This window comes from Camelina sativa, chromosome 17 (genome assembly GCF_030686135.1).
Source record: "Camelina sativa cultivar CO46 ecotype springtype chromosome 17, ASM3068613v1".
Taxonomy (NCBI): domain Eukaryota; kingdom Viridiplantae; phylum Streptophyta; class Magnoliopsida; order Brassicales; family Brassicaceae; genus Camelina; species Camelina sativa.
In genome coordinates, this window is record NC_141896.1 from 11,478,760 (window position 1) to 11,718,923 (window position 240,164).

Genomic DNA, 240,164 nt, shown 5'->3' on the forward strand with positions numbered 1-240,164 from the left:
CTCACCAATGTCTATTCCTATTTTCTTCATATCCAATTTTTTGAATTTTTTTATAATTATACAGATTATTTTTATTATTTCCATAATTTTCTGGCCACATAGAGATTAATCTAAAAAAAAATACTTAGGTTCACCTCTAGTGGTGAACCTTTTTGTTCAGTCCCTCTTCTTTCAACCAATCAAAATCTTCCATCTAATATTTCATTTTAAAACAAAATTAAATTAAAAAGCAAAACAAATTAAAGAAACAAATTATGTATACTTTTAATTAAGGAAAGTTAAATATTGGCTTGGTTTAGATTTTAAAAATTAGAACAAAATTATATGTCTGGTTTGGGTTTACAAATGAAGTGGTTAGGGTTTAAATTTTACAATTAAAAAGAAATAATATGTCGGTTTGAGTTTACAAATGAAATGGTTAGGGTTTAGATTTTACAATTAGAATGAAATTATATGTCGGTTTGGGTTCACAAATGAGATGGTTAAGGTTTAGATTTTACAATTAGAACGAAATTATATGTCGGTTTGGGTTCACAAATGAGATGGTTAGAATTTAGATTTTACAAGTAAAACGAAATTATATGTCGGTTTGGGTTCACAAATGAGATGGTTAGGGTTTAGATTTTACAAGTAGAACGAAATTATATGTCGGTTTAGGTTTATTAAAGAGCGGTTTAAGTTTTTAATTTTATAATAATGTATACAGATTTTATTTCCTTATTTTATAAGGAGGTGAATAAAGGGGTGAACCCAAATATTGTTCTAATCTAAAAAAGGATATATCAATTGGGAAGAACAATGAAAGCAAAGAAAGTGTAGTCAAAAACTACATTTAAGTTCAGTAAATTAGAGAAATCTGCAAATATATGTAGTAAATGGAATTCAATATTGAATGTGATGTTATGTTTTCGAAAAATAATCCAATTTCAATTTGGAAAAAAAGAAATTTAAAAAAACGGACCACAGAATTCGAATTAATATTGCTAGTAAAAAGAAACAAAATAAATAAATGAAATAGAATGTTTGAATTGAACAAACTAGTTAGAGTTTATCTACTTTTTTAGTTGGATTTAACTATTTAATATTGTCAATTTAAGATCACTTTTTTTTCTTTAATTGTTTCACGAAATAGATAAAGTCAATTATCATCAATTTTATTTTTCATAAAAAAATAAATATGTAACTATCACATATAGCAATATAAAAAGCCAATTTTATTATATGAAAATGAAAATAGTAATATTATTTTAATTTTAATTGTTTATTTGTTAACATAACTCGCTCGCTCGCTCCTTCCTTCCCTCTTCTTTGTTGTTTTAGCATTTAAAAACCCCAAATAACCCAAAACTGTCTCTACGAATTATATCGTCGGAGTCGGAGAAGTCTCTCTCTCTCTGCCGCCATTTAATGCTTACACGTTTTATCACAAAACCAAACAAAAAAATTTCAAATCGGCAAAAAAAAAAATGTCATTATCTCCGTCGTCATCTTCAACATCACCGTCGTCACAGTCACCATCAACACCACCTGATCTAAAACAAAGAGTCATCGCTTGTCTCAACAAGCTCGCTGATCGAGACACGTTAGCTCTCGCTTCAGCAGAGCTCGACTCAATCGCTAAAAGCCTCACTCACGACTCCTTCTCTCCGTTTCTCAACTGTATCCACAACACTGACTCCTCCGTTAAATCTCCGGTGAGAAAACAGTGCGTCTCTCTCTTGTCTCTTCTCTCTCGTTACCACGGCGATTCCCTGACTCCTCACCTCGCTAAGATGGTTTCCACCGTCATCCGCCGTCTCCGAGATCCTGATTCCTCTGTTCGCTCCGCTTGCGCCGTCGCTACGGCTGATATGTCTGCTCACGTCACGAGGCAGCCGTTCGCTTCCGTCGCGAAGCCGTTGATCGAGACGTTGGTTCAGGAAGGTGACTCGAATCTTCAGATCGGAGCGGCGTTGTGTTTGGCGGCGTCTGTTGAAGCTGCGACGGATCCGGAGTCGGAGCAGTTGAGGAAGTCGTTGCCTAAGATTGGGAAGTTGCTTAAGAGTGAAGGTTTTAAAGCTAAAGCTGCGTTGTTGAGTGCCGTCGGGAGTATTATTACCGCCGGTGGTGCGGGGACTAAACCGGTTTTGGATTGGTTAGTTCCGGTTTTGATTGAGTTTTTAAGCAGTGAGGATTGGGCGGCGAGGAAGTCTGCTGCGGAGGCGTTGGGTAAAGTTGCGACGGCTGAAGACTTGGCTTCTCAATACAAGAAAGCTTCCACGGCGGCTCTTGAGAGCAGAAGATTTGATAAGGTAAATAAAAAATAAAAGACTTATTATGGTTTGTGTGTTCTGTTTTTGACGCTTAGTGGATGATTATACAATATGTAGGTGAAAAGTGTTAGAGAAACTATGAATCGAGCATTGAATCTATGGAAGGAAGTTTCAAATGATGATGAAGCTTCTTTATCTCCATCAAGATCTTCTTCAACAGGTTTGTGTAGTAGTCATGACTTTGGTTGTCTCTGTATACATTACAGTGAAAATGTAAAATTTTTAACTTCTTGAATTCTATAAATTTGGTTTTTAGATGGTAGTAGCATTGGATGTTTTACCTCAGTCACGAGAAGTGCAACAATTGACGTTGGTTTTAAATCCGGTAGACCAAAGAAAGTAACGCCTATGATGAAGAGGTCCCCATCTTTGCCTGTGAATAGATCATATCCAGCAACTAGACAAAAGGAGAATCTTCCAAAGAGAAATCAAGGGAATATGACCATGTTAGCAGCTGAAGCCTCTATTGTGGATAACAACAAGGGACCACCACAGTTTACTCCGGTTAAGCAATCTTCGGAAGAGACGGCGAACTCAGGGCCAGGGGGACCAGATATAATCAAACATACCATCTCTGAGAAAAGCCGGGAAGATAACAAAGTATCCAACTTTGGTGGTTTGAAGTCTGGCTCAAGGGTTGCACCTTGCAGTAGTGATGATGGTGATTCTTACGATTCTGTTGCCAAGAATTGTAAAGATGAGGTAGATGACAGCAGGAAAGATAGTGAGGAACTGTCTTTGATACGGGAACAGCTTGCTCTCATTGAGAATCAACAGTCTAGTCTCTTAGACCTACTACAGGTATTATACAATTGGTATTAGTGTAAATGGAATGTTTAGTTATGAAGATGATGACTCAGTCCTCCTCACTGATGTAGTACTTCAATTTTTTTTCATTTTGGATTATTAGAAATTCATGGGAACATCACAGAGTGGCATCCAGTCTCTGGAGTCTCGTGTCAGCGGTCTAGAGATGGCTTTGGATGAAATATCATGCGATCTAGCGGTTTCTAACGGGAGAGTTCCTAAGACTAGTAGTGGCTGTGCAGGAGAGAGTTGTTCCAAACTACCTGGTACAGAGTTCTTAAGTCCCAAGTTCTGGAGAAAGACAGAGGAGAGACCACGGATTAGCAACACAGCTAGTGAAACGGCTGCTCATGACCGAGAATCAACAACAGACTTGAACAATATTCAAAGAGGAGGTTCGGTTTTTCAAAAGAGATCACCAAGAGACCAGTTCCAAGACTCTATGCATACAACACTACAGAAACCAACCACCAGGTAAAAAGCATCTTTTAGTTGCTTTCCTCAGTGATTATTTTGCCCTCTGAAGCTTTGGTTGGTTATTAAAGGTTTGCTTTGCGTATTCAGATTATCTACTTGAAGTAAAGAGAGGAGAAAGAGTGCACTTGAGTGATTCAATTTTTTGAGGAAGAGAGTGATGATGTGAGGATTGAGGAACAAACAGAAGCTGACCAGACACTGACTCAAGAAGCTGAAAATGAAAGAATAAAATCCAAATCTCAGATTCGATGCTTTGCTTCAAACCGCTTGTTTGAAATTTTAAGCTCTCTCTGATCACACATGTTAGAGGAAGCTTCATATTATTAATTTAATCAGCGAGTGAATCAAGAGAGAGTTTCAAAAAGATTAAAACGCATGTGAATAGATCTGATATTTATGTAATTTGAGCATTAGAGAGTTTTTGACAAAAAAACCAATAGAAGAGATGTAAAGATTTGTGTGACTGTGTGTGTTTTTTACTCCGATCTGTACTGTAAATATTTTGGTAAAGGAAGGAATTATTGGCTTGCTGCTACGTAAGAATCAAGACAATACAGAATTGAGTTCACTACACTCAATAATAATATGTCATGTCAGCGTCAGAAATTATTGAATGCCAACTCCTATTCATATGACGGTCTGATACATACACAATAAAACGATTTTTTTACATAGTGAATCAGTGATAAATGGATGATAAGATAAGGTAGGTGATAAAAACATGACTACCACAAAAGTCCTGCATTGGTTTCAGGATCATGGTCCCGCGTTGCAATGGACGAACCTAATTTCAAAACAAAAAATACTCCATTAAAGGGATCATTTAATCAGTTGGCAAATCCGGTGGCCGCAAATGTTGAATAATACTAATATTATCATGTACGCCATTTATCCCATTTTTTTTGGTTTTGGATCACCAAGAAGAGGTTATTATGGATCTTTGGGTTTGATAGTGTCTTCGGACCGGAGACCAAAACAAAGTAAAAATTATAGTCGGTATTGATATGAAAACTTGCTTGTGTCCATGATGTTAAAGCGAACTAGACCGCATCAGACTAGGGAAAAGTACAACCGAATAAGTCAAAGTAAGAGTCAGCAGCTAGATTCCTTTTGGTTCGTTGTATGCAATGCAACTAAATCAACTATTCAATTGTATACAGCCGCACGTGGTCGGTCTTTGTGGTCAGAAATTGCAACTCATCGTCTCTTTCTTTTAAATTTAAGGCCGCCCTTATTGGGCCCAAATGTAAGGGGATTGACTTTGGTTTGTTAGCTTGTGACCCAATCGTTGTGGAATTTTGTAACTTCTAAAACTCCGAAGGAAGAACATTTATGAAGAACATTTATTGGCAACATGGTAAGATTTTTTTTTTTTGGAAAAGTACCAAAAAAACAATGGTTCCAAACTCGGAATAGAAGTCAAATCGGCTCAGTCTATTTCATTTAAGTAGGGTTTGGACCTAACAACGAGATCTTTAAGTTTGATTTATGCATTTTTTTCATCTTTTCACCTAATTATGGAAGTAATTTGACTGGGTTTGGGACCCCTTCTCTTATTACTATGTCCATCCAAAAGATGATTGTAAAGATTGTATTTAACTAATTATGGAAGATATATTTTTGTGTATGCAATTCTGAGATCTATTGGGTTTTAACGTAAACCAAGCACTAGCATAAATCTTGTCCGTGGTGGAATCAAGTCGTCAGAACTTACCGTGAAAAATTGGAGATTGTTGTTCGATCGATAGTTAACCCAAAAGTTAAAGAAAATGTATTGGGAGCTTCAAACTCAATACATATTATGTATTGGCCAGTTTAGTTTTGTTAGGAGTTGACTCATTGTGGATAGTATTGGATAATAACATGCATGTGTATCAGTGTATATGGTAGATGAACATATTATGTTTTTTTTTTTGGTATGCTATAAAGATATACTCGATAAGAAATGATAAAACAGCAAAGATAAAGTATGGGAAACGAAAAGAAGCATGTAGCTGGTTTTGTTGCAATCATTCATAAAAGAAAGAGCCAAACAAGAATAACAAACATGATGATAAAGGGGATATATAAATTTAAGAATGGATGTATAATTGTAATGGAAGGCACATTCCATTTTTTTTCTTATACATTGTAATCATTTGTTAAAATTTATACATTAGATATATGTATAAAAAAATGGGGGCGAGAGAGAGAGAACAAAGGAACATGATTCCAGCGATTCTAAGCAATGTGCAAGACAACTTCCCACTATCCTAAAGTAAACCCTATACCTAATCTCCACGTTCTTCATATCCAATTTTGGCTAATCTCTTTTTATATAATTTGACTCATAACAGAATCGATCAGTATTTGATTTGATTTTACTTTATTTACCAACTCTCTAAAACATGACTCATTACTAATACTATACGATTTATATAGATTTTTTTTTAAAAACGAAACTCTAGTTACAAGAACCATGTTTACACTGCAAGATATTTAATTGGCTAAGACCACCAAAAACATACATATCAATATTTTGGGATCAATACATGATTCATCATTACTCTCTTTTTCTTTTGTCCTTTTCCAAAATTTGTTATGTATATTAGTATTTGAAATGATTTAAATATATACTGTCTTTATGTATATAACTTACAAAATCCATAACAATCACGATAATTAATTTCACAAGACACACGTATTAAACTCATTATAATACTAGTACTAGACGTCGGTTAAAGAGGACAAAACCAAGCAATACAAATATCTCAAATCCAATGATACAAAGAAAGAATTCGTCTTGACTAATATACCCTGAGCAAATTTGTATGTGCTTCTTTAAAACACACACCATTTGATCAATGAACCAAACTTTTGAGGTCGGCAACGCAATATGGATGACGAGAAATCGCCTTCAGCGTCACATCCATCAAGACCTACATTGTAATAAGACGAACTTGTGAGAAGCCAATTTTAAGAGACGTAACAAAACGAATATCATAGATCTTTTACCGTTACAAAGTACATTTAATTAACCATTTTAATTTCTTTTACTAATTAAAATATCAAGTATTGAAAAGAGTTTGTCGTCGAGCATATACTTATTACTATAGTGACAAAACATGTTCACAAGATTTTGTTTTACCAAATTGAGCTTTGAAAGATGTCATTTCCTAACCAACTCTTAATTTAAAGAATAGTATATAGATATAAACAGGTTTATCTCAATACTATATAAATTAGGTTCAACCCATTTCATCTTTGATGTCATCATCATTCAACGCCTTGTTATTATTTTTTTGGTACAGCCAAATTAAACTAATCAACCATACATATTCCTCACTGACCAATCGCCTCGCTACACATATTAGCAGCCTTTAATTTACTATAATCCCAATCATGCTTTTTGTACCAAGAGGTTTGGTCCTCTTCCTCATCCTCCGGCGAATCTTGAAAAACAATACTACTTATTTGCCGTAAAACTAAAAGACCACGCAACTACACAACTGTCACAGAATCATACGTCTCTCTCTTTTTTTTTTTTGCAAAAACCCAAAGTTAAATCAAAAAAACAAAACAAGACGAGAGAGAATATGGTCCACCTCATCGTCGCATCTTTGGACACAGGTCGCACAACTAGTGGCATCTTTCTCGCCTTAATTATTATACTAACACAAATCATAAAGAAAACCAATAGATAAAATAATGACTTTAACTCCTTAATTAATCACTTTAATTACCACAAAAGTGAGCAAATGATTAGTACACTAATCGGTGGCGTTACAAGATTTTGGAACGCGACGCGACTCAAAAATACAAAACGCGTCTTCCTTCCTTGTTTTTTTCCATCTTTATCACAACGATTATTTTATTTCCTTTTTCTCTTTACAAATAATATCAGAAAATAAAGTAATTTAAATTCCGTTATATATACATTCCTTTCTTTAATCTCTTTGTATTAAAAAAAAAAAAAAAAAAAAGGAACAAGAGGAAGAAGAAGGTACTTTTGTCGGCCGGCGCAGCCCACCAAAAAAAAAAACCCAGATCTCTTCGTCTCTAGATCAGTGTTTTATTAAGCACGACGAACCCTTTGTTCTGTTTCTTGTAACAACCAGAAGCAAAAACAAAAGTTTAAATTTTTGTGAGGCTAAGCAAAAGAGAAGATAAGAAGATGATGGAGTATGAGAATGGGAAGAAGAGGAAAGTACGAAACAAACATCAACTGAAAGCACAGTTCTTGTCTCAAAGGTATCTAATCTTATGCTTCTGTTGTTGTTTCTCCGTCTTGCTCTTCTTCTTATCTTCCGACCGTATCTCCACACTCTCTGTTCGTTCCGATTCTCTGAGACCGTCTCTTCGTGTTCCTGCTCTCTCCGTTTTATCTTCCATGGATTCGATTCACCGTTCGTTTCACCGCGGCGGTAATAAGTTCCCTGAGTTGAGAGTCGACGACAGAGTTCAATTCCCCGACCACTTGTTGCTGATTCTCTCGAGTAAGATCGGGAGAGGTGATGATAAAAACCTAGTTTGTGTGTATCGTGGCGTTAAGGATGAGACTTTAGTGTTGCCCTCGATTTCTGGTGACGAATTCGATGAGTTTAGATCCATTGTTCGGTGCCCTAACGCTCCTTTGAACTATTCTTCATCTGTTGATTTGCGATTCCGTGGAGATTTGGTGAAGAAGAAGAGGCAGAGGCAGAGCAGTCGTGTTCATAATTGGGAAAAACTTGGTTACGAGGCGGTGGTTGATGGTGACACGGTGGTTGTGTTTGTTAAAGGATTGACTCGAAGGCCTCACAAGGAATCAGATCCTTCTTACTACAAGTGTCAATTCGAGATTGGTGATTCAGATGAGAAAGAAGTGACTCAAGTTCTTGCTGCAGCGCAAGAAGTTGTGAGGTGTGTTTCCCCTGAGAGTTTGAAGCTTAATCCAGAGATGATGTTTCGTGTGAGCGTAATTCTTATTGATCCTAGAGGAAGAACTACGCCTGCTTTGCCTTCGGTTGCGAGACTCTACGGTTCTGATTTGAATGAAGAGAAGAAGGAGGAGAAGAGTGGGGTTTATAATAAGCATGAGCTTTGTGTTTGTACAATGCTGTGGAACCAAGCTCCGTTCTTGCGTGAATGGATCATGTATCACTCGTGGCTTGGTGTCGAGCGTTGGTTTATATATGACAACAACAGCGATGATGGTATACAAGATGAGATCGAGTTGCTCGGTTTGGAGAATTACAATGTGAGTAGACATGTTTGGCCTTGGATCAAGACTCAAGAAGCTGGCTTCTCGCATTGTGCGGTTAGAGCGAAAGAAGAATGTAATTGGGTTGGATTCTTTGATGTTGACGAGTTCTACTACTTCCCTACACATCGCTCTCAAGGCTTACCGAGCAAAAACGCTTTGAAGTCTCTTGTATCGAACTACACTTCATGGGATCTTATTGGAGAGATCAGAACAGAATGTCATAGTTACGGTCCATCAGGTCTAACCTCGGTGCCATCACAAGGCGTGACCGTAGGTTACACTTGTAGACAAGCGAACCCTGAGAGGCATAAGTCGATCATACGACCCGAGTTGCTCACAAGCTCATTGCTAAACGAAGTTCATCATTTTCAATTGAAAGAAGGAATCGGGCATATGAGTTTGGTGGAGAGTGTAGCGGTAGTGAACCATTACAAGTACCAAGTTTGGGAGACTTTTAAAGCAAAGTTTTACAGAAGAGTAGCTACTTATGTTGTGGACTGGCAAGAGAATCAGAATCAAGGGTCTAAAGATCGAGCTCCGGGGTTAGGGACAGAGGCCATTGAGCCGCCTGATTGGAAAAGAAGGTTCTGTGACGTGTGGGATACTGGATTGAAGGATTTGGTATTGTCGAATTTTGCTGATCAAGTGACTGGTTATTTGCCGTGGCAGAGGCAACAACAGGAATGACTTTTTTTTTCTAGTTGGTTGGTTGCTGAGAGATAACTTCATCATGTGTACATTCATTTTTTTTACATTTGACAAAGGAGATTTACATACGAAGTCTACATTATTATTTCCTTCTTTTGTTACTTCATTTTTTTTTTTTTGGGTTGGTGGTGGGGAGAATTGAAATGGCTTCTAATCTTTTGTTTTTTTTCAGAGTTTACCACATTATGTATAAATTTCGGTAACACTGCAAAATTCTTTTTTTTCCTTTTCTTTTCTTTGGGTCTTATATGAATTTATTAGTCTTTCGATCCTTGTTTTGTTTGGTTGATGACATTCATAATATATTTTTTTGTCCATATGAACAAAAGTTGTTAAGAGTAGTGCATACATGCTTATCTGAATAAGAGTCCCATTACCATGTAACATCTTGGCTTTCTATATGGGCTAAAATGTAAGTAGATAGTGTAAAAGTCCATGGACCAAGACATATATTTTGGTCTAGTGATGTTTTTTTAAAATTTTGTTTGTGATGTGTGATGTCTCTATTTAAATATTTTATCTTTTTCATTATAACAAGTTCCAAACTCTTGTGACTTATTTATTACCAGCCAACCTTTCACAAATAAATAATCTTCATTTAAGTCACATTACTAATAGATGCAAATTCAAAAAAAAAAATCATCAATTGATATGTTGGAGACTTAGTAAAAATTAAAATTACAGTGACTGATTTTTTTAAGTCAAAAACCTATCAATATTCAATACACAAGAAATTTAAAATCCATCAATCCAAAAATTCTTCTTGTATAGTTTGCTTTCTTTTTTTTTTTTTTTTTTATAATAAAGCTTTCCCTTTCAATGACAACATGGAGAGACTAGTAGAGAGACTGTCTGACTTGGTTACATATATACATCATCTTCTCTCAAACACATGCTTTTTTTTTCCAAACTGCGTCGTTTTGTTATCAGATTCTTTTTTTTTTCCCAAACAAAACAAACCATCAAAATACCAAACAAACCAGAAAAAAACAAGAAATAATATAAAATACTAATTTCCACTAAAAGTTACAAAAAAAAAAAATAGTCAAAAGTTTCTCTCTCTCTCTCTCTCTCTCTCAGTATCATCACACAGTCAATGAACCTTCTTCCGCCATAGAAAGCTCTCTCTGTCTCTCTCTTACTCTCCCTCTCCTCCTAACCCTAGAAGACCACCGAACTAGATCCACCTTTTTTTTTTATCATCATGAAGAAGAAGATCTTCATTACACTTCTCTTCATCACCTCCTTCCTCTGTTCATCTTCTTCAGCAGAAGACGACGTTCTCTGTCTCCAAGGTTTGAAAGACTCCCTCAAAGATCCTTCTTCTCGACTCACCTCATGGTCTTTCCCAAACTCTTCAGCTTCTTCGATTTGTAAACTCACCGGTGTCTCCTGCTGGAACGAGAAAGAGAATCGTATCATCTCACTCCAACTCCAATCGATGCAGCTCGCCGGCGAGATTCCTGAGTCTCTTAAGCTTTGTCGTAGTTTGCAATCCCTAGATCTCTCCGGAAACGATCTCTCCGGTTCGATTCCTTCTCAAATCTGTTCTTGGCTTCCTTATCTCGTTACCTTAGATCTATCTGGTAACAAACTTGGTGGATCGATTCCTACTCAGATCGTTGAGTGTAAGTTCTTAAACGCTTTGGTTTTGAGTGATAATAAGCTTTCTGGTTCGATTCCTTCTCAGCTGAGTCGGTTAGATCGGCTTAGACGTCTTTCATTAGCTGGTAACGATCTCTCCGGTTCGATTCCTTCTGAGCTTTCGAGGTTTGGAGAAGATGATTTTAGTGGGAATAATGGACTTTGTGGGAAGCCTTTGTCAAAGTGTGGTGCGTTGAATGGGAGGAACTTGAGTATTATCATAGTGGCTGGTGTGATTGGTGCTGTTGGATCTTTGTGTGTTGGTTTAGTGATATTTTGGTGGTTCTTTATTAGAGAAGGTAGTAGTAGGAAGAAGAGAGGTTATGGCGCTGGGAAATCTAAAGATGATAGTGATTGGATTGGTTTGTTGAGGTCACATAAGCTTGTTCAGGTTACTTTGTTTCAGAAACCTATTGTGAAGATCAAATTGGGTGATTTAATGGCTGCTACTAACAACTTTAGTTCTGGGAATATCGATGTTTCGTCGAGAACTGGTGTTTCGTTTAAAGCTGATTTACCTGATGGGTCTGCACTTGCGGTGAAGAGGCTTAGCGCTTGTGGGTTTGGTGAGAAACAGTTTAGGTCGGAGATGAGTAAGTTAGGTGAGATTAGACATCCTAATTTGGTGCCGCTTTTAGGTTATTGTGTTGTGGAAGATGAGAGATTGTTGGTGTATAAGCATATGTCTAATGGCACGTTGTTCTCTCAGTTGCATAATGGTGGATTGTGTGATGCTATTTTGGATTGGCCGACTCGGCTTAATATTGGTGTGGGAGCTGCTAAAGGGTTAGCTTGGCTGCATCATGGATGCCAACCGCCGTATTTGCATCAGTTTATTAGTTCCAATGTTATACTTCTTGATGATGATTTTGACGCTCGGATTACTGATTACGGATTGGCTAGGCTGGTTGGATCTCGTGATTCTAACGATAGCTCGTTTAATAATGGAGATTTGGGGGAGTTAGGTTATGTGGCGCCTGAGTATTCAAGTACCATGGTTGCATCTTTGAAAGGAGATGTTTATGGGTTTGGGATTGTGCTTCTTGAATTGGTTACAGGGCAAAAGCCTCTGTCTGTTATTAATGGTGTGGAAGGGTTTAAAGGGAGTTTGGTTGATTGGGTGAGTCAGTATTTGGGTACGGGTAGAAGCAAAGACGCTATCGATAGAAGCATATGTGGTAAAGGACATGATGAAGAGATATTGCAGTTCTTGAAAATCGCATGTAGCTGTGTTGTGTCAAGGCCTAAGGAAAGGCCAACGATGATTCAGGTGTATGAATCGTTGAAGAGCATGGCAGATAAACACGGTGTTTCTGAGCATTATGATGAATTTCCACTGGTCTTCAACAAACAAGAAGCTTGAGTATCTTACCAGAAACTGGAAGTAGTCTTTTTTTTTTTTGGCAGCTTAAGCGCTAAAAAGGTATGAGAAATCTACTTTGTATCAAAAGCTTTTTTTTTTTTTTTTTTACTTTATATCTCATTCTTTGTTCCTTCCCTACTGTTCTTAGTTTTAACAGTGTCAGTACTCTTGTTTGTCTTGTATCCCCCTACCGTATAATTGTGTACATTCTCGTCGGGTCATCAATGTACTCTTTGGAATGTAACCTCTTCTGATGAAATGAGAAGTCTTCTGTCTTATTTCATAATTGTATTTACCAAAGCTAACAAGTTCTTACTCCTAATATTTGCCATTTGGTCTAACTCCTTATAGATTCTAAAGGGCTCTATGCCTGGGAGTTGAATCATTGTGGAGAAGCTGGTTTTGACTGTAGATTTCATCTTTTTATGTTATGTCTTTGATGGTCAAAAGAGTCAATCCTTAGTTTGTTTGTGTTGTGATGATATCTTTTGGATGAGATGTGGGGTTTTGGTCTAATAATAAAGACAAGAGAGTTAAAAAGAAACGGTATGTTGGAGGCAGATGTAGAGATGTCTGCGTCTCGCCGGAAGCATAGACACATGAACTTCGACCCCACTTCTCTCTCATCTTTGAATAATGCTATCGTCTTGTCACCATTTCCTTTGACAATCTGTTACTTTCTTGTTTGTTACTGTGACAAGCTGTTAAAGTCAAAATTATTTTGGTATTGAGTGATTGAAATCTGGCAGACCAGATCAACGTAGACTTCATCCAATTGATTCTCTTCACTCTCCAGTCTCCCAAGTCAAATGTTTTTCACTATCTGATTGAAACTTTTCCTTCATCCAAAGAAAGTAGAGTGTCGTTATTGGAACCGTCCAATTTCAGGGGTCATTCAATAATATACACTTAGATAAGAAAGAAGGTGAGAATATACAAATTTGGTTTCCATTTCATCTTTTTTTATATGTAGAAGTACATTTTACATATATGCTCCTACTGTCATTATTATGCAAAGTTGAGAAAAGAAACGCAACATTCTTGGACACTGATCCGTATAAACAAGAAAGAGACGGACATAGGACAGTAGTACCATTTGTTGCAGTATCGAGCGGGACAATTTGAGCAACAGTCAGTGTCCAGTTTTCTTAACTTCTCTAGGGTAGCAGAGACTAGCAGTTCATGTAACGGTAGAATTAACATCTAAGCTCGTTTCACCTTCTTTGAAAAAGTTGGCAAGTTTATGAGAAACGGTTTGCAGTGCCTCGGATAAGCGATTTTCATTTCCTGTAATATCATCATCCCCCTCGTAAACCAGATGAATTCCATGCATCTTCATCTCAACTTGTTTGAAATTTTCTTCTGGTTTGATCACCTGTATGGTGTAGCCATCTTTCAACATCGTAACCATTGGGTGCTGAGCTGAGTATCGGCAGATGTGGAGTTGATCATCACTTGTTCTAGGCACTCCACACAAGTGCAATGTGTGGGAATATTTGTGCTTGAGATCAAGTTGGAGAATTTGCGCTCGAACCTCCACCACATCAGACAGCTGGTTGTCACCTCCGGTTTCATGTTTACGAGCCACAACAACAGCCAGGATAACGCCTCTGAGCTCTCTGTTCGGTTGAGCTGTGAATGTGACAGGGCCTTGTGAGAACCATTCCGGGATTCTGTTTCCAGGCAAGCTAAGATTCTGCAGCATTTTCAAAGAAACCTGCATTGCAAAGCGAGTTGTTTAACAAAAACTGATATTAAACTGATTGAGATTTTCTTTGAGTTTGAAGAATCACCTTAGAAAGTTTTTTCTTTACTTCAGTGGAGCAGGTGGAGTTACAGCCGCTCATGTATAATCGTTTCAGACCCGTCAACTCCTCTAGGCCTGGAACATCATTCAGTTTCACACAGTTTGTGAGATTGAGGTCATGCAAGATCGTCAGCTCTGAAAGGTCGGACATACTCTCCAACGAGAAGCAGTTTGCCAGGTTTAGTTCCTCCAGTTTACATGGAAGAGGGGGAAGACAAGTGAGCTCTTGGCAGTCATACAATGAAAGTTCTCTGAGATTTGATAACCCCTTGAGACTACACGGGAGACTGTGAAAATAATTATTCCCCAGGTTCAGTGTCACTAGAGACGTCATTTTCTCAACATCTGGGACTTTACCGTATATCCCCCAACCACGAGCATCCAGTTCCTCAAGCGACAAGAGGTTTGAGAAAGAAGTTGGTAATTCTTCAAAATGAGGTTCTTTGTTTGTTGTACCTGGTGCATCACTTCTATGTAGAGGCTTCTTCAGCATTTTCAATACCATTAACTTTGAGAGGTTACCAAAACTTTCTGGCAACTCTACGATCGAAGTTTCTTCCATGTACAGATGATGAAGAGATTTCAAGTTACCAAATGAGCTAGGAAGCCTCTTGAGCATTTTACACTTGTTCATTCGGAGTGTGACAAGGTTTTCCAGCTTGCCAAACTCTTCCGGTAGTTCCTCAATGTTAGAGCCTTCAATGTATAAGTTACGGAGTGTGTCCATATGTCCAATTGATCCAGGCAGAACCTTCAGAGATTTGCAATACCTCAACTCAAGTTGGTGAATAAAGTGGAAGCCATCAATCTCTTTTGGTAAAGCTTCAATTGGTGTTCCGTTCAACTGAAGTACAAGAAGAGAATGTAATCCACCAATTGAGCTTGGAACCTGTTTCAGAGATTGGCAACCTTCTGCTGACAAGTCAGTCAAACGTGATAGAGAGCCTGATCTTAGAGGTAGCTCCTTCACCCCAGTTCCGTTGATGAATAGTTCCTTCAATGATACGAGCTCATTGATAGTGTCAGGAATCTCAGAAAGGGATATACATCGCCTCAAATGCAGCTTCTGGAGATTTTTCAGATCTCCAATAGAACTCGGAAGATTTTGCAGTTCAGTAGCATCATCGAGATATAGCTTCTCCAGTGATGTCAATGTTTCTAAACACGAAGGTAGCTCTTGGAAAGATACGCAACCTCTTAGACTAAGCTTTTCAAGATTTTGGAGACGGAGTATAGATTCTGGTAACTTCTTTATCGCAGTACCATCCAGAAGAAGCTTTTTCAAGCATGACATGGCACCGATGTTTTCTGGTAACACTTTCAAATTTGAACAGCCAGAGAGGAAAAGTTTTTCAAGACGCTTCAGTCCAGAAACATCCACAAGAAATTCAGAAAGATTTGAACAGTTTCTGAGGTCCAGCTCAAGTAATGTTTTCAGATTACCAACTGATCTGGGAACCTTTACCAGGAGGTTGCATCGCTCGAGAACAAGCTTCTCTAAGGCTTTATGGTTTGATAAATTAGGAATGGCTTCTAAGCTGTGGCAACAACGCAAATTTACAACCTTCAAGTACTTGTCCTCCTGAAAAAACAGAAAGAAGTATATATGTTAGCAGTTGAAACTCTAACTCCAACTATATATACTTGCTCATGTTTCGGGAAATAAGAAAGCCTACCCTTTTGAGGAACTCGCTCTGGACTTCTCTTATTCCACTCTCTGAAAGATCAAGAACAGCAAGTTGCCTAGCAAGAAAATACGGAGGAAGTATTTCTAATGGGCAACCTTTCCACTGTATCCACTTGAGTTCAGATGGGAGGAGTTTAAGATTTCCTTCCAGTTCCACGTTGTTAATCTGAAGAAGTCTCAACTTCTTCATTGGTACAAAAGGCTCTACGGGAATGGTGATTTCAGAAATTTTTGGCTTTTCTTGTACTGGAAGTCTTATAAACATATTCTTCAGTGACTCAAACATGGACTTCCTGCCCTGATTGTTCTGTAGATTCGTCGACACAATTTCATCTGCAGTATGGTCCCTTACAAACTTCTTTTTGAAGTCAAACACGATTCCTCGGATGGATGTTGTTCCCTGTTATCTCATTACAGAAATAACGGTCATGAGAATGTAAGTCAAATACAAATGATACATAACTCTGTAGGTATATAGATATAAATATATACCTTCATATAGTCCAATACGTTCATTATTTCACCACGATCCCAAAGTCTACTCCGCATTTCAGGATCATCGCCGCTTTCTTTAAGGACCATCTGCCTACCCATGTCTCTGATCTGATCATGCATCGACAGAGTATCGTCTTTCATGATCTGAAGGAGAGACTTCTGTGTGAGGACACTGAGGGCAACCTCAGCGTGATACCCACATCCTTTCAGTATGTCGACAACTTCTTCTTTCGTTATTTCCATTTTGAGAAAGAGACATGCAATGTCAAGGAATATCTTCTTCTGTTCATCGTCTAAAGATTCGAAACTCAGAGACAGAACACTATGAAGTTTGTCTGGCTGGGTATGCTTCAGCTTCTCTAGTTCAACTTGCCATTCGTCTTCGTCCTTGTCATACAGATGAGAACCAAACAGTTTAACAGCCAGTGGCAAACGCCCCGTCGCCTCGGCAATCTTCTTGGACAAGTCCAATAAACTCTGTGTTGGTGGTTTTTCTTTACGTAGTGAATAGAAACTAAACAGCTTCAATGCCTCCATCTCAGTCAAGCACTTGACCTCATATCGTAGTTTCACTGCGAGCCTACTCAGAACCTCTTCATCTCTGGTAGTGATGACTATAACGCTTCCTTCATCATACCATCCAGTTTCACCAACCAAGGCATCAACCTGGTCTGCGTCCTCAACATCATCCAAAACAACAAGAATCTTCTTTTCACGAGCATTTCGTTTTATTATTTCCCGGCCTCTGTTAACATCTTCTATTTCAGGTAACAAACGAAAAAGTTCCTTGATGAGAGTTTTTTGTAGATTGACTAAACCATCTTGGTCTGATGATTTTTCCCTAACACTTTCGATGAAAACTCGATGAGACTTGAAGTTGACAATGATCTTGTTGTAGAAGGATTTTGCGAGGGTCGTCTTGCCAATACCACCCATACCGTAAAGCCCCAGGACTTGAACGCCAGAACTGGATTCGATGTCCAACAGATCCATCAAGTCCTTCACAGATGATTCCAGCCCAACAGTGTAGTCTGCCACTTTCTCTGGCGTATTCCTCACTTTAGCTAAAACCGCTTTTACCACCTGCTCAATCATGTCATCTACTTTCTTTCTGTTTTTGCCATCCTTGTCATCTTCTTGAACAGTCTCTTGTCTGCAAAAAAAAGATAAATCCAAAAACTCAATTCCACCGAGTATATATATATATCTGTTAGGATTAGTGAACAAAGAATGAGACAAAACAAAGAAAGCTTGGAGGACAAGTAGTGCCAGCTCAGGTGATGACTCACGCCTAGGACCACAAGCTGCATCAATCCGTTTTTGCCGTCGAAGTTGTTAAAGCAAAAGCAAAAGGGATTTCGTCTTATTTGCTCCCTGCAAAGAGACCGAGTGATGTCACTACATGAGGCCAAAGAAGAGGCAACTTGTAGAAGCGGCTAGAAGAGGGAACTAGGGTTTTGAGCAAGCATCTATTTAAAGGAGGTGTATGAAATGAGAGAGAGATAAGAAAGAGGTTAGGTAGAGAGAACATAAACAAAGAGTAAAACTTGTGTCTTATGTTCTTGGGGAAACAGAGTGAGAGAGATTGAATCGAGTGAGCTTGTAAGGGTTCAGTGGGTGAGAGATTTCTTTGTAAAACTCTGAGATTAGTGGATTCCGGGAGACAGATCCCGGCCCAGACGTAGCTTCCTTGTTAACGGAAGTGAACTGGATAAACATTTGTGTGTGTGCTCTGTTCTTGTTCTGTTTTGGTTCTTGTTGCGGTTTTTTGTTTTAAGTTCATTCAAACAACCTGAAACAAGTTCATTTGATCCTCGACAGAAGCTTATTCAGACCAAAGACTTCAACTTGAGTCTCTGTTAAGCTTGTCAAATTGGTATCAGAGCGTTGGTTACGGTGTTTGGTGGTTCTGTAAAGTCCGCTAAAGCAGAGGAACCATGTCGTCGGCGAGGATCGAGGTGGAGAAGTTTGATGGACGAGGAGACTACACCTTGTGGAAGGAGAAGCTGATGGCTCACTTGGATATTTTGGGCTTAACGGTGGCTCTCACGAAAACACAAGACCCAGTCTCAGATCCGGAAGAGTCTAAAGGTGACGAAGGTGGAACCAAAGAAAAGGGAAAAGAAGCAAAGGAGATAGACGAGCTTCTAGAGGAGAAAAGAAGAAAAGCAAGGAGCACCATAGTGTTGAGCGTTTCAGATCAAGTACTGAGGAAGATCAAGAAAGAGAGGACTGCAGCCTCTATGATCAAAGCTCTAGACAACTTGTACATGTCTAAAGCTCTTCCTAACCGCATCTATCTGAAGCAGAAGCTCTACGGTTTCAAAATAAACGAAAACATGTCTGTTGAAGGTAATATCGACGAGTTCCTTCATCTTATAGCTGATCTAGAGAATACCGGAGTGTTAGTATCAGATGAGGATCAGGCTATATTGTTGCTTATGTCGCTTCCTAGGCAGTTTGACCAGTTAAGAGACACCCTGAAATATAGTACTGGAAGAACTAGGTTAACTCTAGATGAGGTTCTAGCTGCTATATACTCTAAGGAGTTAGAGTTTGGGTCAAACAAGAAGAGCATCAAAGGTCAAGCGGAAGTTTTGTATGCGAAGGACAAGACTGAGAACAGAGGAAGGTCTGAGCAGAAGGAGAAGGGAAACAAGAACAGATCTCGATCCAAGTCTAAGAATAGAAAAGGTTGCTGGACTTGTGGTGAAGAGGGGCATTTTAAAAACGCATGTCCAAACAAAGGCAAGTCACAAGGAAACAAGAAGGATCAGGGAAATAGCAGCAAAGGAGAAGCTGCGATGGTGAAAGGAAACTCAGCTGATGGTGCAGGACTCTATGTGTCTGAAGCACTTTATTCTGCAGAAGTAAATTTGGAGAATGAGTGGATCATGGATACAGGATGTAGCTACCATATGACTCACAAGAGAGACTGGTTTGAAGAAATAAGCGAAGATGCAGGAGGATCAGTGAGGATGGGAAACAAAACTACATCAAAGGTCAGAGGTATTGGCAATATCAGGATCAGAAATGAAGATGGATCAACAGTATTGCTCACACATGTGAGATACATTCCTGATATGGACAGAAACTTGCTATCTATGGGAACAATGGAAGAGCAAGGATGTAGCTTTGAATCTAAGAACGGAATCCTCAAGATAAAAGAAGAAGATCGTACCATTTTGGTAGGCAAGAGACATGAGAAGCTTTATCTTCTTCAAGGAAGACCTGAAACTGGTCAGTCTCTCGCAGTTGAGAGATCACCCGATGATACAGTCTTATGGCACCGGAGATTGGGCCACATAAGTCAGAAAAACATTGAGATCTTAGCAAAGAGAGGTTTTCTGGACAAGAAAAGAATCTCAACACTTAAGTTGTGTGAAGATTGTATCTATGGGAAAGCAAAGAGAGTCAGTTTTGTCGGAGCTACTCATGGTACTAAAGACAAGCTTGACTATGTACATTCGGATTTATGGGGAGCTCCATCAGTGCCATTGTCTTTGGGAAGATGTCAGTACTTCATTTCATTCATCGATGACTACTCAAGAAAGACATGGGTTTACTTCCTAAAGCACAAGGACGAGGCATTTGAGAAATTTGTCGAATGGAGCACTCTGGTGGAGAATCAAACAGAGAGGAAGGTCAAAGTCGTAAGGACTGACAACGGTCTCGAGTTCTGCAACCACTTGTTCAACGAGTTCTGCAAAGAGAGAGGCATCGCAAGACACAGAACGTGTGCATACATGCCTCAGCAGAACGGTGTTGCAGAAAGAATGAATCAGACGATCATGGAGAAAGTTAGGAGCATGTTGAGTGATTCTGGAATGCCTAAGAGATTCTGGGCAGAAGCTACTAACACGGCAGTAAAGTTGATCAACAAAACACCCTCATCTGGAGTAAACTTTGAGATTCCTGACAAGAGATGGACAGGGAAGCCTCCAGTTTACAGTTATTTGAAGAGATTCGGATGTGTTGCCTTTGTTCATACAGATGAAGGTAAATTAGTTCCCAGAGCCAAGAAAGGTGTGTTTCTAGGCTATCCAGAAGGAGTGAAGGGTTACAAGGTATGGTTACTAGAAGAAAAGAAAATTGCAGTAAGTAGAAATGTGTTGTTTCAAGAAAATGCAGTCTACAAGGATCTGATTCAGGGAAATCAAGACTATGAAGAAGAAGCATCAAGCGGTTCTCTGGACATTGACCTTGAAGAAACTGGTGATACTCGTTTAGGTGGAGATCTCCTGGAAGAAACAGGATCCCTGGGAGACCACTCACCTGTTCGAGATGATCATCAGACAGAGGAGAACGCAGTTCCGGAAGATCCTACTCATGATTCACCTGAAAGTTATCAGTTGGTTCGAGACAGAGCAAGGAGACACATCACTGCTCCTAGGAGATTTGATGTGGAAGGTTACTTTGGAGAGGAAACAGATGACGAAGATGAGTTTGATGGGGAAGCTCTAGTCACCACGTTTGATGGAGAGAAAACAGAACCTGCAACCTATCAAGCGGCACTAAGAGATGCTGATTGGGAATTATGGAGAAGTGGAATGCTTGAAGAGATGGATTCTCTTCTTAAGAATCACACATGGACTGCTGTCATACCGCCAAAAGGACAAAGAATCATCGGTTGCAAATGGATTTTCACGCGTAAGCCTGGGATTCCTGAAGTTGAGAAACCGAGATTCAAGGCAAGACTTATTGCTAAAGGGTATTCACAAAGAGAAGGTGTTGATTATACGGAGGTTTTCGCACCAGTGGTGAAACACGTATCCATAAGGATCTTGTTAGCCATTGTTGTAGAAGAGGATTACGAACTGGAACAGTTAGACGTCAAAACCGCGTTTCTTCACGGCAAGTTAGATGAAAAGATTTACATGGAGATTCCTGAAGGTTTTGAGGATCAGTTCCAGCCAGGACAAGTGTGTTTACTCAACAAGTCATTATACGGCCTGAAACAGTCACCGAGGAAGTGGAAAACCAGAAATTTGACAGCTTCATGACTGAGATTGGTTTTGAGAAGAGTGCAAGAGACAATTGTGCTTACATCAAGACACTAGAGGATGGTTCCAAGATTTATTTGCTCATCTATGTTGATGACATGTTGGTGGCGGCTAAAGACAAGAGAGTAATCTCAAGTCTGAAACAAAAACTAAGCGAGAGGTTCGAGATGAAGGATTTGGGTGCAGCTAAGAAAATTCTTGGCATGGAAATCATTAGAGACCGAGAAAGAGGAACACTGAAGCTCTCCCAAGTTGGTTATCTTGAGAAAGTATTGGAACTGTACAAGATGGCTCAAGCTAAGAAGCAAGAAACTCCACTTGGAGTTCATCTAAAAATGCAGACTGCTACGGATGAGCAACTACTCAAAGACAAGGAGTACATGAAGACAGTTCCATACTCTAATGCCGTTGGGAGCATTATGTATGCTATGATCGGAACAAGGCCAGACTTGGCTTATCCAGTTGGGGTCATCAGCAGATTTATGAGTAAACCAATCAAAGAACACTGGTTAGGAGTCAAGTGGGTGCTACGATACATCAGGGGAACACGAGAGATGAAGCTGTGCTACCGGAAAGGGTCTGATTTCCTTATTAGAGGTTATTGTGACTCAGATCACGCAGGAGATGTTGATAGAAGAAGGTCTACTGGTGGCATGGTCTTCACCCTTGGTGGAAATACTATCAGTTGGAGGTCGCGTTTGCAGAAAGTGGTGGCCATGTCCTCCACTGAAGCCGAGTACATGTCTCTGAGTGAAGCAGTAAGAGAGGCATTATGGCTAAAAGGTTTATTGAAGGACTTTGGTTATGATCAGAAGGCAGTTGAGATTTTCTGTGACTCTCAAGGCGCCATAGCTCTTTCAAAGAACAATGTGCATCACGAAAGGACGAAGCACATTGATATCAGATTCCACATGATTCGAGATTGTATCTCAGATGGAGTTGTGGAAGTGACAAAGATATCCATGGATGTAAATCCTGCAGATATCTTTACTAAGGTTGTGCCCGTTAGGAAGTTTCAAGCAGCATTGGACTTGCTTCGAGTACAGACTGAGTAATCTTACTCAGGAACCGGGATGGAATCCAAAGACTAATCAGACCAAAAATCTCTCTCATTTAAGGTAAGTACACTGACATGTTTTCTTATTGTTGTTCTTAGTTCACTAGGTGGAGTTTTGTTAGGATTAGTGAACAAAGAATGAGACAAAACAAAGAAAGCTTGGAGGACAAGTAGTGCCAGCTCAGGTGATGACTCACGCCTAGGACCACAAGCTGCATCAATCCGTTTTTGCCGCCGAAGTTGTTAAAGCAAAAGCAAAAGGGATTTCGTCTTATTTGCTCCCTGCAAAGAGACCGAGTGATGTCACTACATGAGGCCAAAGAAGAGGCAACTTGTAGAAGCGGCTAGAAGAGGGAACTAGGGTTTTGAGCAAGCATCTATTTAAAGGAGGTGTATGAAATGAGAGAGAGATAAGAAAGAGGTTAGGTAGAGAGAACATAAACAAAGAGTAAAACTTGTGTCTTATGTTCTTGGGGAAACATAGTGAGAGAGATTGAATCGAGTAAGCTTGTAAGGGTTCAGTGGGTGAGAGATTTCTTTGTAAAACTCTGAGATTAGTGGATTCTGGGAGACAGATCCCGGCCCAGACGTAGCTTCCTTGTTAACGGAAGTGAACTGGGTAAACATTTGTGTGTGTGCTCTGTTCTTGTTCTGTTTTGGTTCTTGTTGCGGTTTTTTGTTTTAAGTTCATTCAAACAACCTGAAACAAGTTCATTTGATCCTCGACAGAAGCTTATTCAGACCAAAGACTTCAACTTGAGTCTCTGTTAAGCTTGTCAATATCTACATGAATGATATACAAATGCAGATGGGATGGTTAGAGAGAGATGAGATAATGGAGTGAGTCCTACGTGCAAAAAAATCCAGGGATATTTCCAACAAAAATCATAGCTCGCCTCCATCGCTGAATCGTCTCATCGTCATGTTTTATCTTGTGTTTTTCAAAATGCTTGGCGAATTTACCGCTCTATTTGCGGACGTCGGAGGGATCAACCTCGTAAAAGATAGGTACCATGGGACGTTTCAGAGATGATCTTCTAAGATCGCAGAGGGTAGCTAATTCATCTAGACACCAGGAAGAGTTGGCGTATTTACGGGATAAGACGATGACGCATGCGGCCGAGTCCTCGATGGCTTCGAAGAGACTTGGACCGATATCATCCCCTCTTTTCATGCCCTCGTTGTCCCGGAAGACCCGGACTTTTGTCTTCCCGTTGAGCGCGACGTAGAGACGCTCACAGAAGTTGCCGCGCGTGTCTTTGCCACGGAAGCTTAGAAATACCTCGAACTTGAGCCTATGCGGAACAACGCCTCCAGTCTCCATCTCCCTCCGATCCTCAACAAGCTTCTTCTAGTCAACTCCTTTGAAATCTCATTACCTTTGGCTTTGAAAGCAGAGATGGATTTTTAAAACAAAAAATTTAAAGTGCCACTTTCTTTCTTTTTTTTATATGTTTATTTTAAATTTGGTCAACTCTGCATTCTCATGTCACGTACGTTAGCATTTAAAAAAAACTTTTTAGTAGTTAGAGATTTTCTCAATTTCTATAATATATACTGATTTTTAATATTGTTTTGTTTCCTAGAGTTTTAACATATATTTTGCCAGCCCTATTGTAAAATGACATTTGCTCTAACACTGACGCCTATAGTTCAGCCAAGCCAATCAAAAACAATTCACGTTAGGAGTTAAAAAGACTATAAGACAACAAGTTTTGACCTTCTCCAATATAGTAAATGATGATGATCGATCTTAAGAAACATAAAGATCTGAAAACTAAAAGATCCACGCTTTGAAGCCAAGAAGATCAGAACTGCTAGATCAACAAATCATCTTAACTAATCAAAAGCACAAAAAAAAAAACCCACCTGAATTAATGCTTAAAAGTTTTATATGAGATGTAAATATGTCAAAGACGCAAAGTATACCAAACATAAAAAGAAAAAAAAATTAGAGATTAGGAATTGATCAAGTCATACCCGTAAATCAATCCGGAGATATTTCCGACTAAAGTCATAGCATTTTTCCATCGTTGTATCTTCTCCTCACCAAATGTTTTCGAAAGATCTTCAAAAACTTTTTTGAAAGGACCGTCATCATGTGTCCGAACTTCCCATGGTTGGACCTCATAAAAGATCGGCAACACCAGACGTTTCAGAGATGCTCTCTGATCGCATAGCTTAGCTAATTCTTCGAGGCGCAGGTGAGAGTTACCGTAATTAGGGGATAAGACTACGACAAAAGCCACCGAGTCCTCTATAGCCTCCACGAGACTAGGTCGTAGCTCATCATGATCCCCTCCTTCCACATCATCGTTCCAAACCCGGACCTGTTCCTTGACGAGCGCTTCATAGAGACGATCCGTGAACTTGTGGCTCGTGTCTCTTTGGAAACTGAGGAATGTGTCTGTTGATGTCCCTTTTGGTCACAATTAGAATGTTTAGTTCGGTCAAGGGAGGGTCGAAGTTCTCTTTATTATATCGGTGCCGAGGCACTAAAGGACGGGCTACAACACAATGTAAACGAGTTACAAACAAAGTAATCGACGGGCTGATAGCTCGTCAACTCTCCGAGCTATAGGCTTGAGAACGTTGACTTTTTCTTGGACGAGCTGAGCTCTGGTTCTTGCTGTACAAATTCTGCTGCCTTTTTCACGATCCCTTGAAATGCGGGCCGTACGCCTGTATTTATAGGGAATCGTGTCGGTTCGTCCATATAAAAGACCATAATACCCTCCCTTCCTTTGGAGATTTATCATGGGCTTTTTCCTGGGCCAGGCCTCTTGTTTGAGGTGTGGATCCACCCTCAACAGTAGTCCCCCCCCTCCACCTTTAGTTCGTAGTCTTTAGGCGAAGAATAATTGTGAAAAGATGAAAGGACGCTTATTTGATTGGACAAACGAAGAGTCGCGCGTGAGAAAACGGTCTCCGATGCCCAGGGTCGAATCGTTGTGTGCGGTGCTTGACGCGCGTGAAATCCGGAAGTCGTATCGTCACCGAGCGCGTGTGGCAATGATGACGCTTCCAGATCCTTCCTTCTTCCCCTATAAATATCACTTCTCCCCTTGCCTCGTTATCTTCTTCTCGCGCTTTGGTGCTGTCATCGTCCAGGTATTCTCCCTTCTTCCTATCTCGTCGTTATTTTGCTTTTAGTGTCGCGCTTTCGTTATGGATTCTCCTCAATCCTCGTCGTCTAACTCTTCCGCCGCGAGTCACCTTCGACGAGCTACAACTTCTGAATCCGGCGACTCCGCGAGATCTGTCCGTCGTCGTACTCGTTCTCCAATTTCTTCTGACTCGTCTTCAACGGATTCAGACGCGGCTCAATTCGAGGAGCTGAAGCGTCGTCTTATTCCTGGGTCGGCGGCTCCAAGCTCGTCGGGGCTCCCTTGTAGGGTTCCGTCCCTGATAGACGAGCCCCTAAACGACGACCCATCGTCTCTTTATATGGACGACGTTCCTTTGCCGACCGTCAGTCGTTTCAACCACATGCCGCCGTCATCGATAAAAATTGACGCGGCGATTGATGCAGTTCGCATCGGGAAGTTAAAAATTGACGTGACGACTGACGCGGTTAGTGCCCAGATACTAAGCACTAGGCCAAAGATTTTGATTCCGGGATCTTTTCAACATCACTGGGATGCACCTCCCGGTTTTATTTGTCTCTCGGAGAAATATTTCACCGAGTGCGGGCTCACCTTCCCTCTCCCATCCTTTTTGATGACGTATTTCGCTCGTCGAAAGGCGGCTATTTCCCAATTTGCCCCGTCAACTTTTCGAAATGCTGTCGGTCTTTCGATCATGGCCGAGGCTGCAAGGGTTACGCTTACTTGTGATCACTTTGAAGAGCTGACATGTCTGAATCCGTCGAGTCGGGAGAAGACGCCCGGTCTTTATTACGTAGCTTCGGCAAAGAAGACATCGCTCGTCGAGGGTGCCAAGGGCAAAACGTATAACTAGAAAGGCTCGTACTTCTTTTTGGAAGTTACTGCGGGGGTTTTGGAGGATCCGTCGATCCCTTGGTTTTCTGGGTGGAACCCTTCACCCGGTAGCCGATCCTTCTTGCTTAGTTATCTTCACTTGTATCTTTTGGCTTTACTTAACCCCCCCTTTTTTTTTTTGTAGTTGTTATTCCGAGGTGTCTGCTTCCGTACCCTTCTTCTTTGCAAGCCGAGATAGACGCAATTAAGCTCCATTGCCCTTACGTGTGGCCGGGTACCGAAAAAGATCGTCCAAGGAAACCACCGGGTCTTCGAAGAAGAACAGGTAATCCTTATGTGACCGATCAAACTCTTATTTTTCTTCGAATTGTAGATTAATCCTGTTGTTTTGATTAGTTTCTCTTTTTTTTTTTTTTAGCCGAGACGATGGGTAAAATGAATATGAGTGTTCCCAACGCGTCTGCTCGTTATCGCCGAGCGTCGGACTCGTCTTCCGTTCCTCGTCCAACTTCCCAGTTGGATGGTCGACGTGATCACTCGTCCTCCGGTGCTGGTTCGGCCGGGAAGGTCTCCTCTCGATCACGTCAGTCGTCTGACGCACCTCCGAGACATCAATCCCAGTCCCTTCCTTTAGTTCGTCGCTCGGAGGGGTCTGGTCGTGATACGGAGGGTGTAAAGGGTCCTTCGAAAAGAAAGGACGACGCTAGCCTGGAACGACCTGACCCGTCAAAAAAGCAAAGGACGTTGGATTTTGGCTGGGATTTCTCGCACACGTCCGAAGCTCGTCCTTTCCCGAACGACTCTTCAGCTTGCTCTGAACTTTTCTGGAGGATTCATTTTGGGCCTGGTCGTTTGCCTTCGGTTGATCAGATGAAGGAAGCGCATGCAGTTGCTGATGTGGCGCAAGCCTCCTTTGAGGTGTGTTTTTGTTTGCTCTGTTCGTCGACTCGTTTTTGAACCTGTTTTTGTCTTTTCATCTGTTCTTATCCCTTTTTTTTTTAGCTTGTCGCCCGAATCAATCGCTTAACCTCGCGCTATGAGCGCCGCGTTCGCGATCAGGAGGACGACCGGTCAGGAGCGTCGTCCTACGCAGAGAAGATTGAACGCCTCGAGGCCCAACTAGGGGAGGCTGTTCGGTCCAACCAGAGGCTTAGTGACGAAGCGTCAAAGTTTGAGAGTCAACGGCACAAGTGGATCTCGGAGCGGGACGACCTGAAGGCAAAGCTTGAGGCGTCGGATGCGGCCTACAACAGGATGCACCTTACTCTCAACTCGGAGACGAAGAGGCTCAGAGATCGGCGGGAGGATTTTGGCTACCACGAGAGAATTAAAGCCTTTAACGAAATGGCCGTGCGCGTTCAGAAATTGCTGGCCAAACATAAGAGGTACGCCGAGGCATTCAAAGCGTCGATGGAGAAATTTCTCGAGTACAACCAAGCCGTCAGGAATGTCCAAATGCTCGAAACGCTCGTCGACGAGGGTCAAATCGCTGTGCTTGAGGAGGGGTTGAAGGACAAAGTCGTCGCCGTGATGACTCAACTGAAGGGTGAAGTTGATGATCTCGATCTCCCGGATATCACCGAGGCTGACTTTGACGTGTCCAGGATCTATTTCGAGCCACTTCCTCCGGTTCCAGAGTGGATCGCTTCCCCCCTTAGCGGCGATGCTGAAGGCGGTGACGACGTTAGGGAAGAAGGCGAGTTTGGCAGCGGGGGTCCTGAAGGGAACGTAGGCGAACAGGCAAAGGGTGACAATCGTCCTGCGGGTGGGATCGAAGAGCAGACCGTCGATCGTCCTACGGAAGAGCTCCCCCGTCCTTTGACTCCTGGTTGCGAGTCTCCGTCTGCTGATCCGGCGTCATAAGTGCTCCATGTTCGCACTTGCCGTGTTGAGGGGTCGGCTCCCTCGTACTATCTTTCTTTTGCCGTGTTTTGGGGTCGGCTCCCTCGTACTTTATGCGCCGTGTATGGGGGTCGGCTCCCTTAAAACTTTATTCGTACTTTTGGGGGCATTAAATGAGGGGTCATTTAATGCCTTATTCTTCGAAACGTTATTTATTGGGCTCATTAAATGCTTCTGCCGTTTGGAAACTTGTGGCTGTTGGGACTTGTGCCCCCGTTCTATAAATAGTCTGTGTTTTCCTTCACTCCTGTCTTGGGGAGTTTGTTGTGCTTGTTGTTTTTTTTGTTGGAAGAAGAAAGTTGCTCTGATGCCGGTGATAACTAGGTCAGCGTGGTTACGCAGGACGCGGGAACAGCTCGGCGTTAGGTCTGACGAGGTGATTCAATCGGAACTCGCCTATTACAACGCTCGCATTCAACGGCTAAGGGCTTACATCATTGCCACCCGTCGTTCGTTCGAGCGTTACTACGACTTCTGTCGTATTGACGGGGTTGTGGAGTGTCTTGAACCGCTGATCGACGAAGGGCTCTTCTTCCCAAAGTGGCGATGGGATCGGTTGGTGGAAGAGCGTACCCGGCGCGAAGATCTATATGCGGAAGTGGTAGTTCCCACACTTGAGCAGGGCGACCTTGACACCCTTGGTCGGAGGCCGTTCGAGGAGCGGGAGGAGATCGAAGCTTGTCGCGATCGTATCGACGTGCTTCGCCGTTATGTGAGGCAGTTGGAGAGCACAAGTCACTACTTTAGCGAAGGTAGTTGTGTTGATGGGGTCTGTACGTACCTCGAGGACATGGTTGGACGAGGTGTAGCTATTCCGATGGACCTGCTGAAGGATGTGAAAGAGTCGTGCCGCTATTGGCAGACGACAATTGGCGGGTTGGAATTTAACGTGCCTTCCAACGCCGATCTAGGAATCGAATGACTTGTCTTTGGTTTGTTGTTGTTTTTTTTTTTTTTTTTTTTTTTTTTTTTTTTTTTTTGGTTTGTGCCGTAATGGGGTCGGCACCCGTATCAGACTGTTTCGCCTCTCTCTTTTTTTTAACAAGTTAAAATTTCATGTTACTTTCGAGAATTCTACTTTCACTCTTCTTTTTTCTTTGAAAAAGTGCGACTCGTGATGGTCGGCTTACCCTTTTAGTGCGAGTTAGACTCGGCTTAAAATAACCGGGGGCGACCGTTAATAGTCGGCTTACCCTTTTTGTGCGAGTGCGACTCGGCTTAGAATAATACGTCGGAACGTCGGGTCATTACCGGGCCAGGGTAATAACTAAAATGATTCGCAAATGTCGAGATATATTTTTTGAAAAAGAAATTTTATATTACTGGCGGCTGGGTCCGGTAGAATGGGACTGCCTACGTACCCCCCGATCAGGAGGGATCAAGCCGATCGTAGTTCACATTTACATGCTTATTCATACTTATAGAAAGGACGAGCTACACATAGCCGAGCTCGCTTGGTGATTTTCAGTAGTAGTAACGCTTGAGATGCATTGAATTCCAAGACCTCGGCACTGGTTTGCCGCCCATGGTTAAGAGTTCGTACACGCCGGGATGGACGACCTTAGACACTATATATGGACCTTCCCAATTAGCTCCCATTTTCCTGGCATCCGGTTCGGCGGTATTCTCAAAGACCTTGCGAAGGACGAGATCACCTTCGTCAAAATGCCGATTATGGACCTTTTTGTTATAGTACTTAGCTGCGGCGAGTTGATAGTTCTGGATTCGTAGGAGTGCTTTGTCTCGTTCTTCCTCCAACTCGTCGAGCCTATCCAAGAGCATCTGACTGTTGAGCGCGGTGTTCTGAACGAGCATTGTCCGCCGGAGGCTTGAACTGCCGACCTCTGCCGGTGCCATTGCTTCCATTCCGTAAGCTAGGGAGAATGGGGTTTGGTTAGTGGACGTCCTTGGGGTCGTCCGGTAGGACCAAAGTACTCCATCAAGCTCGTCAGCCCAAGCGCCCTTCTTGGCGTCTAGTCTTTTCTTAAGACCATCGAGTATGGTTTTGTTGGTAGCTTCTGCCTGGCCGTTCCCTTGTGGATACCTCGGCGTCGACTTGCTTAGTTTGATTCGCCATCTTGCACAAAAATTTTCGAACTGCAGGGAGATGAACTGTGAGCCGTTGTCGGTGATTATCTCGTATGGGAGGCCGTGGCGACAGATTACGTACTTCCAGACGAAGAGTTGGAAGTCCCTTGCTTTGATATTTGCGTAGGATTCGGCCTCGACCCATTTAGTGAAATAATCGGTTAGGACGAGTATATATCGCTTTTGTCTGGAAGTTGGTAATGGGCCGATGATGTCCTTTACCCAGCGCATGAAAGGGTAAAGGGCTACTCCAGCTCGTAGCGGTTCGGTCGGCTGATGAATAATGGGGGCGTGTCGCTGGCATTTTTCACACTTGGCGACGAACTTTTCACAATCAGATATCATCGTAGGCCAGTAATGGCCATGCTTCCTGATTCGTAGTGCTAGGGCTCGGCCACCTGAGTGATTTCCTCCAGCTCCCTCGTGCATTTCCATCATGACAAGCTCCGTGTCGTCGCCGTGTATGCAAAGCAACAAGGCTCCTGTCGCCGTCCACCGGAGCAAATGGTCTTTCATCAAAGTGTAGTGGGCGGCCTTGGCTTTTAATCTTCATCTAGCCCATTTATCTGTTGGCACGTCACCGTCGGCTAGGTATGCTCGGATTTCGACCCGCCAATCCGTCGCGTCGCTGCCAGATGCGGGTTCGCACCCTCGGCCTGACCTCATCGTTCGATAAGTCGTCCTTATTTCATTGGGTTGGTGGAGTGCGAGGCACGTCTCGGCGTAATTTTCACTTATGCTCGGCGTATCTATGCTTTCTACCGGGATGATTCGCCGAAGATCGGGATCCGATGTTGAGGCGAGTGCTGCCAAAGCGTCGGCCGGAGCATTGTCTCCTCTGGGAATTTTGACGAGTTCGAATTCGTCAAAGCGCTTTGACAAAATCTTAACGACACTAAGGTAGGCGGCCATAGGTTCGCTCTTGGTGTCGTACTCGCCGCTGAACTGGTTGGCGACAAGCTGGGAATCGCAAAAAGCCCGTATCCGCTTAATCTGCATTCCGTTAGCGAGCTTAAGACCGGCGATGAGTGCTTCGTACTCGGCGACGTTGTTGGTTGCTTGGAATCGAAGGCGGAAGGACTGCTCCAAAATTTCTCCGGTCGGCGAAGTCAGTCGAATCCCTATGCCCGATCCAAGATGAGAGGACGCTCCGTCCACATGCAAGGTCCATCGGTCATCTGACGGATCGACAGGTGTTGGTTCGGCCTCCCCAAACGGCAGCTCAATCAAGAAATCGGCGAGTACTTGGGATTTTGCAGCCGGCCGAGTTCGATACTCGATGTCGTACTCACTAAGTTCAATCGCCCACTTCGTTAGTCGACCCGATTGGTTCGGGCTGTGCAATATAGATCGTAAAGGTTGGTTGGACAGGACAGCGACAGTATGTGACTGGAAATACGGTCGGAGCTTTCTTGCCGACGTGACTACTGCCAGGGCGACCTTTTCAACTGTTGGGTAGCGAGTTTCCGCGTCGTTAAGTGATTTGCTTATATAGAAGATGGGCCGTTGCTCTCCTCGGTCGTCTTTAACGAGTACACCACTGACGGCCGACTCCGAGACAGCGATATAGAGAAACAAGATTTCGCCGAGCTCCGGCTTTGCTAAGATTGGTGGGGTCGATAAATAATTTTTTAGCTCGTTGAACGCGCTGTGACAGGCGTCGGTCCACTCGAACTTGCCCTTTGTTTTGAGAAGCTGGTAAAATGGTAGACACTTGTCGGTCGATCTGGATATAAAACGGTTTAGAGCAGCGATTCGTCCAGTTAACCGCTGTACTTCTCTGGCGTTCTTTGGTTGTGGTAGATCGATGATCGCCTTAATTTGCTTCGGGTTCGCCTCGATGCCTCGTCTGGTTACCAGGTACCCAAGGAATTCGCCGGATTTCACTTCAAATGTGCATTTGGCCGGGTTTAGCTTCATCCCATACTTGTTGAGGGTGTCGAAGCATTGTCGTAGGTGAGTAATATGATCCTTGGCGTGCTGTGATTTGACGAGCATATCGTCAATATAGACCTCCATAGTCCGGCCGAGCTGCTCGGCAAACATCTTGTTGACTAGCCGTTGATACGTCGCTCCCGCGTTTTTCAGACCAAAAGGCATGACCTTGTAGCAGTATGTCCCTCTGTCCGTGATGAATGATGTTTTTTCCTGGTCGTCCTTGTGCATCAGAATCTGGTTGTAACCGGAGAATGCGTCCATCAAGGTTAACAGCTCGTTGCCCGCAGTTGCTTCGACGAGCTGATCGATTCTTGGCAATGGGAAACTATCCTTTGGGCAGGCCTTGTTAAGATCGGTAAAATCAACGCAAACTCGCCACTTTCCATTCTTTTTTTTGACGACTACCGGATTGGCTAGCCACTCTGGATATTTTACTTCCACGATTGACCCGGCACCGAGGAGTTTGTCGACTTCATCGTTTACTGCTTGCGACCGTTCAGGGCCTAACTTGCGCCGTTTCTGTTTGACCGGCTTATGCGTTGGGTCGGCATTGAGCTCGTGGGTCGTGACGCTTGGGTCGATTCCTTTCATATCAGTCACGCTCCATGCGAACGTTGAGATGTTGGTTTTGAGGAAAAGTATTAACTCGTCTCGCATGGCGGACGTTATTTCTGTGCCGATATTCACGCATCGTTTCTTGTCGTTCTCGTCTAAGCTCACCTCCTCGACCGCGGCAACGCCTTGTTGGACGGCAGTCGGCTTTCCGTCTGTCGGCGACGTACTGTTGTCGCCGACTCGCTGCTTTGATTGCTATAATTTCTTTCCGGTGCGAAGCTTATGCTCGATCAGAAAACAGGCTCGTGCGGTTTGCTGGTTGCCGCGCAACGTGTACACCCCTTTTGAAGTTGGGAATTTAACGCACTGATGGTACGTTGATGGGACGGCTTTCATCTTGTGGATCCACGGGGTGCCGAGGATGACGTTGTAGATTGTCGGCTTGTCGATAACCGCGAAACAGAAATACCTGGCTATCCCCGCAACGAAGATCGGCAAAGTAATTGTGCCGACGGACATAAGGTGATCCCCGTCGAAACCCGTCAAAGAGTGACACTCTGGCGTAATGTCCCGCTCGCCGATTTCCATTTTCGCCAAGACGTCTCTGAAGATGACGTTGACCGAGCTTCCAGTGTCGATCAATATTCTCGTCACCTCGCTTTCACCGATCAAGAGCTCGACGACCAACAGGTCGTTGTGCGGTAAATCCAAACCTTCCAGGTCTTTTCCGTCAAAGGTGATTGGCATACTTTCAGCCTCGAACCGCGACGGCCAAGACTTCGTCATTTCGGCTTTCTTAGTATAATCTCTGATTGCTCTGACCGAATCGTTGCATCCGGCTAGTCCACCCATTATCATGTTGATTCGTCTTATAGTCGGGGGACGTTGATCAGGCTTGCGGTCTGTATGCGGTCGTTTTTCGTGACCGCTGTCTTCTCGTCGTTCAGCTAGTAGGTTTGGAATTTCCATCTCGTCTTCACTTTGGTCGGCTAATATCTTTGAATCTTTGACGAACTTTCGAGCGATATTTTCAGCGCGCTTGGCATCATGTCGTCCAGGTCGGACTGTCTTGCTTCTGTCCGGCTCGACGACTATTGCGCCTTTCTTGTATCGTTCCATCAGAATCCTCTGGAGGTAATGACATTCGTCTGTCGAGTGGGTATTACTCTGATGATAGTCGCAATACGAGGTTGCGCTATTTTCAGCTCCTTCTTTCCGGATATACTTGTTTTCGCCGATCGCAAAGGTTCGGCGAGTTCGATCTTGGTTCTTGGTGAAGTGCTGCCGTGGCTCGACATAATCGACTTTTGGAGCTGCGGCTATAGGTTGTCTGGTTATTGCACTTGCCTCCGAGGAATGCTTCCTGGCGTTGATAGCTTTCTCTTCTTCGAGCCCAATGTGTTTTGCAGCTCGGAGTAATGCCTCGGCCACGGTCTCGACATGTGTCAAAGATAATTCCTCCTTGAATCGAGATTCATACCATAGTGCGTTTCGGAGCGCAACGATTGCGGCCGCATCGGGGATTGAGATGTTGACATAAATCTCCTTGAATCGTCCAATAAAGGACCGAAGCGATTCCCCCTTGTGCTGAGTTAAGGCATATAAGTCGGCATGGGAATTCTTGTCCTCAATTAAAACAGAGAACTGCTTCAGAAACTCAGTTATCAGCTCCCTGATGCTGTCGATTGATCCTGGTGGTAGCCTCGAGAACCAACTCAAGGCGGTTCCCGTCAAATGTTCGGCGAAAACTTGACAAGCTCCTGCGTCGTATTCTGCCGGGCTGAACTGCAATGGGCCGAGGGCCACGCCGAAGGTGAGGAAGAAGTCTCGTGGGTCGACCGTTCCATCGTAATGGCCCAACCTTGGCTTGACCGCTCGTTTGACCGCTGTTGTAGCGAGTCGTCGAGAGAATGGAGTTCGCTGTGTTGCCTCGAGCATGAGTCCGACTTCGGGTGCCTTATCCGTCGCTTTCTGGATCATTGCGGCCATTTCTTTCATTTGTTGTTTTATTGCTATTAGCTCGGCATCCTTCGTTCGATCTGCCACTTCGGTACCCTGCTCGGCAAGGCGCTGGACGGGATTACGCTCTAATCCGCCGGTCTGCACATACCGCCCTGGCGTTGTCCTTGCTGAGGTGAAGTGCCTTGGGGTGAGCCGAGCGTTGTGGAGATGATTGATTTCATCTTGCGAATTGAGCTGCGCCGCAGTGAGCGCATCCAAACGGTTGTTTGTTCGCTCTTCCTGCTGGTCGAGGCGCGTTAAGATTCCTCGGAAAAGCTCGTCTATGCTAGAGACGGGCTGGTTGTTGAGCAGAGAGAGTTGTGTCGGCGCCTGTGGTGCCTCTGCGGTCGCTGGGGTCGTCAAATTTGTAGCTATGACGAACGTTTCTGGGCTTTCTACCGTCACAACTTTCCTTGGAGCGTCTGGCGTGGGAAGGACTATCTGCTCTGCTTGATCCGTCGCCGGGGTGACTGTTCCCCCCGACGAGCTTGCGTCTTTGCTTCTTTCCTTGTCAACTATCGTCATCTCGTTTAGTTGGTGTAGGTCCGTTCTTCAATTTTTCAGAAAACTTTGACTTGTTCTCCCCCTACCTGGCGCGCCAAATTGTTGATGTCCCTTTTGGTCACAATTAGAATGTTTAGTTCGGTCAAGGGAGGGTCGAAGTTCTCTTTATTATATCGGTGCCGAGGCACTAAAGGACGGGCTACAACACAATGTAAACGAGTTACAAACAAAGTAATCGACGGGCTGATAGCTCGTCAACTCTCCGAGCTATAGGCTTGAGAACGTTGACTTTTTCTTGGACGAGCTGAGCTCTGGTTCTTGCTGTACGGATTCTGCTGCCTTTTTCACGATCCCTTGAAATGCGGGCCGTACGCCTGTATTTATAGGGAATCGTGTCGGTTCGTCCATATAAAAGACCATAATACCCTCCCTTCCTTTGGAGATTTATCATGGGCTTTTTCCTGGGCCAGGCCTCTTGTTTGAGGTGTGGATCCACCCTCAACAGTGTCCCACTTGATCCTCGAACGCGGATTGAAAACAGAGGTGCCGGTCTTCATCATCTCCCGATCTTTCTTCTTCGAAATCAAGTTTTCAAAGTCAACAGGATGCAGAAACTCTTCACGTGAATCTGTATACAAAGTTTTATACTATTAGTTTTAGACTTTAGTGTTTACCAAATTTTATGTTTTAATTCTTCAGTCATAATCCTAAACAACCAACCACTTGACTCTTCCCCAAACCGAAAACGTCGTGCAGTTCCATGTGTAAAATACTTCAGATCACCACACACAGGCAACAACAAGTTATTTATTATATTTTTTCTACGCATTGACTTTGTGAAGATTGAAGCCTTCAAAGGAATTTTTATCATTTTTTTTCATCATAGCTTGCATATATATATATTAGAAAAATGTAAATCACATATGCAGTCAAGAAAAGAAAAAACAATAGTCTATAATGAAGGTTATCATGCTAACATTTGAACTTCCTTTGTTTTTACTATACTAATCATTTAAAATGACAATCATGAAAATCATTTGTTAGTGGGGAGAGATATTGGGAGGACGAACAAGTAAAAACAAAGATATCAACTTCATCCCCCGATCAAATGTAAAAGGGAAACGAGGCATGTGACTGCAATGGGAGCTCGTGGATGGTGGAAGCCGACAAGTGTTTGGTGATATACTAGACGTCGTCGTTTTCCCTCTAATCCCACACATACACACACGCTTGACGTGACCTCCCCTACCCCTACCCTATTATTGAGTTTTTATAAGGGCATCTGCAATGGGAAAACAGCTGTGGGTGTTCTTAGAGTTAAAAAATTATTAAGATAATGTAAGAACATGAGTTAAGATCTTTTGTTTAAGTAGTTGGTTATAGGGAGAACATGATTAAGAACATAGTTATTAGATTTAATATAATAATCTAAAACATATGTGACTCTTGTCTTTAAACCAAAACAAATACATGTGACTCTTTTTTTAAACAAGACACACACATGTGACTCTGTCTTTTAAACAAAACCATACAAACATCAAACTGATCATACAATCCAAACATCAAAATGATCCATTCCATCGTCGTACATATCGTCGAGTCCCATGTCTTATTCACCCTGAAATCGAAACCACATATATAAGTTTCCAAGTAATATATGACAATGAAAACAAAAAAAAACAAGAGAACAAGTTGCAATGAAATCAAGAAAACTACAACATCCAGATTCATTATTAATATAAGAGAACAAGACAATGAAAACTCAAATCAGAAACGGTTCAATACTGAAAACAAGTACCAACAACCTATGCATTAGCTATAAGGTTATCAAAGATTAAACCAAAACCAAATCAGAAAACTCATAATACAATCAAACATATCAATGTACAAGCAAAAAATATCACAGGAAACCAAGCTGGTGAATTACAAACATTAAGTGTGACTGACCTTTTAGCTTCGAGTAAGTGTGCCTGACCTTTTAGCTTCGAGTAAACGAAGGTTTGTTGCTGCTTATCGATTGAATTTTTCCTGGTTAAGCTCACCTACAACCCTCAGAAACAAAGCAAAATCGATTAATGTTCATCACTGTATAATTTTGATTTCAAATACCAATAATTACCACACTCAAAATTCAGTCAAAACTTCGGAAGCTCACTAAAATCATATTTGATTAATCATCAACCTTTAATTGACATATGAGATAAGACGCAACCCTATAACATTATACTAAACCCAACCTAATTCACAGATTTGAACACCCTAAATCGATGAAACAAAGATGAAATAAAGAAGAGATATGAATCGCGGGACACGAGGGGACTACCTTGACTATATCGCGGGATATAAGATTTCCGAGACAGAGCAGATGCGGAGACAAAGGCTCAACTTCTCTCTTTCGACTTCGCCTTCAAATGCGGAAATATGAATCGAGAAAAGAAGAGATATTTAACGGATTAGTAGGAATACACAGTGCCAGATTGATTAATACATGGAGGAGATCTGGATTTTGGTGTTTTATTCACCGGAAAACACACCTTAATCGGAGAACACGCAGAAGACGAAGCTATCGCCGCAACCAGAGAGGAAGAAGAAGAAAAACCCTAGCGGCCACAGTGTTTTTCGAGAGAAATGAAATTCTCTCATTTGCAAAAATTGTTTCCAATCACCCATTGACACGTCACACTAGAACTGGGCTTAAATCAGTTCTAGAATAAGATCATAAAATATGATCTAAACCCATCTTTCTATTATTTCGGATTTTTATATGTCTAAGAACACACACTCAGTTGGCCCGTTGCAGATGGCCTAATGGGCTTAACATTATGTTGACGCCACCATTATTGCTTACGGGTCATAACTCTTATAAACTGTTTTAGTAACGACTAATGAGTACTCTGCAATGAGTTCAACCTTTAAAACTTTATCAATGTTATGTGTAAGATGCAATGAGATGGTGAACAAGAAGCAAAATTGAAGGGTGATTGTGCTAGCAACAACAGAAGCAAGAAGGTGACAAGGACTTGTTGGAGAATCAGAATCCCGGAAGATAAGCAGCATTGCAAGAATGTACCGGTTATGTGGTTGGGGTATAAAGAACATGGATAACAAAGAGGCTGAGGGTATGGAGGTAGAATGTTAGGTTGTGTTAGTAATGATGGTTTCTTCCTTTCTGTTGGACGATAAGTGTGTGCCTGTGAGTTGAGAAGTTTGTTTGCAAGGAGAAACTAGTTTGATTTTTTTACTTTCTAATTTTGTAAAATGTCTCCTGACCAAATCAAGTTTGCCATATTTTCTCAGTTAGTTTCCTTTTGGTATGAAATGATTAGAAGTGAAACAAGAGTCAAAGTCATTCTTCTTCACAGTTGCATACACCAAGAGAACAAAGAAACAACTTTAACAGAAGAAAAAAAAAGAAGAAGACACATGACATGATGTTCATACTCATCAAAGAGTAGCAGCAAGAGCCTTGACTAGATTAGATTCTCTAGGGACTGTAAGCACATGATCAAGCGACTCAACGATTCCCCAAGTCTCACAACTAGTGCGTTTATTCATCGAAATCATCATCATCATCACAAGGAAACTTCTGAGCCCAAAAAGCAGCAATCTTCCCACGAAAATTAACCAATCTAATCTGAGAAAAAGCATAACTGAAAAAACGTCGTGGCAAACCCATGACGTTTCTCCAAATAGCTGCCTGAGTGTCATACCATCTAAGAAACCCCAAGAAAGCAGAGTACAATGTAAAGGTATAGAGAAGCACAACACACTGATTCACACTTGGAACGCGCCAAGCCAACGCTTTTCTATTCAATCTTATTAACAAAATTTATCTTTTACAAGGATACAATTTTGTCTCGGCCCTTACTCAACCTATTCTACCCAATAGGATTGAACCCGACTAAGAATGAATCTGACCCCTCTTCTCTTTTCTATCTAAACACACACCTGTGTAGATCTAAGAGAATAAACTCACCCTCTCTCTTTTTAGCTGAGAGATTAAAACTCACCCTCTCTCTTTTCTATCTAAACTCTCACCAGAGTAGATCTAAGAGAAAGAAAAAAAACAATTCTCTGCGCACTTAATCACCACCCTGATTAACGTCGCAGAGAACTGGGAACACCCCTTCTAAGCCTTATTTTTGTGGCTTCGAAGTTTACAACTGTATCAATATTCTAGAGTGCTCAACTTGGCTCGTGGCCTACTCCTAGAATATATATACATGATTTGAGAAACCCTAGAAGGCGAATCTCCAAGTATCACGGGATAAGGAAACTGCTTGTTTCTCAGCCTTATCCTTTCCTTAACTGTTGCGGAGAATATTCTTCATATCTCCAGACAAACGGAAACTGCTTGCTCCTCAAGCTTATCCTTTCCTTATTTATCGCAGAGAATATTTTCCATATCTCCAAGTACAATCTTGTCTCTATCTTCAAGACCACGTCAACAGCCTTCCTTGACGCATCATCACATCCACTCACGTCTTTCCACGTCAGCTCACACATCCATGTCAGCAACTCGGGCGTCTGTGATCTGATGCAGCTTCCTGACTGGCACAATGCTCTGTTCGGCACAACGACTTGTTCCTCACAGCGAGTTGTTCCAGAATCTGCATTTACAATCTCCCCCTTTTTGACTGAGTTTGATACTCAAGCATCTCTCTGGTTCAACCTGAAAAGACACTCCAACAAAACACAAGCCAAAAACAGAACAAGCAACAACTAGACAAAACATCAGACATTATCTAGCAAAATTAACCAACAGCTTGTTCAAACAGAATTATGCATAAGAACCTAACAATCAGAAACCCCAGCGGGCTGCAGCGGAAACCATGTTCTTAATAATTCTCTAATCCAGACTTAATCAATTGGCATATTCTCAATCATTAACAACCTAAGATCAATAACCACCACCATCCTAAGATCAACCAATTAATAAATTAAGTCTCCCCCATAAACAATGATTCTCCCGCTAAACCAAGTAGCTTCAAGAATTCTCCCCCATAAGTACAGAACTCCTTATCATTAGGCGTTGAACAAAACACAAAACCAGAATCATTCTCCCCCAGCTTGAGTGATCAACTAAGTCAAAAACAGACATATGTATCACAACAATATACTGAGTTATGGGAATCACTTACCTGCTAACAGTGCTTCGCATCCTTAAGCACTTTGATGATCAGTCAAGTTGCCTATTGAAACAGCTTCCATTTTGTAGGCATGTTGACTATCCTAGAAACCACAACTGGATGTTGGGCAATAGGACACTGGTAGCCGAGAATTCGAACAGCAGATAGCACTTTGGTCGAATCACAGTGTGGATGTGACCATACACAAGCTTTGCAGGAAAAACAGCATCTTGTGTATCATGATCTATGCTTTCAAACTTCTGCTTCACTAATCAGATGAGCTAAGCACATATCACTTCTCCAATTCGTCATCTGTAGGGAACTCAAACATATGATCATCTGTTAACTCAACTATCATCAGTCTCACATGTCTAATACCCGTCTAGCCAGTTACTCCACCATAATCAAATAGAGTGTTGATCGGTCTTGTGAGACTCCAAATGCACATTTCCTTACAAGAACAATCACTATCTTGATCAAACCCTTGACAGTTGACAGATTAGCCCCACAAAACACATATACCTTTAGATAAGTAAGGCTTAATCTCAGACACAGTTTTTCAGAAGCCCAGCAGCTTCAAACATCTTCATACATCATCAGTGAACCCAACCACAAATGTTCGTTCTTCAATGGATGTATCACGATTCTAACAACAGAGTATCACACCTCTGTCTTCATTGCTGATAACATGTCTCATCACAATCATATGCACCTGTAGGTCATTAAGGGGAGATGATCACATGTCCTCTTTTGTTGACTCCACGACACTGAAGTTTCAACACACTTATGTAGATGTACCACTACGAAGGATCGATTTCACAGGCCGTGACACAGTCATCTTCCCCTTTGTCTTCTTCGTGTCTTATTGCTGAAGACTCGGAACAGGACGCTAAGCTTCAAAGAGCTGATGAATACGACTGGGAAACGGTGGACGAAGCCCTGACTTAGCTTGCAGACCCAGCTGTATGATCTGATCATAGATCATTCTCCCAAAATCAAACGGGGTGCAATGCATGATCATGTAGGTCACCATGGCTCTGTTTGCTGAAATGTACCCTGTGTTCACCGTGGGAGACCAGTTGCTGCAGCATATCTTATGCACATCCTTGATCATCAGGTCCTTGATTGCAGTTGACACCAGCTGCTTGCAGGTCTTCACTTTGCCACCAGATAGAAAGAGAGCAAGATCCTCCTCCATAATCGCAGTTGTCTGTAGTCTTTGTTCGCGTACATCAACCGCCTGAAGACTGAACAAGGCATTAATGCGGCTTGGGGAAAACTCATACACCCAATCTCTGACAAGTACATCAACTGAGTTCTCTTCAATTTTAATTGCTGGAAGATTTGCCCAGAACTCATAGACACCATCAAAATCATAAGACCCGATTTGAGTGACAGTTTTCAGCTGACCGGCTTGATCAAGCAGCTCCCTAGCTGGATCATCTACTTCCAGAGAATAGCAAACCTCAGCAGCAATGGTTCGAGAAGCAAAGAAACCATACCTTCGAGCAGCATCAACGGATATGGATCGTTTTGAGTCAAATCCCTTTGAAGGAGCCCCGCGAGACGATAATGCACACGTCAAACAGCTGGTGGGACATAGACACTTGCTTTGTAGCACAATCCATCTTCTGGTAACAGTCCCTTGTATCAAATACATTGATCAAAGACGGAACTCTAATGAATAACCACCTGTTGTACACACATGAAATAACAACTTGCAAGCACAATCTTCTGTCTAGGAGCACTCATCAGCCTCCAGTACATGTAGCTTCATTCCTTCGTATCATGGAACTGACACTATACTCATTTATCAATACAAAATGAGTATCAGTCTTTCGAATCGTCCTCAGATGCATGATGACTCAACAACAATCCTCTAAAGCCCTTTCACAACTTGAACCAGGTTGCAGTAACAGCTACTTCCAACCCTTCAGAACTCATGGGACACTTATTTTCACCCAAATAATTAGATGAACATGCAACTCTTTGATCTTACTTCCATGATCAATCCATCACTCAAGATGTTAGACCCTTGATCCATTACTGCTCTCTGGAGTTTACTTATTAGAGAGTCATGATCATTCCTATACGCTGAAACCGATGAGCTTAAACCTGAAACACTTAACACACACATCAGTGCACACTTGTTGAAAACATACAAACATTTCTTATCAACAATATTTACAATCAGCCTCGTGTTTCAACAATCAATCATATGAATTTAACTACAAAACATTGATTTTGCAACACATTTTTTCTTTTCAGCCTTTTATACACAACCTCAGACATCCAAAACATAGTTAATCACAGGAAGTGAGGGAACCAGAAAAGCAATAGACCATCAAGAGCACTTGTATATTAATTTTACTTCTTAAAGTAAGCGGCTTTCATACCTTGAGATCCGTTATGTGAGGTGTGCCAACCACTTGTTTAGGACTTCACCAGAAGCTACCACAACCTTTTGTGAATCTTCAAAGAACAGCTCTATGATCAGTGGCTAGTCTTTCGCTCTGGCATGCCTTTGATTCTCATGGTTCATCATCAACGTGAAGTAGGCAGCTGGAATTTCCTTTGGAGAGTGCATTGATAGGAGTGTATCAAGTCTTTTTTTTTTTTTTTTTTTTTTTTTTTTGACTTTTCATGATACACTACCTTAGAGCTTAGATCCAACAGGCATGAATGATCTTCACAGTTTGATGATATGAACGATCTTCTGCTGAATCTCCTGATTTCTATCAGCGATATCACTTGACTTCTCAACCGCGGATATTTGTGCATTCCCTTGTTATTATTCTTCAGGACTCTGTTACAGACGTACCAGCCACATAACTCTTTTTTTTTTTTAAGTTACAAACAACTGGTACTTCTTTCAGAATGGAATGCATAATAATGCCACTCCTCAGCTCTTTGACCTCCTTCTTCACAACAACGTTTTACGAGATCCCCATATGAATTGGCATGACAGGCAGCTGTTTTCCACTGATTCTTCGTTTAGACAGAGTGTTGCTCTTTTATACATTCTAGGAATTCCATGGCCTGTTCTGATGCATGTTCCTGTATCTGATCAACACAACTCACATAACATATTAGATCCCACAAACACCAATGACATTTCTCAGAATCATGTGTTGATCCAAGTCCAAGGGTTTTGTAAACAAATCAGCAATTCGCAAATCAATACTCTGATGTTCTATTACTTATCAGTTTCTCCACAACTACCCTATGAATAAACTAATATTCAGGATCCTATAATTGTAATTTTAGTTTGTGACACATGATCTACAACAATATTAACAAACAAACAATTATCACACAACATTGATGCAAGGTCTAAGAATGTACCGTACGCTGTTCTCAATTGTTTGATTTTCATCAGGTGATGAAAACAAGTTCCCAAGGCATTAACCTCATATTTAAAAATTGAACGAGGTACCTTGACAAGCTTCTGAGCGTAGCAGAAGATCAGATTTGTTCTCAGAAGGTAACAGCCACAGGATCCTTCACAATGACTCAAAGTGCGAGATCTCTTCAGGTTTCTGCTAGCTCCTTTCGTCAACACCAATCCTATGTTGGATGTGCCTTTAAAATACTTGACAATCCTTTTAGCAGCTCGCATGTGTGATACTTTACGATCATGGATGTGGTTTCATCTCCACTTCTCTGTAACTCATATGCACTGATCAAACCTTTGGCATACTTGCATTAGTATATGAATATTTCATCATCTCGTGATGAAGTGAATGTGTTTTGTCTAGCGAACTCTCCTTAGAGCTTTGTACGACCAATCGGGCTTTGTGCTCCACAACTTTTCCAACTTGTCCATCTTCTGTTTTCCACAATCGTCACCCATAAACAACAAAGTTCCTTCAGCACAATGAATTCATCAGCCAAGCACTGACCTGCAATAGCATCTACAGACCTAGTACAACCTCTGTAGCTTCACCCATGTTTCAACTTAACTCCATTGGCAAAGCTCTGATATGCAACACCACTAACTGCATCTGAACAACTCTGTGTAATAGCAGCAGAAACAACAACTCTGCCCTCCTGAATCCTTCCAGCAGCTTCTTGATGGAAGTGATTCTCACAGTTTTCTGAGTGCTACAACTTACACTTGACAAACAGCTAGTTAATACACTCCTTCTCAGATCATGTCTCTAGACATCATAGAACTTTGCTGATTGAACTCTTTTGTTTGTGGATTGGACGACTTCAAAATATAACAGCTATTATCAGAGCGCTGACCTTGGACTCAAATATTGTCGCGCTCATCAACCACCTGACATATTTCCTTGGTGAATGTAACAGCTAAACCTTCGTCACACAACTGACTGATGCTAATCAGATTGACTTTTAGACCATCAACAAGGTAGACAGATTCCATAGTGGGCTGGTCTTTACCTCGAGATACACCTCTGCCTCTGATTGAACCTACAACTTCATCCCCAAAAGTGACCTTGTCAGCTGAGCCTTCTTCAAAGTCGTATAGCCTTCCGTGATTCACAGTCATGTACCCTGAACAACCATAGTTCTTCAATACAACAATCTGTTGACCATGAACAATGTGCAAAACATAACGGTTCATGTCACTCTTCTTGAAGTTTACTCGCATGTATCTTCAAACATTTTGTGACACTCCTTCAGATGCGTGAGTAGTATAGTACAATCCAGACACTGAAAGCAGACAGCTTTGTGGAGGCTCTGACTTGCATAGTAACAGCGACATGTGCTTTTGTTCAGATCTTCGACACTTCACAGTCTTACCCTAACTTCTAATATTGTCCTCTTCTTCCAACCTTGTGGAACTTCTACTGGACAATGACACAGTTTCCCTCTCAGGTTGTTCATAACAGTCATCTGTTTAGTCTTCTGCAAGTTGAACTGAGACACCCGTTTGACAGCCTCACCTCTATGGTTCCTTATGCCATATTTTGCAATTATAGTACCCTCGTGAGTAATCAGCCCTCTGTGCAGATCTTTTGCTCCTTTACTCATCTTCTTGTTATTCCTTAGCTGATCCTCAAGGCGTTGTCTCAACAAAGACGAAATGACTTTTCCTCAGACAACAATTTCTCATGAGTGGAGACTCTACAAAGCAGCTCTTCTTTCTCAGATACCAGACCATAATTCTCCTTCTTTTGCAGAATCAGATCCTTAGACAGAGCGATGACTTATTTCTCAACAGATAAGCTAGCCACATCATCCTTAGGTTTCAAAACAGACTCCTGATTCTCATCATCTTCTTGGGCTGAACCAAGATCACTCCATGACAGACAAAATATCGAATGACCACAGCATTAACGGTTGTAAAACTTCAACATGCTTCTTCCTTCAAGTGCAGAACATTCTGATTGGAAGTGTCCATAACCTTGATAGTCAGAACTCTGAGATTCTTTCTCTGCACCAGATCTGGATGATGAAGATTGACACTGACGTTGTACACTCTTCAGCCTTCTGAACTGCTTCTTGCTCAATACTTCCTCATTACCTTGAACAGACGTCTGAGTTTCTACAGTCTTCAGAGTGAATGATTTCTCAGCCTTCTGATCATTCTTTCTCATATGCAGTTCATCTTTCTGAACTAATTTCACACACTGATCAACCTTTTGTTCATCAGAACTTAAGGCACCTTTACCATCAGATTTGTGAGAAAGATATCCATGTGATAAGCTCCTGAGAAATTCCTTGACAAACCTCTTATCCTTATATACCTTCTTCAGCACTACACCTTCCTCACACGGCGAGCTTAGTTGACTGTTGAAATGACAGGATAGTGAGACATCAGATTTTTCCTTCTTCACCCTTCTGGTTTCCTCAACGAAGGCTTCCTCAACGAAGGCTTCCAAAATATCCCAAGCTTCTTTCGCCGACATACACTCTTGTACCATTGCGAACAGATCCATAGGCAAGCAGCTGAAAATAGTAGATAATGCTTCAGCGTTCCGTTTTCCCTTTAACTTCTCCTCAGCCGTCCATAGCTTACAGGGCTTTACTACAGTTTCTCCTCTCATGTTCGTAAGTGTTGGAAGTGACCATCCATCTTTAACAGCGAACCAGGCTTCCATATCACGACTCTGAATCATCTGTCTGATTTGTGCTTTCCAATCATCATAATACTCAACATCAAGCTTCAGCGGATTGTTCTCATCAACGAACTGTTGTGGATTCTCCATACCTCGTCTCAAGATCTCACCTGTTGAAAAGATACACAATTCTTTTATCAGGCGTCTGCTCTGATACCAATTGTAAAGGTATAGAGAAGCACAACACACTGATTCACACTTGGAACGCGCCAAGCCAACGCTTTTCTATTCAATCTTATTAACAAAATTTATCTTTTACAAGGATACAATTTTGTCTCGGCCCTTACTCAACCTATTCTACCCAATAGGATTGAACCCGACTAAGAATGAATCTGACCCCTCTTCTCTTTTCTATCTAAACACACACCTGTGTAGATCTAAGAGAATAAACTCACCCTCTCTCTTTTTAGCTGAGAGATTAAAACTCACCCTCTCTCTTTTCTATCTAAACTCTCACCAGAGTAGATCTAAGAGAAAGAAAAAAAACAATTCTCTGCGCACTTAATCACCACCCTGATTAACGTCGCAGAGAACTGGGAACACCCCTTCTAAGCCTTATTTTTGTGGCTTCGAAGTTTACAACTGTATCAATATTCTAGAGTGCTCAACTTGGCTCATGGCCTACTCCTAGAATATATATACATGATTTGAGAAACCCTAGAAGGCGAATCTCCAAGTATCACGGGATAAGGAAACTACTTGTTTCTCAGCCTTATCCTTTCCTTAACTGTTGCGGAGAATATTCTTCATATCTCCAGACAAACGGAAACTGCTTGCTCCTCAAGCTTATCCTTTCCTTATTTATCGCAAAGAATATTTTCCATATCTCCAAGTACAATCTTGTCTCTATCTTCAAGACCACGTCAACAGCCTTCCTTGACGCATCATCACATCCACTCACGTCTTTCCACGTCAGCTCACACATCCATGTCAGCAACTCGGGCGTCTGTGATCTGATGCAGCTTACTGACTGGCACAATGCTCTGTTCGGCACAACGACTTGTTCCTCACAGCGAGTTGTTCCAGAATCTGCATTTACATACAAAACATTATCAATCTCGCAATAAGCATTACGACACATAAAAGCACCCATCACCCGATCAACCTGTTCCCATCTAGCTTCCTTGGAATTGTAAGCAACCACACCACATTTACTAGCCATCCAAGGCATCACGTGCAACTTCCCGTTAACAAATTCGGTACTGCAGTGCGAGATAATGTCTTCTTCATTGGCCGGTAGAGGATGCCAAGTTTGTGTTTTTGTGTCCAACACCTCAAAGAAGGATTTAAGCAAGACTTGTCCGGCGGCGGAATCATCAGATTCTTCTTCGTACCTTCCTACTACATATATCATTCGATCATGGGCGCAAGCGGAAACTGCCCATAGCTCCACGCCCAAGTTCGGAGCTTTGCTCCACGTGTGAGTCCGACAATCCAGAATCGAGACGCTAGAGAGAGCTCGGGGATCTTCGTATCTGGAACCGGCAATGTTGTAGATCTCAGAACCGACCGTGACGAGATTCCAAAATTCCCCAGGAGGAGAATTTGTAACTGGGACTCTAGACAAAAGGTAGCCACTTGACTTCTTCTCCTCATCATCATCATCGTCATCATCACTGGTTAGGGTTTGATCCGGTTTCCGGCTGAGGGTGAACCAGTGATAATCAGGATCGTCCTCTATGCACACATACAGACAAGTCTCGGTGTGGTTGGAGAGAGATCGGGCCTTGTAAAGCTCCGGTGAAACTAGGAGAGCTCGAAATCTCTTGGATACGAGGGAGAGAGTAGGATAGTATTCTCTTGGCACGCGTGCGATGATGCTCACTATTAAGTCCTGCGTTAGGGAGTCAAACGTAGTCATCGATCTCTTTTTTTCCGGCGGAGGCGACGACATCGTTGATCCTCTCTCTCTGTTTCGAGAGTTATTATTCCGAATCACGTGATCCCCTATTTATATATTGGGTTCATTTATTCGATAAAATTACTAATGGTGTAAACAAAATTGTGAAATGAAAACTTCTTCATTTTATTAATGTCGTCAACATATATCGAACATAGTATTAAAAAAAAATATATATGTATACGAAGTGAAGTTGGGAAGTGGTACAATTGCAAACAATTTAGATTGAATCATATATATATATAAAAGTAAGGTTTTGATTTTCATTTAATATTTTCTAATTTTAAATAATATTTAAAACCTAATTAACATAATACATTTAAATCATACATTAAAATAAAATTATAACTGAAAATAAAATAAATTTTGCATTAATCCCTACTAGGGATTGGACCCGCACGTACGTGCGGATTTGATTTCAAAAGCTAAGTTAGTAGTTAGATTTACAATATCTTATTTAAGCACTAATTTAGTATTCGATTTGCTTTTAATCAGTTTAGACAAAAGGAATAATCAGAACTTTTTGATGAGCAAAAATAGATATATTAAAAAATTAGTAAAAGAAAAATGGTATGAATATTTCGGACAAAAACACATCCTCTCTCATATATATCATGTTCACCTATTTCATAACCGTGGTTTTCATAATAATTTACTTGTTTGAGAGATTGATATCTTAATCTAACAAATTAGGAAATAGGTAAGAAAATCAAACCCGCATGTATGTTCAAAAGTTTCAATTAATAGTATTTATTTGGTATAATATTTATAACATAAACTCATATTGGTTTCCTTTCATCAAATTTATTAATGTTTGAAATAATAATCGTTTTACCATAAATTTTGAATTCACATGATAGTAGACCCGGATCGAGTGTAAACCGAATTAGTGATGAGTTAGATTTATATTAAACTTGTGAAGTATCAAATATGATTAAAAAAATAACGAAACATTAAATTTCTTGAATCAGATGGCCTAAATAAGCGAATGAAACCCGTCTCACAACGGATTAGAATACTTTGACTTGCAAAAACTTAGTCCGCATAATTCACATGAATACTTTGACCCGTCTAAATGTATGTCTGCATCTGTCTTCTTTGAATTCGCATTACACAAATTTTTTGCCCTGTAATATATAAAAAATAGTTTAGATAGTTTATTTTTTATTTTTTTGAATTACAATTCTCTTTCCATACCCTTTATTTCATGTCCTAATATTTAAAATAAATTGGAATGTTAAAAACTTGATCTAATATTTTTTTGGGCCAGTTTGTGAAATCAAGTCCCGAATTTAATTTGAAAAGATTTCTCCAGAACTTCGATATTACATTAGGTATTTTTGCAATTTGTAATAAGATAATAAGTAAATTTGGAAGTTGATCTTAAAAATATTTATATTAGTTATATTGTTTGTTATATTGTTATATTAGTAAAAAAATGATAAAATTAGTTATATTGTTTGTCACTCCACAATTTATGGGTATGTTGCATTTTGTGATTCACTTATTTTCTAATCTGACGGATATTTATTCCTAAAATATATGTTTGATTTTATTTTAGATTCAGAATACAAATTTGTGCAACATTGATATATTTCCAATCAAAATTTATACCATACAGTAATTAAAGAATTATTACAACAACAAAAAAAAATTAAAAATCTCGAACTCGAATATGCTAAAATTTAAAGAAAAAATATATAGTAAATATATACTAAGATTTTCATATTTGGTAGCAAACAATCAACTTTTTTGTTTCCATAGGTATTAAGCCGTATTAATTATCATAGTTTTGTTAAATAAATTTTAAAAGCTAAAATAAAAGATCATATTCAAATATTAAATTAGATTTCTATAAATATCTTAAAATCTAGAACCAAAATAAATATATTTATTTATATATACAATTTCAAATTTAATAATTTTGCTTTTATGCTAACAACTTTAAACCATTTCCTAAAATATCGAATAATTTTTATTTTATAATTAATTTCGTAATTACTGTTTTCAATAAATATTAGATTTTCAACTAACAGTTTTTGTTTACCATATATTGTTTATTTTTTTATTTTTAATTATGTAAGTAAATTGGTCTGTTTGGCAACATGAATATATGTTATGTTTTTTTTTTATCCTTATGTGTGCTCCCCAATTAATAGTATAGATTCAACCATTTAATTTTCTTCAAACATTATAAATTATTATTGTAACTCCATAATTCTAAATGTAACTTCCATTCATTCTTATTATATATATAAACATTCTCTCATTCTTTCATATTGGCATTCTTTTACTTTCTCATTTTTACCCTCTCTCATAATCTTCCATGATACCTCAAATCATTTTTCATTTTTTTTTCTAGTTTCTTATTTTTGTTGTATGGGTTACAAAAAAAAACAAATAAAATATCATTGTAATTTTTTAATACTAAATTTTAATTTTAGAGACTACATGATATGTATTTATATTATTCTTATTTTTAAAGATTCATCTCTATTATCTATTTGGATTATCATTTTATATGTAATCATTCTCTCCTGCTCTCCCACCAATATCAAATGTTGTTATATCTCATGTGTTGTAAGAGTTTGATTCTATATTTTAATTTAGAAAGTATTATACTTATTTAACATTGTTTTCAAATTTTATTTTATTTATATAAAAATAAAATATTTCCTTTATATCTCTTGCCTTTCTAAATCTATTCGTAGTTATTTTTTTTTTTTAATTTCCATAGCTAAATGTAAATTCACATATGTTGGATTTAACAAAAAAATCAAATTTATTTGCGAATTAGATGTTCCTATTCCTTTTAAATGATCAATGTATAACATATATTTTTGAATCAAATTATGGAGTTTTGCAACCAACCTATAGGCACAAAAAAATTTCGAAACAAATTTGTAGCAACTCAGATTTTGTTTTTGTAATATATTTTTATAATAAAAAATAAAAAATAAAATTATGTTTTATTTTTTTGGTAGTATTTCTTATGTCATACAACAGTTATACATTATTAATTATTTTTGGAAGAATTAAGAATTATAATCCATTAATCCTTACCAAAAAAAAGATTAAGAATTAGTATAATTATTACAAAAAAAAAAGAATTAAATCAAATATAATCAATGAGAATGATAAAAAGAAACATAAGCATAATAAAAAAACCCAAAAAACTAATGCTTCTCTATTTTTATATTTATTATCTTGTTCACATATAGTAAACATATATTTAAAACAAACTGTACAATTTAAAAAAAAAAAAAAAACTGAGAGAACGAAAATGCTTTAATGATAAGAAAACATGAACTCTGTATTGCTACAATGATAACAATAGTTGTTCCATTTACAGATTATTTATAGAGGTAGTCATGGTTAGGAGAATAAATCTTGGTGAGCAAGTTAAAAATCTTGAAAATCATGATTAGAAATTTAATGTTTAATTTAGTTTCTATTTAGTTTTGTATGTTTTAATACCATATTTATTGTTAGTGATAGCATTGAAAGCTCAAATTTGTTACTTAGGTATTGTTTCCTATTTTAATGGATTGTTGATTTAATTTTTGATTCAATGATCCAAAGATTGGTTTCATTTAAGATTTATAAGTAGAATGAATAATTGTTACCATTGTTTTAGGGAAGTTTAGGATTTTGGTTCTTAATATGTTTCTTAATATGATAATTTCGATTTAAAAAATATATATTAAAGGAAAACAGAATATTGTTGTAAAGATATTTTAGGAATTTTCGGTTTTAGTTATAGTTTTTTTGTGCAATTTTTTTAGGATCAATATTGTAAATAAGTAAAACTAAAAGGGTAGAACCCAAAATATACTTAAAAAATGTATATATAGATTAATGCATAGCTACAATATTCTTCGTAACTATACAACTCTCTAAATGAGTTTTAAATTTAGGAGTTGTAAAAGTATAAAAGTTTGTTTGTAACTCCCGTAATAATATCATAGTAGTGTTCTCAATTACACTTTTGTAACTCTCAAATGGTTAACTTTGGTACATCGATTTATGTATTATTGTGACAACCCGTTTTGCGGATCTCACTAGCCCACCGCTAGCTGCCCCAACGGACCGTCCGTAGACCCTGCTAGCCCACCGCTAGCCGTCCCAACGGACTCCAAGCTGGTCCTGCAGGCATCAATCCTAACTCATCACTGTGGATATCTCAATCCACCAGTAGGTTATTAATAAGTCAGACGTTCCTTGAACCCTGGTCTCCACGCTTTAACAACCTTTCTGCATTACAAGTTTTGATCTTTACCAAATCCGTTGTAACTCTAAAAAAATTGGGAAACAAGAGTTTCCTCTTTTTGGTTTTTTTTCATTGATTGTAAAAGTAAAGTAAAGAAATAGACGTAAAAAGAAAACACAAGAGCCAAAACACTCTTATATGAGCAACAGCCAGCAGTTAGTATGATAAGACTGACTCTGTGCAGTTTCTTAACATCTCCGTGGTAGCAAATCATGTAACAGTAGATTCATTTTCTTAGCTAGTCAAGAGCTGAAAAAATTGGCAAGTTTCTGAGAAATTGTTAGCTGTGACTCAGTTAAGAAATCTTCATCGCCTGTAATATCATCATCCCCCTCGTAAATTAGATAAATCCCACGCATCTTTAGCTCGACGCCTTGTTTGAATGGCGGTTGTCTTTTGATCACCTGTATGGTATAACCGTCTTTTAACGCCTTAACCATTGCGTGCGAAGCTGAGTAACGGCAGATGTGGAGTTGATCATTACTTGTTATAGGCACTCCAGAGAGGTGCAATGTGTGGGTGTATAAGGCTAGGTCGAGATTGAGAATTTGAACTTGAACATCCACCACATCAGGCAGCTGGTAGTTATCTTCATTTTCAAGGTTAAGAGCCACAACAACAGCAACGATTACACCTCTGAGCTCTCTCTTTAGAAGTTTCGGTAACCTCTCAAAGTTAAGGGTATTGAAAATGCTGAAGAAGCCGATTGACTTAGGCAGGACTTTCAGAAATTCGCAGTTCCTCAACTCAAGTTTGAGGATAAATTGCAAGTCACCAATTCTTTCTGGTAGAGTAGTAATTGCGGTCTTATCTAAATTCAACTGGAGAAGAGAATTTAATCCACCAATAGAACTAGGAACCTCTTTTAGATGTGTGCAATCTCCTGCTGAAAAGTCAGTCAAACGTTGCAGTGAGCCTGATTCTAGAGATACAGTTTTTACCCCGCTTCTGTTGATGACTAATTCCTTCAGTGATATGAGCTTATTGATAGTGCCAGGAATCTCAAAAAGGGATTTGCAACACCTCAAATGCAGCTTCTGGAGATTTTTTAGCTTTACGATAGAAGGCGGAAGATTTTGCAGTGCAGTAAAATCAAGATATAGCTTCTCCAGTGATGTCAATGTTCCTATGCACAAAGGTAGCTCTTTAATAGATCTGCAGCTCTTTAGACTAAGCTTTTCAAGATTTTCGAGGCGGTAAATGGATTCTGGTAACTTCTTTATTGCAGTTCCATCAAGAAGAAGCTTTTTCAAACACGGCAAGAAACCAATGCGTTCTGGCAACACACTCAGGTTTGAACAGCCAGAGAGGGTAAGTTTTTCGAGAAGCTTCAGTCCAGAAACATCCACACGAAAGTCAGAGAGATTTGAACAGTTCTTGAAGTCCAAGTGAACCAATGATCTTATATTGCCAATAGAGCTAGGAACCTTCACCAGAAGTTTGCATCGCTCGAGAACAAGCTTCTCTAGGGCTTTATGGTTTGATAAATCAGGAATGGCTTCTAAGCTGTGGCAACCACACATATTTATAACCTTCAAGTTCTTATCAACCTGAAAAGCAGAAATAACTATTTATAGCAAGGAGACTTTATGACTCAAAACTATATATACTTACCATGTATAGGGAAAATAAGAAAGCCTTTACCTCTTTGCTAGACAAACTCTGGACTCGTCTTATTCCACTCTCTGAAAGATCAAGAACAGCAAGTTGCCCAGCAAGAACATTTAGAGGGAGATCTTCTAACGGACAACCTTTCCACTGTATCCACTTGAGTTCAGATGGGAGGAGTTTTAGATTTCCTTCCAGGTTCACATGATTAATCTGAAGAAGTCTCAACTTCGTCATTGGTACAAAAGGCTCTACCGGGATGGTGCTTTCATAACATTTTGGCTTTTCCTCTGCGGGATTGTTGTGTAGAATCCTCGAAGCAATCTCATCGGTAGACTTCTTTTCAAAGTCGCATACAATTCCTCGGATGGATGGCGTACCCTGTTATCCATTACAGGAAATAAACAATCATGAAAATCTAGTTAAACAGACAATGATATATAAACTGTAGGTAAATACCTTCATATTGTTCAATACGGTCATAATTTCACCATGATCCCAGAGTCTACTTCGCATTCCAGGATCCTCTCTGCTTTCTCTAAGGACCATTTGCCTACCCATGTCTCTAATCTGATCATGCATCCAAAGATTATTGTCTCTAATCTTAATGAGAGACTTCTGTCTGAGGACACTGAGGGCAACCTCAGCGTGAAACCCACATCCGTTCAGTATGTCAACAACTTCATCTTTTGTTATCTTCGTTCTGAGAAAGAGACACGCTATATCGAGGAATACTTTTTTTTCTTCATCGTCTAAAGATTCGAAACTCAGCGCCAGAACACCATGAAGTTTGTCTGGTTGGATATTTTTCAGCTTCTCTATTTGAACTCGCCATTCGTTTTCGTCCTTGTCATACAAATGAGAACCAAAAACTTTAACAGCCAGTGGCAACAGTCCTGTTAACTCAACACTCTTCTTGGACAACTCCAACAGACTCTCTGATGGTGGTTTCTCTTTTCGTAGCGAGTAATAACTAAACAACTTCAATGCCTCCATCTCAGTCAAGCACTTGACCTCATATCGTAGGTTCACTGAGAGCCTACTCAGAATCTCCTCATCTCTGGTAGTGATGACTATAAGACTTCCTTTATCATACAAGCTTATTTCACCAATCAGTGCATTAACCTGTTCGATGTTATCAACATCATCTAAAACCGCAAGAATCTTCTTCCCACGAGCATTCTCTCCTTGGAAAAGTTTACGAACGAAAGTTCCTTTCAGATCGTCTAAGCCACCTTGGGTTGATGATTTTTCTCTAACGTTATAGATGATTACTCGATGCTCGAAATCAACAATGATCTTGTTATAGAAGTATTTAGCAAGGGTCGTCTTGCCAACACCACCCATACCGTAAAGTCCCAAGATTTGAACACGAGAAGAGGATTCAAATTTGAGCAGCTGCATCAAATCCCCAACAGATGATTCCAGCCCAACAGTGTAGTCTGCCACTCTCTCTGGTGTATTCCTCACTTCAGCTAAAACCCTTTTCACCACCAGCCCTATCATGTCATCTTCAACAGTATCTTCTCTGCAAATTTCCCAAAAAGACAATCCACAAAAAGTTTCAAAATTCAATTTGACATGAATTTACAAATGCAAACAAATGCAGAGATATGGATTCCTACGTGCAGACAAATCCAGGGATATTTCCGACTAAATACATAGCTCGCCTCCATCGCTGTATCTTCTCCTCGTCAAATTCAATGGCGTGTTCTTCAAGATGCTTCTCGAAATGACCGCTCTGTTTGCGGACGTGAGAGGGATTGACTCCATAAAAGATGGGAATCATCGGACGTTTCAGAGATGCACTAAGATCGCAGAGCAAAGCTAATTCATCTAAGCACCAGGAAGAGTTAGCGTAGTTAGTGGATAAGATGATGATGGAAGCTGCTGAGTCCTCTATAGCTAAGTCGAGACTTGGACCGATCTCATCGCCTCGTTGCATACCCTCGTTGTCACGGAAGACTCGGACGTTTTCCTTCCCGTTGAGCGCGACATAGAGACGCTCACAGAAGTTTTTGCGCGTGTCTAGGCCTCGGAAGCTGAGAAAGACGTTGAACTTGAGCCTATGAGGGAAAACAACGCCATTCTCCATCTCCATCTCCCTTAATAAGTCAACTCTGTGCTCTTCGAAATCTCAGCAACAAGAATATGCAATCGCTGAAACGCCACACAGTTCTGTCTAAAGTCAATCAGAACGAGACGCAGTGTCCCTTTTTTACTCTTTTCTTATTAAGCTTTGGTTAAGTTTTGGTCCCATGGGAAGGAAATGAAAGGAAGAGATGTATTCAACTTTCAAGAAACGTACAAAAACACGACTTTAAAATACTATAGATGAGATGTTGTATATGTCAAATGTATCTACCAATCATATAAATATTACATTATTACTTGAATAAAAAGGAATATAAATTCAATAATTAAGATTAAGATGAGTAATATTGAAGTCATACCCGTAAATTAAACCGGAGAGATTTCCTACTAAAGTCAAAGCTCCCTTCCATCGTTGTATCTTCTCCTCTCCGAAACTTTTCGAATGATCTTTAAAATATTCTTCGAATGGACCGTTCTGTGTCCGAACTTCCCATGGTTGGACCTCATAAAAGATCGGAAACACCAGACGTTTCAGAGATGCTCTCAGATCGCATAGCTTAGCTAATTCTTCGAGGCGCAGGTGAGAGTTAGCGTAGTTAGGGGATAAAACTACAACAGATGCCACCGAGTCCTCTATAGCCTCCACGAGACTTGGACGTAGCTCATCATGATCCCCACCTTCCACATCATCGTTCCAAACCCGGACCTGTTCCTTGACGAGCGCTTCATAGAGACGATCAGTGAATTTGTGCCTCGTATCTCTTTGGAAACTGAGGAATGTGTCCCACTTTAGCCTCGAACGCGGATTGGAAACAGAGGCGCCGGTCTTCATTATCTCCCGATCTTTCTTCTTCGAAATCAAGTTTTCAAAGTCAACAGGATGTAGAAACTCTTCACGTGAATCTGTATACAAAATTTTATATTAGTTTTAGACTCTTCAGTCATAATCCTAAACAACTACATGAATCTTATCCAAACCGAAAACGTCGTGCAGTGTCATGTGTAAAATAATTCAGATCAACATTCACGGGCAACAACAAGTTTTATTATATTTTTTCTAAGCATTGACTTTGTGAAGATTGAAGCCTTCAAAGGAATTTTAATTTTTTTTTTTCATCATAGCTTGTATATATTAGAAAAATGTAAATCACATATGCAGTGAAGAAAAGAATAAACAATAGTCTCTATAATGAAGGTTATCATACTAACATTTGAACTTCTTTTGTCAAGATGATAGAAGACTAGTGCCTGGATAGAGGATTTGGTAACTAAAATTGTCGTAAGGGATATATATATCTTCTCACAAGAAAGTTATAGAGTGCAAGTTCCTTTATATGTCGGTTCTGAGGGAATTTAGTAGAAAAAGTATAAAGAAATGTTTTTAGTGTTGCTATTTAGTGGCTTACCTGTTTGAAGATACCATCATCATATCTGAGCACCAAACGGTTTGGATCGATAAGATTGACTGTGAGCAGTTTGATATCTTCTTTGTGGGAAGCAGATCATGTAACAGTCGATTTACTTTCTGAGCTGGCTTCACCTTCTTCAAAAGATCTGAAAAAATTGGCAAGCTTCTGAGAGACGGTTAACTGTGACTCGGTTAATAAATGTTCTTCGCCTTTAAAATCATCATCCCCTTCGTAAACCAGATGAATCCCATGCATCTTTAACTCCACGCCTTGTTTGATTGGCGGTTGTCTTTTGATCACTTGGATGGTATACCCGTCTTTCATCGTCATTACCATTGGGTGCAAAGCTGAGTAACGGCAGATGTGGAGTTGATCATTACTTGTTCTAGGAACTCCAGAGAGGTGCAATGTGTGGGTGTATAAGGCTAAGCCAAGTTTGAGAATTTGGGCTTGAACCTCCAACACATCTGGCAACTGGTAGTCATCTCCTATTTCCTGTTTTAGAGCCACAACAACAGCAAGGACTACGCCTCTTAGCTCTCTGTTCGGTTGAGCTGAAAACGTGAGAGGGCCTTGTGAGAACCAGTCCGGGATTCTGTTTCCAGGCAAGCTCAGATTCGTCAGCAATTTCAAAGAAGCCTGAAATGAGAGAAGCAAGTTTTATTTAACAGATCTTAGGGATTCATTTAATTGAGATTCTATAGAGTTTGTAGAATCACCTTGGAGAGTCTTTTCTTTACTGCAAGGGAGCAGGTGGAGTTACAGCCACTCATGTATAATCTTATCAGAGCCGTCAAGTGCTCTAGGCCTGGAATATCAATCACTTTCTCACAGTTTGTGAGATTGAGCTCACGCAATAGCTTCAGGTTGGAAAGGTCAGATATACTTTCCAATGAAAAGCAATTTGCCAGACTTAGCTGCTCCAGTTTCCACGGAACAGGAGGGAGACACTTGAGCTCTCGGCAGTCATACAATAAAAGGTTTTTGAGATTTGATAACCCCTTGAGGCTAGATGGAAGGCTGTGAAAATAATTATTCCCGAGATTCAGTATTTTCACAGACGACATCTTCTCAACAACATCTGGGATTTTACCGGCTATTCCACAACTACGAGCATCCATTTCCTCAAGCAACAAGAGGTTTGAGAACGAATTTGGTACTTCCACAAAATGAGGTTCTTCACTTTCACTACTTCTAAAAAGAGGCTTCTTCAACATCTTCAATACCCTTAGATTTGAAAGGCTCCCAAAACTTTCTGGCAACTTTGTCACCGAAGTTTCCTGCATAGACAGATGGTGAAGTGATTTCAAGTCTCCAAATGATTCAGGAAGCCTCTTAAGCTTTTTGCAGTTGTTCATTCGGAGTACGAGTAGGTTTTCCAGCTTGCCAAAATCTTCCGGCAGTTTCTCTATGTTAGAGCCTTCAAGATATAAGCTCTGGAGTGTGTCCATATCTCTGATTGATTCAGGTAGAAACTTCAGAGATTTACAGTTTCTCAACTCAAGTTTGCGAATAAAGTGCAATGCACCAATCTCCTCTGGTAGAGTTTCAATCGGGGTCCTATCCAACTGTATCTGAAGAAGAGAATTTAAACCACCAATTGAACTCGGAATCTGTTTCAGAAGATTGCAACCTCCTGCTGAGAAGTCAGTCAGACATTGCAATGAACCAGGGTTTAGAGGTAGCTCCTCCAATGCGCTTCCATTGACAAATAATTCCTTTAATGATTTGAGCTCATTAATAGTGTCAGGTATCTTAGAAAGGGATGCACAATGCATCAGATGTAGCTTCTGGAGATTTTTTAGATATCCAATAGAAGTCGGAAGATTTTGCAATGCAGTGCCATCAAGATATAACTCTTCCAGCGATGTCAATGTTCCTATGCACAAAGATAGCTCTTTAATAGATCTGCAACTCTTTAGACTAAGCTTTTCAAGATTTTCGAGGCGGTAAATCGATTCTGGTAACTTCTTTATTGCAGTTCCATCAAGAAGGAGCTCTTTCAAACATGGCATGGCACCAATGTTTTCTGGTAACACACTCAGATTTGAACAGCCAGAGAGGAAAAGTTTTTCAAGACGCTTCAGCCCAGAAACATCCACAAGAAATTCAGAAAGATCTGAACAGTTTCTGAGGTCTAGCTGAAGTAATGTTTTTAGATTACCAACTGATCTAGGAACCTTCACCAGGAGGTTGCATCGCTCAAGAACAAGCTTCTCTAAGGCTTTATGGTTTGACAAATCAGGAACGGCTTCTAAGCTGTGGCAGCCACGCAAATTTAAAACCTTCAAGTTCTCATCAACCTGAAAATCAGAAATAACTATTTTTAGCAGTGAGACTCTACCTTAAACTATATATATATATATATATATATATATACTTGCCCTAGTATAGGCCTTTGAGGAAATAAAAAAGCCTTACCCCTTTGCTACGCATACTCTGGATTCGTCTTATTCTACTCTCTGAAAGATCAAGAACAGCAAGTTGCCCAGCAAGAAAATCCGAAGGGATATTTTCTAATGGGCAACCTTTCCACTGTATCCACTTGAGTTCAGATGGGAGGAGTTTTAGATTTCCTTCCAGGTTCACATGATTAATCTGAAGAAGTCTCAACTTATTCATTGGTACGAAAGGCTCTACCCGAATGGTGCTTTCGTAACATTTTGGCTTTTCCTCTTCTTCAGATGATATAAATTTATTCTTCAGGTAACTATACAGAGATTTGATCCCCGGATTGCTCTGCAGATTCCTCAACGCAATATCCTCTGCAGTCGGGTCCCAAGCAGACTTCTTTCTGAAGTCAAATGCAATTCCTTGGATGGATGATGTTCCCTGTTATCACATTACAAAAAAAAAGATCATGAGGATGGAAGTCAAATACAAATGATATATACAACTGTAGATATAAATACCTTCATATTGTTCAATAAGGTCATAATTTCAGAACGATCCCAGAGTCTACTTCGCATTCTAGGATCACCGGGAATTTCTGTAAGGTCCATTTGCCTACCCATGTCTCTAATCTGATCATGCATCCAAAGAGTATCGTCTGAAAATATCTTAACAAGAGATTTCTGTCTTAGGACACTAAGAGCAGCCTCAGCGTTAAACCCACATCCTTTCAGTACCTCAACAATTTCTTCTTTTGAAATTGTCATTCTGAGAAAGAGACACGCAATGTCGAGGAATACTTTCTTTTCTTCATCGTCTAAAGATTCGTAACTCAGAGCCAACACATCCTGAAGATTATCTGGTTGGGTATTTTTCAGCTTCTCCAGTTGAATTTGCCATTCCTTTACTTCCTTCTTGTCATACAAAAGAGAACCAAACACTTCAACAGCCAGTGGCAAGAATCCAGATATCTTGACAATCTTCTTGGACAAGTCCAGTAAACTCTCTGTCGGTTTTTCCTTTCGTAGTGAATGATAACTAAACAGCTTCAATGCCTGCTCCTCAGTCAAGCACTTGACCTCATATCGTAGTTTCACTGAGAGCCTACTCAGAATCTCTTCATCTCTGGTAGTGATGACTATAAGACTTCCTTCACCATACCATCCTATTTCACCAACCAGCGCACCAACCTGGTCTATGTTATCAACATCATCTAAAACCGCAAGAATCTTCTTCTCAGGAACATATTCTTTGATCTTCTCCCGACCTCTCTCAACATCTTCTATTTGAGGTGCCGAAGAAGTAAGTACACTGATAAACTCTTTTTGTAGATTGACTAAGCCGTCTTGGTCCGATGATCTTTCTCTAACATTTTTGATGAAAACTCTGCGGCTAAAGTTCCGAATGATCTTGTTATAGAAAGCTTTTGAAAGAGTCGTCTTCCCAATACCACCCATACCGTAAAGCCCCAGGACTTGAACACCAGAACTGGATTCAACATCAAACACATCCATCAAATCCTTGACACGTGATTCCAGCCCAACAGTGTATTCTCCCACTGTCTCTGGTGTATTGCTCACTTCAGCTAAAACCCTCTTCACCACAAGCCCAATCATGTCATCATCAACCGAGTCTTCTCTGCCAAATTCCAAAAAGCACACCACATCAGTGATCACTAACATCCTAAATTCAATTCATCATCTATGAGTATGTCTAACATGATTATAAATGCAGATGAGATCATGTCTCCTACCTCCAAACAAAACCAGAGAGATTCCCAACTAATTTCATAGCATCTCTCCATCTCTCAATCTTATCCTCACCAAATCGTTTCGAGTGTTTCACAAAATCCTTAACGAAATGATCGCTTTGCTTGCGGACATGAGAAGGATCGACCTCATAAAAAATAGGTATCATCGGACGTTTCAGAGAAGCTCTAAGATGACAGAGCGTAGCTAACTCATCAAGGCACCAGTGAGAATCAGCGTACCTAGGTGATAAGACAACGACGGAAGCAGCAGAATCCTCCATGGCTGCGACGAGACTCGGAGCGATCTCATCACCTCGTTCCATACCTTCGTTGTCGCGGAAGACCCGAACCTTCTCCTTGCGGTTGAGCGCGTCATAGATACGCTCTGTGATGTTGTGGCGCGTGTCTTCTCCTCGGAAGCTGAGAAAGACGTCATACTTGAGCCTGTGCGGCTTCGTAACCACTTCAGTCTCCATCTCTCAACTTCGATCTCACGATCAACAAAAAAATCTCCAGACTCGTTTTGGCTTTTCAGATTGAGATTTTTTTTTTTTTTTTTTTAATTTAGAAATATATTTGGGACTGTCAGTCATTATCTAATAATTTGCTGCTCATGTAAAAACAAAAGTCTCGATTTTGCCTTTTCAGTCTTGTGGACTGTGGAGTGGTGGACCAACGTCAACGCTCTTTTCTCTAATTCAGAAACGTCCCGCCGTTTCATGTCCCATAGTCAGTCAGAACGACACGTAGTTTTACAATTTCCTTGACTTTTGAATGTTAGCTTAACTGAATACAATTTGGTTTTAGACTTTTTAGCCAGGAGTTAAGAACATGTGGGTGAGTTACATAAAATATTCAAAAACTGGAAGAAACTAAGAACAAAGCTAGGTCAACTATCATCTTTAGTTTAATTTGGAGACCATGTCTTAGGGAAGAAGATAATCAAAGAACAGAGAGTGAGATGAGAATGCTTAACTTTTAGATGAGAGATGTATACTAAACATATGAATATGATATAAAATCTTTTTCAGGTTTTCAAAATTATATTATAAAGGCAGAGGTTGCGTGAGGAGTAAGATTAGAGATGAAGTTACCTGAAAACAAATCCGGAGATATTTCCGATTAAATTCATGGCTCTCCTCCATCGCTGTATCTTCTCTTCACTAAATCTTTTCAAGTGCTCTTCAAAATCCATCTCGAAAGGACCGTTCTGTTTCCTAAAAATCCAGGGTTCAACCTTGTAAAAGATCGGTAACACCACCCGACCAAGCGACGATTTCAGATCGCAGATCTTGGCTAACTCTTCAAGGCACACGTGAGATTTAGCATAGTTAGGAGATAAGACAACGACTGAAGCGATCGAGTCTTCCATAGCCTCCTCCTCGAGACTTGCACCGAGCTCATCATGATTCTTATGTTGCCCATCAACGTTCCAAACTCGGACCTGTTCCTTGACGAGCACTTCATAGAGACGCTTTGTGAATTTGTGGTGCGTGTCTCTTTCGAAACTGAGGAATACATCCCACTTGACCCTCGTACGCGGATCGGAAACATCACCGGTCTTCCTCATCTCCGATTCTTTCCTCTTTCGAAATCAACTTCTGGAAAAAGATGGAAAAGTTGCAGAGTAATTCTTTACGTGAAGCAGGAGACAAAGCTTCTTATATTATAGCGAAAACAATGGACATGCCCATTTCCTAAACGGCACACAGTGCTATATTAACTTTTAAAGACATATTCTTGTCGTGACAATGGAGAGAAAGCTTCTTCATTTGTTTTTGTCCGCTAAAGGCCTTAATTAGCTTTAGTTACTACTTATAGTTATAGTTAGTGCTAAACCACACACTTCACAGTTCTTGTTTTACTTTTCTAACGCATTGACTCTTAAAAGATGGAATTCGTCATATTATAAAACAGTGGACATGACATGAAACGGTTTACAGAGTTCCATGGTTAACACAAAAATCATCTTCTTAATTAATTACTACTAGCCATCGAATTTTATCTTTAAATATAATCTAACTATAGAAGTTAACTTTCATATCAACATGTTTAATGATTTCTGATATGTTTAATGGATCTGATATGCAGCTTGTCTTTACCAGGTGTGGGATTTAACAGCTGGGAAACTGTTGACTGAGTTTAAGAGTCATGAAGGGCAAATTCAAAGCCTAGATTTTCATCCTCATGAATTTCTACTAGCAACAGGTTTGTATTACTGTTAAAATTTTCTTACAGCAATGCTCTTCTCTACCTTTGGGATGACATACATAATACCAATACAAATAAAAACTTCTAGTTCTAGTCTAGGCTAAGAGTGACTGAACACAAATGTATGTTGCGGTGCCAAGCTCAGCTCAACAAATTATATAGTTACCTGTGTCATATGGTGTCGCCTTCTTTCTTACATAATTAAAAACTCTTGTGGCCATCTTATATTTTTAGCTTTTTTATTTGAGATCTAGGAGAACATATGCATCTACAGTATCTTCATTTCTTTTTATGTTATAGAGGGTGTGTGTAACATAGATATTTTTGGAATGGTGCTATATGTTGAGTTGATAATAACAATAGAGTTCCAACGTTTTCAACGTTGTTGCCTTCTGGTCCCCCTACATGATTTGAATATTGGCTCCTTCTCCTTCTCTTTGGCAACGTTCACCACACTGTTACATAGAATATGTAAAATTAGTATGATTACAGTTATTTAGAGCATTCTGTTTTTGCCTGTGGTACAGGTTCAGCTGATAGGACTGTAATGCTAAGTCGAATTGTTTCAGCCGATAAGAAGATGAAGAAGACAAAGAAGAAGAGCAGAAGAAGACATATACTTGCATACATGTAATTGTAAATGTGATGATATGAAGAAAAAGTTTGTCAAGATAATAATGAAAATAATTGGTGGGTCACAATACGTTACAAAACTACATCATAAGCAGAACAGAGCAAACACAAATCACAAACTGTTTGATAAAGTCTTGAGACATTGTATCGGGCATATAAAGAATTTTGAACAGTACTACAGTAGTAATAGAAGCAGCAACAGCCTTGTTCCATTCCATAGCTTCTTCCACCTATTGAGTTCTAAATTGTCCACACTCCATTTAGCTGCATAACCAACAATTACGTTAATATCATCCCAACACACTACATATGTACTACTAATCCAATCTGCAAGTTCCATCTCGTTAATAAGAGTTTCTACCTTGTAATTGATGTCTCTGAAACAATATCGTCATCACCCTTCAAGAATCGGAGTTGTTCAATAAGCTTTGCGAGCTTCCTCAAATTGTCTTCCTTTATGTTTGCAGGGACCTTCTCTTCGTACCCACTAGCACCCATACTCTTCTGCAACTTCTCCTGTTGCTTTTCAATTTCTTTTATCTTGTTCATGGTTTTCTCACGTTCAGCTTCTGCATTAATTTCTGCTCCCTCCACTTTGAGATACACTTTGAGGCTCTCGTTCACCATCTTTCCAACAGCTGATCCAGCTTCGGCTGCTTTGTCTTCTCCACTCAACATAACCTCAAAGGATGAGAGCTTTGCAAGAGTTCTGATCTCCAGCTCAAGGGATTTCACTATCCCCAGTGTTAAAGCATTTCCACACAGAGCAAACGCATGCAATTTTCCATTCCCCTGGCTCTTTAGAGGCTCTTCAGCTCTCATTTCCCTAAGAGTTTTCACAGTCGCCAGAACCATGTCCATTTCGGTTTCCACCTTCTCGTTTGTCCACTTTTCTACGGGAGATGGGTAGTCACATATCATGATAGACGCCTTCCGTTCACAGTCTTGCGATGAAGGCAACCGCTGCCACAGCTCTTCTGTAACAAAAGGCATAAATGGATGCAGCAATCTCAAACCAGTTTCAAGACACACCCATAGAGCATCTTGTGCAAGAGTCCTGCTTGCGTTTTCAGAAAAAAAATAAGGTTTAATTGCCTCAATAAATACATCACAAAACTGGCTCTGCCACCAGGCATACACTGTGTCGGCAGCATCAAATAACTCAAAAGCATTCAAGGAATCCACTGTCTTTGATATTGCCTTATTTAGTACAGAAAGGATCCATTGGCAGCTGAAGGGCATGGTTTCAGGGCTTAGAGTTTGCACAGGAGGAGTATAGACCTCGGTAAGATTCATCATCCCAAATCTGACGGCGTTCCACAGTTTATTACACGAACGGCGGTAACCAACAACTCGTTGGACATCCATGTTGATTTTATCAGACTGGGACGTGTAGGATACAAGCGCAAATCGTAGAGCGTCAGTGCCACATTCCTCTATACCATTTGGAAAATCCTTCACCTGTCCCTCCTTGGCAACAACCAGCTCCTTCGGATCCAGGTTTCCATTTTCTAACCTGGCGTGTAGATCAGCAAGAGTGACACCGTTAATGACTTCAAGCGGATCAATGCCATTTCCAAGAGACTTTGACATCTTGCGGCCATGTGCATCACGTATCATGGGATGCAAAAAAACCTTCCTGAAGGGAACATCCCCACCACCCACTTTCATTCCTAACATAACCATACGAGCAACCCAGAAAAACAGAATGTCATGTCCAGTTTCAAGAACAGACGTTGGATAGAAAGCTTTCAAGTCCTCAGTTTCATCTGGCCATCCAAAAACAGATAACGGAGAGAGTCCAGAAGAAAACCAGGTGTCAAGCACATCAGGATCTTGGGAGAGCTCCAACAACTTCTTCCCAGCAAATTTATGTGCAACCTCTTTACGAGCTTCTTCCTCGGTTCTAGCAACAACCCAATGGTCGTTGTAAGCACCTGCTTCCTTAATTTGGTCTTCTTCTAAAGTGGCGTACCATGCCGGTATTCTATGTCCCCACCAAAGCTGTCTCGAGATGCACCAGTCATGAATGTTCTCTAGCCATCTTCTCCATTCTGCAGAGTACTGCTTCGGAATAAACTCGATCTTCCCGTCGGCGGCAACATCAAGAGCCTCCTTTGCCATCACGCTGCAACTCACGTACCACTGAGGTTTCATCATAGGCTCAGCAACATCACCACTTCTTGAGCAAATTCCAATTTTCATCTCGTTGTTTTTCTCACCTCTGTACAGCCCCTTCTTACGCAGAGCTTCAACAAGAGCTTCACGAGCGGCAAAGCGTGGCATCCCTGTGAATTCAGGCCCACCATTCGTGTTGATCCTTCCATCATCAGTGAAAATGTTGATGACCTTCAGATTGTGGCGCCTTCCTACATCGAAATCATCGGTGTCATGTGCTGGAGTTATCTTAAGACAACCAGTACCAACATTAGGATCAACAACTATCTCATCGCAGATGATTGGTAGCTTCCGCCCATTGAAGGGATGCACAGCAAACTCTCCGTGCAGGTGCTTGTATCTTGAATCAGCGGGATGAATAGCGATGGCGGTATCGCCGAGCATAGTCTCGATCCTAGTAGTGGCAACAACAACCTCACCGCCTCCTCTCTCGAGAGGGTAAGCAAATGAAGTGATAAGACCAAATTCAACTGGTTTCTCATACCCAGGGACTTTCACTAGTGTTCTTCCTTTGATGTCAATATGCTCAACCTCACGCTTAGAAAGGGCAGTGCTAAGGAAACAGTCCCAATGAACCAGCCGGAGATCCCTGTAGATAAGCCCTTCCTTGTGTAACCTTACAAAGGCCTCAGTGACAGCCTTTGATCGTTGCTCGTCCATCGTAAAACACTCACGGGACCAATCAAGAGATGAGCCCATACGACGTAGCTGTGATTTGATTGTACCACTTTTATTCTCTGTCCACTGCCACACATGGTTCAAGAATTCCTCACGGCCAAAGTCATGCCTGGTCTTTCCTGTTTCACGGGTAAGATTTTTCTCTACCACAAGCTGTGTAGCAATACCAGCATGGTCAAACCCGGGAACCCACAAAGCATTAAAGCCAGACATCCTCTTCCAACGAATCAGTGTGTCCTCCATTGCACATGTTAGTGCGTGACCAATATGCAATGCTCCTGTAACATTAGGAGGAGGAAGAACCATCACAAACGGTGGTTTGGAACTCGTAGCATCAGCCTTGAAAAACTCAGATTTCTCCCACCATTCATACCATCTGAACACAAAAACAACAAACAGAGCTCAGATTTAAACAATTGGTGAATCCAAAAATCAGAGAATAATTAGGGTTATAGAGAGGACTTACGATTTCTCCACAGCAGAAGGATTGTATTCTTTGGGCATCTGTGAAGATAACCTCTTCTTCTCGCCAATAGGAGTTTCCGGATCTAAGAACTCTTCTTCTTCTTCATCTTCTTTGCCAATCTTCTTCTCTGCAATTTTTGTTTTAGGTTTTGCTGACTTGACAACTTCTCTGAGCTTTGCTTTCTCCAAAGCTTTCTGCTTTTTCATCTCTTTTTCTTTAGCCTTCTCTTGGTTCCTCAATTTCCGTTCCATCTCCATATCCATCTTCTTCTTCTCCGCTTCTTCGGACATCAAGATTTTTTTTGTCAAAGTATCTTCTGTGATTTGTGAAGCAGACACGAATGTTATAGAGTACTACAAACGCAAAAGCTAGGTAGGGTTAGTGAAAAGGCGTTACTAAATGTAAAAGAGAAATATGGAAAATTTGACAGTTATGGGAATTTAGAAAATATGTAGAAAGATATACACACGAGTTAAAAAACAAAAAAAGATTTTACTCTTTTTGTATTTATTAAAAAACATGTACAATATTGTATTAAGTCATTATTTTGGTTTTTAAAGAAGAGTTTAGAAATAAGAAGATTCCAGTGTCTTAGCTCTGTCTCCTGCACTCCTAGACTCTGCATTGCCTTCCATAATGTAACTCTTCTCCTGTCACCACAAAAAATTACTGTCATTGCAAAACCAAAAACCCCATTGTTGACAATATGATAAAAAAAAAAAAATTGAATGCAAGTATTATCTTACCAGTAAACGCCAGATGAAGGGAACACCATCTCTGACCTTAAGCTTCTTTCTGATCACTTCTTCCGCTGCATACATCAGAGCCAATAGCTTTTATTGTTGTTATATAACACTAAACAAGATGAATATCCAACTATACTGAGTCTACAAACAAGCCATACCAGTCGAGGATTGGCCTGTCTTTAGCAGCAGCTGGCACCACATTTCATTGAAAACATCTATCTGTTCATCTGATGCCCCGACGATCTATTATTAATCATCAAACAGTTTTAATAAGAACCATCAAAAGGTGTTTGATCAAGAAATTTCGTGAGTTCGATGCTAGAGGTTTAGTTTACCTTGTAACCAATGACGTTAAACTCTGACCCGAGTAGTTCTAAAGCCTCTTTGTAGTTACCCCTCGCGAACTCATACACAGCTTCCCCGAGCTGATATGAAAACAAAACTGATATTGAGTTACTACTACTTGCGGTGAAAAAGATAATCAGAGAGGGGGGAATAAACCAAACCTGAATCCCTTTCTGCATCACTTGTTGTTTCTTCGTATTCATCTTTGATAATCTGCAAGTAGGACACAGGTTGACGACAAATCCGGTATCAGTTAGAAACAGTAGAAGAAAATAAATTCATACTAACCGGAACTTCAGACCCTCAAGTAATTCATGAGCTCTTGAAGTCTCTCCAACCTTTGCTAATGCCCAAACTATCAATATATCAAGGTGCCACTCCAAATACCAGTTTGCCTGACATGTTAAAAGAAGTGGCAGAGGAATGAAAACCTATGGAACTGGATAACTTAGAACTGCAAATGACATGGGATGATGTATCACTAGTGCATGGCTTACCTGATCAGTTAAACGAACTGCAACAACTTTGAGACGGTCTTCAAAACTATCAAGAGCATCTCTTACATCCAAACGCAGCAACAAGCCCAATGCATTGAGATAAACCTAAAGAGTTGCAGGCAGTTGAATATTGGATAGAGGAAGCAAAAGCATAAATTTCTGAAATTGAATGTATAATTACTTCAGGAGGAACGGCATCGTCTTTCTCCAGTTCTTTCCAGATGTGATCATCATAGATTTCCTCTACTTTACTCAATGGTGCCCCTCCTTCCAAGTAACAAAGAGCAACATGCCACCAATTGTGTGTATACCTAACAATTTTATACATGTTTAAGTAAAATTTATTAGGGGTTCTAAATGATAAGAGAAGAGCTTGATAATATGTGAGGGCCTTCTTCAAGTAAGTGAGAAATGCTTTACAAGAAAGATGAGCAAGGAGGCCAAGACTCTGAACGTTCTTCCATGAACTCCACTGCTTCTTTAAAACGACATTCATGTTGAAGAACATGACATAACTATAACAAAAATATTATCAGTAAAGAACTACTGAGTGATAAGTTTTGAATGGAAACTGAGAATAAGGATGCAAATGTTTTATGTTATGTCAAAATTGTTAGAGAAACTCACACAGTGATGTGCCCAGGCGTCTTCTTTTTTTATCTCATAGCCTTTTCTGGAAGCTGCAGCAGCTTCTTCCATTCGACCAAGTTCTAACAATGGGAACGCAAGCATACCGTGTATGTAACTTTCTTCTTGATTCGCAGGTAGAACCTACAATATCAAGCAGATACACAATTAACATCAATAGCCATAGATGGTGAATCATTTACTGAACATCAATTCAATTAGAACTAGATTACCTGCTGAACAAGACCCAAAAAGGGTTCAGGTTGACCCATGTAGAAACATAAAAGCTGTGCTCTTTTCAGAGAGGCCAAATCCTTTGGGAATCTTTTAAGTAGCTGCAACCAACAATTTGGATTAAAAAAAAAAGGGACTCAAAAATGACATAGCAATCTAACTACAACAAGTCTCATAGGAATCATACAGCCACTGGACTTTTACATCCCAAACCAGAATCGTTGTATTGGTGTCAGATTCAAAAAGATAACACTAGACTCTAGGATATAACATCTGAGAACCAACCTCGGTGTGCATTTCAAAAGCCAAGTCATCATCTCTGTCTGCAGAGATCAGGTAAGTAACAGCCTCAAAAACAGCTTTCTCATAAGGTGTAGATTGTTCCTAAAAAAAAACCAAGGAACAAAACCCTAAACTTCAAGATATTGCCCACAAAACCCAAAGTAGAATATGAACTCCAAGGCAGTGGAAAACAATAAGACTCACGAGATTGGATGTGGCAGCTTTTACGAATGAATTAGCTCTGGAATGATCAGATGAAGAAAGGTAATGAGCAGCTAATATATTGCCCAAAACACAATCTTTATCGTAGATTGGTGCTTCTAGAATCACTTTCCTATTCCTCCCATAGATAAGAACCTTCATAAACAACAGAACATGATCAACAACAAGAATGAACTGAGATAAATTACAAAGATGGAAACTTTTAAGAGACAGCAGAAGCTACCCACAAGACAGTAATTAGAAACCCCCAAAATTGAGCTACATAATGGGTCAAGACTCATAAAATGATCAAACCCTATTCATAAATCCGATTAAAGAATCAAAAAATTGATACTTTTTCCTAGATACCAAAGAATAAAAAAATAAATCTCAATTCGCATCTTAAGATCAAATGTTCAAAATCGATTTCATGAGACATAGTCTGTAACTAAAGATGGTGATAATCAAAGATTTTAACCTGTTGAAAATAGGAGTTAATTGCGTGGATGCAATCATCAGAAAAGGTATTAACTTCGTAACCCCACCGAACACATCTAAGTGTTTTCTTCTCCATTTCAAGAGTCACAGAGCTTTCTTCGTCTTCTATCTCAAAAATCGCAGCTTTTCTATATACGAACACTTCCGTCTCTGTTTTGGATTAGGATGATTTCAGATAATATAGACAGCGATTTTTTTTTCAGCAGTTTCCTTGTCGTTGTCATTAATCATTTTAAGCTAACACGAGTTCGTGTCTTTTGTTATATGAGTGACGTCTCACTTTGGCATTTTCTCTACTTTTGGATAATGTACAATTTTGTTATTTTAGTAAAATAAACAATTAACGCCAAAGTTTTTTATACAAAGCTAAAAACAAACAAAAACATGCTTAAATAGATAATTATCATAGACTCATTACTAACACACTAAGCCAAAAAAAAAAAAGCCAACTAACCACATGAGAGAAAGAAAAATCCAAAGTGGCATATATGATTAGGCAAATACATAGAGAACTTCATACGAAACTCTCAAAGAAGACAAATCTTATTCACTCGTTCATTTATTTATTTCCCTCCCCCCACACACACATTACTTTGGAAACTTCAGCTTTGCGAACGCGACGTACTCATCGACACTTGCCACGTACGGCTTAACAGCTTCATGGGTCTTGAACCTCTCTGCCCATTTCATCAACCCGGGTGTTGTCTCTTCTTGGAGAAACTTGACGCCGGAAAACACCTCAATCACGGAGATTGGACCTAAAAGTGTTCCACATGCAATGTCGAGGTACCCTATGTTTTCTCCACCGAAGAACCCTAACCCTTTGCTGCTCTTCTGAAACGTCTCTTCTAGTATCCCCAAACACTCCATCAGCTTTCCTGCCGCCACCATTCTCCCTTCCTCGTCTTTTGCTCCTGCCGCCGCATTTAGCGACTCGAAACACTGTTTCATACAACACATAAACATAAAACTCTTGAGTTGTTGACTTAACATCTGATATCTTCTCTGTTTCTAATCTCCACTCAGATCTATATTCGAATATCAAGATCTAAGCATTTAGTTTGACTTCACGAACCAAAGTTTCAAACTTTAACAAGCAAAACAGAGCATGTGTAACATAGATCCATGACCATGGAAATGAGTGTAAACTCGTTTACCTTGTCGTCGACGTACTGAGCCCAGAACCGAGCATATGCGCGATCGTAAGGTTGAGACGGAAGGATGGAAGGATCAGATGACCAAACTTCATCGACGTACTGAACGATGTTGAGGGATTCACAGATGGAGACGTCACCATGGATGAGGACAGGGACTTTCTTGTGGATGGGGTTAGACTTGATAAGGAGTTCACTTTTTAACTTAATAACATCAGGTTCGTCTAAGTACTCGTACTTGACAGATTTCAAGTGTAGAGCCACTCTAGCCCTAAGGGCAAAAGGGCTTGACCAAGCACCTATCAGCTTCACTGTATCGTTCTGTGCCATGTTTTCTCCTAGTTTTTATTTATCTGAACCTATTCAGGTGAGTGTGTGTTTATATAGAGAGTTGAGAGTTAGGGAGAAAAGTGGAATTAAGGGTCGTAATTCTCGTCAGCTAGTGGCATGTGAGAGTCAAAGGCGGTGACGCGGTGTCTTCTAGAACACCAAGTTATATAAACTATGAACACCAAAAGAATCACAAAACCACTTCCTATGTAACTCATATATTTGTATACCATTATATTTATTTATGCGGACATAAGGTTAGAAATGTTATTATTTGATTGGTCATTGAATTGCCTTAAGGTGCTTAACCAGTCTCGAGGCCAAGATACACTTCAAGATAACCAACAGTAACGATATTTTCACTGGTGTCTAAATTCTCAAGTTTGACCTTACGGTAGACATGTCCAAATACACTTCAAGTATTTGTCTTCATGGGCAATGATGTATTTGCTCTTCCAATAAAAACCGGTCTGTGTCAGTTGAATTTACACTGAACAACTCCAAATTGAAAAACGATGCAGCCTTGTGTTAAAGGAAGATACAGAACCTCACGGAACTCAAGATCTGTGTTAGTTGTCACAATCTTTGTTTGGCATGGATCATCTTCGTTTGTCCTTGTAGTTGTATTTCTTCTCACCACGGTCGCCAATTTTTGATGCTCCTACTACCATTACAAATAAGTTCTTTTTTTTTGGGTTTCTCTATCTACACACAAGAAATATTGATGATGTTATTAGTTTGTTTGCTATTTAGAGAACTAAGATTCAGGCCCCCCGTGATGTCGAGGGAGAAATATTTTAGGAAAAAAAATAAATAAAATTTAAAATTATACATTATAAAATCATTTGAATGTAATAAAATAGTTTGAATACATAAACATTAAACATAAACTGTTACAAAAAAACACAACCATCAAAATGAAAATTTATAACAAAAAATATTATGTAGAATAGACGCAACTTTGCAAAAAAATATTGTTTAAAGTATTATAAATATAAGGTTTTTTTATGAAGAATTATGGTAAAGTTACAATTAAAAAAAATCATTATGACAAAGTAATCCTAACTGAGAATATTGAACAAATGGTTGTAATGAGTAAATATAATTTTCTATTAAATAAATATAATTAAAAACAAAATAATACTCCCTCCGTTTCAGTATATAAGATGTTTTGGCCTCTCTTTTTTGTTTCAAAGTATAAGATGTTTTGTAATTTTCCATGCGAATTTTAATATATATTTAATAATCTGTAATCATTTTTCTTACAGTCATCTTTATGATTAGTTGAAATTTTTTTAATTTAAATATATATGATACTTTCTAAAAGAAAAATAAACTATCTTAATATGTGTGCATTTACCTTAAACATCCTATATTTTGAAACAAAAGAAGTATAAATTTTAAATATTAAAATAATTTTAAAATGAAAAGTTACGATAAATAGATGCAACGCAACTATAAATTATATATTAAGTTTTATTAAATTCCTATATTGCTATAATTATTTTTAAATTTTAGTTAGATTATAGAATAACGTTGAATATTAAATATTAATATTCAAATTATTTAGATTAAATGTAAAAACGGAAAATTTGTTTCAACGATTGATTTGTTAGTTATTGATAAAAAAGACAAATATATAGAAAGTTCAAAAGACATGACTATTTAAATAGACACACCTATTAGAACGAAAAGTTGTGATGAAAAAATATGAATTAAATATAGTGAAAAGACACAACTCTGAAATGAACAGATACAACTGTTTGAGTTTTTAAAAAAGGATAAAACGATTTTCTTACAAAAAAATACTAAGCAAAGTCGCAACTGTTATTCGTATTTATTCAGATTGTTATTCTTATTTTTAAATATTAAACTAATTTTTTAACAAAAAGTTACGATAAAAATAGACGCAACTGTAAATTCTATATTAAGTTGTATTAAATTTCTCTATTGCTGAAATCATTTCTAAAATTTTAGTTAGTTTATAGAATAACGTTGAATATTAGATATTTTATTATTTAGTTTCAACATAAAATGGACTAAAAGACATGAATATTTGAATAGACACACCTATTAGATCGAAAAGTTGTGATGAAAAGATATAAATAAAATATAGTGAAAAGACACAACTTTACAATAAACAGATACAACGGTTTGAATTTTTTAAAAAAATTATGAAAAGGTGCTACGAAAAATCGCAAATGTTGTGTCTGCACTTGATTTCACCTAATAACCCATATAAACTGCTTTTAAATAGAAGACATCTTTATTACCATATTGAGAAGTCAAATTCAAAAATTCATTATATAATCCATCTAACTCTTGAAAAAAAAACTCTAAGTATTTTATGAAATTTTTCTATTTAAAATTAACTAAAAGTTGTAAATTAGATTTGTTATTCCAAAAAACTTTTGTTAAATCAAGAATTGGAGGAATATTTTTACTTTTAAAAGAATGAATGCCAGAGAACAATTTAGAAAGCTGTAAAAGCTGTTGATATTGAAATTTTATATTATTTTGTGTCATGGCAAAAAAATTAAAACAGTTCAAAAAGATAAATATATCTAAATTTTAAAAGAGACGAATATGAATAAACACAACTCTACAATGAACAGTTGCAACTTTACAAAAAATCCGTTAAAATGAATAATCACAACTTTTTGTAAAACACACAATTTATTTTTTCTACAGATTTTTTTAAAATAATATCCAAAAGGTGGTTGAAAAAACACAACTTTTTGTGGTATTTATTTGGATTGCTATTATATATAGACATTAGATTTTTATATTTAAAATTAACTAAAAGTTGTAAATTAGATTCATCATTCCAAAAATATTTTGTTAAATCAAGAATTGGAAGAGTTTCTTTACTTTTAAAAGAATGAATGATAGAGAATAATTTATAAAGCTGTAAAAACTGTTGATATTAAAATTTTATATTATTTTGTGTCATGACAAAAAAAATGAAAACAGTTCAAACAGATAGATTTCAAAAGATATGAATATTTGGATAAACACAATACTACAATGAACAGTTGCAATTTTACAAAAAAATCGTTACAATGAAAAATCGCAACTTTTTGTAAAACATACAATTTAAATTTTTTACATAATTTTTTAAAAAATTATTCAAAAGGTACGATTAAAAAAACACAACTTTTGGTGGCATTTATTCGGATTGGGTTTAGATATATTAAAATGTCAAATCCAAAAACTCACTATGTAATCCATCTAAATCTTGGAAAAATACTCTAGGTATTTTCACTAAACTTTTATATTTAAAATGAACTAAAAGATGTAAATTAGATTCATCATTCCAAAAATTTTTTGGTAAATCAAGAATTAGAGGAATTTCTTGACTTTTAAAAGAATGAATGCTAGAAAATAATTTAGAAAAATGTATAAATCGTTGAGATTTAAATTTTAGTTGATTTTGTATCATGGCAAAAAAATGAAAACAGTTCAATCAGATAAATATATAGATTTCAAAAGATATGAATGATCCAATCAACACAACTTTACAGTGAACTGTTGTAAATTTTCATAAATAACTATTCTAATGATCCATCACGACTTTTCAGAAAATATCCAAAATGTATTATTTAAAAAACACAATTGTTGGTCGCATTTATTCGGATTGTTATTATTATATAGATTATTTAACCAAAAATTATCATAACATCTCTTTATAATAAGAGTAAAAATATTTAAGAATTTAAAAATTATATCTTGAAAATAATGATTATATTAATTATTTTTGATTTTCATATATCTGTTACAAAATTAACAACGTAATAAGAGTAAGTGTTTTCTTCTCCATTTCGAAAGTCACAGAGCTTCGTCTTCTACCTCAAAAATCGCAGCTTTTCTATATACGAACACTTCCGTCTCTGTTCTGGTCATTAGGATGATTTGAGATAACATAGACACCGATTTCTTTTTCAGCAGTTTCCTTGTCGTTGTCATTAATCATTTTAAGTTAACACGAGTTCGTCTCTTTTGTTGTTACTTGTTAGTGACGTCTCACTTGGTTTTTCTCTCCTTTTGGACAATGTACAATTTTGTTTTTTTAAGTAAAATAAAGTAATAAACAATTAACGCCTAAAGTTTTTTTTAATGCATTATACAGGTTTGTTTTCATAGTCTATCTATATAACAAACAAAAACATGCTTAAATTGATATTATCATAGACTCATTAGTGACGCACTAAGACCATGTATAATGGTTTTTTCTTTCAACACCCTCCACCTCAACTTTTAACATTCCACATCATTTTCTCTTTCTTCTACCTAATCATTCAACACCCAAATTAATTTTAACCTCTCCAATAGTTTTGTTTAATAAAATTCAATACCTTACCCTACTATTTTCACTTAATTTGAAAACACATATTTATAATAATAATTAAAATTAATAAAAGTTACATTATTATTTTTAAAATTGAAAATTTATATTTTTAGCTAATTTTTAATATAACAAAATTATAAAATATAAAATAAACAAGAGTTTATTAGAGAAGAATTTGAAAAATATACTAGAAATGATGATTTTTTTGTATCGGAATAAAATGAACTAAGTCTCTATTTATAGAGTATAAAAAATGTTAAATTTTGATATAAAAATTATTTTATAAAAATTATATTTACTACATAATAATTGATTTTGAAATTAAAAATGTAAAAAAAAATCTTGAAAATCTTACTCTTCAATAAGAATACAACACATGTCTCTCTCTCCTAACCTTTTTCCTTTTCGACAAAAAAAAAAAGAAAAACAAAAACAAAAGTTAGAACGTAGCATATGTGATTGTGGGCCCCAAAAAATCAGATTCAACATGTTGAATTGATTCAACCAGAATGAATCCACGTAGATTTTTTATTTTCTTCAACACCCTCATTGCAGTAATTAAGCAGTTGAATAATTTTTTCAACAACCTCATTGCACATAGCCTAAAGGCACCTCATTTTGAAGAGAATAAATCTTCAAAATAAAGATTTGATGGTGGTTTGCTCCAATAATGAATCCTTAAAAAAAACTAATTAATTTGTAATATAGTTTTTAATATTTACAAAATTCACTAATAATTACAAAAACTAATAAATAAATATATAACATACATTTTATTTATTATACAACCCAAAATATTAATTATTTTATTATACAACACACAATATTACATAATAAAGGTTACATGATAATATAAATTACATGTACAGTATAAATGTTACAAAGTTACATATAAAATAACAAATTAATCAAGCATTATTTTCGTAATGCTCCCATATGTGATCAGTCAAAGCATTCCAAAGTGATAAATGAGCCTCTTTTATTTTTTATTTTGTTTATTAAATTTATTTTAGTGTGCTTAAGTTTTCTTAATTAAATTTTATATAATTATTTAAGAAAGACATAAATATAGGGACTAAACTGAAAATAAAAAAAGTAGTTTTGAGGTTCTCAAAATTTGAAGATTTGAAAACTTGTTGGATTGTCAAAAAATCTTAAAATTTGAAGTTTTAAGGGCTTGTTGGAGATGCCCTAAGCCAATAATCACATGAGATGAGAGATAGAATAGAAGAAAGAAAAATCCAAAGTGGCATATGATTAGGCAAATACAGAGAACTTCATACAAAACTCTCAAAGAAGACAAATCTTATTCATTCCATCATTTATTTATCCCCCCCCCCCCCCCCCCCACACACACACACACACACGACTTTGGTATTTGGAAGCATTACACTTCACTGAATGCTGAACTTCTGCTTTGCGAATGCAACCAACTCTTCGACACTTGGCATGTACGGCTTAACAGCTTCATGGGTCCTGAACCTCTCTGCCCATTTCATTAACCCTGGTGTTGTCTCTTCTTGGAGAAACTTGACGCCAGAAAACGCCTCGATCACGGAGATCGGACCTAAAAGTGTCCCACATGCAATGTCGATGTAACCTATGTTTTCTCCTCCGAAGAACCCTAACCCTTTGCTGCTCTTCTGAAACGTCTCTTCTAGTATCCCCAAACACTCCATCAGCTTTCCCGCCGCTGCCTTTCTCCCTTCGTCGTCTTTTGCTCCGGCCACCGCATCTAATGACCCGAAACACTGTTTCATACAACACATAAACATAAAACCCTTGAGTTGACTTAATATCTGATTTCTTCTCTGTTTCTAATCTCCAGTCAGATCTCTATTGGAATATCAAGATCTAAGCATTTAGTTTGACTTCACGAACCAAAGTTTCAAACTTCAACAAGCAAAACAGAGCATTTTAAAAACTTTAACTAGCAAAACAGAGCATGTGTATCCATGGAAGTGAGTGTAAACTCGTTTACCTTGTCGTCAACGTACTGAGCCCAGAACCGAGCAGATGCGCGATCGTAAGGTTGAGAAGGAAGGATGGAAGGATCAGAGGACCAAGCTTCATCGACGTACTGAACGATGTTAAGGGATTCACAGATGGAGACGTCACCATGGATGAGGACAGGGACTTTCTTGTGGATGGGGTTAGACTTGATAAGGAGTTCACTCTTTGACTTAAGAACATAAGGTTCGTCCAAGTACTCGTATTTGACAGATTTCAAGTGTAAAGCCACTCGTGCCCTAAGTGCAAAAGGGCTTGACCAAGAACCTATCACCTTCACTGTATCGTTCTGTGCCATGTTTTCTCCTAGTTTTTATTTATCTGAAACCTATTCATTCAGGTGAGTGTGTGTTTATATAGAGAGTTGAGAGTTAGGGAGAGAAGTGGAATTAAGGGTCGTAATTATTGTCAGCCAGTTGCATGTGAGAGTCAAAGGCGGTGACGCGGTGTCGTCTAGAACGCTGATTTTTATTTTATTACTGCAATAGCGATGGCTTTAATATTGACCTCTGCAGCAAATACTTAGGCCCTGGTCGGAACAGGGTCTTATTGGGGGTGCTAACCTAGAACTGTTAAGTAAATCCAAGATTGGTTTTGCCGCCTTAAGGTTGTATAAGCCGAAAAACATAGCCGTTTATGCTTTACCTTTTGGTCTCTCTAAACTGCCGCTTTAACACAGCCGGCCACACAGTCAAAGAAATCCAGACCCACCTTAAGTCACTCTTAAGTCTTAATATTCACTAAAAATTCAAAACCTTCATCAAATAGGCCTGATTACTTGCAGTACTGCTGGATTATATATTTTGTAAACACTGCAAAAACAATCTGACATTTCAGTCAAATTTTCAAGAGCTCTTCATTATGTTATATATATATATATAGATACATTATATATTGTTTCTATATATACAGAGATCTAAACAGTTAGCTCCATAATCTTCCCATCTGCTTCTTCATTTTACTTTCTAACGAAAAATTCCAGAATCCGGCAAAAAAAGCAACGTTATGTCATCTCATGTTGCAGCATTGGGGCTTCCCGAGTCTCTGCAGCTTATCCCACATGCAAATCATCTGGCGAGGCGACTGATAATGAGCAGTGAAGTAGTCTTCTATGCAGCCAAACTGGCAGAACTTGAGGCTGTGAACTACTGCCACTGGTCTAGTCTTGTTGAACTTCTCCACCCACATTCCCATGCTCACATCTTCCATCTTAAATAACTGCAATAACCAATAAGTACAAGACCAATTCTTTATTGTTTCTTGGATGGAGTCACCTCAAAATCTTGTATATACGTAAAGGATAACTTACCCTTAATTTTTTCTGTTCAAAATCATCAACGATGAACTTAGCTATATCATATGACAAGATGTAACCCGGACCATTTGCGTATGGAGGATAATACTCTTCTGGCCATTCCTGATTTCACACAATTAAGAGAATAATCAACATATTGTCTAAACACCATATGTTTCCTGTTACCTGTTCAGCTCAGCTGAGTTTTGGGTTTGCTAGAAAATCTATACCTCGAATGTCACAGCCCATTTCCCAGTGCGCAGAGGCTTATGGTAGAAGTTAATGTTTCCAATATAAAGGCTCTCTCTTCCCTTAACCTTTTCTGCTTCCTGGATCACTGCATCTACTCGCACAAATGTATCATCGTCACATTTCATAACATACTTTGCCGCCACTGTGTTAACCTACAATATATTTCCCAGATGAATAATTAGAACAGTAATAAAAGGTAAGGAGAAGAACACAAAAGAGCAGGGACGAAGACATTACCCCATATTCACAAATGGCAACCGTCTTGAGCACAACAAGGTCATAATGATCCATGTACGGTACTATGACAATATCACCAAAGTACTCTGCTTCTTTCTTTAAATCCACATTGACTTCCTTTCTTGCATGCTGCAAGATCAATTAGCATAATAAACAAAATGGAGTTAAACCAATGACTGTCTTTCAAAGAGTTGTGCTTACCAATGCCACAAAGAACCGAGCAACAACTTTGGATGATCTGACAAGCTTTTGCTGCATCCATGACTTCCTCACTGCCATTCTCTCAGCAAAATGGTTACCAGCAGAGAGAATTCCGATAAACAACTCCACAGGCTTTTCAGGCAACGAAGGAGCTTTCCAAATGCTTTGCATCTCCAGATGCTTCTGCGGAGCAAAACTCGGATTTGTTGAGGGTAACGAGGCAGCATAGACAGAATGCACATCAATATTCCCCTTCACTGCTAATCCAGTTGCATCCTCAAGAACAAACCCCTGACAAAAAAAAAGACATTATACCAGTCAATACTAAAACCATTCCATCAACAAGTTCTGCAAATTAACAAGCGGTTGTTAATCAGTTATACTCACGGTTCTATAAGGGAAAGACGTGATATGTCTCCCATTAACACTAATGTGATAACCTTCCATGCCAGCTCTAAGTGTAAGAACAAAAAGCTTCCCTTCATCAAAAGGGTATGGCCAATCATGAGCCATCATCTTCTTCCTCCGACCCATCAACCTATTCAACCACCATGTCTTCTTCGATTTATCAGAATCTTCACCACCATCATCCCTCTTCCACCTCTCACATTTCACCTCTCCATCAACTATCACAAAAATTAAAGTTCTCATCTTTCTCATCACAATTATATATAAAAAAACTAACCTTTAATATAAACAAGTTGAACACTAAACAATAGTTTTAAAGTCAACTTAAGTCAGACATAAGAAAAACATAAGTTACCAGATTCGTCTTCATCACTAGATTCACGACCATCACAACGCAAACTTGAACCCCATTGCATACGGTAACAAGTGTTATGCTCAATCACAGGCCTCCCACTCCAATCACCTTTAATCCTCGGGTTAAAATGAAGAATCCGAGGCGGATCTTCACCATCAACAGCTTTCAAACCTTGCAGCTCCATCATAAACTGACTCACCATAGCCTTCTTATCACCACTCTTCTCAACGTGTGCCCAATGCGGCGTCGCCACAACGGTAATATGAGAACCCAACGTTAACCCACAGGGCAAAACCAAGATCCGGCTCCGGTTCACAAACTCAGACCCGGTAACCGTAACGTTATCAGGACATATCTCAATCCGGGTCATAACCGGAGCTTCTTCGGGTTTGATTAAACCCGAATCGAGTCCGTCCCACATTGCTTTCCCCATCGAAATCGCGTTCTTGGCTGTTTTGTGAAAGATTGAGAACTCGTCGCTGAATCCGCCATTGTCGAAAGAGCTCTCGTTGACGAAAATATCAGAGACGGACTTAAACTCTCGCATTCTCCGCTCCGGGACTCGACCCACCCGACCCGGATCCTTGAAAAGTCGATGTGGGTCTTCTTCTTCTTCTCCAAGAACCAAATTTGCTTCTTTACTATTACCACCACCGAGAACCATATGTCTCGGTAACGAGTCAGAGGAACCATCGTCATCAGAACTGGAGACAGAACCGGTTGTTCTAAACATGAATGGGATCTCAAAGCTCATGCAGAGGAAGTAAAAGAGAAGAAGAGCTAATAAGAACTGAACAAGTCCGAATCTTGACTGTGAAACAGAGTTCTCGAGTTTAGACTTCTTCATTGCTTCACACAGATTACAAAATCCCTAGAAAACACACACACAAATTTTGGAGAATGATATAAGAAGAAGAAGAAGAAAGAGCTCACAAATTTGGGTAAGCCATTAATAAGAAAGAAGAAGAAGAAAGAATTATAGAAAGATAGTGAAAGAAAATTCAACGAAAGAATTAAACTTTTATTGGGAAAAAATCTTGACTTTGGGTTTCCCAACTTTAAAGCACAATTTGGAAGAAAACAAAAAAAAAAAAAAAAAAAAAGCTTTGAACAGAACAACACAGAGAGAGAGAGAGATTACAAGTTTTTTTTTGGTAACCGGCGTGTACGACGAAGATGGAAAGCCAGTTATTGTTTAAACTACGTCGTTTTCCATCGAATTGGTTAATAATTTGTAGAAGAACATATTTTAGTGGTTGTGTTGTGTGTTATTTTGTGTGTGTTAGTTAAGTAAGTCCTTTATATAAGAAAGCTTTGATTAAATAATGAACGGTAAAAAACTACACACACATGAAATTAAACGGTGATCATTGGGACGTTCACATTTGTATATACAAAACTCCAAATTATAATGCAAATAACCGCTAATAACGTTATTAATTTATAACTTTCGGTTATAGTATACTATTTCTTTGGCTCAGATTCCAAGTGAAAAAATATCACAAGAAAAAGAGTAAAAGCCTTAATGAGTTTATTTTCATAGTTTTTTAAATGATTATTAGAATAATAACAGCCAGGTGGGTTCGAATAGGATACCCACCACACATTCTCAATAGTTTTTTTTTTTTTTTTTTAAACGTAACCATCTTTTTTTGTTTTTTTAAATGCAGTTTTACAAATAGACAAAGTCACAACGTCGTTTATGGTCGTGTCGGTGTGAACGTTGTTTAGTTTCGTTTGCCCAATCACAATTCTCATTTATATTAGTCGTTGTCCATGCCGTTTAGTTTCGCTTTCACTACTATTCTCATTTCTCAAATTCAAATTTTAAAATCATTTTTAATGGGACCATATATATATATATATATATACCACAGAAATATACAAAAACACGTTTCCAGATTTATGAAATAGTATTGAACTTGTGTGTTTACTTACAATATGTTTGGTATATTCAAAATCTGATTTTGTTTTGCTGGAATTATGGAAAATAGATTTTTGGTAAGAATGATATAACCCATGATTTGTGATCTGTGTAGCATGTGCTAAAAAGGTATTTTTGGGTGCTTTACCTATACTTGAATTTTTCAATATATAATAATACGAAGCGTAACTTATAACATTATGGGTCCGAATTTTTATACACATACAGTAGAGATCATTGTTAGATTCAGCTTAGTTAATGATCTTTTAGATACTTTTAAGGGGAATTAGAAATGAAGTCATTTAGACAAAGTTGATTAGTTTTACTTTGAGATGAAAGTTAGGCTTTGAAGTTTCAAAACCAAGAAAGAAACAGTTGACCAAAAAAAAATTTGGCAGCTCATTTGTCAATAGTTTCAATATAATTAGTGAATATGATCAAAGTCAGAAGAGAACATTAAACTTACAAGCTAGGTAATGTAAAAACTATGAACTAAAAATAATTAACTAATTTTAAAAAGTTGACAATGTTTAACGTAAAACTATATATGAGCTAAAATAAAATAATCAACCAAAACGTAAAACTTGACCAAAAAAAAAAAGACTATATATTTTGTTTTTTTTTTTTTGACAGATTATAATGATAACTCGTAGAGTTTTTCATTTCCAAAAAAGGACTATCAATGAACTGCCAAACGAAATTGAGAAATAATTTACACTATTTTGAAGGTAGCACAAATTCCGTGAACCGTCCCATATTGCGAACTAGTCAGATAAGTGCTTACAACATGTTCGAGGAGCATATGGAGCCAAATTATACATGTCCAATCATGTTTTTGCATTCCTTGTTGCCTTGTTGGGGTTTAAGTTTTGTTTCGGTTTAGTTCAGTTAATTTTCTTTTTAAGAATATTAAACTAAGTTTTTGAATATAATTAATTTTATTTGATAATTAATACTAGTAGTATTCAACTTGTAACTTTGTGACTCGGAATGTGATGATTATCCAATAACTCACAAGTAAATGTCATTGTCGTCTTCACTAGATTAGTACTGCCATCATTGTCATCAGAGAGATAGAAATACATTGAGAGGCTGCGACAAAGGGATCATGAGGACTTTGAAACCATCTTAAGCCTAAAAGCAAAATGTTCTTTTTTTTTTTGTTGTTAAAATAAGCAAAATGTTGTCACGAAGAGAAGCATTGAAAGCATAGACGATCAGATCAAGGAAAATGACCTTCTCTGTCTCTCACGGCACAAGTCTTGTTACTAAACTCAGACACCTCTTTGAACCCCAAATATGATTTGAGACACGGTCAAGATGATGAATACTTCTTTGAATTCTAACTAAAACTGACAAACACTAAAGCAAAAGGAAAAAAATGGAACCCACCACAGATGACTTGAAAAGTAGTCTGAACCAAGAATATAAATAAACACAACTGGTGTGGCATTGTATTCACAAAAATTTACAAAAAATAATCAGGGGTCTTGCGAGTCGTTTCTGGTTCGACTTGACGTGGTGGCGGATCAAACTGAAGGAAGTTCTGCTCCATGTTCTCTCCTATCTCTAGAATTGCAGCCATGTTCCCACATCGGTAACAATAGTTAGGAGCACTAAACACAGTCACAACGTTTTTCTCCTGAAGAAACCAAAACAAGATGTCAGTAGACTGATTGGAGAGAAGAGTTCACCACGCCACGCTATAATAATTTTTGGTATTTGCTTGTTCTTTACCTGACACCAATTGTATCCTTCCATGACAAGCTGGTGAGCGCGGGATATAAGAGTTAGTCCGTTGGTGTGGTTAAACTGAGTGGCGATATCTTGTCCAAATGTGTATCCAGCTCCACGAGGAGATATACCCCAACCGCAACGATCATCTGGATCAGACCATAAGAGGTCACACATTGGACCTTCGTGTGGAACCTATAAAGTTCTCAACAATTAGAAAGACATTGCTTAAATCCAGAGTCACTAAAGTAATATGTTGCTTGTCTGGTGAACAAGGAAATTAGAAGTTACCTCCTGAATGCGGTCTAATGCTCGGATGTTGTCCAGCGTGTCTAAAGAAGGCGAAAGCCCACCATGTAAACAAAAAATCTACAAAATGACAAAAAGTGTTGCAGCCAAGTCAAAAAAGAGCCATAAATAGCAGATAGAAACCATATAATGAGGTGGTACTCATGGGGTATACCTGACTCTCAACGAGAGCAGTAAGAGGAAGGTAATCAAAAAGGTCTGTAAATGACTTCCAGACATTTGCATTACCATACTTCCTCAAACATTCATCATAAAACCCATACCTAAAAGGGTAAGCAAAAGAAGTAATCAGCAACCTTAACCCTTGAGTAAGCTTCAGAAAACAAAAACCCATATATGCAAATCATATCAACTGGATTAGCATGAATTTGAAACATACTACACTTGTACTCAAATTAGAAGAAAAAAAAAAGAGAAATGCTTACACTTGAGTAATCTGACGGCTTTCATGATTCCCTCTCAAGATTGTAATCCTATCTCTATACCGAACTTTTAAAGCTACCAAAAGCGTTACTGTCTCCACAGAATAGTACCCACGATCTGTGCACATTTATAACAACAACAACACAACTATGTCAATTCTATACTTAAGATCATTTCCTCTAAAGAAAACACACAGTAAAGCTCTCAAATGCAAATCTATCAACAACCCAATATAGATTCTACAGAAAGAATCAAACTTTGAAGTTGTAAACACAAGGTGTGACCATTCCATCCAAAGCTAACAACCTCAAAATGCAGAAAGAACAAAAGTTTTAAAAATTTGAAATCAGAAACAAATGAAATAAAGAACGAACCTACATAATCGCCCATGAAGAGATAATTAGTATCAGGAGCAGAACCACCAATACGAAAAAGCTCAATAAGATCGTAAAATTGACCATGGATATCACCGCAGATAGTAACCGGACATTTCACCGGTTGAACATTATATTCCTCCACAAGAATCGCTCTGGCTTGGTCGCACAAAGTCTTCACCTCCGTCTCCGTCAGCTGCTTACATTCCATTAACTGATCGATCTGACGGTCAACATCTCCGGTCGCCGGCATCTTTTAACAACGACGATGCTCTCTCCCCTCCTCTTCGTATCTGGATTCGAATCTATCTATCTACCATTTACTCAAAAAAGCTTCACACTTTTGTTTTCTCCAATTCGAGATTGAAAAAAGTAAGAAACTTTCACATGGACGAGGTCCACGGATGGATGACAAAATCACTTTTGTGAAAAAAAGATCGATTTTTTTTCAATTTTGTTTTGTTCTTTTTGTTTTTTTTTTTTTTTAAGTTTGATCATAATTACTCCCTCCAGCTTCCGGCAGCCGTGCCGGGTCAAACTCCATTGAGAAATGACACGTGGCTATCGTCTCTTGATCAAAATTGCTGTAACTTTACTTTAGTCGGCCAGCACTTAGGACCATGTAATGGGCCTATCCAGCCCAATATAATAGTAAGCCTTCTCAATAGACTATGCAAAGTGATGAGGTACATGAGCTTTGGCTTATTATGCAGCATATTGGGACGGAGCAGGTTACTTCTTTCCCCCTAACTATATATATATGATTCAGTTGCATACTTGCATGTATTAGACAATGTCTATAGTAGTCTAAAAAATTCAAGCTCAAGAAGCATCACTAAAACAAAACTTCATCACTACCCAATTCATCTTCATGCCATTTGTTCGTCTTTGCAATTATGGAATGGAGGAGCCTAAGTAAAGATTAGATATAAATAAGTAGATTCATTCCTAATCTCTTTACTAATATTATATGATTTCGAAATGAACAGTCAGCAATAGTTATATATAAAACACTTTCCTGCATAACCACATTGAGATCCGCGGCTATACTAGAATTAAGGTCGTCGATCATGTCGTCTACACGGTGACGTCCCCTTGAAGAAGCAAGTTACCATTTAAGATCTTCTTGAACCGAAGAAAACTTAGCTGCGAATTAAAGTATTATGATAATAATGAAACTTAGAATGATTAAACTTAGAGATTTAAGGAATTGACTAAACTTAGAAATTTGGAAATCAATAAAATTGTCACTATCTTGTCGTTTATCCATTTTTTTTCTACACAAAGAATAACGCATAAATCCGACGCAGCAGTCAGTAGAGTGAGATAAGATTGAGGTTTGAGGAGACCTGACAATCCCATGATAAGCTAATTAGAAAGATATTATATTTTTTCTTCTTATTTTGTTTGAAGGTGTAGAAAGAGGATAATAATAGCCAAACATGCATGTACTTCTTCAATAAAGATAAGGAGACGTGACTTTTAAAACCCTCAAGATCTTTTGTTATTTTGGCCACAATATTAGGTTAACTGTATATCTGACGTTACATTGCTATCCGTAAGCCTTAGAAGAAATTTGGTATCAAACACGCTTTTTAAAAAAGAAAAGTATATATAGAGTATAAAAGAGATAAAATAATTTCATTGTAATTAGTTGATAAAGTAAAAATTTATATTGCATGGAAACGAAAACGGATACGCGGAAATGAAACGTTTCGGAAACGGGAAACGGGTTTTTTCAAAAATTAAGTAATGAAAACGTGTAGGAAACGTGTATATATATATATATATATATATAAAAATATATAGATATATATATAGAGATATAATAAATCCCGAAACATAAAAACCATATTAAAAAACTATAAAACAACACAAATTCAAAACATAAATATTAAATAGTTTAATTAAAAGTAAAACTGTAAAAAAAATAAACGTTCAAAATCAAATTTTTTGACTAGCAGCGCCATATATTTAGGGATTTTAACTTTTAAGCTACTAATTTTATTATATATTTTTATCATTATATGTATCATAAATTCTTATATTTTTAATTTATTTATTTATTAAATTTTGAAATAATAAAAAAGAGTTTTCGTCATGTTTCCAAAACGGAAACTCCGTTTCCATCGTGTTTCCAAACAGAGATTATTAGGAATCGTGTTTCTGTGACTTGTTTCCGAGTTTCCATGAGTTTCCGTTTCTGAAATGTTTCGGAAACGGGAAACACACCTCAAAATAAGTTTCCATGCAACATAGGTAAAAATTTCTTTTTAAAATTATCATCAAAACTTCAAAGAATAAGAGAGGTTAGTTTTTTAAAATTACCAAAAAAAATAAAAAGGTTGGCAGCGACTAACTTCTTGTCGAATGCTACATACAGTATAAATTAAAGGAAATAGATCGGATGTTCACCTCGATAAATTGAATCTTCTCCTAGTTTGAACTTTGAATAAATAAGTCTATTTACCCTGAATTATCTTATAAAAGATGTGGTGTGAAAGGAAGATGGGGAAAAAACAAGAAACTAAATAAAAAATGATAAAATACTATTGGAACTCATTTTCTGAAACCAAATTAAACTTAGCAACTATGTTAATGTTACAAGAGTAATATGATTATATTTAATGTTACAAAAAGAAAATAAAATAAAAACTGAAAAGATAATAGAAATTAGAAAATAAATGAAATGAACAATTCTCTGTTTCTAAAGGGATTGGAACTCCAGTTAACATTTTCATATGATGTGCTGGGGATGGGGTTGCTTTGTTTGGAGAGTTTGGATAGTGTCAAGGTTTTGTTTTGCAAGTAATTGTTAATTATTTTATTTGTAAAAGTATATGTAGGATTTGACCAACACATGTGAGTCCAGATATATATTCCTACGTTATTTGTGATATAAAAAAGTCTTATATCAAAATAAAAACTTAGGAAATTTCTAAAGAAATGTTGAATTTAGTTCCTTCGAATATCCCATGAACCTATTACCTATATATATACCACCTTCCTCTCTGTCCCATTCTATGTTAATAAGAACGATACTCAACGAAATCCTCATCTAAAGTTTCTGTCAAATCCATATTTTGGTTATCTTCCCGATCGACTGATCAATGAAGGCTTCATGTTGTGTTAGCGTTACTCAGGACGTGTCCATGTCTTTCAAATATATGGTACGTGATCTTTCTTCTTCGGTTACGAGATAGATACTAATGTAATTATGCTCATGTTTTTTGCCTATTTCATTTGCCTTCTCGTTTATTTCTTTAAATCCTTCGGCTATACGAAACTATAATAGATGCATGCATATGACAAAAATGCAATTTGTATATGGCTAAGTATCTTTATTTTCACGGTTAGCTTATTTATTATTAGAGTGTGTGTTATGAGGCAAAAAGCTATTGTCCTTTCTCTTTTTTTTTGTCATCTAGTAATCTTCTGGTTTAGGCTAAAGTACCTTTTACATTTTGCGATTAATCTTTGGTCCCATGCTAATATAATTTGGTTTTAAGTATAATTAAAATTTAAAAACCACATCTAAATTTAAACCAAGCTAATCTATAAAATGAATCTAAGTTTATTACAGAAATTCAAATAATTATATAATTGATTGATTAAAACTTGAAAGTCAAAACCAAAATTACATCATTCTGTTCTGTATTAATTAGCCTCACTCGCAAACTCTGTTTTCGTATCTCTTTTTTTTTTTTTTTTATTGTACACAGAGAGAAGACGAGAGTCAAAATCATGAAAGAGGAAAAGGAAGCAGATTTGTTAACTGGGGTTATGAGGTCAACACCTCTTCAGATGATTGCATCGCTGCCATTAACTCCTATTGTCACCAGGTTCGTTACATTAGAGACTTAGAGTTGTCTTTGTGTTACAGCTGATTCTATGGGGATGGGATTAATTCTGTGTCGATTTGAGGCTTTCCAATTACAGTTGTTTTGCTTAAAGATGATAATTTCAGGCTTCAAGTAGTGTTTCTTTTTCTTTTTCTGGCTCGTGATGCACAAAGTTATGATTTTTATGTTTCATGGTGACATTGTTCCTCGTCTGATGTAAGGTTCTTGGCTATGGAAGAGAGAGGGAAGTGATTCTAGAAGCGCCCTTGTATGATAAAGGTTGTGTTTTGGGAAACATTTTGGCTGCGCATTACCTTATCTCTTCTGACTTTGCTAGGGCCAAATCCTATGTTCGAGCTGCAGAATCCCATCTTGTAAGCTCTCTCTACCTTTGATTTTCTCTTTTATTCGTGTCTATGAAATCTTACTAAGTGAATTAATGATGTCTATAATCTGTGATACTTGATGAGTTTAGTGTCATTAAGCTGTGAAATTCATTTGTTTTAGGGGGAAGCCACGCCATATGAGAAGGCAGTTTTCAAGGCTATTGATTACTTCTTCTCTGAGAATATGGACGACGATGTGGCGTTGGAGTTACACTTTAAGGTTAGGATATGTTTCTTTGGCTTCTTGTTCTTTTAGTAGTTCTTCTCGCTCTTCTTATATTAGGATGGATTAGCTTTATATATCTTTCCAGCTTTCCTTTGTAGTAGCACAAACTCTCATAGCTCTTTATGTTTTGCAGCTCTTGAAAAAGTTTCCTAAAGATTTGCTTTCTTGGAAGAGAGTAGAGATTTTGTGTTTCTACATGGGTAGACCCGATCTCTCTTTGCCTCTGTTTGAAAAGGTACTTCAAAATGTTGATCAAATTGATAAAAGCCACATAATTAATAGTTATATCGCTTTCGTTGATCTATCTCACTGACCTTGCAAACTTGGCAGATTCTACCAGAGAATCGAGAACAAGATTATGTTTACGGTATGCTTGCATTCCCCTTAATGGAGCTTGGACAGTTGGCAAAAGCTGAGAAAGCTGCTAGGAAAGGCTATGAGATCAACAAAAACGACTCTTGGGCTCATCACTGTGTGAGTTTCGGATGTCTTATCATTCCCATCTTTTGTTGTTCCTTGGTGATATTTCCTCTTATTATATGCAATCTTTTGTTTGTACTTTTGGGGCAGTTGTGTCATGTTCTTCAAACTGAATGCCGTTTCAAGGAAGCAGTAGAGTTCATGGAAGGATGCTCGGCTTCATGGGATTCTTGCTCTTCCTTAAGGTTACAGCAGTTTCAAACAAAGTGTTAACCTCTTCTGATCATCTCTGGATTCACCTATTAATGAAAACCAACACTCTGTAACATTTTACCTGAAGGTTTTCGCATAATTGGTGGCATGTAGCTGTTTGTTACTTGGAAGGAGGGTCTCACATAAGTAAGGTGCAAGAAATATACGATCATCAGATGTGTAAAGAGCTAGAGAAAGACGATGCTGTTGCTACAGATGTAACTCCCTAATCATTTTTATTTTCCCACTTTTTAAAATGAAAAGTTGAACTTGCATTAGCAATCTGATGTCTTATACTTTGTACTACTAAATTTCAGGTTTATAAGGATGCTCTCGGTTTGTTGTTGCGCTTGGACACACGCGATAAACTAGATGAGTTTTTAGATAGACTGAAGATCCTGGCAAACTGTTTGACTGATCAAGTAAGTAATGCACTTTATTGCCTTGCGTTCTCATATACATTAATTTGTCTTTTTTAAAAACGACTTATGGAACTTTGATGTTCAGGCGATGTGGTATCAAGAGTGGCTTTTTGATATCACGACAATTTGGGCATTGAGTAAAGTTGGATACACTTCACAAGCATATGTATTGCTCGAAGGCCTCAAGTCCCGGTCAGTACCACATTCTCTTTTGTTGCTTTTTATAAAACTTTTGTCTCTTGACTTATCATCAGACTTCCTCTAATTCTATCTAACAGAACATCTGATATGAGCGAGAAGAAACAGCAGCTGATGCAGAAAGCGATTGTGGTCTGTTCTTTTTTATCTTTCAGAGTTATTTATCATAGCTTCATATCATTCTTTTGTTTATATATTAACATCAAATCGTTTCAAATCAGCTTGCTGAAGCTGTTTATGAATATGGTAAAGGCAACTACAAAGAAGCTCTAGAACTGCTTGGTCCAGACTTTGACGCTGCTAACTACAAGGTAGTGCATATTCTTGAATCAATAAGACTATAAGGTGATACAGAATCTTGCATCAATTAGAAAACACTGAAAAAAACACACTCGTCTCCTTTCAATAGGTGATTGGAGCATCGGGTTTACAGATCGATGTTTTCAATGAAATATGGTACAAATTGCTGTTACTCACCGGTCAATCATCCATTGGTACACTCCCAAAAACACTATTATTTGCCAGCTTTGATTTTCTTATTCTTTACTCAGCTAACTCTGCGTTTTAAACAACCTGATTCACAGCGGTTGAAGTACTGGAAAAGAGGGTAAAGCAGAGAGACGGTGCTCCGTTCTTGTGGCGTTTGCTGGTATACTTCAAGTCCTTTATATGACCAGAATTGTTGATTCATGATACATATCTATCTACGTGTCTTACAGTTTATGAAACGTGGACGTTTTATTTATGGCAGGAGAAGAGTTACGGCATGGAAGGCAAGGCTGAAGAAGCTGCAAGTGCAGGTGAGAAAGCGAAGGCGTTGGAATTGTCACATTTCAACTTTGCTTGATCACCAAAACAGCATTGGTCTTGTTATGTTTTAGACATCATGCTTTTGCGCTTTCGTTGTTGAATAAGTCTAAATCGTTTTATGGTCAACGTAAAAGTTGACCTTGTGACAATATTCTATGTAAATTTGCGGTTTGACCAATAATAATAATTATATTAAATTTGTAAATTTACATTCTATTGACTTTTATATACAAAATATAAACATTAAACAAAAACCATTGAAAATATATATATATTATGAAAAAAAAAGACTTGAAGCAAAATAATATGAGAAACCTACCAGAAGACATTAATTAATGGATCTCGAAGGCTAGACTTGGAGTTTGAAATGTCGTTCAGTTGCGACATGGAACCATGTCTACACATTAATCCAACGTAGCCTATTTCATCAAATAACTAAAAAAAAATATGGTGATAAGAAATTTTATTTATCAATAACAATTTACACTATACATACAAGTAGTTCTATTTTTTTTTTATTAAAAAATATATCACAATGTGAATCTTTAAATTTTAAATCGACAGAATTTTGTGTAACAAATTCTAAAAATATTGAAGAGCTTCCATGGATAAGGTGATTTTTCTCTCCAACATATCTTACAAAATTAAGCAAATGACGTCTATTATTTTGTACTTTCATATATAAAAAAACTAGTTTTTTAGGACTTGTATGCATCACCTACCTACAAGTTGTAAAACTTCCATGAATAAGGTAAGCTTGATCATTAACTAATGATTAATTTTCTCTCCAGTATATCTTATCAAATACTATACACTAACAATTTTCTGTAGTTTAATAACAAAATGGTGTTAAAAGACTTGTAGTTACATATGCATCACCTAAAAAATACATTGAAAATTCATGAGTTCCAGAAAACAAACCATATATTTTGGTGTGGGAGGGACAAAATGAAGACTGTTTCTCTCATAGAGTCATAGCCCTCAGCCCTGCGTCGGCCACATAAGCCAACGATTGGATTAAAAAATAATTAAAATCTCAACTATGATGACATGTTGACAAAAAACAAAAGGAGAATCCAACTCTTGATATTAATACTTTTCGCTGATCCAGAAAGATATGAGATACACGTATAGAACAAGATAATATGTGTATCTATCTATGATCTATGTATACAACTATTTTAGAAAATGGACGAATCGAAGAAAATATTCTTTACATTCTTCCTCATGACTTTTCTTTGTTTTATGGAAAATATATATATATATATATTTCTTCATTATAAAGCCCACGCGCACTACATTTTGACCTCTTCCTAATATAAATATATATGAACATTCACGAAGCTGTGGAGCTACGTTTGACATTGTTTAACCAGCGGAACTTATCGTTCATGTCATGGTCTTGAAACTTGATGTAATATTAACCGATAAAGAACCAACATTGAACCACGACGTTAGACTTTATCTTACAAAAGTCTTCACAGTCTTCACGCATATGACGCGCGTGAAGTAGAAAATGTTCAACAAGTTACGTAGATGGAGAGAACGAACCTTCCCAAGTACTTAGAAAATATTTACATTTCTTTAGTATTTGATCATTCCTTCCAACTTTCACACATTGTTAAATATTTGATCATTTGGTCATTTTCTTCATTTGATTTGTGAAGTTTCTAAATAACTTCATCCTGCATAATCCATCCGAATATTAACTTACAAAGTTGCCTTTTAGCCAGGCTTTGTTTATCTTTTAATCATTTAAACTATATAACCAACCAAAACAATAACTCATCTTTCTCCTTCATTCACAAAAACAATAACTTCTCTCTGTTCTTCTTCTCTTGTCTCTCTTCTTTCAAACCTCAAGAACCAAAAACAAAATGGAGTTGTTCACGAAAGGTAACAACGTTAAGTTACGAAGCCACCTAGATAAGTTTCTAGTAGCCGACGATGACCAAGAAACCATCCGTCAAAGCCGTAAAGGAGATACACGGGGAGCCGTTTGGACGGTGGAGCCAGTCGTCGATAAACCTAATCTGATAAGGCTAAGGAGCAGCCACGGTACGTACTTAACGGCGAGTAATAAACCGTTGCTGTTAGGTATGACCGGTGAGAAGGTGACTCAGACGGCGTCGTTTAACAAGCTGATGGATTGGCAAACGCAGTGGGAACCGGAGAGAGATGGGTTTCAGGTGAAGCTCAAGTCGTGGTGCGGCAAGTGGATGAGGGCTAACGGTGGAACGCCACCGTGGAGAAACTCTGTTACTCACGACGAGCCTCATACGTCGAAGACCAAGAACTGGTTGATTTGGGATGTTATAAACGTTGATGTTTCTGATCTTGAAACCATGTCTGATGGAGATGATGAGAGTTCTGTTTCTTCTCCGGTTTCTGAATTCGGGTCAGAACCCGGGTCACCCGTTTCTGTCGGATCTAAGAAGAGTAGTATTAGCCGGTTCGCTTCTCTTGGTTTACCTATGTCTCCGAGATGGTCCACAAAACCGGTAAGTTTGACTAAGTCTTTAATAGTATCAAAATTTAATTTACAATGTTGTGTGCATTGATTGGTTTTTTTTCTTAATTGAGGCTACCAATAGAAAAGTAGTATTGTTCGATGAACTTAGACAATTTTGTATATGTAAAATTTTAGTTGGCATTATTAACTTGGAAAAGAAAAAGGTTGGGATTACCCGTATTAGTATCTAAGATGTAAGAAACATATCATTCTTTTCTCCACTAACATAGTATAATGCTCCTCACAAGCATACATCTATTCACCAACCTAATAGCACCAACATATATAATACTTGTTTTTATTGTATAGTTTAAAATTGATCTTTGGTTTATTGAGAACAAATTCTTGTTTTATAGTATACTATAGTTGAAAATATGACACTATAAACCCAACTAAATTAACTTCAATGATTTCAAGAATTAAGTGACAGTAAATTTTCGTACAACACGTCCTAAAGGCTAATTAAAATTACATTTTTTTCTTCCTCAACAAGAAAAGGTTATACCTAATGGCTTAATATAAATAGTTTGGTGCCACATAGCATGAGTAAGACAAGTGGATCAAAAAGTAAGGTAGAAATGTTGGTGTTAGTTATGATTTAGTGATGGAGCATGGGTCCATGAGAGCAAATAAGGAGAGTCCCACACTCATGAATTTCCTCCTCTCTTGGTCTTTCTTGCGGGAAATGGTTATACAGTTGTTCTCTAAATATTCGTTCAAATCTTCTTTTTCAATCCATTCTTTTATGGCATAGGGACACTATAACATTTTGGGGGATTAAGGGCCATATAACTCACCTTTACATTTTATTGTCATACCACGTAATGCTTATAATCTTAGTGGAGATCTGTATTACAAATAGTTTACGTTCACATAGGAACTCAAGTTTAGAAGTAGAAACAAATTGAGAGAATACAATACTTGATTTTGATCTATCCTAAAAGAAAATGCATAACTACATACGTTATGAGAAGTTAAGAGAATTAGAAAAGGGGAAAAAATGATAAGTAAGATGATACTTTAATTGAAAAATTTGTTACATATCTCTATCAAAATTTATTTGTGTCAAATAAACTATTATACTTATCAAATGTATATCTAAGTATCACACCTTTTAGAAATAATTCAAATGAATCTTTAATATTCGACATTGACTCCTAGTGGTACCACAGTGTAGTATTAGTAAAATGTTTATATTTCGTATAGAGAATCTGAATCAAACATTATGAATGATTGGAGGTTTTTTTTTTTTCAAACAGCCTTTGTAATGTGTTTATATATTAAACGATTTAATTGATTGAGAATAGAACACAATTAAACGCCATTTTTGTTTTCTTCTTCTCAAATTTAACACCAATTCTAAAAGTTATAAAGCATGCATTTGGAATTCTTTTTGTAATCTTAGAAAATACAAACGTTAATTACAATCTAATTCTGTTTTGGTCTTAAAATTCTACAAGTATTAACATTTTGCAACTAGTGTATTGGGATTCTCACAATTAACTTTTCAAAGGATTTTGATTGGAAGTATAGCAAAGTTACAAAATCCTAAACACGTGAACTACGCGTTTAAAAAAAACTCTTAACACAATAAAATGCAAATCATATAATGCCTACGTGGATAATTAAAATACGCGTTAAGTTAACTCTGACTTTTCTTACATCCACGAGCAATAGTCTCGTGTTCATGTTCCGCGTAACCCGTCAAAAAAACCCAATTTAGACCAGTCGAGTCACAGAAACACACACATATAAAAAGTACAAACAAGACAGAACCTTCATCTCTCACATACTCACTTTCATTTGCTATATATTTTTACAGAAGACAACGAGTAGCTTCAACCAAAAGGAAACAGTACCAACAGTCTCAGCGATGGAGTTTTTCCAGAAAGCAAAAGCTGTTCGTATGCGCAACAGTCACAACAAGTACCTAACAGCAGACGACGACGAAGAAACCGTTACTCAAAACCGCAACGGATCAACCAAAAACGCTCGTTGGACCGTCGAGCCGGTTCGCGACTCGCACCACGTCATACGTCTCAAAAGCTGTTACGGCAAATACTTGACCGCTTCTAACGAGCGGTTCTTGCTCGGAGCTACGGGTAAGAAAGTGATCCAGCTGAAACTGAGCCGGCTCGATTCGTCTGTTGAGTGGGAGCCTGTTAGGGAAGGATCACCTAAGATTAAACTTAGGACTAGATCCGGTAACTATCTCAGAGCTAATGGTGGTCTTCCTCCGTGGAGGAACTCGGTGACTCATGATAATCCTCATTTGTCGGCTACTCAGGATTCGATCTCTTGGGAGGTTGATGTTGTTGAGATCTTGATTGATTCTGAATCCAAGAACGAGTCTCCTAAGAAGACGATGACGCCACCTCCGCCGCATCGGAGACCGTCGAGTTCGCCGTTGTCGGTTTCTCATTCTAGGACTTCGTCTTCTCTTTCAGACAGATCCGATTCAGATGTGAGTGTTTAAAATTTACTAAAACACCCTTTAAGTTTGTTTAAATTACTGAATCGTACCATTTTTATTTTCCGGTTATTGAAATTTTTTGATTTATTTTGGCCAGTCGGTTGAGTCTCCGCCTAAATCTGAGGGGCGAACCATTTACTACCATATCGCCGACGAAGAAGGACACGTGGAGGATGAAACAACCGTTGGATATGCTTTCACGTTTAAAGGAAACAGTGTGGCGGAGCTGACTCAGACGTTGAGAGAAGAAACGTGTTTAGAGGACGCTGTGGTGTGCACTCGCAGTCCTTTAAACGGCAAGCTGTTTCCTCTTCGTTTGCAGCTTCCTCCTAACAATGGAACTTTGCATGTCGTTTTATTTCCCTCCAGCGCTAGCCTCTAGACGTGAGTTTTTTTTCTTTTTTTCTTCTCTCTATTTTTACTATCTTTAGATGCGTTAACTTATATGATCTTGCTTGTTTGTTAAATTTTACCAGTTGCACAAACCAAAATAATTGAGCTATGAGATTGGGTGGTTCTTGTTTGGTGAAGCATATGATATGAACCTTATAAGAAGATAGTATAAGAGTTGGTAGTTGGTACAAGACTCGTGGCCACGGAGGTAAAAAAGGCGTCGCACTTCATCAGCAGCGTTTGACATTAAAATTAGTATAGTAAGAGTTCTTGATTATATATATATAAGCTAGTAAGGAGTTATATAATTCTTTTTGGGGAACATAATGCAAGTTGTTTGTCTTTGTAAATAAGCGATGATTTCTTGGTAAACGAACATTTTGATTTTGAGGGTTTATTTGCGTGAGCATGGATTCGCCATAAACAAATACTGTAATATCATTATATTAGCTAGCAAATGGGAAAATTGGAAATGAATTGCATGTCTTAAAAAATAATATATAGTACCAATTTAGTGACCAGTTTCTGTGATAGTAAAATCTTGTAAATACTTTGTTGTCGCGGATGTTAAGGGGTTTGAAACTCTCTTAAGGTTTAAATATCCATTAAACTATCATAATTACACATAAGATAATCCATCAAGCATAGGAAGACCCTAACAGCAAGTCATAGAAGATATAATGAATCCAGAATAACATTCAAAAGAGGAATAATTCATAATATAGATAGATATATACCACATACGATTAGAGTTTTTTTTTTCAATTTGATTACAAGTATATTTATGGATTTTTTTGTGATTATAGAAGGATCTAGAATATACAAAAGAGGAATATTTCCTAGTATCCTAACAACATTGATACAGTATCTTATTATCAAACTTGTTCATTATATATCTAATTTTTATCTTTTTTTTACAATGCTTAATCAAATCATTATTTACAAGATATTTCAAAACCTACACATGTACTAGTGTCATTATTTTACATGATCATGATTATAACAAAAAAATATAGTACTTGGATTGATAGAGTAAAAGAGAGAAAAAATAGTTGTAAATATTATTCGACCCTTTTATTCTATATACTAAATCAAATCCACCATATTTCTCAATTTCGATTGTGTCATTAGTCAAAATCTTCTAACTCAATCAAGATTGTGATCCAGCTGAAACTGAGCCGGCTCGATTTCAATCTGACCTGAGATTTTGACTCTGAGATTTTGACTCTGAGATCCAGCTGAGATTTTGACTCTGTTCAATCTGACCTGAATCCCATTTTGAACTTCAACGTGAGCTATATTGGTCTTAATGGGCTTTGACTTCTTTTAACCCTGTGGTGGGCTTTTTGATTAATCTTCAGCGACAATTGGGCCGGCCCAGAGACAATGCGATATACGGCACCGTACCGTAAAACGAAAAGATATTTTGGAGTGTTAGGTTTTCGTATTTAGCAAGTTGAAGGTTTGAGACGGAAGAAGCAGGAAGGAAGGTAGCTCAGCTCAGATCAGATCAGATCTCGCTGATCAAGCAGGTAATTCTTATGATTTTATTTCTATTCGTTCCGTTAAATGCAAGATATTTCAAAACCTACACATGTACTAGTCATTATTTTACATGATCATGATTATAACAAAAAAAATATAGTACTTGGATTGATAGAGTAAAAGAGAGAAAAAATAGTTGTAAATATTATTCGACCCTTTTATTCTATATACTAAATCAAATCCACCATATTTCTCTATTTCGATTGTGTCATTAGTCAAGTTTTGGATGTCTTCTAACTCAATCAAGATTCCAGTCTGATTGTTTGTTCCCAGAAGTCCTTAAATATTGTAGAGAAGTTATTTGATTAGAGGTTCATGAATCTACCTGTTGCTTTATGATTTTGATAGAAAAAAAACAAAAAAAAGCTTGGTACAAAGTTAGTTCTGAATATTTTTAATTGTTGATTTCATAATTACTTATTTAACTGAATGTTAAGGGGTTTGAAACTCTCTTAAACGTTTAAATATCTATTAAACCATCATTAGTTAAAGATAAGATAATTCATCAAGGAATAATATACAAAAAGAGAAATAATTCATAATATACGTCTAATATACCACATACATTTGATTACAAATATATTTATGGAATTTTTGTGATTCTAGAAGGATTAAAGTATACAAAAGAGGAATATTTCTTAGTATCCTACCAATATTGATACAATATTTTGTTAGCAAACTTATTTATTATATATCTAATTTTCCTCTTTTTCTTTACAATGCTTAATCATTATTTACATGATATTTCAAAACCTACCCATGTATTAGTCATTATTTACATGATCATGAATATAACAAAAAGTACTATTAATTGTTGCATTGATAGACATTATGAGACAAAAAAAGTTAGAAAATAGTTGTAAATATTATGACCATCTTTATAATTATTTTATTTTTATATTTTACAAAAATATAGTTTCACTTATAATAGTTGTTAAAAAAATTACTTTTTAATATAGATTTTTTTCTGTCCATAAAAACACTATTTTTTACATTTAAGGAAAAAGAGTGTCTCTTAATTTGTAAGAAAACAAATTTTGTAAATTCGAATGACATTTCCAAGCCAGCTCATAAATTACCAAAATTATTAATTTTAGAGAATCTTTATATATGAAGAAAATCTAAACAAATCATTAAAATACCTATTCGACTTTCATATTTATTTAGGATTTTTTTTCCAGCTTTCTTCTTTTTTTTTCTTTTCTTTTTTTTCTTACGGATAATTTCATTTGCATATTTGAATGAGTGTCTCTTAATTTGTAAGAAAACAAATTTTGTAAATTCGAATGACATTTCCAAGCCAGCTCGTAAATTACCAAAAATATTACTTTTTAGAGAATCTTTTTTGATGAAGAAAATCTAAACAAATTATTAAATACCTATTCGACTTTTCTATTTATTTAGGATTTTTTTTCCAGCTCACTTCTTTTTGTTTTTCTTTTTTTTTTTTTCTTACGGATAATTTCATTTGCATATTCCTCGATTTTTCATTAAAAAAAAATTATTATATATTTTAACTCAAAAAATGTCTCACATCACAGCCCAAAACAAAAAAAAATCAGAGACGCTTCAGCTTATCCCCATTTCCCATTTCTCTCAGAAAACCCTAACAGATCACTCCTCTCTTCTTCTCTTTTCCTCCGCCACCACCGCCGCCGCCGCCGTTACTCAACGGTGGTGAAATCTTCCTCAGACGATCAAATCGATCCTAACTTTCCATCGATTAATCTACACAAACCATGGCCGCCACTGCTTCCTCCGAAGCTTCTGAAGGACCAGTGATGGGACTCGTCAACAAGCGTCTCCGTGCTCTCCGCAAGAAACTCAACAGAATCACTCAAATGGAAGAATCGGTTTCTCAAGGCAAAACCCTAAACAAGGAGCAAGAAGAAGTCCTCCGCTCGAAGCCAGCCGTTGTCGTTCTTATCGAAGAGCTTGAGAAGCTTCGTGCTCCTCTCTCCGCCGCTGTCTCTGAAGAGATCAGTCTCGCTACTAATAAGAATCATAACCGTGATTCTTCCGCTTCCGATCCAACCACACCGTCTGAGCAAAAGGAAATTGAAGTCGCTGAGCCTCCACAGAGCGGTGACGATGACGGGGTTAAGTTGGAGGATCTGGTGAATCTCTTGTACTTTGGTTCGCTCTTCGATGTGAAATCGCAGAACGAGTTCACTTCGATAATGTTGACTAGGTCTCATGAGAGAGGGTGTTGTTTGAGCTACGATTACGTTTCTGATGATGCCACTGATCTGCTCGGCGATCGGGATTTGGATTCTCTTTCTCAGCTCTGGAGTCTGATGGTATCTCGCCCTGTGGATTCAAGCTTATCTCATAAGAACGCTTTGGAGCGCTGTGTTGAGCACGCTAAGCTTTGGTTGGCTAATTCGGAGCAGCCAATTGAATCCAACTGCAACATTTCATGTAAAAAAAAAACCCCTGATTCTGTCTCATTCGTTATATCTCTGTGTGTTGTTTCAGTTTCGATGTGCTGATTACTTTAAGATTTATGATGCAGATGCTGCATTGAGAGAGAAGTTGAAGAAGATTATGGCGTCTGACTATTTCACTACTACGCCAGAGATGAAAGCTCCTGTTGAAGTGGCGGCTGCAGCTGGGAACTACACTTCTTACCAGGTTCCTGTGGACATTGAAGCTCCAGCTGTACACTATCAACAACAGGTATTCACTTTTTATTCGTCTATATGAGATTACGTTTTGAATTGGAGTGGGAAGTTTCATTGGCTCTCATGAAAGTTCTCTTCTTTGGTTTGTTATACTTTATATTCGCCTGCATTGTTGTTTGGTAAAGTACCTATTTTTAGTGGATTTGGTGGGTCGAATTTTATGTGCCTCTATTGGAGTCTTGCTGAATTTAGTCATACTGCATAATTCACGGTTTTGTGGGAGCAAAGCTCTAATTTTTATCTTTAGGAGAAGATTATTTATCTCATATCGAGCTTCATTTGTTAAGGAGTCAGAGTGTGTCTAGGTTTCTACTATGAAGCTGAATAGAAAAGTATAATGATGCAACATAAGGGTGTGATTTTGGCAGGGGATCATTAGTAAAGCTAAGTTGTTTGGATAGGATTGAGAAGTACATGTTTAGTTTTCTAATTGCTGGTTGCTTATTTTATTGTTAAACTGTTCTCTTGGTTTTCTAGAACTCCATCCTGCTTAAAAGCTCTGTAGTGGTTTACTATATGAGTTGTCATGTGAGTGGTATTTACTTACTTTGGCTATTGTTCTTCACTGTAGTGACTGTTGACATGTTTTTGAGTGTCTTATTTTGTGATTTACGAAACATACATCCTCCCATGTGTTTTGAACGGTTTCCCATTGCATGCTCTTTCTTTCTTCTGCGGGGCTGATTTTCCGATTTGTAGGATGAAGATGCATTTAACAACAAAGAACAAGAGTCAGTTGTGAATGACCAATCTCTACAAGATGAGCATCAAAAGGTAATCCAGGGAAATACGGACCATTAATCATCTATAAGTAAATTCTAAAGGCTGAATCTGATGAGTCTTTTTGGGTTCTTAAAGGGTGAGTCGGTGACGGAAGGAGAGGTTGTCCATGGACAACAAGAACAAGCCTTTACTCAGGTGGAAGGAAAGAATGGTAAGAGAGACTATGTGCCACGTGGATCCTACCAGAACCAGAGAGGTCGTCGGGGTGGTCGAAGAGGTGGTGGTGGCTACCAGAATGGACGGGGAGGCCGAGGTGGTGGTGGTGGATACCAGAATGGTGGGCGATATGAATCTTATGATCAGTCCGGTGGAAATGGTTACCAAAGGAACTACTACAACAACAGAGGAAGGGGACGTAATGGTGGTGGTGGAAATGGCAATTACAACCACCAAGACGCTAATGTTACTGCTGCGTCTTAGCTTAAGCACCTCTGGCTTTTGGGTGCGTCTCTTTCGCTATTTTGCGTTTATGCTATAACTCATATAAGCCTAATCTCGTGTTTGAAATGTTTGACAATTGCTCGGTTTTTGTTATGACCTTTTTGTTTTTTGTGGCCATCAATTTTACCGTCGTCATGTGAAGTAGTGATCTTTTTTTTCCTTCAATGAGAGCTATAATCAAATATAATAGCTTTATATTCGTATCCAAACAGCACGAACGACTAAGCACAGAGATTCTAACTTGTCGATTGATCATGTCGCTCGTCTAGTTATATGTCTAGAAAAGGCTTTTCCTCTTTAATGTCTTCACTTTGTGGACCGGCTTTGTACTGGTAATTTCTGGCACAGTACCAGAAATAGACAAGGTTAACCACTCCCAAACCAGCAATCATATAGTAGTAGTAATCCAGTTTCCCTTTATCAAGGTCCTTGTTCAGCCAGTCAGGCTGGTCTTTTGTGCCTGAGAATTTATGGACGGTGGTCACCAGCAAGCTGCTCAGATAATTAGCGGCAGCAAATGAGAGCGGAAATAGTGAATTCGCTATGCTTCGCATGTGCTCTGGAAATTGGCTGTTGAAGAACTCGATCTGGCCGATGAAATTAAATGACTCGCAGAGTCCCATCAGAATCAGCGGCACAGCCAGCCAAAACACCGACGTTTGTGTCACTGCGGTATCCCGTGTCCGCCTCACTCCCTCCACAAACCCTGCAGTGAACATGGAGAGAATGGCGAAGATGATCCCAATTCCCATCCGCTGAAGGAGAGTGAACCTGAACTCTCGGATTCGCCAAAGGGAGGGGACTAAGAGACGGTCGTAGATAGGCAACCAAATGCCTATAGTGATGTAAGAAATAACGACTACAGAAGCGGCCGGGATCTCAAAATGCGGACCCATGTGTCGATCCATTTTCATAGCTTGAAAGACTATAAAAGTTGCTTGTGTGCTCATTGCAACGATTGAGATTATCCCAGCAGACCAAATCGGAACGACTCTGATCAGACACTTGACCTCTTCAACTTCTTGAACACTACATAGCCGCCACTTATGCGCTGGAGCTCCTTCAGATGTAAGATCACCCTCTGTTATCACCGCTCCTTTGTCCAGAAACCTAAAGATCACCAATACATTATTAATTACATTATAAAAAACTATCAAACTCGAATGTTTCTATATGTATGAGTAATATACTTGAACTGGCTGGTAAGAGGTAACTTGGATAATACGCCAGGTTTCACCGGCGGGTCATAATACTCTACTGTCCCATCATCCACTGCCGGAATCTCGAGGTTCCGCTTCTTACGAGCAGCCACGATGACCCGAGCAATGCCCGAGAATACACTCCCTTCCGGTTTGACATACACGTAAAACCGCGTACCGACAAAGAACATAACCACCGCACAAGCCATTAAACCGGTCGGGATGCTAAACCCGATGATCCAACTAACGGTCTGTAAGTAGACCACGACGGTATGCGAAAAGATGAGAACCACGGTTAAGGTCAAGTAGTACCAGTTAAAGAAACTAGCCATTCCTTTGAGGCCTTGCTCTGTTCGTTGGTCAAATTGGTCAACTCCAAACGGGATGCTGCAAGGTCGGATTCCACCGCTTCCGATGGATAGGAAGCCAAGACCGAGGAACAGAATCCCGAGCTGGAGTTTGTTCGGATCGTCACATTCGTCTGGATGGGGGTTGTTGCACGGTGGTGGGTGGAGTTGAGGCATGCAGGCTGTGAGTGTCACCGTCATAAGCCCCTGTTTGGATTTATCTTAAATTTGGGTTGATTCCTTCTTTATGGAAAGCACATTGAGAGAAATTATAACATAATGTTTTTTTGGTTAAAACGTTACAATTATTTGTTACAACTCCAATGTGTTACGGAAGTTCATTAATAGAAAAAAGGTATTTGCAAATGGAAAAAAGTTAAACTAGCTAACTTTTAAAAAGATGAAAATAAATGGCATATTTGCTTATTTTAGTCTACAACTTGGTGATATGGACTGTCTGATTTTTTTCTGCATTATGTATAGATATTGAAGAACAAAATTCCAGCTTGTTCATTTGTCACGACCAACATTTTTTGCCCTTTATTATGATGGGAAGATCTCAGACCACCAAAATCTACACTTATTAACCTTAAAAAATCACGTAGCTACTATGTAAATATTTTAACCTTAGCCAAGGTAAAAACTCAACACTCCATTTCAAGCTTATTATCATCACTTAGTTGTCCAATATTATTTTTGGGAGATAGTAAATCAACACTCCATTTCAAGCTTATTAACAATTGTGATTGTTTATATAATTTGTTAGAAACTAAGAATAGATAGAGAGGGAACGTACGAGAAGTGCGAAGAAGGATGCGTAAGCAATGGTCTTGAAGCGGCCAATGTAGGCGTCGGAGATCAATGCGCCAAGGAGTGGAGCGAAGTTGGTAAGACCCATCCACAAGTAGTAGACGTTGGAAGCTTCCACCGGTTCCATGTGGAACACATTTCTCAAATACAACATAAAATTTGCCGATACTCCTATCGATCCTAACTTCTCCAACGTCTCATTTCCTATATTCTCATCATTTGGTAAAGATTTAATCTCAGCATATAAAAACATGTATGTTGTCCAAAGTATTTTATCTTTTCTTAATATATATAAATGGACGGTAACTTAAGTTGAACCAGCCGTCAAAACGTAAAATTTTTTTTGTACCCACTCATGATCTGTCTAAAAAGATAAACCGTATTACATGCGTGTTATATGCAAACGTTTATACCTAAAAAATAACTTTGAGTCCATTTCTCTTGACATTATAATATTCTTATACTATTGAATTGCATGACTCGCAAATTGAGTTTTAGTGTGGTCATGATATTACCATGGTGCTGGCCGCAACTACATATCAGGGAGAAAAAAGTGATGACAGACTATAGGTAGTATTACTTTTCAATGAAATTTAATCTCAGAGAATTATGCCTCGATTTTTATCTAATGTCTATTTATATTTGTATATAGAAAAATGATATACTTACAAGAAAACATGTCTATTTTGCAGTGGTATTTTTAAAATGTGTCATATTGTGCAAGTCTTTCTATAACAAAGAAAGATGTGAATTACAAGACAACACTTCTCTACAATAACAACACACTGATAAGTCGATTGAAAGGGATCAAAAAGTAGCATGGTCGGTCCACCATATAACTTTTATACTACAATGGATGGCGAAATTGGTGTTCATTTATTAGTTTACCATGTTTAATTATATTGTCTTGAAAAACAAAAGATATTGAAAGAACATACGAAAAAAAGAAAGAACATACCTAGGATGAACGTAATAGCTCTCCAGCCTCCACGTTTTTTCTCCTGCAAAAATTTTCGATTCATCGAATCGTCAACAACTTCCATCACGCGATGACGACAATGGTTTCGAGAAAAATGGGAAGCTGCAAACAACAAATAAAGAAGATGAAACAAAAACAAAAAGAAGAAGAAGAAGAAGAACGGAATATACAAAATAATTTGAAGTTGCTTTTTGGGTGGAATAGTGTGATCAGAAACAATATATTATGACTAAGGCACGAACCACACACGGCACAAGTCAGTTATTGGAAGATGAAATGAAGCTGAGGATGCTCTCTTTTTTTATTTATAGAGATATAAATCGAGTGTGAGAGAAAGGAGAGAAGAAACTTTTTCTCTCAATCGCTTTCTCTCTCTCTCTATCTTCTCTCATCTAACATATAAGTGAGGATCTCGTTTCACTTGTTAGAGGTTATATATTGTGTGTGTATATATATTCATTAGTTTAATTATTGACAATTTAAAAGGTCTTTTAGTAGGAATGGTGAGTTTGAATAATAAAGTTCTATATTTAATACTATGTTTAATTTACAGTTAGTAACAGAACCATTTCGTAAAGTTAATATTATATGTACATATATCACCACTACTTTGTTTCCTTCGTTCCATACTGCAATATACTAGGTTTAGAGAAATCTAGCTAGTAGAAAGTAATATGGATAGTTGTGACTTGTGAGCGAGAAGAAATTTAAATTAAGAGAACTAATGCGAATATCTTATATATATAGTACTAGTGTGCATTTGGTTATTATACAAACATCCACACGTAAAATTATTCTACAGCTAAATTTGTTTTAGCTAATACTAGTTACACATAATATACAAAGATATGGAGGGTGGTCACAAGCAGGAACAATGAGTTGTCTTGGCTGGTTGTTAATTAAGGAATCATGAAAACAGAGTATCTTGGACGGGACCAAGGGCATACAATACCACGAATAAGAACATTAATAAAGAGTAAAGACATAAATTGAGTACGAAAATGTTATGTTTGAATCTAATTCAGAAAAACTGGTTCAAGTTGAATCATTCAAGCCAGGAGTACAGGATATGGCCATACACTTATTAGTATGTAGGTGTAAAAGCTTTTCTTGGGACTTTCTTGGTTAAGATATTTTTTTCTAAAATTTGGCCATGGATTTTAGGCCGCATGGCCCTATAAGATCTAATAAATCTGATACCAAAATCTCAAAATACAAAGACACTTGAAATATTGGGATTCATAGTCGACATAAACCGTAATAATGGAACAAATACGTCAAACTTGATTAACCAAAATGAAATGAGAAGAATCTAAAAGAAACCACAACTTGGTGGGTGATTTGATGATTGATGATTGATGATGATTCGATAAACGTCCGAATAAAGCATACTCCTTTTTTGGTTTTTGTGCGGTCACTCACATGCCTCCTCATTTTAGTTTCTTCTTCTTCAGCTAAGCTACGTACGACGGTGTCACGTTTTCCCATAGGTTTATTTTTTTGTTCGTTGCTTGGCATCTCATCCATCATTCACTTCTTTAATGAGGACCGTTTGATAGAAGCCCACACACAAAGTGTTCGACGAAATGCGCCAACGATGGTCTCTCTCTACTCCTCCGGCCCCATTTCTTCTTTTGCCTCTCGCAATTCGATGATTGATTCCGATACCCTTTTGTCTCTTTCTTCTTTTGGTTCAACCTTTAATCATCCCAAGACTTGCATACGATTCGCCCGAATAGGTTGTGGGTTTACTGTTCTAGGGTTTCTCGAAATCAAGCCGAGGAAGAGAAGCTGTTGCTCTCGGCTTAATAAGCGTAATCTGGGTTGGGATAGCCATGAAAGTAAGGATCTTGAATCGGAGGTTTTGGAGTTTATGAAGAACTCGGAGAGACCTGGCATGTTTCCGAGCAAGAAGGATTTGATTCGTTCTGGAAGGTTTGATCTTGTTGAGAGAATTGTTAACCAAGGTGGATGGCTTTCTATGGGTTGGGATTTGGATGAACAAGAACAACAAGTCAAAGATAATGTCAAGCCTTTACATATTGAGAAGCAGCTTCATGATTCTCATTCTCAAGAGGTTGATGGAACTTTGAGTCATGGAGCTATTGATTCTTCTTCAAATCTTTCATCTTTAACAGAGTGAGTTATCTAATTTTAAAGTATTTTGTTCTCTAGAAAGACCTCTTTTAGAATTGTTAACATAGGTTCTGTTTTATCAGAGAAGTAGATGCTGGTAACGATAGTGGAATTGAAGGCATTTTGACCAGATTAGAGAAACAAAGGAATTTGAGTCTAGGGATTAGCTTGAGGGATCCGAATGGGAAAAGTAATGGTGCCATGACTGATATCTCTGCAAATGGTTCAGTTCCTTGGTCTTCCAAGATTGTGGTATGTTTTCTTGTCTGCAAACTTTGCTCTTCATTGCACACAAATAATCTAGATGGGATAAATTGTTTATGTTGTGAGGTGTTGCCTACTTGTTTTCCAAAAGACAGCTAGTGAGATTCGAGAAAAAGAAAGTAGGAGAAGTTCAGATGAATCTGCACAAAATAGGTATCAAGAAGCCAGTTCGGTTTCAGGAACTCAAGGCTTAAGCAATTCGCCTACATCAGAAACATGGAGGACGTGGAGTATGAGGAGAGCTGGATTTACTGATGAAGATTTTGAAGGTATGGAGTGACTTCTGTCTTCAGCCATACAAGGATTTAATATAAAAAGTGGCCTGAAGCTTTCGTACGTATTATATCGTACAGCTGCTGAAATTTCTCCTAGTGGTTTGGATGGTGTGAAGAAGGGTAATACTAATAAGAATTCTGGTGATAGCATGAATGGAAAAAACAGAACTGCATCTTCCCCAGAAGATGTAAATAAAACTCATATCAAAAGCCGTCTTCAACATCTCCAGTCAGAACTTTCTTCTGTTCTCCACTCCCTTAGATCTCCTCCTGATGATATTGTGACAAGTAAGGTAATTGTTTGATCAGATAGCATCTAAAATCATTTTTTTCTATCAAACTAGAAGTGGTTGCGACTTGGCTTATTTTTGGTTTATGGCTTATTTTTGGTTTATGATTTCATTTAGGATAGTGAGATGACTTCTGGGAACTTGGAGAACCTTTCTGATGATTGGGAGTTCAAAGAGAATGAGATCATGCATGCCCAAACTAAGTTGCGGTCTACACGAGCAAAGTTGGCAGTTCTTGAAGGAAAAATGGCTATGGCTATAATGTATGCTTTACTATTACTTACGTGGGAAAAAGTATGAGGAAGCTTAGGCTATTGTCTCTCACATTGGTTAATTTGTTTTTTCTTATAGAGACGCACAGAGGGTTGTACGGGAGAAACAGCGAAGAATAGATCATGCTCGAAGAGCGTTACGATTACTTCGAACCGCATCCATAGTATGGCCTAATTCAGCCTCAGAAGTTCTATTAACGGGTTCATTTGACGGTTGGTCTACCCAGGTCAGTTCACATTGATTAAAAATATAATTAGTCTCGATACAAGAAATCAAGCTGCTTCATATCTGGTGTTCCGTTCAATTTGTCATCAAGCCATCCATTTAGGAATTGTATTGCTCTCTTTTGATGTTTTTGTTCCTAAATTTATATGATTTTGTATCCAGAGGAAGATGAAGAAAGCAGAGAACGGAGTCTTCTCTCTGTCGCTCAAGCTATATCCTGGAAAATATGAGGTTAGATCATTCAATTAACTGAGTACTGCAACTACCACTTTTCCCGTTCAGAGGCAAACCAAAATCTTAATTTTGGTACATGTTCCTCGCAGATAAAGTTTATAGTTGATGGCCAGTGGAAAGTTGACCCGCTTCGACCCATTGTTACTTGTGGTGGATATGAAAACAATCTGCTAATCATCTCTTGAGGTCAAAGGCAACAACATTCCAGAACTAGTCCCACCACTATCCATGGAGCATAAGCTGAATCAGTAGGGCTTTAGTCTCTTTTGGGATTTCACTTTCAAGTAGGGTAAGGTACCAAGGAAGCAGTAGAACTAGGTTTTTTCTCTTGAGAAAACAAGGTAGTAAGAAAGATTTGTATATTGTACCAATACGACCACTTTGTTCCTCTCACAAGAGTCACAAGACTCATGTAAACAATTGGCTCCTTGCATTGTACAATTTTACACACATAAGATGTCATACATCCATTTCTATGATGAGATTGGTGAAGAATAAAGCTCTTGTTTTCGCCTTACAGCATAAGTAAATCCACTTCCGCAATATACTTCCATCTCTTTCGTTTGTAGGTATATACTTCCAAGGCTGACCAGTTGAGGATTGGTCTGATCATTGGTGTTTCCAAGGCCAAGCTGACCATGTTCACCCCATCCCCATGTCTTAACTTCTCCATTCTCTGCAACATATATGTAAATGTGGTTTGTTTTAATATGGAGAAGAAGTCTGAACGACAAAGATATAACAGAATTACCCTCTCCCTCATTACCTGTTACAGCAGCAGAATGCTCTGCACCTGCTGCAATTTTCAAAACTTTTACTCCATCAAAATCTGGAACTTTCGCTAAGGGAGCTTCAGAGGGATCCATATGCAGTTGTTGCTTCTCATGTTGTTTATCAAGGGTATTACCAAGCTTGAAAACCTCGCCATCAACTGTTCAACAAGTTCACAAACAGATGAAAATGGGTTCAAGTGAGTTCGGAAGGTAATTAATGCATCCACACAGAAATTACCGGTTAATAGTAAAGCATGATTCCATCCTAAAGCAACTTCTCTGAAAGATAGAGATGAAGGCAAACACTGAGGGGTTTGAACATCGGGACCGCCGCAGAATCCTCTTCCCCAACTGAACATCTGTCCATCAGCTGGTGAGACACATCGGAAGACAGGGGTTAACAAAAGATAAACAAAATTCGCTCAATTAGTGAATCAGTAGAACATGAGACTTGAGAGTTAACCGGATATAGCTGCACTATGATCTCCATTAGCTGATATACGAACAACCTCAATATCTTTTAATCCAGATACAAGACATGGAAGATCTACTGACTTTGTTCTGTCTGATGAGATACCTAACTGTCCACGCTTACCAGATCCAAATCCACACACTTGATTCCCTGAATAAGACAAGATAAATCAAATGTAGAAAAAACACAAGTCTAACACGCAAACCTGTGAATGTATTATGTATATCAGACGTTACCTGTGAACAAGACGAGTGAATGGCGCATACCGCAAGCTACCATCTTCACATTCTTATCAAGAAAGTAAGAGACTTTAGCTGGAGTGCTAAGTGACACGTTATCACCATGACCAAGCTGACCAAACGAGCCATTGCCACATGTAAAAAGACAACCAGAATCTGCAATCACACAAAACACAAAACGGAGATAAGATCTCTTTTTGCTCCTAAAAACAGCAGTTGGAAAAATCCATTAATGTTTTTACCAGAAACAAAACCAGAATGACTCCATCCAGCAGCAGCTTGAGTGATAACATAATCGTCAAAAAAAGATACTGGTTTTGGCAAAGAGGTGCTGAGACTGTCACCATGTCCTAACTGACCAGAGCTTCCTCTTCCCCATGTGAAGACCTTACCACCTGCCAAAAAAGCATATAAAGTAGTCAACTCAGTTGACTAAACCAAACGACATTACTTTTATCAGAGATTTTAGGGGTTTTTGTTTACCAGAAGTCAAAGCGATGACGTGAGCGCCGCCACAGGCGAGCATCGATATGGAAGGAAGTGACGTCAGGGAGAGAAGCTGAGGGAGAAGCTCGTCTTGTAGCTTGGCCGTCCCTAATTGGCCATCTGTGCCTGCGCCCCAGCTCCATACTTGTTCTTCTTCATCATCAGCTGGTGTCCCATCGTGTTCGGCCATTATCTCGACGAATCAATCTATCTGGGTTTGTGTTTTAGTAGATAGATGGTTTGCTCTAAAGCACCGTGATTGAGAAATCTCGTGCCTAGTTTTGTCTCCTGGTCGTGTATCACTTTTCTAACAATCGGACAAATCCCTCCACGGCCTAGTCAATCGTACTAAAGTAGTTGAAACGATGCCGTCGTGATGTTAAAGTAGTTTTTTTTTTTTTTTTTTTGGGTATATAATCTTAACACCCGAGACCGAGTTGTGTGTTCAAAGTGAAGGCGACAGAGACTTTGACTTGATTAAGGCTTGATGTTATTTTTTGTGTCGATCTATATTGAATCTGTTCCTCCACGGTTTATGGATTTCAAGTTTGAATTATTCATTATCGCGATTTTTTTGAATACCTTATTTTCTAATAATCTTACAAATAAATAGAACTCAAACTCATTCACAACAACGTCTGATAGAATTTGAAAGAACCAAACTTTACCCACATATGAGCTGAGAATACACTAAGCTAAACTCATCATATATAAACATACACATTTTTAAAGATTCGAAGTTTTGATTTTAGAATTATAATTTGTTATAGGATATCATCATAAGCTACAATATCTCTCTGTTTAATCTCCCTTAATCTCGCCGGAGTTCCACCCCCGATCTCTCCGTCGTTATAATTATTACTTCTCGGGTTGACTATAGCCGACGCTAACCTATTACTTCTCCCGTGTTTTCTTAATGGCATCACAGGTCGAACAAGCTTAGACGAAGACGACGGCGTCGTTTTATCCTTTCCTTCTCCCACCACCGTCACAGCTTCCTTCCACTTCACCAACGGATCCGTCGCCCAAACCACCTCCACCTGCAACACACACATACACATAAGTACACTCCAATAAAAACTCTTAACTCCCCAAATTCTACAACAGATTATCTCAAATTTTAGTTACCTTTTTGGAATCGATGGATATACCAAAAGAAGGCTCGTGACTACCAGCAATTGCAGCTTCTGCTGACTCGACTGTGCGGTACGCAACGGATCCGAACCCGTCTTTGTCGATTCGTATCCGCGAGATTGAACCGTAGATCTCGAATCGTGATTTCAGCTCCAGGACTGAACAGTTGGCGGGAAGTCCCATAACGATCAGCGCAGGTGGCGGCGGAGGTTTGGTTGTTGGTTTGTCAATAATCTCATCTTGTTCCGATGACGGTGGTGGTGCCCATGGTCGCCGGCGTTTCGAAATTCGAGCCGGTGTGTTGCGGTATGTGTAGGGTTTGTCTCTCTTGCGGCTCATCATAGCCTCCTTTGTTACTTCGCTGAGTCCCTTCAAAACTATCTTACCTTTTCAGGAAATATAGAAATTAAATTGGGTTTAAGGTAATTGGGCTAGAAACATAAACTCCAGGCCCATTTAGTAACTGGACTGTTCATCCGTGCGTGTAACAGAAAGACAAATCAGATGGGTGGATCCCACAAAATCCAAATAAGTCTTTGCTTCCACTCATATATCGCCACCTGTTTGTTACACGACTCCGACAAGTTTTACATGTTGGCAGAGTTTGTAGATCCTGCTGACGTCTATGGTTTGGATCTGAGTCGTTTGATCCGTGCAAGTGGCTATAACAGTTTTGTCTGAATTTTGAAATAAGAGTTGTCGGTTTGTGTAAAAAGGTACACTATTATTCATTTTTGTATTGTATGGTATTATCATCATTATTAATCAATCAGTGCTGGTCCTTTTCTCAAAAATGAATCTATTCTCATTCATTTTTCTACTACTTGCTGATTTATTGACTAGTAGGATTGTGTTCTCACTTTCTAATTTGGTGGTTTATATGCAAAATTGTAGCATAATAATTATTACTATATTTATAGGTCCCATATCATTTGAAAAGCACAACTTTTCAATTCTCTCTAGTCATTGAATAAATACGGTATTGTCCAGTTTCATAAAAGTTCATATTAATTAGAGATAACTTACAATGCAGTTAATAATTTTATTCCATCCCAAGAATATTATTAACTCTTAAGATAAAGAAAGAGACAGAGAAGATATCTTGAGGCACACGGAACATAGACTTATACCATCACAACCTTAGATTTGAAGCCGTTAAGGTTGAATCATAATAAAATACGAGAACTGCAAGCTCAGGGAAACTGTATTGATTTCCCAATCCTTCTTCTTCTTCACTGTATTGCGTGTTGTAGCTTTTCACCGAACTACCTTCTTTCTCAAGCTTCTTCGCCTCCATAGACTGTGGTTCAGGATTCTCTTGCATTTGCAGCTTCTCTTTGAGAAGAGCGACCTGTTTGAGTGTTTCATCAAATTTTTGAACATAAGCGCTCTATCAAAATTGGCTTGTTATTTTAACATCAAGTGTACCTTGTTCTTGAGGGTTTGGTTTTGTAGATAAAGAATGTCCCATTCAGTTTTGAGCTTAGCATAGCTAGCTTTAAGGGAGTCATAGTCGTGCTCGAGCTGTTTCGTCTTGTATCTAACCCTTCTGTTTTGGAACCAGACAGCGACTTGGCTTGGCTGCAGCCCTAGCTTCTCGGCCAGCCAAAGTTTCCTGTCTGGTTCGAGTCTTTTCTCTTCTTTGAAACTCTCCTCCAGTAGACGCAATTGGATTGGTGTCAGCTTCCGTTTCTTGGTTATCTCACGCTTCATGTTGCTCTCACATACGTCTTCTTCGTCGACGGTGTTAGTCTCTGTGTTACTCATTGAACTAGATCCTGAAATTAAGATGAGAATGAGGAATGACACCAAATCTTATAGTAGAGAATCTGATCTACGTCAGATGAGGCTCTTCAAAGTTCTTTCTATTGCTCTTAATCTGAGTGGATACAGTTTGGATATAAAGATTCTTCCAAAGGTATAATAAAAATGCGGTTTGAGAAAACACTCAAAACAAAAAAAACCAGAATTTTAAGGAACAGAGATATACCATAATAGGCAGAGTGAGCACTCGAAGGGAAGCAAGAAGGAGGAAACTTATGGCCATGGCTTTGGTTTTGAAACCAAAAGAATACTTCTGAATCAGTGTCTGAGTTTTCCATTTGTAACTCTTATAAATGAAATGTGGAGTCTATTACTGCAATTGTTGGGACTATTAAGAGTCACCTTTTATAAAGAATGAAGAAACACAGAAGTTACAAGAGAAAGAAAAAAACGATTCCTTTTGCTAGTTTAAGTGTTTGGTAAGAAGAAGGAGACGGAGGTGCTGTTTTGCCATAATAGGGATTATACTTCTGGTTTATAATTAGCTTTTACATTTTTTTTCCAACCAGAGGCCTCTTTTTGTCTTTTGAAAAGACTCAATTCTACAATATCGAATGCAGTTTGATAATAAATGTAAATTATATTAAAAAAATAACATAAGAGTAAATGATTTCGCAAGTTGAATTGGAGATGCTTTTTAATCACCTGTGTTGTCTCTCTACTTATATTGCAAGTGGGTACAATCTTTCCCTAAGTGACACAAACAATCCATATGTACTACATTTGACGAAAAGAAGAAATTTTAAAAGTGACCCACTCTTTTGTATTCCCGTAAACATCAGATTCTTTTGGTTTTTGGTTTTGTGAAAATTGTGAATGTCATGGCTGTAAGAAAGTATTAGCTTGCTTTTGTTTATTCACATTATGTATGGTTTCTTTTGTATGGGTTGTGTCATTATGTGACGTGAACAAATAATATTACTGGTCTCACTCGCATAATCTTTTCATTATTTGTTTTCTTCTTTCGAATTTATTTAACAATCACCTTGCATTAATTTCGTAAATTTCTGATTTGGGCTTTAATGTGTGAGATCTCTCTAGTAGGCCGTCTTCACTCTCTGAAAAAATATTTTATTCACATTTATTCCAATTAATAAACGAATAATGAACATAACCAATTCCAGTGACAAATTCATGAGTACAATGAACCTTTGACAATGAACCTTTGAGAACTCCTCCATCCTTGTTGAGTGCAAATCCCTTTTCTTCTAAGTACTCTTTGACAAATATGATGTCATTGAAAGGATGGTTAAGTCGATGAACAGAAAATGCAAGATGGTCCATTACACAGCCATGTATAAGTGCCCATGCCGCTAATTTACTTTCTCTGCAGCGTAGACAACAATTAGTTTATAATAATCAACAAATGTAGCAGACCCGGTAACAATAGGAAGTCTCGTCAGGGTAGATCTCCTGCAACAGTTTGGAGGATCAAGGAAGGGTCAAAAGAGGTTGAGGCAATGCCAAGTTTGCAATTGGAGGATGGCGAGGTTATACCAACGGTACAACAGGTAGCTGACTCTTCTGCAGTGACATCTTGTAAACCACCTGAAGAAACCTTAGCGGCCACGAATCCTGGGATAGATGAAGACATCGGGTTACCGGCTGAGAAGGGGTTTACTAAAGTCAGTGAGTCCTTGCTGGAGGGCTTATCTAACCCGCAAGAGGAAGTGAATATTGATCCTGGTCCTGAAGCGCAGGCTTCCGGAAGTTTGCAAAACTCTGTGATGGCTGCAGAGGTAGAAGAGGCTCCGTTTATTCTGGTCTCACGCCGGAAGAGTGGTCGTAAGGCCACATTGTCTCAGTAATCAACATTATATATGTTTTTTGTGTGGAATATTAGAGGTCTGAATAGTAGCAGACGTCAGGACTCAACGAGAGAATGGATTAACATCCATAAGCCACTTTTTGGAGCGTTTTTGAAAACGCATCTGCAACCGGTAAATGCAGGACGTATAATAAGGGCAATACCTGCAGGTTGGAAGGTTTTTGGGAATTTTGCTCACCATACCACAGCCAGAATTTTTTTGGTATGGGATCCATCAGTCAACCTTATAGTTTATAAGGCTTCGGACCAGATGGTAACTTGCGGTATTTATATAGCGGCTCACAATCTTAGTTTCACGGTGTCTTTTGTGTATGCTCACAACACGACGGAGGAAAGGATCTCTCTTTGGGAAGATATCACTTGGATCAGCGATAACACACCGGGTTCAAGACATCCCTGGGCAGTGGTGGGAGATTTCAACCAAATCCTGAGGCTCTCGCACCATTCTGACCATCTGACTCAGAGTGTGGATACTTCGGGAATGGAAGATTTCAACTTAGCATTGCAAGAAGCTGAACTGTTTGAAGCTCAAACTAAAGGCCTCCCTCACACTTGGTGGAATAATCAGGAGGAAAACCCTATAGCTAAAAAGATAGACCATGCGCTCATCAATCATTCATGGTCCATAGTATTCCCGGACTCCTACGCTGAATTCCTGGAGCCTTTGCAATCAGACCACGCGCCCTGTCTCTTCCAGTTGCCTTCTATAAATAGAGCGGTCAGGAAGCCTTTCAAGTTTTTTAACCATGTCATAGATCACCAAGACTATCATGAAGCAGTGAGGCAAGCATGGCACTCGCAAGCGATAGTGGGATCCTCTCAGTTTAAGCTGGTCAGGTCTCTTCGTCTGCTGAAGCCAGTCCTCAGGGAGTTAAACAAGCAGCATTTCTCCGGCATCACAGCTCGGGTCAGGGATCAAGCTGAAAAGGTTGCAATCCTCCAGAGAAATATTCTCTCCAACCCTGATCATCACGCTATAAGGGAAGAGCATCAGGCGAGGGAGAAATGGCAATTCCTTATGTCGGCAGAGGAGAAGTTCTTTAAGCAGAAATCAAGGGCCACTTGGATGAATCTAGGAGATCGTAACACGGCGTATTTTCACAAGACTACGTCGCAGAGGGTAGCAAGGAACCACATTCACTTCCTGGAAGACTCAGAAGACAGAAAAATTTTTGAGCACAGCGAGATCAAAGACTATGCAGCCCAGTATTTCCAAGGTATAGTGGGTAGTACGGATATGCCTATATCTCCTATATCGGTAGCAGCTTTGCAAGAGCTGCTCACCTTCAGATGCAACGAGTTGCAGAGACAAGATATGCAGAAACTGGTATCAGCGGAGGAGATTAAGGGAGCAGTCTTTGCTATGCCACTGGACAAAAGCCCCGGACCAGATGGTTTCTCAATAGAATTCTATCGAGCATCTTGGGACACCGTAGGAGCGGATGTGGTAGCAGCTGTACAAGAATTTTTCAGGAATGGCCGGCTCTTGAAAGATCTCAATACCACAGCTATCACGCTTATCCCCAAGCATCCGGAGGCTTGTAAGCTGGGAGATTACAGACCAATAAGCTGCTGCAACCTACTGTACAAAATCATCTCAAAGATCATAGCAAACAGGTTGAAACCTCTCCTACAACAATGCATTAGTCCAAACCAGGCTGCCTTCCTCAAAGGGAGGAGCTTAGGGGATAATCTTCCTTCGCTTCAGAGCTCATTAGAAACTACCAGAAAAACGACTGCCCTAAGAGTTGTATGTTAAAAGTGGACATTCGTAAGGCGTTTGATACTGTATGCTGGGACTTCATCCTCAAGGTTCTAGAGGCACAGCACTTCCCTCCTGCGTTCTGCAATTGGATTAGAGAATGCATCTCCTCTCCAAGATTCTCTATATCTATCAATGGCGAACTGGCTGGGTTCTTCCCGGGAAAGAAGGGTCTCCGTCAGGGTGACCCCCTCTCGCCATATTTGTTCATTATGGCTATGGAGGTCCTATCCAAATTGCTTGAAAAGGCTGCGGAACAAGGGAAAATGAGGCTTCACCCGCAGTGTTCACCTCCAGTGGTAACCCATCTCCTCTTTGCTGATGACTTGCTCATTTTCTCAGATGGAGCAAGGCACTCTCTCTCGGGTATAGCGGAAACAATGCTGCACTTCAAGCATATCAGTGGCCTTGAGACAAACCCTGTAAAGTCTGAGTTGATCTTTGGAGGCTATACTGATATCCAGGCGGAGACTCTCAGTGCCTTGCAGGGCATATGGGTGGGTTCCTTCCCTACCCGTTATCTAGGGCTGCCGCTAAACCCTGCAAGGATCTCTTTTGCCACCCTGCAGCCTTTCCTTGAGAAAATCACAAACAAGTTACATGCTTGGACGGTCAAGTTTCTTTCATTTGCCGGGAAGATAAGACTTATCTCCTCAGTCATATACGGCATGGTAAACTTCTGGAGTGCGGTGTTTAACCTTCCCAAACGTTTCTATGAAAAGGTGGATTCCCTATGCGCCGTGTTCCTCTGGAAAAATAAGGTTACAACAGCGGTAGGTGCACGTGTGGCTTGGAAGGACGTGTGCAAACCAAAACATGAGGGTGGTCTTGGCATTCGCCTTCTTGAGGATTTTGCTCTTGTGTTCCAACTGAAGTTGGTCTGGAATCTATTTGCTAATGCTGGCTCTTTATGGGTCGCTTGGTTGAATGGAAATATTTTTAAAAGGATGAGTTACTGGACTCTACAGGACTCTCCAAGGCTCTCGCGGACCATTAAAGGTATGTTAGGTCTGAGGACTCAAATTTCAGAGTTTATGAAGTGTGAAGTGAGGAATGGACTGAGTATCTCCTTTTGGCATGATAACTGGACAAGCCATGGTCCGTTGATTAACTTTATTGGAGGAAACGGTCCGAGATCATAGCGTGTAAGGAAAGAAGCTCTGGTAGCAGAGGTAGTAAGAAATGGTGAATGGCGGTTGCCGGGTGCCAGATCAGAGTCCCAACAACAACTACTGATCTCACTCACAACCATCTCGCCACCAAACCCTCTCCACGGGTCTGATATTTATCTCTGGCGCCGTAAGTCAGGAGTCTTTACCAACTCTTTCTCTTCCAAAGATACTTGGGAGCAACTAAGAACAGATTCTCCCCGGGTGCCATGGAACAAGGTCGTCTGATTTAAAGAAGGGGTTCCTCGGTTCTCTTTCATACTATGGCTGGCACTAAAAGGTAGATTACCTACGAGAGACAGGTTGCAATCCTGGGGACTTAATGTTCCTCAGGATTGTGTCCTCTGCTCCAACGGACTTGAAACACACGAACATCTCTTTTTTGAATGTCCTTTCTCAGCCTCGATCTGGCAAGCTTTTGCATCGAGAATCTGGAGCAACCCTCCCACAACTCTTCACTCCATCTCCGCTTGGATTCTTCAGACTAGGACATCCTCTTCATCTGAAGCCGGGGTCATCGCCAAACTGGTTTTACAGTCAGCATGTTACTTGATATGGCGCGAACGCAATGCAAGGATCTTCACCTCCGTTACCACCACCAGCGCCGCAGTGCAAGCAGCTTTGGATAGAGCAATCAGGGATCGCCTCATAACCGTTCCAGGATTTCTTCTTGCTTTCTATTTTGGATGTATTCCTTTCCCTTTCTAGCCATCTTTTATCTTTATTTTGCTTTTCTTTGTACAGAAAAAATCAGAAAATAGTATAAAATTTAACCTTTTACCAAAAAAAATGTAAGAATACGAGATATGTATATGATTGAAGAGTTGTGTATGTATATTTAGCAAGTTGATTGAAGTCGATCCTTGTAGGCTTCTCCCAAATTAATGACCCTAAAGTACTTGAAAGAAGGGCTTGCTTACCAGTTACCACCTTCTGCTTTGAGATACTTCCTTATTATTTCCTAATTAACCATTGATTTCGGAGTGAGGACTAAAAGGAGAAATCATATAGCATATGTTAAGAAACATTATAATACCATTATGTTTGTGATTCATACCTGTGATTCAGGGATTAGTACGTCAACAAGAACCTCAGCGAGAACAAGCCTTGGCAAAGGGCCGTTGCATAGACCGTGACCATCATTAGGGACGAGAACATCAGGAGGAGAAAGCCAGAGAACTCAATTTTATATCCATAATCCATGAAGAAGCTCGACAAGGAATCAATTCCGTAACCATCGACGTAAACCCATACTCACCCCAAGGAAAAACAATTCATACCAAATCTTAATATTATGTATCATCTTTTTTTTTTTAAACTACTTCATCCGTTTTGCAAAGTGATGTTCTTAGACTTTTACTTTCATTCATATTTTAGTTGACAGATTTACAGCTCTGTATGCAAGATTTGAATTGATTTCCTCATTTATCTCTTTTGTCTTTGTTTTTAACTCTCTTTTTTTACCCTTTCGTCATTTATCTTTATATATTACAAGTTTCTTTTCGTTAAATTATATTTCTGGTATGATTGTATATATATATGTATTACAAGCTCTTTATTTTCATTTATAAACAAAATTAATATAATTACTTATAACCCCTTTAACAAAAAGTATTATTATTATTATTATTATTTTTTTTGGACAAAACATGAAATATCATTCAATCTAACCCCCAGCAGGAGGTGAGTTCTTACAACATGAAACAGGGTAAACAAAGGGAGCTAAAGATAGGGGATCCATGAGTTTAACAATAGGATAATAAAACTGAAACAATTTTACAATATTTGAGAAATCTATTGGAGCCAAGGTGGATTCGTATTTGAAGTCAGACTTCACGAGATCCTTAACCAGCGGGTGGTCATAAGCAGCTCTTGCGGAAGACGCATTGGAACAAAAAGTATTATAAGAACTACCACTTCTATGTTAATGAGTTAGGATCCCCAAAGATTAGAAACTGAGTGTAACGACAATATATGGTATATGAGGAGAATGCTATACGTAAAAAAAACAGAGGAAGTATATAATAGATGTCAAACTAATGTTCAGGTACTGATTAATAGTGCTTGATTCGTTTTACATTTGTGAAAATTTCAGAATAAAGAATCCACTAGCTAATATCACCGAAGTGAAGAAGACATACCTTAAAAAATGAAAACATATGTAATGCATTAGCTAGTGGATTCTTTACAATGATTTGAATATCATTTTACATATGTTTTCATTTTTTAACCATTAAATTACTGATTTGGGTGCACTACAAGAAAAACAGGTATCTATAGCGTCGAAAAAATGGTATCTATCGATAACCATAGCGTTTTCAAAAACGCTATGACATCGCCCGTGATAATAGGTATACCACTTTAGATAGCGGTTTTTATAATTGCTATTGTAATATTTGTTAACATAGCAGTTTTTTGTATACAATTTTTAAATAAACAATAGCAATTATTATTTGCTGTTAATATATTAAATTAAAATATATATTTAATTTATTATCTTAGGTTTTTTATTTCAGTTAGATTCATATATAAATATATATATTTAATTCTCTTAGTATATATAAGTTTGTTTTTTTAATCATTATAAGTTTTGTGGAAACTCTTTGACAAATGTTACAATCTATTTAATATTAGATATACTTAAACATATGTTGTGACTAAATTAGTTTATGACATACATATATCACAATCTATTTAATATTAGATATCACTCTGATTAATATTAAAATTGGGCATTTGAGAGCAAGTTAAGATCAAACTTGATTATAAAATACCACTTTTATATGTTGCTATGAGTACTTCCAACATTTAGATTTTAACAAGATCATCATAACCCACACAAAATACATAAAATAATTGTTAGTGAGAACAAGAACAAGTAACGTAAAATGGATGTAGAGGTGATTTTGGGGCTATGCATCTTTCTTATAGTCTTGGTGGCTATTGCTGTTGGCATATGGTTCCTCTGTAAAAAGTGTACGTAAATTTAATAACAAAGTTGTAATACCTAATTGATAATGTGTTAAGTGTAAAAAAACTTATATTTTTCTTTAATAATTAGGTTTCTGCAAGAAGAATCCGGCCAACTCGAGTGATGAGGATTAGGAGCAACGGCGTTCTTGAATTTTGGTGGCCTAAAGCATATTTTATATGTAAAATCTAATAATAATAAAAAATTACTAAAATACTAAAATATAATTAAAAATATAATTAATAAATATTTTAAAAATTTATTAAATATTTTAACAATGTAAAACAATCTAAAAACAACTTTTCTAATTTTCATCGCAGCAAATTCATTGATTAGCTTCTCATAGTCGAGTTCTTCGATCATATCTCTCTTTTGATTGACATCATTGCTAATCCATTCAACCTATCTCGTGACATTGTAGATCGTAGATAATTCTTTATAATATATCATGTTCTTAATTAAATCCGTAGAATTTCCTTTTTCGTTTTTTTTCTTCCTCATATATATTATTCATTATACTTTTTGCTTACTATGAATCTTTCAGTAGGTGACTAAAATCTTATTTATTTTACAAATCATGACTCCTGAGGAGGAGATTATTATTCATACATATTTAGTAATGGTCACTCCACATGAGCTGCGTTTTTTACACATAGATATAACAAACACACATATTAAACACACTTCATACTTGCATTGCAAACATTTACTTTTGCTTGAATTTTATTTCAGACAGGATTGGACCAAACTGATTCTAGACATCTGAGCTGAAGCGGGCGCTGTCCAAAATGTTTTTTCCATTATCGAAATCAAAGTCTTTGCGTCTATGGTACTCTTCAATCTGCAACCACATGTGTACATATATAGATTGTGAATACAATGGACCATTCAATGCATATATGATAAAGAATCCAAAGTCTGAGTAAAAACATGTGTATATAATTTGGTTCCTAAAACTCTGTAGAACCTGGTCATGAGGCAGATCTTTGAACTGTGGAAGAACTTGACGGTCAATGAACTCAATGAAAGAAGCCGGGACTGTTTCAATTACTCCGTCTGCAAATTCAACCGCAAGTTTCTCCGAGATCGACGAGAGTTGTAACAGTAGACCATCTTGACTCACTAAAATATACATAACATCCACATTCATTCCAATTAAATTATGGATATAGAATATATAATTTTTCCAATGAAAATTATCATGAGAGACTAAGTAAAATGAACCTTTCAGAACTCCTCCGTCTTTGTTGAGCTCGAATCCCTTTCCTTCTAGATACTCTTTGAGGCATATGATGTCACTGAAACGGTGTTTGAATCGATGAACGGAAAATGCAAGATGGTTCATTGTGTAGCCATGAATAAGTACCCATGCGGCAAATTCGTTTTCTTTGGCAAGTGTATTGAAGTCGGTCCATGTAGGCTTCTCCCAAATTAAATTCCCCAAAATACATGATAGAAGGGATTGCTTACCACCTTCTGGTTTTAAATACTTCTTTATTATCTCCTAATTAACCATAAATTAGGAGTACCGATCGAGCATTATATATGTGCTAAAACTTATAAGAAACAGCGTTATAGTTGTGATTGTGATCAATCATACCTGTGATTCAGGGCTTAGTTCGTCCACAACAACCTCAGCTAGAACAAGTTGTGGCAAAGAGCCGTTGCTTAGACCATGACCATCAACGGGAACGTGAAAGTCGGGAGGAGAAAACCAGAGAACTCGTAGGTTCTTTGGAAAATAATATTCACCTCGAACTTTATATCCATAATCCATGAAGAAACTTGACAAAGAATCAATTCCGTAGCCATCAACCTAAACCCATACTCATCCCCAAAAGAGTAATTAGTTTCACCAAATCTAATTTGGTTTTTTTTTTTTTTTTTTTTTCCTAAAAGTATTTCATCCATTCACTATTAAATTATTAATATAATATGTTAAGACTTATTTTGGTTGACAACAGAAAATAAGTCTTTTGTTAAGACGTTTTATAGTAGATTTTGGTTTTAGTTTTTCAAAAAATCAATATTATAGCCATTCAAGATTTTACAAAGTTGGGATCCCTAAAAAATAGGAATCTAGTGTGTGAGAAATTGTGTATAGTAAAACTAAAATCCAAAAACCAGTTTAAAAACTCATTCCATTCATGGTCTTATGTTGATTTCATATTGTAAATGAGTAAATGACTGCTTTACAACCTTTTTTGCAAAGAGTTTATTTCCTCTATCTATATTTAGCATTTCTTGAAAGTTTTTATATTAAAAATTTCAATATAATAATTAAAATAGGATAATATATACATGACTTAATTCTTTATAATTAGGACTTTAATAGTAGACATGTCAAACTGATAATATATATATATCCAAGTATTATTTCTGCTTGATTGAAAGACGTGCTGACCTTAAGAGTCTTGAAAGTGAAGTGGTCGTATACGATCTTCTCGTTGTCCACTGACTGAACAAGTTCCCATATTTTGTTCGCCGTTGGGTTCTTCTTTAGGTACGTCTTCAGTATATTCTCAAACACATTACGAAGAAATGTTTCACTTCCCCCCTGTTACGTCGAAATTATTTAGTATCATAAGAGTAATTTAAAAAAAAAAATCTTTTTTCAAACACATCAAATTTGAGCAAGAACCTTGGACGGTGACGTGTGAGGCAAGTTGAATGAACCCATGCATGTACTGTAGAAATATCTTTGTGTTGTGTATGATTATGAGAGAAACTGAACGTTGCTCGGTAGAGTTCTTATTTATTCTTGTATTTAATTAATAAACAAATACGTTTTTGGAGAGTTGAACAAGAAAAAATAGAAAACAAAGACGAAGGACTTACATAATTTATTCTTGTATTTCAACAATAAACAAAGACGAAGGACTCACTATTATTTATTTTACTTTCTTGACGTAAATTTCCACATATATATACTTCACAACACGACTCTATGGGATGGTTAGGGGCAGGCCCGGCCCACCCATAAAGCAGCCAAAGCATTTGCTTTAGGCCACACAATATAAGAAAGTTTTTAGGGTCATATTTATAAAAGATTAAGTAGCTCAGCTGTCTCGGTGTCTTGCAATTAAATGGCATGTCCTCGGTTTGAGCCAGTTCACCTGCACGTTTTTATTCCTCTTTTACATTTTTATTTTTTCCGTTTGATTATGTTTTTGTTTTCCATTTTTTTTTGGTAAGAGACTAAGTTGTCGAAACTTTTTCAATTAATTTTGTTAAATTCCTATTTTTAACAAAAATTTTCCAAATATTAGATTCTACTAGATATATAAATATTCAATTCTTCAAGCAAAACTAAAACTAAAAAAATTTACACAACTGCTGGGTAACTGGGTAATTTTTTGTTTTTTCTCCTCCTTAACTTTAAAAGGGCTATAGAGATGTTGGATTTTTTAAAAAAGATGGAGGGTTGTTATCCAAATACATGGATTGCTTACCGTATATTGTTAACAATTCCAGTTTCAGTTGCTTTTGCAGAAAGATATGATTGAAGAACTCGAGTATGATAAGTTAATCAATGAATTTGCTGTAATGAAAGTTAGAAAAGTTTTTTTTAGATTGTTTTACATTGTTAAAGTATTCAATAATATTTTAAAATATTTTTAATTATATTTTAGTATTTTAGTGAAAAAAAAAATCTTAGATTTTACATAGAAAATATGCTTTAGGCCACCAAAATTCAAGGACCGGCCCTGGTTAGAGGACTAAACTATATGAAAACCTCAACGAAACATTTTTCTACATATTTTATTCTAAAAGACAAACCAAAGAACTTTCGTCTTTACCTGTTATGCCAAAACGAGAATAGTAATCAATACGGAAATAGCTATTACCAACTACATATGCTGACACACAATTAACGAATATTCTGTTTAAATCAATGCAATTAGACCATATAGTGCGAGGCTCGTAAAGGCGTAATTAAACAACCCAAAGCATCCCTTTTAATAAAAGGGAAGTACACAACTTGATTTTTGTAGACTTTATAAAAAATATAAATGATTACAAATGCATATAAATAGGTTATATATAGGATATACATTAACCCTATACTCTTCATAAGATAACTCTTCATATATAAAGATAATAAATAATAAATCCTAAAATCATGGAGCAAATATTCCAAATGATATGGTAATTTAATCCCTTATTTAATATTTGGGAAGTACATGACTTATTTTTGTAGACTATATAATAGATATATATATGATTTTTTGGTTATAGACTTATGACATTCACGATTTAGGTGTATCATAATATATAGGTTAGTTTGATTTTTGGTAATTAGGGATAATATGCATTTAGTTAATTATAGTATCATATAAAATCAATTATATGTAACATTTAAAAGATAAGGAAATCTTTCAACCTAATTAAAACAAATATATGTGATTCTTCTTTCACTTTTATTTGATTTAATATTTAAATTATTTTAAATTATTATATAATATATTTAGTTAATAAAATTTATGATGTTTTCTACATATGATGTAATTTGAATTTTTTTAAACGGACATATATCGCTCAACTGATGAATAAAAAATGTATAAAATGTCTCAACCACATTGCCTAACAAAACTAGGCAAAGATTCAAAGTCATATTGTAAAAAAAATGACCAAAATGATTCTGAATACGAATGGGCATGAACTTTAATTTATCAGACATTGAAATCATACTATAAAGTCATAATTCAAAGTTATACTATTAAAATCAATATAAACTGTTCAATCTATAAAATATTCAAGCTTTAATAATATTAATCTCTTAAAAATATATATATTCAACTAAAATTTTGACTGTATAACGAGTAAAAGTTTGAATATTTAAATTCAATTTCATATATTTCTTTTGTTGAATTGTATAATTTTTTATATTATAATAAACTTTTTAAATAATTTAATTTGAAGTATTTAAAATATTAAATTTGATATTTTTAAGAATATTATAAATATATATGATAGATCAAAAATTTAAAATTATAAACACTCAAATTTGATTTGTTATAGTCTGGGTCAATAATATATCACTATAATATGAAAAAATTCCAAGAAATATGATTTTTTGCTAGAGCACGGGTTGAAATTTTAAGAAATATGATTTCCCAGATTAAATTAAAATTTGGAATAATGTTGTTTGGTAGAAGCTTTTCCAGTCAAGATGATTTTGACAAACATGTGTTACATATTTGGTCCTAAAATTAATATGCAGTATATCGTGTGAGTTAAGGCATAGAATTAACAATCAAAATACAATATATAATTTTAAAAACTAAACAAATCAAATAAAATTAACAAAAAAAAATTAATTTTTTTAACAAATAAATTAACCCGCAATATACCACGGATCAAAATATAAATCTTCTAGACTATTTTACAAAATAGATATTATTTCATAAGTCATATAAGTCATATTCAGAACATGATTTCATGGCATAATGTTTCATCTCAAAAGAAAAAGACTTTTAAAACGAATAAAACAATCACATATATATGTAGTAATTTAAATAAAAATTACAAAATATACAGAAGAAATTTCAATCCGTGCTCTAGCACGGGTCCAATTCTAGTATATAAGTAAAACCTCTATAAATTAATAATGTTGGGACCAAAATATTTTGTTAATTTATAGTGATATTAATTTATAGTGATATAACAACGTTATACAATATATGTTTGAGATCATTTAGACCTGCGATTCACGGCTTAGTTCATCCACGAGCAGCTCAGCTATAACAAGTCGTGGCAGAGGACCATTGCCTATACCGTAACCATTATCGACGACGTTAACATCCGGAGGAGAAAGCCAGAGAACATGTACTTTTTTCTTTGGAAAATCAAGTCTGCCTCCAACTTTATATCCATAATCCATGAAAAAACTCGACAAGGAATCTATTCCATAACCATCGACCTAAGCGAAAAAAAAAAAAAATTGTGCCCACAAACAAACACAATGGTCAAACCAAAAAAAAAAAAAAAAAAAAATCACAATTGTAAAATTAAAAGTCTCAAAAATAGCAAACAGAAAAACCCATTTAGCTTTAGACTTAACCGCTCCACCATAAGAATTTTTTTTTCAGAATTGATGCCTTTCAATTTCTTAATATGTTTGGATGTCTAAAGCACCAACTTGTTAAGCTTTTAGATCATGAAAACAATTAGTTTCACCAAATCTTGAAGAATAAAATTCATATACCTTAAATGTCCTGAAAAAGAAGTGGTCGTAAGAAATCTTTTCGTTGTCCACCGATTTTACTAGTTCCCATATCGTCTTTGCTATCGGGTTCTTCCTCAAATACGTTTTCAGTATACTTTCCAACACATCCTGGAGAAATGTTTCACTTCCACCCTGATGATCAAAACATAATCATGTATTATAGTGATGATTAATTATTTAATTTTTATATTTAGCATTTTGTAAATAAGAATTAACTTAAAGAAAGAACCTTGAAGGATGAAGCGGAAGGCAAGTCAAGAGAACCCATTGCGAGAAGATCCTTGAGCTCTGTGTGAGAAACACAGCTTTGCTTGATTATTTTTACTTCTTCTTATCGAAATTTATTCGTACACATTATAATGCCGATGGGTCATGGCCTCATGGGATATGATTCCTAGCGAAGAATAACTAAATTGAATTTTATTGAACTAGTGGGGGGTGTGTAGGAAAATCTTTCAACTTTTTGGTCCTTTTGGTCAATTTTGGTATTTAATCAGTGGAAAATTTCCATAAGAACCTTTCAACTTTTCTTTCTTTTCAAAGAGAACCACTAAAGCTTAAGAGGGGGTATTAAACTTGATATTCTTAGGATTTGATAGGATTTTAAAATTTTAGAATTCTGAAAGATTTTAAGAGATTTGATTGTGTTTTAGAGTTATTCTATTAAAAAAAAAGGAAAATAAAATATGATTATATGAGATTCTATGAGATTTTATAGTAAACTTTGAATGATTTTAAAATATTTTATAACACCAAAAAAAGAAAACTCTATACCAAACGATTGTTCTCGTGTTTGTTCTCTCTCCTTGCATCGCTTATACACCACGTCTTCATATATTTTGTATTGTTTGTTAGTTAATTATCCCATTGTTTGAAGCTTGTCTTTTCTCAGTTAATAGTTGACCTCTCGTAATTTTACGTTTCATTGAACAAAAAAAGACACTGAACCACTAGGTTGTAGGTCGTTTGATTGCAAAGATTGATGAAATTATTCCCGCATCGTGCATATCACTAAATGAGAGTTTTCAAAATAGAGAAAAGATAAAAAAAAACTTTTACGTCTCTAGACAAGAACCAAAACAGAGAAAAGGAAAAAGAATTACCCAACAATGGGAATGAAACAATCTAAAAATAAAGCATAGTCATAGTACTGCATCATGACAGAAACAGAGATGAACTTCAAGTATGATGATAGTAATTGTGTAGGACAGAAGAAAGCTACAGATCGATATATATATATATATATGCACCAATAATTTAACCCTAATAAGAAAACAAAATATAAACCCCATAAACTCAAAAAGAACAGCCCATAAACCATGATCCACTGGCAAATTGCAGTACATAAACCATCTTCTCAGGTGATCTCCTTTCTCAAAATCAGTTACGCCTTCCCCTATGCTCTCCACTATACTGCAGAAATATCCATGGACACAATACCAGTATTCAAACCAGTTGTCTATTTCTTAACTCAATTCACAAAAAACTACACCATAGAAGACACTTGACCAATTAGCAAAGTCTCTAACACTCGACCAATGCCTATACCAAGAACGGAGACAAATTCAAATGTTGCTAAATCACACTAGTCTTATGCTAATTGCTAAACACCAGAACAATGTTGCTAAATCACACTAAGAACACTCAATACCACATCAAATTCTACACATATTCGAAACTAAAATTTGGTTATAGACAGAAGTAACTTACCCTGCAATTTTGACTGCTTCAAGCACAAAATGAACAAAACAACCTTGAAGAAGTAGAAGAGGAAGAAACAGAGCTTCTTCATTCACCTAACACCGAACTCACCGGTCTTCACATCTTCCCAATATCCATCAAACAGAACTTCTTCATTCACCTAAAGTGATCTAACGACATTTATTAATCTAGAGAGAGAGGATTCGGAGGATTGTACAGAGGATTGGGAAAACATACCTTGATGATTCTTCAAGGAAGATTACTTTTGGCCATTGGATTCGATCGATTGAAGGAGGAGAAGTTACGGTTTTGAGAGAGAGAAAGAGACGATGATAGGGATTATCGGTTGGGTTGTGTTGACTGTTTTTTTTTTTTTTTTAAGAAATCCTCTGAAATTCCACCTCATAACATATGATTTTGGTACTCATATTTTTCAACTAAAATACAAACCAAAATCTTCTAGAATCATTCAAAGTAGCAGCTTTTAAAAAAGTTGTGTTATTTTGAATAACAGTAGATTTCAAGTAAGTTTTATGAATCTTGATTGAATAACAAGGGATTGTAAATTATTTTAAATGATTTTACATAAATCTAAGTTGAATAACATAGGATTTTAAAAGATTTTTAAAAATCATCAATTGAATAACAACTGATTTTAAAAATACTCTACAATCTTCTAAAATACAAGCTTAATACCCCCTCTAAGAAAATCCTTTAAGATTGTTTCTTAGGATTTACAAAAGTTTTGTGGTTGTGGAAAATGTAGAAAGTTATTATTCAAAAAAATGTAGAAAGTTAAAGCATTCTCAAGAAATGTTTTCTTAATATTTTGCTAGCAGTCTTTCCAAAAATTTAATACATCAATTGTAACGGATATCAGTTATATACACCCGTTAAAATTATGGCTGATATAAACAATACTCAACAAGATTCCTTAGTCCTCGAAAAAGAAAAGGAAAAAAAGATTCCTTAGTCCTCAACAGTTCTTTTGGATTTCCTGAATTCTTGTCTTTTCTTTGTATCTACCTTTCTCATTATTGCTAACCTGAAATTATTATCTCGATGGGTTCCATTGACAAATTCTTGTCGGGACAAAAAAAAAGATGGTGTATATATTATGTTTTTGATAAAAAAAACGACTAAAATTAAGAATAGTGTTTCCTCTTGTGGGCTAATGACTCTGGGAACATTCTTGTAGTCCACCGGTATATGTTTCTCTTGTTTGAGTCTTGTATTCTACCTGTTGTAATCTACCTTGGTTTGTGAAACTAATTTATCAATAAAATTTCAGATGTTAAAAAAAAAAAAAGTTAAGAATAGTGTATATTATGGGACGAATTTATGGGGCGTGATCATTTGTCTTGTATAGATGGACACCGAACGGGATTGTCTCTTTTTTTCTTTTTTTCTTTTCTTAAGGATAACTGTGATTCCTTCTGTTATTTTTTTATTAAAGCTTAACAATACAACACACTCAAATTTATTGGAAACAAATTGCAAGATTTATTAGTTTCTTATTAGTTTTTCTTAAGGATATCTGTGATTCCTTCTGTTTTTGTTTCTTATTAGTTTTTCAAAAAATTAGTACATTACACAGTATGGATGATCCGAATGAATGAGAAATAACCCCAAAATGAATAGGAATATAATACATAATTCCTTTTTAAAGTTGGTTTTGGAATTAAAATCCTATACAAACTCCATAAACAGATAATATCTGCATTGAAAAATACAACATACTAAAATTACATAAATACTTATGATGATCTAAGACGGTAAAATATAAAAGATCAAACACACGTATATCCGCAGTAATAACCTAGATCGTGAGCTTCTTTGATCTAATCTCTTCGAGGACTCTTACTCATGACTTCTCCTCTTCCTCCTCCTTTCTTCGACGTCTCGTCAACCGCAGCAGTAACAAATTCACCTGACCTAACCATCGTCGAGTTCTTGAAGTCATCAGATTCGTTCCCACTCTATCTCCTAATAGCGATGATCCTTTACATCTTCCAACTCCGCTATTGTCGCTGCTCGGTTAAGCACAAACCAAAACCCTTGAAGAAAGAGATTTTAAAATCTCTCCCGAAACTGACATTGTCGTCGCGTGAATGTGCTGTGACTGTAAGGGTTTGTAGGTGTGTAATATGTCTTGAGGATTACGTGACAGGTGATGTGGTGCGGGTTTTACCACAGTGTGGACATGAGTTCCACGCTATCTGCATAGACAAATGGTTTCAGTTAGGCTCCACTTGTCCTTCCTGCCGAAGCATCCCAGTTTTTGTACCACCACTTTGAATGTGGTGTGATCCGTGACCCTGATTAGAGTTTTTCCCTAAAACTTGTATATATTCTAACGTTGTTGCTATTTCTTGCTTTGGGGTTCTTGTTTCGATGAGCCTCTGACATCTGTTTCTCCTACCTTTGTTTTTTAAGAGCTGGATGAGAACTATGGCAACATAACACTTTTTTAACTTAGGAAGTATGAACCAATTCGATGTAAACCAAACCGTATAGATATGGTTTTATCTGTTTACCTTTTGGAATTAGGCTAACACTACGATGACAAATTTACAACAATTTTTGTATCAAGCAAATCTTACATTTTATTTCATAGCTTTCTTACATCTTGTTCCACAGCTTTTTATTTCTTCTTAGTCGTCGAACTTTTGTTTTATACAGATGATCCCTTTTACGGTTACCATATATTCTCATTAGTCGTCTTAAGTAAAACTGTAAAATAAATCTCTGAATTCTGAAGCCATATTTTATCTTAACATGGCTTTGTATTGCCCACATGCATCACATGTCTTTGGTGTTATATATATAACCCCCACATCAACTTTATTTTAAATTGTATCAAAATCCAAAAGTTGACACAGCAACATGTCCATGTCGATAAACAAACTCCAGTTATTCAAGGAAAAACATCCAAAGTGCAAAACCAAAATATGAGAAGACCCGAGTTTGGGGGGAAAAAGCAAGGCAACGAATAAGAAAATAAATATAAGAGAGCTTTCTAAGGCTCACGAGATCTTTAGTATAAGTCAGAAGTTTTTTTTTATATACATCCCGCAAGCCTAACCGCCATCAGGAGACTTCAATATCAACACCTAGCTGAAGTAGCCCTGCATTCACATTTCCTTTTATCACACCTCTATAAGAACATATCAAACTCACAAGGGAGACAACAGTGAACAAACAAGATGACCAAACCTTGATAACAATGGCCTCGACTTCACATTGACCTTATTCAAACTGATTTGTTTCACTGTGGTTGTCACCTGTGTGCCATTGCTTTCAAACAGCTCTTCACTCAAGTTTTTAAGCCCCTGAAAAAGATGGACGAAATATTGTGATCAGTGTTTCCAAGTGTTTCCATATAAGTCTGTTGGAATAATGTGAATTAAGTATGGAAGTTTCAAGCTGACAGGTCTTGTCAAATAAGAAAAAAACACCTTTGTTTCAACATCTGCAAGTAAATTACGAGCCCTCTGGTTTACAGGAAGTTGAAGCTGTCCCTGTAAGATGAAGTTAATTACTTTGTGAGATAAACAACCATACAATATATTTGCATTCCAAAAGTTAGATATAAAAGAAAAAGGATACAGAACACATTAAAATTCTAACACCAGAGACAGGTATATAATTATACAGAGGAGAGAAATAGGGAGATCAATTCGATTTAATTTATCCCCCTATTCGCTTACCATATCAGGCAGCTTTGTGCTCTTGCCTCCTAAATAGTTATACAAGTTTAGCATGACAACATTTGTGACATCCTGCCACCAGAAAGAGAAATGAAATCAGTACTGAGTTACCAATTGCAGGTTATTCTCAGGCTATTAATAGATACTAATAGAACACAAAAAGATGAATGTACCTGCTTATATTCCAGCGTGTCCAACTTCCCATCCTGCCAAAAAAAAAAAAGTTTAAATGCCAAAGTAATTAGGAGAGATACTAAAAGGAATGAAATGCCCTAAAGGAGAATTCTGATTCCTTATCTAAAAACTATTGACCTTCAGCATTTCTCATATATGGCTTAAAAAAATAAAAACAAGACTCACCAGTCCAGTAATTAGATTATGCAATGATTCCAAGTCCATCTCAATTGAGTTGATATCCCCACGAGCCAAAATGACCTGTTTGGCAAAAAACACAAGAACATTACACTGGTCAAAAACTGTTCAGCACACTAATACAGATTCATAACAAGGAAAGCCAATTGTTCTAATCATAGGAAGTAAAGAAAAGGTAAACATCATCATGATTGATACCTGGTTATTGATTTCCTTGGAAAGATCAATCTGCTTTTCTACCTTATCATCCATATTCTGAATCTTTTGCGTTAAATGCCTTTTTGCAAGCTGACAATAAAACCATTAAGAACCAACTTAATCCCTGCAGCTTAATATATCACCAGAAACACCATACGTAGAGCAAAAAAAAAAACTCACCGCAAGGGCCGCAGAAACTTGCTCCAGATTCTTTGTCAAGTTAGCCACGGCATTAGCCATGTTGGCTTTTGTCACATACATAAGGTCAGTGAACGAGAGTCCCTAATCAGTGAAAAAAATCCGACACAGTGTTTAGTTCCCTTTTACAACATCAAAATCTCCTTTAATAGTAGCAGTGCGAACGAAGAGCCGAAATCACAAGAATCAAAAACTTAAATCGCACCTTCCACCACATATAACCATATCCTAGAGCTCCCAATGCAGCAGCAGGAACAGCAAGAGCTTGTAGGTTTGCTAACAACAACAATAAAAAAAGAGAGACTGATGAACACAAGATTCTCCTCCAACAGAGAGAAAACAAAACTACTTCAGAAAAATCACAATTCCCTAATCTTAAAACATACCACCAGAAACTCCATCCATGACTGTTATATGCTGCTGAGAAGCTAGATGTCGAACCTCCATAGCTAATCGGCGAACCTTTTAAATTGAATAAAAAAATCAATTCCACCATTTCTCAACCAATACTCCTAAATCCAAATGGACAACGGAAACGAGCAAGTAGTACCTGAGCAGCTATGGCATCAGAAACATCAGAATCACCTTCAGATCCTTCTCCAGATTTCTCCATTCCCTTCACCAGACCCTATTACCGAAAGAATCAAATAATTTCTAAGGAGAGAAACCAAAAAAAAAACACAGAAGAAATCAATAAAAGTAAGTACCTGCAATTCACCCAACAAATCGGACAATTTGCCGTTCTTCATCATGATCGTACCAGTATAACCTTTTGAATCGGGGAAACGTATCAGATCCCAAAAATTAGCAGCGTAGCAGTAAGTAAGTTAGAAACCGAGTGAAAAAATTACCTGCTCCGGCTAAGAGGAAGATCCTGGATAAACCAACTCCGGCTTGCATCGCCATAGCTCCGACTGATTTGTTACACCGCCGCCGAGTTATCGAGCTTTGTGTATCTCAAAATCGGGAATTTTGATTTTAGGTATTATTAAAGAAGAGGAACTGACTTTTTTATTTTTATTTTATTTATTTTTTTCTCGTTTTTTTTTTTTTTTTTTTTGTGTCGGGAGAGAGAGAGATACGTGCAAAATGCTAATGCTATTTTACTTAGAAACGACGTCGTCTTAAACTCAATTTCAATTTCAATTTCAGCCGCCTCAACTCACGGCGAGCATTGCCGTGGTCGCCTTGAACAATACGTAAAAAAAAAATCAGGTCGTCACGTGGCACGGTTGGTTTAACCGAAAACTTAAACCGAACAAACCAATATATTTAAACTGAAACCAAACCAAATCAGGGTCAAAAAGTTTTGTGTAAAAAATTCATAAAACCGAAGCAAAATAAATCAGAATAGTTTAATCGTATTGATATTCTAGTTAAAATTTTATTTTACATTTACATGTAAATCATACCTTAAGTAAACTAATTTATTTTACATTTACAACTGAATGTCGCCTTAAATGAACTAATTTTTTTTGTTCAAGGTTTGATATATATATTTTCTACCTCCTAATACAAGCAATTCCAGATTTTTTTTTATAAACATGTTGATATAAATTTAAATTTTAAAACAAAAAAAAAATAAAAACCAGCACAAATTATCTCTTCAATTTCAAAAGTATAATAGAGGTGTAACGTAATGTTGCATCCCACTCATGTTTTCCGGAGCATACCTCAATATTTGGGATTTTTATTGGTAGATCATCAAAATGATATTCCTGATAAGGATTTGGATTGGTTGATTATCAAGATGATATTCTTGATATCTCAAATCTTGTGGTAAAAATTTTGATCGGTAGATCATCAAGATGATATTTTTTTATAAGGATTTGAATTGGTTGATCATCAAGATGGTATTCTTGATATTCTCAAATCTTGTGGTAACAATTCTGTCATCTTTTCATGAAATTAACCAATGAATTAGTTTTACAGACATCTAATCCGATTTAGGTGTGATTACAATTTAAATGTGGGAGCAATGCAATTTTGATATAATGTGATTAGTTAAATTTGAGAATGGTAATGTTGTTTGGATCCCATGTGAGATTACCTTATATTCTTGAATGACAAATTGATCTAAGTGCTACATGAGTACAATTAGAAAAATATAATACTAATATATATTTATTTATTTTTATTTTTATAATTTTTAAACATTGATTCAATATATAATATATGAATAATAATAATTAAACAAAAAATATATTTAATTAATTGTCATATTATTTAGATATATCAACAACATCTATTTAAGAACATAAAACTATAATTGATAAATTTGGAGGAAACCTTAGAAGTGAAATAGTTTCTCTCATTTTATTCATTAGCTTTTAGGCTTATATTTATACAAAGATATAACTTGTCTAACAAGTTCTTTACATATTCAATAATGGTAAATCTACTTATTTAGTAATAGGAGAATATTACACAAATGTTAACTTTCCATTTAACTCGATCTCGTAATCTCCAAGATCTCCTCATGATAATCAAGAACAAATTGGACATACGACAACAAATGAAGTCAAATTCTTACCGAAGTATCGACAAAAAAAAATAACAATTCTTATTTTTCTCATATCTAAAAATGCTAGTTTCATGAGCGCATATATTTTTGGATATGAACTTTAGGTAAGTTTTATCGATGTCTATGGTATATATTTTGTCTCATGTCTTGTCCGAAAAATGTTGGAAATTGGTAGGAACAAATTAATAGTAATGGTTTGGATTACAAGTACCTGAAAATGTATTGCTCAAGAACGTGTGCCCATCTATGATTAAATAATCTCTATGATTTTTTTTTTTTTTGAACAAATAATTTCTATGATTAAATAAATAAAAAGTGGCTTAAATGAACAGCAACAACCAAACAACCTTCTGAATAATCTCTGGATCTTCCTGACCACCATTTTGTAGAAGAGTCATTAAGGATTTAACAATGCGTGGAAGGAAGCTAGACAAAACAGAAACAAACGAAATTGGTTAGAACTTACACAATAACTAACTGAACAATGAACCCGCAAGTGAAGCTCTGAGTACTTGATCCTAAGAAAAAATGTCAAAACTATATGTACTAGTACTAGTGACTCTTTCTGGCCATAGGATCAGTTTATGCAAATGCAAGAGAACGAATGGAGAAAGCTTGTCAACTTACAACATTTTGTGAGGTATGCATATTAGGCAGAAACTAAATCAACTCATAGATGTGAGAACCTAGATTTCCCTGAGTTCCATAAGTAGTCCCAAAGCATCTACTTCCACTAAGCGACATAAATATATCATCACATTACTCTGTATTCAAAGTATATGTACAATGTTTGGAATGCTCTAACATTAGAAGGGTGACAAAGAAGTTGAATCCTTATTCTGTTATTGCAAACCATAGAAAGGCTTCCAAAGAAAATCTTGCTTTCATATGTAATCCAGACACAAGTTTTGAGAAAATTAGTTCCTTTTGCAAGATAATCAGCTCCAGACACTGAACAAGCGCCAACATCTCTTCATTTTTTTTTGAATTTAATGTTAAATTATATTCAAAAGAAAAATAAACGTTTTACAAAGTTTATGTGGTAAAAACCTTTAAAACAGTTTTAAAAGAAAAACATTTCAGTAGAATCTGGCTTTAAACCAAACTTGAATTGATGTGCTTTCACCTCCTTGGAGTGTGCTTAGCCGGTTGCAGACGTACTTGTCTATCTGTTTGATCAGGTGCTCAGCCGTAAGTGGATGTTCGCCGTGCCTTCTTCCATTTATTTCTGGCCAAAGTAGATAGATGGTAGTTTGAAAGGTATAACCCAGAATGAAGTGTAACAGGTGATCTCTTGTTTGCAAGCAGCCGTTTCACTAGCCCTTCCCACACCAGCTGTGAATAAGAACATTGAAAGAACAGGTGATCTCTTGTTTCTAACGGGTGATTGCAGAAGATACAGCTTGCATTAGTCTGTGGAGACCATTGCTGCAGTCTATCCCCTGTTGTGACTCTGTTTTTGAAAATCAGCCAAGTAAGAAAAGCATATTTAGGAGTGGCTTGTGAGAACCATATCACTTTGTATTCAGCGAGCTGAGGGCGAGAGATATGGATGTGTGACCAAGTTTCCTTGGTATTGAAGTTGTTCCGGTAAGTGTCATTTTTCCCCTTCCATAGCGGTACATCCTGTATCTCACGAGAGTGTTGAAGCTGCAGTTTCTCTATCTCATCCTCTACAGTGTTAAGTAAGCTGAACCTATGTCGCTGTCTCCGCTGCCGAGTCAATACGTTTGCCACAGTGCTTGTCTTTGGGATTCTGAGGTCAATAAAACCTCTTTCCCCCAAGACATCATATAAACATCCCAATGAACTCCAGTTATCAAACCAAAAAGAGGTTGATTCACCATTATGCACTTCCATCTTGATGAACTGTTTAGCTAGACTTCTGTATTTCAAAAGTTTCCGCCAAATCCATGAGCCACACATTGTGTTATCCTTCTCTGCCCAAAAAGAACCACTTCGTATCAGCGACCTCTTCACCCAATCAACCCATAGGGAACCTCTAGCCGATGAAATCCTCCAAATAAGCTTAAGCATACTCACTTTATTTGCAACCTCAATTGATCTTAGCCCCAAGCCTCCTTCACTCTTAGGCAAACAAACATCAGACCAAGGTACTTTTGTTTTTCTTGCATTCAAAGAAGGTCCTGACCACAGAAAAGCTGAACATAGCCTATCAATCAACATCTCTTCATTTATATAAATAAAATTTGCAGTTGTAATTAGTTCCTGCATTTAACATACCAAAATAAAGATAACGCTTCTCTGGTCACCCTTAATAATGCTCATAGGAACAAACTAAAGACAAAAACAGAGTACCAAAAACTTTCATATGGAATAGAGACAAAACAGGTTCAGACAATCAGTATAGTTGCCATTCATTTTTCATGATTCAACCATATAACAGGTAATGATGCAAAAAAATGGGATCTTAGCCTGAAACTAGCATCGTAAGTTCCTAGGATACAACACAGAACAAGACCAGAAGAACACAAAAAAAATATTGAAACTTAAGAAAAGTACCCGTTTTTTCCTTCTTATAAAGCCATACCAAATTAGGTTATCAAACCGGTCGAAAACCGGTTCTGTAATCCGGTTCGATTAAACAACACCAAGAAAATATTTGGAAATAACTGATTCAAAAAGAAACCATGATTAAAATTTAAAATAATAAAACCGCTGCAATAATGCCATAATGGCACCAAGAGTCCCCCCAAACACTTCAGTGTTGTTATATACAAACCGAACAAACATTTTAATAAAACAAATGTGTTTTTGGTGTATTAACAACAATGAAGCGTTAAAGGGAACTCATGGGGACATTTGACTCTCTTCTTCTAGCTCTTTGATCGATCCTAATAAACAACACTAAGTACTTGTGCCTATTTATATCAGTGCAAAGTGGTCTCCGATTCTTCCTTCTTAGTTCTCAATTTGACAAAAAAGGAAAAAAACTATAATGGGACCAATAATCATATATTCGAATCTAAAATCAAAGAACGTGTGGAAATTTGAAAGAGATGAATCGAGTCGAAATTATAGGCTTCGTTAGATAATTGACCGAATATTTATATATTGTGTCCCTAAGTTTACTTGAAATGTTTTGAAACGACAGAAGTATTATATTCTCTGCATGGGACTATTTCCTCTGATATGTCTTTTCTCCTTCATTTTTTTACTGCCACTCACAAGTCACCACAACAATGCTCTTAACTAATATTCCCTATTGAAGGTTTACAGCAGTGAATTACAGTTTATATATAAAATAAATATTATAGTGAATTACTTATATACATATAACCTACAATGAAAAATGGTCAGGCCATTTAATTAAAGTTAATTTCAATTCCCATGCAATGCGGTTTAACAAATTATAGAGTGTGGGATTGTTAACACTAAAATGAAACGTAGTTACAAGAAAAAAAAATAACAAAAGAGTTATTTTGTGTAGTATTTTTCTTTGCAAGAAGTATTTTGTTGCAAATAATATATACTAATAAATTTCTGCGGTAATTGTCGTGATCTATGAATGTAAAACATAAAAAAACTAGAGAATGATTAATATACGTTTTTGAAGTATTTGTTTCTTTTGATGATCCTAAGAAAAGAAAAGAAAAACGTTATATTAAGATTCATATATATCTCACGCTAGTCATATCAGTTAGTTTTGAGAAATAAATCTGTGAACCACTTGCAAAAATCTGGAATATATGTTAATGTAATGCAGCATTAGTAATGCTCCTTCCTTATTTCGTCATGCATATAAGTCAGTAGTTAATTGATTCTGATCACATCATCTATTTGACTTCAGCTTTTCAGTGCAATATATTGGTACATATATCCTACGATCGATTCGCCACATATTATGAGCAATCGATTTTTGTCTTTTTATATAAAATAAACCAAAGCAAATGTCAATATATTAACAAATTTCTTGGATTTGTTTGTAGAGAACTGATATCAACATTACTAAGAGAATACCAAATTAAATAATGGAGTTGCATGCGAATGTAGTGAAGACAAAGCAAGAACTAGTATGGGTACTATCTATAATAAGGATATAAAAAGAATCTCCTTTATATCTTGTGAAAAGCCTTGAGGACTTTTCATTAGAAGTCATATTCCTTCTTGCTCTTTCCTTTAACCCCAGTATGCGTCTATATTCAAAATGCTTGTCTTGGTCATCTTCCTTTGATCTGACCTCTCTCTCTATCTCTGTCTCAATTCTCAAATGATATGGGGAATATCCTCTAAGTCTTCCAAGTATATATATAGATAAGAAACGTAATTTATTTCCATCTTCATTCGTATTCCCATATGTACATCCAAATAAATAAAAACAGCAACATTCCAATAAATTAATATATTAAAAACATCTTAAGCTGAATAATAATAGTATACTACATTGATAAAGTTCATTGTATGCAATAAAAGCTTGTGCATAGAACAATGCATGTCTCTGTGGCAGTGTGTGTGAGTATATAGAAAACAAGAAGACAACAACAACAACAAAAAACTGAATCGAAAATCTCAATTTTAAATTCTGTGTTTTACATTTGGGCAATGAGAACAAACAAACGGGAATACAACATATATACATACATATAGGTTAGCAACATAAAGAGGATTAAAATGGATAATGTTAACTAAATAAGTTGTGAGCTAGTTGCAAAAATTTCGAATCCATCAAAGCTTGTGCATCATGAGTTCCCTAGTTCGATTTTTACAGAGAGAGAAAATGTTCTCCGAAGGGAAGATGTATCTTCGACTCGGATCTATGATTAACCTTAGAAGAAATAGTGGTTTCCGTGTCTTGTATAGTTTTAACAATGTCGACCGTGCTTGAATGGTAAAAGAAACAAATAACAATCACAATATGGTTAAATTAGCAAACCATACGAAATACAATAATAATCGGAAAAAAAAAAGAATTAGACGAAGAGCTTACTAATCAAAAGAAATTATAAAACACATGCAACAGTCGCCACTTCAACGCCAGAATGTCACCAAGAGTCCCCCCAAACACTTCAGTGTTGTATATACAAATCGATCATACATTAAAGAGAAAACGTGATTTGAGCTTTAACAATGAAGCGTTAAAGGGAACTCATGGGGACATTTGACTTGCTTCTTCTTGCTCTGTCCTAATATAACTAAACAACACTAACACTACACGCCTATTTATACGTAACAATGCAAAGAGTCTCCAAATGCTTCCTTTCATTTCCAATGAGATTATTTTTATAATGGGACCAACGATTTATATATTCGAATCATATAATTAAAGAACGTGTGAAAAAAATTCAAAGATGAATGGAGTCGAAATTTTGAGTCGCGTTCTTAGATATATTTGATTATACGTCCTTTCAATTTTGCATGAAATATTTTTGAAACGACAGAAAATTCTTTACATGGACTCTTTCTCTGATGAGTCCTTTCTCTCCTCTTTTTTAATTAGCACTCATCATATGCCCAACATAATCTCCTATCGATGATTTAAAAATGATCAGACCATTTAATCTCCCATGCAGTGCGGGTAAGCGCACTTTACACTGAAATAATACTTTTTATTTTTTTTCTTAAAGTACACTGAAATAATATGCAATAATATTGTCAGAGAGTGGTATAATGTTATAGGCTCTTTTGTGTTTTGGTAAAATGTTAGTTTAGCTATATTCATGTCTTCAAGAATAGCTTCACTGCAATTTTTTAACCATGGTTGTAACACCCGCAAACCAATTTTTGGTATTTTGGTAAAGGTGTCGATCGACACCACAGGGGGAGTGTCGATCGACACCAGTTGTGGCCGGTTTGGTCGGTTCAATTTTAATTGTCCGGTTTGCGTGGTTGGTTTAGGGAATCCCTAAATCGAGTTTTTAGAGGTAGAAAACGACCTAGGGTCGTGTTATTTGGAGTTAGTCGCCGTTTTTGAGAGAAAAACAAAAGAGAGAGTGTTCTTGAGCTTTTGGGAAGAGATTGAGAGATTCCTTGCTGTTCTTGGGAGATCTAAGGCTGGAGAGGTGTTAGAAGCTTGCTAGGAGTGAGGGAATTCGTTCTTGTTGGTCAGAATCTTCTTGGAAGAGGTGAGTGCATGACCATGGCTTATCTAAGCTAAGATCTCTAGATTCTATGTGATTTGGTGCTTATGTGGTTGTTTCATTTTGGTATCAGAGCCCTTACGGTTCTAGGTTTGGGTTCACTAGGTTTCTGTTGTAGATGTTTGGGAATGCATGTCTTGATTGATTATGTGAGTTAGTCAATTGTGTGTGGCATGAAGTCCTAGAACATCCTCTTCGAGCCGAGTGTGTGATTCCACGGTGAGTTTATGTTTCTGTGTTATAATAGAAATTGTTTGCTTAGCCTTCTGTTCATGGCAGTGCAGATGGTTAGAGAGGATGCTGTGACTGGTCGAGGTCGTGGACGCGGACGTGGTCGTAGACGTGGTCGTGGTAGGGGTAGAGCCCCAGTGGTTAGTGACACCAAGGACCAGAGTGTGACAGCTGAGGGTGTTGGCGAGTCGCAGGATGTTCCGGGGGATTCCGTGAGTGTGGCAGGAGGGGGCGGTATTGATTCTCCAGTGGCCGGTGATGCTAGGGTCCCGGGTGTGGGGGTCCCAGCAGGTGGAGTCCCTGGTGTTGACGTTGCGGCTTTGCTAGCACAGGTGTTAGAGCGGTTACCACCAGTGGTACCGGCTCGGGCTCAGGTAGTGCCACCAGTGGTGGCGGAGGAGCGGCAGCCAGTGGTTGCGGATGTGGGAGAGCATGGACGTTATTTGGCTATGCTCAAGGAGATGAAGGGTCTGTTCACTGAGAGGTTTTTGGGTGGTACAGATCCTACAGCTGCGGATGCTTGGAGGACGAGTGTGGAACGTAACTTCCATACTCTGAGATGTCCTGTGGAGTTTTGGGTGGACATAGGGGTCTACTTTTTGAGTGGTGATGCTGAGTTGTGGTGGAGATCCGTGGTTGCTAGGAGGGTGCAGAGGGAGATGACTTGGGCTGACTTCGTCTTGGAGTTCAACCGCAAGTATTTTCCTAGGGAGGCATTGGACCGGTTGGAGGTGCAGTTCCTTCAGATATCTCAGGGGACGCGGTCAGTGCGGGAGCTGGACTTGGAGTTCAGTCGACTTCTATGTTATGGGGGTCGGGCCATGGAGTCTGAGGAGGCTCAGGTCAGGAGGTTCATGAGAGCTCTACGGGATGATTTGAGAGTTCATTGTAGAGGGAGGTACTATGCTACGCGTGCAGAGCTGGTTGAGACTGCAGCAGAGATTGAGGAGGATATCCGGGCACAGTCAGTGTCGGTTACTCCAGCAGTTCAGCCTAGTAAGGCTCAGCAGCAGGGTGGTTCTAGCAGGGGCGGTAGGCATGCTCAGGGAACCAAGAGGAAGTGGGAGGCTACGCAGAAGCCGAGTGGTGCAGGTTGCTTCGGTTGTGGGAGCAGAGATCACAGGGTTGCTAGTTGTCCCAAGAGGAGTGTTCCGTCGACAGGACCTCGGGTATGTTATCACTGTAGGGAGACAGGGCACATCAGGCCTTTTTGTCCCAAGTTGCAGCCGGCAGCCGTGGCAGCGTTGCAGCAGGTGCAGCCTGGTGGTCAGCAGGTGGCACAGATTGAGCAGGGGCCTCGGGTTTACACGACAGCTGAGACTGGTGGAACCAGTGCCGGGGCGATCACAGGTATATTTTCTGGTACTTAAACTTTGTGAATTTTAATAGGTTCAGATTGTATATGTTTCCTGTGATAAAGTGTTAGGTTCTCAACACATGAGGTTTGTGTAGGGACCTTGTTGGTGGGCGGGTTTAAGTCCCATGTTATGTTTGATTCTGGAGCTTCGCATAGCTTCATTACTCCAGAGTGTGCAGAGTGTGCGGGGATCAGCGGGGATCCTGGAGAGCGTGCAGGAGTTGTCAGGGTTGCGGGAGGCGAGTTCCTGAGAGTGATTGGACGAGCTAGAGGAATTGATATTCAGATCGCAGGAGAGTCGTGGCCAGCAGATTTGCTTATCAGTCCAGTGGAGCTGTATGATGTTATTCTCGGGATGGATTGGTTGCATCGGCATAGGGTGCATTTGGATTGCCATCGGGGTAGAGTGGAGTTTGAGCGTTCAGGAGGGAAGTTGGTTTTTCAGGGTATTAGACCGACTTCGGGGAGTCTCGTGATCTCAGCCATTCAGGCTGGGAAGATGATCGAGAAGGGCCGTGAGGCTTATCTGGTTACTATATCTATGCCAGAGTCAGTGGGGAAGTCTACGGTTAGCGGTATTCCAGTAGTGGAAGAGTTTGAGGATGTGTTTCAGTCTTTGCAGGGATTACCACCATCTCGGTCGGATCCCTTTACCATTGAACTGGAACCGGGGACGACACCGTTATCCAAGGCTCCTTACAGAATGGCTCCAGCAGAGATGGGAGAGCTGAAGAAGCAGCTAGAAGATTTGTTGAGTTAGGGATTCATCCGTCCTAGTGTATCACCGTGGGGAGCGCCGGTGTTGTTTGTGAAGAAGAAGGATGGGAGTTTCAGGTTGTGTATTGATTATCGGGGTTTGAACCGGGTCACTGTGAAGAACAAGTATCCTCTTTCTAGGATCGATGAGTTGTTGGATCAGTTGAGGGGTGCTACTTGGTTCTCCAAGGTAGATCTGGCGTCGGGTTATCATCAGATACCGATAGATGAGGCAGATGTGAGGAAGACTGCTTTCAGGACGAGATATGGGCACTATGAGTTTGTGGTGATGCCCTTCGGATTGACTAACGCGCCAGCAGCGTTTATGAGATTGATGAACAGTGTGTTTCAGGAGTTTCTGGATGTATCTGTCATCATTTTCATCGACGATATCCTGGTCTATTCTAAGAGTCCTGAGAAGCATGCAGTGCATTTGAGGGCAGTTATGGAGAAGCTGCGGGAGCAGAAGTTGTTTCCCAAGTTGAGCAAGTGTAGTTTTTGGCAGCGTGAGATGGGCTTTCTGGGTCACATTGTTTCTGTAGAGGGGGTTTCTGTAGATCCAGAGAAGATTCAGGCTATCAGAGATTGGCCTAGACCGCAGAATGCCACAGAGATCAGGAGTTTCCTTGGATTGGCAGGGTACTACAGGAGATTTGTGCAGGGGTTTGCAAGCAGAGCACGTCCTATGACTAAGTTGACAGGGAATGATGTTCCTTTTGTCTGGTCAGAAGAGTGTGAGGAAGGCTTTGCAAGCCTGAAGGAGATGTAGACTACTGCGCCAGTGTTGGCTTTGCCTGAGCAGGGAGAACCCTATGTGGTTTATACAGATGCATCTAGAGTTGGGTTGGGTTGTGTTCTGATGCAGCATGGGAAGGTGATTGCTTATGCTTCGCGGCAGTTGCGGGTGCATGAAGGCAACTATCCTACTCATGATTTGGAGATGGGTGCGGTAGTCTTTGCCCTGAAGATTTGGAGGTCTTATCTTTATGGTGCAAAGGTACAGGTGTTTACAGATCATAAGAGCCTGAAGTATATATTCACTCTGCCTGAGCTGAATTTGAGACAGAGGCGGTGGATGGAGCTTGTGGCAGATTATGATTTGGAGATAGCCTATCATCCTGGAAAAAGGCTAACACGGTTGCAGATGCTCTGAGTCGGAAGAGGGTAGCTTCGGCTCAGGAGCAGGAGATGGAGTCTCTGGTAGGGGAGATCAGTGCGTTGAGCTTATGTGCTGTTTCACAGGAACCGTTGGGTTTGGAAGCAGTAGATAGAGCAGATCTTCTGAGTAGGGTGCGGTTGGCTCAGGAGAAGGATTTGGGGCTGGTGAATGCCTCTAAGGATGTGGATTCAGAGTATCAGGTCTCAGATAATGGTACTATCTTGGTGCACGGTCGGGTTTGTGTGCCCAAGGATGAGGAGTTGAGACAGGAGATTCTGAGAGAGGCTCATGCGAGCAAGTTGTCCATTCATCCAAGAGCGACTAAGATGTAACGTGATCTCAAGAGGTACTATCATTGGGTCGGGATGAAGAAGGATGTAGCTAGTTGGGTTTCGAGGTGTGATGTGTGTCAGCTAGTGAAGGCTGAGCATCAGGTTCCTGGCGGGTTACTGAAGAGTTTACCCATTCCCGAGTGGAAGTGGGATATGATCACTATGGATTTTGTGGTGGGATTGCCAGTGTCACGGACCTTTGATGCTATTTGGGTCATTGTGGACCGGTTGACTAAGTCAGCACATTTTCTGGCCATTAAGAAGACTGATGGAGCAGCGGTCTTGGCTAAGAAGTATGTGAGGGAGATAGTCAGGTTGCATGGGGTGCCAGCGAGCATTGTGTCTGATAGGGATTCCAAGTTCACTTCGGTGTTCTGGAAGGCGTTTCAGGCAGAGATGGGCACTAAGGTGCATATGAGTACAGCTTATCATCCCTAGACTGATGGACAGTCAGAGAGGACGATCCAGACGCTGGAGGATTTGCTGAGGATGTGTGTGTTGGATTGGGGTGGCCATTGGGCAGATCACCTGAACCTGGTAGAGTTTGCTTACAACAACAGCTATCAGGCGAGTATTAAGATGGCTCCTTATGAGGCTTTGTATGGGAGGCCATGTCGTACACCATTATGCTGGACTCAGGTGGGGGAGAGGAGCATGTTTGGTGCTAGTTTTGTTCAGGAGACCTCAGAGAAGATTCGGGTTCTCAAGCTGAACATGAAGGAGGCTCAGGATAGGCAGAGGAGTTATGCAGATAGGAGGAGGAGAGATCTTGAGTTTCAGGTGGGAGACAGAGTGTACCTCAAGATGGCCATGTTGCGGGGTCCGAACAGGTCATTGTCAGAGACTAAGTTGAGTCCGAGGTATATGGGTCCATTCAGGGTGATTGAGCGGGTTGGACCAGTGGCATATAGATTGGAGTTACCTGAGGTGATGCGTGCATTCCATAAGGTTTTCCATGTGTCTATGTTGCGGAAGTGTCTCCATGAGGGAGAGGAGGTGTTGGCTAAGATTCCTGAGGATTTTCAGCCTAACATGACTTTGGAGGCGAGACCAGTGAGGGTTCTCGAGAGGAGGATCAAGGAACTTCGGAAGAAGAAGATTCCTTTGATGAGAGTCCTGTGGGACTGTGATGGTGTTGAGGAACAGACTTGGGAGCCTGAGGCAAAGATGAAGGCAAGGTTCAAGAAGTGGTATGAGAAGCAAGCCGCGACTTGAGCTTGTTTAGCCTGGTCCCATCTGTAATCCGTGGCTGGAGCGGGAATGGAGTATTCCAGCCCATCTCTCTTGTTACTCGGTCGCTTGGGGTGGTTGGTTGTGCGACTCAGTAACAAGATGAGGTGGTGTTTGGGGTACAAAGTTTCCGTGAGGCAGGGTTGTGAAGAGGAGTTTCCAAAAATGGAAAGTGTTAAATATGGGAAGTTTTGCGGGAGTCAGAATTTTGTCCATTTTAGCGGTGGGAAGCCTTGGGAGGGGCTTTTGTGCCTTTGTGGCGGACTTTTGAGTCAGAGTGCCTGTGTGTGGCGGTATTGTTAGACATTGTATGGCCTTTGTGGCGGGCTTTTAGCCAATTGTGTGGCCTTTGTGGCGGGCTTTTAGCCATTTGTTGGCCTTTGTGGCGGGCTGTTTAGCCAGAGTGTCTTTGTGACGGTCCTTCGGGACAGATGGTCTTCGTGACGGTCCTTCGGGACAGATGGTCTTTGTGACGGTCCTTCGGGACAGATGGCCTTTGTGACGGTCCTTCGGGACAGACGGTCTTTGTGACGGTCCTTTGGGGATTTTGTTTGGCCTTGGTGGCGGTCCTCGTGAGGACATTTTTGTTGGCCTTTGTGGCGGCCCTTGTGGCGTATATATGATCCTTGTGCGGTCATGGGGTATCCCGGTGTGGGGATATGTGGTTGGTAAGACATTGAGATGTTTTACGCGAGCCACGGGAAGGAAACCTGGATAGGGATAGGACTCAGACGTGTTCAGAATTGTTTGCTCGCGACTCTTGGGGGACTTAGGTTCTCATAGTACTGCCATTTTCAGAGACTTTGTGGCTCCGGAGTATGGTTGGTATATCGACTCCGGATGACGATCCGGGGGCGCGCTGTAGGGTGGCAACCCGAGAGACGAGTTTGGATTTTTTTCCTTATATCATTTGGCATGCAGACTCAGGTCTGATGAGGAGCCAATAAAAAACTCAAGGTTTAGGCCTATGAGTAAAGGGAAGTCCAAAAAGTCAAGAGCAAATGACGCCTGGAGCGTGAGTCTATCGCCTAGAGGTGACCTTCTGTAGATCGGTCGGAGAAGTGCGGGCCGTGGAGACGGTTGCACGGGAGTCCTTGGCTGATGGTTGTTCGAGATTCGAGGACGAATCTAGATTGGTGGGGGAGAATTGTAACACCCGCAAACCAATTTTTGGTATTTTGGTAAGGGTGTCGATCGACACCACAGGGGGAGTGTCGATCGACACCAGTTGTGGCCGGTTTGGTCGGTTCAATTTTAATTGTCCGGTTTGCGTGGTTGGTTTAGGGAATCCCTAAATCGAGTTTTTAGAGGTAGAAAACGACCTAGGGTCGTGTTATTTGGAGTTAGTCGCCGTTTTTGAGAGAAAAACAAAAGAGAGAGTGTTCTTGAGCTTTTGGGAAGAGATTGAGAGATTCCTTGCTGTTCTTGGGAGATCTAAGGCTGGAGAGGTGTTAGAAGCTTGCTAGGAGTGAGGGAATTCGTTCTTGTTGGTCAGAATCTTCTTGGAAGAGGTGAGTGCATGACCATGGCTTATCTAAGCTAAGATCTCTAGATTCTATGTGATTTGGTGCTTATGTGGTTGTTTCAATGGTAAATCACTTTTGATATTTTAAATGATTAATAAATCAAGATCCTCCACCGAGAGATTTCTAGTTTTCAATTATATAATGATTCCCTGTTTACATATAGAAAATTATTTACATTCTTTCAGTCTGCACACAAGTGCATCTGTGTGTGTTTATTAAATATTATGCTTCTTCGTTATACATTTATTTCTTCATATCTTTTATCAAAAAATGACAAAATGTCAATATATTATACAAAAGTACAAAACTCACGGATTTTATTTTTGTAGTGAATTGATATCAACATCAGTATAAGTTTTTCTCCATATTGATTTGATCGTATAATAAGTTATTTTCTCCATATTATAGTATAATAAATTAAAAATACGAAAGATTGAGGCGCAGGAGAATGTACTGAACAAGAGAGCGATAGACACTAAGAGTATGATTACTAGTCGTTACTCTTAACGATAATCTCACTTAAAAATTGAAAAATAATGATAAAGCAAATCAAAGAGAAAGAAACGCTTCTCTACTAAGCATTTGAAGCATCGGTTTTTTAATGTATAACAGTTTATGATTGATTAATTTCTTTTTTAACAGATTTTTTATTTAAATATATAATAATATTTAAAGAAAATAATCAAAAAACATTATTTTGAGCAACCCCGTCGTTGCTACCGATGATGATAGTCTAAAAGCATATAAAACTTAAAACAGAATCTCTACGTGTTTGCATCCTTTATATCTTGTGAAAAACCATAAGGACATTTATTCCAAATTCATATTCTTTTACTCTTCTCTTTAACCCAAATTTGCGTCTATATTCAAAATGCATGCCTTGATCATCATCTTTGATCTCTCTCTTTCTCTATCTATCTCTGGTGACTGTCATATACGTACATAAAATATGGAGATTGTCCTCTAAAGCATTCAACTATATATAAAAACGTGACTTCTTCCATCTTCTCAAACCATGCATGCAAAGGCTAAAGTGTAACATTAAATTAAACTAGAAACGTCATTCTTGGTTGGATGTCTCCTAGAGTTCCTCTGAGCACTTCATTGGGAATACAATTTTCATATAAGATGATTACCCACTGAAGTGTTTGGGGGAACTCCCGGACCCATTCAACAGATTTTAACCTAGCAAAGAGATATTAAGGTTTTAATTGTTTTTTAAATGGCTTATAGGTGGATGCATATAACAACAACATACATTAGCTACGAATTTGTTTCACATTTTCTTTGTTTCTTTTGTTTGGAAATTTTTGTTACCTCTGCTAAACAACCTGGTTTAGCCACTCGATCGGTTTAGTCCTTCTTCCGTAAAGATCAGTTTCTTAGTACTGGTTGCTCTCGACACCGCCAGTCTATGGGGTGTACATCACATACATACACCCCAAAAAAAAAAAAAATCAGTTTCGCCACATGCCTACGGAGCACGGTCTTTAGGGCATAATAGAGATATTTAACTCACTTTATTATTCTGAAGTTGTATGATCATTACAAACGAGATTCATGTTAAATGGATTTGAAACTGCCATGTGAATTTTGTAGCAACCAAATGTATTTTACATCGAATGGAAGCTGATCTCCGACTCTGAATTTGTTAGCTTTAACTTATTAAAGTTTTAGAAAATGATTTGGTCCGAAGTGGCTTAACTTATGGTTTATAATCTGGTAATCAAGTTAAATAGCAAGAAAAGACTTTATTTTATTTTTCTCATTGTTGGCAGGAGTAAAAAAGATAAGAAGTAATTAAACCACTTGGTATCTTCTTTTCCACTGTATTTAAATAGTACTTAATCGATAGTTAAATAATAAATTAATAAATTAAACTACAAAAAGTATTTTAAAATTAAGTGAACAGATTTCACTTCTATTGAAAAGATTGAGTTTACTGGGAAAATCTTCGTATTTTGCCGGATTTGAGGATGATTTTAGTTGTTACTACCAAATCTTTGCAGAATCTTTTGTAGATCTCGGCGGAATTGGTAGGTGTTGAAGAAGTTTTAACCTAGTTCTTGAGTTTTCCGACAGCTGCCAGTGAAGGTTTTCTTATTATGGGTCTTTAAACTGAGTGCTTTTTGAATTCTGAGATGAATGGAGTATGCTTTAGACAAAGCGTTGCAGGAGATGTCGTTAGAAGAAGACACACCGATCGTGCTGACAAATCTGCTACAGTTCAGTTTGTGTGTTAGGAATGAATGCAGTATTATTGGGAGGATTCTCTGCCCTGAAAATCAAAAGATGTCCAAATTGATTCATGAGATGCCAAGACTATGGCGAGGCTATAACATGGTAAGGGGAATAGCGCTTACAAAGGATGAGTTTCAGTTCATATTTGACTCTGAGTCCGACTTAGCTATGGTGCTGGATCCGGGGGCATGAACTTTCAATGATTGGAGTGTTACCCTCGAGCGATGGGTGGAAAAACCACCAGCTGATTACTTGAAGATTTTACCCATCTGGATTCGGCTTCACAACATCCCGGTGAATTTCAACACTGCTGATGCGATCAAAGAAATTGCAAGACATGTTGGACAAGTCACTCATGTGTATTTTGACCCTTTGAAGCCACAAAGCAAAGGTTATGTCCGGGTTCATATCTTGTTTAATGTGAGCAGGCCATTAAAGAAATTTCGTGAACTACAACTTCCATCAGGGGAGATAATCAAGATCGGTATTGAATATGAAAGAATTCGAAAGAGGTGTTATCAGTGTCATCGTTTAACTCATGACAAGGAAAGATGTCCTATCAACCCGTCCAACCGGCAAGATAGTGGCATGGGAGGAGTTAAACCTGCAGCAATTGTTCCAAACAGGCTAATTTCAAGAATAAGCAAGGATGATCCTTTGTTTGGGGTGTTAACTGAAGATGATGTAGGGATTTATGTTGTATCGGGCAAACCAAAAATTGCTAAATCTGTTCTGGATGAAATGAGACAATATATGTCTGTTGCTGACCCTCAGATGCGGAAGGTTCATATAGAGAGAGTTCGTCAATCAGTCTGGGGCTTAGCAGGAGATTCTGATGGACAACGCACTTTCCTCCAGCTGGAGGCTCCTCCTGTACTTACCTCGGATGTTAACAAAGACAGAGGTCTCGTCTTTGATTTTGAACGAGCAAGCTCTACTTCCTCGCCATTAGAAGAACAGTCTGAACCACTGGCACGACCACAGCCTGCTCTATCTCGCATCTCGCATAAAGGACAAGCAGTCTCGGATTCTATTGCCATGACTCATGTCCTTGCTGGTGATCCTACGGATATCAGACCTAGTTTCACAACTGGTGCTGCCGGGATTACTGCAAAGCAACCTTACAAGAGAAAAAATCTAAATCAATGGAGGAGGAAAGCACAAGCAAGGCGGGAAGGGTCTGGTACTAGTCAACAGCAACATGAGCCGGGAAATGATGATGGTGCATCATCAAAACGAAAAGCTGCGGGGGTGGTTCCAGGTGAGGAACCGCCGACGCAAGTATGAGTTTCATGAGTTGGAATTGTCAAGGATTGGGGGGCACCTTGACAATTCCTATGCTGAGGGAGATGAGACGTGTACATTTCCCGGATTTCTTGTTCCTCCTCGAGACAAAAAACTCCAGTAATCCCGTCAGTAATGTTCAACAGTCCTTGGCATACGATCATTCTCACACTGTTGAACCAGTTGGGTTAAGCGGCAGTTTGGCCTTATTTTGGAAGTCAACTTTTGTGGTAGAGGTTCTCAGGTCTGATCAACGAATAATAGACACCAAAGTTAAGATGGGATCCTTGACATTTTTCATTACATGTGTCTATGGTGATCTAGTGTGTCAACAACGACAAGCAGTTTGGGACGAATTGATAAGTATTAGCATCTCAAGAGATGATCCCTGGTTAGTTTTGGGGGATCTAAATTAAATGCCCAATAACGATGAAAAACTTGGTGGACCAGCACGGGCAGAAACATTCTTCTTTCCATTTCGGAACATGATAGGTGATTGTCGCCTACAGGAGGTCCCCAGTATATGAAATCGGTTTTCTTGGGTTGGTGAGCGTAATAGGATGTGGATACAATGTTGTTTGGATAGGGCTCTGGGGAATGCAGCTTGGTTCCATCTGTTTCTAAGAGTGCAAATTGAATACATGGAGCTTCTTGGGTCTGATCAACACCCTATCCTCGTTCGCTTTGCCGATGAAAATATGTCTAAACAAGGAAGATTCATGTTTAATATAAGATGGGTTTCTAAGCCGGAGTTTGTAGATGTCATTAAAGATGGTTGGCGTCATGGTGAGCTTACTGGTCAGATTTTATTGATGCATAGGATTGTAGACTGCAGAAGACGGTTCTCGCAGTGGAAACATAACACCAATCAAAATTCTAAAGATCGTCTAGTTCAGCTGCGTTCAAAACTTGATGAGGAAGGAAGCAAATGACAGCCGGATCTAATGTTATTAAAGACTCTACGGTGGGATTTAGCGGAAGCTTATCGAGAAGAGGAGTTGTTTTGGAAGCAGCTAAGTAAGGAAAAATGGCAACGGGAAGGTGATAACAATACAAGATTCTTTCATGGTAGTGTCCAGGGACGACGGCTACAAAATAAAATCCTTTCGCTCCTTGACACCAATAACATCGAACAGTTCTCAGAAGGATCAAAAGGAGAGATTGCAGTCGAGTACTTTAGCAGAATGTTCACTAGCTCCAACCCAGATAACATATCAGAAGCCATTGAAAGTATGCTTCCCCGCGTCATAGATCAGATGAACAATGAGCTTATCAAGCCGGTAACGGGTGAAGAGATCAAGGTAGCTGCCTTTAGTATCAGAGGAGAAAGTACACCAGGAGCAGATGGAATGTCAGGCCACTTCTATCAAGCATATTGGGATATTGTTGGCCCTCAAGTCATTGCATAGGTTCATCAGTTTTTTGATTCGGGTTCTCTCCCTTCAGAATGAAACTTTACTCAGATTTGCTTGATACCTAAGAAACCTAATCCATCAAAATGTCTGAACTACGATCAATCACTTTATGCTCCATTATATACAAGATAGTCTCCAAAGTACTTTGCAACAGTCTTAAGAAGTTTCTCCCTGACATTGTGTCGGAGACACAAGGAGCTTTTGTCTCCGGTAGGCTTATCTCTGACAATATTTTGTTGGCGCATGAGATGGTCCATGCTTTGAGAACATATCCTCATTGTGATGAGGACTTTATGGCCATCAAAACGGACATGTCAAAAGCCTATGATCGAGTGGAGTGGCGGTTTCTAGAAGAATTATTCATTCGGTTGGGTTTCCATATCAAATGGGTACAATGGATTGTGAGCTGCGTCACCTCTGTCTCATACTCAGTACTTGTCAATGGAGCGCCTTATGGTTATATTAAACCAGGAAGGGGGATCTATACGCCAAGGTGATCCTCTATCACCCTTATTATTCATATTGTGTGCCGAGACATTAGTATATATAATGAATAAAGCAGAGCTGGAAGGTCGGATAACAGGGATGAAACTTACCCCCGGTTGTCCATTAGTCCAACATTTGCTTTTTGCTGACGATAGCTTCTTCTTGTGCTAAGCTACACTGCCTGAATGCGCAAACTATTTGGATTGTTTAAAGGTGTATGGTGATGCTTCAGGACAGGAGATTAACTTTCATAAGTCCTCCATTACCTTTGGTAAGAAGATTGACCCATATATGCGACGATTGCTTGGTTTATTAACTGGTATAGAACAAAAAGGATGAGATGGGATATACTTGGACTTACCTGAGTGTTTCAATGGCTCTAAAAGGGACCTCCTCAACTACATCACAGACAGATTGAAGTCAAGACTTAGCGGATGGTATGAAAAAACATTTTCTCTGGGAGGCAAGGAAGTGTTGCTAAAAGCAGTGGCACCAGCGCTGCCAGTTTATGCTATGTCATGTTTTCGACTGACTAAGCATCAATGCAAGCAACTTACTAGTGCTATGGCTAAGTTTTGGTGGAATGAGAATGGTGATAAACACAAGATGCATTTGGTTTCATGGGAGAAATTGTGCCAAGCTAAACACCATGGAGGTCTTGGCTTTCAGGATATAGGACGCTTTAACCAGGCACTTCTTGCAAAGCAAGCTTGGCGTATTCTCGATTTCCCAGAATCATTGGAGTTTACAACTCCAAATATTTTGCTGGATAATGTTTTCTTGAGGCGAGAATTGGATATCGTTCGTCATACGCTTGGAGAAGCATTTTGTTTGGAAGAGAACTACTAGAGCGTGGTCTTATGAAGTCAGTTGGGGATGGCAAGGACACTTGTGTTTGGTTGGATAAGTTGGTTCTGGACGATGTTCCATGATGACCTTTCAATAAAGAGATGACAATTGACTTAAACTTGAGAGTGTCTTCTCTTATAACTCCATCTGGGTCGTGGAATGATCAATTGTGGCAAGATATGTTTCCGCCATGTGATGTTACTCGCGTTAAATATTTTCCCCCGGAACAGAGTCTTTAAGATCGCAGTATATGGGCTTTTACAAAAGATGGGAGATACACTGTTAAGAGTGGTCACTGGTTACTAGTGAAGGAAGTGGAGATCACCAATCCTATCCCAGAGGGGAAACTTAGTCTAAACCAGTTAAAAGCAAGGATATTGAGAGATCAGCTTCAGATCTGGCCGTCTTCAAGGCAGAGGCAGTCTCCAACCGTTTCTACACCGCCTCAGATGAAGAAACTTCACCATCGTAAATCTAGATCTCCTTCATGTCTCCAAGAGTCTTTCATCTTGAAGAGTCTCTAGGCTTTGTTTGTTATCTCACCGTCTCTGGTAGCTTATCATGGAGCAACATAAAGAGGCCGCACGGCACTCTCATTCGGTTTTAACCCTAGGTAAAGGAGAATCTTGTTTTCTAACCCGTTTGTGTGTTTTTCTTGTCTCAGATCTGTTTTAAATTTTCAAAGGTTAAGGTTTTATTTCTCTTTTTTTGGATCTCTGGAATCTGTTCCGGGAAATAGTTTGAATGGATGTTTTGTTTCTTTGTTTGGGTTTTTTCCCCTTAGTTCTACCTTGTTTGGTATTAGCTTCTGAGAGTGTTCTTGTACTCGCCGGCTTATATTTATGGAAGGAATGTGTTCTCTCCCAGCTGTTTGTAATTCCTCTTGGATCTTATGAATGAAAATGAAATCCTTCAGACGAAAAAAAAAAAGCAAAATGTGGTATAAAGGGAACAAGAAGGAAAGTGAAAGACAGAACTAGACTCGAAAGTGAAGTAGAATATGGTGGGCCCCAACTTTCATTTCCGTAACTCCGCTTGCTTATCTATATTATTATTTTCACAACATTTTCAGAAGAAGACTTGAAGTTGGGCAATATTTACATCATATGCTATTGTAATTAAGACATCTAATACAAAAAAAAAATTAAAAGAAAAATCGAATTAGGAAAATCGAGTATGAAAATATATATTTCCCTAAATATCTAAACAACTTCAATTTCTATTTTCCTTTTTAATTACAAGTTTTAAAATATTTTAGTGAAAAAATAAACTATAGTATTATTCAATTTTGATTTTCCATTATTGGTTTGGCATTATACATGTTTTCCATTATACATAAATTGTTTAATATTTTCTATGTTAAAATGGATAGAGCAATTGATGTCAAAATGATTAGAAAAAATATAATAATAAACTAATAATGTATGATTTTATTATACTATATATATATATTGTTTTAATCTCCACAAAATGATATATGTTTTTGACTAAAAAAGATGTGTCATTTATAGAGTTACGATATCAAATACAAATATATATATCCTGTTGCACAATTTAAATAGTGAATACATCAAATTTTGTCATATGAGTAATATCAATAATATTACTAACTTTGTGATAATAAAACTAAATCTGTGTAAATATCAATAACAATACTAAAAAAGCAACAATAATATATGGAAAATTATATTTATCTACGGGTCCAAACCTAAACTAAAAATAATCATAAGAATGTGATGGAAATTAGGTTAATATTAGTACACTTATATATTTTTGCGGGTTGGTTTAAAAACACAAACAAAATATTTTAAAACTTAATTTTATATGAAAGGAGTTAAAAACTAACACTAACCCGCTTCATCATACTCAGCTACAAAACTAACTATTTTTTTAATAATTTTTTTTTTAACCCATGGGTCCAAACCTAGACTAAAAATAATCATAAGTATGTGATGGGAATTAGGTTAATATTAGTACACTTATATATTTTTGCGGGTTGGTCTAAAAATACAAACAAAATATTTTAAAACTTAATTTTATATGAAAGGAGTTAAAAACCAACACTAACCCGCTCCATCATACTCATAGACAAAATTAACTAATTTCAAATTGGTGAATAAAAATTAAATAATTTTATACTAATTATAAAGTATTATACATATTAACAGATGTTTACTTTCACAACAACTAATTTTGATTGATTAAATTCCAAAATAAAAGAATTTTGATTAATTAAATTTCAAATGAATATAATAATTTTTAAATAGATAAAGAAAAATAAAATTACAAATATCTCAATATTATTTTAAAAAAGTTTAAAACATATATTTGATCCAACATAATGTTTTTTAGTAAATTATATAAAATATACAAAAATACATAATCCCGCGATGTACCGCAGATTAAAATCTAGTTTTTAGTTATATCTAAACCCAAATAATAATAATATCAGTCTGAAGATAAGTTTCTGACCGTCGGTTTAAATAAAATAATTACGATCGAACGGCGTAGTGCTGTTTTAAGTGCCAACAATCGTTACTGTATTATCAAGATCTTCTCAAATCAACTAAATTACAAGTGACGAGAAAAACAAATTTAGCCATTTACACAACCTTCAAAAACAGATTTGAAAAAGATCTCACGATGCCATTTCCAACTAAAGTAAAATAATAATAACTTTCTGACCGTTGTACAAATAAATTAGTAATGAATAATTTCGGATTATAAACATCTACTAATATTTTTTTGACCTTTAAATATAAGATGCAAATGGTTGTACAGTTGGAAAAATTGAAGAAATTGAAAAAATTTATTCACCAATTTACACTATTTGAATTGAAGAGGTTAAAAAAATATTATTCAACTCATTCAACTTAAAAAAGAATTGAAAAAAAATAAACTAATTATACAAAACTGAATCTCTTTTTATCTTGGTTCGTTTAAATGGCAAATAATTCTTCATTCTCTCGAGGGCAACAAAAATCTGCTAAAGACATTTTTTGATGTATTACAACTGTTCAAAAAATGTTCATTGGTTCGTGAGGTTATACTTGAAGAGATCAAATACTTCAAATTGGCTCATCTTGAGGACAATATCCTTAATTCTCTCAGATCTTCATGTTATAATTTCAGATTGAATGCAATATGGTATTACTATTTGGTACATAATATCATACTATCGGCCACAAATATGAAACAGTCTTTTTATTATAAAATAAACCAAAGTAGGACAAAATGTCAAGATATTAGCAAAATTCTTGGATTTATATATTGTAGAGGACAAGAATGATTTCAACATTTACTAAATTAAATATCTGAATTATTATTACCACAAAAAAAAAACAACATTTAATATTGATATGCATGGGTATATACGTAGTGAGGACAAGCAAGAACAAGTATATATGGGCACTAAATAGTGAGCATATAAAAAGAATCTCCTTTATATCTTGTGAAAGCCTTTTTTTCCTTAGAAATCATATTATTTCATTTCTCTCTAATTCTTTCCTTTAACCCCAATTTGCGTCTATATTCAAAGTGCTTTTCTTGGTGACTATCATCAATCTTTGATTGGTCGGTTTATCTCTGTCACCAATGATATGGGGATATCCTCTAAGCCTTGATAGTATATATATTAGATAAGAAACGTAATTTACTTCCATCTTCATAAACCTTAAAACGAACATCTTAAGCTGAATAACAGTATACTACATCAAAAAATTCATTGAGTGCATCAAAATTTTGTAAAAGCGTGTGTGCATAAGAGCAATTCATGTCTTTGTGACAGTACTGTGAGAGTATAAAACACAAGTTATAATCCAGATACCCAAATCAAGCCTCCCTAAATTTGATATATAACAATACTATAATGTAAAAGAAGTTTGATAAGTTTAATTGTGGCGAGGTTATAATATAGCCGTGACGTGAGAAGACGATGAAATATGTTACTTTAGTTACCATAGTTATTTTTAGTTCATAAAATTTTCTACTTTAATAGAACTTTTAACTTTTAACAATGTCAAGCGCGCTTGAATGATATAAAAACAAAAAACAAAAAAATAGCAACAGTACACCACTTCAACGCCAAAATGTCACCAAGAGTCCCCCCAAACACTTCAGTGTTGTTATATACATAACGAACAAACATTTAAGAAACTCAATGCGTTTTTTGGTGTATCAACAACAATGAAGCGTTAAAGAGAACTCATGAGGACATTTGACTTGTTTCTTCTTGCTCTGTCCTAACAATTAAACAACACTAACACTACATGCCTATTTATATATAACAATGGAAAGAATCTCCAATGCTTCCTTCCTTTCCAATATGAGAATTTTTATAATGGGACCAACGATCATACATTCGAATTATATAATTAAGAACGTGTGGATATTTGAAAGATGAATGGAGTCGAAATTTTGAACCTCGTTCTTAGAGATATTTAATTATGTTTTTCTATTTTGCATGAAATATTTTTGAAACGACATAAAATTCTATACATGGACTCTTTCTTTGATATGTCTTTTATCTCCTCTTTTTTAATTACAACTCATCAATCATATTCCCAACATAATCTCCGATTGATGATTTAAAGATGATCAGACCATTTAATCTCCCATGCAGTGCGGGTAAGCACTTAACACTGAAATACTATGCTATAATATTGTCAGAGAAATGTATATTTTTGTATACACTTTTTTGTTCTCTGTGTTTGCAGTCATGCTTAATTATATCATAGTATTCAAGAATATCTTCACTGCAATTTAACCATATACATTATAGTCAGGGCCGTGACTATGGGTAAGAAAAAAAACATTTGCCCTCATGCCCCCCAAAATATATAGTTTTTTCGATCTTCAACTCTGGAAAATATGGTGTATCATTATGGGTTTGGGAGTCTTATTATTTCCTAAATAACTCATATATGACTCCTTTGAATATATATATATATATATAGATGTATTTTTAAAAAATATATACAAAAAAAAAACAATACCTTAAATTGTGAAGAAATCGAGTAAGGTTGTGAAACAAAAGAAAGAAAGATTACAAGAAGTTGGTGTGAAAATATATTGAAACAGAAGGAAGAAAGATTATGTCTTAGTTTTTTTAGATTATTATTTTTTTGTATGAATAACTTTTTTAATTTTAATTTTAAATATTTATTTAATTCTAATTTCGAATTTTTAATATTTAAATAATCTTTTAAAACTATTAAAATGGCCCCGATATTTAAGCTTGTCTTAAGCCCCGATAAACTTGGACAATGATTATAGTCTAGTTTTCAATTATATAGAAAATAATTTATATTCTTCCCATCTGCACACAAGTGCATGTGTGTGTTTACTATATATTACTATATATTTCAGTTGGTCGATTCTGAAATCACCTATATGACATTTAGCTTTTTTCATGCAATACATTTGTTCCCATGTCATACATATCATGCGGTGCGCATCTACGTGGCTAGTTTTATTTTTGCTAGCTTATTTATTTAAATAAAGAACAAACTACTTAATAAATAAAATCAATAAAATTGGTTTTCATCATATCGTTTATCAAGGAAAGAGAAAATGTCAATATATAAATTATTCAAAACTCACAGATTTTTTTGTAGTTTAATTGATATCGACATCAATAAGCTTTTCTCCATATTATAGTATAATAAGATTGAGGAGCAATGTAGTGAACAAGAGACCGTTATGGATACTAAAAGCATATAGAAAATAAAACAGAATGTCTACGTGTTTGCATCCTTTCTATCCTGTGAAAAGCCATAAGGACTTTTCTTCCAAATTCGTATTCTCTTTCACTCTTCCCTTTAACCCAAATTTGCGTCTATATTCAAAATGCATGCCTTGGTCATCACTTTTGATCTCTCTCTTTCTCTGTCTATCCCTGGTGACTGTCATATACATAAAATATAGGGATTGTCCTCTAAAGCACTTAACTATATATAGAAGCGTGACTTCTTCCATCTTCTCAAACCATGCATCAACCTCTTCATATTTCTACCAATATATATATATATGTACATGCAAGGCTAAAGTGAATGAAAACTAGAAACGTCATTCTTGGTTGGATGTCTCCTAGAGTTTCTCTGAGCACTTCATTGGTAATACAGTTTTCGTGTATGATGATTACCCACTGAAGTGTTTGGGGGAACTCCCGGACCCATTCAACAGATTTCAACCTAGCAAGACGATATTAACTTCATTGGTACATTGCAGTCTTATATATAATCCATTTTACCTTACTTGATCTTTAAGGTTTTAGTTGTTTTTTAAATGGCTTATAGGTAGATGCATATGACAACACATTGGCTACGAATTTGTTATATTGACGGCAAAAGAAAAAGAAAAAAAAAACAGAAAGGTCAAAAGCTCATGAATCTTGACATGGTGAAAGAGTCTAAATTTGACCAAATAAGGTATGTTTTCGATCGAAGAGTGGGATTCGGTTTGGTTTTGGACTTTTGAGTAAAGATAACCAGATATTTTTCAATCTAAATTACTATAGTATTTCTTCCATACAAATTTTTGTTTTAGAAAGTCTATTTCTTATAGATCTTTTAATTCAAATTTTATTGAATAGCTGTGTACTTAAATCAATTGCATTGAATCATGTTTCAGTATGACTAGTTCGGAATTAAAAGACATACATCATTTACTAGTCAGTTTAGAATTTGATTGATTATGCATTGCATTTACATAGACTTAACTCGTAGAGGAAAAAATACAAAATGTGCCAAGATAGATTAATGGAGTACAGTACACTTCTTCACTCACTCCCTTAGTGCTTTCTTTGACTTGGTGATTTCCTATGGGAAGTTAAGAAGCTAAAGCTACCCCAAGAAAAGACATTAGAACTGAGAGACAACAAAATATTTTACTCATAGCTAGATCTTGTCCATTTAAATATGTTGATGTTAAGAGGTAAGACCTATATACTTTTTTCTTCTCTGGAGCTACCATAAACCTGAGCCAACACACACGCACGAGAAGAAGTACAAGTCACCTCTTTTTACTTAGACTGCTTTGAGAGCCTTATCGATTGCTAACACTATTATCTTCTCTATCTGCTAATGCAAACACATGGAAACGTTGTCAAATGAGTTAAATTTTTTTGTTCAGAACAACCAGAGATCGAGTACAACGAAAAATACCTCTAGTTTTTCGTCTTCTAATGAATAATGGTTTGGTGGAAGTAGGCGATACTCTTTTGCCAGGCGTAAACATTCACTGAAAATTTCAGGTGAGACAAAATCGTGCCCTACCTTTGTGCATGACTGCAAGAAACAAGAGAACCACAATGATCATTACATGTACCGCGTAAACACACAAAAAGAAAAGCATGCAGCAACAAAAACAAAATAGATGAACCCTTTTCAAAGAAATTGCTCAAATCCACTGATATTGAAACAAGTTTACCTTCAAATTTCTGACTTGATGAGGGCAACCTGCAGGGACTAAAACTTCATCTCCAAGCTTCTGAGTAAAGGTCCATGGTTCGATGCCTACACATTACAGCCCATGGATATTACTAGAAATTACCAAGACAATGTGGAAAAGGAAAATGTGATTGGTTAATTGATCAAATTCAGCATACCATATTCCTCTTTCAGCTTCCTTTTATGATACCGTGTCAAATAGAAGGTTTTTTGGTCATGGATTAGATGAACAACCTAACAGAAGAAGATGAGTGAATATGTAAGATAAGCAAAAAATGTAGATAGACTGGACTGGACACAAACATATAATACATGTAACCTTTACGCAGAGATGAAAAATGTGTACCTGGGTTAAGGGGCAAAAGTACATATGTCTAAACTCCTTGTGATGTTTCTCGAGGTACATTTCTAATTTTGGAACATCTTCTCTACGGAAAATGTCCCAAAGAGCCACTTCATCAGCTTCAAATTTTTCGCCTTCTTCTTCACTAGTCCTTTCAAGAACCTCCACGTTGTTACATTCTGAACAAAACAGCTCTCTGAGATCTTGTTCAGCATGTTGTTCTTTCAGTTTTTCTATGTTCGATTCTTTCTCCTTTTTAATGGTCACTTCACATATGCTCGTTAAAACATTCACCTATAAAATAACCAAAATAGCAATTAATATATTAGAAAAGTTATGCTAGAAACGGCAAAATGAATTCAATATCATCGTTTTCGCATGTGTCAACAAAATGAAGAGATAGTTAGTGTTCTGAAAAGGATAGAGCAATAGCAGATTTCTCAAGGTGGCAAGGTGCAGCATTAAGAATCCACGGATACCCCATAGTGTAGCATCTCTTTTAAATTTTATTAAAAGAACCATCCTCCAAAGGTCTCAAAAATGATCCACTAACAAAACTCAGTTTAGCAAAGTACCATGACCATCGTTGGTTCATATGTATATGCCATACAAATTATTGAAGAAAAACTGACCTCAGAGAAGTCCAGACAATCAACAGCATTAACTTCTCGACGTAATCCATGCTCGGTGCTTAGCTGTCGGCAGACACGCTACATTACCATTGGTTCCCAGCTTAAACCAGGTGTAACTTCGAGCACATTCCTCATAACCACAGGCTCATTTTTTAGAAAGTAACTGTAAAGGTAAGAAGAACGTACGAAATCTTTAAACAAGAGACGCAAAAACTCTTCATCCTGTAAGTCTGACACTCGACGACACGTCCTCTGTCGCTCGCTCCGTCGACATTGGTGACAAAATTTTGGCTTGAAAGTTTCAGCATTTCCCTACGAACCCGGTAGAAACAAATACAAATTAAGAATAATAAATAAAGTAGACATTTTTAAGAGAGGAGTAGCTGACCTGGTGGTGCTTATTAATTACTCCTCTGCTTCTTCTTCACATTGCCCTTGTTCCCCTTCGTATAACTTCGAGAGTCTTCGTCTTCTTTAGAGTATATTTTAGAGAAAGGTTTTACTCTTTTACTCAAAAATTTTCAATACAACACACAACAACCCATATGCTTTTATACACAAAGAGGGGAAGGATCTTGGAACCCTAAATCAGTCTCGCAATGATGGACACCTGTCTTGCTCACAGTCACCTAGTTTTATACCAACAGAGATCTCCTCTCTTTTTGCAGAGACGCTGGCATAAACGGCCTTTCTTCTTCAATCATTTGTCTTGTCTCCTCTCCTCCTACCTCTCCCTCACACGCTTCTGACATATTAAAAGCACACGTGTGTTATTCTAACTCTTGGGCTTATTTCATTAGACCTTGTTCATCTGATATTGTAGGCCCATAATAGCTTTCAATTACAAAGAGTACATGTAGTTAAAACGACATTAAAATTTAAAACCACAATTTTTTATGAAACATAAATAAGGATCTAAATGGTGACATGAAGTTTAAGAAATTTTTGAAGAGCATAAATGAAAATATATATAGTTAAAACGACATCGAAAAATGTAAAACCATGTTTTTTATGAAACATAAATAAGGGTCTAAATGGTGACATGAAGTTTGAGGAAATATTGTGGAATTTTTTGGTTAAATCAATTACACAAATAAAAATTTGAGGAATTTTACTCACATCGTTGGATTACATAATATTTTCAGAATTTGTAACGATTTAATTATTATATCTTTAATAAACTATGAATACTTTAATATTATTAATCATAATTTTAATAAAATTTGCATGCGAGATATGGATGATATTGGTTAGGTTCGTAAAAAAATTTGTCAAGTGATATATTTTTGTGTAACTTATTTACAACATTAGCTGAACGGATTAATAATTAACCAAGCTTATAAATTTTTGAACTAAAGACTAAAAATAATTTTTGGTTATTTATTTTTTTTTTCAACCAAACATTAATTGATTTATTTAGCTGAATTATGTAATACTTTATATAAATTATCTAATACTTTATATAATTAATTTTAATAGTGTAAGGTTTTTATATGATAATCATGATTGATAAAACTTTAAACTCTTTAGTCAAATTTTGCAAAAACACACAAATAAATTCAGCTAGATTCCACAATTTAGCCAGATTTAGCGGTTACCATTTACTCCCTATGAATATGTACCTATAGAAAAAAGGCTTTATTTTATTTCTCTTAATGGTTCAAATTTGCTCATGTAAATTAATTTGCTTAGTGGTTCAAATTTGTTCCTTTCAATTTCGGTTCATGTAGATTGATTTGCTTAGTGGTCTCATGTCAATTGATTTGCTTAATGGTCTCCTGCTTATTGATTTGCTCTTTTCTTTCTTGGTTCATGTAAATTTATTTGTTTGATGGTTTGGATTTGTTCTTTTTATTCTCTTTATTTATTTAGTGGTTCAGATTTGTTCATTTCCTTCTCGGTTCATGTAAATTGATTTGTTTAATAGTTGTAAATTGATTTGCTTAATGGTTCAGATTTTCTTTTCTTGCTCGATTCATGTAAATTGATTTGTTTAATGGTTCAGAATTATTCTTTTCATTCTCTTGATTTGTTTAAGATAGAATTCAGTGGTTCCGATTTTCTCATGTAAATTAATTCGCTTAATGGTTCAGATTTGTTTATTTCATTATCGGTTCATGTAAATTGATTTGCATAATGTCTCATGTAAATTATTATTTTTAATGGTTCAGATTTGCTTAATAGTTTATTAATGGGTTTTGGCAGCTTTTATTCAAGAACTAGAGAGCAATTGCGCCTAAGCAAATATTTGACTGAGGCTTCTTTGCACATTCAGTCATTTTTTAGTTTTTCTAAACAAAACTCATCATCATATAAAAATCATCATTCTCTGAGTTTGAATATTGAGTCTATGTAGGACCATACTTGAAGCATTAACATATTTACATTTTCTTGAAACATTTACATATGCATGAATTTTGGCAATTCTAGCTATCTTAAATTTGTCGTCCAAATATGTCCATAAAATTTAGGCATTAACCAAATCTGATTTTTATAGAAATCGAAGATAAATGTAGTTATTTGTTCTTCAGAATATTCATCATTTATAAATTATGTTTTGTACAAAATTAGATCATGTGGACCCAAACAATTCTTCAACATTTATCTAGCTATGAGAACTATTGAACAAACTTTTCATCATCAAAGGAGGAATAAATAAGTTTATAAAGTAGTAATCTTTCCATATCAAATTACTTGATGTTTTAATTTGTTATGATCTATGTAAATGAAATTACTTAAATTTCTACATAGATTATTTTTACTTGCAACAAAAAAAATACTCATATGCAAATCTAAAATTCGAATGCATTGATTCTAATCTAAAAACATGATGATATGTTACCAACCCTACTAAGCAATTCTGTTATTTAACTACTTGCAAATAATTTCATTTAGCCATTATCCTACAGATCTATTAGTTTTAATTTATCTGATATTATCATATTTTAATACAAAATTATTTAATTGTTTTTTATATTTTATGACCAGTTGTATGTACAGTATATTGGTTGAATTATATGAATAAACCGAAACAGTTAAAAATCAATTAAAATTAAATCTATGGAGTGTATAATCTATGGAAAGTCAAAAGCACAGTAAGACCTTTAATTTTACAAAAAAAACAAAAAAAAAATTGGAAAAGAGATGCATAGAGTGGCGGAGGCAACCTAGACACCCATGACATTTACATATATTTTTAATCATAGGATAAATTTCCTAGATGATTTGGTTTAAAATATTCATAATAACACCCATGTTTGATCTATTATTCTCTTTGACACAATACATATTTATTTTGCCACTTAACTATAATGCCCTTTCCATTTTTGTTGGCTATAAATCTCTATAATATATCTTTATTGTAAAAAAGAAAAACTGAAATATTCATTGATATATCATTTTTTTCTTCTTTTTTAGATACATCCTAATTTAATTAATATTAATTAATATATATATATGACACATGTAAGCAAAATTGCTGGCTCCGTCACTCTCGTTAATTTACCGAAAGACACGAGACAACACCAGATCAGCTACCAGGGCTTTAAACTCTCCTTTTCGCCAACAGAGAAGAGGAAAAAAGATGTCCTTATATATTGCGCTGATGATTAGAAGGTAGATGCATGGATTATAAATCATGAAGCTTGCTAGGTCATTTTCTGCATGCCTTTGGGTGGAAATATTATTAATTAAGCTATTAGTCTTTTATAATTAAATGTGAAATTTGTCTAAGATAGTATAGATATGTTTGTATGTGTATAATGTAAGCAAAGTCAAAAACGCACACAGTAGCTCCCTTTCCAAAAATAAAGTACATACACACCTGGCCTAACTACTATCTGCGGTTGCTACTTCACCGAACACGTCGACATCTTATACTAGACAACACCGGATCAGCAACAGGAGCTCTAACTCTCCGTGTCGCCGATAGAGACGAGGAAGAAGATGACAATTTCATGACCGAGTTTGAAGTAGAACCCGACTTACACATGATCTCAAACTCTTCAAGAGTAGATAACACATCAGACATATTTGGCCTTAACTTAGCCTCTTGATTAAGACATTGCAACGCAGTATTAGCAGCCAAACAAGCTCCTTTGTGAGGATACTGTCCACCAAGCTTTGTGTCCATTATCCTAAACACTTTCCTTTTGTCTCCTAAGTAAGGTTTTGCCCAATCCACCAGATTTCTTTCCACTCCTACTTTCGATTTATCTAAAGTTGGACGTCCCGACAGTAACTCGAGCAAGACCACACCAAAACTGTAGACGTCGCTTTTGGCCGTTATCCGACCCGTGGCAACGTATTCAGGTGCTGCATAGCCTTGAGTTCCCATCACTTGGGTTGATACGTGTGTTCTGTCTCCTGTTGGCCCTTCTTTCGCTAATCCCAAATCAGAAAGCTTCGCATTGAACTCCTACGTAGAGATGGACATATAAATCAATCAGAAATGCGCAAGTCAAAACCAAACCATAATATGTTTATGACCTGATTAGTTTTATTACTTTAACCAAATTCAACCAAATGCAACAAATACTTTTGTTTGGTTTGGATTAAATCTCAACAAAATGCGTAAATTTTGTTATTCAATCGTACCGAATCAAGTAAAATATTAGAGGCCTTGAAGTCTCGATATATGACTTGAGCATCGTGAAGGAAAGCAAGTCCTCTCGCGGCACTAATCGCCACTTTCATCCTTGTTCTCCACGGAATCGGCTCTGCCCCACCTACACAGTATTACAGATTTCTATTTCAAAATTATTTTATCAATAACATTTTACAAATCTGTATAGAAACAATGGCCCATAACTTTAAATTCTTTATTACATATAAATTTGTCATGGGTATCCTAATTAGTTTGAGACAGTAGTTTGTTACTTGGGGGACAAGTTTTTACGTCTAAAGAGATGATTCTCCAAGCTTCCCTTTGGCATGTACTCATACACCAAAAGCCGAATGTAGTCACCCTTCGAGCAATATCCAATTAGTTTGACAAGATTCTTATGGTGAAGCCTCCCAAGACAATCAACCTCCGCCTGCAAACTCAACAATTTCTTATTTAGGTTTCTATAGCTTAAGGGATATATAGAGGGATAAACTAACGAGCTTACCAACCACTGCCTGTGTCCTTGAAACCCTTCCTCTTTAAGCATTTTGACAGCAACGATCATGCCTGACCCTGGTTTTGAAGGCGATAAAGTGCGTTCGTCGATCCATCCTTTGTAGACATAACCAAAACCGCCTTCACCGATAACACTATTTGGTCTGAAATTCCTAGTGGCTGTCTTTAGCTCGTTAAACGTAAACGCCTTTAGCGTTGGAGATGCTAAGAGCTCTCCTTCACTCCTCAGAGTTTTAAGAGAAGCGAAACTCCTGTCATCGCTGCAACATGATGGTTGTATGGTTAAGCTTGAAAGCCGTGACGATTGACCTCTTTTGGCAGAGATTCTTGAGGATCCTGAGGAATCAACACATTTTTTAATCAAATATATATATGTCTTAACTCAGTTTAGGACTTTATAATCAGATACAATAATATATAACAACAAGTTGAGAAATCCGAGAGAGAAAGAAAGGTGTTCTGTAGCATACCACGGTAAGGACTTTCTCTGCTATCTACTTTCGTGGAAGAACCAAAGCAATTTCCCATCAGGGAAATTTTAAAATGGATGCGAGAACTGAAATCAAAAGTATCATATCCGAGAAGTGAGCCTATATACAGAAGGAAGAGATCATATAGATCTTGATGTAAGGTAGAGACCGAAGAAAAGGGTATAATGTAACACAAAGAGAAAATGGGAAGAAGAAACAGAGGATAGAGACAGGGCGATGAACAAAAAGAAATACAAAAGAGAAAAGAAAAGCAAAAGAGATGGTCAAACAGAAACAAACGTGTGCGCCACTCATCTCTGATTTGGTCTGCTTTCACTTCCAAAAGATGTATATCCAATATTTACCACTCAACTTAATTCCTTATTTGTTGATATGCATGTAAAAATATTTAACAAAATATATATCAGGAAAAATATGTTTAAGGTTCACGTATTGATACGTAGTCATAAATCTATAATTCATTTACTTTAGTGGTTGACAAAATTGTTTTAGTAATTACGTAAATTAGGTAGTATACTAAAAAAAAATATACTTAATCTTTTAGGAAATAATAAATAGTGACAGAAAATAATAAATTAACATTGAAGTAAGTAAAAACTCAAAATTTGATATCATACATAATTTTAGATTTCCTTTTATATTAAAGAAAACGAAACTATGGAGATTAACTTTTCCTATGTATTCGCCTCTGTATCTCTTCCCTTAATGCACAGAAATTTGTCTCTACTCTTTACTATCCCCTCCGCTCCGGTTTTGTGGTCAATCCCACAACTAGATGGCATCGTGTTCTTCCTCTCTCCAACTATCAGCAACTCATAATCAACAGGAGAAGACAATTTTTACATGCCGTTTTCATAAACTTGGATTCGGCAAAGATAAATTCACGGGCACATGCAAGCAGTGCCGTCTCATTAGATTTGAGGGCCCTTGGAAAACCAAAAAAAGTTCAAAGTTTCTTACTAAATTTTTTTTATTTTTGTAAAATGGACCCTTTTCTTTTGAGAAAAATTTTAAAAATTGATTTGGACCCATGAAAAATGCCTATGTTGCCTATAGCCTAAGACGGGCCTGCATGCAAGCCTGTTTTGTTATACAACTCTTCAGAGATTGGTCGAGAAAACGCCACCACATGCGAAGTTTTCGATTTTAGCACTAACGCCTGGACGTATGTCACTCCCTCTGCACCTTATCAGGTTACTGGCCACAGTCCTGCGTATCTAGATTTATTACTAAAGTAACAGAGGGGTTTTCTTTTTGTATGTATTAGTATAAGTAACAGAGGGGTTTTATTACTAAATAAGTATAGGATTTATTACCCTGATTCTTTTTGTATGAATCCAGGTAAACTTGTAAATCTTTTTGTATGTATTATAAGTATAATATATTTTATGAAAGTTATAGTAAAGAGTAACAACCATCATAACATTTATATTACTAATAAACAAATATTATGACAAACAAAATTATAAAAGCAGGACGTTTGGAGAAAAGTTTAGAAACTTGAAGTGTATAGCTATAATGGGAAAAATGAAACTTAGAGAATATAGACAATTTCCTATTCTTCAAAGAACAAGGAAATTGTCAATTTCTGTTAATATTAGAACAGGAAAAAAGCATGTTGTATGGCACATCATGTTTAGTATAAATAGGGTACTTTGGCTTCAGGTAGAGGCAGAGATTTAGAGTTTGAGAATTTCTAGCAATTGAATTTCAAGCTTAAGAAGAATAGCTTAGATATTCAAAGAGAGCTGAGGGGTTTTTGAGAAAGGTTCTTGATCAAGGTTGTGATCTAAGAACGTGAGTCTGAGAGAATAGAAAATAGTTCTTTAAAAAAATTGTAAATGTATTTTCTATTAACCAAAAGGTTTTTTTGAGAAAACCCCTCTGTTAATTGTTGATTTAGTTTATGTGCCAATAAATTGTTGTAAATACAGTGACAAAGGTGTCACATATCTCGCCACATATTTTTACTAAATTTTTCTTGTAAAATAGCCACAACTTATAACCGTTGTATATTTCTTGCAAAATTTGCAAGACATTTTCGTATGTTGTAATATTGTTGCTAATTTGTAATGAAAAAAAGCAACAGACAGTTTTGTCACTATTTTGCAATAAAATTGTAATAAAATTGTTACGTGCATACATCATTGCAAAAATATATCAAAAAATATTACAAAATCTTAACGAATATGATCATTGCAAAAATATCGTGGCAATAACCATATTTTTTTGTAGTGTACATTGAAGAAGTGATAATTAGAAACAGCAGATGATGAACAGCAGACGAAAAGGGGAGAGAATCTGACCTGAAGATCTCAGAGAATCGAGTATTTTGTTTTGAAGATGTTGTAATTTGAAGCTTTTGATCTCATCGAGAATATCCTCACGAGACAACACACCCTTGTTGAAGAGTTTTAAAACGTCATAAAAGGCTTGTAGGAGAACTTTGTTGCCATCAGAAAGAAGAATCGTGTATGGTTTAAGGGTTTTGGGCACCATCTTCTTTGAGCCAAAGGATCTCTCAAATTCTTGAATAAAAGCTGCAAAAATCAAATCAATCAAACAGAGATGAAACAGAGAAAACTCATAAATGAAAGAACAGAGATGAATTCGCCATTTTTGATAAATAATTACAGTGAAGTATTTAATAAAGAGTTTTTTAAAAAATTAGTCGCTCTGTTTACAAATCATCTTCCAAAACTGTTTAATAGATTCAAAAAGATCCTGACCATCATTTCAAATGATGAACATGAGGATGATACCATTTTTAACTAATGTCAAATAATAATAATAAACTCATTTTCGAAAATAAGATTATTAACGTTAGAAGAAATAATTAGTAACTATCATTATTAATGATTAAATAAATTGAACTACAAAAATTACTTTAAATTCTGTTAGTACAAAAAAATAGTAATGATCGTTAATGAAAAGAGCATAAATGGAATCTTAAAATTTGAGAGAATCAAAGATCTTGTCCTGAAGATGAACCAGACTAAACTATCTGATTTTGTTATCTCCTAGTGATTGAATCCTAGTGATTGAAGAATCTTTGGAGAAAATCAACTATTATTCAAAACATTTGTTGATATCTTGAAAAGTTTCAAAATGGACAAACTAAATCTTCATTTTAAAGAGAAATCGCATAAGGGCAAAGTGAATTTGAAAATTTAGGTGGAAAAATCAAAGTATTTGGACTTGTTCATTTTTCTGATGAAATTCTAAATTCTCTCAAACTTTCAAGTTTAAATCTGCTTCATTATTTTCCGTATCATTCTCTCTTCATATCATTCTCTCTTCATGTAAATCGATTTATGGATTGTTATAAATGGTTTTGGCAAAATTTCTTGAAGAACTAGATAATTGTTGACATATCTGTTAATGGATTTTTGAATAGATACTTGTTGAAATAGATAAATATTTAGGTTAATGTTAATTTATATTTTATTATAATTATTATTTAAATACTATAAATTAAATTAGTGGTAAAGAATTATAAAAATACACATATTTAGTTATATCAATAATGTTTTTTTTTAAAGCGTGTGTGTATAACAATATTTACCACTCAACTTAATTCCTTATTTGTTGACATGTAAAAATGTTTAACAGAATGTACATCAGCAAAAATATGTATAAGGTTTACGTATTGATACGTAGTAATAAATTTATAATTCATTTATTTTAGTGGTTGACAAAATTGTTTTAGTAATTACGTAAATTAGGTAGTCTACTAAAAATTATACTTAATCTTTCAGAAAATAATAAATAGTGACAGAAATTATACTTAACTTTCCCTATGTATTCGCCTCTGTATTTGAAATCAGGATTATGTGGAAAAAAACTCTGTTTGAGGATTGAATGGCTGCCTCACCACATACTTGAGGGAGCTCCGGTGAAATCTCTGGTGAGATTCAAAGCTGTATCGAAGCAGTGGAAATCAACTATCGAATGCCGTATATTCCAAGGGAGACAATATCAGGAGGTCCAGATATTCTCATGGTGTCCGTACGTCTGTTCGACGATGGTTGTTCTGAATATGACGCGGAGGCAGAACCGTCGAGAATCGAATCTATAAGAACACTGGTGTTGGGTTCTTCATCATCGCTCAAGATCCCTACACCCTTGAAAGAACAAATATCACTTTGTTTGTCAGAATAGCTGTGACGGTCTTGTTTGTCTCTACTATCGCGTCCGCTCTGGTTTTGTGGTCAATCCCACAACTAGATGGCATCGTGTTCTTCCTCTCTCTAGCTATCAGCAACTCATATTTCTTCCTCTTCTCTATCCGCGCGAAACAGAAGATGTCCAAGAACCCGTATATACTAGAGCTTGAAGTGTATTAAAATGCTACAATGGGAAAAAGGAAACTTAGAGAAAGACAATTTCCTATTCTTCAAAAAAACAAGGAAATTGTCAATTTCTGTTAGTATTAGAATAGGAAAAAAAAAAATATGTTGTATTGCACACCCTGTTTAGTATAAATAGGGTGCCTTGGTCTCAGGTAGAAGCAGAGATTTAGAGTTTGAGAATTCCTAGCAATTGAATCTCAAGCTTAAGAAGAATAGCTTAGATATTCAAAGAGAGCTGAGGGGTTTTTGAGAGAGGTTTTGATCAAGTTTTGTGATCTAAGAACAGGAGTCTGAGAGAATAGAAAATAGTTTTAAAAGAAAGAGTTGTCAATATATTTTCTATTAATGGAAAGGTTGTTTTGAGAAAACCGCAGTATAATTGTTGATTTAGTTTCTGTGCCAATAGCTCTTACACTTTCAAAGAAGTTTCACCTCCTTTGTCGAATACTAAATCTAGCTTGTTGCGGTTCACGCTGATTTCCCACAAATTGAGATCTTTGCGTGTTCAATATATCTTCTCAGTCGAATTTAGGGTATTCGTCAGGAGCCGCCATGAAACGCAGGGTCGATGAGAAGGAGAGATTAGGTCCGATCCCTGCCAAGTCTCGTATGAAGAGCCACCAAAATAAACTCCTTAAGGAAGATGAGAAAGACACAAACCCAAGTAACTTAGGTTTAGATTCGCTCCCTCTTGATCTAAAGATGGCTATATTGACTAGAGTGCCTGCCAAGTCTCTCATGACGTTCCGATGCGTGTCAAAGATGTGGTATTCCATCATCCGAAGCCGAGGATTCATTGATTCCTACTTCTCTATGTCCTCCAAGAAGCAATCGCGGTTTATAGTGGCTTTGAGTAACGGTTTATTCAACAAGATTGGGGAGAAACTTATCTTCTTCTTCACGTTTTCAAACGAGGGAGAGGAGTCTTCTTCTTTGGTACCCACCTTTGAGATGGCAATGCCTTCAGTTAGCTTTAGTTACATTTCAGGGTCCTGCACTTCTTTACATGGCTTTCTCGCTCTCAGAGTTGTCGGTGAGAAGATTCTCTGTAACCCTAACACGGAGCAATTCACTACGGTACCCGATACCACCTGCTTCATGGGATACGATCCGATTGACAATCAATACAAATCGCTATGTTTTGATTTTGATTGTAGATATCCTAGTGTTGATATAGAGCACAAAGTGTTGACTTTGGGAGATGGTAAAGGATGGAGACACATTAAAAGTACCCATGGACCTTCCTTATAGCCCGCTACCACCAAATATCTGCATCAGCGGTTTTCTCTACTATGGTGCTTATAGCTTATCCCAAACCAAAGATCCATTAGTCGTGTGTTTTGATGTTAGATCTGAGCAACTAAGTTTTATCAAAGCACCTAACGTTGTCCTGCAATGGAAGAAGGATGCAGTCTTCATAGACTACAAAGGGAAGCTAGCTTCCATTGTGAGAGACCCCTATTGTCGCTTCACCAGTTTTGATTTTTGGTTACTAGACGACCCCAAGAAACATAAATGGTCAAAGAAAACTTGTGTTTTTCCCTTCTCTGTGTGGGATTATGTTGGGAATGTCAAAGTATGTTTTCCTGGCACCAACAAGGCTGGTGAGATCATTATTGCACCACAGAAGTTGTCATACGATGTTCGACCCTTCTACATTTTCTACTATAATGTTGAAACAAAGAAAATGAGAAGAGTTAGGCTCCTAGGAATTGGAGACGATGAAGAGTTTAGGCGCTCTTATGGATTCGTAAACCATGGTGATTGTCTTGTCCGTATTGCACCTCAACACATCGAGAGTATTGCTTTTCTAAAGGATCTATGATTTGACTTGATTCCGATAATCCAAAGTAAAAAAGAGCACTGGAAACTCTGATTTTTTTATTATCTATACTAATATTTTTGCAGCAGTTTTTGCTCAAAAATATTTTTTTGAAAGTTTTTACATTTAATGCATTGACTTTAATATTAGTTACCAAAACTTCAAAATTAATTATAGGTAAAATTTAAAAAAATAAAGAAATCTTTCTACCTCATTCAAACATAAATATGTGAGTATCTTTCATTTTTTATTTGAATTTATATTTAAATTATCTTGAATTATTCTATATTATATTTATTTAATAAAAATTGTGATTTTTCCTGCGTGTGATGTAAATTTGTACTTTTAATTTAATTATTAATTATTTAATAAATATAAATAATTAAAGAAATTTTGTAATAACTATTTTATTAAAATGAGCTCTCCCGCGATATCGCGGGGGCACAATACCTAGTAATAATAATAATAATAATAATAATAATAATAGTGAGTAGTGAAAAAGATCTAAAGAGAGAGAGAGAGTAAATCCCTTGGGCTTTCTTGATTCAGTTGGGTTCTTATTTTATAATGCGTTGGCCTCAACTAGGCTGAAATGACCATGTAACATATTATTATATTTCTGATGCAATTAATTAATAGTAAATTTCAAGGGCATGTTTATAGGGGGATTAGGTGAGGGTGTTCTTAGAGGAGAAATATTGTAAAAATATTGTAAGATCAGGTCTTAAGAACTTTTGTTAAGAAGTTAGTTATTGGGAAAACATGTATAAGATCTTAAGATTTAATAATATAATATTCTTATAGAAATTTAAAAATGTTTAATAAATACAAAGATTAATGTTTAATAAATAATTTAAGAATGTTTAAAACTATTTAATAATATAATGTTTATTAATACTCTTATTAAACATATTACAATTATAAAATTTTATAAAATAACATATTACTTAATTAAAAAATGACCAAATGCTTTTAAAACTTTTATTACTTAATTAAAACTTTTATTAACATATTACTTAATTAAAACTTTAATCAACATATTACTTAATTAAAACTTTTATTAAAATTATAAAAAAAACAAACATATTACTTAATTAATTAAAGAAGACAAACATTTTATTTAATTAATACAAATGACCAAATTTATTCCAAATATTCTCAATCAAATCCTCCTTTAATTTGCGATGTGCTTGTTTATCACGAATTAATGTATGGCCATCACCTAAACCTTCAAGATTTGAAGACATAGTTACTGAAAAGGTAAGATCGGGAGTAGTTCCAGTTCCATCTTCTTGTTGGAATTCTTGTTCGTCATAGAGTGTGTATGAATCTTGTTCATCTTCGACAATCATATTATGCAGTATGAGACATGCTCTCATAATATATGCAATTTTACCCTTTGACCATAAAAGAGTTGGATTTTTAATCATGGCGAATCTAGATTGCAAGACTCCAAATGCACGCTCAACATCTTTTCGTGCACCTTCTTGTTTTTGTGCAAATAAACGATGTTTCGGATGTTGTGGGATAGATTTAACAAATGTCGCCCACTCCGGGTAAATACCATCCATCAGATAGTATTTCCGTTGACATAGTACGTAACTTCGGGAGCTCGACCGTAAATAATGTTATTAAATACTGGTGACTGATCAAGGACATTTAAATCATTACAAGTACCTGGAGCTCCAAAAAATGCGTGCCATATCCAGAGATCTTGTGAAGCTACTGCCTCCAAAACAATTGTTGGCTTATCGGTGCCTCTTGAATACATTCCTTTCCAAGCGGTTGGGCAATTTTTCCACTGCCAGTGCATACAGTCAATGCTTACAACCATCCCGGGAAAACCCCTCTGTTCTCCATAAAATAGTAGCCTTTGAAGATCCTCTGGTGTTGGTCGGCGTAGGTATTCAGTGCCAAACAAGTCAACTATCCCGACGACAAAATGTTCCAAACATTTACGAGCAGTACAAGCAGCAAGACATTCGTCAACCGAATCCGTAGTGGTCCCATATGCTAAAAGTCGAATTGCTGCAGTACATTGTTGTAGGGGTGATAGACCATTCCGGAAGGTTGCATCCTTTTTTGGCTTAAAATATGGAACTTCTTCACTGAGACGATTCACAATACGCAAGAACAACGGCTTGTTCATTCGAAACCGTCGCCGGAAGTGGTGAGCATTGTAAGTCGGATTATCAGAAAAATAATCGTTCCACAAATGTTCATGCCCTTCTTCTCGTTTTCTATCAATATATTCACGTGATTTCCTTTCCACCGGAATTTCCTCTTCAACAGCTTCAAATTGGTTATTAAATTGCTCTTGAAAGTATTGGTTTAAACTATCATTATTTGGGTCATAATGGTAGTGAAAATTGTTGGAAGAAGAACCCATAGCAATGAAGAAAAAAAAAAAATTGTTTTGGGTGAGAAGAAAATGATAGTTTTTTAAGAAAAGAAAGAAATATTTGAGTTTGGTGAGAGAAGGAAATGTTTGTGTTTGATGAAAGAAAGATATATTTGAGTTTGGTGAGAGAAGGAAATGTTTGTGTTTTGATTATAGAAACAAATGTTTGTTTTGTTGAGAGAAATGTTTGTTTTTGATCTTGTGAAACCTTTTGTTCGTCTCATATATATAGAGTGATCAAAGTATATAGAGTGATAAAAGGCAAATTCCAAACAAAACATCACGGGTTCACGACAGAGTACATCACGGGTTCACCAAACTAAACATATCAACCTAGCCTAAACAAAATTCCAAACAAAACATCACGGGTTCATAATTCGAAAAGAAACAACAACAACCAATATCACGGGTTGCAACACCAAAAGAAACAACAACAACCAAACATCTTTTCAAGACCATACGGAAGCAACAACAACCCAATTATCCAACACAATAATTTACTTGAGCTGGTTCACTTTGTCCGTCAGCTGGATCACTCGGTCCTTGAGCTGGATCACTTGATCTTTGAGCTGGATCACAAGTACCTTGAGCTGGATCATTTGGTCGTTGAGCTGGATCACTTGGTCCTTGAGTTGGATCACTTCGTCCTTGGGTTGAGCATCACGGTTTGACAGACTAGGTAGTGGTTCAGCTTCACGGTTCGACAGACTATGTAGTGGTCCAATCTCGGTTGATGGTTGCGGTTCATAGTAACAGGTCTCAGCCTCATCTTCGGTATCGGAACTATAGTTTAAGGGGCTGTTTATGCCCTCGTCATAGTCAGAGAACATGTCTTCCTCAACCTGAAACCAAAACATATACATCACTCTCTGAGATTAGAAACCAAAACAAACCAAAACATTCGACATTCATTACAACCGAAACATATATTTAAGTTTCTGAAAACACATAAACATAAATAACCCGAGTAAAACATAAACATAAACATAAGCAAATTCATTAAACACATAAACTAGAGTTAAAACATAAACATAAACATCAAATAAACATAAGCCGATTCATTAAAAACATCAAATAAAACTAAACTTCATAGAGTGTTTCCATAAACATAAACAAGCATAAACCCTAAAGCTAAAACAGTTCAGCCATTAGCTTCTTCTTTAGAGCTTTTTCATCTTCATCTAGCGTTTCTTTCTTGGCAATGAGAGTGTCAAGAATGGACATCTTTTGAAGTTCTTTCATGCCCTCTAAGTCCTTCTTTTTGATCTCCCACATTTGACTAAACTCTGTCATTGGTGCAGCCTTCTCTTTACCTTTGTTCCTTGATTTTTTCATTGCCTTTATTCCATCAGGCCTGCTCTCGTGCTCACCCACAACAGACCCTGAAGATGGTGCAGCCTCATCCGCCTTTCTTTTCGAAGAGGTGGTTGTCTTTGGAGTGGGGTTCATATGCTCTAAATTAATCCATTTCTGTTCATAGCGAAGCACATTCCAAGCATACTCCAAACCAAACTTCTTCTTGTACAGCTTCGTGTATAGTTGGTGAGCATTCTGCAGAATATCCACATCATTCATGCCACTACCTTTCTCACCCTTTGCCTCTGTGTATGCTCCACAGAACTTACTGACTTCCCTGCTGATTTTTTGCCATCGTTGTCTACAATGATCAGGGAGCCTTGGTTCACCACCACCAAGGACATGATCACTTGTTGCATAATAATCACCAATGCGCTTCCAGAAGGACCCATACGGTTGATCATTCCCAACAATCCCATCCTTCGATGTGTTTAACCAGGCGCTTATTAGGACTAAGTCATCTTGTGCGGACCATATCCTTCTCTCCCTACGCTGTTCTGCTGTCTCTTCTGTTTGACTAAGAGGTTGACTCGGGTGTGAACTAGTTTGTGAACTAAAAGAAGGGATTTGAGAGGAACCAAGGTTTACATTGGGAGCAAAGCTGTCGTATGGGAAGTTTAGAAGACTAAAGTAGGATTGAGACTGACTATTAGGAATATTATTTGATTCCATAGAAAGCAGATTTAGAATGGAAGAAGGTGTGGAAGAGAGATTATTGGAAAGTCCTAATAGATTGGTAAGAAAGAAGGAAATGAGATGGGATAATATAGAGAAGTTAAGAAGATCATTTAATTCAAAGTTTTGTGTTGTTAGAGAATTTTAATTCATAGTAACCATTACTTACTTCAGTCAAATCAGAAGTAAATAAAGGACATTTAGTGCTTTAAATAATAGACCATCGCAATCACAACTAAACAACTAACATAGACCATCGCATTTTACAACTATAGTCTACACTATCACAACTAAACAGCAAACATAGACCATCGCAATCACCATCACAATAACCAAGCAAACAACACTTTAAAGGCAACTACAATCACTTAAAATTTCTTAATAATCAGTTACTACACAACTAAAGTTTTGTTTCGTTACAATCACAACTAAAGTTCAGTTTTGTTTACGCGTAACCAATAAGGGGAGAGAAAGAGATATCGAGTACACCAGAAAAATAGAGAGAGAGATGTTATGTGGGTATTGTTGTAAATGTTTGGTCAGAGTATATATTTAGAGAGTGACGTCAGCCAAAGAAATGAGGAGAGGTGTGTGAGAACGAGAAAGAAAAGTGAACGAGAACGAGAAAGGAACTTTGGCCAAAGGAAATCATCCTATCAGTTACATAATCAACTACCTTAAATGGAATTTATGTGTAAATGAGCATGAAAAGTGAACCAGTTTTTGAAGTTAACAAACCATTCAACTTAGACACAAACAAACATTTTTTTGAAACTATTTTTTGAAACCAGTTAACCTTTTACTTGCGAGTAAGGAACTCAGACACAAACAAACAAACGACCAAACAATTTTTTGAAGTTAACAAACAAACGATTCATAATAAGCTACAAACCATTACTCAGACACAAACAAACCATTTGAATTACCTTTCACTTGCGAGTAAGGAATGTTGTTGATGGTGGTCCGATTTATTTTGCCCTCCTTAACCTCACCTACATGCCTCATAAACAAACCAAAAAGAAGAGTTAAAACAGAGGAGACAGAGGATAGTCGGTTAAATTCATATTTGGATTCTCAACCCAAAGAGAATATCAAATCAGAGCCCAAGAAGAAAAATAGAGAAATAGAAAAGGGAATAAAGAAAAAAAAAAGAAAAGAAGGGGATACGGTTTCGAAAAGTTAAGGGGATACTCGGTTTCGAAAAGTTAAGGGGAAATAGAAAAGGTAAGAAGATACTCGGTTTTTTTTTTTTTTTCTGTTTCCTTGATCTGATGAAATCTGTAGATATTGAAATTTTCCTTTTCCTTGATAGAGATTTACTTTTTTTTCCTTGTGAGGTTTTCCTTTCTTTGTTTGTCAGATCTATTATATATATAAAATTAGCCTCTGTAGATCTCTTGTTTTGCAATCAGGATGTTTATGAAGAAAAAACTCCGTTTGTTGCACATGGAATCTTTGCCTCACCATGTAGTAGAGCACATACTCGAGAGAGCTCCGGCGAAATCTCTGCTAAGATTCAAGGCTGTATCCAAGCAGTGGAAATCAACCATCGAATCCCGTATATTCCAAGAAAGACAGTTGAAGCATCGCCAGCAATCAGGAGGTCCAGATGTTCTCATGGTGTCCGTACTACGTTACGAGGATGGTTGTAGTGACCCGGACATGAAACCGTCGGGAATCGAATCTCTTAGAACGCTGGTGTTGGGTTCTTCATCATCGGTCAAGATCCCTACTCCATGGGAGAACCAGTATCACTTTGTTTCACGGACTAGTTGTGACGGTCTCGTTTGTCTCTACTCTCCCCTCCGCACCGGTTTTGTGGTCAATCCCACAACTAGATGGCATCGTGTTCTTCCCCTCTCCAACTATCAGCAACTCCTCATAGGAGTAGGAGAAGACACTTTCTTTGACCAGTTTTTTGGTCTTTCTTTTTTGTTAAAGAACAAGTTTTTTAGTCTTGGATTCGGTAAAGACAAATTCACGGGCACATGCAAGCCCGTTTGGTTATACAACTCTGCAGAGCTTGGCCTAGAAAACGCCACCACATGCGAAGTTTTCGACTTTAGCACCAACTCTTGGAGGTATGTCACTCACCCTGCACCTTATCGTGTTACTTGCCATGATCCTGCTTATGTGGATGGTTCCCTTTATTGGTTCACCGACTGCCTCGAAACCCAACTTTTATCTCTCGATCTTCACACCGAAGCTTTTCAAGTCATCTGTAAAGCTCCTTTTGCCAATGTAAGACCTCACAAGATGGTCATGTCCAACCTCGACAACCGCTTATGTGTATCCACCAATACGAAAATTCCCAGCCAAGATATATGGTCGTTTGATCCAGGGAACAAGACATGGGACAAAATATATTCTATAGATCTGGGTCAAACCCGTCATCTTGATATCCGAGTTTTTCTCGCGCTCACTCCACTAGCACTTTTAGATGGGGATAAGAAGAAGAATAAGAAGAAGAAGTTGTTGTATTTTGGTCGAGAGCCGAGTCAAAAACTGGCGATACATGATCCCGAAACCCAATCATATGATGTTGCTTTCACCGCCGACTCCATCGGACGCCCTGTTTGTTATTTCCAGAGTTTAATCTCTGTTTAATGTAATATTAATAATTTGCTTTCTCCCATCCTTCAAGTTCAACTGTTGTCCAAGTTTGCAACTCTTCAAAATATTCTTTATTAGTCAACATTTACATGTGCTATTTCATAGTTTCTTTAAAAATTTTAGTCCATATCTTTAGTCTACATATTTTTTAGTTTATCAATTTTAGTAGAAGCTCTTACTTGAGCCACAATATAAAGACGACGAATTGGATTTTAGCGTGGGAGATAGGAGGAAGTATGGAACTAGCTCATCATTCTCCTCGTACCATGTCTACTTTTCTAAAATCATTGACCATTACATTTTCCAAAAATCAGAATAATAAATACATATATTGATTGATCCATACGATTTAAAAAACAATAATAAACAAAAAAAAAACCCATGGCAAATGTTGGATGTGATTTTGTTGCCTTGAGAGTTTGTACTTTTCTAACGGTGTTAGTTTCAGGCTAAGATCCTAGAGGAAATCAGTTATTGTCTCTAGTTTTTTTATTTTGCTTCATTACCTGTTATATGGTTGAATCATGTAAAAGTGAATGGCAAATGTTATGATTTGTGTGTAAATCGTGTGGTCGATCGTGTGGAGTCTTCATCGACCACAGGATCGACCATTTGGTCGATTGTTTTGTCCTGTGGCCAACCCGAGGAGTCCGAAGTGCGTTGATCGACCAGACGATCAATCATTTGCTCGAGTGTTTTGTCCTGTGGCCAACCCGAGGAGTCCGGAGTGCGTTGATCGACCAGACGATCGACCGGTTGGTCGATCGTTTGGTCTTCTTCCCTTCTTGATTGATTGTGCTTTTACTAATCGTTTTCGATGTCATTGTCGAATTTCACCTTCAGGAAGATTGAAGGACCAGACGATTTAACGAGATTAATTGAAGATTGCATGCCTTTCGCTGAAAGTATTATTAATTAAGCCATTAGTCTTTATAATTAAATGTGCAATTTGTGTAAGATGGTATAGGGCTCTTTCATGGCTTTTTGTGTAAGATAGATATGGATTATATATATTTCTTGTCTTCTTTTAAGAGGGAAACGGTGTAAGATGTGTCTGTATGTGTATAATGTACTGAAAGTCAAAAATGCAAACAGACACAGTAGCTCCCTTTCCAAAAATAAAGTACATACACTCAGAAAGCCTAACTATTATCTTCGGTTGCTACTTCACCGGACACGTCGACATCTTATACTAGACAACACCGGATCAGCAAGAGGAGCTCTAACTCTTCGTGTCGCCGATAGAGAAGAGGAAGAAGATGACAATGTAATGACCGATTTTTGAAGTAGAACCCGACTTACACATGATCTCTAACTCTTCAAGAGTAGATAACACATCAGAAATATTTGGCCTCAACTTAGCCTCTTGATTAAGACATTGCAACGCAGTATTAGCAGCCAAACAAGCTCCTTTGTGAGGATACTGTCCTCCAAGCTTTGTGTCCATTATCCTAAACACTTTCCTTTTGTCTCCTAAGTAAGGTTTTGCCCAATCCACCAGATTTCTTTCCACTCCTACTTTCGATTTGTCTAAAGTTGGACGTCCCGACAGTAACTCGAGCAAGACCACACCAAAACTGTAGACGTCGCTTTTGGCCGTTATCCGACCAGTGGCAACGTATTCTGGTGCCGCATAGCCTTGAGTTCCCATCACTTGGGTTGATACGTGTGTTCTGTCTCCTGTTGGCCCTTCTTTCGCCAATCCCAAATCAGAAAGCTTCGCATTGAACTCCTACGTAGAGATGGACATATAAATCAATCAGAAATGCGCAAGTCAAAACCAAACCATAATATGTTTATAACCTGATTAATTTTATTACTTTAACCAAATTCAACCAAATGCAACAATTAAATACTTTTGTTTGGTTTGCATTAAACCTCAACAACATACGTAAATTTGTTATTCAATCGTACCGAATCAAGTAAAATATTAGAGGCCTTGAAGTCTCGATATATGACTTGAGCATCGTGAAGGAAAGCAAGTCCTCTCGCCGCACTAATCGCCACTTTCATCCTTGTTCTCCACGGAATCGGCTCTGCCCCACCTACACAGTATTACAGATTTTTATTTCAAAATTATTTTATCAATAACATTTTGCAAATCTGTATAGAAACAGGGGCCCATAACTTTAAAATTCTTTATTACATATAAATTTGTCATGGGTATCCTAATTAGTTTGAGACAGTATATTGTTACTTGGGGGACAAGTTTTTACGTCTAAAGAAATGATTCTCCAAGCTTCCCTTTGGCATGTACTCATACACCAAAAGCCGAATGTAATCACCCTTCGAGCAATATCCAATTAGTTTGACAAGATTCTTATGGTGAAGCCTCCCAAGACAATCAACCTCCGCCTGCAAAATCATCAATTTCTTATTTAGGTTTCTATAGCTTAAGGCATATATAGAGGGATAAATAATTTATCATAAATTAACGAGCTTACCAACCACTGCCTGTGTCCTTGAAACCCTTCCTCTTTAAGCTTTTTGACAGCAACGACCATGCCTGACCCTGGTTTTGAAGGCGATAAAGTGCGTTCGTCGATCCATCCTTGTTAGACATAACCAAAACCGCCTTCACCGATAACACTATTTGGTCTAAAATTCCTAGTGGCTGTCTTTAGCTCGTTAAACGTAAACACCTTTAGCGTTGGAGATGCTAAGAGCTCTCCTTCACTTCTCAGAGTTTTGAGAGAAGCGAAACTCCTGTCATCGCTGCAACATGATGGTTGTATGGTTAAGCTTGAAAGCCGTGACGATTGACCTCTTTTGGCAGAGATTCTTGAGGATCCTGATGAATCAACACATTTTCTAATCAAATATGTCTCAACTCAGTTTAGGACTTTATAATCAGATGCAAGATATACAACAATTTGAGAAATCCGAGAGAGAAAAAGAGAGGTGTTCTGTAGCATACCACGGTAAGGACTTTCTCTGCTATCTACTTTTGTGGAAGAACCAAAGCAATTTCCCATCAGAGACAATTAAAAATGGATGCAAGAACTGAAATCAAAAGTATCATGTCCGAGAAGTGAGCATATATACAAAAGGAAGAGATCATATAGATCTTGATGTAAGGTAGAGACCGAAGAAAAGGGTATAATGTAACACAAAGAGAAAATGGGAAGAATAAACAGAGGATAGAGACAGGGCGATGAACAAAAAGAACATACAAAAGAGAAAAGAAAAGCAAAAGAGATGGTCAAACAGAAACAAACGTGTGCAGCGATGTATATCCAATATTTACCACTCATCTCTGATTTGGTCTGCTTTCACTTCCAAAAGATGTATATCCAATATTTACCACTCAACTTAATTCCTTATTTGTTGACATGTAAAAATGCTTAACATAATGTACATCAGCCAAAATATGTTTAAGGTTTACGTATTGATACGTAGTAATAAATCTATAATTCATTTATTTTAGTGGTTGACAAAATTGTTTTAGTAATTACGTAAATTAGGTAGTATACTAAAAAAAATTATACTTAATCTTTTAGAAAATCTATATATACATTTTTTAAGTACATTTTGGGTTCTACCCTTTTATTTGTACTTATTTAAAAACTTATTTACAAAGTTAATCCCTAAAAAGTTTCCAAAAATAGCATTATTTTAGATTTTGTTTCCTAAATATTTTACATATCATTCCAACTAAAAATATACAGCATAATCAAAATGGAAACGAAAACTATGATATATTTAACCACACATTATATTGTGTATGGAAGATATTTTATCTCTGAATCCTTTGCAAACCAAAAAAAACAACAATTTGATTCCTATTTTTTTTTCCAAAACCTGCGGGCTTTGATTATCAATGTAAGAAGAATTCTGATTCACATTTATTTAAATATTATAATTAATATATGTAAACTTAATAAAATTTTAAACATTACGAATATGTAAATTTAGAAAGTTTAAAATACTATATAATATGGTTATATAGTAGATGGGTTATAAAGAGGACATGTTGGAATTAATAAAATATTATTAAATTTGTGCTAACACGGATTAAATTCTCATTTTATTATTTGTCAGCACTATTAATATTAGAATTTTTGACATATAAAATTAAGTTGATTTAACTTATATTGTGTAAAATAATTAAATTACTAGGAAAAATATGAGTTAATCATAGCGTATAAATGATTTACTAAGTATTTAGATCCCTTATTTTTTATTATAAAAATAAAAAATCAAAATAGAATCTTAAACACTAAACAAAACAAACTAAATATAACAAACAAACGGTCATGAAGTATATTGTGGGTTAAAAAATTAATATAAACATTTAGCCGCACAAACGACCGGGAAATTTAGTTATTTCTCTATTTACAAAACATCCAATATTTAACAGAAAAAGAATTCAATATAAAATATAAATAATAATAAAAATTATATACACACGGTGTACCGCGGATTAAAATCTAGTAATAAATTAATATTGAAGTACATAAAAACTCAAAAATTGGATATCATACATAATTTTAGATTTCCTTTTATATTAAAGAAAAGTAAACTATTGAGATTAACTTTTCCTATATATTCGCCTTTGTATCTCTTCCCTTAATGCACAGAAATTTGTTTTGAAATCAGGATTATGTGGAAAAAACTCTGCTTAAGGATTGAATGTATTTTCTATTAATCAAAAGGTTGTTTTGAGAAAACTCTTGTCTTAATGGCCTCGTGTTCTTCCTCTCTCTAGCTATCAGCAACTCATATTTCTTCCTCTTCTCTATCCGCGCGAAACAGAGATGAAACAGAGAAAACTCATAAATGAAAGAACAGAGATGAATTCGCCATTTTGATAAATAATTACAGTGAAGTATTTAATAAAGAGTTTTTAAAAAAATTAGTCGCTCTATTTACAAATCATCTTCCAAGACTGTTTAATAGATTCAAAAAGATCCTGACCGTCGTTTCAAATGATGAACATGAGGATGATACCATTTTTAACTAATGTCAAATAATAATAATAATAAACTCATTTTCGAAAATAAGATTATTAACGTTAGAAGAAATAATTAGTAACTATCATTATTAATGATTAAATAAATTGAACTACAAAAATTACTTTAAAGTCTGTTAGTACAAAAAAATAATAATGATCGTTAATGAAAAGAGCAGAAATGGAATCTTTAAATTTAAGAGAATCAAAGATCTTGTCCTGAAGATGAACCAGACTAAACTATTTGATTTTGTTATCTCCTAGTGATTGAAGAATCTTTGGAGGAAATCAACTATTACTCAAAACATTTGTTGATGTCTTGAAAAGTTTCAAGATGGACAAACTAAATCTTCATTTTAAAGAGAAATCGCATAAGGGCAAAGTGAATTTGAAAATTTAGGTGGAAAAATCAAAGTATTTGGACTTGTTCATTTTCCTGATGAAATTCTAAATTCTCTCAAACTATCAAGTTTAAATCTGCTTCATTATTTTCCGTATCATTCTCTCTTCATGTAAATCGATTTACGGATTGTTATAAATGGTTTTGGCAAAATTTCTTGAAGAGCTAGATAATTGTTGACATATCTGTTAATGGATTTTTGAATAGATATTGGTTGAAATAGATAAATATTTATAGGTTAATGTTAATTTATATTTTATTATAATTATTATTTAAATACTATAAATTAAATTAATGGTAAAGAATTATAAAAATACACATATTTAGTTATATCAATAATGTTTTTTTCTAGTTAGTACTCAAATCATACTTCAATCGTTTGTCAATAAGGTAATCACATCTCATCTGAATTCGCTTTGTAAAACTATACATGAGATATGAAATGAAATATCTTATTTTTCTCTTCAATAAGCATTTGGAGCATTTTACTAACTAGTCACTATTCCTTTATGATAAGTGATAACAGTTTTGGAATAAGGCTGAATTAATGTGATAACCGTTTGTTGGCCTAACTAAGTCTAGTGCATTCAAAACCAATATAAAATTTATTCCATAAAATATGTATATAGGTTGATAGTCCCTCCAACATATTATGCGCTCATGACTCTAAAGTTGTTGTTTTTCTGGTGAATAGTTGATAGCCACTCGTTAAGCCCAATTCGTTATTAGGCTCCGTTGAATTAGAGAGTGTAAATAAAGTATATCTAAAGTAAATGGTGAAGATGTTAGAATGGTGAACCTCATGACTCTTACGTATTTCTAATCATGTATTAGAATAGAGATAACCCCTATTTCTATCATTATAACATAAGATAGTTCTTGAGGCATTTTCATATTTGCATGCATCAGACTATTCATCAATGGGGAAGGTAGTGAAGAAACATGGGTGTCATATGACCTCCATGGCATGTTTAATTTTTAGTTTATTTGTAAAAATAATTATTTGACAAGAAAGCTATTGACACTCTTTTATAAATTCTATTAACCCCTTTTAGATACACAAATGTAATTTAGAGATAAATATTAAGCCTTTTAAAGCTCATATATCACAAATAAGTTGAAAATATAAATATACCACATTTTCTCTATAGTTTACGAGATCATTAACCCTTATTAACAATATTGTTGGGCCTTTTTGACCAAACTAACAGCTTTTTAACAAAATTTTAATTTATGTTGTTGCTAAACCTAGTTATAAGTTGATTGAAAACTCTATATTTGTAATGATATTTTTGTAAATAAATTTTATATTTATATAAAATGAATTTTATGACCCTCTTAATTAGCTATTACTCTATATCTATACTAGTATTTTTGCAGCAGTTTTTGCTCAAAAATACTAATAAAGAAACTTTTTGTAATTAATGCTACTAATGCAATTAATTCTATCAGACTTCTAGCAATTTTATATGGACCTCTTAGTATTTTATGGGTCTCTTGATAATTCATAATATAATGGTTTCCATTTATTTAGGTTGTAGACAAAACGATGTCTAAAATTTTGTATGACCCTCGAAAATATACTCTTTTGCTAATAATTTAGACAAAATTTCCGGAAAATGAATTTGTAGACATAATTTCCGGAAAATTACATTGCAATAACTACAACATTAATGATATTCTCAATTGCCAAAATGATTCTGAATAAAAATGAGTAGACCCTTGATTTATCAGGCATTCAAACTTTAAAAACTTTTATTTAGTTTATCCGGTTCTTTATTTTAAAGATTTTTAAAAGTTTAGATATGAAAAAATTTTAAAATTTTTATGATAAATATTATACCGTAGATACAAAATAAATATTAAAAGTTAAGATGATACAGTGTGAGTTAAAATATTTCGAGACGGGGTTATATAGCGGGACAGATTTTATCGATATTTATATAAATTAAAAAATTGAGTAACTCAGTGTTACACGGGTAAAATATCATTTTATTATTTTGTTAACACTGTCAGTATCAGAAAATAGACATATCTAATTAAATTTAAATAAATATTATATATAAAAAAATATATTGCGGTATTATATGGTTTATTTAACAATTATTATATAATTATAATATATTTAACCAATAAATACAATTTATAATTTTAATTTTTTAATTATAAATAATTTTATCCCGCAGTACACCGCGGGTCCTAATCTAGTTTGTAATGATATTACTGCAGTACTTTTAAATCATATTTTAGTAGTCAAAATGGTTTTGTGGAGATCATGGATTTTGTAAAGATTGATTATGTATTTTACTTGATAGATGAGAAGAGTCCTTGCGAAAATTGGTTTCTAGAGTCCAACTTGGTTTCGGCATGTGTGTATACATATTTATAAACCTAAAATTTATTACAATTTCGACCATTATTGACAAAAGTAAAATACCTTTTTTTTTGTTCACAAAGGAAAATACTAGGTCTGGGCATTCGGTTAACCATTCGGTTTCGGTTCGGTTGTATTCGGTTTCGGTTATTTTGGATATAGTAATATAGTAACCATTTGGATATTTTTGAAATTTCGGTTCGGTTCGGTTCGGTTTCTTTCGGTTCGGTTTCGGTTTGGTTATTTAAATAAATAACCATAACTAACATAAATTATATTAACATTAACCAAATAAACCAAATATAACCAAAACTAACCGAATATAACCAAAATTAACCAAATATACAATAACAAAAATACAAAAAAGGGAAAAATATGGATTCAATTTTACAAAATAGTATTTAACTTTATAAATTCAAAATAATAACATTTACATATATTGATTATTTAAAATATTTAATTGTTTTGAATCTAGAAATAATTTATATTTTAAGTTTATTTTATAGTTTTGCATAATATTAAGTATATAATATTTGATATCTTCTAGGTTTTCGGATATTTCGGTTAACCATTTAATTGTCGGTTCGGTTCGGTTCGGTTTCAGTTAGTTTGGATATAGATTTTTACTAACCATTCGGGTATTTGAAGAATTTCGGTTCGGTTCGGTTTGGTTTTTTTCGGTTCGGTTTCGGTCGGTTATTTGGTTATCGGTTATTTTGCCCAGCCCTAGAAAATACTATTAAAGTGCATTGCAAAGTAAAATGGCAACGAATGATTTTTTTGCCAACTCTTTAAACAAAGTCCAAAACACTGAACCGCTATCTTTATGTCATTGCCAGTCACATGCATTTCAATCCCAACTCTCTCTCTTTTTTTTTCTTTTTTTTTTTTTTCTCTTTCCTGTTTCTTTTCTTGAAATGCTATGTTAATTATCAGCAAAATAGGCATATTTTACAATAAATAATCCTTACCGAAAAGAAAATGGGAGTAAATAAAAATAATTCTTTCCGCATTACGTTCCTGCCGGTCATCTATGTTCGGATTGTCCACTGGAAGTGAGTACTTAATTAGGGAACTAAACCTCCATGCACATGGCCACATATACCTAGTTATTCTTTACAGGTAATTAATAATTTTGTTAGACTCATAAAATTAATATTTGTTAAGTTTTTTAAAAGAGTTGTTCTTAGAGGAGTGGAATTGCGTGTTGGCATTTGTAGAACTGTCACCCTAAATGCCAAAGATTTTAAATTTGCGAATAAAAAATATCATTAGAAAAGTACTGCAGTAACCTATAAAACATTAGATTAAGGAGTGCACATGATCCCATGAAGATTCTTAAATTAATTAAATCCAAAATAGCGCATTTTACAAGCTTAAAATTCTCCCCTAGGTGTTTGGTTGTCAACGTTATATATATAATACGAAGATCAAAATCCTCTTGCATTCAGATTCTGTCGCTTTCTTGTTCCCCAATCAATTTTTTTTATAACCCCATCTCTTCGTAAACTAATCACTTTTTAACTTTTCCATCCTTCCACAAGCTTTTTAATTTTTATTGCCGTGGTTAATGTAATATACTCTTTCATTTTTACTTTATGTGTCAACTTATGTCTTGTTAGTTGTGTTACACATATATATATCGCTACAATGCAACGTACATTTCATCCTGCATACTCTCATTCCATAAAAACGATAAGGATGGTTTATAAATAGCTTGCGGTTTAAAGTTTTTGTAAGTGATAGCTTATAAGTCTGAAATAATTAATTTGGAGTCGTCGCCTCGTCGGGAGATGTCAGTGTCGATGAAAGGGTAAAAAGTGTTGGGTCCATTTTCAGAAAGGAGAATGACCACTTTCCCACCCTATTTGTCCTCATCCTCTCCTCGGAATCTGTAAAATTGATGCTCTTTCTTTCACACTTTTCCACATTTACTTGAACCGGACCATTTAACTTATATGATTTCTACAGTTTATAAATGGAATTCATAATCAATACTTAATAGTAAGATTTTATCTATTTAAGGATGATGTCCTCCTTCATTTTGTTGTAGTGTTTTATTTTTTTCACCCGACAGAGTGATTTTTTTCACTTAACCATAATTTGTTTCACTTTTGGTGGATTTTAATATTTTAAAATTTTCTTAGCGTTTCTGGATATGAGTTGTACGATATATACAACCACATGGTTCAGGCTTTTTTTTTATTGTCTAATCATCGGTCCCATATGATTGATTAATTATTATATTATATGATGAATATTCCCCATAATATTTTACATCTCATTACCAAAAAAAAGCTAGTCTGATCTTTTTGCTTATGCATATTAGCTAGACTAATCATAGATTCTTGAAACATGAATGAATGGGATCATCACTTAAAAAAAAAAAAAGACGAGAATGTTAAAATTTTAATTTGATAGAAAAAAATAATAATCGAACCACAATTCAATTGTAATGTTGCTGGTCAAGCCATGGCCAAAACCCAGACTGGTCATCAATTCCACAGAACATCATGTTACTGATACTGTTCTCTTCTTTCACCATTCTCTGTTCTGACGATGAATTCTGAAAGAACTGCATCGTTGTAGCTGTCGGTGGATGGCCTAGAGCAAATTGGCTGTCTATCTCCGGTGGTCTGATGTCACCAGAAATGTTCTCACTTCTGTCACTACAAGAACCTTCTGTTTCTTTGTTCAGATTGATTGATTCTATTGGTTCTCTGTTTTTCAATGCCATTACCTGCATAATTTAACCAAACCGATCTAAGAAACTCTTAACTAAAGAACTAAGAAACAGAGCTGAGCTTTAATCTTTTGTTGTGTTATGAAGTTTCGTTCTTACCTGAGCTTGAAGCTTTTGGTTTTGAGTTTGAAGGACTTCGTTCTCATCACTAAGACTCTCGAACTGACGCTTAAGTATGTCGTAGTCTTTCTCGAGCTGTTTTGTCTTGGATCGAGCTCTTCTGTTCTGGAACCAAATAGCGATTTGTCTAGGTTGTAATCCCAAGGCACGAGCCAGCTCTATTTTTCGATCTGACTCGAGTTTGTTACCAATCTCGAAGTTCTTCTCTAGCGTCTTCAATTGCTCCATGTTCAGTCTCCTCTTCTTCTCTCCCATCTTAGATCCATCGTCTGAGTACTCTTCCTCACCGTTCATATCTAAATTGCAAAACCCTTGTACGTTGTTCATTGGAGATCTCTTACCTAGAAACCCTGAAAAACAGAGCAGATCGTGAGAATCAAAGAACAGAGGATTTTTAAAAGTTTGAGAAAAGGTGTTAATGCGATGTATGTAGTGTACCATTGAAGTCTTGAAGGAGTTGGGGATGATCTTCTTCTTGTTGTTGATGGTTTTGAAGACTGAAATTTTCAGGGAAGAAAGCTAATCCATTATTACAAGACATGTCTCTTGTTGGTTACTTTGTTATTCTCCACCACCTTGTCTTGGTTCAGAGTAGAGAAACAAAAATTAAACAAAGAGAAGGATGGTGGTGAAATGAATCGGGTTCCTAGACTATACACCACTTATAGGCTAAATACTAGCTAGGCTTGGCTAGAAATTTGTTTTTCTTTTCTTTTTCTTTATTATATGAGTATATATAAAATAGGAGACAGGACTCAAAGCCGATAAGAGAGACAGAGACTAGAGAGAGGTGATTATACTACGTTCACGTTGTCTGAGTATATAGCCATATATTGGAGAGGGTGGATATGGGCTTGTGCATTGTATCCAACCTGTTAGATTAGGGGTATTGTACATTAGACTACTAGAGATGTATTTTTTTGTGCAAAATTGTTTAGATGGTTTATTATGGTTCTTTACAACAAAATAGATTATACATTGATTTGGTTATGAGAGATATTTAATAGAATATTTTGATAAGGTACTTTGAGTAAATTATACTATAAGATACTCAAAACTTTTGATTTTTATAAAATACTCATACCAATTTCTATCCAAAAGAGTTGGATTTAAAAATCTAACACATCAAAATACTAATATTTTCACTATAATATTAGAGTTAAATAGATTTTTCTTTCAACAACATACATTATATCGATTTAAATTTGGATGTTTGCACAACAATGCCACAAGTTATTAGAATTTTATTTCTGTCTTGAACTAAAACTTGTGATTTTGGTCGTCAAAGTAGAGAGTATATGCAAAGCAAACTCGTAGCTAGCCCTACATGGTTACTAGCCTATGTCTCTATGATATCAAAGCAAACTCTTAAGGCCCTACATGGTATATTCTTACTAGTCTATGAAATGATTAGACATCTTCTTTTAAAAAGCCTTTTTACAGAACATGAGGTTTTTTTCTCTATGGTAGGTAAACATACTTTCCGGGAACAAGATTTCTCCATCACTACAGATTGTGTTTTGACACAAAGCCCACTTTTAAAGGCGAGGCTGGTCTCTTCCTTTTCATTTTTTTCTAAGATTCGAATTATCAACTTTCTTAGACATTTTGGTCGGACTTATGATAAAATACTTTTAACAACTACTGTACAAATTAGTCGCCCCTATCAAATTATTTTTTCTATTCTAAAAGTTTTACAAATTGTGTTTATGAATAACCCCGAGTTACTAAAAGCACACATACTGTTTCTTGTATGAATTTTGTATGTTCCATGAGATTTGAAAAAGTGCAATTTTTAACATGTTCTCTAAGAATACTTAAAGATAGATCGATGAAATCAAACGTTATACAAACAAACACATTTATATGTATATATATAGTATATAGATATGGACATGTCTCTTTAAGGATCCGGTAGTTTCTTTACGTTTAGGTTTGTATTTTTATGTTATAATCATCATGACACAGAAAAATAAATGGAAACCTAAATGAAAAAAAAAAAAAGAAGCAACAAAAAAGACAATCGGAATTACTTACATCATATCATATGGAAACATGAAAGATATGCATGAGCGTAATAAATAGGCTCAAGCTTACTATTGTGGCAAGTGTAGTAATGTGTAATCAAACGTGTGTAGCCACTAGCAAAGGAATCTGCGATATGTGGTTCTGAAGTCGACTTCCCCTTAACTTTTGGAATCACAAAACTCAGTGTCGTCTTATCTACTTCTTCTCCTCTCTAGTTTTTCCTTTTTTTCTTACTTTTCTCATTCTCATATATTGTTTGAAAAATGTTAATTTCCTAAGTATTTTTAATCGTTTTTAAATTGCCTTCACAAAAAAAAAAAAAATCACTCTACACGCGTCTTCCTTCTTAATGTATATTCACTACAACAAATATGCACATTGTTAACCAGAGAAAAACGCTATCATAGGTCTTTGATAGCGTTTTCATGAGCGCTGTTTTAGGGCACTGTTATTATATGTACCCCATATACAATAGCACTTATTACGTATGCTATGTTATAAAAATATAACATAGCTTTAAGAAATTGCTATATTATCAAGATCATAATTTTGAAAAAATTTATACAACATTTGTTTTTTCGTGCTATGTTATAGTTTTATAGCATAGCTCTAATAAACTGCTGTATTATCAAGATTATAATTTTGCAAAAATTTATACAATATTTAATTTTTCGTGCTATGTTATACATATCTAATATAGCTGTTGCGAAATGCTGTTTTATCTTGTTTACTGTGCTATGGTATATTCTTTTATCATAACGTTTACCTGTACTTTTATAGCATTTTCTGATATGTGATTATAGCACACATAACCTGTTTTATAAAATCTCATAAAATCTGATTAATAAACGTCTCAGATCCAAAATACATAACAAAAGTCTCAAGAACATCAGTTTACCATCAAAGTCTCAAGAACATCCAAAATAAACAAGCAATCTCAAGTACTTAACATTACACAATAAAACCATCAGTTTAAGACATAATGACCTTGTTCTCTGGCCAAGCAATGCAGGAGCTAAGTGCATCTTCAATAATCTCTATTTCATCGGATGGCCTCCAAACTTTTACATTTTTCACCTTCACAACATCTATCCACACTTTAACTGCATTAGAACCCAAGCGAGTAAAGTGAACCTTATGTTCTGGATCATTTGTTCCCCATCGTCCTTCAGCCACAACCCTATTCTTTTCAGTTAAATCCATCAACTTGCACTTCTTATTCTCCTTGGAAATAACTTTATTAATGCGCTGCCATGTTTACAATATAAACCATCAGTCATCATATAATTAACAAAAACAACTTCATAACATATGAAAACACTTACTGGAGACTTCCTGAGAGGAGACTGTGATGGTAAAGTATTCTTTATTGGTGATATTGGACCCGTTGCATCATCAACAGGAGACTCAGAACCAGATGCAGACTTAGAAGACATAGATGCAGATTTGGCCTGCGATGCAGCCTTTGAAGCTGTTGCTGAAGTTTTGGACTCTGTAGCAGACTTAGAAGCTGTGGCTGCAGACTTGGCCTTTGATGCAGACAAAGAAGCATGTGATGTAGCATTCTGACCAGTTGGAGTTGAGGGATTTTCAAAATCAACCTTACTCAGGGGCCAAGATACGTAAGCCATCAAACAGTCCTCAAGAAATGACATTTCAGCTGTAGGTCTCCATAGTGATGTATCAGGCTGCTTTACTGAATCCACAAATACTTTAACTGCTTTTGGTCCAAGAGGAATTCCGTTAACCAACGCACTTGGTTCTTGTGTCTCCCAACGCCCCTCAGCAACAATGACGTCACCCTTAGACAAATCCAATAGTTTACATTTGTTTCCTTGTATACCCTGTTAAACACAATCAGTAAACAAATCCAATATAATTAATTAGCATTATAGACAGGGGTAATACATTGCTAACACATTGCTAGAAATTATAAATACCATAGGGGCAATGTCTTCCATTTGGATGTTGTTGTCTACCAGTCTACACTTATCAGTTGGCCATGCGATTATATGTCCAACAGCTTCTTTCATATGAAAGATCTTTTGTGCAGGTCTCCATAGAAATGCATCTGGTTTATATGCAGCTTCAACTAACACTTTGAGATCATAAGGGCCAAGACGACAGTCATTCACTATGTCATCCGGATCAGAAGAAAGAATCCGACCCTCACCAACATTTTCATCAATGTCAGACCAATCAACAAACACACACTTAGGATGTGCTCTTTTGTTTACACTCTGCAACAATTTCATGAGCAACTAAGAATCATAAACGACACTAAGAAGAATCACTTAGCTGATATGAAAAGAAGTAAGAATATGTTACTCTTGCAGCTGAGTTTTCATCCATTTCAGCTTCTGGTCTCTGTAACATAAACAAAAATAACATCAATTTATATTACTCTAACTGGCTGATGAATAGTAGAGAACTCTTAAGTATCTAACCTGATTCTTGATTCTGCCAAGTTCACTTTCCAAGGCATTGACCTGTTTTACTAATTTTACTTGCCGCTCTTCCATTTCAGCCATACACTTGCTCTGCATTTGTAAACAAGCTAATTTGGTCTTACTCATGCCTCTACCCATTGCCCTCAGCCTACCAGAATTGTCAGGTCCTAAAAGCTTGGCGAGGTGATCTTCATCTGGATTTGTTAAAAATGCTGGAGCATCACTTCCACCAATTTCAGCTGCTTTTTGCTGAAAAACATAAAGACAGTTTCAGGTTTTACTAGTCGATAACACACTATTTACTGGTGTACAACTCTATTCAGACTTACAATCAAATCAGCTGCATTCGTATCTACTGGTGTACCATCCTTTTTGGTGCGAGACTTGATCCAAACATCTAGTCTTGTCACGCTGGAAGGATCTTCACTTTCAGCTTTCTGTTCCAGAAAACAAAATTTCAGTAACAGTACAAGCACTATGTATAATAATAAACAACATAGTTGTAGTATATATGCTTGCCATTTCTTCTGTTAGTCTGCTGATCCCTTTACGACTAGTGGTGTGAGGTATCTGATTCTTTCTTTTTGCTTTATATTTCTCACTCACGGCCTAATAATGAAACATGTTAATTACTAATCACCAATCAACTACTAAACAATTATAATCACAAGTAATTACCTTAAATGCAGCACTAGTTTTGAGTTTGACAAATTTTTGCCAATCAACAGGACCAATATTTGGTGGTCTCAAATTCATCCTCTCTTGGTTATTTGCAGCCAAATTTATAGCCTTCACCGTGACAGACTTGTGTGATCGCCACAAATGTCCCATCTGGTGAATCACAGATATCCTTTGCCAATCTTCATCAAGCTCAAACCTTGCCTGCATTCACTTACACTCACACCATAACTATAAAAGTAAACATGTTCAATTGAGAGACTTTTTAAAAACAAAAAAAAATTCTTGTTACCTGAACAGATCTCCAGAGAAGTGTTTTAAGATCTGGACTCACTTTCTTCCAGTTAGGTATGTTGATAGGGATGTGTTCTCGCATCAATGTCCCTACATATGATGCCAACTTGACTGACCCTGGACCAACCGCTACTCCAAGTACATTGTAATCAACTTTCACTCTAACAGATGGATCCTTGGCTAGGTTTTTCATCTTTGTTGGTCCTCGTTTTCTTTTACGCGTAGCAGGCTGCTCATGTTCTTCAGACAACACAAACTCTCCTACTGGTTCTTCTGGTTGCTGTTGAGTTTGTGGTTCTTCGGAATGATGCTCCTCTTCCTCCACATGCTGTTCTGTTGCTACAGGTTGGGCCTCCACATGCTGTTCTGTTGCTACAGGTTGGGCCTCCACAGTACAAATAAACTCAGGTTCGTCATCATCCTTAGACTTTCTCTTTCTTTTTCCTCCACCCTTCTTCCCTCCAACCTTCTTTTTAGTTCCACCCATTTTAATTCACCTGCGTAAACAGAAAATTAATCACTTAGAACAGAAACTTAATCACGTAGAACTTATATAATAGAATACATCATAAAATCTACAACATTCAACAAACATCAACCATAAACAAAAACATATATATATATATATATATATATATATATATATATATATAAATGAATCAAGAATCTACTCTTGCACATATATGCCTTCACAATCAGATCTAGCATATTCAGCTTCATCCATTTCAGTATCCATGTCAACATCTACTGGCAATGGACCAATTATATCTGCATTTCCAGACTGAACATCTTCTTTACTATATCTTCTTGAAGCACCTCTCATAACAACAGACCAACTTGATCCATCTTCACTTGAATAAAATACTTGCTTTGCTTGAGATGCTAGAATATACGGATCCTTCTGAAAGCTTACTTGGCTCTGATTTAAGTTAACAAGTGTGAACCCATCTTCCACTTTAACTCCATTACCTTTTACTGCCCAGTTACATCTAAATATCGGCACATAGAACACATGGTAGTCCAACAATATGATGTCAGTAATTCTCCCATAATATGACACCAAATCAACTACTTGTGAAGTATCCTTAGCACTAGATCTACACATAGCCGTTGCCTCATAATAAACACCACTGTTCTGACTCTGCCTTTCAAGTGAGTATGTGTGAAAACGTTGTCCATTAACTATATAACCAGTATAGGACCTTGCAGTACACCGTGGACCATATGCTAGCCATTTAACTATGTCTTCATGTCCATCAGAAGTAATAGATATCTACAAAATTAAACAGACTAATCAAAATTATGAATGAGTCTACTATAGATTTATAAACAGACTCATCAAATTCATAACTTTACTCACCTGTCCTTTTAACCAAGCAGCAAAATTCTTAGAATGCATAGACCATAAATATGTTGCATCACGTCTACACCTTGGATTTGAGTCTTGTAGATATTGCAAATGCATACTACCAAATCATAAATACGAAAAGAAACTATCAGCAGCATAATTTTGACCTTATAATTTATAAGGAATGAAATACACAAGTAACTTACTCCACATAATGATCAAAGGCAGCTGTATTTTGAATGACAGCAAGATGGGCTATATTCTTCTCCATTTCAGTAAGAGTGAATGACGTTCCTGCTGATATTGGACGACCTTCTAATATAGAGCTGTTCACATACTCTACATTCCTCTCAGGTTTTTCTTCTACATTGGTTGTCTTTTTCAGAAACTCATTACAAAACAGCATGCTTTCTTCTGCAAGATATGACTCTGCTATACAACCCTCTGGTCTTGCAGGATTTCTTACAAAATCTTTTAGAACTTTCATATACCTCTCAAATGGGTACATCCACCTAAAATGCACAGGTCCTCCTAGTCTAGCTTCTCTTCCTAGATGAACAGTCAAGTGTACCATGATATCAAAGAAGGTTGGAGGGAAAAACCTTTCAAACATACAAAGCGTTTCTACAATTTCAGCTTCCAATACTGTAATAACCTCAATATCAATAACTCTCTGACACAAATGATTGAAGAATGCGCATAGCCGTAGTATTGCTGTTCTAGGACCTTTTGGTAACAATCCTCTAAGTGCAACCGGGAGAAGCTGTTGCATCAAGACATGATAATCATGTGATTTCAGACCTCCTACCTTACACTCTTCTACTGAAACTCCTCTTGAAATATTAGAACAGTATCCATCTGGACCTTTAAAATGAAATAGTCGTTTGCAAAAAATCTTCTTCTCATTCTTGGACAAAGACCAAGGTGCTGCTGGAAGATATGTTCTCTTTCCTTTTGTGGTAGGATGCAACTCTTTTCTTAGACCAAGATGTTGAAGATCCTTACGAGCATTAAGACCATCCTTAGATTTTCCACAATGCAACAATGTGGATACAATGCTGTGAGTCACATTCTTTTCTATGTGCATTACATCCAAATTATGCCGTACTGGTAGATCCTCCCAATAAGGCAGAGTAAATAAAATGGATCTTTTCTTCCACCTTGATAACTCATCTTCATCTACTTCTACTTCCTCATCTTCATCGGATTCACTTTCATCATCATCACTGTCAAACACTGGTTCTTTATAGACAGTTCTCTTTCTCTTCATCCCAGCCTTTTTCACATTTCCGAAATCATTTTGGAAGTTTTTCAGATTCTGATGAACTTCATGACCAGTTAAAATTCTTGACTTTCTCCTATGCTCAACTTTTCCATCAAACCAAGTCTTCTTTTCCCTATATCTGTGTGTTGGAGCCAAACCTTTTCTATGACACATGTAGACATGTTTCCTGCTAAACTTCAACCACATACTATCAGTATTTTTCCCACACATAGGACATCCCATTTTACCTTTTACTTTACAACCAGCAAGATTTCCATACGCAGGAAAATCACTAATGGTCCAGAGAAGCATTGCCTTTAGAGTAAATGTACTTTTACTAAAAGCATCATACGTTAGCTCTCCATTCTTCCACAGATGATTCAAATCCTCAATAAGAGGTTCTAGGTAGACATCAATATTATTACCTGGTTGTTGTGGACCAGGAATCAATAATGTCAACATTATATTCTCCTTCTTCATACAAAGGTGAGGAGGCAAATTGTAGTTTACCAATAGCACAGGCCAGCTACTATAATTACTATTCTTCATGTTGAATGGATTAAATCCATCTGTGGACAGCCCAAGCCGTATGTTCCTTTCTTCAGCTGCAAATGAAGGATACTTCTCATTCATCTGAGCCCATGTAACAGAATCTACTGGATGTCGAAGTTTTCCATCAGTGCTCTTGTTAGTGTAATGCCACCGTAAGTCCTTAGCCATGTCCTCTGATCTGAACATTCTCTTCAGCCTTGGTATAATTGGAAAATATCTTAATACTTTCTGTGGGACACCTTTCTTTACCTCATTAGTCCGCTTATTAGTCTTCCACCGTGAAGCATTACATTTGGGACATTTATCAAGCTTCTTTAACTTCTTTCTGAAGAGGCAGCAATCATTAACACATGCGTCGATCTTTTCATATCCCATATGAAAGCTCTTTAAAAATTTCTTGACATCATACAATGATGTGTGAAAGACATTACCATCTGGCAACATGCTTGGCAATGTCTGAAGCAGTTCATTGAAGCTCTTATCCGACCAGCCATTATGTGTCTTAATCCTAAACAAAGTCACAATAGCCGATAACTTGCTGTGGTTTGAACAGCTAGGGTATAGTGGGGTTTCAGCATCCCGGATCTTTGCAAGGAACTCATCCTCTTGTTGGTCCTCACCCTCTGCAATCTCACTTAAGTCGCCCACAGGTTGGTCAGCTAAGTCACCTCTAAAAGCCAACTCTTGATCAAAAAATTCAGCAGCTTTATATAACTCAAAAACTTCCTCATTCCACTGAGTTGGTTTACTTTGAAATTCATCTACTGACTTCACATCTCCATGATGATACCAATCACTATGCACCTTGTATGCCTCATCCATCCCTCTTATTACAAGATGCTCAACCACAACACTGTTTAATTGTCGTACTACATTACGACAGTCTTTACAAGGACATATTATCATTTCTATGTCACCTAAAGCCGCAGACACATCCCTTACAAATTTCCAAGCTCCACTTTTATAACCAGGATCAGCTCTTCAATGGATAATTAAAGAAAAAAATCATAACTAAAAGAACATCTTAAAGTATCCAAACCCAAAATAAAACCTAATTATGAAATATAATTCCTTACCTGCATAGATGCACCCATGCCTTGTCCAACATTATATGTTATAATATAAATTTTAACCTTTATAGATAAAATAGAGATACATATTATACAAAGCTCACATTAAGCAACAATTCAGACAATACTGCACTACTTCAGACACATACAGATGCTCTTAAACCAATATCTAACTGTTTAAAATCTCACTAATCTAATCACTATTTATACGAATCAGACTCAAAGGACAAAACATAGCAATCACCAATATTCGTGTGTAATAATAATGTTTAACTATTGGTTGAGTGATACTAACCTGTTGTGTGAGTACAGAGAAATGAGAAGCTTCAGTTCCCCAACATTTCAATCACCAACACTTGGGAAAAAAAAAAAATCGTTCAGTTTATGAAGGCGCAAATACTCAAATCCAAAAGCTATTTTTGAGTCAAATCTGTAAATAATCGAACCCTAACAAAACAGATGGATTCGAAACTCCACATTCTCAAAATCTGTAAATAATCGAACCCTAAAAAACAGATAACGAAATAAATCTAGATAAATCGAACCCTAACAAAACAGATAACTAAATCTGACCCTTATCGAAATCAAAAGCTGTTTGAAATCACAAATAATCGAAACAAATAACGAAATTAGGAGGAAGAAGAAAGACATGCCTCAAAAATGGATTCGAGCTATCAATTGCGATGGATATGGAGATTTAGGGCGAAATTGGGGCTTTTCACAAACGGCGAAATTGGGGCTTTTCACAAACGGCGATAAAACTGAAGAATTGATAAGAAATTTAGAAGAATTTGAGCACACACAGAGAATTTAGAAGAAGAAATCTTCTTAGGTTGAGCTTAGGTTGTAACGAGAGAGAGAGAGAGAGTGTGTCGAGTTTTTGGGTTTTTTTTTTATTTGGCGATTAAGTGAATAATTTCACTAAGTATTGGCGGACAAAAGTCACTTTTGTTTCCCGCTACATAATTTTCCTATCATAGCGTTAATAAGATGCTATTAAAAAGTAAGCGAAAAAAAATCTCATCTTTCATAGCAGTGACGGAAAATGAGCTATATCCGTCTGCTATCAATGTACATATTTGTTGTAGTGATTATGATATCTTCTTGGATTGTAGTACACCCATATGTTTGAGAGAACAAGCAAAAATTCACATTGCAACAACAGATAAAAGGAAAGGAAGTCAAGGCTCTTTTGTTAACATAATTGGGCCAAGGCTCATTAGTCAATCATTTAGGGTCGATTGTATAAAGGTTGTTGTACCGGAGTCATTTTTTCCCTCCATGTTTAAATTAAGATGGGTTTTTTTCATTGTTGAAGAATTTGTGATAACTCAAACTATTAGATTTCCTGGAAAATACAAAATACTCTATGTATATTTCTTATTATATGTTATAACAAATAAGAAATTGAGAGATTATCATTAAAAACGTGTTACCATCTCCTGAACGTGTATCACATTATCACATGTCTCTAAGTCATATAGTAATTATTTCGTCATGTATGAATTCTTCTTAGAAGAAATATGCAAACCAACATATAGTCCTTTGTGTGCTCATAAATAAAACCAACCATCGTGACCAAAAAAAAAAAGTATGTGACCTTTAAGGCGCAATAATTTCTGTCTGTTCAAATAAAACTATATGATCTTCTTGCATTCCATATATTTTTTTTAATCTACCACGCATTTGAATTTGAGAAACTGCTTTTCGTATTTGCGCGAGATATGAAATTCATTTAATTTATTTTAGCGTTTGAATCATAATTTCTCTATTACACCACGCTATTAATTACTGTCATTATCGACTCAATACGTGTAAATAATACACGACGAAGATCACGCATTAATTAATGATCACATGCAAGAGGATTTAAATAAAGTGGCACGACCATACCATACACCATAAATAATATTTTAAAACAGATAATCCAAACTAAACGACCTCGAAAACATCGAGGTCTTCGTCTGTTTCTATCATATTTTAAACAATTTAAATTCAATCACAACGTCTCCACGTTTTTATATTGTAGATACTTCAAAGCAGAACTCATTTATTTGCATACACGTATACTATTCTTAATTTAATTACCAAGAAACTTCAGGGCATTACTCCGATGATCTTCTCAGCATGTTTAATTATATATATCAACATATAACAGTAGAACAACATTAGTAAAAGAAAAAGGAAATGGCTTGTGTCATTAATCATAAATATTAGAGGATCTCATGATACAAGGCTACTATACAGCCTAGGTCTGGACCCTCACATACAATTAAGATGCATACATACATACATATAACCATATATATTATATAATATATGAGTTGGCCTAACAATGACCCGAAACCCTAGCTATATCTCATAATATATGAAGTAGAAGTAAACAGATACCCATAATAAGATAAATTTGGTGGCCGGGAATGGATGATTGATTAATCGCTCTCAGATTAATTAATGGCATATGAGGATTTAATAATTAAGCAAGCTCCTAATGATGGCTGCTTCGGCACTGTTGTCGTCCGTCGAGGCCAAGAGTTCCGACAAACGGTCGCTGAGGTCATCGACCTCTCTGTGTAAGTTCCTGATGTAGTTGCAAGTCTCTTGAAGTACCTTAGACGCTGACACCTGTCCATTTATTTAAACATTTTATCATTAGTCAAAAAGTACAAATATGACGATCATTTAGATCCTTACAAGAGTACGTGACCACATGTGCTACTGCTTTATATCCTTCTTTGTACCAATTTCATATATATCGGCAAGCTTTAACAGAAACATTTTTTTTCTCATGATTACCACTTCAATGTGCACAACGGTATAAACGGCCACTATTTATTAATCCTATATCTCAGCTATATATAGAATTATGGTGAGTATATAGGTAGAGAAGAGTAATGAGGAGACATGGAGTTAAGGTACGTGGAAGTAGGAAGGGAACAAACTGAGTCCCACACCACCAACTTGTGAATTTAATTGCAAAAAAACATTCAGAGAACAAACAAGATATATGCATAAATGAGGCTGTGAATTAATGTTACTTTATCTACGGATACTAAATTGTAGGCCACATGTTTTTACACTACACGCCGTTGGATTTCACCATGCATATTAATTAGTTAGTATTATATACTATATGGTTCCAATTCATTTGACCTTTCTAAGTCCATGTGCAGGCGTAGTTATATGTATACAAAATGAGTATGTATAAATGCAAGAAAGATAAAAATTATATCCAAAAAAAAAAAATGTTTCCGAAGTGTAGATATATATATATATATATATACCTTGTCAGAACGGCGGCGGCGGAGTTCAGGGATGAGGTGTTGGAGCTTAGAAACAAGATCGGAAATCTGATCGTCAGAGATTCTTGAGCTTCCTGACTGTCTTGAACGTGATGATCTTCTGCTCGACATCTTCTTACTTAATGTATTATAAGTTTGTTAATTTGTGTGTAGAGAGAGAGAGAGAGAAGAATGCAAGAAGGATAAGTAGTTAAATGTGTCAGAGAGAGAGAGAATGAGAGTGGAGAAGAAGGTGTTGAAGAGGGAGGAGCAAAGTGGATGTGTTTTTATAATGCAAATTTATGAAGAGAGAGAGAGAGAAGATGAAGATGGAGAAGGTGAAGAAGAAGAAGAAGAAGGAGAAGAGACAAGTGCATGGAGGGAGGGTGTGGGTTATGTTTCTTTAATAAGAGTGTCCTTAGCTTTCAACTCTTTAATATTATTTGTTCTCAGTTTTTTTTATTATCGCTTAGTACAAAAAGATACTGTTTATTTTGAGTAAGCTTCTAAACTTACTTTCTCACGAGACCAACGTCTTGATCGTTACATGTGTAAAACTCAGTACCACGTCGAGTTTTTTTTCTATCTTTTTTACTTTCTCTTATTCCTGTTCCACTTTACCTTCTTTCTATCGAACTATTCACATGGCGTAGTATCCACTTCAATTTAATAACCTTTATTGGAAATTCAAAGCTACATTTTTTCCTTTTTTCTTTTCAATGCTACATGTTTCGTAACCTTTTTCTCAATGTTGAACACATGACTAATAATAATATTGATAAGATTTGACGGAGTTAAATGTAAACTCTATTTCAGGCGACTAGTCTTATTGTTTGTCTACAATAAACTATTTAACAAATTAAAATTTTCTATACAATAGTATATAAGATATTGCTCAGAACCTATCTAAAAGACTGATTAGCGGTTTCCACTTTCTAGTGACTAGTCTAGGGTATGGGAATGGGGACCAATAAAAACATAATAGAAAACACGACCAATTTAAATTAAGTTATTTGGTTCGGTGTTGGTTAAACCCTAATTAAATATGATATCCAAAAATGTTAAACCGTGGATCGATCCGCACTCTTTGAAAATCAAAACCAAATCAAAGTCAGTCCATGATGCTACAGAGCTTTCCAAAATCGGGCCGAGTTGAAATAACTCATTGCAACATTTTTGGCTATACGCATCCAAGTAGAAAAAACAAAGAAGAAAAACAAAGAATTAAAATAAGAAGGGGAAAGGGACTTAGAAAAGGAGGGGAGGGCCATGGAAACGAGAAGAGGGATCAAGTGGGGTTTAAAATGGCAAAATGTGTGTTTATCGCCAAACTAAACTGTCCCTCTTTGCCTTCTCTCTCTGTCAGTCTCACCATTGCATCCCCACGTTATATGTATTACTTCTTTGTCCCTTTTTTTTAATCACTTTCCTCTTAGTATATTAATTCTCCTCCTCTTTTTCACCACTTTTATTTTTGTTTTATCATTTCAAACTCTTACATTGAGTTTTTAGAAATTCAATGGTTTTGGAACTTGTATATTTATGTTCTAGTTCACATATATCTATGTTAGATGTAACATCCAAATATTTGAAAGAAAGATATAAATATGATTACTACATACGTATATATATATACAAGAGAGTGAACAGATTACGGTCATAATTTCTTAGTTTCCTTTAGTGATAGTGGTCTATATCATCAAAAGGATGTAGGACATACGGTACGAGAAACTACCAAAAAATGTTGAAGCAAAATTACGGATCATGTTTTGGATATTACCCGATTTTATAAAAAGAAATACCTTCCATAAAAATCTAATTTTGAGTATCATATCATGTGGTAGATGCAGAGATGTGTATTTGATTGTCCATTGGATTCCAGTTCGTTGATTTTTCCTTTATTATGTGGTAGATATGTTTGCATTAATTCGGTTCTGATCTACTAATCTCCTTTCTTCTATCTTTTTTTTTCGTTATCAACGAGACCGTGATTTTGTAGCAAAATAATGAAAATGTACATGTATTTGTCGTTTAATTAGTCTTGTATTGACTAAATTTGATTTTGCATGGTTTGGAATTAAGTTTGAAATTAGTATGTGCATGTTTTGTTTGATAATAACCCCAAAGGTACAGGACAGATTACTTGTACCAAAAAAAAAACTAAATCAACATCTTGGATTACCTATGAAACGAATCATCCAATTGGAAGCGACTAACTTTAGTTCAGATTCGGATATACTTTGATATACACATGTAACATGAAAATACATTGATGAACACACATTTAAAGCAAAAACAAAACAAAAATACTAGTAGTATAGAAAGTGGATATAAACAGTTTATAGACTATTTGATTCGTCCAAGTCAGAATTCAAACGAGACTTGAGGGTTGAATTTGGAATAGGAAGCTGGGAGAATAATGCGGTTAATTCCGGCGGAGTGAATACAACATGCATATGCTTTTAATGAGACCTACCCTTACACGCAGTCCGAGATCAGTAGCTTTCCTATTAATTAGGAACCCCATCTCTTAATTTTATGCCGTTTTCTCTTACTTTAATTACATCATTAAAACCCACAAAATTTTCGTTAAGAATCCCCCACAAATTTTGGTAATTTTTCTACTCACTAAAATTTCATAAAAATATCCCTCGAATAAATTATCAATTTGTAAATTTAAATGAACTGACAACTACTAGCTAGCTAGTACTCAGCTATGTGTAGTACACTTGTTTTATATGTTAATAAAACAAGTGTAGTTTGAAAAAAAAAAGCTTGTTATCTGTTTGTAGCAAACCCTAGACCGACCAATATCAAGATTTTTAATGAGAAGATGCTTATCACGTCACAAGTAAATAGTAGTTGCGGACATTTCATGGTATGGGTTAAAAGGTTAAAAAAAACCATCGAGGAGCCAAACATTGTTGACGGTCAAAGACATATAACGATAAAACCAACCCATCCCCGAGATTTTAAAACATGGCATGTGTTGTCTCGCAATCTCTGTTTTTTTTTCTTCAATTTACAAAGAAAAATTTTAAAAAATCATAATCATAACTCATTATTTAATACTTATACATTGAAGAAAGCATATGTTCATATATTCAATTACTAGTGGAACAGTGTAAAGACGATGTTCCAAAGATTTTCAGATTATTATTACTAAACAACTTTCTTGGAGAACGGATTACACAGAGAATCTTCTTAACTTTGTTTAAATATTAGTAATAAACTCGTTGATTATTGTACGATTACGTGTGTGTGTTGTGGCACCTTCCTGGCCTACGTATTACTAGTTTGGATGTAGGTAGGATCAGGATTCCTGAGATCGAATCCGATTTGCGTTCTACTTGTTAGTATGATTAGGTTAAAACGAAATCTATAACAATAATTGATATTATTGATTTCGCATGAACTTGACTCTACACCAACCACATATATATAAAACATACTTACATTTTTTAGATCCATAAAATCATATTATACTGAACACACAATTAGTTCAAGAGGTTACGTTTAATATGTATTTTTTAATTTGTCGGCATGTCGAGTCCGACTTTAAATACAATAAATGTATTGCTGATAGAATGATGAGAAGACTGTATTTGAAAGAACTATATCCACTCTCATAATCAAAAAAATGGTTACAAACTATTCAACCTAAATTCCTAACTAATAACATTACAATAATATACAAATTTTCAAAATGTATGACAGAATATTTTGATATTTTCGATATCTTTGAGAATTGCTACGTTTGAAAAAGACTTAACCGTATTAAATGGCATGATCTCCTCTTGATTGAGAAAGATATATGAATCTGGAACTTGAAGTTTTCTAGTATAGCTAGAAAAACAAGTTAGTATTGTATAAGTTTCACATTATTAAACTGATTTAATTAAGCTGTACATTAACAACATTTTCTTAAACTGTCAGTATAGTATATGATTCTATGATACTAAATACAGGTAAGCAAACTTATGAGTTGGAAAAAATTCGTTAAAAGGAAGAATAAAGCTGTAATTGGTCAATATTATATATTACTTTGATAAATGTGATGCAGATGAAGTGAAAGAGTACATTTGATTCTGACCCAAAACAGATACACTCATACCAAATTTCAACATTTGGTGATCGGTGCAAATATTAACATGTTTACAAATTTATCTGACGACGGATCCAAACATGAACATTTGTCCGAAACCCACAAGGCTAAGCTTTTACAAATTTTATGAAAACAAAAATGAAATAGTAAATGTAGGGCTGTGTATATATGAAGCCTCATGTGATGTTCTGCCACTGTTGTCCTCTCACACAAAATCCAATTTCTGTCAAAAATTTCTCGATATATTGATGTATACACATTGCAATGTACTAATATTTAATTGTTGGAATTTATCAACTATCCATATATATATGTAATAAATAAGTAAATTTAAATCCGGACCAGGTATTATCTGGAGGTATAACAAATGTATTCAATTTGTACTCAGCCATAACTATTTGGCAAGTACTATTACACAATACGTTAGAAAACAAAAATAAATAGAGAAAATTTGTAGTTATTTCAAACACTTGGAAACAAAGACGATATATACAAATTTGAAGTCACTGAACAGAACAAGCGAGTAATAATCTTGTGACTTTGACTTGCAATGTGCTTTTCTAAGAAAATCCATTTAATTTCAAAACAAATAATAATGTAAGTAAGAAACAATAAAATTTCATTTTTTATAGAAAATATGATAGAAAAAACTTGACAACAAACCATGTAAGTTAAAAATTTCCGAATGTCAATCAAACTTTAAACAATTTTATGAAATTGACTGTCAATTAAATCAAATCTTAAGATACTATGGGACGTAAATAATAAAGAATGGACGAGTTCCAACAGTGCTACTTAGTAGTTTATTATTTATCTTAATTGGTTCTAGTTTAGACAGTGTTTGGGGCCAAAACAAAAACTTGTGTGCCTTGTACCGACATCATTTTTTAATTTTAGTTGAGTTCATTAGACGATAATCAAATAGTACAAGCTAGTCTTGGCCTCATTTTCTTTTTGAGAAATATTGTTATACTGTGATAAACTTACTACAATATGTTCTTCAGCTAAAGTTTCTCTGATCATGTGAACAATAACCAAGTACATTCATGCAACCCGACACTGCAAATTTGCATCGCTAATCGAATCAACTTCGATGTGATTCTGATTCATAAAGTGGATATGTATATCAGTATATGTGAATCAAATCACGTGTCAGATTTTTATATTACTAGTATTTGTTATAAACACTTGAATCGTATAAACGCCGGATACCAAAAACTTTTGTAAGTTGCAACCAATGGGCTAAACAAGTACTGTGTGGGTCACCTAAAGTTGTCACACCACTACAATTCCCAAACACTAACCCATAGGTTCTAACTAAAAACATGAGGTCTAATTTTTTTTAAGAGTCCTTTATAAACCCTAAACAACAGACACAACAAGCCACATCTCCTTTAATGCAGAAGAGATAGTAATGTTTGGGCTTTTAGACTCAAAAACAAAATAAAAATGTAAAACTAAGAGGTAAGGGACAAAAGTGAGGATGAAGGAAGAGACAAAAGTCAACGAAAGTGAAAAGACTAATTGTGTGAGAGACATGCCTTTGTTTTTTTGGAGAGAGAAGAAGAGCAACAAAAGCATAGCACATGTGTTGTTGCTATTTCCTCCGAGCTTATTTCACTAGATCAGAATTTGACTATTTGGTGCTCAGAACCTGGGATATTGTCCCGGTGATATCAGATTTTGCAGACCATGAAGGAAACAAACCATGACTCAATGTCTCAAAACTGTTAACACTGTTAACTACAATCTCTCACACAGATAAAAACACTCAAAACAAATGGATCTGTCTAGCATTCAGAGTTTTTTTACTAGACACACATTTACCTTTGTGTTCCCCTGGTGTTTTTAGGCTTTTGTTGAACAGTTCTGGATTCACGGGAAGCACTTCATTCTCTGTTAAAACACAAGGGACCATAACTATTATGCTTTTCATACAAAAAATTGTGGAGCCTTATCACCAAAACATGATCTATAGACATTTTCAATCACCTGTCTTTCGACCTCGACAAAAGATGCTTGAAGCCTTCTTTTCAGGACTGATCTCTCTTCTTCACAGCTCTCATTTTTCGTGTCTAACAAAAAGATTAGACGGATTTAACCTGTGAATTCCATGTAAAGAGATCTCTGCTTCTTTGATTAAGAGTACTAACTCAGATTCATAATAGTTAGAACTAGTTTTATTATGATCCAAAACAGAACCAATAGTTCAAAAAGGCTAGATCCTCAGTCTAATCACCTAGGACAAATGAATGACCTGATTTAAAGCAATTCAGGCTAGAGTCACATCTCTTTATGGACTGTAGTTAACCATAATTGAAGTGTCCCATGTCAGCATCAAACGTCAGGAGAAGAAGTTATCAGAAATATTTTAGCTAACAAACAAGTTGATGGGATTTGACTACATTTACCGTAATAGTATGTCGACAAAATCGTGATCCGCTCCGTCGGCTGCAAAAGAAGAAGGTAGAAGAATTACCTAAGTTGAATGAAATCCAACAATTTACTAGGCCAAACAATTCTGAAAGGCTAGTTAGTTGTCTTGGAGATATACCATTACAAAAATCCCCTCACGGCGAGTGGGAACTTCTTCTAGCTTACTCAATGTTTCATCTCCTTTAGTAACTTTACCAAACACAGCATACTGTTGAATACCGCCAATCTTATTACTAGTCATCTTAAAAAAAATGAGATAAAGCAAATAGACCGCGCTTAACCAGATAGCTGACCTGACGATCAAGATGAGGAGCATCACCAAGAAGCATCGAGAATGACGATTGTGCACTGTTTGGATCATCATACCTACCGAGGAAAAACAGAACAAGAAGAGGCAAAACATCACATTGCAATAATCTTCATCAAGAAGACATGAACACAACAAAAAAGGAACAATCATAAAAATATATATAGGAACAAACCAAGCTACACCAAAGTAGTATATACCTTCCCATGGAAAGAGTACCTCTGACATGCTTGACATCACTGAACTCTCCCACAATTTTCTTCTCAGCTTCTATCCTTTGCTCCTCATTCATCGGGGCTGATCGTCCACTCGCCACATCCGCAACTTGAGCAACAAAACCTTTATCAACCTACACAAAACGACTCACTCACACTTATCATCCCCTTATTCCAAAAACAAAACAGCCAAAGATGCAAAAACCACATCAAAGCTTGAGCCTTTAAAAGTCATATACCCTGAAGAAATGATTAGTGTTGTAGCCTCCTAAACGAACAAGCTTGAAGATGTGGTCCACTGTCTTGGGTGCAACAGTGGGATAGAATCCAAATTCAATATCTCCATAACTAGTCTGCACACCATTACCAATCCATTCCATATACCATTTAGAAAATTTCAACTTCCTCCAACATTAATTTTGCGTAGAAAGCAAAAGAAAACAAAAAACTGAATTCATATTGAAGATATTGATCCTGAAGTCTAGAAACCCCCAAAACGAAGAACACCACCAAATCCATTATATACATATATAAAGCTTTTATTTTTAATGACAATCATGTCCTCAAGTTTGGTATGAAGAAGCTCTAAGGTTCAAAAGCAGTAGAGAAGAGGAGACGAGTAAATGAACCTGGAAGACGACACGAGCAGAACCAAGTTCTGGTTCATGAGACAGAGCTTTAGCTACGGAGATAATAGCTAAACAAGCCAAACCCAAGATCAAGATTCTCGTGTTCTCCATTTGCGTTTAGAAGTTGGCACCGATCTGATCAATGAGAGTTTGAAGTCAACACCGGCGGAGAAAACTTTCTGTTCGTCGTGAATCTCTTTATCCGTCGAAGACGATAACCGGAATCGTATTGGGCCCAATTTTTGTTTACCGTAGGCCCATTATCGTTTACCATCGTTTATTTAGTAAGGCCCATAATCTTATGTACAAAATAATTAGTATGAAAATTCGGCTTTATATACGGACTAACTATATAAATCCAAGAATCTGAATATTTTTGTTTATATAGTTTGGTCTTAAACTTTGAATCTTGATAAACTTTTACTAACTATTGAAATTTGATATGCATTCTCCATGAATGATAAAACTAGTTGAAACTTAAACGGTAAAAGACAAAATATATATTTTTATTTATTGTTATTGCTTTAGGCATCTCAATATTAACGGTATTTGGGTGTTTGATTATTGAATGAGTTGAAAAATTGGGCAAAAAAGCATTTGTTCGTCTTCTACTTTCATGCTTTTGATTTTAGGTTTTAGTTACATCAATCAACATCTAGAGTTAATGCTCCCTCGAAGAACATGATTCCCGACATATCCACGGTGCAACGGAAACATATATCGATTTCGAAAAGCTCAAAAAGAAATGCAAAATTGTTTTCTCTATACAGTATATATAATTCGACTCAACCTTATCCTTTCAATATATTTTAAGATGCATACAAGATTACAAGCCCCACGGATTAAACACTCTATATTAATAAAGGGATACCTCATGCATACTAGGAAAGATATACTTTTGAGTAACATGAGTAAACAACATCAACTGCAACACGTCTTTCTAAAACATGATTTTACAAATAAATCTTCTTCAGAATTTGATTATTTCCATTTACGTATAAATGAAAGATCAAACGTGGTTAATGAAAACGACGTCCAACTAATATTACTCAGCCCTCTTTTTTGTCTACTCATTTTTAAATTTTACATATTAATTATTTATCAGTTACTAATATAGTATGTACGTCACTACACAAATTTAAAATACGAAATCAACTTTCTTGCATATACGTACATTTTGTTATAAAAGAGTTATAACATAATAATAATAATAATAATGATAATAATAATAATAATAATAATAATAATAATAATAATAATAATAATAATAATAATAATAATAATAATAATACTAATAATAATAATAATACTGCAAGAAAAATGAAGGATGCCTAAATGATTTACAAAGATGCCCACTCCCTTTCAATACTTCTCCTCAATTGGGTTGCCACCTAATCCTCCAAGTTTTCTGATTTTCTAGAATAGCACATATATACGATCAGTACATTACATTATATGCTTTTTTTCGTTCTTCTTATCTTGTATATCATTGTATATGTAGTATATATATATATATATGTATATGTTATATGTACGTCTGTATTTATGTGTGTCAGTGTGGTAACAATGATTTGCTGTTTCTGACTTTCTGTGCTAAGCATCCGATAGAACATACATGTACACATAGCAGCGTGTGACGTGCATGTGTATATTGATATTATAAACATACAACTTGAATAAGAAATTAATCATATAACAAAAGACTTGACGTTATTTATATAACCGATAAATATTGTGTAAACATTTGGTTATTCTAATTCTTGCCACAATTACCAACAATATAAATTACTAACTCACACAAGAACGTGTGTAAGTCCCTCAGACGTACGATAGTAAATAAATTCAGAAAAAGAAAGAAAAATTGAATGCAATGAAGCACGAATGGAAAAATAAATAGCTTTATTTCATTAATTGACAAAGAGAGAATAGCATTTAGCTACAGCTCCACGAATGCATGTTCTTTAGTCAGATCTAGTACAATATACATAAAATATATATTATAGAAAAAATGACAACCCTTAAACCCATCAAAAACTTTTTTTTTGTCCGCACTTAAAACTATAATTGATAATAAAACGAAAGAAATATAAATGTTCAAACAAGAATTAGAGAGATAGAGCGATAGAGAGAAAGAGAGAGGGAGAAGCCAAGTGTGATATGTATACCATTTTGCTTTTAGGCGAAATGTGCGACGAGCCGCAATTAGTGAAGAAAAGTGATTAAGCTCTTACTTATCATCTCTCGTTAATCCTCCACACCACAACACGTCTGATCTCTTTCTTTTTCTTCTTTCTTTTCAATATTAACCACATCCACTTTACATATGCTTTTACTTATTTTAATGTGATAATGAACGTTGTTCAACGAAAGAGCAAAAAGAACATATTGTTCAATAGATCATATAAGTAAATGATAAAAAGAAAACAAACTGATTTATATAAGCAAAGTAATATAGATATGAGTGGTTGGAAGAAAAGATAGGAATGGGACAAAAATAGGATATATGTATATATGTGTGTTTGTGTCTATGTTTATTGTTGAAGCGATGGGGAGTCATTAATGGCTGGGACTTAGAAGTTTAATAATTAGTGTATCTATAACTATAAGCATGATTCAATCATTTGAACTTGCATATTCGTTTAACCTAGCTTTAGTATGAATCCAATTATCACAATTTTCATTATATGCTTCATTTAACCATCTTGCATTTTAACTGCTAGCATTACATAACCCAAGTTAGCATTAGTTAACACAAGCAACTTCCAAGTTCCAAACCTAAATTTCTCCTAAGCCGAACTTAGATCAACATTATTGATATCAATTTCTTTTTAGTAAAAGTAAACTAAAGATGAAATTATCTAATAACTTTGAGATTGTTTTGTCATTTAGCCCTCATACTAGTTTTTTTTTCTTTTCATTTTTTGGCAACGAATGTTAATGATATCTTTCCAAGCATTTTTCCAAACTTAAAAGGGACGAAGGAGATAGGGCCACCACCAACTTAAGCGTCGAGTCTAATCCAGTCAGATGCTGAGTCAGGACATGTGACTAAATCCAAGAGTCTCATTTTATAATTTTTTGACCTTTTCTTCTTCTGGACAAATTTGCCTTAATTTCGTATTCATCTTCTCTTTTTCCTGCTTCCTAATACCATTATTATTGTTCCAATTTGTATTATAGCTTTTTTTTCACTCCACCATGCGTGTTGAAACGAATAAGCAATTTTACTAATTTGGTAAGAAAACGTTAACTTCTGTTTACGTGCAAATTGTCATCCATTTTTTCTTTTGCACCCACCGATTTAAAGTGAACGCAACTTTTTTATTTGTGATAACCTATAAAGAAGTTCTTTACTTGTCCAATATAAATTCTTCTTTTCTTTTTAAATACTGTTTGTCTATATCATAGTTGTTCCCATTTCCTATATGAAAAATGCCAAGATTATATAAGTCAAAGTCATAGAAACATGATAACTAATATCATAATACAAGATATGAACGTTTTCATTTCAACTCTTAGCAAGGGAGTGTCAAATGGGGAGAAATTGCTATATAAAAAAAAGGTATATATATCAATTTTCCTTTAAAATTCTATTAAATTTGATAAAATTAAATAACAAAACTTATACTATGTGATAAAGCAAATATAAATGCTCTGAATTTATTAAATCCGTAAACAGATGAGGCCATCGATCGTTACTCTACCAAAAGTGGCATAATATATCACACGGACGGAAAATGCAGGTTCCTAAAACAGTAAAACTACTCTGTAAAATCATCACTCAATTATTACTTAACTTAACTAGAGTACATGAGATCATATAATGAACTCGAGATTAATATTTCTAAGTCACACAACTTACCAAAAGTAAAAAAAAAAAATGACGATGAACATTAAAACACAATTTGAATGTGAATTTGTGAAATCTGAAGTTCAAATTGTTGAGTTTGAGTTGATGTACACATGTAATAATTGCTTAACCAAAAAGAAGAAGAAAAAAAGAAGGAAAAAACACACTCACATGTTATAATAGTTAATTTTGTCTAGACTAAGCATGATTGCATTGTATAAGAATTAAGTCAAATTATGAGAACATATTTCAACATGAAAAATAGTGTTATAGTACTTTTATTAACCATCCAAACGATTGATCCATGTTTTGGTTAATAACAAAAAAAAAAGTCAGTGGTGGTTAGGTGTAAAAACAATAATAATCTTCATGACTCATTGACTAATTGTTAATTTAAAATAAGGGTCCATACATAACATTATAAACATAAGAACATCATACATGTCGCTGTATCCAAACGTACCTCACAGTTTCATACAAACGTGGGCCTTGTAGCATCATAATAGAAACAGATCAGGTATACCGTACTCTCACCCATAGCCTATTACAGCCTGTTGCTTAGTAGACAAAGTCAAAACTCAAAAAGTAAAGAGTTAAAAAAAAAAAGAGTTTAAAACTGACGAAGTCGTCAGGCTTGTGGAGGGGGTTATGACACTTGTCATACCGGATCTTTTTTCTTACCGCAAAACTTGGCGGCTCCGTCGTAGAACTACCGGGACAATTACAACCGTCCGATGATATATTACACTTTATTCGTCCTTATCCAATTTTAATCCTTTTTTTTTACAGCAATAAAAAAAACTCATCCACATTACAGGCACCACCATGTCCCAAGAAAGGAAAGAGTACAATTGCAATTTATAAACTATACTATTTGATGATAATATAAAAAGTACTCCACATTAAAGAAAAAAATATGATGATGAAAAATTGAAAGTTGTACTTAAAATTTTTTAATTAAACAATATTGTACGATTGAAGCAATATAGCTTTGGTTAGATTCAAGGTATTGGATTACACGCTTGTGTTTCAGTCTGAAGCAAAGAACTTGAAAACGTCTTATGCTTTTTCACTTTCGCTAATCTCCTTTTTTATTTTTCTCTTTTAATTAATATTTAATATTCTTTTAGCTAAAACAGTAAAACACAGTACAAGAATAAACACACATAATTAATTAAAAAAATGTGCACAACAACAACACTGAGATTTTTTTTTGGGTTGTCTACAAAGTCCATTTTGCTTCTCCTGATTTGCAGAGGAGCTTAAACGTTAAGGTATTTGAGAGAAAGACAAGTGTAATAAAGAGAGAGAGAGAGAGATAAGAGATTAGTTTAATTAATCTCTTAATTATACCAAAATAAAATAAAACTTTCTCTCATCATCCAATCCAACCAAGTCTTCTATTACAATTCTCATTCTGAGTTCTTGTTCTTGTTCTTGTTCAAGATTTGTGACTTGTCTGTGTTCCAGATTTCAGGAAATGGAATCGATTTCGAGCTTCTTGTGGGTTAAAAGCTTGGATCCAATCTGAAGACAGAACCAAGTTTTCTTGATTCTTGAGAAAGAATGTTTGGAGGTCGACCTCGTGATTCTTGTCTAGTTTCAACTCTTTTCACCATGCCAAGCCATGATAAAGAAACGCAATGGAGCTTTTTGGTTTCTGGGAAACGATCTTTTCTCAGCAACGATGAGAACGACCTTCACCTCAAGAAGATGTACAAGCTCACTACTGACTCAACAAGCCAAGGAGGAGACGATGATGGATCTTCTTCAGATTCGGGAACGGGAACGGGAACGCTTATCCCTGGGATGAACAAAGACGATTCGTTAAGCTGTTTGATTCGTTGCTCTAGAGCTGATTACTGCTCCATTGCTTCTGTGAATCGTAGCTTACGTTCTCTGATCCGAAGCGGAGAGATTTACAGACTCAGGAGGCTGCAAGGGACGCTTGAGCATTGGGTTTACTTCTCTTGCCATCTCAATGAATGGGAAGCTTTTGATCCGAGATCGAAACGGTGGATGCATTTGCCGAGTATGCCTCAGAACGAGTGTTTCAGGTACGCAGATAAAGAGTCTTTGGCTGTAGGAACTGATTTGCTTGTGTTTGGTTGGGAAGTGAGTTCTTATGTAATCTATAGATACAGTCTTTTGACAAACTCTTGGTCTACTGGGAAGAGTATGAACATGCCTAGATGTTTGTTTGGCTCTGCTAGTTACGGGGAGATCGCGGTTTTAGCCGGTGGTTGTGACTCGAGCGGTAGGATTCTTGATACTGCTGAGATGTATAACTATGAGGATCAGACTTGGTCGGTGTTACCGGGGATGAACAAGCGTAGGAAGATGTGTTCTGGTGTGTTTATGGATGGGAAGTTTTATGTCATTGGTGGGATTGGTGTTGGGGAAGCTAATGAGCCAAAGGTTTTGACTTGTGGGGAAGAGTTTGATTTGAAGACTAGGAAATGGACTGAGATACCTGAGATGTCTCCACCGAGGTCTAACCAAGGGAACGGTATGTCAGCAGCTGCGATGGCTCCACCGCTTGTAGCGGTTGTGAATGATCAGCTTTACGCGGCTGACCATGCTGGTATGGCTGTTAGGAGGTATGATAAGGTGAACCGGGTTTGGAATCAAGTTGGGAACTTGCCTGAGCAAGCGGGTTCGATGAACGGTTGGGGTTTAGCGTTTAGAGCTTGTGGGGATCAAGTTATAGTGATTGGTGGACCAAGGGCTCCAGGTGAAGGTTTCATTGAGCTTAACTCATGGGTGCCAAGTAATGCAACACCTGAGTGGCATTTACTCGGCAAGAAACAATCAGTTAACTTCGTTTATAACTGCGCTGTAATGAGCTGTTGAGGAAGTGTAATAAAACCCGATGTAACGCACCAGGGGGAGATTGTAGCCAGACGTCTTTAACAGGGTATAAAAACACACAGGACTTTATTAGTTTAACAAATCTACAAAACGCCCCAGGGGAAACTATTGTTCTGTTACTTATTGTAATTGTGTAGTTTTCAAGTTTCCTGTTGAATGAATCCTATCTTTTGATCTTACACTTCAATGGATCTTTCTCTTTACTCTAATGATCATAATCTACTCAATTACAGCTCAGAGTGTTTCTTTAAGTGTTGAAACTGTGTGTAATCACATCTTTTAATTTGCAGAAACAGAGTAGACCACTAAATTTTTTGCTAGTTTTTATCTTTGTCGTTTTGTGCCTTCATTGGTTACCCCATTTATTAATAAACTAATTAGAAAAGAAGATAAAAACATGAAAGTATCAATCGAGTACTTTTAAGTCCAAAAAGTCTGTGAAGAATTTATTCACATTCAGTAGCAGGCAGCTGCATCAACTCTAAAAGCATATTTTTCATTCGGAGTCGAAGAATCTTCAACTATTTTGATTATGCTAAAGTACCAATGTATATAAATGATGAATTCGTCTGTTTAAATACCAATATATTATCTTTCAATTTTAATGAGATGGATGTTTTTGCAGGAGGATCATATTCGAGTAGAAATTTTGATGATTTGATACGATAACAATTTTTTATTTGACCACTTCAAATTTTTTCTTTTTGGTGAAGTGGGAAAAAATGAGCCCATGATTGAGGCATTAAAAAGTAAAGCAAGGTTTTAGTGTTGGTGGAGGCTTAGTCTAGTAGCCCATTTAGGCATTTTCTCATTTAATTAACATAATTAAGTCTGTTATTTTGTCGTCTAATACAACTGTAAAAATCTAATAAAAATGAGATATATTGCTTTTGTTGATTCCCTAATGTTTCTTCCACTAATGCAACATCAGGTTTTTATAAAAGTGAACATTAAAAACAAAGAATATCGATTTGCTTTTTTTTTTTTTTTCTTTTCTTGTTCTTGTTGGTTAAAAGAACATTGATTTGCTTATTGTTTATATTATTCTCAATGCCATTACCTCCACCACTGACCACTACTCTAAAGTCTAAAGTTAATCACCATTTCCAGATTCGAAAGTAGAAACAAATACTTAATATTTAAGTTGTTTACAAAATTAACTTTTACGAGAACAGAAAATCATATTGTCTATTGTTCTTTGAGATTACACAACTGTACTTCGAAGCCATAGTCTTGTTATATGTCGGTAATACAAAGGATATTTGGCTTTATGAAAGAACAATTATATCAAATAATTATGTGTGTTTGTACATATTGCACGCAAAGTGGAATTTATAATTGAGATATCTGCAAATTTATTAGCGGTGTGGTCAAGAACAATCATTCATAGATGAACAAGAGGAAACTGTCCAATTTTTTTTTAAGAACGTATCAGCCCTTAATCGTGACTACTTGAGATAATTTCTATATGGTACGACCTATATGCATATATTATTCTTTCATAAAGCAGATTCAGCTGACTCATTCTTCTTATATCATTCAAAGTAAAATTCGCATCGTTTTTGTGGGCATTTCTCATTTGTCTAAATATTCGTATTTACAATGAATTATTTATTTTCAACTTTATGTTTGGACCTTCCATTTTGGATATTTTCTATTTACGGGTTCTCAATTTTGAAATGACAATTGACACAGATTCGGGAATCTATTTTAATATTGACACTTATTTTAGACCTTTGATCTATAGTTTCCCTTAATCCAAAACTCGGGCTTTGATCATATGTATAAAAATGGTCATTTTAATTGGAATCTCCTAGTTATTTTTGGCTATATCAATTGCTAGTTGTTTACCTTTTTTCATTAGTTGCTGATTAATATTATTTTGTAGCCATAAATAATTTTGTTGTAACCATAAGCTGGTTAACAATCGACAAGTGCATTTACCTCGGTGGTTACAACTTACAACTACAACTACAACTATCTCTAGTCATCACGACTAAAGGACAAACAAACATGGGATACATTTTTTTTAGGTTAACCAAAAACTGGTTAACAATTGTACCAATTGAAGTTGAAACGTTAAATCCTGTATAATTTTTGTGTCTACGTAAAGAGTTAAGCTTATGCATGTCAAACCTAAATTTATATCTTGCTAAACTGAAATACTCAATTTTCATTAGAAAAAAATATTCGTAAGATCCTGAATGTTTGGTAGATTTTGGAAGAGCTTTTGGTTCTTGTTTATTAGAACTCATTTTCATACTCTTATCAAGATTTTCAAAATTTAGGTTTTCTAGAATTTAAGAAACTATTTTTTGTTCTGATTTTCCATTCAAGTTTTAAAATTTAGGAAAAACTTTTTGTTGAAATTTAAAATATGAAGTTACTGCCATATAATATTTCTATTATAGTTTTTTCTTTTAACAATATATCTATATGTATATATATATGTTATAGTTTTCCATATATATATCATTGTGTCATGTGTGTTTGTAAATGTATCTATATATATATGATACATTTGAGGAACCCTACATGGATAAAAAAAACCATACGTGGATGTATAACTCATTTGATAATATAAACATTAGTCGCTTGAAAGTTGAAACATATTAGCTATGTAAAGAATATATGAAGCACCTCGGATGTATCTTCGATTTTAATGATTTATTAGATTCGACCAAAAAATAATTATATATAGATTATACTTTTGGTGAAAATAATTCGATCGTCACATGATATTGAAATTATTTGCATAACCAACACATTGTTTGGCTGGTCCACTCACTTGAACATCGTCATTATTGTTGGGCAAAGTATGTTAATAATGCAGATGCATCATTACTTGGTCGATACAAATATGACGTACCGAAGCTCATTAGACATTAGTATTCGGTTTAACATCCTATATTTTATAATTATATTGCACATTCAAAAATATTATTATTATTTTTTTTGAACGAAACACATTCGAAAATATAAGATTATATATTTTGTCGCAAAAAATCTCAAAGGACAAATTGTTTTAAAAAGTAGAGTTCAGTTGAGGTATCCAGCTACCATATATCAAAATATCTCCAACTAATAAATCATGACCTAATAAAAGTTATTTGTGAATTTCACCAATTAATAGTTCTAATACCATAATATTTTTAAAAAGATATCACTTTTTAGTCATTTACGAAAAAAATAGAATCAAACACCCCAAAACTTATTTATGGGAGATTTCTTAAAAATTTAGAACGTCTCCTAAATGTGTAAGACCCTTTCTAAACGTTTAAAATCCTTCTCAAACTTTTGAGTGGTATTTTCTAAAAATTTCTAAAATATATTAAGAAATGTAAGAGTTACGTAAGAATGTGAAATATCACGAGGTAGTTTCGATTTTTGCATTAAGTAGTTGCAGCTAAGTTAGACGTTGTCGAACGACGTGGGCATTTTATTCTGGTAAGTTTTCTAACCAGCCGATGAATTTATAAAATTTCAAACTAATTAACAGAGTAACCAGTCACAAGGATTTGGTGTTACAAACTAATTATGAGTATTCTAAACACAATCTTTTGCTTTCAATATTTGGGTTTACATTTTTAATTTTTTATAACACTTTGATAAATTATACTATGATGTAAAAACTAGACTTACACACAATTTGACTATAAAATAGACGTTATGATTTCATCTGATAAAAATCATGTATATTATTTTAACATGTAAACGTAAACGTAATCTAAAGGCAAACATAAACGTTGGAGTGTGGGAAAGCATGAAACGTCTTTTGTATTTCGCTTTGATCAATTTTCACAAGAAACGATTCTGACTCTTTTAAATCAACTTTGTTCCTCCTTAATTAATTATATGCAGTATTTCCACGAATACGACACTTTCTCTTATTCACAAGAAACAAATTTGAAAACCGAAGACCCATGAGTTTAGTACTATTATTTTTTTATTATCTTTCGAAGCAGCAAATAACTAGAAAAAAAAAGTAGAGAAAATAAAAATAATATCATTGCCTTTACTACAAATTAATCAATTAAAAATGATCATTGCCAAAACAAAAGAAGTGTGCCTTAAAAAATGAAATTAATTTCCATATAAAAAAAAGACACCCACTTTTTTTTTTAATTGGCCTAATATTTCCAGATTTACGTTTTTTTTGTTTTCACTTTTATCCAGAATTAGGATAATTTCTACATGAACAGCTCAGACTGTAGCAACGTGTAATAATTAGCAGCTTCGTCTTCAAGTTCCCAAAACGTATCACCAAACCCATCTAACAAACTATCTCCATAAACGTAACTTTCATTAATCTTTTCATAATTACTCTCGCCAAAATCGGTGTTAGGTATCCCAAGTTCATCGTCAGAAGCTTCCAAAAGATGCTGCATCACTTTCTCCTTTTTGACATCTTCTTCTTCCTTTGAGAAAACGCACGACGAAGGCGACGACGAGTCTTCCACGTTGAAGGTTCCTAAAACGACAGCGTTTTGGTCATCGGATGAGATTTCTTGCTGGAGGGCGTTTATAAAGGATGTTAGGTCATTGTTGTGTTGATTTTGTTCGTCTGAATCGTCGAGGAGACAGAGAATTTGGTTGTAAGAGGAAGAAGAAGACAATGATGACGAAGATGGCTTTTGACGTTTAGTCGTGTCTTCTTCGGTTAGGGTTTCTTGTTCTCTGTAACGCTTCAATGGCGATACGTCAGATGTTTCAGCCATATTATTTAAAGAGAGAAAGAGAGAGAGAGAGAGAGAGAGAGAGAGAGAGAAGCTTTTAGAAACGTTAGAGAGAGAAAAATGTGAGGGTGATAAGGGAGAAAGAGAGTCTGAAATGTATATATAGAGAGATTATTTGGTCAAAATTATTTTTATGATATTAAAATGATATTGTGATTTGGTTAAATTTTAAATTGCTTCGTGCATGTCTCAGGAGTCAGGAGGGAGAGAACATGTGAATGCTTTTTCAATTTTTCGCATTTCCCGGAAAGAAATCTAAAAATATTTGGTCAATAATTTAAAATTTCTGATATGCAGAGTAAATTATGGATCCTAGCTATTATCCTAAGGCATGTAAAGCTTGGTTGGTTGTTAGTTGTTACATAACGCATGATGCCAGGAAAAAAAATCTTTAAAACTTATGGCGATGATTATTTATTGACAAATAAATTATGTATCTAATTTATGAATTTACAATAAAGTCCCATAATTTCGGAAAATGGATTGAGTGTCCAAAAAATATCTAGATCCTAGAGTATTAATTGGAGTATCTATTTTTAACAAATATTGGAGGTTAAGAATGCTCCCATTTTCGTTTTCATCTTTATTATTATTATTGTTTTTTTAAAAAATTGTAGTAAGAGAAAGAGGGAGAGAGAGAGAGACAAAAGAAAAAGAAACTAGTTGTTGTCATTGAGATTTGGCAATATATTTGTGTTGTATCCGTCGCAGGATTAGCTTTCCAGAACGAGCTTGTAGATTACGAGGGCAGATCGGACGGCTGTCGTTTCTCACGGCTTTGGATTGCACATGGATAGAGACGAGTTCTTGTTACTCTTGACCATTTGGATTGCACATGGATAGAGACGAGTTCTTGTTACTCTTGACCATTTACTTACTTCGTAGCAATAAACTAATCACAAGTCACAAACTCTTCATTTTTTTTTCACTACTTTATAGAGAAAAGAATATCATTTCACCGTTTTTAGTGGGACTATCAATAGTTTTTACACACGAGAATTCTGATAACATCCAAATATTTGGGAATCTTCCAATGTTTATCATGCTTTTATTACAAAGCATTTTAGGTACTTGCATTAACAAATACAATTGTCAAGTTAAGGCAATTCACTAGTTCCATAACTGCCAGTTACCGATCGACTCCTTTTAAGTTCTAGGCAGTAAAACTAAAACCTCTTGGACAAAAGGTTTCAATTATTGGGTTTACACGTCTTATTAGAAGCAGACTTTTGATTTATTTATCTTTGGTTAACATACCAATCAAATATTTTTCTGACAAAGTATGGTTACGAGGAGATATAATACAAGTACAAACAAAAGAAATACAAAGGCTAATGACGGTTACGAAGAGATATAGTAATACAAGTTGGGAAAAAGACAGATGGCGCTATGCCATTAAGCCAATAGAATGAACCAAAAAAGGAGATGAGTCCGAGTATTAATTAGAATATAACTAATTAATTAATCCGGTAAATTATGGACTTGATACATGGTTCGATGTAGGGTTACGCAAACGCAAGTGGGTTATTGTTCTCTTTCTTTCGTAGCACTTCTTCAAATCTTTTTACTTTTCATTTCTTTTCCCTTTGCTTTATTGGCCTGCTTGCCATTTTTTTAATCATATGATCTTTCACTCAGTTAAATTATGTATTTTACGGTTCCCAAAATGAGGAACAGAGATGATTAAAAAACAAATCATAGTGTTAATTTCTTTCTAGTATTTTTATAAATTAGATAACTAGGATTGCGATGTGAACCCAATCGGACCCGATAACTTGGATTGCGTTACGTCTTTTTTTTTTTTGTTATCCAAATCTCCCTTTGAGCTACGTCAATATTAAGATTAGTGGAATCGACAACTGGATTACGTGGAGTCCTCTCTTGAGGTTTCCTTTCTAAGGCTTTTACTTGTCAAGTGATAATACTATAACAAATACAGTATATATATGAAGTATAAAAGTTGTATATGTAAACGTCACTATTTAAGAGGAGGATGCGTGGTGCTGGTCCAACGAATAGCTGGTTGGGACGGAGTGAAGGATTCTGAAAGCCTTTCAGGTCCATCCGTCCATCCATATCCTCTTATCCTAAATATCTACTTTAAAATAATGCTTAAGGTCCATCATATATGTTTTAATGCTTTATAGAAGATCGAGTCTTTTTAGTTATTTACTATCAGGGATTACCAATTTGCCATGCCTTCGTAGTTGGAGTTAAGAAAAAAAGTGGATGAATCGGATACATTAAACAGAAAAGTCATGATACGTGTAAAGACATAAAAGAGACAATTAGAGTTTAAAATTAAACATTAAAAGCATTATGATCGTTACAATATTTTTTTTAGAACATATATTTTTAATTTTCTCCAGGAATTGATTTTGTTTAAAAGTTTTTTTCTTACATATTTAGAATTCTAGCTAAGACCGTAGTAGACACATGCATGTACGTATGCACATGGTCACCGTACACCGATTTCGTATATTGCATGTACGTTACTTCCACTTTTTATCGTCAGTAGCCAATACATATTTTAATAATTCATAATATAATTTGAAATGTAGCCGTCTTAATATAGTATCAAATAAATAGTTTTTAGACAAAAAGAGCAATAATTATTCATGTCGCAACTGTTGGTATTTTGTATATATTTCTTTATTTTGATAATTATAATGAAATTAAAATTACAGGTCCTCGTCTCATCATCTTTTTGGTCCGAAATTATTTTGTGGTAATATTTATTAAAGCGAAAAGTATTTTTCTCCAACCACAATAAAAACTTGGAAGCAAGTCAGCAACTAAAACCCAAAAACCGGAGTATAAATTATGACGAAGTAAACTATCAACATTACTTTCTTTCGTATATTTTTGACTAGTGTGATATTATACAATCACATGAAAAAAATGAATCAGATACCAGTATAGGAAATTGAAAAAAAAATATTAGATTTGTTTGCTAATTTGATGAATTCCCTTTAATTATAAATTCTTTTAAAATCTGAATAATGGGGTTAATGAGGTAAAGCAGGCTCGTCTCTACCCCATGGCAGAGTAGGCAAATGCCAGGGGTCCATCACAAAAATCAAAAAATTTCTTTAAGTAAAAGGGTCCAATGTTTTCAAAAAAAAAAAATTATTAAGGATTTTTAGATTTTTTTTAATTTGACAGAGGCTCCATTTAAGTTTAAGACGGTGCTGAGGTAAAGAGTTACACATCTTTTTTTTTTTTCTTTGGGTAGGCATCTCTTTTTTTCTCCTTTTCTCATGCCACGTGCAACTAATTTTTCAATCAACCAGGACGCATCTTCCATTCTATCTGACGAGAGAAAGCAACTCACGAATGCATTATTAAGAAAAATCTTAGTAATGAAGCGTCTATAGTCACTGTTAAACCAAATTTAAGATCATTAACTAGAAGTTCTAGAACTAAAATGGTGTAAAATAGATAGAATGAACAAGCAAGTGTAGTCATAAAATTGGTCAATTAACACGAGTGAGCAGATGAAATCAACGGTGCGGAATTGACGAACCAAAAATTAAATAGAAACCATAAAGAACAAATACATTATTAGCTTTAATAATTTTAAAGTGATTGGGAGCCGTATATAACAAGTACCGCATTTAAATTATTTTATAGTCACTACAACTTTATAATGTACTAAAAGATAACATGTTACAATAGAATAACATACTACTAATTAACAAGTCTAAAATAAGAATAGCTAATTGGAACCAAGCTTTCGATGATAAAAATAACCAGAATGTTTGGGCCATTCGTTGGTCTACCATGGTAGGAGGTGGCATGTGCATAGTGGTTGAATGGACATGATACGCCACTATCGTATCATGTATACCATCGCAATATATACGCATTACTTTAGTGCCACCGTCGAACTAAATTATTGAAGTGGTCGGTCCACTTGTGCGATGTTCCACCTGTTCGTGACATCGATAATTCATTTGTTAGTCCTATATATCCCTTGAGGAGATCTAATAGATAATTAATTATGTTTATAATTAATATGTCATGTTATATGGTGGCGTCGACAAGTTTAGAATCAATCCCACATTAGACCATTTCCATCTTCCACCAATAACATAAATTGTTTTCTAATTTATTAAGTTTTAACAAATTTGGAGTAATTAATACATTTGGTTGCTACAAAATTCACATGGCACCTTCAATTCCATTTAATGAATCCATACTTATTCCGAAATCAAATTTAAACAATATTTATCCATGTTATAATGTTCAAAAAAAAATTACTTTTTTGGGGTGCAAAATTATAATGTTCAAATACTAAGATCTAATAAGTATCACATTCTCACTGTCTCATAGAATTTTCATTTTAAAATATCAGATTTAATATAGTCGGTAAAGCAAATAATGTCATGAGTTTTATTGTTTGTGCATATATATATTTGAGCATGAACAATTTTATAAAAAAGCTTCCCCCCGACATTGTTGTGTTGTAATAATTGAATATCAAGTGGGGGGCTATAAAAATGGGTGGGATCATGATATATAACAGTCATGATTAAGACAGCCTGATTATGTTGATTGATTAGAGTTGAGGCTGCTGAGCCTAATTAAACATCACAATTCATAAGATTTTTTTTTCTTAATTTCTTTTTGGGTGTTTATATGAATAAAAAGCAAAACAACAAACCATAGGGAACGCATCATGCCATGTCCGCAGTTCGCTATCCACCATTTGCCTCAATTATATAATCTATTTTTTTTAAATTAAAAACTACACGAAGATTACAATCTAGCCACCACCATCACCATGACATACAAAACCGTGGCCATAAAAATGTCACGTTTTGGCCACACTGTTTTGAAAATGTTTTAATTTGTGACCATCCACATTTAATTGTACTGTGCAAAAATGATCACATATTGCCATATTGGTGTGGTGGCCAACGGATAACCAAGTGGCTTTTAATTGGCCATTGATATGTTAGGCATAGATTTAATTGCTTGACTCGGCAATTCAATCTATCTACGAGGGATGCATGTATGTATCATGTATGGAATGGTTTTTCAAATTATTGTTTTTCACGTCTGATAAATATAACAAACAAGACCTGATCATATAATCTTCTCGAGGTAAGCTTGAGTGCAATACTACATGACAAAAGCAGATCGGTCACTGAACATAGCGTTTCTCAATATTGATGAACTATGAGAACAATTTAGTATCCTTCTCTTCCACTTTTTTTTTAGTTTTGCTAAGAACGTCATATTATACTAGAATAATGCTTATTTCGATTTACATTCTTTCCAAAGAGATTGCCAGACAAATAATTTATTTTCAATACTTTTAAGTATATCACGTCATATATTTCTATAAAGTATATAGAAAATCTTGACATTTCAATTAACCAGTCTTAAAACGCTACACCAAATCTACAAAAAACTAGAACTTTACGGCATCATCTCTCAGCGATGCAAGAATTTTGTCGAGTTTCAAGATTCCGGATAACTTTGGTGTTCTCTCGATCTCCTCAAGAAACACTTAGTAAGTCTTTGAGAGTAAGACAACCCTTTTTGAAATCTTTCGTGATAACGAGAAATTTATCTTAAAATTTCTTATCGCCATCCAAAGTTTGGAATATGCTTTGGAGATTCCCAATGGTGTACAACTCTGGAACAACGCTTGGAGTCCTTCATTATCGGATTAGAAAATTTATGAATTTTTTCGATTAGAGATTTGATATGATAGATTAGAGAGCGATTTAGCAGTTTAGAGCGGAAAAAGAAAATAAAAATATTGTTCTTTGAATTATTATTTGTTATGATGTTTACACCTTTAAGAGCATGTAAGCCGTTCGATCATGAGCCGACGGTCAGGATCTTATTTTGTAAATAAATTCATGATCTTTTCAGTTTTCAAACAATGAGACTAAGGGTACTAAATCATACTCATAACTATTCCTATGAACTTGAAAAAAAAAAACTATTCCTATGAACCAACGGTCGGGATTTTTCTACCAGATCTTTTTTGATCTTGGGCTTTCTTGATTCAGTTGGGTTCTTTTTTTATAATGCGTTTGGCTCAACTAAGTTTTTTTTTTTTTTTTTTTTTTTTTTTTTTTTTTTTTTTTTTTTTTTTGTCAACAACTTTAATTGATTAGCTTAAAACAGCAAATGTGAAGGAACATCGTTTACAAATAAACTCAATAGCGGTTCGGCCCATACTTTACGAGCCAAATTATCCGCTTTGGAATTAGCTTGGCGAGAAACTAAAATTAAAAAAAAAAAAAATCATAAAAACTCCTCTTATCATTCTGGATCTCTTCTAGGTACGTTGAGAAGGCGGACCACTCTGCTGGAAAAGACACCATTTTCACTAAATCTGAGCAGTCGGTTACGAACACCACATCTCTCTTGTTTGCTTCCATCATACACTTCATTGCCCACATCAAGGCTTCCACCTTTGCGTGTAGAGCTGACAAGCTACGACGGAGGTTTGCAGCCCCCATAGTTGGCAAGGGGTCTTCATAGCGGGAACAAAACCACCCTATACCTGCAAAAAAATCACTTTCCTTCCAAGAACCATCAATGAAACACCTGAAACCCGAATAACTCTTGGTGTGTACAGGACCGATAGGGAGTGGTTGCGGCTCATGTAGAAGTTCTAACTGAGCTGAAGTCCAAGCCTTTTCCTCACTCTCCGCAAGTTGTATAACATCTCTGGGATCTTTGTCCAAACCCTCAAAAAACTTTTCGTTCCTTGCTTTCCAGATGTACCATAACAACCAAGGAAACATGGAAGTATTAGCAACCTTCGGCGTGCGCCAGAAAAGATAATCCATATTTGCATATAACGACTCCGATGTGAAAATGCCCGGAGCTGTTGGAACTTGAGAAAGCGCCCAAGTTTGGAGAGCAGGCGGGCATAGGAAAATGACATGATTTATAGATTCCTGCGGATCGCCACACCGACTGCACCCTGGGTCACACCCTATACCTCGATTGTGTAAATTCCTCATGACAGCTACACAACAAGAAAGGACTTGCCACATAAAATGTTTTACCTTAGGTGGACACTTGACTTTCCAAACATAAGCTTGCAACGACCGAATATCCGGGCCACAAACCCCCACCAGCAGATCCTTATGAAGTGTCTGATAACCCGATTTAACCGTATATTTGCCAGTTTTGGTAAAATGCCAACATAGAGAATCCACAGAATGAGGAGTCCTCAACGGCATAGCGCATATCAAAGAGACATCTTCCGGGACAAAGGTAGTAGTGAGCAAGTCAATCTTCCACGAATTTGTCCCTGTGTCAATGAAGTGGTCCACTGCAAGTGACGTATCAACATTAGAGTCTTGTTGTAAAGCTGATATTAGGGATTGAGCTGGTATCCAAGGATCTGTCCACACTGAAATGGAAGCCCCAGACCCAATTCTTTTAATAAGCCCTTTATTTACCAGAGGTCGAGCGGAGATAATACTCCTCCATCCATAAGACGGGGAATATGATTTGATAGATTCCAAAGGATCTGATTTACGGTAATAGGCTCAACTAGGCTTTAGTGGCCTTGTAGCATATTATTATTTTCTGATCCAGTTAATTAATAGTAAACCTTTGGAAAAAAATGCCACAAAAAAATAAAATGCAAATATTAAACATGTTTAATATTTGCATTTTATTTTTTTGGCCTTTTTTGGCAATTAATCAGTGTTCAGTTCATTGTACTTTATACCATCTCCATCAATGAATTTAACATATTACTTCAGACTTGCTAAAATATTATAACATATTAAATTTAATGTTTTCAGTATAATTTAGTTTAGGATCGATGGTTATATTAGATGTGTTTAGAAACTTGGGTGTGTCAATTTCTGATTTGGTGAGGAAAAAAAAGAAAAAAAAGTTTGAAGGTCCTAGTACATTCTTGTGTATCTGCATTATACGATGGAATAAAATCATCTTCTTAACTATGTAAGTAATCTCCAAATCCTCTGTATTTCTTTATTTTGTTCTGTTTCGAGTTTATTTTTTTCTCAACCAATAATATTCAATGCAGCCTATTTGAAATTCTACCAATAATATTTTTCGAGTTAATATGCTTTTATGGCATGTTTGTTTACAATTTTATGAATAGCAATCATTTTTAAGTTTTTAAAAGTATATAAGTCTTACAATTTTTTAAACAACATAAAATTTGCAAAAAAAAAAAAAAAAATTAAGGACCCCAAACTTAACAACCATCAATGGACCCATGAAATTATAAAGTTTCTTAACAAAATTTCACTCTCTTTCAAAATTAATAATATATGTTTTAAGCCACTTTGGTTAAATCCTTTGATGGAGATGCCCTTAGTCACTAAAAATTACATCTTTGCAATTATTTTGCCTCACGATGTGGTAGAGCACATCCTCGAGAGAGCTCTTGTAGAATCTCTGCTGAGATTCAAGGCTGTAAGAATGAGACGTCATATATTATTATGAGGAAAATCGGTATATTCATACCGCAGCTAAGGGGTATGTTGAATTCATACCTCAACTATGACATTGAGCAAATCATATCTTATCTTGGATAAAATTCAAATTCGCTGCATCAATTCGAGAAACTGTGTAAAAAAATACACAAGCCGTAACGGTGTTAGGAGACCATTAGCGGCTGCTTACGTGGAAACCACGTAAGAAACGACGTTGTTTTGAGAAAGGAGAGAAAGAGATTCTTTTGGTTTAAAACGACGTCGTTTCATATATACACAACAAAAAGGAAAATTAAAACATTAGGTTGTCAATATATGAAACGACGTCGTTTTCTTTTAGGATTACTAATTAACTGTATACAGTAAAACCTCTATAAATTAATAATATCTGGACCATGAAATTTTATTAATTTATAGAGGTTTTAATTTATCGATAAATTAATAATTCTTAATTTATCGATAAATTAATATTTTATTAATTTATGAAGAGGTTTTCTTATTTTCTTAATTTTGAAAAAATGTATTACAAAATAAGATACTTTCATTATCACTCACATTTTAAAAGAATTTACTTAATATATAATTTTGGCTATCGTAATAGGATGAATGTCAATTGTTGACTAGATTATCTAGGTAAAAATAATGTTAGAAGTTAGAGTTTAGAAGAAATTGCTACTACTATCATTCATGGTAATGATGAAATCGAAGAAAATATTGCAGTACCTTTAGAACCAGTTACTAAAGAAGTGATTATCGGATATAAAACTCTCTATAATTTTTGGGTTTGAGAAGACAACAATGAAAAAAATTAGAGATGAGCTCCGACCAGAATACAAATTCAAAAATAGGCAAACAAATAATAGAGTCATATCTTACTAGATTTTCTTAGATATATATATATATTAGTTTATATGATTATTAATTTATGATATTGATGGGACCATATTTTTACATAGGATTTTCAAAAAAAATATTATCTTATTATTTTATCGAAATGTGTCATTTTTTACACTGACCCAACTTAGGACCGGAAGAATTTATTAATTTATAGCTATTATTAATTTAAAGAGTATTAATTTATAGAGGTTCTACTGTAACTAGATAATAACCCGCGCTGGTAGCGCGGAGAATTTTTTTATTTTGTTATTTGTTTATATTATATTTATGTTGTATCATTCATTTACATGTTATATAATATAGTACTATATGGTGAATTTTGATTCATATTAAACTACTAATAGGTAGGCCTGGAAACTACTACCGATATCCGTATTGGACCCGTTTTTCAGTTTGTATCCGTCCCGAAAAAGGTACCCGCAGATTTAGGGTCGAGTGAAGGGTATAATAATTATATTATCATGAATAATGGTCGAGTATCGGATATTAATTTAATTTTTGAACGTCTCGTTACCCGTCTCATTATCCGTTTTATTACCCAACTCATAAATACACGTTAATATTTTGTAGAATAATGTTACCAGCGTGAGGAAATATTTATGTAAATTTGGATTTGTTTGTTACAAAATAATAGTAGAAAATTTATTAATTCTATACATTTTATAAAATCATATATTTAATTTACTTAAGGTCATACTCTGATTTCGACCCGTAGTTGGTACTACTATTTTGGTTTGGTGCAATATCAAATTCGTTAATTATACATTTGGTAAAGCTAAAAAAATCTAATAAAACATGTATTGACCCGTGATTTGGTATTACAAATTGAAGTGATCGTGTTTAGAGATCTTAATATACCAAATTTACAAATTGAAGTTATTGGTATAACATGTTGTATATTAATTTTATAGGTGAAAATTACAATTAGGTTATGTATATTATCAATATTATACACTTAGTATTGTTTATATAGTGAATATTGTGTATAAGCAATTAAGTTTTAGCCAATTAAATAGTTTGTTATTATTTCCTAAGATTTATGAAACAATAAATAGAGTTTTATTATTTTGTAAACAAATCTAAACTTTTCTTTTGTTAGTTATTAGAATAATTAAAATATAATAGCATTTTTGTAATATGTCACATTAGAACTGGTTAAATTTTTAACAACATAGCTTAAATAAGTATATAGATATATTTTTAAAATATAAACAATGTTGTATCCTAATTTTAATATATATTTATTATTATTAAATAATTTAGATATGTGAATATTTAATCTTAGTTTTATAAATAAATTTAAGTTTTATAATTTTCTAAAGAGTTTGTTATTGTTTCCTAAGATTTCTGAAACAATAAATAGAATCTGTTTAATTATTTTATTACATAATTTCGAAATAATTTTATTATTATTTTATTAAATAATTTCGAAATTATTTTATTAATGATTTTTTGTAATCTAATAAATTAATAATTACTAATTTTTTGGAAAATCATTTTCAGGTTACAAAAAGTTAATATTATATTTTGTATTAAAATACAGTGGCATTTTGTGTAATATTTTACATGGAGTATGGTTATTTGTTTAAAGAGTTGCTTAAATGAGTATATATATTTATTTAGTTATGGTATTATATTAATTAGTTGTATAATTTGCTTAATCCTTTTTATTGTAGAATTAGTATAACTTAAAAGCTAGAATATAGAGAAAACGAAAAAGGAAAATGGATGATAGGTTTCGAAAAGCTAGGGAGATTTACTTTTCCTTTTGAGGTTTTCCTTTTCTTTGTCAGATCCACTATATAAATTAACATTCTCAATTGATTTTGCAATCAAAGAGTTTATGACGAAAAAACTGTGTTTGAGGATTGAATGGCTGCCTCACGATGTGGTAGAGCACATCCTCGAGAGAGTTCCTGTAAACTCTCTGGTGAGATTCAAAGCTGTATCGAAGCAGTGGAAATCAACTATCGAATGCCGTATATTCCAAGAAAGGCAGTTGAAGCATCGCCAGCAATCAGGAGATCCAGATGTTCTCATGGTGTCCGTATATCATTACAAGGATGGTTGTAGTGACCCGGACATGGAACCCTCGGCAATAGAGTCTCTAAGAACACTACCGTTGGGGTCATCATCATCGGTCAAGATCCTTACTCCTTGGGAGAACACATATTACTTTGTTTCTCGGACTAGTTGTGACGGTCTCGTTTGTCTCTACTATCCCCTCCGCACCGGTTTTGTGGTCAATCCCACCACTAGATGGCATCAAGTTCTTCCTCTCTCCTACTATCAACGATTCACAATCGATGCAGGAGAAGAAGCTTATTATGACACTCGTGACCCTATTGCTAGTCTTGGATTCGGTAAAGACAAATTCACGGGCACATGCAAGCCCGTTTGGTTATACAACTCTGCAGATTTTGGCCTAATAAACGAGACTACATGCGAAGTTTTCGACTCTAGCATCAACTCTTGGAGGTATGTCATTCCCTCTGCACCTTGTCGTGTTACTTACCATGATCCTGCTTATGTAGATGGTTCGCTTTATTGGTTCACCGACTGCCTCGAAACCCAACTTTTATCTTTTGATCTTCACACAGAAGCTTTTCAAGTCATCTGTAAAGCTCCTTTTGCCAATGCAAGACCTTACAAGATGTCCATAGCCAACCTCAACAACCGCTTATGCGTATGCACCAATATGAATTTTCCAAAAACCCCAGCCAACGTATATGGTCGTTTAATCCAGGGAACAAGACATGGGACAAAATATATACCATAGATTTGG

General features: G+C 36.4%; 36 protein-coding genes, 2 long non-coding RNA genes and 7 pseudogenes across 60 annotated transcripts; 14 read left to right on the forward strand and 31 right to left on the reverse strand.

The window, feature by feature from the left end:
- The first annotated feature begins 1,218 nt into the window (after positions 1-1,218).
- Positions 1,219-4,131, forward strand: LOC104756802 (TORTIFOLIA1-like protein 4). Its single transcript, XM_010479445.3, has 5 exons — positions 1,219-2,291; positions 2,370-2,472; positions 2,569-3,113; positions 3,223-3,593; positions 3,684-4,131. Exons 1-5 carry the CDS (start codon positions 1,467-1,469, stop codon positions 3,694-3,696), a joined length of 1,857 nt encoding a protein of 618 aa, XP_010477747.1. The 5' UTR covers positions 1,219-1,466; the 3' UTR covers positions 3,697-4,131.
- A 3,352-nt stretch (positions 4,132-7,483) lies between these two features.
- Positions 7,484-9,741, forward strand: LOC147923520 (glycosyltransferase family 92 protein At1g27200). Its single transcript, XM_087497312.1, has one exon. It carries the CDS (start codon positions 7,750-7,752, stop codon positions 9,505-9,507), a length of 1,758 nt encoding a protein of 585 aa, XP_087353438.1. The 5' UTR covers positions 7,484-7,749; the 3' UTR covers positions 9,508-9,741.
- A 784-nt stretch (positions 9,742-10,525) lies between these two features.
- On the forward strand, positions 10,526-12,821 carry LOC147923521 (putative inactive receptor kinase At1g27190 pseudogene; annotated as a pseudogene). The gene has a single exon (XR_015587423.1). The product of XR_015587423.1 is annotated as a putative inactive receptor kinase At1g27190 pseudogene (transcript).
- A 646-nt stretch (positions 12,822-13,467) lies between these two features.
- Positions 13,468-36,160, reverse strand: LOC104756806 (uncharacterized). Of its 4 annotated transcripts, XM_087496368.1 has the most exons (6): positions 36,017-36,160; positions 24,565-24,991; positions 16,522-17,677; positions 16,019-16,429; positions 14,329-15,924; positions 13,468-14,252 (listed from the first exon to the last, which is right to left on the reverse strand). In XM_087496368.1, exons 2-6 carry the CDS (start codon positions 24,600-24,602, stop codon positions 13,716-13,718), a joined length of 3,738 nt encoding a protein of 1,245 aa, XP_087352494.1. In that variant the 5' UTR covers positions 24,603-24,991; positions 36,017-36,160; the 3' UTR covers positions 13,468-13,715. The 4 variants fall into 4 exon arrangements, with proteins under 4 accessions (XP_087352494.1, XP_010477750.2, XP_087352495.1 ...); XM_010479448.2 differs by lacking the exon at positions 36,017-36,160 and having other exon boundaries at positions 24,565-25,240; XM_087496369.1 differs by lacking the exons at positions 24,565-24,991; positions 36,017-36,160 and adding an exon at positions 23,436-23,993.
- Positions 26,555-28,560, forward strand: LOC104756807 (uncharacterized). The gene is made up of 4 exons (XM_087496370.1): positions 26,555-26,632; positions 26,710-26,850; positions 26,944-27,443; positions 27,528-28,560. The coding sequence occupies exons 3-4, from the start codon at positions 26,952-26,954 to the stop codon at positions 28,386-28,388; spliced, it is 1,353 nt and encodes a 450-aa protein (XP_087352496.1). The 5' UTR covers positions 26,555-26,632; positions 26,710-26,850; positions 26,944-26,951; the 3' UTR covers positions 28,389-28,560.
- LOC104788976 (uncharacterized) lies at positions 33,264-35,534 on the reverse strand. The gene has a single exon (XM_087496475.1). The coding sequence runs from the start codon at positions 35,532-35,534 to the stop codon at positions 33,264-33,266; it is 2,271 nt and encodes a 756-aa protein (XP_087352601.1).
- Positions 36,161-43,254: 7,094 nt separating the features above from the next.
- LOC104756808 (F-box/kelch-repeat protein At3g06570-like) lies at positions 43,255-48,710 on the reverse strand. Of its 3 annotated transcripts, none has more exons than XM_087496378.1 (2): positions 47,834-48,660; positions 43,255-47,757 (listed from the first exon to the last, which is right to left on the reverse strand). In XM_087496378.1, the coding sequence occupies exon 2, from the start codon at positions 46,816-46,818 to the stop codon at positions 45,943-45,945; it is 876 nt and encodes a 291-aa protein (XP_087352504.1). In that variant the 5' UTR covers positions 46,819-47,757; positions 47,834-48,660; the 3' UTR covers positions 43,255-45,942. The 3 variants fall into 3 exon arrangements, with proteins under 3 accessions (XP_087352504.1, XP_010477754.2, XP_087352503.1); XM_010479452.3 differs by having other exon boundaries at positions 46,921-47,757; positions 47,834-48,709; XM_087496377.1 differs by having other exon boundaries at positions 46,921-48,710.
- A 4,222-nt stretch (positions 48,711-52,932) lies between these two features.
- LOC104756810 (disease resistance protein RPV1) lies at positions 52,933-57,432 on the reverse strand. Of its 3 annotated transcripts, none has more exons than XM_087496375.1 (5): positions 56,960-57,100; positions 56,132-56,666; positions 54,966-56,034; positions 54,543-54,887; positions 52,933-54,448 (listed from the first exon to the last, which is right to left on the reverse strand). In XM_087496375.1, the coding sequence occupies exons 2-5, from the start codon at positions 56,605-56,607 to the stop codon at positions 53,141-53,143; spliced, it is 3,198 nt and encodes a 1,065-aa protein (XP_087352501.1). In that variant the 5' UTR covers positions 56,608-56,666; positions 56,960-57,100; the 3' UTR covers positions 52,933-53,140. The 3 variants fall into 3 exon arrangements, with proteins under 3 accessions (XP_087352501.1, XP_087352500.1, XP_087352502.1); XM_087496374.1 differs by having other exon boundaries at positions 56,132-56,684; positions 56,960-57,099; XM_087496376.1 differs by lacking the exon at positions 56,132-56,666 and having other exon boundaries at positions 56,960-57,432.
- LOC104756809 (uncharacterized) lies at positions 56,773-63,424 on the reverse strand. Of its 2 annotated transcripts, none has more exons than XM_087496372.1 (6): positions 62,154-63,424; positions 60,922-62,038; positions 60,431-60,841; positions 58,729-60,312; positions 58,007-58,648; positions 56,773-57,503 (listed from the first exon to the last, which is right to left on the reverse strand). In XM_087496372.1, exons 1-5 carry the CDS (start codon positions 62,624-62,626, stop codon positions 58,103-58,105), a joined length of 4,131 nt encoding a protein of 1,376 aa, XP_087352498.1. In that variant the 5' UTR covers positions 62,627-63,424; the 3' UTR covers positions 56,773-57,503; positions 58,007-58,102. The 2 variants fall into 2 exon arrangements, with proteins under 2 accessions (XP_087352498.1, XP_087352499.1); XM_087496373.1 differs by having other exon boundaries at positions 62,391-62,855.
- A 1,588-nt stretch (positions 63,425-65,012) lies between these two features.
- On the reverse strand, positions 65,013-68,648 carry LOC104756812 (valine--tRNA ligase, mitochondrial 1). Its single transcript, XM_010479459.3, has 3 exons — positions 68,317-68,648; positions 65,356-68,226; positions 65,013-65,258 (listed from the first exon to the last, which is right to left on the reverse strand). The coding sequence occupies exons 1-3, from the start codon at positions 68,604-68,606 to the stop codon at positions 65,255-65,257; spliced, it is 3,165 nt and encodes a 1,054-aa protein (XP_010477761.2). The 5' UTR covers positions 68,607-68,648; the 3' UTR covers positions 65,013-65,254.
- Positions 68,649-68,788: 140 nt separating this feature from the next.
- Positions 68,789-72,108, reverse strand: LOC104756813 (uncharacterized). Of its 3 annotated transcripts, none has more exons than XM_010479460.3 (14): positions 71,727-72,108; positions 71,252-71,404; positions 71,051-71,149; positions 70,765-70,866; positions 70,532-70,675; positions 70,325-70,419; positions 70,086-70,215; positions 69,905-70,009; positions 69,696-69,802; positions 69,569-69,620; positions 69,398-69,487; positions 69,221-69,305; positions 69,063-69,127; positions 68,789-68,966 (listed from the first exon to the last, which is right to left on the reverse strand). In XM_010479460.3, exons 1-14 carry the CDS (start codon positions 71,820-71,822, stop codon positions 68,883-68,885), a joined length of 1,407 nt encoding a protein of 468 aa, XP_010477762.2. In that variant the 5' UTR covers positions 71,823-72,108; the 3' UTR covers positions 68,789-68,882. The 3 variants fall into 3 exon arrangements, with proteins under 3 accessions (XP_010477762.2, XP_087352505.1, XP_019095160.2); XM_087496379.1 differs by having other exon boundaries at positions 71,493-71,736; XM_019239615.2 differs by having other exon boundaries at positions 71,497-71,728.
- Positions 72,109-72,211: 103 nt separating this feature from the next.
- Positions 72,212-73,446, reverse strand: LOC104756814 (glutathione S-transferase U13-like). The gene is made up of 2 exons (XM_010479461.2): positions 72,904-73,446; positions 72,212-72,688 (listed from the first exon to the last, which is right to left on the reverse strand). The coding sequence occupies exons 1-2, from the start codon at positions 73,228-73,230 to the stop codon at positions 72,335-72,337; spliced, it is 681 nt and encodes a 226-aa protein (XP_010477763.2). The 5' UTR covers positions 73,231-73,446; the 3' UTR covers positions 72,212-72,334.
- An 88-nt stretch (positions 73,447-73,534) lies between these two features.
- On the reverse strand, positions 73,535-73,907 carry LOC104759412 (uncharacterized; annotated as a pseudogene).
- A 4,909-nt stretch (positions 73,908-78,816) lies between these two features.
- On the reverse strand, positions 78,817-79,919 carry LOC104756815 (glutathione S-transferase U13). The gene is made up of 2 exons (XM_010479463.3): positions 79,560-79,919; positions 78,817-79,329 (listed from the first exon to the last, which is right to left on the reverse strand). Exons 1-2 carry the CDS (start codon positions 79,884-79,886, stop codon positions 78,973-78,975), a joined length of 684 nt encoding a protein of 227 aa, XP_010477765.2. The 5' UTR covers positions 79,887-79,919; the 3' UTR covers positions 78,817-78,972.
- A 470-nt stretch (positions 79,920-80,389) lies between these two features.
- On the reverse strand, positions 80,390-83,606 carry LOC104756816 (hydroxyproline O-galactosyltransferase GALT4). Its single transcript, XM_087496380.1, has 8 exons — positions 83,477-83,606; positions 82,336-83,206; positions 81,960-82,198; positions 81,573-81,863; positions 81,372-81,500; positions 81,113-81,286; positions 80,898-81,005; positions 80,390-80,806 (listed from the first exon to the last, which is right to left on the reverse strand). The coding sequence occupies exons 2-8, from the start codon at positions 83,180-83,182 to the stop codon at positions 80,597-80,599; spliced, it is 1,998 nt and encodes a 665-aa protein (XP_087352506.1). The 5' UTR covers positions 83,183-83,206; positions 83,477-83,606; the 3' UTR covers positions 80,390-80,596.
- Positions 83,607-85,580: 1,974 nt separating this feature from the next.
- Positions 85,581-87,668, reverse strand: LOC104756817 (serine/threonine-protein phosphatase PP2A-5 catalytic subunit). Its single transcript, XM_010479466.3, has 6 exons — positions 87,100-87,668; positions 86,728-86,842; positions 86,457-86,565; positions 86,285-86,362; positions 85,997-86,188; positions 85,581-85,901 (listed from the first exon to the last, which is right to left on the reverse strand). The coding sequence occupies exons 1-6, from the start codon at positions 87,350-87,352 to the stop codon at positions 85,728-85,730; spliced, it is 921 nt and encodes a 306-aa protein (XP_010477768.1). The 5' UTR covers positions 87,353-87,668; the 3' UTR covers positions 85,581-85,727.
- A 2,301-nt stretch (positions 87,669-89,969) lies between these two features.
- On the forward strand, positions 89,970-93,860 carry LOC104756818 (uncharacterized). Its single transcript, XM_010479467.2, has 15 exons — positions 89,970-90,269; positions 90,822-90,941; positions 91,163-91,315; positions 91,449-91,547; positions 91,687-91,788; positions 91,884-92,027; positions 92,124-92,218; positions 92,314-92,443; positions 92,543-92,647; positions 92,733-92,839; positions 92,926-92,977; positions 93,067-93,156; positions 93,255-93,339; positions 93,430-93,494; positions 93,597-93,860. Exons 1-15 carry the CDS (start codon positions 90,210-90,212, stop codon positions 93,690-93,692), a joined length of 1,503 nt encoding a protein of 500 aa, XP_010477769.2. The 5' UTR covers positions 89,970-90,209; the 3' UTR covers positions 93,693-93,860.
- Positions 93,861-95,180: 1,320 nt separating this feature from the next.
- Positions 95,181-99,430, forward strand: LOC104756819 (uncharacterized). Its single transcript, XM_010479468.3, has 4 exons — positions 95,181-96,156; positions 97,990-98,631; positions 98,738-99,024; positions 99,117-99,430. Exons 1-3 carry the CDS (start codon positions 95,533-95,535, stop codon positions 99,020-99,022), a joined length of 1,551 nt encoding a protein of 516 aa, XP_010477770.2. The 5' UTR covers positions 95,181-95,532; the 3' UTR covers positions 99,023-99,024; positions 99,117-99,430.
- Positions 99,431-100,394: 964 nt separating this feature from the next.
- On the forward strand, positions 100,395-104,651 carry LOC104756820 (uncharacterized). Its single transcript, XM_010479469.3, has 5 exons — positions 100,395-100,565; positions 102,120-102,999; positions 103,094-103,257; positions 103,962-104,036; positions 104,121-104,651. Exons 2-5 carry the CDS (start codon positions 102,318-102,320, stop codon positions 104,463-104,465), a joined length of 1,266 nt encoding a protein of 421 aa, XP_010477771.1. The 5' UTR covers positions 100,395-100,565; positions 102,120-102,317; the 3' UTR covers positions 104,466-104,651.
- On the reverse strand, positions 104,287-108,244 carry LOC104756823 (protein NRT1/ PTR FAMILY 2.12). The gene is made up of 5 exons (XM_010479470.3): positions 108,064-108,244; positions 107,801-107,923; positions 106,829-107,046; positions 105,677-106,239; positions 104,287-105,596 (listed from the first exon to the last, which is right to left on the reverse strand). The coding sequence occupies exons 2-5, from the start codon at positions 107,883-107,885 to the stop codon at positions 104,756-104,758; spliced, it is 1,707 nt and encodes a 568-aa protein (XP_010477772.1). The 5' UTR covers positions 107,886-107,923; positions 108,064-108,244; the 3' UTR covers positions 104,287-104,755.
- Positions 108,245-109,037: 793 nt separating this feature from the next.
- Positions 109,038-112,033, forward strand: LOC104756825 (protein PTST homolog 2, chloroplastic). 4 transcript variants are annotated; one of them, XM_010479472.3, is made up of 8 exons: positions 109,038-109,960; positions 110,041-110,209; positions 110,313-110,490; positions 110,575-110,789; positions 110,904-111,049; positions 111,138-111,285; positions 111,447-111,515; positions 111,608-112,033. In XM_010479472.3, exons 1-8 carry the CDS (start codon positions 109,173-109,175, stop codon positions 111,701-111,703), a joined length of 1,809 nt encoding a protein of 602 aa, XP_010477774.1. In that variant the 5' UTR covers positions 109,038-109,172; the 3' UTR covers positions 111,704-112,033. The 4 variants fall into 4 exon arrangements, 1 of the variants encoding a protein (XP_010477774.1); XR_015587424.1 differs by having other exon boundaries at positions 109,053-109,960; positions 110,909-111,049; XR_015587426.1 differs by having other exon boundaries at positions 109,053-109,960; positions 110,575-110,784.
- LOC104756824 (ultraviolet-B receptor UVR8) lies at positions 111,861-113,967 on the reverse strand. The gene is made up of 7 exons (XM_010479471.3): positions 113,486-113,967; positions 113,245-113,397; positions 113,000-113,158; positions 112,755-112,913; positions 112,530-112,661; positions 112,285-112,449; positions 111,861-112,194 (listed from the first exon to the last, which is right to left on the reverse strand). The coding sequence occupies exons 1-7, from the start codon at positions 113,676-113,678 to the stop codon at positions 111,992-111,994; spliced, it is 1,164 nt and encodes a 387-aa protein (XP_010477773.1). The 5' UTR covers positions 113,679-113,967; the 3' UTR covers positions 111,861-111,991.
- A 146-nt stretch (positions 113,968-114,113) lies between these two features.
- On the reverse strand, positions 114,114-115,004 carry LOC104756826 (uncharacterized protein At1g27050). The gene is made up of 2 exons (XM_010479474.2): positions 114,617-115,004; positions 114,114-114,528 (listed from the first exon to the last, which is right to left on the reverse strand). The coding sequence occupies exons 1-2, from the start codon at positions 114,962-114,964 to the stop codon at positions 114,253-114,255; spliced, it is 624 nt and encodes a 207-aa protein (XP_010477776.1). The 5' UTR covers positions 114,965-115,004; the 3' UTR covers positions 114,114-114,252.
- A 383-nt stretch (positions 115,005-115,387) lies between these two features.
- On the reverse strand, positions 115,388-122,575 carry LOC104759413 (2-oxoadipate dioxygenase/decarboxylase, chloroplastic-like; annotated as a pseudogene).
- LOC104756827 (homeobox-leucine zipper protein ATHB-54-like) lies at positions 115,613-117,049 on the reverse strand. The gene is made up of 3 exons (XM_010479475.2): positions 116,613-117,049; positions 116,051-116,400; positions 115,613-115,973 (listed from the first exon to the last, which is right to left on the reverse strand). The coding sequence occupies exons 1-3, from the start codon at positions 116,722-116,724 to the stop codon at positions 115,755-115,757; spliced, it is 681 nt and encodes a 226-aa protein (XP_010477777.1). The 5' UTR covers positions 116,725-117,049; the 3' UTR covers positions 115,613-115,754.
- A 1,222-nt stretch (positions 122,576-123,797) lies between the features above and the next one.
- Positions 123,798-124,484, forward strand: LOC147923522 (uncharacterized). Its single transcript, XR_015585743.1, has 2 exons — positions 123,798-124,181; positions 124,267-124,484. It is a non-coding gene; the product is annotated as an uncharacterized LOC147923522 (long non-coding RNA).
- A 237-nt stretch (positions 124,485-124,721) lies between these two features.
- Positions 124,722-126,890, reverse strand: LOC104756828 (2-oxoadipate dioxygenase/decarboxylase, chloroplastic-like). The gene is made up of 6 exons (XM_010479476.3): positions 126,818-126,890; positions 126,581-126,733; positions 125,777-125,992; positions 125,401-125,680; positions 125,144-125,298; positions 124,722-125,017 (listed from the first exon to the last, which is right to left on the reverse strand). Exons 1-6 carry the CDS (start codon positions 126,854-126,856, stop codon positions 124,931-124,933), a joined length of 930 nt encoding a protein of 309 aa, XP_010477778.1. The 5' UTR covers positions 126,857-126,890; the 3' UTR covers positions 124,722-124,930.
- A 2,761-nt stretch (positions 126,891-129,651) lies between these two features.
- Positions 129,652-130,820, reverse strand: LOC104756829 (2-oxoadipate dioxygenase/decarboxylase, chloroplastic). Its single transcript, XM_010479477.3, has 3 exons — positions 130,635-130,820; positions 130,385-130,537; positions 129,652-130,099 (listed from the first exon to the last, which is right to left on the reverse strand). The coding sequence occupies exons 1-3, from the start codon at positions 130,671-130,673 to the stop codon at positions 129,875-129,877; spliced, it is 417 nt and encodes a 138-aa protein (XP_010477779.1). The 5' UTR covers positions 130,674-130,820; the 3' UTR covers positions 129,652-129,874.
- A 4,107-nt stretch (positions 130,821-134,927) lies between these two features.
- Positions 134,928-137,664, reverse strand: LOC104756830 (uncharacterized). The gene is made up of 13 exons (XM_010479478.3): positions 137,436-137,664; positions 137,292-137,353; positions 137,135-137,212; positions 136,971-137,046; positions 136,790-136,860; positions 136,567-136,668; positions 136,387-136,476; positions 136,177-136,251; positions 135,990-136,022; positions 135,817-135,888; positions 135,565-135,627; positions 135,323-135,438; positions 134,928-135,234 (listed from the first exon to the last, which is right to left on the reverse strand). Exons 1-13 carry the CDS (start codon positions 137,488-137,490, stop codon positions 135,213-135,215), a joined length of 915 nt encoding a protein of 304 aa, XP_010477780.2. The 5' UTR covers positions 137,491-137,664; the 3' UTR covers positions 134,928-135,212.
- A 16,278-nt stretch (positions 137,665-153,942) lies between these two features.
- On the forward strand, positions 153,943-155,325 carry LOC147923523 (uncharacterized). The gene is made up of 2 exons (XM_087496476.1): positions 153,943-154,209; positions 154,261-155,325. The coding sequence occupies exons 1-2, from the start codon at positions 153,943-153,945 to the stop codon at positions 155,323-155,325; spliced, it is 1,332 nt and encodes a 443-aa protein (XP_087352602.1).
- Positions 155,326-170,229: 14,904 nt separating this feature from the next.
- Positions 170,230-172,286, reverse strand: LOC104756832 (putative serine/threonine-protein kinase PBL4). Its single transcript, XM_010479480.3, has 5 exons — positions 172,088-172,286; positions 171,607-171,953; positions 171,393-171,531; positions 171,092-171,222; positions 170,230-170,912 (listed from the first exon to the last, which is right to left on the reverse strand). Exons 1-5 carry the CDS (start codon positions 172,143-172,145, stop codon positions 170,349-170,351), a joined length of 1,239 nt encoding a protein of 412 aa, XP_010477782.1. The 5' UTR covers positions 172,146-172,286; the 3' UTR covers positions 170,230-170,348.
- Positions 172,287-177,012: 4,726 nt separating this feature from the next.
- Positions 177,013-178,285, forward strand: LOC104759414 (putative F-box protein At1g32660; annotated as a pseudogene).
- A 1,664-nt stretch (positions 178,286-179,949) lies between these two features.
- Positions 179,950-180,671, reverse strand: LOC147923524 (uncharacterized). The gene is made up of 2 exons (XM_087496477.1): positions 180,052-180,671; positions 179,950-179,959 (listed from the first exon to the last, which is right to left on the reverse strand). Exons 1-2 carry the CDS (start codon positions 180,669-180,671, stop codon positions 179,950-179,952), a joined length of 630 nt encoding a protein of 209 aa, XP_087352603.1.
- Positions 180,672-180,922: 251 nt separating this feature from the next.
- LOC104756835 (uncharacterized) lies at positions 180,923-184,302 on the reverse strand. Its single transcript, XR_015585810.1, has 3 exons — positions 184,179-184,302; positions 183,641-183,706; positions 180,923-181,525 (listed from the first exon to the last, which is right to left on the reverse strand). It is a non-coding gene; the product is annotated as an uncharacterized LOC104756835 (long non-coding RNA).
- On the reverse strand, positions 181,815-182,727 carry LOC147923525 (uncharacterized). Its single transcript, XM_087493951.1, has 2 exons — positions 182,313-182,727; positions 181,815-182,234 (listed from the first exon to the last, which is right to left on the reverse strand). The coding sequence occupies exons 1-2, from the start codon at positions 182,709-182,711 to the stop codon at positions 181,815-181,817; spliced, it is 819 nt and encodes a 272-aa protein (XP_087350077.1). The 5' UTR covers positions 182,712-182,727.
- On the forward strand, positions 183,805-185,454 carry LOC104756834 (F-box/LRR-repeat/kelch-repeat protein At1g09650 pseudogene; annotated as a pseudogene). 2 transcript variants are annotated; one of them, XR_015585809.1, is made up of 2 exons: positions 183,805-183,938; positions 184,127-185,454. The product of XR_015585809.1 is annotated as an F-box/LRR-repeat/kelch-repeat protein At1g09650 pseudogene, transcript variant X2 (transcript). The 2 variants fall into 2 exon arrangements; XR_015585808.1 differs by having other exon boundaries at positions 183,811-183,938; positions 184,107-185,454.
- A 1,040-nt stretch (positions 185,455-186,494) lies between these two features.
- LOC104756836 (putative serine/threonine-protein kinase PBL4) lies at positions 186,495-188,302 on the reverse strand (annotated as a pseudogene).
- A 7,149-nt stretch (positions 188,303-195,451) lies between these two features.
- LOC104756837 (homeobox-leucine zipper protein ATHB-23-like) lies at positions 195,452-196,732 on the reverse strand. Its single transcript, XM_087494065.1, has 3 exons — positions 196,354-196,732; positions 195,895-196,265; positions 195,452-195,792 (listed from the first exon to the last, which is right to left on the reverse strand). Exons 1-3 carry the CDS (start codon positions 196,454-196,456, stop codon positions 195,499-195,501), a joined length of 768 nt encoding a protein of 255 aa, XP_087350191.1. The 5' UTR covers positions 196,457-196,732; the 3' UTR covers positions 195,452-195,498.
- Positions 196,733-198,759: 2,027 nt separating this feature from the next.
- LOC104766033 (uncharacterized) lies at positions 198,760-206,686 on the reverse strand. Of its 2 annotated transcripts, XM_087497328.1 has the most exons (11): positions 206,253-206,686; positions 205,895-205,954; positions 201,364-201,862; positions 201,072-201,275; positions 200,913-201,002; positions 200,723-200,830; positions 200,391-200,642; positions 200,272-200,310; positions 199,884-200,183; positions 199,269-199,787; positions 198,760-199,191 (listed from the first exon to the last, which is right to left on the reverse strand). In XM_087497328.1, exons 3-11 carry the CDS (start codon positions 201,850-201,852, stop codon positions 198,916-198,918), a joined length of 2,277 nt encoding a protein of 758 aa, XP_087353454.1. In that variant the 5' UTR covers positions 201,853-201,862; positions 205,895-205,954; positions 206,253-206,686; the 3' UTR covers positions 198,760-198,915. The 2 variants fall into 2 exon arrangements, with proteins under 2 accessions (XP_087353454.1, XP_087353455.1); XM_087497329.1 differs by lacking the exon at positions 205,895-205,954 and having other exon boundaries at positions 206,253-206,670.
- On the reverse strand, positions 202,406-205,351 carry LOC147923526 (uncharacterized; annotated as a pseudogene).
- A 1,085-nt stretch (positions 206,687-207,771) lies between the features above and the next one.
- Positions 207,772-209,282, reverse strand: LOC104756838 (transcription factor PRE6). The gene is made up of 2 exons (XM_010479487.3): positions 208,884-209,282; positions 207,772-208,224 (listed from the first exon to the last, which is right to left on the reverse strand). Exons 1-2 carry the CDS (start codon positions 209,010-209,012, stop codon positions 208,069-208,071), a joined length of 285 nt encoding a protein of 94 aa, XP_010477789.2. The 5' UTR covers positions 209,013-209,282; the 3' UTR covers positions 207,772-208,068.
- Positions 209,283-214,159: 4,877 nt separating this feature from the next.
- Positions 214,160-217,699, reverse strand: LOC104756839 (peptidyl-prolyl cis-trans isomerase CYP23). The gene is made up of 9 exons (XM_010479488.3): positions 216,573-217,699; positions 216,183-216,296; positions 215,929-216,077; positions 215,715-215,787; positions 215,540-215,629; positions 215,397-215,436; positions 214,978-215,060; positions 214,813-214,881; positions 214,160-214,639 (listed from the first exon to the last, which is right to left on the reverse strand). Exons 1-8 carry the CDS (start codon positions 216,681-216,683, stop codon positions 214,861-214,863), a joined length of 681 nt encoding a protein of 226 aa, XP_010477790.1. The 5' UTR covers positions 216,684-217,699; the 3' UTR covers positions 214,160-214,639; positions 214,813-214,860.
- Positions 217,700-221,267: 3,568 nt separating this feature from the next.
- LOC104756840 (F-box/kelch-repeat protein At1g26930) lies at positions 221,268-223,502 on the forward strand. 6 transcript variants are annotated; one of them, XM_087495753.1, is made up of 3 exons: positions 221,339-221,428; positions 221,893-222,479; positions 222,561-223,502. In XM_087495753.1, the coding sequence occupies exons 2-3, from the start codon at positions 221,989-221,991 to the stop codon at positions 223,273-223,275; spliced, it is 1,206 nt and encodes a 401-aa protein (XP_087351879.1). In that variant the 5' UTR covers positions 221,339-221,428; positions 221,893-221,988; the 3' UTR covers positions 223,276-223,502. The 6 variants fall into 6 exon arrangements, with proteins under 6 accessions (XP_087351877.1, XP_087351879.1, XP_087351880.1 ...); XM_087495754.1 differs by having other exon boundaries at positions 221,394-221,428; positions 222,636-223,502; XM_010479491.2 differs by lacking the exon at positions 221,339-221,428 and adding an exon at positions 221,441-221,696 and having other exon boundaries at positions 222,636-223,502.
- Positions 223,503-227,279: 3,777 nt separating this feature from the next.
- LOC104756841 (uncharacterized) lies at positions 227,280-228,311 on the reverse strand. The gene has a single exon (XM_010479492.3). It carries the CDS (start codon positions 228,009-228,011, stop codon positions 227,484-227,486), a length of 528 nt encoding a protein of 175 aa, XP_010477794.2. The 5' UTR covers positions 228,012-228,311; the 3' UTR covers positions 227,280-227,483.
- Positions 228,312-239,215: 10,904 nt separating this feature from the next.
- Positions 239,216-240,164, forward strand: LOC104759415 (F-box/LRR-repeat/kelch-repeat protein At1g09650-like). The gene is made up of 2 exons (XM_087497378.1): positions 239,216-239,857; positions 239,980-240,164. Exons 1-2 carry the CDS (start codon positions 239,223-239,225, stop codon positions 239,999-240,001), a joined length of 657 nt encoding a protein of 218 aa, XP_087353504.1. The 5' UTR covers positions 239,216-239,222; the 3' UTR covers positions 240,002-240,164.

What these genes read in the sequence shown, in the direction of transcription:
- LOC104756802 (XM_010479445.3), top strand. Translation starts at nt 1,467, where the DNA reads ATGTCATTATCTCCGTCGTCATCTTCAACATCACCGTCGTCACAGTCA. An exon ending in ATCAAGATCTTCTTCAACAG is followed by an intron (nt 2,473 to 2,568) that starts GTTTGTGTAGTA and finishes TTTGGTTTTTAG; the next exon opens with ATGGTAGTAGCATTGGATGT. An exon ending in GTCTCTTAGACCTACTACAG is followed by an intron (nt 3,114 to 3,222) that starts GTATTATACAAT and finishes TTGGATTATTAG; the next exon opens with AAATTCATGGGAACATCACA.
- LOC147923520 (XM_087497312.1), top strand. Translation starts at nt 7,750, where the DNA reads ATGATGGAGTATGAGAATGGGAAGAAGAGGAAAGTACGAAACAAACAT.
- LOC104756806 (XM_087496368.1), bottom strand. Translation starts at nt 24,602, where the DNA reads ATGACTTTAGTCGGAAATATCTCCGGATTGATTTACGG. An exon ending in AGAGCGAGTTCCTCAAAAGG is followed by an intron (nt 15,925 to 16,018) that starts GTAGGCTTTCTT and finishes CTGTTTTTTCAG; the next exon opens with GAGGACAAGTACTTGAAGGT. An exon ending in TAAAGAAAAAACTTTCTAAG is followed by an intron (nt 14,253 to 14,328) that starts GTGATTCTTCAA and finishes TTTGCAATGCAG; the next exon opens with GTTTCTTTGAAAATGCTGCA.
- LOC104756807 (XM_087496370.1), top strand. Translation starts at nt 26,952, where the DNA reads ATGGGTAAAATGAATATGAGTGTTCCCAACGCGTCTGCTCGTTATCGC. An exon ending in TGGCGCAAGCCTCCTTTGAG is followed by an intron (nt 27,444 to 27,527) that starts GTGTGTTTTTGT and finishes TTTTTTTTTTAG; the next exon opens with CTTGTCGCCCGAATCAATCG.
- LOC104788976 (XM_087496475.1), bottom strand. Translation starts at nt 35,534, where the DNA reads ATGACGATAGTTGACAAGGAAAGAAGCAAAGACGCAAGCTCGTCGGGG.
- LOC104756808 (XM_087496377.1), bottom strand. Translation starts at nt 48,622, where the DNA reads ATGTCGTCGCCTCCGCCGGAAAAAAAGAGATCGATGACTACGTTTGAC.
- LOC104756810 (XM_087496375.1), bottom strand. Translation starts at nt 56,607, where the DNA reads ATGGAGATGGAGAATGGCGTTGTTTTCCCTCATAGGCTCAAGTTCAAC. An exon ending in ATCCCTGGATTTGTCTGCAC is followed by an intron (nt 56,035 to 56,131) that starts GTAGGAATCCAT and finishes GGAAATTTGCAG; the next exon opens with AGAAGATACTGTTGAAGATG. An exon ending in CCGTATTGAACAATATGAAG is followed by an intron (nt 54,888 to 54,965) that starts GTATTTACCTAC and finishes AATGGATAACAG; the next exon opens with GGTACGCCATCCATCCGAGG.
- LOC104756809 (XM_087496372.1), bottom strand. Translation starts at nt 62,626, where the DNA reads ATGGAGACTGAAGTGGTTACGAAGCCGCACAGGCTCAAGTATGACGTC. An exon ending in CTCTCTGGTTTTGTTTGGAG is followed by an intron (nt 62,039 to 62,153) that starts GTAGGAGACATG and finishes GGAATTTGGCAG; the next exon opens with AGAAGACTCGGTTGATGATG. An exon ending in AGAGTATGCGTAGCAAAGGG is followed by an intron (nt 60,313 to 60,430) that starts GTAAGGCTTTTT and finishes TCTGATTTTCAG; the next exon opens with GTTGATGAGAACTTGAAGGT.
- LOC104756812 (XM_010479459.3), bottom strand. Translation starts at nt 68,606, where the DNA reads ATGTCCGAAGAAGCGGAGAAGAAGAAGATGGATATGGAGATGGAACGG. An exon ending in CCTTCTGCTGTGGAGAAATC is followed by an intron (nt 68,227 to 68,316) that starts GTAAGTCCTCTC and finishes TTTTGTGTTCAG; the next exon opens with ATGGTATGAATGGTGGGAGA.
- LOC104756813 (XM_010479460.3), bottom strand. Translation starts at nt 71,822, where the DNA reads ATGGAGAAGAAAACACTTAGATGTGTTCGGTGGGGTTACGAAGTTAAT. An exon ending in ACGCCTGGGCACATCACTGT is followed by an intron (nt 70,420 to 70,531) that starts GTGAGTTTCTCT and finishes TTTTTGTTATAG; the next exon opens with TTATGTCATGTTCTTCAACA. An exon ending in CTTGAGGGTCTGAAGTTCCG is followed by an intron (nt 69,621 to 69,695) that starts GTTAGTATGAAT and finishes TCCTACTTGCAG; the next exon opens with ATTATCAAAGATGAATACGA.
- LOC104756814 (XM_010479461.2), bottom strand. Translation starts at nt 73,230, where the DNA reads ATGGCACAGAACGATACAGTGAAGCTGATAGGTGCTTGGTCAAGCCCT. An exon ending in CTCAGTACGTCGACGACAAG is followed by an intron (nt 72,689 to 72,903) that starts GTAAACGAGTTT and finishes TGTATGAAACAG; the next exon opens with TGTTTCGAGTCGCTAAATGC.
- LOC104756815 (XM_010479463.3), bottom strand. Translation starts at nt 79,886, where the DNA reads ATGGCACAGAACGATACAGTGAAGGTGATAGGTTCTTGGTCAAGCCCT. An exon ending in CTCAGTACGTTGACGACAAG is followed by an intron (nt 79,330 to 79,559) that starts GTAAACGAGTTT and finishes TGTATGAAACAG; the next exon opens with TGTTTCGGGTCATTAGATGC.
- LOC104756816 (XM_087496380.1), bottom strand. Translation starts at nt 83,182, where the DNA reads ATGAAGAAGTCTAAACTCGAGAACTCTGTTTCACAGTCAAGATTCGGA. An exon ending in CTCGGTTCTTTGTGGCATTG is followed by an intron (nt 81,501 to 81,572) that starts GTAAGCACAACT and finishes TTGATCTTGCAG; the next exon opens with CATGCAAGAAAGGAAGTCAA. An exon ending in AATGGGCTGTGACATTCGAG is followed by an intron (nt 81,006 to 81,112) that starts GTATAGATTTTC and finishes GTGTGAAATCAG; the next exon opens with GAATGGCCAGAAGAGTATTA.
- LOC104756817 (XM_010479466.3), bottom strand. Translation starts at nt 87,352, where the DNA reads ATGCCGGCGACCGGAGATGTTGACCGTCAGATCGATCAGTTAATGGAA. An exon ending in AGCCGTCAGATTACTCAAGT is followed by an intron (nt 86,566 to 86,727) that starts GTAAGCATTTCT and finishes TTACCCTTTTAG; the next exon opens with GTATGGGTTTTATGATGAAT. An exon ending in AAGGATACAATTGGTGTCAG is followed by an intron (nt 85,902 to 85,996) that starts GTAAAGAACAAG and finishes TGGTTTCTTCAG; the next exon opens with GAGAAAAACGTTGTGACTGT.
- LOC104756818 (XM_010479467.2), top strand. Translation starts at nt 90,210, where the DNA reads ATGAAGGCTTCATGTTGTGTTAGCGTTACTCAGGACGTGTCCATGTCT. An exon ending in TTAACTCCTATTGTCACCAG is followed by an intron (nt 90,942 to 91,162) that starts GTTCGTTACATT and finishes GTCTGATGTAAG; the next exon opens with GTTCTTGGCTATGGAAGAGA. An exon ending in GATTCTTGCTCTTCCTTAAG is followed by an intron (nt 92,219 to 92,313) that starts GTTACAGCAGTT and finishes TTTTACCTGAAG; the next exon opens with GTTTTCGCATAATTGGTGGC.
- LOC104756819 (XM_010479468.3), top strand. Translation starts at nt 95,533, where the DNA reads ATGGAGTTGTTCACGAAAGGTAACAACGTTAAGTTACGAAGCCACCTA. An exon ending in CGAGATGGTCCACAAAACCG is followed by an intron (nt 96,157 to 97,989) that starts GTAAGTTTGACT and finishes ATATTTTTACAG; the next exon opens with AAGACAACGAGTAGCTTCAA. An exon ending in CAGACAGATCCGATTCAGAT is followed by an intron (nt 98,632 to 98,737) that starts GTGAGTGTTTAA and finishes TATTTTGGCCAG; the next exon opens with TCGGTTGAGTCTCCGCCTAA.
- LOC104756820 (XM_010479469.3), top strand. Translation starts at nt 102,318, where the DNA reads ATGGCCGCCACTGCTTCCTCCGAAGCTTCTGAAGGACCAGTGATGGGA. An exon ending in ATCCAACTGCAACATTTCAT is followed by an intron (nt 103,000 to 103,093) that starts GTAAAAAAAAAA and finishes TTTATGATGCAG; the next exon opens with ATGCTGCATTGAGAGAGAAG. An exon ending in CTGTACACTATCAACAACAG is followed by an intron (nt 103,258 to 103,961) that starts GTATTCACTTTT and finishes TCCGATTTGTAG; the next exon opens with GATGAAGATGCATTTAACAA.
- LOC104756823 (XM_010479470.3), bottom strand. Translation starts at nt 107,885, where the DNA reads ATGGAAGTTGTTGACGATTCGATGAATCGAAAATTTTTGCAGGAGAAA. An exon ending in CATCCTTCTTCGCACTTCTC is followed by an intron (nt 106,240 to 106,828) that starts GTACGTTCCCTC and finishes AAATCCAAACAG; the next exon opens with GGGCTTATGACGGTGACACT. An exon ending in CCTCTTACCAGCCAGTTCAA is followed by an intron (nt 105,597 to 105,676) that starts GTATATTACTCA and finishes GGTGATCTTTAG; the next exon opens with GTTTCTGGACAAAGGAGCGG.
- LOC104756825 (XM_010479472.3), top strand. Translation starts at nt 109,173, where the DNA reads ATGATTGATGATGATTCGATAAACGTCCGAATAAAGCATACTCCTTTT. An exon ending in TACTGATGAAGATTTTGAAG is followed by an intron (nt 110,491 to 110,574) that starts GTATGGAGTGAC and finishes TATATCGTACAG; the next exon opens with CTGCTGAAATTTCTCCTAGT. An exon ending in AAAATGGCTATGGCTATAAT is followed by an intron (nt 111,050 to 111,137) that starts GTATGCTTTACT and finishes TTTTTCTTATAG; the next exon opens with AGACGCACAGAGGGTTGTAC.
- LOC104756824 (XM_010479471.3), bottom strand. Translation starts at nt 113,678, where the DNA reads ATGGCCGAACACGATGGGACACCAGCTGATGATGAAGAAGAACAAGTA. An exon ending in CGTCATCGCTTTGACTTCTG is followed by an intron (nt 113,398 to 113,485) that starts GTAAACAAAAAC and finishes CTTTTTTGGCAG; the next exon opens with GTGGTAAGGTCTTCACATGG. An exon ending in TCATAGTGCAGCTATATCCG is followed by an intron (nt 112,662 to 112,754) that starts GTTAACTCTCAA and finishes GTGTCTCACCAG; the next exon opens with CTGATGGACAGATGTTCAGT.
- LOC104756826 (XM_010479474.2), bottom strand. Translation starts at nt 114,964, where the DNA reads ATGATGAGCCGCAAGAGAGACAAACCCTACACATACCGCAACACACCG. An exon ending in TATCCATCGATTCCAAAAAG is followed by an intron (nt 114,529 to 114,616) that starts GTAACTAAAATT and finishes TGTGTGTTGCAG; the next exon opens with GTGGAGGTGGTTTGGGCGAC.
- LOC104756827 (XM_010479475.2), bottom strand. Translation starts at nt 116,724, where the DNA reads ATGGAAAACTCAGACACTGATTCAGAAGTATTCTTTTGGTTTCAAAAC. An exon ending in TGCTCACTCTGCCTATTATG is followed by an intron (nt 116,401 to 116,612) that starts GTATATCTCTGT and finishes TCTTAATTTCAG; the next exon opens with GATCTAGTTCAATGAGTAAC. An exon ending in ACCAAACCCTCAAGAACAAG is followed by an intron (nt 115,974 to 116,050) that starts GTACACTTGATG and finishes ACACTCAAACAG; the next exon opens with GTCGCTCTTCTCAAAGAGAA.
- LOC104756828 (XM_010479476.3), bottom strand. Translation starts at nt 126,856, where the DNA reads ATGGGTTCATTCAACTTGCCTCACACGTCACCGTCCAAG. An exon ending in TCACTTTCAAGACTCTTAAG is followed by an intron (nt 125,993 to 126,580) that starts GTCAGCACGTCT and finishes GTATGGGTTTAG; the next exon opens with GTTGATGGCTACGGAATTGA. An exon ending in AAGATCTGCCTCATGACCAG is followed by an intron (nt 125,018 to 125,143) that starts GTTCTACAGAGT and finishes ATGTGGTTGCAG; the next exon opens with ATTGAAGAGTACCATAGACG.
- LOC104756829 (XM_010479477.3), bottom strand. Translation starts at nt 130,673, where the DNA reads ATGGGTTCTCTTGACTTGCCTTCCGCTTCATCCTTCAAG. An exon ending in CTTCCGCTTCATCCTTCAAG is followed by an intron (nt 130,538 to 130,634) that starts GTTCTTTCTTTA and finishes TTTGATCATCAG; the next exon opens with GGTGGAAGTGAAACATTTCT. An exon ending in TCTTTTTCAGGACATTTAAG is followed by an intron (nt 130,100 to 130,384) that starts GTATATGAATTT and finishes TTTTTCGCTTAG; the next exon opens with GTCGATGGTTATGGAATAGA.
- LOC104756830 (XM_010479478.3), bottom strand. Translation starts at nt 137,490, where the DNA reads ATGGCGATGCAAGCCGGAGTTGGTTTATCCAGGATCTTCCTCTTAGCC. An exon ending in CCAAGGAAATCAATAACCAG is followed by an intron (nt 136,252 to 136,386) that starts GTATCAATCATG and finishes TTTGCCAAACAG; the next exon opens with GTCATTTTGGCTCGTGGGGA. An exon ending in TCGAGGCCATTGTTATCAAG is followed by an intron (nt 135,235 to 135,322) that starts GTTTGGTCATCT and finishes ATGTGAATGCAG; the next exon opens with GGCTACTTCAGCTAGGTGTT.
- LOC147923523 (XM_087496476.1), top strand. Translation starts at nt 153,943, where the DNA reads ATGGAGTATGCTTTAGACAAAGCGTTGCAGGAGATGTCGTTAGAAGAA. An exon ending in CTGAGTCCGACTTAGCTATG is followed by an intron (nt 154,210 to 154,260) that starts GTGCTGGATCCG and finishes GTTACCCTCGAG; the next exon opens with CGATGGGTGGAAAAACCACC.
- LOC104756832 (XM_010479480.3), bottom strand. Translation starts at nt 172,145, where the DNA reads ATGGGAAATTGCTTTGGTTCTTCCACGAAAGTAGATAGCAGAGAAAGT. An exon ending in GGAGAATCATCTCTTTAGAC is followed by an intron (nt 171,223 to 171,392) that starts GTAAAAACTTGT and finishes AATACTGTGTAG; the next exon opens with GTGGGGCAGAGCCGATTCCG. An exon ending in CTAATATTTTACTTGATTCG is followed by an intron (nt 170,913 to 171,091) that starts GTACGATTGAAT and finishes ATCTCTACGTAG; the next exon opens with GAGTTCAATGCGAAGCTTTC.
- LOC147923524 (XM_087496477.1), bottom strand. Translation starts at nt 180,671, where the DNA reads ATGGGTTCTTCTTCCAACAATTTTCACTACCATTATGACCCAAATAAT.
- LOC147923525 (XM_087493951.1), bottom strand. Translation starts at nt 182,711, where the DNA reads ATGGAATCAAATAATATTCCTAATAGTCAGTCTCAATCCTACTTTAGT. An exon ending in GGCAAAAAATCAGCAGGGAA is followed by an intron (nt 182,235 to 182,312) that starts GTCAGTAAGTTC and finishes GATATTCTGCAG; the next exon opens with AATGCTCACCAACTATACAC.
- LOC104756837 (XM_087494065.1), bottom strand. Translation starts at nt 196,456, where the DNA reads ATGTCTTGTAATAATGGATTAGCTTTCTTCCCTGAAAATTTCAGTCTT. An exon ending in ACTCCTTCAAGACTTCAATG is followed by an intron (nt 196,266 to 196,353) that starts GTACACTACATA and finishes TCTGTTTTTCAG; the next exon opens with GGTTTCTAGGTAAGAGATCT. An exon ending in ACCAAAAGCTTCAAGCTCAG is followed by an intron (nt 195,793 to 195,894) that starts GTAAGAACGAAA and finishes TAAATTATGCAG; the next exon opens with GTAATGGCATTGAAAAACAG.
- LOC104766033 (XM_087497328.1), bottom strand. Translation starts at nt 201,852, where the DNA reads ATGGGTGGAACTAAAAAGAAGGTTGGAGGGAAGAAGGGTGGAGGAAAA. An exon ending in TTGGCAGAATCAAGAATCAG is followed by an intron (nt 200,311 to 200,390) that starts GTTAGATACTTA and finishes TTTATGTTACAG; the next exon opens with AGACCAGAAGCTGAAATGGA. An exon ending in ATGAAAACTCAGCTGCAAGA is followed by an intron (nt 200,184 to 200,271) that starts GTAACATATTCT and finishes AAATTGTTGCAG; the next exon opens with AGTGTAAACAAAAGAGCACA.
- LOC104756838 (XM_010479487.3), bottom strand. Translation starts at nt 209,012, where the DNA reads ATGTCGAGCAGAAGATCATCACGTTCAAGACAGTCAGGAAGCTCAAGA. An exon ending in GCCGCCGCCGTTCTGACAAG is followed by an intron (nt 208,225 to 208,883) that starts GTATATATATAT and finishes ATAAATGGACAG; the next exon opens with GTGTCAGCGTCTAAGGTACT.
- LOC104756839 (XM_010479488.3), bottom strand. Translation starts at nt 216,683, where the DNA reads ATGGAGAACACGAGAATCTTGATCTTGGGTTTGGCTTGTTTAGCTATT. An exon ending in CTGCTCGTGTCGTCTTCCAG is followed by an intron (nt 216,297 to 216,572) that starts GTTCATTTACTC and finishes AATGGTGTGCAG; the next exon opens with ACTAGTTATGGAGATATTGA. An exon ending in ACACTAATCATTTCTTCAGG is followed by an intron (nt 216,078 to 216,182) that starts GTATATGACTTT and finishes CGTTTTGTGTAG; the next exon opens with GTTGATAAAGGTTTTGTTGC.
- LOC104756840 (XM_087495751.1), top strand. Translation starts at nt 221,989, where the DNA reads ATGTTTGGAGGTCGACCTCGTGATTCTTGTCTAGTTTCAACTCTTTTC.
- LOC104756841 (XM_010479492.3), bottom strand. Translation starts at nt 228,011, where the DNA reads ATGGCTGAAACATCTGACGTATCGCCATTGAAGCGTTACAGAGAACAA.
- LOC104759415 (XM_087497378.1), top strand. Translation starts at nt 239,223, where the DNA reads ATGACGAAAAAACTGTGTTTGAGGATTGAATGGCTGCCTCACGATGTG. An exon ending in TCTAGCATCAACTCTTGGAG is followed by an intron (nt 239,858 to 239,979) that starts GTATGTCATTCC and finishes ATCTTCACACAG; the next exon opens with AAGCTTTTCAAGTCATCTGT.